This window comes from Streptopelia decaocto, assembly GCF_964273445.1.
Source record: "Streptopelia decaocto genome assembly, chromosome: 6".
In the NCBI taxonomy this organism is placed as follows: Eukaryota; Metazoa; Chordata; class Aves; order Columbiformes; family Columbidae; genus Streptopelia; species Streptopelia decaocto.
The window spans coordinates 24,963,498-25,243,143 of NC_138660.1; the positions used below are offsets into that span (position 1 = coordinate 24,963,498).

At 46.4% G+C, this 279,646-nt stretch overlaps 10 protein-coding genes and 1 long non-coding RNA gene across 33 annotated transcripts in view; 5 read left to right on the top strand and 6 right to left on the bottom strand.

Moving 5' to 3' along the window:
* Positions 1–62,327, top strand: part of VPS8 (VPS8 subunit of CORVET complex) — a 64,968-nt gene extending 2,641 nt beyond the window's left edge. The window contains exons 4-45 of one of the 3 annotated variants that reach the window (XM_082054991.1): positions 778–871; positions 1,379–1,411; positions 2,616–2,670; positions 9,208–9,332; positions 10,445–10,531; positions 11,317–11,384; positions 11,792–11,945; positions 12,054–12,113; positions 12,965–13,072; positions 14,186–14,266; positions 15,227–15,397; positions 16,190–16,264; positions 16,938–16,973; positions 19,096–19,186; positions 20,133–20,179; positions 20,898–20,987; positions 21,239–21,285; positions 21,824–22,046; positions 22,650–22,739; positions 23,792–23,843; positions 24,114–24,156; positions 24,523–24,595; positions 25,242–25,361; positions 25,943–26,014; positions 28,592–28,711; positions 29,905–29,961; positions 30,347–30,429; positions 31,725–31,809; positions 32,821–32,919; positions 35,369–35,458; positions 35,901–35,947; positions 39,845–39,986; positions 40,653–40,742; positions 41,168–41,210; positions 41,973–42,076; positions 42,428–42,506; positions 43,455–43,537; positions 49,316–49,396; positions 50,735–50,904; positions 51,487–51,655; positions 60,827–60,907; positions 61,604–62,327. In XM_082054991.1, the coding sequence (XP_081911117.1) occupies positions 778–871; positions 1,379–1,411; positions 2,616–2,670; positions 9,208–9,332; positions 10,445–10,531; positions 11,317–11,384; positions 11,792–11,945; positions 12,054–12,113; positions 12,965–13,072; positions 14,186–14,266; positions 15,227–15,397; positions 16,190–16,264; positions 16,938–16,973; positions 19,096–19,186; positions 20,133–20,179; positions 20,898–20,987; positions 21,239–21,285; positions 21,824–22,046; positions 22,650–22,739; positions 23,792–23,843; positions 24,114–24,156; positions 24,523–24,595; positions 25,242–25,361; positions 25,943–26,014; positions 28,592–28,711; positions 29,905–29,961; positions 30,347–30,429; positions 31,725–31,809; positions 32,821–32,919; positions 35,369–35,458; positions 35,901–35,947; positions 39,845–39,986; positions 40,653–40,742; positions 41,168–41,210; positions 41,973–42,076; positions 42,428–42,506; positions 43,455–43,537; positions 49,316–49,396; positions 50,735–50,904; positions 51,487–51,655; positions 60,827–60,907; positions 61,604–61,753 (3,868 nt within the window). In that variant the 3' untranslated portion in view covers positions 61,754–62,327. Of the gene's footprint in view, positions 1–777; positions 872–1,378; positions 1,412–2,615; positions 2,671–9,207; positions 9,333–10,444; positions 10,532–11,316; positions 11,385–11,791; positions 11,946–12,053; positions 12,114–12,964; positions 13,073–14,185; positions 14,267–15,226; positions 15,398–16,189; positions 16,265–16,937; positions 16,974–19,095; positions 19,187–20,132; positions 20,180–20,897; positions 20,988–21,238; positions 21,286–21,823; positions 22,047–22,649; positions 22,740–23,791; positions 23,844–24,113; positions 24,157–24,522; positions 24,596–25,241; positions 25,362–25,942; positions 26,015–28,591; positions 28,712–29,904; positions 29,962–30,346; positions 30,430–31,724; positions 31,810–32,820; positions 32,920–35,368; positions 35,459–35,900; positions 35,948–39,844; positions 39,987–40,652; positions 40,743–41,167; positions 41,211–41,972; positions 42,077–42,427; positions 42,507–43,454; positions 43,538–48,949; positions 49,290–49,315; positions 49,397–50,734; positions 50,905–51,486; positions 51,656–60,826; positions 60,908–61,603 lie in introns of those variants that run through there. The other 2 variants (XM_082054990.1, XM_082054992.1) reach the window with 2 other exon arrangements.
* LOC309440832 (UPF0524 protein C3orf70) lies at positions 55,090–83,264 on the bottom strand. Of its 3 annotated transcripts, XR_014184269.1 has the most exons (5): positions 82,920–83,264; positions 65,823–66,606; positions 63,202–63,341; positions 62,284–62,425; positions 55,090–55,239 (listed from the first exon to the last, which is right to left on the bottom strand). XR_014184269.1 is itself a non-coding variant. In XM_082054994.1 (3 exons), the coding sequence occupies exons 1-2, from the start codon at positions 83,092–83,094 to the stop codon at positions 66,050–66,052; spliced, it is 732 nt and encodes a 243-aa protein (XP_081911120.1). In that variant the 5' UTR covers positions 83,095–83,264; the 3' UTR covers positions 63,388–65,949; positions 66,042–66,049. The 3 variants fall into 3 exon arrangements, 2 of the variants coding, with proteins under 2 accessions (XP_081911120.1, XP_081911119.1); XM_082054994.1 differs by lacking the exons at positions 55,090–55,239; positions 62,284–62,425; positions 63,202–63,341 and having other exon boundaries at positions 63,388–65,949; positions 66,042–66,606; XM_082054993.1 differs by lacking the exons at positions 55,090–55,239; positions 62,284–62,425; positions 63,202–63,341 and having other exon boundaries at positions 63,388–66,606.
* Positions 83,265–86,950: 3,686 nt separating this feature from the next.
* EHHADH (enoyl-CoA hydratase and 3-hydroxyacyl CoA dehydrogenase) lies at positions 86,951–111,693 on the bottom strand. The gene is made up of 7 exons (XM_082055861.1): positions 111,495–111,693; positions 104,991–105,094; positions 104,070–104,242; positions 102,571–102,682; positions 102,147–102,251; positions 96,470–96,811; positions 86,951–89,353 (listed from the first exon to the last, which is right to left on the bottom strand). The coding sequence occupies exons 1-7, from the start codon at positions 111,566–111,568 to the stop codon at positions 88,083–88,085; spliced, it is 2,181 nt and encodes a 726-aa protein (XP_081911987.1). The 5' UTR covers positions 111,569–111,693; the 3' UTR covers positions 86,951–88,082.
* Positions 111,694–114,275: 2,582 nt separating this feature from the next.
* On the top strand, positions 114,276–179,885 carry MAP3K13 (mitogen-activated protein kinase kinase kinase 13). Of its 5 annotated transcripts, none has more exons than XM_082056308.1 (18): positions 114,276–114,318; positions 115,304–115,517; positions 122,055–122,171; positions 138,253–138,398; positions 155,849–156,417; positions 162,013–162,196; positions 163,885–164,076; positions 164,970–165,128; positions 167,966–168,124; positions 169,013–169,121; positions 169,534–169,643; positions 170,748–170,864; positions 171,242–171,379; positions 172,363–173,092; positions 174,606–174,676; positions 177,768–178,065; positions 178,703–178,800; positions 178,887–179,885. In XM_082056308.1, the coding sequence occupies exons 5-18, from the start codon at positions 155,922–155,924 to the stop codon at positions 178,921–178,923; spliced, it is 2,898 nt and encodes a 965-aa protein (XP_081912434.1). In that variant the 5' UTR covers positions 114,276–114,318; positions 115,304–115,517; positions 122,055–122,171; positions 138,253–138,398; positions 155,849–155,921; the 3' UTR covers positions 178,924–179,885. The 5 variants fall into 5 exon arrangements, with proteins under 5 accessions (XP_081912434.1, XP_081912437.1, XP_081912436.1 ...); XM_082056311.1 differs by having other exon boundaries at positions 155,849–156,324; XM_082056310.1 differs by having other exon boundaries at positions 178,703–179,885.
* A 3,398-nt stretch (positions 179,886–183,283) lies between these two features.
* On the bottom strand, positions 183,284–185,498 carry TMEM41A (transmembrane protein 41A). 4 transcript variants are annotated; one of them, XM_082056317.1, is made up of 5 exons: positions 185,353–185,498; positions 185,130–185,283; positions 184,845–185,006; positions 183,994–184,132; positions 183,284–183,700 (listed from the first exon to the last, which is right to left on the bottom strand). In XM_082056317.1, the coding sequence occupies exons 1-5, from the start codon at positions 185,448–185,450 to the stop codon at positions 183,480–183,482; spliced, it is 774 nt and encodes a 257-aa protein (XP_081912443.1). In that variant the 5' UTR covers positions 185,451–185,498; the 3' UTR covers positions 183,284–183,479. The 4 variants fall into 4 exon arrangements, with proteins under 4 accessions (XP_081912443.1, XP_081912442.1, XP_081912444.1 ...); XM_082056316.1 differs by having other exon boundaries at positions 185,130–185,493; XM_082056318.1 differs by lacking the exon at positions 183,994–184,132 and having other exon boundaries at positions 185,130–185,498.
* Positions 185,499–185,743: 245 nt separating this feature from the next.
* Positions 185,744–195,523, bottom strand: LIPH (lipase H). The gene is made up of 10 exons (XM_082056057.1): positions 195,396–195,523; positions 191,886–192,253; positions 190,872–190,980; positions 190,694–190,795; positions 190,325–190,414; positions 189,351–189,518; positions 188,459–188,554; positions 187,782–187,893; positions 186,332–186,505; positions 185,744–185,890 (listed from the first exon to the last, which is right to left on the bottom strand). Exons 1-10 carry the CDS (start codon positions 195,445–195,447, stop codon positions 185,806–185,808), a joined length of 1,356 nt encoding a protein of 451 aa, XP_081912183.1. The 5' UTR covers positions 195,448–195,523; the 3' UTR covers positions 185,744–185,805.
* Positions 192,749–199,254, top strand: LOC309441402. 4 transcript variants are annotated; one of them, XR_014184367.1, is made up of 4 exons: positions 192,749–196,013; positions 196,191–196,325; positions 198,318–198,354; positions 198,475–199,254. It is a non-coding gene; the product is annotated as an uncharacterized lncRNA (long non-coding RNA). The 4 variants fall into 4 exon arrangements; XR_014184368.1 differs by lacking the exons at positions 198,318–198,354; positions 198,475–199,254 and having other exon boundaries at positions 192,749–195,474; positions 195,559–196,013; positions 196,191–197,277; XR_014184369.1 differs by lacking the exons at positions 198,318–198,354; positions 198,475–199,254 and having other exon boundaries at positions 192,749–194,245; positions 194,995–196,013; positions 196,191–197,277.
* Positions 197,414–201,579, bottom strand: ANAPC13 (anaphase promoting complex subunit 13). Of its 4 annotated transcripts, none has more exons than XM_082056061.1 (4): positions 201,235–201,579; positions 200,116–200,177; positions 199,646–199,771; positions 197,414–197,870 (listed from the first exon to the last, which is right to left on the bottom strand). In XM_082056061.1, exons 3-4 carry the CDS (start codon positions 199,742–199,744, stop codon positions 197,745–197,747), a joined length of 225 nt encoding a protein of 74 aa, XP_081912187.1. In that variant the 5' UTR covers positions 199,745–199,771; positions 200,116–200,177; positions 201,235–201,579; the 3' UTR covers positions 197,414–197,744. The 4 variants fall into 4 exon arrangements, with proteins under 4 accessions (XP_081912187.1, XP_081912184.1, XP_081912185.1 ...); XM_082056058.1 differs by lacking the exon at positions 201,235–201,579 and adding an exon at positions 200,817–200,912; XM_082056059.1 differs by lacking the exon at positions 201,235–201,579 and adding an exon at positions 200,527–200,670.
* On the top strand, positions 200,940–221,203 carry CEP63 (centrosomal protein 63). Of its 5 annotated transcripts, none has more exons than XM_082056052.1 (15): positions 200,940–201,077; positions 202,344–202,478; positions 204,877–205,057; positions 207,002–207,097; positions 208,572–208,697; positions 209,459–209,572; positions 211,804–212,040; positions 212,816–212,961; positions 213,720–213,854; positions 214,467–214,581; positions 216,055–216,252; positions 216,692–216,778; positions 218,041–218,246; positions 218,811–219,108; positions 220,677–221,203. In XM_082056052.1, exons 2-15 carry the CDS (start codon positions 202,432–202,434, stop codon positions 220,833–220,835), a joined length of 2,145 nt encoding a protein of 714 aa, XP_081912178.1. In that variant the 5' UTR covers positions 200,940–201,077; positions 202,344–202,431; the 3' UTR covers positions 220,836–221,203. The 5 variants fall into 5 exon arrangements, with proteins under 5 accessions (XP_081912178.1, XP_081912179.1, XP_081912180.1 ...); XM_082056053.1 differs by having other exon boundaries at positions 211,807–212,040; XM_082056054.1 differs by having other exon boundaries at positions 204,880–205,057.
* Positions 221,204–224,053: 2,850 nt separating this feature from the next.
* KY (kyphoscoliosis peptidase) lies at positions 224,054–242,356 on the bottom strand. Its single transcript, XM_082056013.1, has 12 exons — positions 242,163–242,356; positions 241,056–241,118; positions 239,482–239,544; positions 237,658–237,732; positions 237,436–237,477; positions 236,286–236,336; positions 234,649–234,731; positions 234,183–234,291; positions 232,392–232,509; positions 227,805–227,993; positions 227,004–227,194; positions 224,054–225,983 (listed from the first exon to the last, which is right to left on the bottom strand). Exons 1-12 carry the CDS (start codon positions 242,293–242,295, stop codon positions 225,082–225,084), a joined length of 2,019 nt encoding a protein of 672 aa, XP_081912139.1. The 5' UTR covers positions 242,296–242,356; the 3' UTR covers positions 224,054–225,081.
* A 28,581-nt stretch (positions 242,357–270,937) lies between these two features.
* EPHB1 (EPH receptor B1) overlaps positions 270,938–279,646 on the top strand; it is a 70,195-nt gene continuing 61,486 nt past the window's right edge. For both annotated transcript variants that reach the window (XM_082054945.1, XM_082054946.1), the window contains exon 1: positions 270,938–271,138. In XM_082054945.1, coding sequence (XP_081911071.1) covers positions 271,081–271,138 — 58 coding nt within the window. In that variant the 5' untranslated portion in view covers positions 270,938–271,080. The remainder of the gene's footprint in view (positions 271,139–279,646) is intronic.

Sequence of the window (279,646 nt, forward strand, 5' to 3'; positions counted from 1 at the left end):
CATGTTGGTGGGTCCTTAGCCATAATATAAGCTATTAGTAACAACTTTCTTCAGGCTACATGTGAGCTACTTAATTCTGTGACTCTGGAGAGAGAAGAACCAAATGTTTCCCTGTTAGTGTTGGAAATTTGGCTTTCTGGTATTGTGTGCTGGCAACAACATTGGAACTTTCCTGGGGATTTTCCCTCTGCCCTGTGTGCTACATTACACTAACGCTCTTTAGAAATAACTGTACGCTAATTACTTTTTAAAGACATTTTCTCTGTAAAAAGGGGCACTGAACCTTTTGTATCAGATCAGCTGTGTTTTAATTGAATGTTACTCTCTAAGCACACATGCAGTTTTCCTAGGGGTCTGTATTCTGCTAATGAGCCTGTTCCAGTTGTGTGTTTCCCTGAGACATTTACCTTTAAAGGCTGAAACTTCCTGTCTCGCTGGAAGATGATTTAAAGAGCAAAAGTGTTGCTTTGAGGTTTTGTTAATAAATTCTAAGGTTGGCAGACAGGTCTTGAAACAGACAGTTTGTTTGAAGAACTATTTTTTCCCTGGGAGGCGTGTTAAAACCAAACTTTATGCAGGCACAGTGGTGTGCAGCAGACTTTGCTAATAATCTCGTATCTGTTTCATTTTGTGCATGTTAGGCACCAAGAATAAGAATGGAAACTGCACGAGTTACGAGTGCATGCGGAATTTACCTGCTGGTTCGGCTGTGGGTTAGGCAAAGTCCCAACCTTTTATTCTGCTCTAATGCATCTGGTTTATTTCTTATTTCCTTAGGAAGAAAAGACTCCCAGATCCTCTGTCACTCCATGGCTCAGTTATACGGCTCTCGCTCCTGAAAGGAATTTCTGCCCAAATTGCCTCTGCAGCAGTAAGTGTCTTTTTCTCCTAATTGCATCTATTAAGAAAACTCTGAACCTGTTCTGGTGAGGGGTGTGTGTCAGGTATCCTCCTTCCCCCTACTATTCATTCTGGATAATACTGATGTGTTTGGTACATCCACTACTAACTAGTAACCCCTTGGCAGCAGTCTGGGTGAGCCGCCTGGATGGCAAACTGATAAGATGTGCTTGAGAGGGATGTAGCTTTGCATTAGGTGTTTGTGCTGTGTACACAGAACATTGTTATTAAGATTAGATTGTTTTGAGAAGAACATAGTGAGTTTTATGTGGAATTACAGGCAATTCTGCTTCCTCTCAATTTCTGGGCACTTCCTCATCCCTTCTGGGTATTTCTAGTTCCCTCAGCACAGTCTGCTCTGGTGTGACTATTAAAATGCGACTTGTATTGACTTTTCTGCATGTTGTAGTTCTGATCATGAGAGACACATATGGAGCTGGGAGTTCTGTGCCTCTCACGACTTGTCCTGTTTTTCTAGGACAAAGTGGATGCTGGCTTGCCCACCGCCATCGTGAGTACTCCGACTATTCTGCAATGCTGTATAGTCAGTTTTCACGCAAGTTTGTTAAAGCAGCAATTTAAAAGAGCTGATAAATGCATTTTCCTTCTTACCCTCGCTAAGAATTTTCAAATATGAGGGGTGGGAGAAGCAGCCTAAAGGAACCAGATTCCTGGGGCAGAGTTCAACCTTTCTGATCAAGCCCCACGTTTTCCAGTTTTTTATGTCATCACCAGGAATTGTTAGTTGAGCACCTAACCCCATCAAGTCAGTGTTTGTCTGTTGGACACACTGGATTTCCCTGTTTCTTCTCTGCCAGTTGTTCCTTTGACTCCTAAAATTTTTGTAAAGAAACAAACTGAAGTGCTCATAAAGTGATGAGTTCCAAATGTCTATGGCTCTGTTGAAACTGAGATATCACCTTAAAATATAAAAGCTCACTAAAAGTCTGTTTGAAAGATACTCCTGCTTAGCAATTTGCATTAAACTGCTTGAAGTTAAGCATGCTGATTAAAATATGTCAGAAGTGAAGCTGCCTATAGTTAAAGGAGAAGAGAAACATATTAAGGAGGTGAAACAGAGCAAATATTTGTTCGGCTTTCTGAAATGAGTTTGAATGTTTTACAAAAAAGCTCAAGATGTGCTTGGTTGCTTTGACTCGACAGAAACATGCCATTAGAAATTATACTTTTTGTTTAAAAAGAAACAGGAAAGAAACCTGTTGGCATATCTGAAGTTGTGCAGCAAAACTGGAAACATGCTGTGACTGATGTGCATGTAGGACAAAAACCTCTACTTACATCCTCCAGACATTAAAGCACCTATTTTTTTTTAACCTGAAGAATTACTAGGAATAAACTTGCTAAGAAAGAAAAAGCAGAAGAACATTAGTATATCTAGAGCACTATGTGATTTCTATTAAGTTTTATTTAATTGAGTGCAGGTTTACAAGTACTATAAAACCTTGGAGCGACCGTGCCGGATGAATGAGGCTGACTGTACAGAGCAGAAATTTCAGCCCTCTGGATTTGAAAAAAGTCTCCGTAATAGTCATTCAGATGTAATACTTAGATAATCTCACTTTCTAAGTGAAAGCTATATAGAACCTTCTAAATCTTCGCCTTTTGGCAAATTTTGTATGAGTGCAGTGAGAATTGAAGCAATGAATTTGTGATTGACATTTCTTCTGCTTTCAATCTTTCCGCATGACTTTCAGGCAGCATCGAATCTGATAGCAGTGGGGACTTCCCATGGCTTAGCACTGATATTTGGTAAGTTGAAAATAAAGCTTGGAGTGCTTTACATTTTAATGATTTTAAAACCAAACACAGAGAAGAAAAAAACAAAACAACCCAGCTAGAATTAGAACTGCAGGGCGGATTTCTTCTAATATATTTTGTTTGTGCTAAATGTGATTTCCTTTCAGTAACAAAATAAAGCACAAGTAACACTTCGGTTGTCCTTGTTCACACATTGTTTCTGCTTTGTTGTGGATTGGGACATCGATATCAAGAAATTTAGCTCTGTCTGAAGAGCCTTTTCTATGTTTAAATATGAATTAGTCTGTTTTCATGTGGAAGAAACCAGAACCAATATACAACGATCATCTCATACAGTAATGGGCTTCTCCCCCATGACATAATTAGCTGTCAGCATTAGGGAAATTGTGTTCTTTGGGAAGTGGAACTTCTGCCCCATGGGCGGTTTGCGTCATAGGTTTGCCCTTCCCTGACCTGTCACCAGTCACCTCCGTGTCCCTTTATTCCATCATTCTTTTCTTCCTTTTATCATCAAACTTTCCTCAAGTTTCTGAGCTGGTGCCTCTATCCAGCTTAACCAGCTGGGTGGGAACAGCCCTTGAATCGATCCTGTACTCACTGAGTTTTTGCGCCTTTTGTCTATGCAGCACCAAATGCTGAACGGTTTTAGAAATTTCCTTATCTTCTTTGCTTTTCTTTCAAAGTTGGCTGAAATTATCCAAGAGACTAAAAGTTACTGGGGTCAGGGTCCAACAGAAGGATGGGAAAGACTGACAGTGTAAGAATTCGCCTTCCTGGGTATTTAGATGTTAAACTATTTGACATTTGCTTAATTCAGTATTGAAATAATTACAGGATGTGCTTGATCTAAATGTAAATAACTTTTAATCTGCTACAGTCAACCCGTGATCATATTGACCTTTTAGTAGTCGATCTTCCTGGATTTTTTTAAATTTGCCTAGTGTGTGGACATCTCCAATATCTCCAATGGAACACATTTTTTACCCTGTTCCTCTCTCTGTCTGCAGACACTCTGAGGTCAGTAAGCTGTTAAACAAGAAGCTGTTCTCTACAGATGTCATGAGCTATTACTTTCAGCATTTCACGCTGCAGAAGGGGCTCTACGACTGTGTCAGCGCGCAAAGGGGAAGGGTCGTTGTTACTTTTGTGATTATTTCTGCATCAAATCCCGCTTAAGAGGCTGGACCACCGAATGTCTGAGATGCTCAGTACCCTGTGGTATTTTAGTTGATTTATTTCATGACGTTGGTTTGTTTTGCTCAAATCAGGCGCGTTTAAGCAAAGTTTTCTTCGGTTTGAACCAGCACATTTACTGTTGTTTGGCCATGGTCTTTGCAAGGCTGTGCTGTCTGTAGTTTTTGTGGCTAAGGAAACATCATGTTGCTTTCTTCTACCTCAGGGAAGGGTGTAAAGGAGACTTAGACCCTTCTCAAAGGTCCATGATGTTAGATAAGAGGCAATGGACCCAAGGTGCAACATGGGCAGCTCTGATGAAATTTTTCACCATGAGGCCACTGAAGTGTTAGAGAAGAGCTGAGAGAGGTTCTGACATCTCCTTCCTTGCGGGTATTCAAAACTCAGCAGAGCTGAGTCGCCATCCCTGGAGGGGTTTAAAAGGCATTTAGATGAGGTTCTTAGGGACATGGGTTAGTGCTGGAGCTGGGTTATGGTTGGACTCAATTCTGAGGGGCTCTTCCAACTAAAATGATTCTGAGCAAACTGATCTCATTGACTTTTCTTGGAGCAGCAGGACTGGGCCAGAGACCTCCATAGCTTCCTTGCCACCGAAGTTGCTCTGTGAGTCTGTTCTATAATTTAAAGGTGTGTCATCCAACTTTGCGTCAGATACGGGCACAGATGCTTCCCAGACACCTCTGTTCGCTGCTCGACTCTTTCAGCTCCATAACTAAAGCTTGGGTGTTCGCCCCAGTGCTCTCAGATCTGTCTGCAAAGAGAAGTCCTCGCGGGATATGGCTGTAGAAGTCCTTGTGTGCAGAGAGAGGATTGGTGCTCTGACCCAGTTTTATTCTGAAATTTAAACCAGCAATTTATGTCTATAGACCGATCAATTTCTCTACTTTTAAAATGAAAACGTTTTTCTACTAGATATGTGCATTAGGGTGAGACTCGCTCCCCGAAGTTTTGTGAACTCTGGGTGTGGTTTATACTGTACAATGGAAAATCACCTTTTTTCCCCTCCAAAAATGTAGGTCCATTTTCTGCTTGCATGTTGCTGATGTTCAAATTTATCTGAATAGTTTTGTGTCACTAGCAATTTTTTTAACCCTTTATTTTTTCTTTAATATATTTGCCTATGTAACTATTTCACTCATGTGAGTCTGCCCATCCTTCTTGACTCGTCTGTCCTTTTTAAGGAAGACTTGGGCGCAGCTTTCATTCTGCTTTTCTGAATGCTGCTGTTGGCTCTTGAATTATCACAGTTCACATCGCATCTCATCTTTGAGAAGCAATATTTTTCTTGTGAATCAGATGCCAGCTCTGACACGCTGTAAGTGTTGCAGAAGGGGTGCCTGGGGACCTGTGGTCACCCCCTGTTTGGTGTCACCAATAACAGGGTTGGGGCAGCCCTGGTGGTGTCTTGCCAAGCCTTGAAAGACTCTTATGGATGGAAGGTGCGGGGACACGCTCCTGCGCCGACCTGCTCTGGGGGATAAAACATCCCTAACGCCCATCTAAACCTCCTCATCTGCCGTTCCTGGTGTTTGTTACGTGATCTGACAATACTGAGAAGAGCTTGGTACTCTCATTTTTTACCATTCTTTCAGGTAGTTTATCTTCTGTTTGCTCTGTTAATACTGACAGTTTTCTGTGCCTTGGGAATATGACCCTTAGGGTGTTTCTAGCACTGTGCTTGCTTAGGGGATTTTTTTTTAATTTTAATGTAAATATGAGCCATCCTTTTGCCAAATTATTTCTGAAACATTATCGGAGTTGTGAGCATTGTGCAAATGAACACTTATGCTGTGTGCCATGACTTCTCTTCAGGACTGGAGTGCAGAAGTGCTCTCCCAGCAAGCCCATAACAATTAACAAAGAAGGTTTTTTCTTTCAGAAGTTTGGATTATTGTTGAACCATTTATTATTTTCTGGGGCTGTAAAACCTATGGTTAGTGCCCAGAGTCTTTGTCGAGCTGTGGGAGTAGCATGATACCATGAGAGAACAGGTAGTGTAAGTACCTGAAGACAGCATTAAAACTTGATTTTTGGGAACTCTTATCTTTGGATGTTTTTTTAAGTTAACGGCGAGCTGCTTGACTGGCTGGTGATAACTGTTGAAAACAGTTTTATCAGTTAAGTCGCTGTGAACAGTTCTATTTCCTCTCAGATTTTTCTTTATTTCTTCAGGATGATGAAGTCCAAATTTCTTATATGAACTCATTTTTCTTCAGTGATACCATACGCTTTGTAAACCACCTGGTTTTAAAACACTCCCTGCCACAGCGTCCTCTCAGTTCAATAAATCCAAAGGGGAAATGTTCACAAAAGGAAACGCTATCAGCAAAACCAGAAGGTTCCCTCTGTCTCTGAAGATTATCACATATATGTTGTCGATTACTTCACTCCTTTTATATTGATTTCTGGCTTTTTCCTTCCTCTTCGGGCCCTTTCTGTGCGGACTGCAAAGGCAAAGGTACAGTAGCGCTGCCCTGTGTGCGTCCCCTGCATGACCAGCTCCTGCCGCCCGGTTTGCATGCTGCCTGTGCCGGGATTTAGGATGCCAGACAAGCAAAAAGCAGTAACGAGCCAGCGGGTAACGCTGCTGCCCGCGCTGGCTGTTGAAAACAACACGCGTAGCTACTAGCAGAAATTTTTCAGATGAAGAATTGCTTTATGTGAATTACACAATTCAAAACATTTTTGGACAATTGATAGGCATCATTGTTTCAAGCATTTAGACAAAGCTTTTTATGCTTAATCCTAAATGTACCTTAATTCAAAGCTGATAATATTAATCTGGAAAATAATCAGGAAGGCTTTTATAACCTTTCACTTTTATGCATTTTTATTACTCTACTAGTTGATTAATAGGAGCTCATTGATTTTCATCTTGCATTGGAAGCAATTCCATCCATCGTATTTGTAGTTAGTTTTCTCTAGTTGCAGTTAGTTTCTCTGGTTTTCTCCTCCTTGTGTGCTCTCTTTTGACTGTCTGGAGATGAACTGCCCTGGGTTTCTCTGGCTTTGGAAGTGATCATTTCTCAACTCTAAAAATGCACCCCTGGCAAATCATAGGCAATTCTGTCTCAGGAAGGAATATCTTGAGTCACGCAAAGCATTTAATTTTGGTCTTGTTTAGTTTGAATTGACATTGTGAGTGAGGGAAGTGGCAAATGGATTTGCAAGTTCGTAAAGATGTAAAGCTGGATTGAAAGCAGCGGTTCTGAAGCTGCTGCCCTTTTCGGAGAAGGCTGTGAGAGATTCTCCTTTTACACGTCTTACAGGAGGCAGGTTATTGATTCACTTACCGACAGGTTTAAACTGAAGTGGAAGAAATAGGATGCAATTTTCCTTCAGTAGCAAGAACTGCAGTATTCGCCTTATTTTAAAACATACTTCTATGGTTAGCAGATGGCCTTTTTGTAAATGAACTGTGTTTCCAGATCTCTGGAACAGGAATTATTTATTGAAGGACACCATTGGGAGAATACCTCTCTGGGGAACTTGTTTTCCAGCTATAGCTCTGTGTTCTCGGAGCTTCCATAGAAATCTTCCATTATTTTTCTTCTTTTCTTCGACACAGTCAATAGTAATTTCTCTCTATGGTGATACCGAAGTAGTTTTGGCTCCACGTTCCTCTTGGCTGTTGAATGACGGCAGCCATTCACAGTATCATCACTTGTATTGTGTACATCCTTTGTTTGGTTAAACATGAGTGTCAAGGCTTCTAAACATTTCAATATCTATTTAAACAGTGGCTTGTGTGACTGCCAGAGCTTTCAGAGCTGCTTCTGTACATGTAGGTTCAGCCAGTTTGAACCCTCATGTTCTCCTTGGCTTCCAGATGGTTTTATCTTAAACAAAGGCACGTTAATTTGGAAAACAAATGAAGAGGCAGGCACAGCAGAGCAGGACAGGCAGCCTTGCCCAGAACCGCCTGGGCTGCTGCTCATCTGAAGAAAAGATGATGATTTTCATTGATTTGGTCAACCAAAGGCACCTTCCTCTTCTCCTCACGCAGATTTCGAGAGCAGAGCTCAACGTTCGCAAGAATCCGGGTGTCTCTGAGCACCCGTAACATACGGTGTCCTCCTGACCACGACTGTCATCCTGTTTTAGATCAAACGCGACGTTCCATACTAGCTGAGCCTTGCCTTGCACATTTGCAAGACAGAGCGTGGCCTTTCAATCTCTCCTAGGCCTTGTCTCGTTCGGTGCGCAGAACAAGTGGTGTTTGTAACACCCTCTCTATCCCTCCCTCTCTGCTACCACTATCCAGATTTTGCAGGAAAACACATTTTTTACTTTCTTTGGGGCTACTGCAGCAGACAAGTTTAGCGAGGTAGATGCCGGAGAACATAGAACAGAGTGGAAAATATTTGAACTTGGCTCTGGCCTCTTTCTCTTCACCCTAAACAGTGCTGTAGAGGGTAATCCATGAGTTCAGGTATACTTCTTGCTAGTATTTATTTCTGTCCTGTGGTGCTGCTGATGTATTTCAGCTCTCCAGGCTTCGTTCCAACAGTCCTCACACAGCATCTTTTCTTTCTCTCGCACTCAAAAGCAGGACAAAACCAGAGAGAGATGGGAAAAGCCAATTCATTTTCCCTGCAGCTCCTGGCCTTTAGCAGCAAAACCAAGGAATAAGTTCCATAAAATTACGCTTACCAGAGGGCCCTGTTGGGGATTTGTAGTTGATATTCAAATCAACGTAAAGAAGCACGAGGTGTTTCCAAAAGATGGACCCAATTTGAAATCCCTGTATCTCTGCAACCATCAACTGCCTTTGAGAGGCGTTTGGGATGATTTCAACCATCATCCCGATGTTGTGGGGGAAACACAGAGCATTTATAAAAAGGTTACGAAATCTTGATAACTCATTAAACCATTTGTAATTTTTGTGTAATTCTAACACATTGCCATAATGAAATACACTGATTTGAAATGGAGTCCTTCTTTTTTGAAACACCCTGTATAATGCTCGTGAAATAGAGTCAATTTTCTGTCATCTTCCTTGCTACAAGTTAAGCAGAACAGTAAAAGGAAAGCTAGATATTGCTTTGTTTTTTCTAGCAGTTTCTTCTTCACTTTGTAATACCTCTGCATTCCCATATTCCCTGTGCCTGTTTTCTACTTGGAAAAACAGTTTTTATCTTTCCCTGCAAGACAGTGTCCCACTATCTCTGCACTAACACCTATCCTCATCTTGTAAACTCTTGTTTTAAGAACTTTAGCCTGTGAATTGTTAATGTACCCCAGGTGAATTGTATATGTGAATGACTGCATGGTGTTAATTTGAGTCATGGCTCTTTCATTCCCTTTAATTTCTTACTGATGGTTGTGCTCTAGATCAAAACCAGGCTCTGCGGCTGTGTCTGGGCAGCACTGCTGTGGGTGCCCAGTACGGGGCCATCTCTGCTCTCAGCATCAACAACGACTGCTCCAGGCTCCTGTGCGGCTTTGCCAAGGGACAGGTAATGCCCTGGGCTGCCATGGGCCAGCGCCAGAATAGAGTGAAGCATTCGGTTAATCGTGGCTGCCTGTGACAAAAGTCCCACTCTTAATAAACTGAAATGTGCAATGGGCACAGCATGACGATCAGCTTCATCTTTCTAGGCCACTTTGTGAGAGCTGTTCTTTGTAATTAAAGCTAGTTTTTACTGACGATAGCTTGAAATTATCCAAGTTCATTTTAACCGATATTTTACTTGTGTTGTACAATGGAAGCAGCATAGTTTCTACAATGTGGAGGAGAAAGGGGTAGAGCCTGCTGTTCTAGTTTCATGCTGTTTTCTGCACAGAGAAAGCAATTCCCGAACAGAGGTTAAAGACTAAAACTAAACCAGAATGGATATAAGTTAACGTGGTAAAATGTAGAGGTCTGTGGAATACTAAGACAGCTGCTTTGTTTTTCTTTTTAGTTTCATTTTCCTTTGCTCCTTTGGCTTTCAGCTTCATTCCAGATAAAATACAGTCCAGTGCCTGTGACAGGGCCAAATGCCAGACTGCTCCAGAGCTTGTGGAAATACAGACTTGATCCATGCAGAGCAGTGGCCTGTTTTAAACAATACTCAGATAAAATATTTTGGAGCAGCAGTTCTGAAACATCTGGTCTACAAAGCTTTGATTGATGACATATGGAACCATATAAAATAGAATTTCCAACAAAAAGTTCAATTCAACGTGTAATGTCGGCTCTTCTGGGCTAAATAGTCCTCAGCTATGCCCTAAATAGTTTAAGACTTCCTGCTTCTTAGCTGGGAAATGGTCTGAATTTGATGTCCAAGCGCAAGCCAAGCTGCAAACTCCTACCTGACCTGTTACGCTGAGCAAGCACAGGACGAGCAGAGTGACAAGGTAGCCGTGGACATGCTTGGGTTTTGCTGATGGGCATTAGCAGAGATTATTCAACTCTCCCCTGATTGTATGAGAGAGAAAGGCATTGAAGTGCTTTTTCAGATCATTTTTCTTTGATATGAAGACCCTACTCACTGAGGATGATATGGGGAATATAGACGTTGGTTGATGTACTAACACATGAGGTGATGGAGAGAAGCCCTTGGCAGTAAGTGTGTTCTGCTTGCAGATCACCATGTGGGATCTGGCCAGCGGGAAGCTGCTGCGATCAATAACAGACGCCCACCCGCCGGGAACAGCCATTTTGCACATCAAGGTAACAAACACTGCATGTACTCCTTGTTTGGTTTGTACTGCTGCATGTTTTTTCTTTAAAACACACTTGTTTTCAGTCAGATGCGTTGTTTTTCCCTGTGTAGTAATTTTAGGTTTACAGTGGAGAGCAGCTACCTAGGAGCTATTTGGCAATAGCATCCAGAGGTGGAAAAAATGAGCAGAAATTCTATTTAAAAAATAAACTGAGTATTTTGAGAGCTGAAATAATATCAGCTGTGAGTTGTGGTATAACAAACAACAGTTGTTTGTTACAACTTCTCTCTCTGCTGCCAAAATGATCAGTTAGTTGCTAGAATACATTTCTCTGAAACTTGTGGTGGTTTGAACTGGATACATGACTTGCCAACTTTAAATGCAAGAGTTCGAAGTGTAGAAAGTAGCTTCTCTCAGCAGTTTTCCAAATAACTTGGGGGTGTTTGCTTTGAAAGAGAAATCATCTATGGCTTCTTGTTCAGCATAGTGTTGTCATCACACAGAAACTTGTATGTCTGTTTTCTGCTGTCCTGGCCCTTGCTGAGACATCCCAGGCCCACCCGGACCTGGTGTGGTGGATCTGGTGGGGCACTGCAGCGCTTGGGTGACCCAGTCTAGCAATAATGCTGGAGGGGCCACGGTGAAACGCTAAACCTTACATTTCTTACGTAAAAAGCCAGTAATTGTCTCAACTCTGTATGTTAAAGGTATGTTTCTGATAGGGACAATACTTGTACTTCATTTTTTGCAGTTTATTTCTTAGTGCCACTTTTAATCTAATTATCTGCTCAGTTTACAGATGACCCGACACTTGCAATTTGCAATGACAGCGGAGGCTCCGTATTTGAACTGTCATTTAAGTAAGACGATAACTCTAAATGTAGAAAGTACAAGAAATTAATGCTGGGTCATAGGTTTTAAAACCTAAGCAAAAAAACCCTTGGAAGCAATAAAGCTACTGTCTGAATGTTGAATTTAGGGCTGCAGTGTAATTTCACAGCTGAAGCAAGATGCTGTTTGGCAGTCTGATCACATCCAGGAATTTCCAACACTTTACTGTTAAATAAGATCTTAGGGAATTCTTGTCTGTGTCTGAGCAGCTGTATGGGGCCGCTTCCAGTGACACACTGAAACTGATCCCTGCAGCTGCATAGAACACTTTTTAAAAACAATATTTATGAAGGATCACTCTTGAGATTTCATGAGGTTTCATGAGGCTTCTCTCTTCTTGATAACTGGCCACCAACCTGATTTCTCTTCTTTGCAGGAGAGTTATGGGAGTGAGGACATGTGAATCCCGCTGTCTCTTCAGTGGCTCGAAGGGGGAGGTTTGCTGTATTGAACCATTACATGCCAAAGTTGAGCTGAGAGACCATCCTATCACCCAGTATTCACTGCTGGCCATGGCCTCCCTAACAAAGGTAAGGTGCTGCTTGCAGGAGGCTTTGTGTGGGAAATCACAAAGGAGAGGTTTTCTGCTATATACTCAGAGGTTTTATTTTGCCTTTTTGGTTTTCTTTTTCTTGAAGATACTTGTTATTGGCCTGAAGCCGTCTCTGAAAGTGTGGATGACCTTTCCCTATGGTCGTGTGAGTAATGAAGCCAAACAGTTGCTTTTTGGATTATGGCTACGAACGATTCCTGGGGTGAAGGGGATGGATTAGGACCAGGTGTTTGATGTCACTGCTTTATCAGCATGTGGTAAACTCTGCATTGTGGAATTGCAGTGATGATGTTGGTCTGTGTGCGGACTGTGGGCAGGGAGGGGGTGCAAAGGCTGCTTTCAGCTGTAACTGTGTGAAGACGCTGAATTTTTCCAATAAGTAGGAAGGGAGGAACACGGGAGCCTCTCAACTTCTTGTCTTCTCTGCTGCAGCCTCCATGTTCCCACAGATGGGACGTTGACCTGCTTATGACTGCAGTCACCTTGGACTGGGGCCATTGCTTTGCAGAACCATACAATAGAACCTTTAATTGTAGGGACAGAAACAAAGCGGGATTAGAGCACTAAACAGTCTTCTAAACTCTTGATTATTCACTTTTGCTAGTCGCTGGTATAATTCCTCTTGGAAAAGCAGCTGGGGGAAGATGTGGGGTATGTTAGGTTGGGAGAACGGAGACACAAGGCTGCTGGCAAGCTGCGGGTTGTCATATTCCACCAATCCATGTGCGACTGGATCTGCAGCAAGCAGCTGGGACACGGGTTTTGTTCTGACCGGCTCACTGCTTTGCCAAGAGACACACGTTGCCCCTAAGCCTCGTGGCTGGACCAAGGAGCACAAGCCACTGCTCAGGTGCCAGCAGCCCAGGACGTTGCTTTGCAGCCTGCGTGTGTACACGGCAGAGTCAGCGAGGAGCAGCTGATGAACAGTGTGTGTCTTGGAAGTGTGACGTTCTGCCTCGCAGACCGTAAATACCGCCTGTGCTTTCTGTCCGACAGATGGACCCTTCCAGTGTCCCCCTTCTGGCCTGGCACTTTGTGGCTGTACAGAACTCGGTGAACCCCATGCTTGCATTTTGTCGAGGAGACGTTGTGCATTTTCTTCTGGTAAGCCTTGAATATTTGATGCTGCTTTTCAGGTAGTCGTGTCTTATTCACATATTGAGCGGACTGAGCCTCTGTCTCAGTGACAATGTGATATCTGTGGGTGCTGGAGGTGCCTGCAGCTTGCAGCCAGCTCAGGAAAGCAAACCTGTTGGTCATTGCTCTTCAGCAAGCAGCGGTGCCCTTCCCTGACAACCTGGAGGCGTGAGCTTTATTCTACAAGTGTTTATTTGCAGCTTATCTCATTCCTGCTGGATTTAGAAGAATGTGGATTGTTTTCAGGGAGATCACATGAATTTGAGATACCGTTTTATTTTGACTTTGGAAAATAATTTTATAAACCACTAAGAGACAACAGCTTTCAGGTCCTGCTGGCATGTGACTTCAGGGCGTGCTGCTCGTCCCGTTTAGACATGCAGATATGTGCTGATATGGTTGTTTGAAGATTATTTCCTACCTGGTTTCGACATATGGGAGTAGTGCCTGGGCTTCAGAAAATCTGGGATTTGGCTTTGGAGCACTATGTTTGTTTCCCAGCTTTGCTGAATTCACGTCCCTCTTGCTGTACTTCGAATTGTCAAAATGTTAAAAAACCCTTATTTTTTCTGCAGATTGTTTTTTGTTTGTTTTTTAATGGTGATGAATTAAGCCAGTTCCACATTAGTGTTCTGCAGTTCTGACTTTTACGAGTGGAAAATACAGTAGTTCCTGCACGGGACGAGAGAGAACCCTTGACTGGGAGTTGTCACGCAGCTTCTCCCTTCAATCCAGTATCGCAGGAGGCTGAGCCCCTCGGGAGTCAGTGACTGAGAGTCAGTCCTTCAGCGCGCTCTGTGCAAATGCTGGAGGTTTGCACTCCTTTTAGAAACCGAATTGCCTTCTATAACACAGGAGCTGGAGCAGGGAGGGACAGTCCCTTGAGCACACGAAGGGCCAGCTTGTTTGTGACATACAACTCATGAGGGCTTTTGAAAGTGAGATGTTACGCTCGTGTGCTCAGCGTTGTCTGAGGGGAGCTCCAGGCTCCTGGGGCTGGGGTGATGCCCTCCAGGAACAGAGATATTGAGCCCATAAAGTCTTTGGGTTTGATTCAGCCTTGTCTGGTTTCTCTTTTAGGTCAAGAGAGATGATACGGGTGCAATACACGTCACTAAGCAGAGGCAGCTTCATCTGCACTATGACCTCATCAACTTTACTGTAAGTCTTAAGATTGTAAAACAGTTCATTTTAATTTTTTTTCACTAATTTTCTTGTCAATGTATCTCAGTAGATCTTAGTTCTATACTATCAGCTTTACTAATGTAGCATAAGAAGTGACTGTGTTTATCTGCAGCTAACTGAAAATGTCCTTCAACTTGGGACTTGGTGGAAAACCAGCACGAGTGAAATAGCAAGTAGTAGCTAAAGGATAAAAAATTAATAGCATGGAGGCAACAATAGTGCCTTTTCTTGGGGAGGAAGAATAGCCTTGTTGAGGAAACATTTTCAAGAGCCAGAGAGAATCTGGCAAGAAAGATTTTTATTCTGTATTCTCACTAAAAATAATGCAAACTCTGTGTAATTGGCTCAGTAAAATTCTAGTGTTTCCATGTGTGAGTGCTTGCTAAGGCACTGTAATTGATGCTTTAACAAAGGTTGTTCAACTCTAAAACACATCTACAGAATACAGTGAGTAAAATAGGAAAGTATAAAAGTAGAAGCCACAGAATATGAATGACAGGCTGTGAGTTAAACTCAGATGTACTGTTCCCCTTTTTAATGCTTCCTGATGCCACACTGACCTGCAAAGGGATTTGAAAATAGGTGTCGTAGTATTCTTGGTTTGAGACCTTTGGATGGTAAGTGTGCTAGAGCACATATAGCGCACCCAGAGCACAAGAGTTCTGGTGCATTGTTCATTTGTCTACGGCTGTTTTCTGAGAAGAAGGTTCCTTATAATTTTTCTCAGTGTTAAAGCTGATACTCCAGAAGGAGCCTCGCTGTCTTTGCCTTTGCAGTTACGCGTGGGTGCTGTTGTGAAGTGACCGTGTATAGTAACAAAGCTACGAGCCATGATAGAACTTCCAGTCTTGATACTTGGGGAAATGGTCAAAGCCTGTTCATTTGGCCTCTAATTGTGTGTGCATTGCTGAAATCTGCTGTTTGTTCCCTTTCTAGTGGATAAACTCCCGGACAGCAGTGCTTCTGGACAGCGTGGAGAAGCTGCATGTTATAGATCGTCAGACACAGGAGGAGCTGGAGACCATCGAGATCTCAGAAGTTCAGCTTGTCTACAACAGCAGCCACTTCAAATCGCTGGCGACAGGAGGCAACGTCAGCGAAGCCCTGGTAGGAACGAGTGCCCTGGTAGGAACGAGTGCCCTGGTAGGAACGAGTGCCCTGCTGCTCTTCACTGCCTCTGCTTCAGATATGCCCCAAGCAGAAACCTGGAAGAAGCCTTTTTGAGGCATCTCAGAAATCATACATGGTGTTGATGTGGCCAGCAGACACTTGATATTTCCTCTTGTGCATTGATGTTTTCAGGAGCTGCGCTTAAGTTACCAAACATTGGAACACCCTGTACAGGAGAAAACCTGCTGTGCTTTATTCTTCAAGAGATTCTTAGAGGGTTTTCTCCTTTGTATGCTTCACATACTCTGTTGTAGCAGTGCCTGTGCTGTACATACATTCCCTGCCCTTGTCTCATAGATTGTCACACAGGGATAGAGAGGATGATGCTTGTAGGTACTACACTTCTTTCTTGCTTGAAGTAAAAATCCAATAACATCCATACTAGTGGAAATTGCAACACTTCAAACATTGTGCTTCCTACTTTTTCCTCTTTTGCAGCTGGCAAGGGAAGAGCACCCATAACTATTTTTGTGTGTGAGGATAGACACCGAGCACTGTTCCTTACGACCGCGTCGTGTTGGCGGGGCAGCCAGAGCTCAGTAGCGCTTTGAGCTGCATTCCCAGCTTTTTGACTTACTACAGCCCAGCAATCTGTGTTCTTATCTCCCAATCCTCGTTTTGATTTCTGAGTTACAAAGCGTCTCTAAAGTTCAAGCGTACATATATTTTTTGGGAAATTTTACAAAAACAAAAAGCGGTTTTGCTTACATGTGATTTTTCTCCCTGTAGGCGTTGGTTGGAGAGAAAGCTTGTTATCAGTCCATCAGCAGCTGTGGTGGTCAGATCTTCTACCTTGGAACTAAGGTAAATGTGGGGAGTTTTTAATGAAAATACAGGCCATCCACTGTTGATGGTAGCGCATCTTCTGGAGAAGGGCAATTTTTTTATTTGATGGAGATGTGAATTAAGGATTGGTTCTTTGTGCACTTATGCCATGGGATTAAAGAAATGTGCAGTAACTTGGTTTTAGCCAAGGCATGGGCTAAGTAAAGCACTGTGATAGTTTCACAGTATCCTCATTTGTGCTGCTTCAGGGTGGACTTAGCATTATTTTACCGACATCTGCTCTGTCCTAACCTTCAATTTCTTTGTCCTAAATGTGCTAGTGAGTAAACAGAAGAAAATAAAGCAGCAGAAAAAACTAGGCTGTTGCATAGGATGATAAAAGGAATATCCTGTTCACATTTCCTGTCCTGCAGTGCAGGCTGGCTGTGGAAAGGCAAAGAGAGCTGGCCTGTGGGCTGGCATGTGGAGGCAGGGATGAAGTGAGGGATGGTATCTTGGAGCAGATGGGTTGTAAGGCCATGTAAGCGATGTTTTCTGTTAAATACAATCGCCCAATTTATTCCTGCCATGCCAAGCTTGAGGGTAGCTTCACTTATCCTCACCTTTACCAGCATGCTCAGGTGGGTCTGTGGGATACCACAGGCTGCATGAGCAACTGTAAGTAAATCACTTTTTTTTCCTTCTTTTCTAGTCTGTTCACGTCATGACATTGAGAAGCTGGAGAGAGGTACGTTGAGAGGAAAACTGTACAGCTTCTTAGGTTCGAATTGCTTAAAAATAAGAGGAGGGAGGGAGCATTTGTGAAGCATGTTCTATGTTCGGGATCCCAGATTTTCCACGCAGCCAGCACCGCAGGCATGCTGCTTTCCACGGCGGGACACTGCGCACTCCTGCTTGCATGAACCTGTGGGCCGAATGGAGACCTTGTTCTGCCACGCGAGACATAACGCCTTGCCACATATCAGCTTCTGTCTGCCAGATAAGTGGACAGTGGAAGGAAATCTGCTTCACTCTATTTCTTTTTCCAGCTACGGCTGGAGCTGCATCATAAAATCTATCACATCCAACCTAGAAAGTTCATTGTTTCTATTAGTGGAAGATCTTTTTTTTTTTTTTTTTTTTTTTTTGAACATTGTTTCTCTGACAGCTGAAACCGTATCAATTTCCACACTAGAGTTCTTAGTGATCTATTTATGTCGGTTTGTTTGGGTGTTCTTTTCACTTGAGTTAAACAGCAGTTTTCCCTTTCTGGATCATTGCTTCACAGTGTGTTTATTCAGTGTATGTGCGTTCTCACTCAGACTTAGTTTTGCAAGGTGAAGCAAAGCTCTTTCGTCATCCTCTTGTCAGATTACCTTCCCATTCCTTTCTTTTTTCATGGCCACTCTTCTCTGCACCTCCTTTGTGCTCAGTTTCTTGAACGTGGGTAAATATTTTGGCACATTTTACTCTGGGTAGTAAGTTATGCCATGCACAATGTCACCTGCTCTTCACTGTCTGCTCTAGATACATCATTCCTTGTGCACCCTTCGGTCTCATTTTGCTGTTCCTTTGGGTACGTGACATCGGTGGCCTGTGGCACTCTGGAGACTGACCAGTGCCCCAGAACCAAACTCCTGCTTGTACCATTGGATTGCATCGTGCTTCTGTTATCCTGTTAGGGGCAATCCTGTCGTGGCTGTCTTTCTGGCCTGCTGTCTCGCATCGTATGGTGACAGTTGGTCATCAGCAAACTTCAGTAGTAAGCTCAGCTTATGCCAAGTTAACTTACCAAATCCTTATGCAGAAGGGGGCTTCAAGGAACTTCAATATAATCTCTTTCCAGTCTCACATATCTCCTTTAAGCAGTGACTTTGACCATTTTTCCTCTTAACTGCTTTATGGCTCATCCATGATTATAAGCTCCTCCATGCGACAGTGTATCAGGACCTTGAATAAAATGTGAATGGTTCAGCTCTATTGAACTTCTATACAGTTGCTGCTTTTACTTACCAGGATCACTTTCCTCTGCTAGTTTTCCCTCCAGCCGTTCACTACTGACTTTGGTTTAGTAAACTGTTAATGAAAAGTCTTGCTTTGACCCAGGATTTCATGTGCTGGTTTTCCAAGAATTCAATCACAACTTACATGCTCTGAGCCATCCTCCTCCTAACTGACCACATGGTTTCTGTTGTGCTGCCAGCACCTCTGTTGTAGGGGACTTACTCAAGTTACAATTGAGTTTGTGGGGAATTAGAGAGTGAAGCTGTGAGTTAGATCTTGTTGTAGTACAGAACATTGATCTGACACTCAGAATCTCTCTTCTCTCAAATAGTACTTCAATATTTTGACCTAACATATCAAGACTAGCGGTGCTCGACCTTGTGTGCTCAGAATTCCTTCAAGGAGAAATTACTTGTGATCTACTTCAGTCCTTGTGGACTGGGAGCTCAGGAGAAAACGCAGGGTAGGATGAGCATGTCTGCACGCTGAAAACACAGTGGAATTTTTTGTTGTGCTCCAAGCGATGAGGCAAGGATGGGGAATGGAAAACTTTAATTCTTTGTGATTGCAGACACTGATGCTGTGGGTCTCTGTCTATCAAGCGTCTTACCTAAAACGTAGCCCCTGGGGACTTCATGTACTGGTGCCTGGCATCTCTTAGTCTTTTTTAAGTGTCCAGCAGAAAATGTACATACAAGAGAATCTTTTTGAGATACTGTCCTTCACTGCGGTATGTCAAGAGCTTCAGAGGTTTCCTGTCTCCTTGTTTTTGGCGATCATGACCCACTACTGGGAAATACTGATCTTAAATGGGAGAGGATCATCTTTTCTGTAACTCTAAGGTTCACTATTACTTGTGATTTTAGAGAGTTGACCACCTTCTGAAACAAGAGCGTCTCACTGATGCGCTGGCACTAGCCTGGTCTTTTTATGAAGGTAAAGCAAAGGCCGTAGTAGGTAAGTTTGGTGGTTTGTTTGTTTGGTTTTTTTTAATTGAAGCCATTAGGGAAGGTTTTAAACCTATGCATGTATAGGAATAACTTTTTCAGGAAAAAAAAATATAAGAGATAAATAAATTGGAGAAAGTAGGATGTGGACCTGGGTGTTGATTATCTAGCTTGCTAAAGTATTCCTGAAGGTCACGCATGACCTGTGGGTAATTTTGAGTGTGATGTTCCATCAGCTCTGCCGAGCAGGTACTTCCATTCAGGTCTCCTCTGACTATACACGTCACTGAAAGAACTGCTGGGTTTTGGCATCATTTTCCTATGAAGGAGGATGCTTTGTGAGCACTTAGCTTGTTATGGTAAACATGTTAATTATGCCAGAAACTGATGCTTGAATGGTCTTATTTGTACTGGACGTATTGACTTTTCAACAAATACCTTCTAGTGCTTTTGATAGATGAGACTCAAGTTCTCAGGGTAAGATCCTCCTGCTGTGAAATTTTTAGTACATGACTCATTTTAATGCATGGATATAATGCAATTAAGCAGATACTTTTCAGTTTTCAAAGTATTACTGTCTTTTTGAGTTGATATTTAAGAATTTTTTTCCCCTTATGGTGCAGTTAATTCAGCCTCTTTCCGTCAAGACATCCTCCAGCAATCAGCCTCATGTCCACAGTCTTTGACAGCTCTGCATTAATTGTTCTCTCAGTGTTAAGCAGCGTTTAGATCTGTTCTTGCCATTCCTGTGCTGGAACAGTCTTTACATTGGGAGAATAAGCTCTTCAGAAGAAGAGTGGGCTAGAAGTAGAACAGCAAAATGTGTATTTAGATACCTTGACCTCTGCAGCTCAAGGGTGGTGGTGTTAGCATCTGAACTGTGGGATGTTTCTATTTCCACTGGCAGCTTAGCTGAGAAAAGCTCCGTTATTTCTTTCTCCCCTCATTGTCTCTAGGCCTGTCTGGGGACTCGAGCAAGCGCAAAGCGGTCATTGCGGACAGAGTGAGTCACTGGTTTCTTCCTCACTGGATTTTCACGTATGCTGATGTGACACTGACTGTGCTCCTGGAAGGAATGGCTTCTGTCCTCCAGAGCTTAATCCAGCCAACTCTAGAGCATGTATATGTGCTGCTCTTGCTAAGACTGTGAGCAGGACTTTAGAAGAGATTTGGAAATACCTTTTGGGTAAAGGTGGCGATAAAATCTGCAGCATTAGCGAATCAAAATATGCCATTATCCAGGTCTTGAAATCTCTGGTCCCCTCACAGTAGAGAGAAACCTTTTGGAGGTAACTCCAAAGTTTCCTGACCTTTGTTTGGCAAGTGTTCATCAGTATGTAACTTGCTGACTCTTAGGATGGTCCAGTTGTTATAAGAACCTTTTTCTGGGGAGGGTACGTTTAACATACCCAATTATTGCAATAATTATTCAGCTGTACTTTGTTCTTCCTGTTTATTTTATTTGCAGGTAAATAAGTTTTGCTGTTTAAATTACTATAACTTATGCTTTGGGTAGAAACATGGCCCAGATGAGCCTTGTGCTTCAGGATGTGTTAATCTGCCTGAAAATTTGCTGGCAGACTGACAGCCCGGTTTCTTGGTCATTAAAGTTAGTGTAGGCTTTCAGTATCCTGCTGGGCCCCTTCTGTCCCATGTCACACATCATCTTGGCACCTCCAGTGTAGGATTGGAATTAATTTTCTTGTTTATTGTAAATTCAGATGGTTGAAATCCTTCTCCACTACGCTGATCGGACTTTGAAGAAGTGTCCCGACCAAGGAAAAATCCAGGTTATGGAGCAACATTTTCAGGTATGGCGCTCCAAAGGACCCTCTTATATAAATCTTTGGACATTTTTAATCAGACTTTAGTTTGCTGCAAAAATGTGTGACTAGAGTTTTTCTCCGTATGAACCAGCATACATGGAAAACCTGTAACTGTGCCAGCTACCAGCTGATTCAAATCACTTATTGATTCTGCTCTGTATTGACCTGGCTTTACTATGTGCTATCTGGTGGGATTTTTGCCAGTCCCTACAGCTTTTTTTATGTTTCTTCTGCAGGACGTGGTGCCTGTCATCGTTGATTACTGTCTCTTACTCCAGCGCACGTAAGTCTGAGTTTTTGAGCCCGTCTCCCGAAGCAGACCACCAACCATGTAGCCCTGAGTGCTGCCTCCTGTAGTATCTCGTGGTTTAGAGGAATCGTATCACATCATCCTCATGTTACATATATCACAGCATCGTCATCTCATATATATCACAGCATGGTTTAGAGGAATCCTTAAAAACTGACACCAAAGTCAGGGTACTCAATACTCAAAGTATGTCTTCAATTTTCATTGATGTGCTGAGGGACAAAAGTTTGCTTCAGACTGTTTTCCCTGCAGCATCCCCTTAAGAAAGAAGCTGCCTTGATATCCTCTGTCATCATTTCCCCTCTAACGGCAGCGTTTTTTTCTGCAACATCCATAGCTGATTTATTCTGTGTAGCTGCCTGTAACTTGCATCAGTATAGGAGCTGAGCAGGGCATTCAGCTCCTGAGTTTGAGAAATACAGAGAAAACGGAGTTTAATTTGAAGCCTTCAGAAAGAAATAATGAGATTTTAAGTAGATTATTTGATAAATAAACACTTCTTTCCTTCTAGGGATCTGTTATTTAACCAGATATATGATAAGATGAGTGAGAATTCTGTAGCTAAAGGCATATTTCTGGAGTGCTTGGAGCCATATATCTTAAGCGATAAGCTGATGGGAATCACACCTCAAGTGATGAAAGACTTGCTGCTTCATTTCCAAGACAAGAACAGGCTGGAAAACTTGGAAGCCTGCATTGTGCATATGGATATCACCAGCTTGGACATACAGCAGGTGAGCTATTGTACTGAGCTCCTCTGAATAAACGACGGCATCCCCTAGTTGCTGATGCAAACTTCTTGTTTAGTGTGCTGTTCGCAGCCAGTCTTTCCTGGTTTGAGTTCCGTGCCTCACAGCACAGGCTGCAGGAGCTGCGTTTGTCAGCTTGGTGCCTGCCAGCCTGTCTGTGCGGGTGTTTGCTCCTGCGTGACACAGTCAGCGGAGCGGGGACGTGTTCCTGCTGGGCTGCCCTGTGTTCCTTGGCCAGTTTCTATTGCCACAGCATGACTTTCCATTCCAAGGAAATGTTTGGGAACTTGACAAAATGACTCACTAACCCAACCAAAAGGCAAACCAGGGCAATCAGGGGTTCTGAAGAAGTATTTTGCCTCGTGCAGGTTATGAGTGTAAACATCTAGACAGTGAGATTCCATGCTTGCTATGTGAGCAATAAGCTGGATCCTGCCTTTGGGGTCCTTCCAGAGACTGGTTCTGCAAGTGGAAATTCTCATTCTGCTTTAAATCATACCACCGGATGATGCAAGGACAGAGATTGTATTTGAGAAAACTGCACTAAGAGCAGCTGTACATCTACATTGTGCTTTGTTTGCCATGCAGGTGGTTCTTCTGTGCTGGGAAAAACACCTCTATGATGCCATGATCTACGTCTACAACAGTGGGATGAATGACTTCATTAGCCCCATGGAGGTGGGAAAGCTGCTCGGTGCAGCGAGTTATTTGTGTGCTCAGCACACAGTCTTTCTGAGAAACAGCGTTTCAAACCCAATGCATTATCTTCTCATTCAGTGTGTGTATATTCTTCTTTTTCATTTCAAGGGAGAAATCATGTACGATATATGCAGTTTGACTAGAGGCAGTAAAGGAGAAAAGTAATTTGTGATTACTGTGCTTTAGAGCACGAAGTTCCCTGCTGAGGTAGCCATGCTCTGCAATGTTAGAGCAGGAAATTTAGTCATGTTAAAAAATAAACATATATAAAACAAAAGGAGCAGAAGAGAATAACACGATGGCTTATGGAGTTTGCGTTGCAAAACTGTCGGCTAACAGCTTTGTTGCTGGTGCTGAGCCTGGCCCGTGTGCCATGACAAGCTGAGAAAGCATCAGCTTTCTGCACAATGGGATTAACGGGTGTAGGTGGGAGGGGTTCTGTGAACACCTCGCGCTTTCTTTCCTTCATACTGTTCCTCCTCTGCTGACATAATGGTATAGTAATGTGTATTAAAGAGTAATGGAAACAAAGGGTGAACTTACCTGATGTGCCCAATATAGCAGTTCTCTCAAAGCCTGTAGCTGTAGCATCAAAATGTTTAATTACAGAAACGTTTCTGGTGTTTTCTCAGTAGTGCGAAAATTTAGACCTGGGTCCGTTGAATGTGAAAGTCTTAAACTGCCCGATTGTTAGTGGTTGTACTCTCATTTGATAGGGGTTGATTGAACAGGGCTTGGGGTTATGCTCTGATTTACTTCTGGGAATAGCAAATGTTGCTTTTTTTTTAGTGTGACCTCTCTGCTTAGGGTTAGATCTGATTGAATGGAGGGTTTTGGTTTTCATATGTCATAACATCAGCTGGAGGAAGCATCCTGTGCCGCATCTGATGTCCTCTGTGCTTTTTAATCGTAAGATCTGGTGAGAAGGCAGAGCTGCTGTGGGGAAGATGGCGACTCTGCTTTAAAACCATGCCGATTCTTTGCTTTGAGCTTTTCCAGCTGCTTGAGCACTGTCTTCTTTCTTGTTACAGAAGCTGTTCAAAGTCATTGCTCCTCCACTGAATGCTGGGAAGTCTCTCACAGGTATAGAATTCTGTCCCTATAAGGGTTTCTAGTTTTGATATTTGATATTTTCAGTCTCTCTAGTCAGTTCCAACAGAGGGATGCAAAAAGGAAATAGAGAACAAAAAAGTGCTCAAGTACTATTTACTGTGTGTAATGCTGTTCAATTTACTGTGTGTAGAACTCTGCGTGCGTGTCAGATGAGATGTTTTGCTAACAGCTGGGAAAAAGAATTGCATCTCTCTATGTTGTCTTGTGAAGAAAATGTGACACATAACTTTTGTTTTGTAGATGAGCAGGTGGTAATGGGCAACAAGCTGCTTGTATATATAAGGTAAGTCCTTTAGAAAGCATCTGAGGTGTTGCCTAGTGGTGGCACCAGATTTTTAACTTGCTATAATGGCATCATCTTATACTCCTGCTTCCTAAAATGTAAGAGTAAGGATTTTTGTGAGAAATACTGAGTCTCCCCATTGGTTTTCTGCTGTGGAATGCCATACCTTGAATGCGAATTTATGCAGTGCGTTGGCTTATTGTGTGCAAACAGCAGTGCTGTCTGTAGTGCTTGCTTTTGTGATTTACAAAATAAATTGGACTTGTTTGAAGAGCATCCTGAAAATGAACTCAACAAACGAACTGTGCTCCTCAATCTGTTCAGTGTCAGGATGTATTAAAAATGCCTTTCCCGTCCTATCTATAGCTGCTGCCTGGCAGGCCGTGCGTATCCGCTGGGCGATATTCCTGAAGATCTCGTACCTTTGGTTAAAAACCAGGTGAGCAACCTTTAGGCAGGAAGCTTTCCCATGTGAGGTTTTTAGAAGAAGCTGCGTATGTCTTATTTTGTGGATTTCTGACAGAAAACTATTATCAATTTGATAACTACATCCTTGTGATATTGAGCACATAGCACCGTAAATACCAAATAATTCTTTAAAGAATGAAATAGAATCATTTTAGGAAAAGACCCTCAAGATCATTGAGTCCAAGTGTTAACCTAACATTGTCACTAAACCGTGTCCCTAAGAACCTCTTCTGCACATCTTTAAAACCCCTCCAGGGTGTGCTGGCTTAAGTAACACCATTCTGTTTGGATGCTTGAATCTACTCCAGCTACAGTTTGGGGTTTTTTGGTTTTGTTTCAAGAGTTCCTTGCTGGCAGGTGTGGGTATCAGGTTCAAGGAGGCCAACGGGGAAGGTTTTGGGTCTGAAGTTAAGCTGCTAACTCATCCTGGCTTCACTGCCACCGTGGTGACAGGAAAATTAATTCGGAAAAGGAGCAAATAAGAGAACGTGGGGAAGTGCTGCCAAGGAGCAGAGCTGTGCCCTGGATATGGAGGAGCTGCTTTCCCTTGTGCTTGTGCGGTCAGTTATCTGGAATCCATAGAAAATCTGCTGTGTTTGTTTGAATTTTCATTGCAGGTCTTTGAGTTTCTCATCCGGCTGCATTCCGCTGAGGGATCTGTGGATGAGGAGGTCTACCCTTATGTTCGTACCTTGCTGCACTTTGACACTCGGGAATTCCTTAATGTTCTTGCTCTGGTAAGAGATCGCTCATCTCCAAGGGGAAAATGCAATGTTAGTTCTTCCATCATCCGTGTCATGGTTGCGTGATCTGTAAGATTCCTACTTAAAAGTCTTTAGCTAAACTCGTACTTACTGGTTTGATGTAGGAGCAGTTTTGATGTGTGCTCCATAAGATATCGCAGGAGATCGTAATAGTCTTTTAGGTCCTTGAATATAAATTGATGAACATAACATTATGGTAACAGGGGCTATCTTTAAAGCACAGGTAAACCAAGAATAATGTATTTGTAAAGAGTGTTTTAGTACCTACATCTTTCTCCTGCATAAAGATTCATCTTTCTTCCTTTCCAAATTTATTGAATTTCCTCCGTCTACTAACTGGACCTGTTACTTTTACCTGAATATGTAAGAACCATTTTGGTAGTTACAAAAGAGGAAATTGTATTTTGAAACCTGCTGCTTATGTGATATAGACAGAAAGGACGTAAAAGCGTTGTCAGCTTTGTGAAGTGGCTGCTTTTTTACATTTGCTTGCATTGCTGGGCTTGGCAGCGGAGAGCATTCTTCTCAAGGTGTTGGTGTTTTGCCTCATGCAGACTTTTGAAGACTTCAAGAATGACAAGCAAGCCGTGGAATATCAGCAGAGAATTGTGGACATACTTCTGAAAGTGAGCGTGCCTAAAAATTCACCTCTGTGTTTACATCTGATTCTATACGATGCTGTGCAGTAAAAGCTGTAATTTGGCTGTGGTGCTTGCAGCCCTGCCCTGGCTGACACCTCTGAGGAGGCAGTGGGCTGCAGCTGGATTCACCTCAGCCAAGGCTGTCAGTTGGATATTCAGAAGCGATGCTTCATGCACATTAAATAAGGTGACAGAGAGGTCTCCTTTCCCGTCTCTGATTTCCCCTGGGTTGTACTTTGTTGTCAGATTTCTCCTCTCTGCACCGTTAAGTTTCTTTTTATCAGCTTCTCATTGATTCCACTCCCTGATTCCTTCTGAGGAGGAAAAAAGGTCCCAGGGATCCTGTGCCTGGTGAGGTGCCAACGCTCTTCTGATAAAACCCTTCTCCCTGTATCTGTAACTGCTGCGTTTGGGCTGTAACGTGCCCAGAATGACAGACCTATCTTTAGTCAATGGCAGAGAAGAGGAACGTCAGAGTTATCAGCCTGGTGCTCTAGAAATCACTCGTTGTCTGCAGATCGTGCTCCTTAACAATGAATGCTCTCATTAAAAGCTGCCACTGCCAAATGCCATTTGCTTTCCCCTGCAAAGCTGTCGGCATTAATAACGAGCAACTCTACTTGGAAGCTGTTTATGTATAAACATATCATAAGTAGCGTTTCCCTGTCACTGTCGTTGTTGATAGATGAGAGCAAGGGCAGCAGCAGGTGAATTGCGTGACGGTGCTGCCACCGTCGACTCCAGAGTGTGAGCCTCCGAGCGGGCATGGCTGGAAGGGTGTCCCTCGCCCTCTGCGGGTGAGAATGTGATTCTTTGTGTCCTTAGCGGCTGCTGGCAGGAGGTGGCACAGTGCAGCTGTGTTCCTGCGGCACGGCGGGGAGCGGATGGAGCTGTTGCCAGCCCTGCGCTGCTGGTGGCTGAGCGAACGTCCAATGCAACAGGGCTCAGCCTGGCTCTCCAGGGGAAAAGAAGGGTGGTCCTGAGAAGTGCTGCAGGACTGAATGCACCTGCAGGCAAACAGTTGGACTGTCAGTCCCTTGCTCTGGAATCCGCTCTCTTCTTGGATAAAATTAAAAAAAGATCTTGGAGCTTTTTATTTAGATTTATCATGGGCAGAAAAAAAACACTTAGGAAATAGCTGTGCTTTTAACAGAGTTTGGTCAACACAGATGTTTGGCTAATGTAAATCTAAACTTTGCGAAATATATTGTCTTTTAGAAAGTCGACGTGGTTGGCCTACAGCTTCTGTAAGGCTGCTGTGTTTCAGAGGTACAATATTTTCACCTTCACATGGACTGATAAGGACCCAGATTGTGAAAAACAAAGCCAAAATTAATAAAGCACTCCTGTTGTTTTAGCGAGCAGTATTTTTAATGCTATTAGCTAACACCGTTCTGAGTAGGCTCCTGTAGGAAACAGCCTTTGTAAACAAAATGAAGGTTAAAAAAGAACAATAGCATTAGCTGATGTTTCAAGCAGAGCTCTACTTGATTCCTTAATGTGTCTTACCTGTCTGCCTCCCCTTGTGTAAGAAAACCATCAGCATCTCCTGGGGAGCTGGGTCGCCAGGTCACTTAAGGAATCGATTGTATCTGCAGCGCTTGGACTGAATGGGGTTAAGAACTGCGAGATGCTCCGTGTGTTGGCTTTGCTGGAGCAATTCTCAGGTGTTAGCTGGCCGAGCTGCTCAGCTGATGGATGTCCTGCCAGCTGAACCCGCTGCTCCTAGAGGGGACTCTCCAAACAGGGGCATTTCACTTCCCTTTAGTGTTTCAGGTTTTTTTTAGAAGCATGAGACACCAAGTCAGGACACATCACGCTCATGTTTTGTTATATGCCAGACAGGTGACAAGCACTTCTCAGGTTTCAAATCCCTTTTTTGTAACGACCCTTTGATATTCCATTTTTCTGTAGTTTCAAGTCAAGTCAGCACAGCCACAAGTTTCTCAAAATATTCATAGACTAACAGCTAATTTAATGTGAGACAAGAAACTTTTCCCCAAATCTACAGTCCTTTCTTAGTCATTTGATCAGTTTTTCTGCATACCACAATTGAAGTGGTGAATGCCTGCGCCTTGAAGTCAAATGTATTTTTTTTCTTCTATAATTATTAATTTTATCTTCAAATGACAACATTTTTCTGCTTAGAAGCTCTGTTACATGTCCAGTGATCAGCACAGATTACAGAGATGGAGATAAATATGGGGTTTGAGCCCCTTCACATCCAAAAATTGGGGAAGTGCAAGAATATTTCCTAGCAGAAATACAGGAAAAATACATCAGAGAGGTTGCGCCTCTTCACCTTCAGGACAGAGGTGGTGTAGCAAGGACACATCCACTGTCTGTGTCATCAGGTGTCACAATTAAGTGCTGTGGAAGGTGACTTATCTTCTGAGCTTTGGGATGGACAAGCACCAGGAGAGTGTGTCATGTCTGAGGTGGGACAAGACCCGATGGCTCCGCAGGGATTTTGTGTTGATGTCCTGACTGCCTTCCCGAAGGCAGCTGCGCAATCAGTCACTTGTGGTTTGATTTTTCCCTTTTCTCTCTGTTGCTTCCCAGGTCATGGTAGAGAATTCTGACTTCACCCCGTCACAGGTGGGCTGTCTCTTCACCTTTCTCGCCCGTCAGCTTGCCAAGCCCAACAACACCTTGTTTGTGAACAGGACGCTTTTTGACCAGGCGAGTGTTCCTTTTTGGGGGTGGGAAAACATCCCAAACACGATGCAGCACTGCAGAAAGTGCGGCTAGTGCTGCAGATTGAAGCAATTCTGGAAGGAACTGTGCATTATAAAACAGGCAGCATCTTGCTGGGACTTTGCTGTGCTTTCAAAGAAGCGGAGTAGGAGAGAACACAGGAGCACAGTGAGCTCCGTATTTCAGCTTGTCTGATGAAACTGCATGAGAAATAGGGTCAGGTCCCAGGAGATGGAACAGCCGCTGCTCCTCCTCATGGATTTCTGTGGTCACTGGTGTGTCAGGAGAGGGAAAGCAAAGGGCAGGAACAAGCTGTTTAAGCCCCAGTGAGCATTTTGGTGGCCCTGTTGTCACTTTGTACATGTGGAGATGCCATGGTAAGCAAATAAGGGGCGGCAATTAAAATGACACTAGCGAGCTTCTAGAGCTCATATATGTAGTGGGGAATTTGTAGTTCCTGTGGCCACCATCCTCCTCTGCTCTTTGAAACAGGCTGATATGCACCAATGCCTGCCTGAAGCTTGTGTGCATTAAGTTTATATCCCAGTTTAAGTCCCAGAAATTCCTGGGACTGAGGAAGAGGCCTCAATGGCCACAGCAGTTGTACTTCAATGGAAGGTGGATATATGAACATATGAAATTATGACAAAGGACGTATATTTTCTAATTTGTTTTTTATTAAAAACCAAATAATAAAATATACGTCCTTTGTCATAATTTAAGACCATAGAACTCTGTGGAAGCTAAATGTATTTGGGTTAAACAGTTTAATTACAGATATATTAAATGTTATGAATTAAATTATTTCCTGTTCTTTCTGGGAGAGATGGCACAGTCCAGGACAGAAGTCGGAAGTGTCAGTGTAGCAGTTCCAGCTGTTTGGTGTGTAGTGCGAGGCAGAGTCCTGGGGTCCCCGAGTTCTTCTGTATTCCCTGGGTTCTAGATCCTGGAGCAGAATCACAGGTTTCCCTCCCTGGAGTCTTTCAGCAGTTCTTGGTTATTCCAGTACTTAGTTACAGGACCAAGTAGAGAGTACCTCACAGATGAGTAGTACATTCAGTTTGCGCTGTTGTGTTCTTATTGCTGTTGTGGTTATTGGTGCTCGCAATCTGCTGGTCAGGTTTATGCTAAGCACGAGGTTAGGCCTAACTCGTGCTAACCTCTGCACCTTCGCGCAGGTCCTCGAGTTTCTGTGCAGCCCGGACGATGACTCCCGCCACTCGGAGAGGCAACAGGTAACGGCGTTCCAGGGAACATTTCTTTAAGCACTGGGGATGACCAGGCTGTGGAGCAGAGTTTGGGCTCTCTGGGAACGTGTGCTGGCTGAAGGTCATATGCTAATATCGTCACCTGGCCTAGGAATGGTCACCTAGCAATGGCAGAATCGGGCAGTGCTTCCAGAGCAGGAGGGAAGGAGGGTCCCAGCCCAGCGTTGCCCACAGGAGAGGTTTGACAGCAGTAGGAAAAGCACATGACCTTCATAGTTAATGGACAATCAATTAAAAAAGTCTGTAAATTAAGCAAATATGAAGTTTAATGGAGCAGGAGCAGTGTGCTTCTAATGGCACTGGCTGTCCAGCTCCTGCTGCAATATAAATAACTGGTCTTCATTATCTGCAGGTCCTTCTAGAATTGCTGCAGGCAGGAGGGATAGTACAGTTTGAAGAGAGCCGTCTTATCCAAATGGCAGAAAAAGCAGAATTGTAAGTTGCTGTGTACAATGTATAAATACTGCTTTAAGTGTCTTCCAAAGCTTTTTTCCTCCACATTTCTTGTTCTTACTTTGCAGCTGTGCTTGGAATTATTTTCCCTGTGTGTTCACACAAGCGTCACTTAATATGTTCATAGTTAGTCCCAGTCTCTCTGTCTTTTTTTCTAATGGGTGTTCTTACCAAAAGCATCGTTGAGAGGGGGTAGAGCTGTGGAAACCCTTCAGCATGAAATGCTGTGGGGCTTGATGAGTTTTGGCACTTCCCATCCCAGAGCCCAGGCTCTGTTCAAAGGTATAGTTGTATATTTGAACGCTCTGCACTGACAGATGGAGATGACTCGTTGGGGTGAGACCCACAGGTGGATTTAAAAGCATGAAGGGGTCTGGAGCCACCCCCATGGTGCTTGTTTTAGAATTGAGTAGGAGAGACAAATACAGTGTCTGGAAAGGATAAAAATTTCTACCATCTCCTTTTGATGCTTTGTGCTTCTGGAAAGAGTCTGTCGTGCCTGAGCAGAGTCAGCCAGGGAGGGGCATCTCTGTCCAAGTCTTGAGTTGGGATGTTATGTGAATTAATCCACTGTACTACAAAGGACAGGAGTGCAGTGGTGGGGTATGCTATTTCTGTTTTCTTATGTGTCCTAGGAGGAGTTACTCAACCAAATTTTTCAGACTCAATAAATGTATTTTTTTCTCCCTGCTTCAGAGCGTTTGATTGCCAGAGCCACTTCCATCAGAGCTCAAACACTTGTGTAATGTTATTTAGCAGACTTTTCATTTATTTAGCCTTAGTTGCGTGTTTTTATTTCAAGTCTCAAAATATTTAAGATGTTTACCAAAATCTGAACGTAGGAAGCTGTGTCATAACACACTGAGTCATGTTCAGTTTATTTCTTCTAACTAGTATTGCGGATTGGCCTAGGTTGGAGCTGAGCGTGTTACGGAAAGAGGGAAGATGATCTGTGAAGAACAGCAGCTATGAAACCTGGGTTCCTTAAGGACTTTTGTCCTCTGTCCTTTGCCTCTCACCTTAGTAACTCTGGTTTTCTCTGTTCTATATGATAACTTTCCCCGAAAGAGGCAGGTTGATGGGCTGATACTAAATGGCGTATGTAAACTGGAGTCACCCAGCCTGTGTGCTGAAAACCTCAATGTAAGATATTCCCAAAAGCTTTTTGTAAAACATGCTGGATTTTCTTTTAAGTGCTGCCAAAGTGCGCTGGGTCTGAGCTACCTACTTGTATCCTGCTGACTTATTCCTAATGTGGAAGGTATCTTTCATTTTAGCTATCAGATTTGCGAGTTCATGTATGAACGGGAGCTTCGCTACGACAAGATAATTGGCTGTTACCTGCGTGATCCTGTGAGAAAGGTGAGTAGATCTGGTGTTCCTGGCCCTTTCCATCGTCACAGCAGCGCAGCCCGTCCTGCCCAGCTTTTTCATTGTAGTTCTCTAGCTTAAAAATTGTTCCCCTTTTCAGTTGAGTTTTCTTAGTTATAGTCAAGACTTTTTGTTTGTGTCCGTGTTGGAGAGGAGCTTATTTTTTTTAACTGCTTCAGAGTTTTCGGTTTCTTTTTAACTTTAAGCAATGCTAATACATAAAACCTGAGTGCAAGGTGGGATTTATGGCAAATGTAGCTAACTGCAATACTTGATTGTTTCTGCCATCAGTCCCCTCTTTTCTTCCCCTGGACAGTTTCTCTGCCCTTACTTATCTCTTTGCATTTACCTCCTGCATGTGAATAAGTTGTGTATCTGCCACGGGTTTTGAGGTATTCTCTTCCCTACCGCCAACAGAAGTTAGGATGAGAGTGGCAAATTTCATCTCACCAGCTCCTTGTGAAACCGCTGTGCTGAAAGTGGTGTGGGTCAAGGAGTCAGAAGAAATAGGCTGTGATAGTGGGACAGTAAAAAAATATGTTACAGGAGAGCACCAGAGCTGAGGACAGTGCAGGAGAACGTGGGGGAGAGGCTGATGTGGAAGAGGAGTTCAGGAATATGCTGGGAGAACTGACCCCCTGAGCGCTCTTTTCTCTGCCTGTGCCCCCAGCTCAAGAGTGGTGTCCTCCCCTTTTTCCCTGAGAGCAAGAGGGGACATTTCTAATAGTGGAAGAACAATTCTCTTTGACCTCAGTGCTTAACACATTTACCATCAATTCCATCCCTCTTGGCTTTTTTTTTTTTCCCTGGCAGTTCCTCAGAAGCTCTTCAGGGATATATAATCTCACCTGCAGATGCCTTATCCTGACTTGCTAAGAGGCGACTGGTCCTGAGGTCGTCCTAAGACTGTTTGAAGTGCAAACAAAATTCCCGTAGCAATATCTAATGCTGTTAGCGGCACTGCAGAACATACTATACTATTTATGGTTTTATGCCTTACAGGAAGAAGTTTTCAACTATATTCACAACATCCTGTCCATGCCTGGCTACAGCGCTGAAGAAAAGCAGTCGGTGTGGCAGAAAGCTTTGGAACATATAGAGGTACAGTGTATCCTAAACCTGTGGATCCTGTTGGATCTGCCCAGTGCTGTTCTGTAAGCAGAAACATCATGATGTTGAGTCACAACTGTTTAGAAAGTTCTGATTTTCAGATTTAATAGTCTCATATGTTAATATAAGTGCATCTCTTAGATTCAGGCTGGCCTCCTTGGTTTCCTGGTTTCGATTATTGCTCCTTGGGTGTGGGGACCTTGTCAGGGATGATGGCTGGTGAGTGCTGTGTAGCAGGAAGGAGACATTAGCAAGTCCTTCATCTCCTGAGAGTGCAGCAGCAGCAGCAAGGTCAGGACATCACTGACCTCACAGTCTGTGGCATCATGTTTTTCATCTTAAAACAGTAATAGCATTCAGCCTTGGCACCCTGGCATTTCTAACCTGTGAGAAGATGGGGTCATGGCTTCTCCTGTAAGACACAGACTGTTGCTAGACTTCTCTAGCTAATATTTTTTCCCATCTCTTCAATTTCTCTTTGCTTCAGGGGATGGAGATGTATCTGAAGTAATTGTCCAGTTAGTAGGCGTGGGAAATCCATAATATCTCTTGTTCCTCAGAGGTGGTGTCAGTCCCCTCCAGGGTGATCTGGAGATAAGCCAGGAAAATAACTGTCTATAAAACAAGCAGTCATGCACATGTCCAGACTGCTTAGCAGAAAACAGCCATAGAAGTGTCTGTCATGTAAAGTGGGCAAGAAAGGACTAGGTACATCTGAAAGATACAGAATACTTTAAAATAGTCTCTACCAACATCTGCAAGTAGTGCGTGATTGATGAGAAAATGGACCAAAATGATTCAAAAGACAGGGCACAAGGAAGTGCTGTGAATGCAGCTGTGCTGTGCAGCTGGCTGAGCTCACGCCCACACTCCAGATGTGCTTTCTGAGCCCCCAGGAATTGGTGGCTGAGCAGGAATGGCTCATTACTGCCTTACCAAGCAACTGTGGTTCCACACTGGGCTTTCCGAGCTGAGCAAACTGCTGTCTGCTGTGCCCGCTTCATTTTCCTCCCGCATCCCTTGTCTCTGCTTGTACTGGTATATACAGCCCAAATGATTTGGCGTTAGGAGTGGGCCAGCCTCCCTCTGTAAACCTTATTTTGTGTCTCTGTTGAATCACAGGTCGGTCTCCTTGCTGGCTCTGTTCAGCCCAAGACCTTTACAATTGTTCCTTGCTTGGGTGTCTCAGGACAAATCAGACGTGTCACGATGTTTTTCACTGTCATACCAGTTTTAGTAAGCCTGTCATAGGCTTAGACTGCCAGCTTTTCATATTGAAGAGTTTCTTTTCTCCGTCTGGAGCCACTTCTTATTTATCATACAGTGCCCAACTGGTCAGAGCTGTGGACTGTTCTGAAGCTGGCAAACAACAAAAAATATTCCTCTGAACTTGTTTGTGGCCATCTTTAAAACCAGGGTTTCTTGCACCGTTCCACCAGCCCTGTAGATAATGGGCAGCTGATTCTCCCTGTGCTTTTTGCAGCTTCCTCCAAAGCTGCTGGGTGGATGATGGGTTGGGTCGGTCAGCTTTCTGGGGTGCTGTCACCGAGATGAACACCCCCTTTCCTTTTGGCATCTTTTGTCTCCCGGGACTGGTATGTACAATGTGGCTTAGCAGCTTACTGGCTACCAAGGGCTTTTCTTCTTTTCCATTGTATTAATCCTGCTCTCAGGCATTCAGAAGAATTAAAATGGTAAATATTAAAATGTGGAGTTGTCAGACTCTTCTCTGGAAGCACTAGGAGCAAAAACCCCATGTTCTGGGTTGTATAAAGTTGTATGATATGAAGCCTCTTAGATCAAGCTTGACAGGAGGCAAACTCATAGGTGTCTACGATTTTTTTTTTTTTCCTTCCTTTTATTACAATAAAGAAACTGTTTAAGGTTTTTTTCACATCTAGGCAGGTATCAGTTACAGCTAACAGTTACAGGAAACCTGCTTTTAAACCTCCGGTTCAGTTCAAGCCAGTTAAACGCTGTTTCCATTTGACTGAGAATTTCCCCAGGGTCCATTGAGGGATTTGCTTGGCAGTTTATCAAATAATTCAACAAGCTAAAGCAGTCTATTCCTTAACGCTGTCTGCTGGCTCCTGGCTGGCACTAGTGATGTCTTGTTGGCAGGGGGTAAAGGCAGCTGTCAGAAAACCTGAGGAATGATTTCCTTGCCTTAGGACGGAGATACCATCTTGTTGGTGTGAATTTTGCATTCTTACAAAGCCTGTTGTGAAGCAAGATCATCAATTTTTAAAAACACCTTTTTACAAACTACCCTTCCTTCCAATTTTTTTTAAAGTGACTTCTCGTGTGATAGTATTCATTATTTTACAGCTTTCATCTAGGCAAAGGTGCAGTTACAATATGAACAGACTCGATTATACTCGATTATATCTTGCCTGTGAAATGAGAAGTACTAATTAGTGTTGTGTTTCCCTTTCCAAAGGAGCTGCTGTTGCTGAGCCCATGTAAAGCAGCCGACTTGGTCGCGATTCACTTCAGCGAGCAGATCGAGAACATCATCACAAACCTACAGGTACAGCCTCAGCCTTCATGGTGCTTCCTTAGGCTGGGGTGGCCGTTCGTGCGAGGAGTGATTGCTGAGAGTCACGGTCAGTTGTCGCTGTGTCATAACTGCCAGAGAAATAGCTTGGCAGCTACTCAGCTGCAGGAACTGCTATGTTTAAATTATTTGGCCTGTTTGTAGAGTTCTGGCCGTAAAAATGTATGATCTCTGAGGTGCTGGTTGCGTTACTAATGCAGTTTTCAGTTTGGAATTCAGCTTGCACTCACAGATCAGACAGAGCTGTTGTCAACAAATGTATCCTGAGTATTTATGCGAGACAAATGCCTCAACCAGCTTCTTCAGCCGGCACCAGCCCTCAACAGTGTTTTCTTCAACGGCTATAGATCAGGAATCACTGGCTTTAAAGCACATTATTTAAAACAGTAATACTGTGTCTCCTCCTGTTGTACAGGACCAATTCTTACTCTTCCAGTTTCTGAGGAGTCTCCTTGATCCCAGGTATGTAAGAAAACTGGACCATTTACAAATGACAGCTTGAAAACATGGGTTAAAATAAATTCCTTTGAAACAGCTTATCAATAGAGAGTCTACAGCCAAGGTCAGGGCTTATAAAAGGTGGCTTGCTCTTCAACCTGCTCCAAGTTGAGGAGGACAGCCCAGAAATCAGAGTTGTGGGGAGCATCCTCAGCAGAGCCCTTGCTGGGTGGTGCTGTCACAGCTGCTTGGAGGAGGCTGGGAAATGGTTGTTACCCTGTGACCAAAACTGTCATTTCTCTTCCCAACCCACCCATCAATGACTTGACCAAGTTGAACATAAATAGAAAAGCGTTTTGGTCTATTGGCGTTTTTCATTTCTATCTTATTTCAGAATTGCTGCCGTATTTCACTGCAAACTTCTCTTTAACTGTTTGTTCCATCTGCTCCTGTGTTTGCAGTATTTCAGCACCGAGTGTTCTTTTCCTGCTGAATAAGTTTCAAATGCTACAAGGCCTTGATTTTATTTATTTACTTTGTAAGACATTTACATACACACAGCTCCAATTGCCTTCAAGCAATTGTTAATGCAATTGAAGGAGAGATCTTGTTTTGCTAATTAACTACAAATTAATTATGCTTTATGAGGAGCAGTAGTAGGAAAAGTTAATATTATCTAAATTCAAGAGCCAATGTTTCAGTTCTTGTTGAGTGGCATCAAAAGCATGCTTTGGAAACTAGAACCTGGACTTAATTTTGTGTTTTGTTAGGATGCAAATTAAAAAAGAGACACATTTTGTTATTTCCTGAGTTTTACAGCCATGTTTGTGTGCAAAGTGTTAACTGCCACCCCCACTGTTCTCTTAGAAGTCAGAATAAATTCAGAACTTTGCCAAGAAAATATCTCGGTTGGGTTTTATAGGAAAGAAGTTAGAATATTTTTTTTTAGTTAATAAATGAATATATTTTTAAAAAATTGAATAGTTAGGCAGAAATTATACCCAGCTGGATGTTAAGTAGGATTTTGTTTATGCTGTGCTATCACTTGCAGCAAGCGAGACCCAATGAAGGTAGTAATTAACCTGGATTTTAATCTTATGCATAGAGTGGCTCCCATAATCTCTGAGTAATAAACGTACCTAATTTAACTCTACCATAATTAGAACTAAACACAACCATTCCTCCTGTAGTTACTTTCTAATCAAAAGCAACACGTGATGTGTTCAAACCAGCAATAGGAAGCAACTTTCTGGATGTGACCTTTGAAAAAAGCTCTGCTTTTCCCTCCGACGCAGATGTTTGGTAGCGCCACGTGTGTCTTAGGGAGGTTTAGGAAGGGCAGTAAGATGCTCAGCACCCCAGTAATGGAGATAAAGCACATCCTGACTGGATTGTAGTTGCCAGAATGTTCAATAAGTGGGACAGTTACACAGAAAACTGAAAAGATATCCACTAAATACTTTGGATTCACATGTGGCAGTGACTGATTGTAAATCAGAAGGTCTGGAAGCCCGAGGTTTAGTGTGTTGTTGAACTATGTTGTCGGCAGCAATTCTTCTGTAGAGATCATAGTGCTGGCAGGGGCTTTATTTTTAATGACACCCAAGGCCTGTGGTCTGTTTCAGTGCTGGGGGGTTGTCGGCTTCTGAGACCCATTGAAATGAGCTGAACTGTGTCCTGAGAGAGGGAGGAAGGGAGGGGGAAATCCTGCCATGCGAGACATAATCTGCAGATATACCTGTACTTTGTAGTGTATCTACACATAAAATAGTCATTAGGTTATTCCGAAAACATCTCTTTTCAGTCAATCTAAATGTGTTTATATGCTTTTTTGAGCAAAAGTCTTATTAAAATAAAGACTCTTAGAGCAGTAAATGAGCTTTTAATGTCTCAAATACGAATGATTGCTTGATCATACGGGGACAAGACTCATCGTGCTACTATAACTATCCTAGTTGGTGGAATTGCATTAGGGATTAATTTGGCCCGTTTAATTTAGCTAGAGATTTATTTTAAAGAAGGTGGAAGGGGGAAGGGAGGAAACAGGGTTAACAGAAATTGCCTGGGGAAATTAAAGCCAAATGTCTGTATGTTTCTATCTTGTAAGCAGTCACAGAAAACAGAGACTGTACTGTGTATTGCTCAGCTCATTAATCACAGCCTTTGCTACATTTCCATTTTAAACGCTTCAAGATTTTTTCCTCTAAAAAACCAACTCAGTGAAGCATCTCTGTTTACACTATGTTTGTGCATTATACCAACAATATTATTTAGCCAGTGTTCTGGGTCTATAAATACATTAACAGATACCTAAACATTCAGTTTCTGTTCCAATGGCTCTTCTCAGTGACCAGCTATCCATGACACCCCTCATTTGCACCAGGTTTTGTGAGAAACCAGTGATTATCTCTTCTTTTTTAGGACAGAGCATGTCGAGAACGGCCAGGGAGATGTTTGGTGTGGGTATATTGAACATAACCGCATTGAGCTGAGCAGGACCCACATGTCTCAGGGCTGTCGCTTAGTTTGTAACATTATCAAAATCCAGCTTTCCCTTCTCTTTTCTCTGCATTTCTTGAGTGAAATGGTTAAGGCAAAGGTCAGCTTGCTCATGAAGTTATGAGGACCAGGTATTTCCACAGGTATTTCCAGACTAGAAGGTTGTTCTCATACTGAAAATGCATGATTTGCCATTTTTCCCATTTTGATAGATCATTTGAGACAGAAAGTGCTGCTTTATTTTGGTCTTGTCCCAAAAAGTGTAGAACACTCTCTCCCTTACAGGCACTGGGAAATTTATAGGAGCCACAATTTAGGGTTCTTGTTGGGTCCTTTGAAAGCCCATTCTTTATTTGATGTTTTGTACAGCTGTGTCCACACTTTGGATGCTGTGATCAGTATCTCTGTGAGGCTTTCATTTCTGGGCAAATATCTTTTATAATCAAGTGATTGACACTGTAATCACAGTAAGCTGCTCTTGCCTTGCTAGGGCCACAACATTGTCCTGGCCTTTCTTGGATGGTAATAATCCCGTTAGCTATTGCAGCTCACAGGAAATATAGGATCATATTGTATATCAGACCTTCTCCATCCCATGGCTGTAGGGTTTGCACATCAACACATCTTCTCCTGATGAGGAATTTCTGTTCAGAAAAGTAACAAAACTAAATACGTACCTTGATGTGTTTTCTTTCTCAGCAGGACCTTCAGAGCAGGTTTCCTAGACAGGATAAACTGCTGTTGTTTCTCTGCATGATGCACCAGCCCTAGAACTGCCACGTGGCATTTAACCGACAGCGGTGGTGACTGCTGCTCGTTTCGAAGGGCTGCAGGTGGATAAGTGTCTCTAGGAAAGTACCGTCCTTTCCATCCTAACTCTTGGAAATCTCTTGCTTCACTCTGCTCTTTTCAAAAATAAGATCAGCATAAACCAGTCAAACATTAAAATGTGGTAAAGGAGGCCAAAAAATTTCAGGAACAATAAGCAAAAAGCAACAAAATATTTCTTCAAATGCATGCAGAGAAGGTGTATAGGACAAAATGAAAATCAGCATGTAAAAAGATGACTCAGAGAGCATAAGGTTTCATTGAAGAAATCAGGTGAGTTCTTTGCGCCTCTTTGCCATGGAATTGCTGAAGATGTGTCCGTGCTGGTGTCGTTATTCACAGTGGTCTCTGATAGTCTAGTTTATATGGAGGCATCAGTAGAATATGCTGTGGAACAAATGAAATGTCTGCTAATAGACCTTCACCAGTAACTAGCAGAAACAGCATAATTTTTCTCTTAAAACAAGATTTTTTTTTTTGCTTCGGTATTGAAGATAAAAAGACGACACGCAATTGAATAGGAAGTTCTTCTTTCCAGCCAAACTCCTGAGCTAGAATTTGACTTGAGTCTCCTGTGGCGTTTTTTTATTCCAGAGAAGGCATTAACCAAGACCTGATACACTTACCACCCTGCATCACCGAGCAGTTCATTGAGCTGCTGTGTCAGTACAGCCCAGACCAGGTTTTGGAGACGCTTAAAGTTCTGGAATGCTGCAGACTGGAAGAAACCATCCAGGTAGGAAAGACACGTGTAAGGACAGGGGAGACATTCAAATCCGCTCCTAGCGCTTTAAAGTGCTGTAAAAGTGCTTTAGCCTCGGTTGTGCATTAGTTTCTGGATACTTTTCCAATCTATTTCTAACACTGTTGGTCCCCTTGGGCTGCTAAACTGCTCTCTTGCGGCGTGGTTAGCTGTGGGTAATATGCTGATTCTGAGTTTAGTCTCAGGGCTAATAAGAAAAAGGCCGTTAGTGCTCTGAAGCTATCAGGTAACTGCAGAATAGAGCCTGGCTGTGTTAATGTTCATTAATATGTTGAAGGTATATGAAATCATGGGCCTGGGGTTTTTGGAAAGCAACGCTGCCCAAATTTGACCAGAGCTGGGAGAGCAACCGTTTCTTCCCTTTATGGAAATTTTAACAATAGTCTGTCCTTGATCTTTATTTATAGATTAAAAAAAATACATTTTAATGCTAGTAGTGGCAGTAATGCAAGTTGAGAATTAAAACGCAGCGTAACCGGTAGGGCGGGGAAGTACGAGTGCCCAGCCTGGGTGACGTGCCTGTGGGCACATGGAGACTCAGTCCTTTCGGACCATCTGCTCGGCATTGTCTGGCGGAGTAAACAAACGCTGGCGCGTTCCTTAAAATAGACACTCACCTTCTCCTTTCTTTTAACTCAGATAACCCAGAAGCATCAGCTCCACGAAGCTTCTTCCTATTTACTGGAGAAGAAGGGAGATATCCACGGTGCCTTTTTGGTTATGCTGGAGGTACGGTACACAGCCATCCTGAGTGTGCATTTTGGCCATGCCAGCATGGCATGACGTGCCACCAGCACGATGGCCTGTGTTCAGGTCTGATATTGTCATTGCTTCTCAATTAGTTGCTCACTAGAATCCATGGAAGCATTTACCTTCTCTCAAGTAACAATAGGTTGAGTTGTCTGCAGACTCGGCACATCAATATATTTTTCTGGCATGTCTTCAAACATCTAGTAGATAATAGATGCTGAAATTCATCTTTCTTAATCAAAAAATCATCTTTCAGCTTCCACTTCCCATATTTGGAAAGATATTTATGCTACTTTAGATATACTGGGGAAGCAAATGAGGGTGAGCCTTTGTAACCATATCACGTAAAACCGCTTCTGTCAAGATTCGGCAGGTTTACTGTTGTGAGTTCTCTCTCGTTTCAGCGATTGCAGAGCAAGCTGCTGATGCTTACGCAAGATGATGAAAGTAAGAGTTATTGAGTTAAATTCCATTTTCTGTTAAAAGAGAGAAACACAAAAAAGTGAAGTGCATATGCCTGACACCTGGCATAATGAGATCCTATTTTGGGTTTCTAGGTATTGCAGGGACTTTTTAATTTCTATTCACATGGCCGTGGTACTTATTCTGATGACACTTCCGTACTGTGATACTGTGATCTTTCTGGAGATGTAGAACAACCTGTGATGGATGGGGTTTGTGTGTGTGTGGTCAGCTGCCCTGTTGGCTTTTTTGCTTGTGACCGGTACTTGTGCTGCCTTCCCAGACACGGTTCCGATGTCTGAATCCATCCAAGCTCCTTCCTGAGCTTTAGCAGGCATTATATATGAACAGCGATGAGAAACATCTGCAGGTAGTTTGTTGTTGAAGCAAACTTCTCAGGCCAGTGTTCTGCATACAGAAAATGAATATATGCGCAGGTGCACTGTTCACTAGCCCAGGGCCTCATGGGCAGCTAATTAAATGCAGTGCCCGTGTTTGTTACATAATTGCATCCTAAACCACAGCTAAGATCTTCCTTATTTGATTATGCTAAATGTTTTATATGCCAGATTTATTGTGCTATTCAGGAAAAGTGCCAAAAATCTGGACTTGTCTTTATAATGTAGTTGCTCACTGTAGTGAACAGATTTTAGATGAACAGTGTGATTTTATTTTGCAGAATGATTGGGAGTTAACATATCTAATAGTTTTTATAATTCACATTTGTTCTTTTCCCCCAAAACTTAGGCTTGGCTGAGCTCCCCTTGCTAGAAGACATTGAAGATATCTTAATGAAAACAATTGCCCTTTGCCAGAGACATTCACACAATTTAGACCAGCAAGAGCGAGAGGTAAGGTAATAAGAAGTGTCTCACTAAAATCAACAAAGGCCTCTGCATCTCCTGAAGCTTTGTCTTTACATGGTGCTTACATGGGTCTTCCTTCTTCCATCTTTGGATACTGATCTCAAGAGGTCTCTTTTTCCCCCCCTGCCTTGTGTTCTTTTTGCAGTGGTTCGGGTTTCAGACTCACAAGAGACAAAGTCTCTTCCATTTCTGTTCCACTGCAGTCATGAGAAATGTAGTTCTGTTCTTCAGAATGTGGAAGGGAGGCTTTGGAAATGGACTCTGACGTTGTCCACAGCTCATTTTTAGTACTGCCATGTTCTTACTGATTTTTTTCCTTGCATTCAATTATTTCAGGCCCTCTGGTTTCCGCTGCTGGAGGCTATGATGTCCCCACAGAAATTATCTGGTTCCTCACAGTGTCGATACTCCGAATGTAAGTATTTTGGCCTCTGTGACCCCAGATATTAATAAAAATCAGTGTGCTGGCTCTCCTCCTCTACTGAATGAACAGAAGAAAAGCAGTTTTGTTACTCAGTTCCTAAATCTGCTGTTCCTGCAGTCGATCTGAGCTGCAGTGGCTGTAGGACCAAGCTTAGGCTGGGCATTCGTTAGGCTGCAGCCATCGGAAGATCAAACCGTATTGCAAGTAAGCATGGTGGTGATCATGCTGTCTGTCCTCCCTCTTGTTTCTGTCTTTCCAGAGACCGTTAGCTACATCTGGACCTTGCAGAGATCAGTAACCCAAAACTATAAATCACCTCTCTTCCCCCAACTCATCTTTTCCTCTAAATTGAGAAAAAAATCAATTTTTAGGAGCTAGCCTGCAGAAAAGTAGAGCGATACCAGACATGGTGAGAGGATAATGCACCTGCATCCTACATAACTCTTTTTTGTTTTCGTTCCTAATGTGCATACTTCCCAAACTGCTCTAACAAGCTGATTATCCCCACAAAGCAACTGAATTGCTGGGTCTATGGATATTTGAAAATTGGCTCTTATTTTGGGGTATTTGGGATCTAGGGACAACTTTGGCGCAAAGGTTAACACTGGGAAGTTATAGTCTGTGGGACTGTAACATGGACACGGTATCCACATCGGGTTTTTGTAGCAGGACGAAAAGCAAATTACAGTGATACCAAGTCAGTCTCCAAATGTGAACGTTTACTGTAGGTAGGGGGTGGGAGGGGAACGGAGGCATCGTGATATCACAAACTTTTAAATATACAAAAAACTGTGTGTGCTTAGTGCAAAATGTGCAGAAGAAAAAATATAAAAGCTGTTTTCACACTAGAAATAAAACTCTCTTCATTTGTAAGATTGATCTCTTTTTACTCCATAAATCCTAATGAGCTGCTGGTGGCTTGTATGTTTGATATTTCAGCTTTGAAGAGTTTGACAATGCAAGTGCTGAACAACATGGCTGCATTTATCGCTCTTCCTTCAATCCTGCAGAGAATTCTACAGGTGAGTTCCAGATGAGGAGCAGCTTTTGCTAAGCTGTGCCACTCACTTATCGAGAAGAGCAATTTGCAGGTCATTAAAGATCGGTTAATTGTCTAGTTCAGAGTTATTCAGTAAAAGTTCAGCTGGTGAGATATAAGTTGGAAAAGCTGACAGAATGACCTGGGAGACTTGATGCTCTGAGGAGATGCGGGAACACATAGACCTGGGGGAACATAAACCAAACACAATATTATCTCAAAAGCTGCAATTACTTTGAACTGAAACTTAGCAGTTTTAGGGGCAAAGCCACTATGAATTTTTCAAAACTTGGTGAAAGCCATTTAACTAAGGCTCTGGGTTGGAGAGTGAAAACGCTACAGCAAAGTTTGTAGGCTTTGGAGAAGGAGATCACAACTGGACCGTTTTCATTGATGGTGCAATGTATTATTTCAGTGAGCAGCAAAGATCTTGTAGAAGAGCTGATTTCAAAACAGGATCTTAGGCTGAGTGATCTCAAGTGGATACGATTTGTTAATTTACAAAATACGAGGTTGGGATTTAATAGCAAACCTTGAGAAATGCAGAAAATGGATTAGAGAAATTGTCTGCATTGTGGAGTGGAATGATTGAAGGGCTGAGAGAGCGCTGAGTTATTCTTCAGGGTTTCTGTTCCAGACGAGAGAAGAAAAAGTAGAAAAGGGCTTACAGGCTCCATGGGGTGAACTCACACTTCCAGAAACCTATTAGTTTGATCTGAATATTATGCACAATCTTGGATTTTGGAAAAAATCATGACAGTGAAATGTGTTGTAAAAAAGCAGATAGAAAGTGTGATCAAATGAAATATGATTTTATCAAAGGTAGAAAGTGTCGAGCAAACTTAATGCCTCTTCAATAACTTATTTCACCTGGTTTTACCTGGAGCATTAGATAGAGTTTCCTATCAGGCTTTGATGTTTAATGTAGGCAGAAAAAGATACAGAAGCTGTGAATGAAGAAGTGGTGAGGCGGGTGGGAATCTGTAGCTGAGCATTAGCAGAATGGGGCGAGAGCCAAAGCAGCCGCCGCTGTGAAGATAACGCAGCCGGGAAGTGTCACGGTTCTCCCTTGGGAAGCAGAGACATTCTTGTTCGCTCTTCAAATATGTCATCCCATTTCTGTTCTTACAGCCTCTTTCAGCAGAAACAGAAAAACCCTTTTCTAGAGGCTGATGTTCATGTCCTGCAGGCAACAGAGGAGTGAGATGTATTTGTCAGTGGTGCCGTGAAATGGTTGGTGTGATTGCAGAGGGGGATGCTTGTGGCGCATCAGGTGAAGTTCTTTTACCGGGTACAGAAATGTGCAAGGCGTTATTTAAAGCAGCGTGAGCAACTCTGCTCGCTGGGTTTGGAGTCGGGGGAAATTGCTCCTGCTCATTCCCTTTCCCTGGTCAGCCTTACAAATTCAGTCTGACAACTAGAGCAAAAAATGGAGAGAGAAGATGACTTCTTAAAATGCATTCAAAGGCAAGGACTGAATTCTAGGTAAAGAACATTAGTATCAGAACTTCATAAAATAAGAGTAATACTTGATACCTTGTCGCTCAGAAACAGGTGTAAGGAAAATAGTGTTATAAAGCTCATTAGAGGATCCTATGGAAGAGAAGGTGGTATGTATTTACATAATATCTCAATAAGTTGACTTTGCCTCTTAACACTCATTATTTTATAGATTTCATTCTCTCACTCGCACTTATGTATTTGCAAATGCCTGAGATATATGGGAATGAGTGATCAGACCGGGATCATCCGTGGGCAGTAGAGAGGGTGTCAGCCCTTCACCGCATCTCTGGGGTTCCTCTCATGGATGAAGACAGCTTAGTTATGTTCTTTAGAAGCTGCAGGCTGTTATAAGGTGGATTTTTGCCTCAGCATCTCACTTAAGCTTCTATAAATCCTAGGCCAGATTGCCGCACATTCTGTTTTCCCTTGTTTGGAGCCCAGGTTTGAAACACACGTCTGCAGTCTGCTTTACTGTTGGGCTAACAGAAAAATGGTGTGTGTTATTCTGCAAACTTGTCATCTTCCTCCTAGTAGGCTCTTCCACTGGCACTCATCTGCCCTGGGCTCCTACCAGTCTGCTGCCTCCAGTGCTCCTCGGATTTACAGCTGGGAACAGTGGCCCTTGTTACCAAGGCATTCATTACGTTCTTTTAACCCTTTATTCCTATGCTTAAAACCTCACATTTCCATTCACACTCACCTCTATTTCTGGATTTCTGGGACTGCGTTGCTCTGGGTACTTTAGCTTGGATGTTCATAGCTGTGTTGTGTTCAGCTGTTGCTTCAGGGCTCGCACCAGGTGCCCACGGGAGGTTTTATTTGGGTTTTAGTTGGGCGCACAGCTTGGCCCTTGGGAGAACGTTGTGTTGAATTCAGCTGGGAAGATGATGTCGGGAATGGTGAGTATGTCTCACTGCGCACCCAGCTCAAACGCTGAGTGTTCTGAACCTTTGCCGTGGTTGGGATCAGGGAATAAGCTCTCCATGTGCTCGACCGCAGGGAGCACTGGATCTTTACCTCCCTTGGATTCTCTGGGAATGATGTTTTAAGTGCCCTGCAGGGAAGAATCACAACACAACGTGTGTACATGGTGTTTTCCCTGAATGCGCTATCTCAACAGCTTTCTGAGCTGGAAAGATCTCTTTTGTTAGTGCCGGGTGGGTATTCCTGTGTCGTAGCTCTTTGAAGCCATGTGAAATTCTGTATCCTGCTGCCAAACTGTTCTGTCTTGGCTCTGGGCAGTATGTAGGGCCTTGTTCAAAACGTCATTGACGTACCGTAAATTCTGAAAGCAGCTCTCCTGGGCCCTGGGGAACAAAGAGCCTTTCCCAAGCCCTCCAAATATTTCTGTAAAACCCAGAACTGCAAATGGTGCTTGTCTGAACGTGCCTTCTAAAGCTGTTCCGACAGAGATAAAGTCTTGGCGTCAGAGCACAGAGGTACTGGAGCTGCAGTAGGTACAACAGCTGCCCAGGAATTAACTGGGATTTTTTTTAGTAAGGTGGATGACATCAATAAACTGAGGTAGATAATCTTGCCTTTTCTGAAAAGGAATTAGAGTATTCCAATTTTAGAGGACTGTTTTTCTTCCTCTTCTGGGCTTAAGTGCTTACAGGTTATACCTTATGCAAATGTTAACGTTGCAACCAAAATGATTTGCTAAAGGGCACCTTGCAAAGGGCTCTGGCCAGACTCTGTGGCTTTCACAGCAAACAGGCTCCCAGCATCCGCCTATTGCAGCAGATCAACTCAACTTCGTATAATTGAAGTTGTACAAAAATAACGATTGATATATTTATGCTCTTGCTCATCCTTAATGGTTTTGTAAAGTTATTTGTTAAATAGGAAGTGTGAAATAACCATGGCAGGAGAGATACTAGAGGAATCCTCTTGAGCACTGAGAATTCTGTGTCATTCAGGATGTGAATGCTGTCTGAAGAGGGCTGGAAGGTTGACTGTTAATTCCCTTACAAAGCTGTAATCCTTCTTAAATGGTTGGTACATAGATGCAGCTGATGCCTCCAACAAAATGGAGACCTGGAAAAGCCAGAAATTTAAAATCTACCTGTGGAAACCCCAAAGTGGGGAAAGGAGTCTCTAAAAACTGCTGCAGAGTGGAAGCAGAAAGACACAGAAAGCCTTTGCTTGAATGTTTTCCACATCTGCTTTAGCGGTCTGCCTGGGTTTGGTTTGTTTGTTTTTTCTTTCCATCCTAAAGGTCAACGCTGGGATTTGTTTTATGTGCAATGGTTGTTCTGGCCTGTGGCAGATGGGACAAGCTGCGACAGAGTTTTCAGAGATTATAGCGTGTTTATTAGCACGGTTCTCTGAGTGCTGGTAGCAAAGAAAGTGCTGTTTCCTGGAGCTGGGAAGAAACTGGAAATGGAGGACACGGAACTGGCCAAAAGGCTGTGTGAGCACATCTGGCTTGCATCTGGATACCTGCCAGCTCTCCTGGGCCTTTGGTTGGCAGCGGCACTGGGCAGTGGGGTTGGGTTTGCTCTACCATGTCCTCAGGGAAACACCAGCCTGGAAACAGGAGCTGTGATCGGCTCCTGGCTCCGTGCAACCGACCGTCAGTGATGTGCCATCCCATGCAGGGCATCTGGAGCGTATGTAAATTCCAAACGGAGACAGATTCTGTAAGATGGAATTAATGAAACATATTCCTCTGGAAAAGTAATTGATCTCACAAGGCTCCTGTGACTGTAAATTTTGGGGGGGCTGAAACCAGCAAATTAGAAGAAAGCAGCATAACTTGCTGGAAAAGTGAAGGTACAGCTCTGGTTTTCACACACAGGCAGGTAGATAGCTGCAACCTCGGCTGGGGTCATTCCCAGTCTTGGAATGATCATACTCACTTCCCTGCTTGCACTTGCTTGCCAGGCTCTGTGTAAGGTGCTCTAGACTTGTGGCTCCTCTTTGGAGAAAAGTCAGTTCTTATCTGGCATTTTCTTTAAGGGTTCAAGTGTGACTTGAGAAAGACTGAGCAAATGAAAGCTGGCCCTCAGACTCACGTTCCTCCTTTGCAAAGCTGTAGGTGGTTCTTGTCTTCTTCATATCTCTTCTTCCTCCTCTAACTCTATGAAGACAAGAAACAAGGTGCTTTGAAAGTCTCTCGTGGCAGCTTGGGAAGGTTGAGTAAATGGTAAATGGTCACATCTGTACAGTTTGCATTTCCTTGGCTGTATACTTGAGTGCTTTAGAAAAGTATCTGGCAGATACAAAAATAACTGAGTCCTGAGTTCCCCGGTCCCCTCCATATTTCATATGGTGACTCAGTGCAGTGTATTTCTATGCCGTTGCTTTTAAATTATGCACGCAGAAAGAAAACTGAGTGCTGTTTGAGGCATACTGTTCACCCAGTGAAAAAGCAGCCTCTGCAGCATGTCAAGATCTTCTGTATATTCCAAACCTACGGCTGGTTTTGACTCAAGCGCTATTACTCAGTGCTGTTTTTATTTAGGCTGGAACATTGGCGTTCCTGCCTGTCACATTTCCTCTGAAGACTGTTGTTCAAAAATTGCCTTGGTTTCTGTAGCTGTTTTGGTGATTTCTCTGGGTGTCTTGCAGCGTAGCTTCCATGATGCTTTATTCACCTTTGTCAACTTACTTTTCCACTCTTCGTTATCATTTTCTCTCTCGCTCAGTCCCAGCATGGAATCAGCCCTGCTCCTACCCCTTTTCTCATTCTTCTCATCCAGAGTGTGTTCATTCAGCTCCTTCTGTTCCAGTTTCCATTGTGCCTCCATCATTTTTCCACTCTCTAGGTTAGTCTCCTTTTTATACCATGCCAGCCTGTCTCTATTCTTTGCTTGTGTGTTGCCCATTCCACCAGTCAGCTCCTCTCAGCTTCCAGCAGTTCCCCCCATATCTCTCCCCTGCCTCCCAGCAGGGCAAAATGCTTTATTTCCAGGTCCAGTTCCATGTCTGTCAGTCCCTGGGATCTGTGTGTTATACAAAGACTATTTCCCCTGGTGCGTTTCTCCAGTCAGCTCTTGCATCTCCTGGATGAAGTTTCCAAGGCCACATCTGAAGTTGTTTGACCCAAGCACATGAATCAGTATTGATTTTGCCAGTTACCAGTTTGCACATCAAAACATTGGATTATCCTTCTGTCCTTGTGCACGAACAGCATCTTTAAGTCTGGAGTCATAACTTCCCTTTGCAATGTCAATCTGGAAGAAAAAGCAACAACAAAACCAACAGAATGTTCATATCCTGTGATTCAGTTGCAGCTTTTCATTTCTTCATACAGGATCCAGTTTATGGAAAAGGGAAACTCGGAGAAATTCAAGGACTTGTCCTGGGAATGCTGGACACTTTTAACTATGAACAAGTAAGTCGCATGCATTTCTGTTCTCTCCGCTGCTGTACACAGGGATTACTTTTGGCTATCCGGCCTCCTGCTTGGTCTCATTTGCCAATTCTCTCTGCAGAGGAAAGTAAATGGACCTGCAAGTGATTATACTTTTGTGACTGGGGGAAGGGGAATGAGTTTGTGTTGCTCACAGAGAGACTGCAAGTGAAGGGACTGACAGGTACATGGTGAACGCCTCTGTAGTTCAGTTCTATGTTAAATGTACTGGAAGGATAAACATCTGCTTTTTCCCCAGCTCATCCTGCAGTTAGGGATTCAGAGGCACAAAACCAATATGTTTTGTCTTTTTATGCGGTTTTACGTAAGAGCTTTTCAAATGAGGCTGTTTTGCCACTTCCCAGTGGTAATGCTGCGCTTCCTATGTCACCTGATGGGATTTCACCTTTGTCTCACTCCTGCCTTTCTCTGTCCGCTCTCAAATCTCCAAACTTCAACAGTTTTCTAAAACTCCTTTTCCCCAAACCAGAAGGCGTAGTCTTCCTCCCACTTCTCCCTCTCTCATTCTGCCTTGGTACCATATGGTGCTGCCAGCCTGGCAGCGTCCAATTGAGAAATAAAATGGGAAATAGCTTGACTGTAGAGGGCTGAACACAAGGAGCCGTTATCTCCGGGCTCTTGGGCAGGGTCTGCTCTGAGCAGCGTGGGTTCCCTGTTGGGTACGGGCTGCACGTCACAGCTGGACTGGGCCAGATGTGAACCACTGCAACCTCTGCAGCATTTTGTGAGTTACTGCTGCGGAGCAGAGCACTCACGCCTGGTACCTGATGTTACTGAAAGAAGCACTGACCACTAAAAACTAAGGGTATTTTGCTTTTGGCTCTTCAGAAAGGGAAACCTCTGTTGGGAAGAACTAGCAGATGAGAATTTCAGTGGTTTTTTTGTCATATTTTAATTGTGATAGCACATTTGAGCTTTGATTTTTATCAGCATGTTTCTACTAAAATGGAGGATGTAAGCAGTAGCTTACCAGGTAGAGGAGAAAAAAAAGGGAGGGTCTGGTAGGGAAGATGACAAAATGAGCCTACCATGTCTCTCTTAATGCTCTTTGACAAAAATCAATAAAGCACTAACCTATTTAAGAGTGAAAAGGTATTGCCTCCATTAACATGTCATAAAAGGATAAGTATTTTGAGAGCAGTGGCTAGAAAACATATAAAGAGAAGCAATTTTGTTGGGTTGGTTTTGCTCTCAGTAATCTGCTAAGCTGCTTGTTGTGAAGAATTGATCAGTATGGAGTTTCCACAGTGTGGAGATGACAAAATGACCTAGTTATTCTGTATATTTTCTTCCACACAGACCCTTTTAGAGACGACTACGAATCTCTTAAACCACGATCTGCACTGGTCCCTGTGTAACCTCAGAGCTTCTGTCACTAGAGGGCTTACCCCAAAGCAGGATTACTGCTGCATTTGTCTACAGCAGTACAAAAGGCGGCAAGAAACTGCTGATGAAATCATTGTTTTCAGGTAAAGTGAAGCGTTACGGCTGTGATCACGTTAATAGTTTTACAAGGAAAGAAAAAGAGCAAGCTGCTGGTCTCTGACTACACAGTAATTGTGTGTGTCTCTGTTCCCCAGTGCTGTAAAACAGCTGGGTAACCAGAGCAGCCCTCCTTGCATGCAGTGTCTCTGTCTCAGCTGGAAATCACATGGCAGTGCTGGGAGAGATGTTCAGCATGCTGTCAGTTTGTCTGTCATCTCTCCCAATTGCACTTTGTGCAATTGCAGCGCCCTGGGTTCACTTGTCTGTGTTTGCACATCTGGGATCTGTTGCAGCCCTGACTACGCACTTTGCGGGCATCTCTGATTTTCCTGTCTGTGACTAGGTGGCTGTAAAACAAGACAAAATCCTTATTACCTTAGTGTTATGATCTGTAACATCTGAAAATGGGCATCTATTGTTATTTTTGGAAGTCTAGAAATACTACAGGAGCATGTGGAGGTGTGAGGGTAGTGCTGTATTTACATACAAGCAGCCTTGTTTTCCATTGAGCGCACAGATTGTTCCTCCAAAGCACAGAGCTGTCAGCAGAATTCTTCTCTTTACAGCTGTGGCCACTTGTACCATTCGCTGTGTCTGCTGAGCAAAGAGTGTGGGACGGTAACCAAAGGCCTGATGAGGTGGATGTGCTATAAATGCAACTCCAGTAACAAGGGAGGAAAACTGAGCGAGAACTTGTCGGCGCTGAAGAAAGGCAGCGGAGCATCCTTGGCACAGGTACGGGTTGTGGGGGGGTTTCTCTTTGAGTAAACTTTGAGCAGTGCGTGCAGACTTCATTGCTTTGTTCTCATGTCTGTCTTTGCTTCCAGACAAGCGCATGATCAGTATCTGCAGCTAACTAGACATGTTGTGTTTGGGGGTGGGTATACAGAGCTGTGCAAGAAATGGGTATTTGATTGGACTCGCTAAGTGCTTGTACAATGCTTAAAGAAGCTTGCATGTGAACAAGACCTGTGCAGCTTGATTGGGGTGAAAGGACAGATAATTAGTTTGTATTTATTGTCAGTATTTGTGTGCAAGAAGTTTCACCAACCACAATTCAAACAGAAGAGCAGTCTCAATATGCACACCGCTGTCCTTTCCCTGGCATGGTGCTGTAAGCAAAAATGGCAGGAGGCTTGTTGGGGTGTCTCTTTGGGATATTGCACCAGGGCAGTTGAGTCCGCTGCCCTGTGTTCCAGTGGAGATGGTCACCGATGAGGGTTTGTTCCTAAATGCCTCAAGGTACTTTGTGCATTTGTCACCACGCAGATGCATGCAAAGCAACGTTTTTCCACTTCAGAAACTAAAGTAATTCAATGGAGTATGTTTTTATAGTAGTACTTTAGTTTTCTTCTAGCAGATTATCTCAATTTCTGCCAAACCAATTCCCATCAAAGATAGCTAACAGCATTAGTCAACTTCCATCAGCCTCTGTATTAACAAAAAAAGAAGCTTTCTGCTTGAAGGGAGACCTGGGGGAAACTAATCTCTGAGGAGCGTATGGAGCGCAATGCAGTCTTTGCAGTCAAATTGTGTTAGTTTCTTATACGGTGACAGAAAGACAAGTTTTCCCAGGAGACTGTAAATCGACTGTGGTCCAAATAGTCTGCTTACAAGTGCTCGTCATTTTGTGTTCCGTCCTGCTGTAGTGAAATAAGGATAGTAGCTGTGAAGTTAAGCACCCCATGTTTTACCCTCTACACTTCTGCTCCAAAGGAATGTCTGCAAATGGGTGCGACAGACAAGGTGTAACTTTAAAGCTAAAGGCAAAATTAAGTACTAAAAGTGACATTAAAGTGACTTATAACTTGGCTGTCACTGGATTTCTCATGGGCTGGTCAGTCAGAGAACCCCTGTGCCTCCCCTGGACTTACCCCACGGTAGGATGAAGTGGAAAATGCTCCAGGTGACATGGCAATGATCAAGGCAGGGAGGAGAAGATGCTTCCCTGGATTTAACTGATCCGTCTGTAGAAGCGAGGGGCTGGCTGGGACTCGGGGCTTAAATGGAGATGTGGAGGGATGGGATGGGGCAGAAAAGGGGTTCCAGCACGGATCATCTAGCAGCAAATATCCATTCCCTGCTCTCCCTCGTGCTCCTGGCAGAGAAGCCGTTGCCTCCTGCTCCGCTTGGCTCCGGCTCCTCAGAGCCCCCACCTCCTCCTGATGCCCCAGATCCTCTTCAAGTTTGATGTTCCTCATATATTTAAATTATAATATTTAACTGTTGCACTAACATGTGATTAAACTGTTGCACAGTCAGATCTTTAAAAAGCTGAATATATTTAGACTTGGCGAAAGACTGCAAAATCTCTAGCTTCACCAGGAAGTTTGTTTGCTTAACAATTGCTGCTCAGTAGTGTTAATTAACCCTGCAAGGTAACGATTTGTGTGGCGAGGCAGCAGTTATGGAGCGCTGGGAGAGCAACGTGTGTGATGGAGCCAAAGGCAGAAGCCAGGAGGGTCACCGGGAGCGCTTGCTGGGACAGGCTGGTGCCTATGGTGGGGTTTGCTCTCCCACAGCCTCAAGTACATCTAGGCAGAGAATTAAACATGAAAACAGCTCCCCACGCTCGGTTTGACGCAACCCTGGTCTGTGCAGAATTGAGGTGTGAAAGGTGCACGTTCTGCAGTGGCCTGGTGGGTGATGTATGATGCTGGAGAGGAGGTGCGGGCAAGGGGGGACTCGCAGGATTCCTCCACAACCGCGTGTTCCCGAGGGTCCTTCTCAGCCTGGGTGCAAGATAGCAATGCTAACAGGTCACTGGTGCCAGCCCAGGCATGGAACACATTCATTTCTCTTTCTCACAAGGTTTATTCAGCCTTTTGGTGCTGCAGTTCTCTGGTGACGGGCTCCTCTGCGTTCCCTCTCAACTCTGCTGTCACTGGGCAGACCCAGAGGTCTGTGTTGGTCAGTCTGCTCTTGCTTCAGCAGCCGGTGTTTGTGTGGACAGTCCCAGCGGGAGGTTACGGTAACACACCTGTGCTTCCAGTCCTGCCTTCCCAGTCCCCTGGGAGCCAGCTCTGACGCTTCGGGGGCATTTTGCACATAGATCTGAGAGGATTGCTTTGCAATCACTTTGAACACCCTGAAAGCTTAGTCTGTCTCTGCAAAACCTAATGTGTGTTGTTTTGGCTTTTTTCCATAGTGAAATCTTCAGTTTAGGTATTTATTTCCTTAGCAAGCCTTGAATTAGGAATAGATTCATACTGGTAAATGCCACTGAGCATCTGGAGTGCATTTCATAGTACCAACTCTGTTCTGCTGCAACAAAGACTGTCAGTTTGAATTTTGCCGTGTTGTTGAGGCTTGGATGTGAAACGACAGCCCAACAGACAGTGTTTGCTCTGTCCCTGCTTTGCATGCATGACTTCTGCAGCAATTGCCTTGAAACTGGGGGAGGTGGAGAAATGCCACAAGCCAGCACTGAACTGTCATTGAATGTGGTGATAGCACTTAGTTAAGCGGAGCTTTGCTGTGTTGAGGGCTTGAGACATCCTGGCCCAGCAAAGGGGAATAGCAAGGGAAGGGCAAAGGGGCTTTTCCTCTGGTTTGTGCTTTCTGTGTTAGCCCCTAAACCTTGCTTGTCTTCCCAAGGGTAATATTCTGAGTCTAAGCTGATCATCTTTGTGTCCTCTTTACCTTGTATCCTACCAGAAATGAGTGTTAAAAGAAATGAAAGTGTGTGTGTTTGTGGTGGCTTTTTAATCCCATTTAAAACTTCCAGTGTTTTTTTGCATTGTGGTGTTTGAAGTTAACGGAGGCACATCAGGTGAAAGCACAGTAGCTGGACTTCTGCCTAAATACATAACTGAAACAGTCGTGATATTTTAGTCATTGATCTCCAAAACTAATTTGCCTTGTTACAGTGAGCTAGTTTGTGTTTCCTGTTTATTCTGCCAGCCTGCATACTAGGGATCAGGGAGAGGAAGAGTCGTGGCTCTTGGGCCATAAGCTCTGCAGAAAACACCATGAAGCCCTAAGCTGACGTGCTCTGGTTATTTCATGTTTGAGAATGCGCCTGAGTTCTAAGGGCACCGCTGTTAGAGCTGTCCAGATGGCAAATATGTTTTATTCAGGAGCTTAATCCTGTCAAGTCACACCAGGACGGACAATGAACGTGATCGTAGTTAATCCGGTTTGTCAGACTCTACCTTTGAGCTCTGTCCTGCAGCCTGTCACCAGTGTCCCTCATTGCGACACGGCCTTCCATCCAACCTGGAGCTTACTGACCAACATCCTCCTGTGCGGTGTCGATACCGTACAGTATCACGGAGCTGTGATGTTACACGTCCCTCTGCAGCATGTCTGTGTGCTTTCTGGTGGGTAAGAATGAAGGTTTAGGGCATTTTTTTCGCCAATACTTATTTTAGTGCTAGACAGATGTTACATGACCTCCATCAATCAGTAGACAGAGCCAATTGTACTGTTGCCAGTGTAATGGTGACCATCAGTTATTAGCTTGACTCCCAGCAATATCAAAATTTCCCAAGGGCTTTATAACTTTGAAAATATCTAGTCGCGATGGTTTTTTTTCCCCAAAATGACACCAAGCAGGTAATTATCATTTTACACACTTACAAGATGGTGTGTTCTCTGCAGAGATTAATGCCACATGGGTATTAACTGAGAAAAAGCCCAGTGCTTTAGTTTCAGAGTTGGTTTTGGTGGTAGATTCCTTAACTTCTTCAACCATGTGTAGGAAACCCATGTGAGGAAGGAGCTGGAGACATTTTGTACCGTTGGCTTCTCATCAGCAGAACATCTGTGTTTTAAGATTTCTTGTAATGTATTGAAAACAAAAGTGATTTTGTAAGAAAACTGAGAGCAGGAGTCTTAACTAGTAGCTACAGAACTGACACCAAAGTTAAAACTGGAAATAAAATACACCTTTAAAGAGGTTAATTTCAAAACCATAATTATCCTGTAGCAGCTTTTAAATAGACTCTTTTCTTGGACTTTTCATACTGGGGGAGTGGTTAGTTTGTTTTGCTGTTTTTTTTTTTTGACAAAATCAGACTGAATTGTAGTTGTTTCCCCTGGCCTTCATGTCTAGCTGTCTGTAGCCTGGCAGAAGTTTTCCTTTCTTGCTGACAATCCAAAGTCTTGCGCTCTGGGCCCCGAGAGAGGCCAACACGAAGCAAGACAGCTGACTGCAGGCTGCCTAATGCAGAGATGGTGAGACGGGCTGCCCTGTGCTCCGGGGATCACCCGGGGAACGCGCTGTCCTGCCTAAGGGAGAAGGTGGCAGAGTGTCTGTGGGTATTCTTTGCTTTACTTTACATCTCAATTTCGAAGAAACTATTCTGACAGTTTAATGAAAACTTCCTCCCGTTTAATAAAACATATCTAGGAGGATCTGTAGAACAGGCTTGTTTAAATACGGTGACAGATGCTGGGCTGCTGCAACCTGTTGATACCCCACACACCGCATCAGTCCCCGCTGCCGATGGTTATGTGTAGCAGTGCTCGGCTGTCGTGTATCTGTTCTCTGAGGAACCGGCACAGCTCGTTACATACATCATGGCTGTGAAGCTGCAAGCTTTCAGTCTGTGTTTGCAGATCTGCCCTGGAGCACAGGCAGGAAAAAGAGTGCGACCTTCCCTTGGTGGGGAAGGGCTGCCCGCGCTTGCTGCTGCTGCTGCTGGAGCGGCGATTGCTGCTCCCTGCCCTGGTTTGTACTCCTGCCAAGCTGAGAAATTACCAAAAGGCCAAAGGGTTAAGAAGGGTGTAGGTGAACAACCTTTCTTTTGATGTTTCTCTGAAGGAGGGGAGAAAATTAAGGAGAAGCCGAGGTTTTGGTTCAGTTTGCAGTTCCTAGATGGGACGGTATGAGGGAGTTGCGGCTGGTTCAGTGGTGTTTGCTGCGGCTGAGAGCGTTACTGGCTGCTCTGGAGGGCGACTGTCGGAAATGCAGCTGGCGGGTGAGCATCTGTCCCTGGGAGACCCCTGAAATGGAAAGCTGTGGTTCCCATGTCCCGCCTCCCTCTCCAGCCCTTTTACCCTCATGTTGCACTATGAAAACAGGAAGTTTTGTTGGTTTATATGCAAATTGAGCATAGATAGGCTTGGGCGGCTGCAGCTGAGCTCCCAGGACCAGAGCTGTTCTTAGGCACGTTATAAAGTTCCCTCTTAGCCAGCAGTAGGACATTGCTGCACAGGTGCCAGGAGCTGTGAAGGGGACAGATAGCAGAGGCGTCTGCTTGGGTTTTCTGTAAGATTTGGGGTCATGTTATCAAAAAGCCACTAGCATAAGGCGTCACTAGTCTTTCTTACAACAAGTAGGAATTCTTCCATCTTCTGTGTGTCTTTACCTTCCCTTTCTTTCCCCAAAGTTCTGCCGCTGAGAGAACACTACACCTCTTGAACCAACCACGGAGCCTCCTTAGCTCATGTCAGAAAATGAATTATTTGCCCTCGTGCTTGACACGAGGGTTCAGGCACTGAACTGAGGTCAGCCTGAGCACAGGCCTGTTGTGCGTCACCTTGATGTAATGTTGAATCCGTGTGCTGCCATGCTTCCCTCGAAGCCCAATATGTTATAAATAAGTATCTCATCTGGTGGGCCATAGTGTCCAGTGAGGGTATGTGGGGTTTTGTGTTTATCTAATGAATCCTGGACAGTGTTACAGCTCCTTTGGCAAAAGGTATGAGTGAATGTCCAAGTGCAAGCGTGAGCTGCTAGCAGAGAAGGGACGTGTGCCCGTGTGTGTTCAGATATTTAATACAAGCAGGGCTCCTTCCTCCTCTCTCTGTCACCGCAGCGTGTCGGTTGCAGCCACAGCGAGTCTATTAGAGCACAGATCAGCCTGTCCTCTCCCTCGCCTTGAGTGGGAGGTTTGCTCCTGAGGTTCAGCTGGAAAGAAGAGACACCTGCCTTCCCCGTCCTGCTCCCGCAGAGCCGGGAGGACAGAACTGGTGTGACAGATGGCTCCCGCCGGAGCGGCGCGCGGGGAAGGCTGCTCTGCGGTGGGCTTTGGTGGCTCAGTGTGTCTGTTTATTCACAGACTATTTGCCTCCTGCCTGCCCTAGTGCTACCGGCTGCCGTGGCATCCCAAGAGTTTGAGCACCTTTTTGTAAGGCTACTCAAGCCATGGTGAAATAAGTGTCCAGCTGCAAGGCAGGGATGGCAGAAGGTGGACTCGGGGTCCATTGCCTGTGGATTCAGCTCCGTAAATGAGGGAGGTGGGTGTTGGTTTTGTTCCTAGGAATCCCCAAACCTTCCCCAGGACTTCTGGCTGCATCTGCCCCATGTTATGGAGCAGCCCCCTGGGGTAAATGGTGCCCCGATGCTCTAATTGATGTGGCAACACGTTTTGTGGAAGGAACGGCAGCACTTAGATCTCTTGGTGTGACTATTAACGGCGCCTCTGCTTACAACTGCTGTATGATCTGCTGCGCTTAGGCACTCGCTGATGATGGATTTTGTAGCTGCTAAATTAAAGATAATTGCAGGCTTAGGAGGGCTGTGTGGTGACTACCAGAGGGGGTGGAATATGTGCAGGCAAAATGTGCAACGGAGATTAGCATTATAGTGGTGAGATCTATGAGAACTGTAAAACAAAAAGGAACCTTTCTTCTTGCTGGCCCAGATCCTCAAGGGAGTAAATTGCGTCTCTTGGGTTTTGAGTCTATTCTGAGGCCTTTCTGAAGGGGCGTAAGGATTTGGCTGGAAATGGCTTGGAGGTACTGAACTGCTTCGTACTGATAATAATAATAATAATAATAATAACAATGATAATAATAATAATAGTAATAATCAGCAGGTTGCTGGCCCTGCAGCAGCACTGGAGGCAGGGGCTGTGCTGCGGGGTGAGCGAGGGAGCTGAGTGGATTCCACTGATACCCCCGTGCTGACGCTGGACTCAGAGCATCCCCGTAGCTCTTGAATGAACATGCCTTTAGTGACACAGTTAAAAAAGGAAAAAGCCTGACAGCAGTTGTTTCCATGACAACAGGAAGAATTGCCTGCAATATTTCATCTCATCAGCCTGGAGAACAGTCTGATTGATAGTTACATACGCGTGGCAGAGAGATAGCAGAAGAGGGAAGGCCAATTATATTGCGTTTTCCTTGTCCTTGAGTGCCTGCGGCCGCAGCGGCTGTGGAGGGCGGGTTTTCCTTGTTGTTGTTGTTCCCCAAGTGCAAATGACCCGCGTGTCCCCTGGGCAGTGCCTGTGTGACCTGCCAGCTGTGGGTACATGACCCCCCCAGTTCAAACCTAAGCCATGCGTGCAGGGAATATGGACATTGGGCCCCTTGACTGGTGGTTAGCAAAGAGTTATTTACAATATAAAGAATATCTTGGAGGGGGACGAAATGAGTTTGAGCACATGCTTCCAGCATAAGTGTTTTGCACTCAGGACATTCCTCTCTTCTCAGACTGTTGAACAAATGTCTCAAAGGTAAGATGCACGTGCTTTCAGGAGAATAACAGGATGATTCAGGCTTCAGGAAAGCCGTGGTGGGGAACTTTCTTTCAAGGCAGCTCGCCGGAGGTGATTTTTGTTGCAGAGGTGCCAGCAGGGTTTCCCTTTTTCCTTGGCTACTGGTTAAAAATTGAGTCAAAGACTAAGACAGTGTGATCTCTGGCAAAATGTCACTCCCCCTCCTCCCAGGCCTTACCCCTCCACTCCAGAGCACACTGAAGCCCCTTGGCCATGGTGGGGCCAGCAGTTTGGCCTTAATTCCAGCTGATTGCGCTCCTTGGAGACAGTGATACTAGTTCTTCATGTTGGGCTTGATCCGTTGCCAAAGAGGGTTTAAAGTGAATGCGACTTAAGCCAGCCCTCACTGGTAGGACTCTAGCACTTGGGATTAATAGCCCTTGGGAAATGTATTTTGGGGAAAATATTTGAGGATGAACATTGACTGTTCCCTTAAAAATAGATCCCCAGGGACAACAGATGCCAGATTGCTGCTCATGAGGGAGGCTGTTCTTCCCGGCTCCTGTTGTAGTTTCTTGATGATGCTTTTGCTTTGGAATATGAGCAGAAACATTCAAAATAGAAACATTGTGATGTGATAAAATGGAACAAACCTACAAGAATCTGTGATGCTCTGTCATCTCTCCCTGGGATATGCAAATGATGCCTTTTAAAGCAGTTGGAGTGTATATGTGGCCCTCCTTGCGTTAATGCTCGTCGCAATTGTTTGCCCTCACCTGCAAGCCTGTAACTGCCCCGGCGCTGCTGGGGTGACATTTACCCTTGTCCCCAGCTGCTCGTACGCTGCGAGCGCTGACACTGCTGGGCAGTGTCTGTTGTGTTCTGTGTCTCAGGGGACGCGGCTGCCTCTGATGTGTGAGTCACCTTGTCTCCCCCCACCGTTTTCACCCCTCATTTCCCAGCTTTTAGTCTGTGACATCCTACTAGGGGAAAAAAAGGACTTTAGGAGAGACACGTTGGCGCAATAATTGTTCCCTGAAATAACTTGGCATGATCCGTGCCCTATCGCAGCGTGCTGCAGCCGGCGCTGTGTCGGGAACCTGGTGGGAGCCTGGGGAGAGCGTCAGGAGACGCTGGGGAAGAGCCCAGGAGAGGCAGCTCCTCCGCAGAGACCCATTACTGCTCTTCCCAGCTGCCTGCAGGGGAACTTTCCCATCCCCTTTTCTTTCTCTCTTTTTCTACCTCCCCTTTTTATTGTTTTTTTTTTCTTTCCCTAAAGGTAACTTAATACTATTTCTCTGCTATCAGCTACACACCCCAACAATAACTCATTGTGGATCTCTATCCTAAGGTGCACACAGTGGCTTCAAGCCAGAGGAAAGATGGCTAAAAAACCCCCTCTGAACAGGCTGTGCACTGGCTGCTCCAGGCCCAGGGGCAGGAGCAGGGATGAATTTCTGTGGATATGAACTTAACATGTTGTGTGTTGTTTCTGTAACCTTCTCCCTCTCTTTATCAGGCAAGTTCAGAGTCTCTGTTGGATCCTCAGCAAATCCAAGCTTTTGACCAGCTCTGCAGACTCAACCGAGGAACCTCCAGAGTACGTACCTGTTTTCCTTTCGGATTTGAATTGGTGAAGGGTGTTTTGCATGTTGTCAACCCAGCCATCAGCACTGGCAGCATGGGCTTTGCCTTTTCTCTTGGGTTTCATTTAGCGCTGGCAATTTACTGCGTGTAGAGCTGGCTGTTCCACATCACAAGGCAGCCCCGCTGCCTCTGACAGGGCTGGGGAATTCACTGTCAGTGAAACCACGGAAATGCCTCTGGCACTGAGGCTGGGCCTGTAAAGTGTCCACGGTGTGAGGCTTCTCAGATTGTTTTTAGATTTGGAAATAACCTCCCCTTCAGACACAGTGAGGATCGCACAGAGGGCTCCCTCCTCCTGCCTCCCGTGTTGTCCCAAGATGAGCACAGCTCCCCATTCCTTGCATCTTCCTTGTGTCTCCTGCCTGTTTTTGGCTTCAGTTGTTGGCACTTTCAGCTCTTTCTGGGTTTATTTTTCAATTATGTAACTTTACAACAACCTAAAGACACCTGGAAAGTTGTTTAGTCCGGGACTGTTGTCCTGCACTGAGCCCTATAGGGTCATTACCTACCAACATACCCTTTTCTCGATATGTGTTAAGGCTTTTCTAACTGCTGCAAGAAGAAGGTGAGCCCCCCATCTTTCTGTACCTCACATGGGTGTTTCCAGGCAGGCTGCTGGGCAGTGACGTGTCTGGGTTTTGCCTTGCAGCTGGCTCTGCTGACAGAACTGTCTCGTGGCCCCAGTGGTGAAAAGCACGGGCTGCTCAGCGTCTCCCATGGTGACCCGGCCACCAGCAGTGTCTTCCAGAATGAGAACTTCCAGCTCCACCTGGCCCCCCCTCCGCTGGCTGAAGACTAACGCGGCAAGGCCACGACTGGTGTCAGGACTCGGTGCTGGGAAGCCTTTCCATCACAACACTGGACTTTTCCCCCTCCAGCGCCCTTCCCAGACCCCTGTGTGCTGTGCTGAGCCTCGCTGTGGGGTTTGTAGCAGCGGGTGATCTCCCAGCTCTGCTGCTGCCTCTCACTAAACCGAGGCAGGCATGGGGCAGCTGGGCTGGAAGCTGTGAACTCTGGGGGCAAAACCAAGCGTGCCGAAGCACCGTGCAGCACCGCGCTGCCTGCACTGACCTGGAGGCTCACGGCAGCGCTGGTAACTTTGGAGGAGTGTGGCCTGTCCTGTGCCCAGTCCCTGCGTTTCACAGTGCTGTGTCTTTGTGGGTGGGTACCACGCTTGAGTTTTAATTGTAGTACTGGCAACAGCATTCATTTTGCGAAGGGCTGGCCCACTGCCTCATGGCAGGAGCCCTGCCATCTGAGGGCACAGAATGGGCAAACCTGGAAAAGGCTGAAGAATGCAGAGAACGATACATGTGTGAGTAAACTAACCTGCGCACGGTGCGTTCCTACAACCTTGATTAAAAAGGCCCTTGGTTGAACTTTGCTGTGTGAGCTGTGCACATGGGGAGCGGGTAACAGGGCTGCTGGTCTGGCAGTGCTGCTGTGTTCTTGGTACAATTGCCACTGAAGTCTGGTAGAGAAAGATAGTTCCTGTCACTGCAGGTGAAGCACAAACCTCCCCTCTCTTTTTGTTGTGCCCAGGTTGGGTGTGGGGGGGAGGGATGGGTGTCAAAAGGTGCCCTTGGGGGCTGCAAAGGGAGAGGATCAGTGTGATGGGCACTGGTGACCAGAGAGGTTTGTCACTGCTCAGCATTGTTTTGCAGTGCCAAGGTGGGCACATCCCTTCCCAGGGCACCTTCACCCCTCTGCTCCCACAGCTGTCGTGTTTCTGTGCTGTCACCTCTGGCTTGTGACGTGCACTCCAGATCCTGCCTGAGCAATGTGTTTTATTGGTCCAGTGGTCGTGATCTCACCTCTTCCCCTTGGTCACTTTGTCACCAGCACTTGGGTGTTTTGGGGCACCTTTCCCTCAGGGTCCCAGCTGTTCCCTGGAGCACCAGGTGTTGCTCTCCACACACACAGAACAAATGCACGAGCTGCACGGCTGGTCCGTGCGGAGCTCCCGCTAGATGCAGGAGCACGGGGCAGTGCTGCTGGCTGGGGAGCAGTGCCAGTGCCTGGCCCGTGTGCTCACCGCCTTCCCACTAACAACTACAAAACGGTGCCCCAGACGGACGTTTCCAGCCTGCAGCCCACCTGCTCAGAGGTACGTCAAGGGGCTACAGCCAGCTGCATTTTCACAGACATCACCTGAGCTGCAGCTCTTTTCCCTGCTGTCCTCCAACAGGGGCAGCTCTTCTTTCACAGAACTGGGCTGTGAGGTTGCCCACCAGCCCCAGTACTTACCAGGTGCCCAAACCCAGGTGAGGCTGGGCCGGGTGCTGGTTACTACATTTCTCTGCCTAGCACTGGGTGCGTGTTTCAGGTGCTGCCATCTGAAGCCATACATGACCCTTCCTTTGCTGGAGATATCAGAATGTTTCACTCTAGTATGGAAAATAAACAGTGAGTTAGGACAAGCAGAAGTGCAGTTGTTTAGTATTTTATTAAAGAGGAAATATACACACCTCTCCCTGGCTGAGGGAAGCAGGGAGCCCAGGGCACGTCTCTTACAGCGTGTCTATGCCAGCATGTTTGTGCAAAGAAAAGAGATCGTGTTTCTGCGAGGAGCGTGTTTCTGAGCTGGGGTGCGTGATGGAGCATAGAGAGGAACCTGCCACTGTGCTGGCTGCTCAAACGCCTTCCAGAACTAGCCCTGTCCCACACCAGCCTGCTCCACTGACTTTTTACAGGTACAACAGCAGGAAGAGGCAGCTTATTGTGCTTAAGACATTTGAACAAATCCTGGGTAGGAGACACTCACAGCTTGTGAATATTGCTAATTACTTACAGTTAAGAAAGAACGTATCCTGACGACAGTGATATGAACCTGCAAGACCAGAGGATCTCATGGTAAGTCTCGGTCATAACTACCACCTGACTCAATGTCGTTGCGTTCACGGCAGGCGGAGGCAGCTCCTGCTCGCAGGTGGGGGGAGCTGGTGCAGAGTCGGAGGGTCCCGATGGTCTTTTCTGTGCGTGGCACCTGCAGGCAGAGCTGCTGAGGGGCACCCTGGCCTCGGGAAAGGTCCCGCTGTCACCAGGCCCTGGGGAAGGGGCACCTACCAGCACCCCCATCCTCCCAGCAAGGAGAAGTCACCTCTGGGGAGAAAGCTCGGGTGGGCCAGGCACGAGAGGGAGCTTTTCCAGCTCTCCGCTTAGATTATAATGGAGCGACTAAATATGAGTAAATGCTGCAGGTTTATACATAATGCTTCCTTCTACCTATGGAATGTGTCTGAATGGTCAAAAGACACTAAAACATTGTTAGAAACCTTAGTTAACCAAGTAAGACAACCCTACCCTTAAAAAATAAATAAATCCTATTTAGCTTTACTACAGCCTTTGTTTAAATACCCTCAGAAAAACAGAGTATATTTTCAGGTGCTTTGTGAGAATGTATCTGTTCATGCAATGGCCCAAGTGCCTCATTTAACAAGCATTGCACTTTTTTATGTAAGTCATCAAAACTATAAAACCTATTATTTTGTCTGAAAGTGTTAGTCTAAAAAGTACAGTATTACTTTATAACCATTTAGGGTAAACTCCTAGCACACGCGCATGTGCACATACACACACAGTTGCCTAAACGTTTTCTAAAGATACTGCTTACAAAGTGTATAAAATTAGTAATACGTTGTCAGGATACAGTGAGAGATGAGCCATCCTATAACATAGACTATAATCTAGTATCAATCACTAAACTGTACACATTTATACAGCCTTATATTCACCAATGACTTCTGAAACGTAAACGGCAAATACACAAAGAAATTCAGTAATGCTGTTGAAAACACAGTTATTACTGACTCCAACTGATTCAAGCTGACTGAAATCTTCTGAGAAATGACATTTTTGTTTTGTCAAGCAGGGCTGAGACCAAACCACCAGCAAGACAGCTCGCTCCTATCAGCTCCTTGAGGAAACCCCTGCTCGAATCCCTCTGGCACTGGGTGCAAAGCAGCGGGAGCTGAAGCTTCCCCTCTCCCCTAGAATTACTCGGGCTGTATTTTAACAAGCACACGCGCTACCAAGCCCGTGGGCCACCCCCGCAGGCACCTCCGCGCTGTCCCCAAGCTCTGCCGACACAGTGGTGTGGCTGATAAACTTTTGTTTTCTTACATTTTGGAATTGTCCAGCCAAATGCAGGCCGTGAGGCCATTTGGTCCTGAGTGCACATGTCCGGCACCAAACAGCACAGGAGGAAGCAGCAGGCAAAGCCAAGGGCGGATTTTTTTGTGTGTTTGGAGGTAGTCACTTCCTTCACTTATTTTACACCCCAGTCTAGCGTGGTATCGGTTAGATGGCCACGCTTCACCTGTGCCTGCTCCCCCTCCTGCTGAGCTGCAAAAGCCAGATCCCCTTTCCTAAGATCCACGTGGAAAAAAGGGCCCAGCTGGATCCCAGCAAATGATCCCCCTCCGGAGCAACAGTTGCCTTCTCAGGAGATTTCAGAGCCTTGCCTAACTCAGCAGATGCCCGATGCATAGCCTGGAGAAAAGTCGGAGGCACTTTGTGCATTCTCTAGCCTGCCATACCAACCCGCGGGAAGAGCGGTGCCAACAGCCTTCGGGAAGGGCCGAGCCGGCACTAGAGAAAAGGATGGACAAACGCGCAAGGACAGACAGATGGAACGAGCGTCTTGTGGCCGCGCCTCGCCTGGCTGTTTGAGGAACAGTAAGGGCAACTCGGTTTTGCTGCTGGCAGGCGTGCCGCACTAGCTCACCCTCTGTGCTTTGAAGGCCAAACATCCTGACAGTTGGAAACATCTTGAATGGCACATCCTTGTAAGAGAAATAGTATATGGTGGAACCCAGACCAAGAAAAGGGCCTATTTCAGCTATAAAAGTCTTAAGATTTATCACTACCTTACATGCAGACGTGGGAGATCTGATCAGGCTGAGAATGTGTTAAAATTGCTCAGGCTGCTGCTAGTTCACCAGTATGCAAGTCCCATGACCGCACTCCCGTGAGGAATCGGAAATATCAAGTGCACTGGAAAAAAGGGATTGTCAGAAAAAAACAGAAAATATAAATACTACAAAAGCAACGTTACTGAGTGGGAACTGGACTGATCTGATACCAACTTCTCGGCTCACACAGTGGTTTCTATAGTCTCAATCACCTCCATTTCGCACTGTGAGGGTGACAAGAGCGGGCACTCATCTGGTTCCCAGCTGCTATCCGGGCTGTAATCTTCTTCTGAGCTTAGCTCGGCCACCCCCTCCGTGTCCTCGTCACACGACTCCACGTAGTGAACCCCCACCGCATTGATCCCGGAGTCCTCGGAGCTGGAAGGGGACGAGCAGTGATCTGGTTTTGGTGTATTGCTCTCTTTTGTGATTAAGGCATTGCGAACAGCGACTTCCTCGGGCTTTATCTTGTGGGGCAGGAGGGGAGGCTGCCTCTGCACGTAGCACATCTTCCCGTTGATGCATTTCACGCGGTAATTGTCAATGAAGAGGTCTGCGATCGTGCAGAACTGCGGGGAGTCGGGGGGCAGAGGGGGCTGGAAGACAGGCGCAAACTTCAAAAAGTGTTCGGTGAGCGAAACGGAGATCTGGATGGTGTTTGTGGACTCCCGGGGGCGAACGGGTATTTCGGTGCTGGGAAGCTGCTCCACGGGTGTCATGGGCTGATAGACATATTTACCTGTGGGGAAAACAGAGAAGTAGCATTTAAAGATGGTTAGCTTTAAGTTAGACCCAAGCCGATGATATGACGCTTGCACTTGGCTATTAATAATAACCGGTGATTCCTTGCAGCCACTGTTTTCAACAGCCTCAAGGTGCTCAGTCCTCTCCTGCTATGGATGCTTAATATCGCAGGTAAGCATAACCTTCCTTACCCCAGTCCTGCTTCAAAGACATCTGTAGGACGTAACTGAATTAACTGCAGGGCCACAGCTCCATAGCTAAGAAGCGGGACAGACAGCAAGTCTGCTCGCACCCATTTCTAGGGGAAAGAACGCTGAAAAGATGTTCAGAGACTACTTTTTCCCATTGAACACAAGCAGTTCTAGCTTACAGCTTTACTACAACGATCTCAATTGTGTTATGTTGTTATTATTCCAAATTACAATGAGTCTCTTGGTATGCGTTTCCATGTTCTCTTTTTTCTGGAGACTAAATCGTGTTTTTCTGTATTATAAACCAGAGGTTCATACATGACTTCAATTAGAATTTTAAGGCAGAAAATAAGGGAATTCCCAAGCCATAGAAATGCTTTTGGCATCTTGATTATCTGGTTAAGTAGTAAGAAAATAGGATTATGTTGGTTATATAGAGCTGAACCAAGTGTGAACTGAAAATCTTTGCTAAAAGAAACAAATAAAAAGGCAGAAAATCAGTACTTTGTTAGGAAAAACTGAGAAACCCAAGGCTATGCCCAAGACTGTAAAATGTTGCATTTTATTTGCATGAAGCCTCTGAAAGATTCATGTCTCCCTAGGGGCTCCTACACTATGAAAGCACAAATTTCCACAAGACTTGCAAGTAACGGGGCTCTCCGACGAGTTTTGATGCACAGGCTGCAAATACTGCTTTGCAAAGGCAGAACAAGTATCAAAGCACAGGAGGACTGTTTTGACGCTTGAAGCTCTCCAGGTGAGGAGCAGAAAGCCACCCAAGTCTCGCTGCATTAAGGAACCCGCTGTGCTGCGATGAGATCGGCCACGTGTCTGTGTTTGCAGCTCAGAGGTAGGTGCAGCCCTTCTTCCAAATTACCTGTTCTTTTGGAAAACTGGAGCAGTGAAGTATTGCTGCTCAGAGAGGCTGAGCGCAGCCTGGGCAACAGCAAGAGAGGAGGGCTTTCCTTACCCTGAGGAGGGGCTCGCGCCCCTCTGAGCCTGCGAATCCTTCCCAGATGTGGGAAAAGCACTGACCACACCAAATCCCAGGTGGTGTGGCAGCTGGTACCCCAGCCCGCTGTCAGAAGTGCTGGCAATGAGATGGGCTGCGAGATGCCGGCTCTGGGCCGCAGCAGCACAATGGGCTGCGAGATGCCAGCTCTAGGCTGCGAGATGCCGGCTCTGGGCTGCAGCAGCCCTGGGATCCAGGCTCCATGCTCCAGCTGGGCTCTGCCAGCCCAGCTCTGGCACATCACTTGGGGAAACCTCCAGCGCTGGGGAGGGCTCTTCCCGCCCCAGCTGCACTGGTGGCTATTGGAAGGGGATTGGTTTGCATTCAAGTTGGCTGTGCTCCTCTACTGGGATGTCAAACCCCATCGTGGAAGGATGTGGAGAACAGAGGAAATGCTACAAAGAGCACAGAGGTGAAAGCAGAGCTCAGGGGAGCGCTGGGTGTGGGAGAGGCACGCTGCGAGGACAGCAAACACAGACGAATGAGCATCGGACACGCTGCAGAGAAAATCCCATCTCTGTCGTGCCACGGGAGAAACAGCCAGACTGAGAGCAATGCGACGTCAGCAGGAGAAAAGAGCATGTTGTGAGTAGATTTGACCAGCTCCCCTTGAATACCTCATCAAGCACTCTTTTCCTACTACCTGTGGAATGATTATTATTAACAGAGCCACTGGAAAAGCTCAGTGAAAATAAAACGAGCTTTTTTTCCCCTCCTGTTTGATTACGGCTGGATGGCAGAAAACACAAAGACATCCTCTCCGCTTGCCATCTTTTTAACATACCGTGGTGTAGTTTCTCAACTGGCTGTGACTCAGAGGAATTAAGTGCTAGCATCAAACAAGGGAACGCTTCAAGCCCAGGCAGAGCAGAGCTCTTACTGCTCAGTGCCCTTTGGCGCAGCAGCACAGACACTTTGGTTTGGGCACTCACTGAGGCGTGGGGTCTCCCAGGCATTTTTTGAATCTTGCTGGCACAAATTCTCTGGGCAGCTCTTACCTTCACAACCTGCTCTAACAGCAGCTGCTTGCAGCTTCCTGCCCTCCGCTCTTCTCCAGGAATCCTGCTTTGGAATTAGTGAACGTTGAATTACAATGTCTTGCAAAGCTGCACAGACGAGCATGCTGCTGGTTGGAACAGTGTCTGCTAAAATTCAGCTCGAGGAAAGCAAAACGCAGCCCACCCTTAGCCAAAAGCACGGTGCTGAATTTATTCATGTATTTGGAGTGATGCTGTGTGGGCTCCTATTCCACGCCATTGACACCCAATGATAAAAACTAGATGCTAGTGAAAAAAATTTCCCAACTCAATTTTGTGCCACCTCTATTTGGAGCATCCAGGGAAGCCCCTGGTGAAGATTTTAACAGGATCAAGGAAAATAAAAAGCTCTGCACAACAGGACTATATTTTTCCACTTAAAATAGCTCCCACGTGCTGGCAGAAGGCTGGGGGACGCTGGGAGAAGAAAGCAGGGGATTTAAGCCAAGGCACCTCCCAGCACAAACATGGAATGATGAATCTTTGACTCATCTGTTTGACTCTTTTTTCCCCAAAAAGTGGCAGTGGGGGAGATGAGGTGTTACCTGGGAGCTCAGCTGGTTGTTTTACCGTTGCAGCAGCATGTGGTGTTTCAAAACTGCCCTGCTGGTGCTAATTTTAGGGTAGAAGAAAAGAGCGGCTGTTCCATTAACAGAGGATTTGAGATCCCCTTTGGGTGACCTTACAGTGGCTGCAGCCATTGCCTCACGTTCCAAGGACAAGCTCTGCCTGGATACTGCGGGAATCGCCCAACGGATGACAGAGAATTTTCTACATGAACTGATTTCTGCATTTCTTTAGAATTCTGGCACAAGTTGGTCAAGTTTCAGCTAGTTCTAGGGCCAAGTTTGTTTATTTTAGATTAAGCTTCTGTTTCAAAACATGGATCAGGTCTGTTTTTAAGAGGTGCTGGTGCTCACAGCTGGGACTGTCAGACTGGATCATGGACAAAGCTGGGCTTACAGCACCTTACCCTACATAATGCCTGTAAATTCAGCAGCCGTGAGGCATCCTATGAAAAATAAATGCAGAAATTTAAAAATAAGCTCGCTCCCCGCCCCCGCAGCTTGCAGGATTGGCAGGGATGACTTTTTCACAGAAAATGATCCCAAAAGCACGAGTCCCCAAGTTCTCTTATAACACATCTTGGTCTGATCGAACTCCCACTGAAATAAACAGCAATATTTTTGCTGACTTCAAACAGCTGGCAAAAGCCTATGATAAAATAGTATTTTGAGCACTTATTCTGATGTGTTGCTTTAATATGCTAGCACGTAATTTATTGCCTATTTACTCCAACTAAGTCAGTTGAAGAACTCCTGCAATTGAGCTGCCCTGATGAATGCTCCTGTAAATTACAGCGTTTTGCACAAATACAGATGCCAGACTAGACACTGCATCGCAACTTGTTTCCTGGGTCCCTTGTCACCGCTGCCCACGCGGAAGACGGTAATTTGGTGAAGGAAAAATACTGAACGTGCCGAATGCATGTCTAAAAATCCAACTCGGCACCCTGTGCAAGCAGTTGGGCTGCCCTTGCAGAAGCTGGGGAAGCTTTTGAGTGCTGTAATCGCTGCAATGGAGAGATGTCACAGTTCTGGCTCTGCAGTTCCAGCAGCACGGCAAAAGGGCTCAAGGGAAACAAGAGCCTGCTCCCCTCCTGGGTGTTGAACAGGAAATGTGTGAAACGAGGCTCTGCCAAAATTATTTTTGTGAAAAGTCTCAATTATCCATGACAGCCATATGCTAACAGATGATATGATGAAATGCGAGACAATGAGAGACTTCGGAAGTAGGTATGTAGGCTACGCTTAACTAGTCACAACCGAAAGCCTGCACCAGTACCTACACTTTCTGCTGCTACGTGCTGGCAAAGCGTTAGCGTCCGTAAAGACCGTGCTTCTTTGATCCCCATCACACAGGGACAGCTGTTTGTGCACAACTAAATAGGACTGATGGGTTTTTTTCCTTTTCTTTGCTATTCAGCTGACCCTTATGAAAGCCTGAAAAACAAACCTCCAAAGAATCAGCACACACCAAAGCCGATACTCAACTACAAAACAACTCTTCCAAACGTGTCCAAGGAAGTATACACACGCCTCCATATAATATATATAAAGTCTGTCTGCGGCATTGATTAACAGAACTATGTGGCTTAGTGACTGGAAGCTGCATTATGGTGTCTCCTCCTTACAAAAACCAAAGACAAGGCTTTAGAAGCAAGCCACGAGGTCACATTTCTCTGTTTTGTTGCTAATTGAGCAGTCTGCATGCATCCTCACCAAACAGACACAGCAGTAATTTCTGTGGCTAATACAAAACAACTTAACCATGAAATAAGCAGAGGTGCTGCTTAAACATTTTATTCTCCGCTTCCCTTTGTCCCAGCATTCTAGTTTACCTCTGACACTCATTAACGTGCTTGGCATATTATAAAAAATAGTAAATCCATCTTTCAGCAGTGAGGTTTCTCATAACAAATTCTCAAGTTTTACCCTCTCAAAATGCTACCTTGAAGGTCTTTTTTTTTCCTAAAAAAAACAATGCCATGAATTGCAATGCACTTCAGACAATAATAAGAAATTGTTGTGGATCTTACGAGTCAGCAATACATACTGTGTATATTTTTTTGTATGCAAGACACTTAGTTACTTTTAAACTGAAACATAAAAGCTTTTTTTCATATGTATTCTTTCCCCTGCAGCTGCTTGGAGGAAGATTTCTATACCCTCCAATCTGCCAGCTCGTCTACTGTCTAAGCAGCAGCAGTGTTAGTGAAGACCTGCAATAACTGTACCCTGTTTAACCAGAACCTGGCTGAATTTAATCTAAATTACTGCACAGTTTTGAAGGAGCGAAGGCAAAGCAAGTATTCATAATGCATGTGTAACAGGAGACAGAACTACCTCAGAGGGGTTCTGTGTTAGTCTAAGGAGAGTTCACAACGCAGAGTCCCTTCCACATCTCTGCATGAGGAAACCCTGGAGAACAGCCTCTCAAGAACCGGCTTTCTTCAGCACAGAGGAGGGAGAACTACCAAGCGTTTCCACTCTCAGCAGCATGGCCGGACGGACAAGTCTGTTTAGGAGGGGTGGACTGGATGCACCCCTCTCTGTCTCAATGAAGCTGTCTCGGGGGTGCTGATGGCTACAAGCTGGAGCAGCACATTGCTGCCTGGATTGGCACAGCAGCCCAGGGACAATGCATCAACTGTCAAGCTCCTGGCTGGTTCTCCAGGATCCCCGGGGCGGCGGGTGGCACAGGTGACAGCTCTGCAATAACAGACTGGCCTGCTGTTGGCCCCAGCCCGTGCATGGGAAGGAACCGGGTAGCGTTTCACCGCTGACAAAGCAGAGTCGGGGCAGGCGGAAGGTTTTCCTCCTTCACAGACTGAAGTAAAGCTCGCTGCCCACAATCTGGAGATGTTCACCGAAGGGCACTCCGCACCCCAAGCCTGTCTGAGGTACCCACCACACCTTTATTTCAGGTTCAGCAGAGTAGGAGGGTCATCTGAAAGCACAATACTGGTCTGAGCCCCTATACTGAGATGCCTTTCAGCCCCGCAGGCTCCAACCGCGGACAAAATTACTGCCTCTGGCTTTCCTCCTTTCTCCTCTCTTCAGTTATATGCACAGCTTGGGACAACAAACCTTTGCAAACAAAGATTGCCCTGACTATAAATATTCACTAAGGGCTGTAATAGCTTCAAATTACACTTTGCTTAGACCACAGTAATAGCTTTTACAGAGGGGCGAGAGCAAATAGCAGGAGAAACACAGAATACGTTTGCAGATGGTGCATGTGGAAAAAAAACCCCTGCTAACCCAGTTTCCAGCTTTTCCTATTGTATGGAATTGCTATCATGCTGTATCTAGCAAAACATCATGGGCTGTGTTGGGAACACTAGATGTGGAATAAGCCACCAGTGGAAAAGTATTTCAGAACACTGAGGCACTGTTAGATTTATAGTGCAAGCTCAAGGGGAGGTGATTATAATGAAGCATAATGAAAATGCTTGTCGACACTGAAGGAGCCTGGTAGATAAAGATATGCAACACCTTAATGCAACGGATACTTTTGCCCTGCGCTTCTTCCAAACAACTTTGAAAAATCACTGAGACTGTTCAAAGCAATTTCTAGTGCAGGGAATGCAAATGGGCACAGTAAGTGATCATAAAAGAGACTCCAAGGACACAAGCCAACTCTGCGAAGGAGTACCAGTTACCCACCACCACCGAAGAAAAAGAAGCCATGCAACAGGACCTTGGCAGTCTGGAAATAACACCAGGAATCGTGAGCGGGCTCTGATCGAACCCAAGTGCATCATTACAAACAGCACCTTCTCATGGAATCCACTGCACCAGAGCAGTAACAAATCCATCGTGTTTCCAAGCACAGAAAAGAACCGGTCTAGCAATGTTTCTCCAGCGGCTCCCCCAGCAGTGATTCTGTACAGTTGCCAGTTCTCGTGTGAAGGAGAGGTGTTCCTCTCATTGCCATACAGCGACAGACAGCTGTGACAGCCCTTGACTTGATGAGCCATAAGCTTTTCACCGGAAACTATGAAAGAGGGGGGAAAAAGAAAATCAGCAAGTTTTGCTTCATCAAATTTGTATTTTAATGCTCTTTTGTCTTGATCTGTTTTGAATACAAAAGTGATTATGATTGTACATGCTGTGAGCTGTCTAAGCCTTTCAGGGTTTTCTGCACGTGTCCGCTTAAGAGCAGGTAACTCTTAAATGCAAAACAGATCCTGGAGCTTCCTTCTACCATACCTGCTCTTTCCTCTCATTTCTTACAGGGATTTACCAGACTTAAAGAAAAAATAATGCTGCAGGCTTAAGAAATGTTTCATGCAGCCATAAATCCTCTTAAAGTGGCCATATTTGCTTACTAACCATCACAAGGGAACAGGATATGGACACCCAAAGAAAGCAATGACCACCACCACATGTGCATTCTGCAAGGAGCTCTTCCAGTGCCCATGAGGAGCACCCACACCGGGTTACAAGAACACAGACATTGCGGCACAGGCACGAAAGGTCTCAGGTACAAGCACAGCTCGCCATGAGCGGAGCGGCTAAGCGCTGCCCATCACAACCCGAGCTCTGAACCCAAGGATATTTGCCTTCCAACATCCCTTTACAAAGCCACCCCCAAAGGAGAGAACAGCTGCTCTTTGCAAACTGCGCTGAAAAATTTTATCCCCAACTTCCACTAGATATCTGTTTAAATTCAGTAGAGAAGATAGCAAAAAACGGCTTAGTGCTAAATATTTATTCTACAGAACCATCCCTGTGCACCATCTGCTCAAGCTTCAGCATCCCATCATTTTTGAGCAGCCAGTTAGTGTGCTGATATGGTAACAAAGAAGGATAAGCACAGATCAGTGGCAGAAGCTATCTAGAAAATAAGGCATTTCCCAGTATCACAGGCACTAGAGAGACAAGCTACAGTCTTCTTCCAGGTGCATAGTACACACTGCAGGAGGGCACCCTGTCTGCAATGGGAATGTTTTCCTGCGAGTTCTCCAATAAGCAGAACAGCTCGTGGGTTCTTGAATGGCAAGTCCTCTCCAAAGGCCAGTACCATGCAAGAAAGACTCGCGCTCTGCCCCCACAGGAGACAGCCCGGAGGGACCGCTGAGGTGGGAGGTTGGGTTTTGTAGCTTGGAATAGATGCATCTTGATGGCTACAGCCTGTTTTCCTGGTGGGCTGACAGGAGAAACAATGGCATATGTGATGTGCGGTACCTGTGGTGCTCCCTTCCTGTTGTCAGACTACAGGCTCTCCTGCTGACAAGTCATCTGTGCGGTGGCCTTTCCGGAGCGTGAGCCTTCTGGGCTTGGCAAACAGCACATTCTTCAGCTTTGTTGCTGAGACCAGTGTCCTTATTACCAGCACAGGCCATTCTGTTAACCCTTGGCCTCTTGCTTCTTCTGGTGCCTCTCTACACATTTCCATTCATACTTTGTTCAAACCAATCTTCGTATTTCTACTACAAGCCTCCACCAAAACCATTTCTGGAGAATTTAAAGGACTGCTCTCCCTGCTGATGCCCTGAATATGTCACCACATGAAGCTGAGGTGTGCAGGTATGGGTGCCAACCCTTCCCTCAGAGGACAACTGATGGCCTTTCACCAGGGACAAGATGCACTTGTGAGTGAGCGCAAACACCTGGAATGTGGCTCGGGATGAGCAAAGCACCAAACTCCAAACAACGCCAGCAGCCACCCAGCATGAAACAGCCGAGAACACCAGCAAAACAAGCAGTTTGCAGAGCATGCGTGTGGGCGCTCAAGCTCTGCGGCCACCGGTGAGAACAAGAATACAAATGCCTGCCTCTCGTTGAAGTTGTTTTACAACATAGGTTATATATAAATTCCAACTGTTACGTTGACTAAATTAAGGTATATTAAAAACAAGGCCCAGTTGCCAAGCAATCAGATTTTACTTTCCCAGTAGGTTTTTGACTTCCATCTATGTGAATACACTGAACTATTGGCTAAAATGTCTCTAAATTGCACCAACTGCACTTCTTGAACTCTGGGATCACTCACTACATAAAAATTGATTAGTGGAAGAATCAAAGCCATTATGGAAACATACTCTGCATCTTGTGGACAGATAAATTAATGAAGGCACTGGAATGAAAACCGCAATATACTAAAACAGGATCACTTTATATGTACAGAGAGAGATATATAGATAAATATATACACACACTACCCGGAATCCAATCTACTGTCAACCAGCTTTTTACATTAGTATAAGCTTGTGCCATCCATCAATAGCTAAGCCCACACTGTCACAACTATCATTTTGGAGCATCTTACAATGTTAGTAAGTAAAGCACTTTGCTTTCTGTCCTTTATAGAAACAAAAATCCCTGGTATAGCCTTGCCAATGTACCGAACTGAGTTACCAAGGCTTGAAGTGAGTCACGACGTATAAGGTAGCATTGGTTAAATGGAAAGGCATTACATAAGAACACCCCAAGATGTCCATTCTCTCCAAGCCCAGCTGTGCCGGTTGCACACACAGGAGCAGCACCTAAACCAATTCTTGATGAGCACACAGGTGCTACAAGGCAATCCGAGGTCCTGTGCCAAGCACCTGAAAGCCAGTGCTTCCAACAAACCCAAGTACACGGTCAGCTCTGCAGACCTGCAGGATGGAAACCATGAAGGTGACAATCTCATGACTTGGGTTGTCTCACGGGGCAACACAAGGATATGACTATGGGCTGCAGTTTAAGACACAAGAAACATCCATCAGCAACCACAGGAGTAGGGATGATGCGTTCAAAGGCACTGCAGTCGTATGCTTTTGCATTTAGGCACTTGGAGAAAGCGTGCTCACAGATTCAAGCTGGCAAACAGATGTTCTCACCTGCAGAGTCCAGAAGGAAGCCACGCTCTTGCCACAGGCTCTGTACTCCAGTACAAATTTTATTTTTGAGTTGTTAATCTGCAGTGAGAAAAGTGCTGGAAGCCTTTTAGCAGAATGAAGACCTCTGAGCAGGAGCAGGGGCTCAGCCTTCACCACAAAGCTGTGCAAACCCTCCTGAATTCACAAGCAACCATGCCAAAAGCTGACGGGATGGAACATTAATGAACTTGTCCTTTGGAAATACTTGCTTCCGGTAGGAAACATCCACAGCCTCATGATTTCAGGCTGGCCCTGAGCAGGTTTCATGGAAACAGCAGCTTAACCCTTCAAGCAGCTACAGAGCTCTCATTTATCTGCAACTCTCCCAGGCTCTTACCAGCAGGTCACTGAGTTTTGGGCAAGCAGACAATTCTTTGTGAATGGACGGATTACAAAACACAGCCTCATAGTCACACATGACACACGGCAGGTTTTGGCCGGCAGAAAGTGTTTTGGTACACAAGGCCCCTTTTCCTCAGAACTTTTGGAGGAAGAAGCGCAGTGATTTCTATTCAAGAAGAGTTAGTACAACGAGACGTACTTACCGCAAGTAAATTGAATTCAAAGCTTTTCCTGGGGTCTATTCCTGTTACGTGATATCAGGGGTTTTGTTAATAATAATAGAACATGCATGTCTCTAAACATAACTTGGCGTTATAGCAAGGATATCAAAATTAACTCCAGCAGGTTCTTTCAAAGGCGCTGAGTTTCCCACAGGGTTTGATGAATCTACGTGTCTGGGTTCTCTTTCTGAGACACAGTGTTAACCATACATTCATACTGTGATTTGCGGATTATAACTAACACCAGAGCAACAAAACACAATTTGGGTCCAGATTGGTGCACCCATAAAAGCAGGCAGATAAGTGTTTTACCTTAGAGTTACACTTCAGAATATATTAAGCTGATGTTCCTTCCTTCATTGCATACAGCCTAGTGAAATGAAGCTGAATATCATAGCTCTTCAAAGTACAGGTGAAGAGAAGATCTTGCACAGCCACAGGCAGCAAATCCTCATTAAAAGTGTTTTCCCGTTACAAGCTGAGAAATTCACCTTTCTGCGCTCTTGCCCAGTGCTCAGCCTAACGCCTTGCTTGTGCACAAACATTCTGCCCAGATACACAGACTTAAACTGGATAGATGTTTAAATCCTTTTCACTAAAGCAAATGAAAAACGCCTATTTCTCCTAAGATTCATGATCATCCACCAAGACAAGCCGTGGTTTTGGAGAACACTGAGCTCCAGAGTTCTTACCCACTGCTCCATTCCTGTTTAGGCAGTTTTCCACAAAGAAAAATGTACAAGCTACTCCAAATATTCAGTCTCAGAATTTAAAACATAAGCATGTTATGACTCCCTTTTTATGTTTATCCAACAACTCAAACATCAGGATGTAGTTTTGCCCTGTGGAACAGCACGGCTGGAAATGCAAGTTGCATCCCTGGTGCCAGGCTGGCTGCGTGCAGTGCGCTCCAGGCTACATCACCTTTTGCAGAGATACACAGAAAGCACTGGTACACTACTGTCCTTCTGCTCTCTCCTGGATGATGGCAAAGGTAGGCACCGACAACCAATGTGAAACAAGCCCACCAGGGAGACTTACAAGGTATGCAATGCTGCAGAGCACCCCAGGGCTTATTTTGGGATCCCCTCCAGGGCTGTAGCTGCTCCTCCAACATGGAGGGATGGCAGGCTGGCAGGCCACACAACTCCTCTTTGCACCCCCCAAGCTTTGTCACGGCACTCTTGAATACCTTCAACAATCATTTTAGCTCACTTACCAGCTGTCTGTTGCAGGAAAGAAAGGCCGCCTCGCCAATTCCCTGCTCACGGTTCCCACATGCAGACTGGGGTCTGAATAATTACACGGGCTTCAAAGATTGCCTGAGCCCCTGCTGATAGCTTCTGTCGCTCGAGAGATGGGAGACGCGCCACAGAAATGCTCCTTATGTGCACAGAGCTGCCTAAATGCTGCACACATCACTATGCAGCGGAGGAAAACACCGGCACCTGGGGCCAGGGTGTGTGCGCTGCCGGAGGACAGGTAGGGGATGCGGTGTGACACAAACCACCACATCTTGCTCTCTGCAAGAGCAATAACCATGGCTGCCCTCCACAGAGAGCTTTCAGCAGGTGTGTGGGACAGAGAACACATGTTTTTACTTAAAAATGTTACAAAATAGAAATAGTATTCACATAAGGACTGAAAGAAGCAAAGGTCTGCTCAGAGCACACGCAGGTGCAGGGAGGATACTGATCTGCCTCACTCCTGGCAGCAGCTGTGGGAGATGGATAATGGACTCTCAGCCCCAGCACAGACTGCCCACAGACCCCAAAGTGTGATGCAGACGTCAGCTGAACAAACACACTGAGAAGCGATGGGGATTGCTCTGATAGCGAAGAGAAACCCTGCTCTCCCTGTTCAGCAGGCAGACGGACTGACAAGGTAAATACACTCTGATTCTGTGTCCCCAGAGTATGTGCTGACACAGCCAAAATCAGAGAAATCCTTCTCCCCACAACCACCCAGAAAACACGTGCCCTTCATGTAAAGCCATTTTCTCCTCTTGGCCAAGGAATGACAATTTCTTGGGTTTCTTGCCAAGCCTGCCTGACCTCATGCAGGAACTGGAGGTCTGGATCTAAACCAAGATGTAACTGTCCCATAATTAGGAGATGCACACCAGGGAGCAGGAACCTATTTCAAAACACACCTGCCAGTGTTATACCCCGCTTAGCAAAACACAAAGGCGGGGGAGCATTTGTATTTTTTAAAACCTCTACTGCCACCACAATCTTTTTCTGTGTCTGAGCCTAGTAACTGTTTTCCTTTCTGGCCACCCTAGGGAGGCCTCGCAGCTTTCACCCATGCGCCCTTTGTCTTCCTGTAAACGGTCCAAACAGCGGAATCATGTAAAAGTGGTAGAACTGAAATTTATTAGCTGCATTTATTTCTCAATATATGCAAGAGGCTTTCAGTAGCTAAAAGCCTGCCTTTTTGATGCTGAACTGGGGGAAAAGAAAAAGAATCGCGGAAAGCCTAATACAAGGTAGCACAATTACTATCCATTGATACAACTGCTGCGAAACCAGTATTGTGGAACCATTATTCATAATGTATTTTTGATAACTGCAACATAACACACTGAGAGTTTTGCAAGCTTTTTAACATAATGCAAGCTATTCAGATTAAAAAAATAACACAGTTCCAATAGAATACTCTATTTTTGCATTGTCCGGGGAGGAAGCCAATCTTGTAATTGTACCAAGTGTGATGCGTTCTCTCAGCCAGTTCTTAGGAAGTAAAACTAGTAAACCGCAGTCAAAGTCCTGCTGTCAGGACAAATGTAACCCTGAGGATCTGATCCCTTCTGACAGAAGCGGGTACCACGGCAGCATCAGTGCAAACCCAAGTGTGAATCCACCATCGGTGCAAACCCAAGTGTGAATCCACCACCGGTGCAAACCCAAGTGTGAATCCACCACCGGTGCAAACCCAAGCCGTGGCAGAAACCCAGAGGTGAGGAAAGGCAGGCAGGCACCTTGCTGCAGACCTGTCTCTGGCACCTGTTTTCTCAGACTTTGGAAAATGAGGTCATTTAAGGCTCTAAACCTGGACCTAACAAACAAAACCCAACAAGGCTGTCAGAGGGGAAGAAGGTAGGGAGGGGGTGGTCACCCTGGCAAGGGAAATGTACACAGGGATAGACGCCAAGGGCACAGAGCAAGCAAGAGAAACGTGTAACAGGACAAACATGGGGCTGAAGTCAAAACAGCTCTTGGGCCAACAACTTCTCCCCAGGAATGCAAAGGTTTGAGGCCTCAACCCACTTATCTCTAAGGGGGAGCTCCAGAGAACCACCTGCCATCTCACCAGGCGCAAAACAGACTGAAAATAACCCAAAATAAACTCCTGAGCTCAGACACAGAAGTCACACGGGCACCCACAACACTTGAGGTTCTCAGAGCTGTTTGGACACACTAAAGAGCCTCTGCGATCTCGCCTGCCAGTTATTGTTGCCATTTTACGGACAGACAAACATCGGAGGCAAAGAGAGCACTTAAAGCACTGCTCACTTTAGAGCGTGCCAACAAAAATGGCTTTGGGGAATTCAGACCAAATTCTTTCTCAATTATTACTTCCATAGCCAAGTGGCTCTGCAACACTACACTGCTCCTGTCACTGAGGAAAGCAGATGTGATCCTGAATACACCAGGAGACAATCTACTCATTGTAGCAGTGGTGAGTTTTTGTAATTTTTCAGTGCAAGTGCACTTTAAGTGAGTTGACATTCTCCAGGACCTTGGACACTGATGGAAAATAATACTTCAAAGACCATTTTAATGGATGTAGAGCTTCCTCTACCCCAATACAGCTCTTAAGAGTCACAGAAAACCACTTTCAAGAACCCTCTGAGGACTCCCAAGTCAGTATTACAGCACTGCGTTTACGGAAGATAACTCCCAACTCTGTTTAATTACATCTCTGACCTCTATACAATTTTCCATTATAGGCCTCATTCTTACTCCTTTTAAGTCCAACTCAACTCATTCTGCAGAAGCCAGACACAAAGAGACACTCAGCTCTGAAATTTGCATTAGGAAATAAGGGGGCAAGAAGAGAGCGCATTTCCTCGTGGCTTTCAGAAGATTAAACAAGAAAATGAGGTACGTGACTGCCGTCATTGAAAATCATAGTTTCATGGGGCAATTGTATCTCAAAGTTTCCTTAGCCACAAAGGAGGAATTAAGAAGGAAGCCTGTACTTCTTGCAAAAGCTGTAATTATTTTTTAATTTGATGATTGCCACAGGGAAGCTAAGCGTTGGATGTGGTCTCAAGTGGTCGCTCCAAGAGGGAGTCAGCTCTGTGTAACTCCTAAGAGACACCAGTCTAAGCCTTCCTTAACAGCCTTTCAGGACCATGGTTCCTCACCTCCTTAACCAGTCTGTTCCCTTGCTTCATTTCTCTTCCTAGGTAAAATGCTTTCTAATATCCAATCCTAAACTCTCCCTGCTACAGGTGACAACTGGCTACCTTCCAAATCTGTGTTGAGAAGGACACAGCACTCTTTGCAAAGCTGCCCTTACACTTTGCAGAGCTCATCTCCCCTCCCTCAATCAATCCTTTACAGCACAAGCAACCCCTTTGCTTTTGCAGCCCCTCGGAAATCATATTTTCTAAGCTGATCGCTGCGATCTCCTGCAGAACCTCCCCAATTCTCTGACAGCTTTTTCAAATGCAATGCTCAGAACTAAGCCCATCAGCCTGGTTTCATCAGCACTGAGCTGAAGAGACTAATTAAATCGCACGCTTGCAATGCTCCTGTTAATTCATCCCCAAGCGAAGGCTCGGGTTCTGGTTTGGGATTTTCCCCCATACAGGCCTCCTGCTGCCGATGCACACTCAGTTTGCGATCCGTCTGAACCCCCAGATCCTCCTCGGCAATGTCACTTCTCCAGGTGTTCCCAGCTCTGCATTTGACTTCCCCCTCCCAGGACCATCCCCATGGATTTCAGGTAACATCTCCAGTTTATCAACCCCACTTTGAGCTTATATCTCGATGGTGACCACAAATAACTAAGACCTGAGGAATTTTGGAAGAGTATACCTAGGTCATAACTTGAGGATCTTTGTGTCATTGACGAAATGCCACTGAGACATCCCTGTTCTGTGCAGCAGGTGACTGTGGCACCTTGTCACACAGCCAGTTGTGCCACCACACAGTGATGACTTCAGGGCACAGACAGAAAAACAATGTTGTTCTGAGCTGCTTTCAAATGAACCCCAAGTCGAGGCAAAATTCCTAGAATGTTCACTTAATTCAAACAGAGGCTCTCATCCAAATAAAAGGTGGCTTTTTAGGCAGGCCCTTTCCCCACTAAGCAAAATCCGCAAAAAATATGCGCACAGGGGAATCCACACAGGAGATTAAATGACAAGGAGAGATGGTGACTTAAAAGGAGAATGTCAGGAGCCAAGGGACACCTTCAGCAGCACCAAGCAAGCCTCATGTAAGGGTCCAACTTCAACCCCGACCATCCAGGTGCTAAGATCTCCAAAATACAACCTAACCTCAGCACGTCGCTCCACCACCGCGTCCCGACCTCGTACCCACGCGCCGCTCGACGAGCCTGCTCTTCCAGGCTACATGTGATTAATTATTCATCAAACTCTGTTTGGACATCCGCCGTTCAACCCCTGCCTCCATGATTACACACATCGATATAGCGAATGGTAAAGTCGCCGGGCGCCTTTTCAAGAGTTGGATCAACGCTGGATTTGAAATGGTAACTATCTGCTATACATATATATATAAAAGCAGTTACTTGCTACTCAAGAGACTGTAACAATTACAGAAAATAATGAGACCCGAGCGCGAAGTGGCCGGTGCACGCTCCCCGGGGAAGGCACAGGCGCCTGCGGCAGCAGCCGTTGCCACAGCCCGCTTACCCTCCGCTCGCCGCCCGGCTCCGGGCGCTGCCTGGAGGCGACTGTCCCCGCCCCGCCGGGGACCCGCACCCAACTTCGGGGTCCCGGCTCGGGCGGGCTCCGCGGCGGGACGGGCCGCTGAGGCGGCGCGCGGGGACCGTTAGAACCGTTGGGACCGTTGGGGCCGCGCGCTCGCTCACTCACAGTGGCACCATCCCAGGTGGCAGCACCAGTGCAGGCGGAAGCAGCGGCCGTGGCTGTGGGTGGCGCAGAGCGAGAGCCCGTCGCAGGGCTGGAAGTCGGGTCTGCCCGCGCAGCTGCGGGCCAGCGCCTGAGCCTCGTCCAGCTTCTCGCTCTTCGCCGCCGCCGCCCCGCTCATGGCGCCGCCGCTCCGCCCGCAGCCCCCGCGCCGCAGCGGCCAGGAGGAGGAGGAGGATGTGGAGGAGGAGGAGGAGAAGGAGGAGGAGAAGGCGCCGAGCCGCAGCGGGGACCGCCCGCCCGCCCAGCGCCGCGGGGGGCAGCGCCGCGGGCAGGGCCCGGCCGCCCGCCCCGCCGGCTCCTCCCCGCCCCTTCGGCACCGCCCGCCCGGGCCGGCGCTCGGGTCACTGCCGGGCTGTGTCACACCTGAACGCCTGCCGCCAATGCTGACCCGGGATGAGCTTTAACTGATTTGCAAAGGCATCATGTAGCGGCAGGGGCAGCAAAGCCGGGCTGGCTCCCCGCAGGGACGGTGCCAGCACCCCGGGCTAGCCAGCTCCCCGAGCATCCCCCTCTCGCCCCGGCCGCGAGTGGCTGTGCACAACTTCGGACCACACCGCGCTTGCGAAACGGGATCCAGGCACCCTGGATCGGCAGCCGCCAAGGACTGTGAGAAGAGGCACGCAGGCTCCATTCCATCATCAGATACAAATGATGTTGGATGCTCCAGGTGTGCGGCTCTTGGCTGTTCTGTAAGACAGGTGGACACTCAGAGTCAATGGAGCAAGAGACCGAGCTGTTTGCACACATGACCTGTGGTACACACAGTTCTTGTTTTGTGGTTTGTTCTTCATCACAGAATCCCAGAATATCAGGGGCTGGAAGGGACCTGGAAAGCTCATCCAGTGCAATCCCCCCATGGAGCAGGAACACCCAGATGAGGTTACACAGGAAGGTGTCCAGGAGGGTTGGAATGTCTGCAGAGAAGGAGACTCCACAACTCCCCTGGGCAGCCTGGGCCAGGCTCTGCCACCCTCACCAGGAACAAGTTTCTTCTCAAATTTAAATGAAACCTCCTGTGTTCCAGTTTATACCCATTGCATACTTCATGCTGCTTAGGTCATCTAATCAGGAAAACCATTTATTTCTAAGCATGCAGTGATTTAAAAAACACTGATAAACTTGGTCTTCCATTATGTAAAATAATCAGTAGATATCACTTTGGTTAATAATGACATGAATGTATATTGTTATTTTCCAACAGTCGCATCTTTAGGCCAAAATTAAAGTTTGGATTTATCTGGCTACATTATTTGTTTTCCTAAGTGTAGCGGTGGGTTTGTTTCCCTGCCATGCTTGAAAGTCAATTTTGTTTTTATTGCCCCTCTGCTCTGTACTAAGAGAATACTAAGAAGTAAGCTTTCTGTTAGAACAGAGATCAAATGGGTCATTTTCATAGTCACTTACCTTTGTACAACACCCCGCAGCTCTTTGTCAGAAGTGCTGTAGGATTTAACCTGCTGGACAGCACGGGGCTTGTTGGGAGAAGCCTCTGGCCCATGTTCTGGTGGAGGCCACACAAAATGGTCCTGCTGGTCCCTTCTGGACTGAAGCCTGAGCCTGGCTGCACCTTGGGGATGGGACCTGTTAAACTCAGCTTAACTGGGCAGGAGATGGGTGCCCAGCTGCCGCGAGCAGGGGCCTTGGAGCCTTCCACAGCACTGGTCATGAGGACTGAGGGAGCTTCACAGGCCTCTAGATTTTAAATGCCTCAATGGAAAGTGAGTTTTCTGAATCACTCCTCAAGGTTTACCTGCCTTTGTTTTGCTGAAATCCCACAGAAATCTACAAACATTCGAGACCTTGCTCAGCTATTTGCAAGCAGAGGAGAAACTGACTGCAAGATCAGGTGTTTGTTTGACACTGTCCTGTTGTCCTCTTATTCCCTGGAGCCCACCAGCAGCACTAGGGGACACAGCTCAGCTCCCACGAGACCACGGCCCAAGAACTGCCTCTTCTACCTGCTGGCACGGAGCCCTTCCTCTCCACCGCTGCTTCACCTCCAGAGCTGCTCTCACACCCAGCCTGGGCTGCAAAGGCACTTTCTGTTATAAAGAAATAAAGTGAGCTATGGCTTACAGAAATTTATGTAGGTGCTTCTGACAAGACTCAAGTGCCCTGTCCAATTCGGACAAGCACTTCTTGGCATCTCATAGGGCAGGGAGCTGTTTGCCTCCCTCTGAAGGCCCAGTGCTGCAGGGGATGCTGATCAAAGCTAAAGCAATGCTCTCCTTTGGTGCACTCCCATTCTTTACTGTTTTGCAAAATGCCTGTGGCTGAGCAGTTAATGGAGGCATCTGCTGCACTGGCAGAGTTCACCGATTTAATTAAAGACATCTAACAATTCTGCAGCTGCATGTGAGCGACCATGGGTACTCAGAGGGCTGAAACTGAATATCCTCAGCACTGAAAGCAAGCATGCCCGCTGTGCAGAAAGTGTAGATCTGCAGCCAGGCACTCACATGAAAGTAGAAGCAGGGCCCAAGGATTAAGGATGGACTAGAGCCAGCTTGCAACGTGTGTCACTGTGCTGGAGGACTGCACAACCTCAGCTCATGCTCACACAGCTTAGAATGGTCAGGCTGGCAACAAGTGAGTAGAGCTGGGGACGCTCCTGACCAGTTGGGATGGTTTTACCCGGAAAACACTTTTAACAGGTGTTTTCTCACTGAGTGAAAGTAGTTAGCTGCTTTAAAAAGACAGGTGGGAAAACTAATCCTGTACTAAGTGGTTATCAAGGTCTCCTCTGCATAGGGACATGTTCTCTCCCTGGTAAATGAAGCAACATTTCACTCAGGAGCATATTTCTGATATCACTGCGTATTTGAGTTGATCAGGGACTTTGCAAGGCTGTTATTTTAACAACTGAGCAAAGTGGCTCACAGAATGGGCTGGTGGTTTCTGATTAGATTGCGCGTCAGCAGACACCGCGGGCTTTGAATCAGGCTGCCGAGCACGGGCTGCCCCGCGGGGCTGAGGACCGGGGAGCCGCAGTTGCCCTTTGATGAGCTCTCTCCTGCCGCGAGCGGAGCAGCCGAGGGGAAGGGACTAAGGGACTCCCACGCACTCGGCCGGCTGTGGGGAGCATCGCGCCTGCCCTCCCGGAGCTGCCAACGCAACATCACAGTGGCAGCAACATCATCAATGGCCGTCTGGGACGTGAAACAGGCAGATCAATGCTGTGCTGCTTTGGTCGACAGGAATTTACAAATGAACTTCTGTCAGGAGAGACATTCCTAGTGTGAACAGCCTCTGTGCTCAGTAATTTCCGTGAGGGAATGGGTGCATCGAATGCGTCGGCACAGAAGTGCTGCAGGTGAGAAGAGGCCTTTTGGCTACAGGGTAGAAGCTGGTGGGTCTCAATATCCTGAGCCCAGCATCTCTCCGGCAGAGGAAGGGCATGTCCTCTCCTCGGCAGCCTGCTCCTGCTGCAACTCATCTCCAGTTGGGTGAACACCACAGCACGAGGCACAGGAGAGGGGATGTTATCCCGGGCAGTGCGTCATGTCCAGAGCTGATGACATGACAGCCGCCAGCACCAGCTGTTGTGTAACACGTCACGTGGAGCCTGCTCGCGTGGAAGCAGCTCTTCACCTTTGAGCAAACCCTGGATGGCTCCCAGCTGTGGCACACAAGGATTCGGGGGAAGCAGCAGCAGTTTGCTGGGCCTACAGTTAGCTCTTTGGGCCTGGAGAAAAATCCTCCCTGGAACCAGGCACTTGGGTTGGCGTGTGACTTCTGAAGGGTTTCTTGCCTTCAGTTTTACACCCTGACCTGCTGAAGGGCAGGGTAGATAAAGAGCAAAACGAGATATATTTAGAAAAAAAGGCGCATGCAGCCTTTTCAAACACAAACCCTTCCACAAACAGGGGAATTATCTAATTCTACCATGTAGCAAAGCAATGGAGGTATGTATAAAAAAAGAACAAGCACGTTTTCCTTCTTCTCTTTTTCCATTGATACCATGTAATCTCTCATTAGATAAACCAAGCAGTTTTATTAAAATAAACAGCAAAAGTTAGACATCCAGTGACAATCATCCTGAGAAGGAAACCCAGACCAACCTGTTCCCCACACTGGACTGGAAGATACATTCACTAGATACGAGAAATGGGAGCCTTTGTCCCAAAGCGTCATGTCTGGAGCAAGTTTGGCTCAGTCTCCCCCTGCTCTGCTCTCTGCCAGAGATCTGCCGCTCCTCTGCCTGCCTGCAGCGACCTTCTCACCTCCGCTGTGCACTTCTCAGTGTGCCCTCTGCCCAGGTGAAAACCCAGAAAGTGCCAGGCCAGGTTTCAGTCTGCTCAATCAGAGCATGCTGAGCCCCAAGACCCGGCAGCTGTTGGCAGGCAAGAAACAGGGCAGTGATGGCAACACAAATCCATGCTTAAGAGATGCCGGAAGATGTTTCTGCCTGGACAAAGCTGGGTGGGGATAACTGGAACAGAGGACAGAGTCTGGCTGCTAAAGGCCAGTTGTGAGCCAATGCCACAGGGCAGGTTAGTCAGGCCAATGTATGTGTGGCTTTTCTGTCATTTATTTGAATCTCCTCTGCAGCAGGGAGTGGGGACGGGACCAGCCCTGCCCCTTGCTCTCTGCCCAAACCTGCTCTCTCCAATTAATTTGACTTTACGTCTGAAAGGTGCCCCTGGTGCCCTCTCTTCCCCAGCAGCGGGATCAGGCTCCAGCTGGGTGTCTCGGGAGAGCAACGGAATCCAGTGGAGGAAGGGTGCACAGCGAAGACCTGAACAAACTGGGAACAGATTTAGGGCAGGATCTGGTAGATCCAGCTGGTCTCGAGTGAATTGTGGCTGTCTCTCTCTTGTCTTCTACACTGATTTGCGTTGTGGACCTTCACACAGCAATATGCAAAGCAGGTGGGTGAGGCTGGCAGTGAGAAGGAAGGGTGGGTGATAGCAGAGGTTACCTGCAGCAAGAGGTGAACTGAGATCAATCAGCAGCCAAAGTTATTGTCTGCAAAGGCCCAGGAAGGTCAGTGACATTGTTTACAAGCCTGTAGAACTCTGGTTTTGATTAGAAAAGACAGTGCAATTATGGCACCTGTTTCAGGAGATCAGCCTCCACTGAATGTATATCGCAGGCATAATGAAATCACAGTTTGTTGCTTGGACGGCTGAGGTAGGACATCCACTCGTTGAGGGGTGGGTTCCCCACAGCCACCAGCTTTTTCAGAAAGGTGCTGGGTCGTAGCGCGGGAACATCAGGGTGAGCCTCAGAGTATTTCTGCAGTTTAGCCAGAACGCGAGGGAGCCCAACGGTGGAAGCGTAGAACATGGGGCCACCCCTGTGCTGTGGCCACCCGTAGCCATGGATATAAATCACATCCAGGTGTTCTGGGTCTGATGCTATTCCCTCCGCTAGGATGTCAAACCCTTCATTGATGAGGGAAAACAAACACCGCTCCAGGATTTCCTCCTGGTCTATAAAGCGGGTCTTGATATGATGGGTGTCTCTGTACTGGGTCAGAAGATTGTGCAGCCAAGGATCTGGCTTGGCTGTCCTGCCCCCAGCCTTCTCGTACTGGTACCAGCCTTTTCCAGTTTTCTGGCCAAACCTGCCGTTCTCACACAGCAGATCAGGCAGAGGGCTGTAGCGATGGCCATGCCGCTGGCGGGCAGGTGTTCCTGGAGGTACAGAGTCCCCAGTGAGGCCCCGGCCCTTCCGAGACCTCCAGCCCACATCCAGCCCAGCAAGATCGGACATTCGGAAAGGTCCTAGCTTAAACCCAAAATCTTCGAGAACCTGATCTACTGCTTCTGGTCTGCTGCCTTCCTCTAACAGGAAAACTGCCTGTTCGACATACGGCAACATCATTCGATTCCCAGCAAACCCAAAACAATTCCCGACCACTACTCCAACTTTTTTCAGCACTTTGGCTATCTGCACAGCAGTGGCAATGGTGGTGGGGGATGTGTGATGGCCATAGATTATTTCTAATAACCTCATAATGTGAGCAGGGGAGAAGAAGTGCAGGCCAATGACCTGCTGTGGGCGGCTTGTGGCAGAAGCTATTTCATCGATGTTCAAGGCTGATGTGTTTGTACACAGAAAAGCTGCTGGTTTGCAGATTCTTGAAAGCTTCTGGAATATTTCCTTCTTTAGCGGCATGTTCTCAAACACAGCCTCAATCACTAGATCTACATCCCGCAACGCATCAAAGTCCACAGTGAACTGGAGATGTGCAGGGTTATGGAAATCCAGGGTTTGGGTACCCTGCTCCATTTTCATAGCCTCGCGTTCCAAAAGGAGCATCACAGCTTTTCTTCCCGTGTTCAGATACTCCAAATTCTGCTCCAGGGCTACCACAGGTATGTTGGCCTTAATCAGAGAAGTCACAATGCCGCGGCCCATTGTTCCCAGCCCTAGGAGTAAAAGAGAGACAGAATCAGAGACTATGAATAGAAAAACGTTACAGTTAATCGCCTGACAGTAGCATTTCCTTTGTATCTCCAGGATAAAAAGTGGAAGCCTATGCAAAATGAGTGGTGCACAGACAGAAAAAAATAATTGAAGACTGGGGAAAAGAAAGGTGAATTCTCTCTTTCAGTGAGCCTAAATGAGCATAAAGGCAAGTTAACATCCTCTCAGGCTTACAAAATAGCAGTGGGAATGACTGCAGTGTGTGCAGACCACGTGATTAATGTCTTCTCCCTGCAAAGTTTTATACCTGTGGAAACCAGCATCAAAGAGTCAGAACCTGGGATCAAAGACAGGAGATTGGAGTTTCATCTCCAGCCCTGTTCCCAGCTTCTAGCAGGCAGTTTCACAAACAAGCTTCACCCTGAGGATGCCAGTGCCTCGCAGTGCCTGTAAGATGGTCCTTTATGGGCAGGCACAGAAGAATATTAGTGTAAGCAAACAAACTGCAACCAGAGATTTTAAAACCAGCAAAGCTCAGACAATTGGTTCCTCCCTCCTTCCAAACTTCCTCTATGTCCCCTTCCTCTTCTCCCTCGCAATTTCACTGCATAATCTTTGACAGAATCAAAATGCAAACAAAACCATCCCTAACTTTGTCTCTAATAGCTTGTATGTCTCATCTCCAGGTCAAACAGGATGGAACCAACACAGCATTCTTAATCCAGATTTAAACGTCTTCTATCTCCTTTTTAATCACTCTGGAACATCAGTAGCCTTTTGCTTGATGTTTGCATCCCTGCCCACTGGGAACTCTCTCAAGCCCTCCAAAAAAGGCCATTCCTAACTTCCCAAGATTCTGTAATACACAGACGTCCTCATCCAACCACACAGTTAAAGCGCTTTCCTAGAATTCCTGTAACTGAGCATCCATTCCAGCTGCATTTTTGTTTTCTCCGAGGTCTGTATGTGCTACTACCAGTTCATACTCCCAGGAATGCCAGTGTAGAAATTACAGCTTGATGCCTTCTCTTCTTCTGAGCCCTTCCACCAGCCCTGCCCTCTCTTACGTTAAAGGAAGCTGCACGCTTACATTTCCCTGTGATACACGGCCCACACTACTTATCCTGCTCGCCCATGATGGAGGCTTTTCAGACTAATTTAATAGAAACTAGTAAGAGAAGGCTAGCACAATTTAACCAGCTTTAAAAGTGCGAAGCATCTGAATGGGAGGATTATTAATATCCTAAATAAAGCAACAGCCAGACAAAGTACATGTTTGTTATAATTCTGTAAAAATGATTTTTTTAATCCCAGGTTTACAAATGAAAGTCAGCTAAGCAAATGAAGAGAAACATGGGGATTAAAAAATTTGTCCAAAGCAGCTTTGTGAAGAAGAGCTGAAATTATGTCATCAGTTAAACAACTTAAACAATCAAGGTCAAACAAGGCAGCACGTTTTCCTGCAAGCTCCACACCCATGGTTCAGGTCTGTCCACCCTCAGCGTGTGTACACACAAGACACTTAAAACATTCCCTGCTTAGCCCCAAGAAGACAGACTTTACAGACATCGCTATCTGGCAGCCAGCTTATAAACCATTACACTCCCAAGCAAAGGCTGCAGTTCCTTTCTAGGAAATTAGATTTGCTACTTCATAATCAAGTACTGCTAAAAACTAATTTGAAAAGAAAACTAGAATGACATGAATCACTTCTTAGTATTTCAGTGTCCACGGTTTGCCGACTGAAAAAACCCCAAACGCAAACACTGTGCTTAGTACTCCTGGGTTTGGATGTGGCAGCAGAGACCTTTTTTTCCCTGTTTTTGGTGAGCTACATGGATTGTTTGGTCCTTGGGCAGTGCGGGAGGGTAACTCAGCACCTCGTGTGTATCCATCCAGCCCGGCCCCATCTTTAAGGCAATCCTTAGATATCAAGGGCTTGCAGTTCCACTTCTGAGTTCTTCATGGCTCCCTCTTGAAGCCTTTTCTTCCTTTCCAGGATGGAGACCTGGGATTTCTCCCTAGAATTTCTAAACTCTGCTAAAGAAATAAGGCACAAATCCTGGGCCTCGTTAACTCCTGTTCAGTCTCACAACTGAAACCTTAGCAGTTCTCTTGCAATATTAACACGCTGCTTCTTCCTAAATCAAAATCTCTTCCATGAGCAGAGGTTCTCCAGCCTTCTTTTCCAGGGAAGTTCTGCAGTGGTGCCAGCTGATTCTTCAGTTTGCTTTTGTCCACATGTAGTATGAGTACTCCCATCCATGTTTCAGCCATCCCATGATAGACAGGCATATGTGCTTGTACTACTCCACTTTCTAGGCCACGGGAATAAGCTTATAGATAAGAGATGAGCTTCCCAAGCTTGTTTCTGACCTAGAAAAGCTGTCTCTCAACTTCCTATAGAACTCTTCAGTGGCCTGTATGAAATGATGCTTAATGAAGCTGGCAGAGAGAGTAATGAAAGCCCCAAGGGTTTTGTTACATTAGAGCTTGCACAGCATGACTCCCCTGGAAATATATTCTAAAACTGGGCTACAAAACTAAGGAGAGCTTTGGCTATCTAGCAGGGAGAGAAGCATTTCTGAGGACTCCCCTTCTCAACTGTATAAAGCCGAGTGATCTTGGCAAAGAATATATTAAGGCAGAAGAAAATGGTAGGGAATCATTGGGCCTTATGTATAAAGCTGTAGAAGAGAGAGCAAGGGAAATGTTTCATGCCCAGCTCAGATCACAGGGACCAAAACACACCCAGGAACTACTCCAGAATTTCTACATATGGTTGTTTCTTCTTCAATAGTGCTCTCACTTCCACCAAACCATGAAAAAAAAACCCCTATATTCTTATCTCCCACGCAGGGGACAGTTTTCAGAGCTGTGTCACCATCTTTCATGCCCAAGGCACATCTTTCAAAAGCTGAAATCTGCTTTAGGAAAAAGAACAGTTTCTAGCCATTTTGCTTCTGCTCTTCTGTTGTGAAATGTAGCTTTGACATATAAATAAAACTACACTTGAACCCATGTAATTTCAGGCCAAATATGGATATGACAAATCCATTTGCTGGGCAAGCTGAGTGAATAATGACTGTTAATTATTGATCTGTCACATGAGGTACTTAGAATATGAAAAATCATGCAAAATTAATTGAAGGACTTTAAAAACAAATTTCAAAACAAATGAACTCGAAATACGTACAAAGCAACTCATGTACAGTCACATACACTAGAGAAATACAGATCAGTGGAAAATATTATGGACTATAATGAATATTTAGACTTTAAAATGCTGGGCAAAGGAAAGAATACTTTACAGATTGGTAAAAATATGCAAAGACGGTTCCAGTTTTCCTTTTAAAAACAACAATGAGCAATTGGTGGTGGCGGACTGCTGCAGACTGGAGCTGCTGCTTTCTCTGTTTCAGGGTATTAATTTGAAGCAGAAATAATGTGATAATCAAGGCAAGCTATGGGAAGACTGCAGAAGGAACAGAGAAGAAACAATTCTGGGTGATATGGAGCCAGAGAAAGTGGAAAGAGATGGGAGCTGAGAGTTCAGAACCTGCTCCTCAGTCTTCCAGCGAGCAAACTGTAGACAAAGGTGGCTGAGGGGGAGGCAGCGCTGCACAGGAACAGTGGCCAGGTCATCGGAAATCTATCAAACACGCCCACAAAAACGATAGATCATCCTTGATGCTGAATCTACATTAAGACATGGTCAGCAAGCGATGTGCCATCTCCCTCCAACAAGCTCCTGCTAATACTGGGCAGACGGGGGAGCCACAAAGCAAGGCTCCCCAGCATTCGTGGCACTGCTCCCATACCCTAAAGGTCCTCTGAGCCTATGGAAAAAGTGTTGCAGCATAATGCAATGTGGTTTTAGTGTGTGTTGGAAAATGGAGTCGGCACGATTTCTGACCACCAAGAATGGATGCAACCTCTTGCTCTGACTGCCCTCCTCTCTGCAGTGAAAACAGAGAGACCCTGGATCACCCAGGTAGACTCAACACTTACACGGATGAGCAGCGCTGTTTTAAAAGGTGTCAGTCCCTCAAAAACCATCCCTAAGATTTCGATTTCTGGCACTGCAAGAATGTACTTAAAATCAAGAATGTGAAATTATGAGACACTGTACAGCATGGTACTGGCTGGAGAATGACTTTTTTGTTACAGCAGCCTGAAAGGAAAAATACAACTGTGTTGGCACGTTCTATGCCTGTCTCTAAGGGATTTGCAATTTCACTGATATCAAAAGGCAAAATAGAAGAAAAACCTTCCAGAGGAAGGAGAAAAAGCACAGTGGGGTGGCAGAAAGAAGTGACTGAAAGCAGTGACACTTAATGTGGTGTGGGATTCAGAGTTAAAAGGAGGTGATTAATAACCTCCAAAATAGGAGATGTCACTTATCAAATGAAATATAACCTGAACAACTAGCACAAACAAAGCAGGCTGTATTTGTGGGCTGTGGAGGCTGTATGGAGAGAAACAGCAATTCAGAAAAGGCATTAGGAATCTTGGCAAGTGTCAAGGCCCTGATTAGCTTTAACGACCCTGACCAGCTCCACCTGGGCCCTCTACCCACACACTCTGCCCACAGGCCTCAGAGCCCTATTTAAGCTCAGGCCTGGGCTTTCAGCCTTTTCTTAAGCTCTGCTGGAGGAGTTTTGGTGTCTCACTGTGGCTATGCCAAGCTATGGACCCCCTGATCCAGATCTCAGCCTGCAGACTGGCTTCCCAACTTTATCTGGGACCTTCCATCATCATGTGGACTTGGCTTGATCATCTGCACTTGAAGCAGATCCTGGCCATGATCTCTGAGTCCGTCCTGCTCACCTTGCTCAGCTACTGTGAATAATTCATACAGCAATGGGTTGTGCTGCCATCCAGAGAGAGAAATGGGTTGGTGGAACTTCCCGAAGTTCAGCAAGGGTAAGTGCAAAGGGGTCACTAAGATGATGAAGGGACTGGAGTGTGTCTCATATGAGGAAAGGCTGAGAGAGCTGTGACTCTAGCCTAGAGAAGGTTTGAGGGATCTCATCAATGTACATAAATACCTGAGGGGATGCTATAAAGAAGATGGAGCCCAACTCGTCTCACTGGCTCCTGGTGACAGGACCAGAGGCAACGGGTACAAACTGAAATATGGGAGGCGCCATTTGAACATAAAGCAACACGTTTTTTTATTGTGGAGGTAACTGAGCACTGCACAGGTTGTTCAGAGAGGTTGCAGTGTCTTCATCCTTGGAGATACTCAAGAGCTGTCTGGACATAGTCTTGGAGACCTGCCTATATTGGCATGTTTGAGCAGGGGGCTTGGAGAAGGTGACATTTAGAGGTCCTTTGCAGCCTCAAAAATTTGGTGGTTCTGTCCCCACTGGAGGTGTTATTTCCACTGGCTCCCCATCCATGAGGTGCAGTTGTTTCCTGCTAGTAGATAATTTACAAGATGTGTTGAACATGGCTAATATGAAAGTTGGTCATTACCTGGAACACACTAAGTAGCAGCAAGGACCTGGTTTTAGCGTAATTTCTCCTACAATACTGTTCCCACTTTGGCTATGTATGCTTTATGAAGTGCTGAAAAATCAGGGGAAGTTTAGAATCATGACAGCAGTGTGACAGATCATGTTTTGCAGCAAAACTATCCAAGCACTGAGTTCATTTATTCTGCAAAAAGTATGGGTTAACTTCAGCATTGTCTGTAACCAGCTACGATAACCACTGAAACTTCAGGGTAGAGGTTGGGACAATCTGAGACCAGAATTTGGAAACCTGTCTGGAGATGGGATACAAATACTTAACCCAGTGGATGGGCTATGTAGCCCAGCCTGTTCAGTTTGGAAATAAGATACAGATTATGTTTCTACTAGAATCTTTCAAATAGAGATTGCATTTGTGCTTAGAATTCCCTCTAGCTCAGTTACAGCATCAGAACAAGCAGCTCAGATTGAAACAGCCCTTCTGGCTAAACTGTCATTGCAACTGGGACCTTGCAAATGTATCATTCCAGCTTGATTTATCAGTATGGAGCAAAGAATGTCCATTCTAGTCACCTGATCATTCCTACAAAATGTCAACACAAATCCATCCTGCCAAAGCACACGTTGCAGGACTGATCCATCTGGGATCGCAGGTGTCCAAAGTACTGTGCTCTTCCATCACAGGTTAACCTTGGCAATAATTCATGCCTCTTTACTTGAACACTGTAACAGCCACGGATCCTCCCCATGAGGTCTGTGGACCAATGTTTAGAAAGTGTTTTCATTAAAAGTATGGCATGGCATCTAATGAAGAGAAGGGAACTTCCACAAAAAGTGTTTCCATGGCCTGAAATGAGGCCTGAGAAGTACCCAGGCAAGAGCAGTGTTGATTTGGTGAGCTTTCTCTGAAACAGAATGGATGTTTTCCAAGTGCTCCATTAATTGCCTAACCATTTTTCAGAGCTACTATCAACAGGCAGAGCTGAGAGATAGTTGTGGGGGTTTTTTTTTTAAATCTCAGCAGTGCATCAAAGGTTTTATTTAAATTGCTCTTATAAAAAATTAATGAAGGCATTATCTTGCTGGGCTACAAAATGGCAGGAGTGGATCCCAGTGAGATAAAATCTTCTTAAAATACAGCTGTCAAAACATTTTTGTATTAATATATCCCTGAGTGACTCTGTGCACATGCACTTGCAGTACAGAACTAAACCAGGAGGAGGAGAATTTCATGCAAAACTGTGTATAACATTGAACGAAGTCAGGACTCAGCAGTATTTAAAAGGCAACAGACTGATATGGTCCACAGATGAAGCTGTTACTGAAGTGAAAGCTATTCTTTTCAAGAAAGAGGTGGCATCAGGTAACAATCTAGTCGGACGTGGGTTGCCATCTGACTTGGTTTGAGCTTAGTGATGCAATGACAACTTCTTGCCTGTCACCTGTGGGTGTGATGTGTTTGTGCCTGTGATGGGTACCGGTGACTGTGGCAAATGACTGCCAGGGAATGCCACTTCAGCCTTCTGCCATGAACAAAGCCTGATGACGCTCACCTCACACCCCTGCAGCAGTGTCTCAGCATAGACACAGTGAGATCACCGTGCAGTCAGCAAACAGAACAGGTTTTTTTCATTCCCTTACCTATCACTGCCGCTTTGTGGATGGGCTGAGGGGAAGCGTTTTGCCATGAAGCTCCGTGGGGTGTTGTCCACTTCTGCACGGCTCTCTCTGCGAAGAAAGCATACTGCAGCGCTTGGGCCTGGCCTGATGTCAGCAGGATGTTAAACAGCTCTCGCTCCTTCCGAACTCCGTCTGCAAAGGGCAGCTGTGTGGCAGCTCTGACTGCTTGGAAGCACAGCTCTGGAGCCAGGTACCCGCGGGCCTTTTTCTTCAGCTTTACAAGAGCCTCACTGAGAAATGCTTCCATGTTGGGCAGTTTTGGAACTGGCCTCAGGCTGAGCCTGCGGGGTTCCAGTGGCTGGCCTGGGGGTAGAAAAATAGAGTTACAGAACAAAGCATCCACATCTGCGAGAGTACAGATTTTCACCCCTTTCTCCATAGACTGGGAATGCAGTCTGCCTCTTTTCCTCCTAAGCTCACTGCATGAAGGCTTGCACAGCACAGCGATCTGGGTCTAGAACCGTCTGATGTTACTCTTCAGCTCTCTGCTTCTTCTGACAATTACGATTTTTCAAGACCCTTCTCAGACTTCAAAAAAGCAAGATTGCTGTTCCAGAGAGGTAATTCTCTCCTTCCTTTTCTCAGCTACACAGACTGCCTTGACTTCTCCAGCTCTCTTACACCACAGACCCAGCTGCCACATTCATATGGCTCTTTCTATAAGCTCCAGTACTAACGTCTTCCTCCAGTATTGTTTAGTACTCAGTGCCCAACTGACTTTGCCAGCTAGATACATCCCAGCCAGGGTCCTGACCCAGGCATTGATAAGAGAGACTGGGAAATAAACCCTGACTTCAGTTCTTCCCTGACAGCAGGAGTCCTTCTATTCACTTTGGGACTAACCAAGAGGACAGCTCACACAGCAGGAGTTGGGGAGCAAACGAATAACAAGGGAGAGTTCATGCTTCTGTGTCAGGAAGGGGTGAATCAAGCAGCCACACAAATACATGAGGCTCATTACAGGCAGAGGTTGCCATGGTGATACCTAGAAAGGATTTTAATTGAGAGAAGTTAGTTACATTTCAGATGCCAAAATCCTCTCCATCCTCTTCAGAAGTACAGACCTGGGTGCCTGCTGGGAGACCTCTGATCTGCCCATACTCAGGCTGTTTCTGTGCTCTTAATGGCAGCTTTGCCTCAGGAAAGACCATGGAGGAACAAGACTAGAAATTTGGGATGTATTCCCTTAATATTCCAACATGGTCTTCAGAGCTCAGGCTTTTTAATTAAGGCTTTTTAGAGAGCACAAAAAGATGAACACTCACTGTGTAAGTAGCTTCCCTTGTAACCAGAGTTCATAACAACGTTTTCACACTGACAGTGAATATAGTTTGTATCTGTATTGCGGGATTTAGTCAGAAAAAAATGTTCCTATATTTTGGAATATTTTGTTTTTCCCCTAAATGTATGTGTTTAACCAAGAAATGTTCTTTATCTACAGTCTTTTATTTAGGACTTAAACAGTGGGTTTCATTTCATCACTAGAAAAGAAACCTCAGGCTTGTCCCAGAAAACAGATCTGATGGCTGGAAGGCCAGTTAAGATCAGGCAGATCAAGGGGCTTCATATGACGTCTCTGTGGAAAGGACTGGAAAAAAGGAACGATAATGTGAGCCTTTAAGTGTGGTCTTCAGATAGGAAATAGTACTCGTAAATGCAAATACTGATGGGGGTGTGAGACAGTTCCTCAGAGACAAAAAGAAAAGTAACTCTCCTCAGGGTCCTGTAATAAAACTCTCATTTAGTTGTAAGCTAAATTATATTTTGCTATGTATTTCTACAGCATCTTCATGCAGTATCTTTGCTTCTGCAATGCTAATAAGAACCGGGGGCATATTTATGAACAGGAAAAAATTTGAATCCAAACCTGGGAAGAGAGCAGTGTGGGACACCTGCAGCTTGATTTCTGAAATCAAAGCTGCAGGAACATGACAAGCAGCATCACATGTCAGTGCTGCAGGGAAAAGTGTTGTCCATGCACAGGAGTGAGCACAGATATCCACTTCGTTTTACTACAGTTTGTAGTCCAGGTGGCACAAAGGACAGATCAAGCCTATAAAACTTGTATCAGCAAAAGCAACATGCAAGCATGCAATATCAAATATTGTGCTATTTAAAGAAAAATAATCACCCCAGAGTTGTAAATGCTTAGGATATTAGAAGACTCCACATGCAAGAAGCAGGGCTAGCCCCATGGTCTTCCTGGTGCACTGAACTGCTGCTGAATTTCTGAGAAACAAGGCTGAAACCAGACCCCTGCTCCTCAGGCTTGTGGTGGTCTCAGGCCTGTGAGAGACAAAATCCAGCTTATGTCAGAGCTTTCACAAACCCAGGGGCTCTGTGCTGGACCTTCTGCCTAAATAAGATGCTGGCCAGAATCATGAGCCTTGGAAAGAGATTAAAATGTCTTTGTACCGTACATCTTCCCAGCTGTTTTCTCCTTCAGCTGAGGAAGAGTATGGCAGGCCAGCAAGAGGAGGGCAAATAAACACTGCAGGCTACAGCCTGCCACAAGCAGTTACACCCGTTTTTCAATTTTGTGATGCCATCAGGTGGACAAATGATGTAATGCAGCTTCGAATTAGTGCAATGATTACCAGCATCCTTGATCAAAGAACATCCTCCTTGTCTCCAAGGATTCAGCCCCTTATTTCTTCCAAAAAATGCCTTCAAAAGTGAAATTTTCTTTTGCCAGTTTGTCTGAAGAAGGCCAAACCATACGCTCGCTTGTGATCTGCAATATATAACCACTGTCTTTCAATGAAAAACTTAACTTGGAATCAGTAATTGTCTGTGTATTCCTACAACCACTTATTCAGGATTGTTTAGTAACTCCACGTGAAGTTGATCTTTGTCAGGAATATTCCATAAAAATGTATGGATGAAGATGCTTTCCCAATATACCCACCATAAAGGTAGCCCTGGCAACTGCATATTCAAACAATAATCAAGGACCGTTGCTTAAGTAAGGCAAGTCATTTGAGACTGATCTCTTGCCATGAGATACTGCAGCTTCAGTGCTGAGAAAGCTCTAGAAGATAAGAATTTCTGGATTGATTTTTTGAGACTTATCTTGCAATACAGCCTTCCCAGGAACAGAAATGCCAGTGGTGACCAAACTAGTTATTTAGCCAAACTCCTCTGTAAGAAGCCAGCAATTGTTAGCCTCATGTTTGTTTTTTTAAATCTTATCAGAAACTAGGTGTTCCTGCTCCGGCAGGGGGATTGGACTAGATGATCTTTTGAGGTCCCTTCCAATCCCTAACATTCTGTGATTCTGTGATGCCATACAAAGATAGTGGACTTCTGTGACAGCATTTTTTTTGTGCAATTCTGCCTCCAGTTTTGTTAAGATAATCTGAAAAAAGTTGGCTGAAAACAGAACTCAATGGGAACAAAACCCAGACCTGCTATGCAGGACTGTCATCTCTTCTGCAGCTCTGAGTTAGTGCTTGATGTACAGAAATAAAAGTGCTGGTTTGCCTTTGTATGGCAGGAGGATTACAATAACTTTAGGCAGAGGCCAAAGCCAGGAATGACTCAAAAGGAACACATGGTCTCTGGGTAAACCATTATTTAAAATTACCAGGTAGCCTGAGGCTAAATGGTGCATCAAAACTTTTCATGGTCTTCTGCAGAGTCTAATGAGAAATTTTCCAGGCAGGAGAGAAATAAAGATTTGCCAGTATTTTCACTGTCAAAGCACAACTTGTAAATGCCAGTAAAGCTGTTGGAATGAGCCTGAAAGCATTTTTGAAGTTCTGTTGGAGTTGGCATATAGTGCAATGTGAAACACCTTCAATGACATTACTCACGTTTACTGGGGTAACTCAAACCATCAATAAACAGACAGAATATCTACCACTAATAATGAATAAGTCTGGGACAGGTTACCTGCTGAATATCCATCAAGGATCCCTGTATGCTTATACAGTTCTCAAGATACTTTTTTCTTGGTAGTGACAATTTCCAAAGAAAATGAAGCTATGGAAGAGGAATTTGCCAGTAGTGGCAGCAGATATAAGTTGCAGAAAGCAAGTTCCACTGAGGAATAGTGTACTCAATGATTCATTTATGAGGTTCTCCTCCAAGGTCAAGCTGACTTTCAGAACTGTCAATCACTGTAAAATGTCTGCCACAGAAGAAACCAGCATATAAATATCTAAATTTCACACAACTTCACATAACATTTGTTGAAATCCAGAATGCTTGCTGGCTTGCCAGTTCTAGCAATGTAGCTATTAATCATTTTATGATACATTGCTGCTGCCATTGATATTGGTATAGATCTTCTGCAGGGCATCATTCAGAGGCCCAGAGGGTACATCACTGCTGTTTGTGTTAATTTGCTCAGGAGAGTTATAATATTTCACTGCTCTCTCAACAGATGGAGAAACAGAATCCTCATACAAAACAGACAAAATCAGTGAACCAAAGTATCTTTGGGTTTTTTTTTCAGAAGGAATAGTGGAGTAAATCACCCATCTTTCTAATGAATTATATTTAAATAGTCTGATTACATATAGGAGAAAAGAGGACTGTTTATGTCATCAATTCTGCATTAACAAATGAAGCCCCAAAATACTGTAGGATGAATTCAGTGAGAAGGAAAAGCATCTCTTACAGAAAACCTTGCCAAAAATACCCTTTTGCACCTATCTAGTGAATTTCAAGCTATAGGGAAGTATGCAAGACACTGATGTTTTAAGAATAGCCCTTTCATTGAACTATCTTCAAAACATTGTGCACGGTCATCTAGGACAAAGCTTAGGATGCTTCAACTTCTTGCACAAAAGAAATGCTCCTACAGAGGAGAAGGTGCCTTGTTTGTAGTGAAGAGAACTGCAGGAGTAAAAGCAGCACCCCAGCTTGGAAAAGCACTGCCTAGGAAGGCCACGGGATCAAAGCAGAAAGGGATTTTTCCTTCCTTGCATGCATGTCATCATCACAGAGCTCCTGATGGAAGTTAGTGGTCTGTTTCCAAAGGTACAAGGAGGTTCACAGTGGGAAAATATCCTGTTTTCTCTCAAGGTGATGCTTGTCGTGCTGCGGAAGGAACATTCCTCTTCCTAACTCCAGTGAATTTGATTTTATTATTTCTAAGGTCAGGAAAAAACCTCTCCCCATCCCCACAGGCCATTTTCTTACATAGCAGCTGAAGGATGAGGGACAGAGTCACTCACAGGCTCATGGATCATTAAGCTGGGCTGAGGATGTGCCAGCCCCTTCATTAGAGAGAAAAAGTTATTTTCGAAGAGCCATTTTTGATGGTTCAACCAGAACACATGCAATACCAGCTGTGATCCAAAACTATATATGGAAGGAGCACATACTCCCCCGAATCAGTGGAATACAGCAGCCCAGAGGGCCGTGTGAGTTTGGATATATAATTAAGAAGCAGAAGGACTTGATACGTATCTGTTCTCCAAATCCTCGCTTGAATTTCTGCAGCTCTCCAGCATCTGAGTTTTTCAGACAACAGAAAACAAATTCTGCAATTAATTCTATCTTATATGGATGCCAAAGCCTAATGAATGGAGCATATAAATGGGAACAAACTGGTGGGCTTTGTTCTGACTCTCTCCAGCCCTGAAACATCACCAATTATTTCTTGGCATTGCTATAATTCTTTCCTCACCAATCACTTTGTTTGCCAAGCGAATTGCTGCCTCAATCGTGTCTTCTTTCACAACTTCATCAACCAAACCCAGCTTCAGTGCTTCAGTGGCTGGAATGTGTCTTCCTGTGATTAAAAGAAAAATAAGGTGACTACAGTGAGGCATGGTGGGCAATTTCATTCTTTTCTACCTGATCAGATACTTGTGTGCAGCTGGCTTCAAATCTGAGACACGCTCATCATCAGGTAAATCAAACGTGTTACTAACTACCTGCCTCAGAAGAATGCATATCCCTTTCTTAGCCCATTATTAGTGGAAGCAAGCTGAATTTCAACCCAAGCAGCTACATAGGTAAAATAAATTAATATTTCTTAGGCCAAGCTGGTGGTGTGACTCCATGTCATATTTTTGTACATAGAGCAAGGCCAAGGCACAGTGCTTTACCTGTAGTGATTGTATCCAGAGCAGCTGGTACCCCGATCAGTCTGGGCAGGCGCTGAGTGCCTTCACCACCTGGAAGTAGCCCAATAGTGACCTCTGGTAAACCCATCCGTGCCTAAAATGAAGTAAAACATCTCTGATTAGAAAGAGTGATAATTACAAGCTGAGCAGAAGAGAGGAAAGACAAGCAGACCTGATTCACACATTGCTCCTCTAGTAAGCCTCAAAATTTCTACATAGAAACTTCATCCTTGTTTTTTTGCTGCATAAGGGATTTAAGACAAAAGCTCACTCAACGATTTTAAGAATGTGTGTACAAACAAAAAGGAACAACATCACCTTTCGGTGGATGTATGTGTGCTAGCACACATCCCCTGGACATGTGTAACTGATGCCTTCAAGCAGTTGTTACCAAATGCTGGAGGGTGTGCTCTGACCTGTTACCTCCCTACTCCAATTCTTGGAAATTTAGCAAAGGAAAACTAGTACCACTCGCATACTAGTTCTTCCATAATCTTCCTTCAAATGGCTCTTGGTACATTTGACATTTAGTAGGGTTATGCCAGAGAAGCCAGGCACAGCAGGAAGGGGGTGGGATGTGTCCCATCTTAATCTATCCAGATTTTGTTGCCTTATTTAAAAAAAAATACAGTTTATGCATTTTCCATTGAGCTCTGAAGAGATCTGGAGTCCCTTTAAGATCACTACTTAAGGCACCCCCCTGAGGTGGCACATAGGGTGATGTAGATTATGCTGTAGATTTATGCTGTTACAGAAACCCACACTGGATCATGGAAAAACAGTGATTTACACAGCGAGGGGATGGCCCTGTCAGTCATGAGTCTCTATAAGAAGACCAGGTACTGCTAAAAGACAGTTCAGCATTTCCAAATCTTGAAGGAGAGGCTTCAGGTAAAAACCAGATCACTCCTTCAAAGACCTGTAAAGCTGTCTTTTGGTCAGAGTGCTCCCTGAGGAACCAGGGCTCTTGGAGAATCAAACTGTAAATGCTTGATGCTAGCTGAGCTTCAACTGTCTATTGAAACTAGGCCACCAGCAGAAAGAAATGCAAAATTCATAGGGCTGAGGGAAAAAAAAATAAGAAAAAGTCACGCCGCATGAGCCAGTAAGATACAGCCACCTACATCGGAATATAGGTATTGACTACTGAGACCTAGGGCAAATTAACACTTGGTTACTGAAGTTTCTATGCAGCCATCTGATTCTACTAGTCACAAATCAATTTTATATTTAGAAATGATGGAAATTAGTTATTTAGTAAGACTTAGGAAAGCATGTCAGGGGTTATGTAGTAGATGAATAATGTCTGAGCACACAGATTTGTATCGTGTAGCTATAAAGCTCTGCTCCTCTGGGCAGATGATCCCAGGAAAGGTGTGCAGTCCTGCTGCTCTCCAGGAACACCTCCCACCCCGTCCATGGCCATATGTACGTGGCTCCTGATGCCTTCAGCAGCCTCTCCAGCTCACAGCATGCCTTACCTTCACATGTGCAACCCTATAGTGACAGCCAAGTGCCAGCTCCAGGCCTCCTCCCAAGGCGATGCCTTCAATGGCAGCCACCACCGGCTTCTCACACCTTTCTATGAGAGAGACGAAGGGGCCCAAGGAAATTCCACGTGTCTTCGGAGACGAAAATCCTCGAATGTCAGCTCCTGAGTCAGCACAAAGGGGTTAAGAGGAATTAGTGGGCAAGGCAGTGACTGGAAAGATCCTTCCCTCTGTGCCATTAAACGTAGCTGCTCACAGATGATGGAGTCCTTGCAGAGCGTGCTGCTGGCAGGAGAGTGGTTAACAGGAATCAGCCCCTTTTGGGACCACCTTCAAGAAACCCTGGCTCCTTGAGCCTTTTCAGAGAGCTCACAGGAAGGCTAAGTACAAAAATACATAGTAGCTGTAATGACTCTGCATTTACTACAGAAATTTGCAGACATCTGTGTTTTAATTAAAAAAAAGTTGAGTCTGGAATAGTTAAGTGCAAGTTACTACTAACAAGCAATGCAGAGCTCCAAAGACATTCCCAGCTTCCCAGGTTTCTACAATGGGAGAAGATCTGTTATTCACCACTGCTCCATCCCAGGTACCTTCCATACACTGGACCAGTTGACAGTCCAGAGATTTTATACAAACAAAGCTATGGAGAGTAAGGAGACACCAGTATGTTAGGGAGATGAGCAGCTGCTCCTCATATCAGCATGAATATACCACATTATTTCTGGCCTGGACAATCTAAGTTGTTACGTGTCCCATGTCAATTGTGGCACAGCAAAATAGAAAAAGCTTGTGGGCATTTCCAGCCAAATCAGGACACTTATCACCAGTGTTATGAGGCAGAGAATCTTCAGCCATGGTGGGTGGAGAGTTTCCCCTTTTTCTTGGGCTGTTTGATGAAATATGTCTTACCTGCACTGAATTTCCCATTTTCACCACAAATCATAATGGCTTTCACTGATGGATCAGCATCTGCTCTCTTCAGTCCATTTTCTAATGCCTGGAGAACTGGCAAACTGAAATAAATTAGAGACTGAGTGAGTAACAACTGACTATGTCACCCTTTGTGAGGTCTGTGTTATAAACATCAAGCATCCAGTGAAAATGAGCAATAAATCCAAGCAGGTCTCTCCTCCATGTGCCTTCTGCCACAGCCTCTCTGGTTTAATCCTTTCCTTAGTCTCCCTCTCACTTCAAGGGCAAGCGCCAAATTCCAACAAGGTTATAGCTACTGACCTGTCACTCCCTTGCTGGCGAGTTTTCTTGTGGCTATGACATTGCTGTTTCCAAAGCAAGCAGCACAGAGAAATGTTCTTTTGAAAATGTCTTTATGAATTAAACATTCAGATTTTCAGGAAAACAGTTTAGCATAATTTAAAAGTAATTAATGCTAAACCGCTGACAAGCTAAGAACTTTTTAAAAGGGAAAAAGAGCTCCAGGGATAAAAAAAACTATCTTTCAAACACCTGACACAGGGTTGGCGTTGTGCTGACAACTAGAAATGCTTTCACCTGTATATAGGTCCAGACTTAAATATGTGTGGGACAAGCAGTAAATGTAGTCAGCAATGAAGTAATGAAGAATTTAAAAATGCAACAGTTAAAATATAAATGGTATTTTTACACATCAGATATTTCAAAAATATGACCTGACTGCATGCCTGCTTCACATTTGAAGCTTAGAAGCTGATTTATATACACATGTGTGTGTATTGATGGACATGGAGCGTATAGTCTGTTCTAGAAGATGGTGATAATAAGGAAGATGGTAGGTATAAATAGAAGTGTTAACACTTTATTAATAGAAATATTAACACAAACTGTGTGTATAAATAGTTTAGATACTAAAATACATTCATATACACACACTTGCAAGTATATAAGTGTGTAATGCTTCTAGGTGTGTCCAGGGTGGGTGATGACATTTCTATAAGGCAGCAGCTGGCAGTGTTGAAGTGGAAATGCACAGGCTGGAAAGGAAAACCTGGGGAGCCCAAAAAATTTGCTGTAAGCCAGCGGTGTGAAGCCCTGCCAGCCAACCTCTGCATATTCCTTCTTCAAAAGCAAAAATTAAGAGGAGCTATTAGCAAAGTCTATTAATTAGGGCTATTCTGGGGCCTCCAGGATCAGGTGCTGCCTGGATAAGGTGATGTTAGACAGAAGAATCAGTATGAGCCCAGAGACCTGACAACCAGGGACTGAGAAGCGTTATTTTTTTGAGAAATAGCAGCCGGTTATGTACCAGTTGCCTCATCCAGACATCAAAGACAACTCTCAATCTGACATTAGTAATGGTTCTGAAAGCTGAAACTTAAAAAGAGAATAATTTGGCCATGACAAAGAAAAACTATTAGGTGACTCAGTAAAGGTCCTTCCAGTGCATCTAGTCCCATGTAGGGTAATATGAAAGCCTTTCCAATTTTAGTAAGTGGTTTCATATTATGTAGGAAAAAATGCATATTAAAAATTTGGTTTTTATCTCCCTCCCTTTGGAATATCAAGTGCTGTGGCTGCTGCTATTTGAGTAGGACCTACAGCTGCACCCCATGTTTGCTGCTCTCCAGGGGCTGTTTTTGCATCAGTGGAGAGCCAGGCCATAGAAATACTGAACTTACCTAGTGGCTGAAAGCTTAAAGGGAAAACCATTATGAAATGTCATTACACTTTACAAACCAAGGTGCAAAGAGAGGGGAAAAATATATACCAGGATTCCAAACAAATGTTGAGTTACTTATTTGAAAATATTGTGTAGAAAAATGGCACAGTTTTCTTGGGAACAGACAAGAAGCAATCAAAGCATTTCTGTGTTGCTGGCACATGATCAGCAGATGCAAAACACTTGCATAAAATGTTTGTCTGCATCAAATGGAAAGGTTCAGGATTTTATGTAGGAAATTAGTTAGAAGCCCTTAGCACTTACAACAACATATTCCTACTGGAAGAAAAATTAGTCATCGATGCTGCCATGAAATAACAGTTCAATACCTACCTGACCTGTACTAACTCAACAGAACTGTTTTTGCCAGAGAATAACTTGACCTTGTACTGGCATAAGTATTTCTTCTTCCTCCATACGTTTTTTTTTTCCCAGTGGGAATTTTTTTGGTGGAGGGGGGGGAACAGAAGAAACATCAGACTTTTTGCAGGTTCTTTTTCTCCTAAGACAGAGTAGTATGTTTGCCTCAGGATATGTTACAGTCCAACACAGAGGCTGCCTTGCTTTGTAACTCACATATTATAACTGGTACTAAGAGATGTAATTTTCAATGAGGGGATCATAATAAAATGTGTGACAGTAAAACTATACAAATACTCAAGAGTATCACAACTTCAAACAGCTAGAGCATTAAAGAAACAAAGAGTCACCATAATCTGCATAAGTATTTGATTATTGTGACAGTATCATTCATTTAACAGTAACAATGCAAGAATTCACTCTATGCACTCCAATCAACATTTAATCCCAGGCTATTTAGTCAGCTCCACCACGAGTACTATTTTGACTGCAAGAAGATGATGATTCAGTGTTACAGGTTTGAAACACAGAGCAGGTGCTGTTAAAGAACATGCGCACACCGGGGCAAGAGAGTATTCTTGTGGGTGACCACACCGGGTTACTTCTGGTTTGCATAAAACTCATTGCAGTGATGATGTGCTGGATTTGTAACAAGGTTTTATTATTTACCTTAATAATCTCAGATTTTAGTTAGGGTTTTTGAATATGAATTTCCTTCATTAAAAAAAGAAAATTAAGGGAATTCTGAAAATTAACTTGGTCACCTTTAAAGAAGTGAGACTTGAATCCAGCAGTGGAAAATGCTGTTTAAGGAAAACACGCAGGTCTGGCTGGCCCTTTCCCCTTGCACTTCCCCCCGCATCCACAATCACCGCATTGGGGATGTTGCTATGTACATCTACACACGTTCTTTTTAGCATCACTTACACATCTGCTGCCTATTAATCCCTTTCTGATTCCGCTGATTCATCTGACTCCACAGGCTCCTGTAGCAGCAAGCTCTATTATCTGTTTTAAAACAATCTCTGACTAGTTTAATCAAATGCCCCCAGTTCAGCTGTTGCAGGATTTGGTAAAGGGTTATGCCTTCAATTTATTTACTTTCTTTATGATTTTGTAAACCTTGATCTTGTTCTCCCACAGCCTCTTCCTCTCCAAAGTGATAACACTCAGCTTTTTCGTTCTGCTTTCTTGAGGCAGTGTGCCGTCCCTTTGGTTATTTTGGTTGCCCCCTTCTGGATCGTCCCTATATCTTCCACAAATGCAAACTCCAGAAACACACACAACAATTAAGATGTTTTACATTGCAGAAAAAAGATGCCCTCTGCTCCTTATTCAACATACATCTTGATGGTACCCAATGTTTTCTGGGCTGCCCCAGCATACCAAGCTGATGATTTCAGGGAACAATCAAAGGTAAGGATCCCTTCCCTCAGCTGTAAATGCCAGTTTTGAGCTCAGCATTTTGTAAGCTTGTCCTGGGTTATATTTTTTTATGTAAAGAGTTTTTGCATGCCTTGATGTACTTGGTCTTAATCTCCAGTTTACATCTCTCCTGAAATGTCTGTCTTCTTCTCCTCATTTCAGTAAGATTTCCAGTTCTTAAGAAAATCGAACTCAGTCATCTTAGCTTTCTCATCAAGCCATGCAGGGCTTTTACTGGATCACTTGCTGGCTGAACAGCTCACCTGGGTTTATAACAAACTTAAAAAACCCCAAACAACACAAATCCAGCCTCCACGCTGCTTGCCTTCTAGACAGCTTCTTGCAGCGCTTCTGTTTGAACTAACTGCTGGGTATTTACCTGACTCCTTTGTTGCAACTGCGTACTAGTGTGCTCGATTTCCATGGTCTGCTCTCTCTTGCCTCAGTGTCAGACCCAGCTCTGCAGTAATTGCTGTCCCATCACTACCTATCCAAAATTGCAGCTTCTCTAATCTCCTTTAACATTTTCTGATCATTACACTGACTGGGAGTCAGAGGGCCAATCCTAGCAGCCAGGGAGAGCCTTTTCTAACCATGACTGTTACGCTGTTATACTTTATATAATCCCATACCTACACTCCCCTACCCTGGCATCCCTGGAGCTTTTCAGTGCTTGTCAGCTCAAATGCTGAAATACTCTTCCACATTCTTTTTAATTTTCAGTGCCAGCACCCTGCCACTCTGCTAATAAGGTATGGCTGGTTCTTTCTATAGTAAGTCTTGTCTGTCTGTTTCTCAAAACTTCCCATTTTTTTGCATATCTCAATCCCTTCTCTCTATGCTATGGCCTCACCAATGTAGATCTCTGAATACTAAACTTCTGCAAACCAGGAAAAAAAAAATCAAATTGGGCACAGGCCACCTCTGCTGGTAGAGAGAAAGATGAGCTTGAAGGGGAGTCTGTGTGTGGGAGCCAAATTTGCTGCCAGGCTCACAAGTTGGCGTGTATTCCTCAGGAAACCGCTGCCTGGGAGGCACTTGCACAGCAGTGCCTGGTGTCAGGCAGAAAAAAGCGAATTGCTACCCACCAGTAGCTTCTAAAGCGCTAATGGCCAGGGCGATGGCCTGGGAGCTGCCACATAGAATGGGGAGAGGCTGGAGCAGAGCAGGAAAAAACCCACCAGCCTTTTAAAAAGCATCTGTGCCTGCTGTGAAATGAAATTTTCAGGATCGCAGGAGATGGCTCCTGCCTGTAACTCTGACTGCCTGCTATCACCAACATAGTCAAACATTTCCAACAGCAATCACAAACCTGCTCCCCTATGGTCTGATACATAAAACATGCAGAAGGAACACACAGGGATCAGAGTGCGTTCTACCTTTCCTACCTATAGCCAGATGTGAGCTAAAAACTACCCCATGGCAAGTATGAGATGATCGCTCATCCCTACTAAAACAGGTATTACCCTGACATGCGATCAAAGGTCACAGGCATGTCTCAAGCTGAAGTTTCATGGCAGCTTAACTGATTTAAACCTGTGCTGTGCAGGCCCCCATCCTTCCTCACATGCTCATACCCCGTCCCTTGTGCCAACAGTGCTCCTGGTGCAATTGCACAGTGCCAGGCTGGCTGGAACACCAACCCAAACCAGATGGCTGTTCAAAGGGAACGTCGGGTTTTCTCAAGGACTTCTCAAGAGAGACACAGTTAAGGTTCCTTAAGCACTTATCTTTAGCTCTGTATTTTGTACTTTCATGGTAAGGATGAAAAGTTTACTATGGGCACAGCCTGGAAGTTTTTGTAGGCTGGTCTTGGGCACAGGAGGTCCAAGGGGTGTCTTGCACCCTGCAGTTCTGGGAGTCCTACATGTCTACTTCATCTAAACTCATCCAGTCACTCCAAGTTTATCATTATAATTATCTGGGCATGTCAAAACGATCTTGTTCCACTTTTAAACGTGTTGCAACAAAAGTGAGCATTGCCAGCTCCTGCAGAGCAACGTGCCTTGCCACAGAACAGCAGCAGGTTCTATTTCCTGTTCATGCTCGCTCTTGTCCCTTTCAGCTTCTTTTTAACAAACTTTCTGCTCTAGAAGGTGAACATAATTGCAGTGGATTTTTTTGGCTTGTGAATATATACTGAATAGACACTATGGTCACTCTTACAGGTCTTTAACTCCAGCTGCTTAAAAAGGGCCTACGTGGTACTCAGAACTAAAAGAACTAAAATACACACCTTATAACAAATAAGGCAAAGCCAAAAAGCACATACGTCCTTTTCAAAACACACGTAAACCTAAAAATTCAGGGGCTCCTACAGATTGGCATTTGACTTTGTTTTTCACTAGCTTGTGTCTGAGATCGCCTGGCGTCTTTCTTGACCAAGATCAGCATTTAGAGGTGGATTTCTTACAATTTTTAAAAGGCAAATGAACTGCCTTTGCTCCAAATGGCCGAGTGCCAACTCCTCTTGCTGAACCACGGCTGGTCGCCAAAGCCCTTTGCCCTCATTCGGATACCGCAGGGCCTGGCCGTGCACAAACTGGGGAGTGGGCAGCTGCACCAGCACCAAATCTGGGCAGAAAAGCTCATTTTTCTGCTCCGATGGAACTGCAAGGTGAAACCGCTGAACTGCTAAGCACTCTCCTGCTGGAAGGTGATGAGAAATATGCCAAGTTTTTAAACAGCTTCGAGGAGAGATGACAGATTGATGAGCCTAACACCCCTCCTGTGAAAAACACCCACTAGAAGCAGAAGTTATGGGAAAAATCGGCCAGTTTTTTTTGCAAAGGCCGGTGTTGGGAGAAGTCCCTGGGCAGACGCCCGTAGCGAGCGGCAGGCCCGGGACAGGGAGGGGCCTCACACGGGCGACGAGGGCGGGGAAATGAGGTAAAAAGGAAAGAAACCGGAGAAGCCGCCACCGCGCTCCCCAAGGGAGGGCGAGCGCGGGGAGAACCGCCCCCGCCCGCCGTTACCTCAGCGCGTTGACCGGCGGGTTGCGGAGCCGGATAACGGCCAGGGCCGTGGAGGCACTCGTGTGCTGCGCCATGCCGAGCTCCCCTCGCTGCCTTTGCTGTCCCCGTTGTCCCCGCTGTCCCCGGGCCGGCCCCCGCCGGGGCGGGACGCGCAGGGGGCGGGTGCTGTGCCCGGCCCCGCGGCCTGAGCGGCCCCGGCCTATAGGGGGCTCTGCCCGGGAGTCAACGGGCGCCTCCCGCCAAGTTGTGCGTTGTTTTACGCGCAGCCTCTCAGTTCAGTGCAGGGAACGGTGGCCCCCGTGTGGAAAAGATGGTGAACACCGCCATGGCTTGGCAGTGCACAAGGTGCTCGTGGTGTTCAAAGGCAAGCCGCCTGCTTAAAAGTCCGCAAGAGGCTAAAGGCCCTTACGATTTTTTAGTCCATAGGTGGAAGCTAATGAACTCAGAATGCAGGAAGCTTTGCCACGTTGTAAAATCCATATCGGAAACATTTCGGTTTGTAAAAAAAAAAAAAAAAAAAAGTAATTTCTAATGCTACAAAATGTATCGTTTGTACTAAAATATAATTTAAGGGAGAGAAAAGGTTGTTCAGAAGGGAAATGCCTGGATGTTGATGGCTTTACGCTGTTGGCGCCGGGGTGTCCTGTCCCGTGAGCATCCCTGGTGCAGCTGTGCAAGATCAACGCAGAAAGCACGAGGAGGACACTTGCGGAGCATCTGCTCACAGCGCTGGTGACAGACACGTCAGAGCCGGCCCCCAGACGAGGGTGAATCCCACAGTAACTGGAAAAAAACACCAGCAACCTCACATGCTTCGCCCAGGTTTGAGTGTGTTTCCTTGTGGCGTGTTAGTTTAATCTGTGGGATGCAGTAATGTAATTTATCCCAATTAGCTTGCTGTGGTAAGTTAACTGTGATTTCGCATCTCTATGGTCTCTCTTTTATATCTCTTGGCCTTTAAAAGTCAGCCACAGGGCAGAATGGCTGCAGTGCTTTCCCCTGGTCTAGAACAGGTACAGATAATTTTAGAACTTCATGTGTATGGAAAGATCTGTATGAATACATAGTCTTCACTCATAGCAACTGCTGCCTTGATTATTATTGCTGTTGTGGTGGATCGCTACAGTTCTTCTGTCATTTTTTAAGTAATGTAAAAAAAGACAAAACGAACCCAGGGCTAATACTCTGCAGTTTGCTTGTAAAACACTGTGGTTTGGGAGTTTATAAAAATGCTGTAAACGATGCCTTGGAGGGCTAACTGGTCAGCTGTATTTTTATTAATCAGAATTAAACCAAAGATCACTCTGAGTTGAACTTTCTGTTTATAATTTACAGGTCTATTTTACCTGTCCTTTAATAAGGTAATGGCTATAGTTGTGACAAAACAGGACCCTTCTGAGCATGAATAAACACAGAAGAAAACAGTTCTCAGGCAAAAAAAAAAGCTCAGTGACTCTACAGGGCCATGGAAAGGAGAAAAACCTGTGAAGCCAGCAAACAGAGGATGCTTGCTATCATCCCCATAAATGGTAATACAGACATTAATCTTCCTATTTTCCTTTGTATTTTACTCTGTTCTGTATTCCAGTGTAAAACTGCCTGGCAGAAAATAGAGGTGTGAATGGAAATTCATAAGTTTCCAAAAGCTTTATAGTGTTTGAAGTATCTTACTCCCTTAGTGCTGAAGGAATGTAGTTGTCCTTATGAGCAAATAAAAATACTACAGAAGACATGGAAGCATCACAGAAAAACGCTAAAGAACAAGGTTACAGGCCCCTTATTTGCAGAATTGACACGTGGTTAAAGGTGCTATTGTGCTGTTTTAATGCCACCACAAGAGTCCAAACCGCTGGAATAGCTGGAGGAATCAGACATGAAGAACACCAGGCAATTTATACGGAGATTGAGATATGGTGTGAATATTCATATAATGAATAAAAGCAACACAAGCCACTGTAGAGAGCATCTCCCTTATGAGAAAAGGCTGAGGGAGCTCGGGCTCTGGAGCTGGAGGAGACTGAGGGGGGACTCATTCATGGGGATCAATATGGAAAGGGGGAGTGTCAGGAGGATGGAGCCAGGCTCTTCTGGGTGACAACCAGTGACAGGACAAGGGGCAATGGGTGCAAACTGGAACACAGGAGGTTCCACTGAAATATGAGAAGAAACTTGTTGGGGGTGAGGGTGGCAGAGCCTGGCCCAGGCTGCCCAGGGAGGTTGTGGAGTCTCCTTCTCTGCAGACATTCCAACCCGCCTGGACACCTTCCTGTGTAACCTCATCTGGGTGTTCCTGCTCCATGGGGGGATTGCACTGGATGAGCTTTCCAGGGCCCTTCCAAACCCTGACATCCTGGGATTTTTTGACGGAGACAGTAAAATTGTCAACAATGATAAAAAACATATATATGTAACCAGTCCATGTTTCTCCTCTCCATTCCAGATTGCTGGCCAATTCGTTGGTGTAGCGCTCATGGAACTCCTCTCTGTCCAGAACCATGTTAAAATCCATCTGTCAAAGTTTGGCATGTCAATCTCCACTTTGGCCACGCAGGCCGCATCCTAATCTCCTGAGAGGACTGGCTGAAAAATGACGCGACTATGTGGGCCGATACGACCGAGTCTTCGAGAACAGGAGACACCGCAGACGACAAGAAAAGCGTCTTGTGGCCCGCCCGCCTCGCAACCGCCCACCTCCCGCCTTTCCCCTCAGCGCTGCCCAGCGCGTCTGCGCACGGCGGGCGGAGCGCGGCCCGGACGTGACGGGGCAGAGGCGCGGCCGGAGCCGAGCGGGGCGGTGCTGCCGGTGGGCGGACGCGGTGCCCAGGTAACGCGGGGTCGGGGCTCCCTCTTGTATGTCAGCGGGAGGGTCGGCGGGGTGAGCGGCTGTCGGGCGCCCGTCCCCCGGGGCGGCCGCCGGTGCTTTGAGCGCCCGGGGCTCCGAGCCGCCGCGTCGCCGAGCGCGTCCCGCCGCTCCCCGGGGTCTCTTCTCCTTTGCCAGGGTTTGCTTGCTCCTGTTTTGAGGCGCGGAGCTTTCCTTCTTTAAAAAAGGAGCTTTGCACACTTATTAAAAAAACAAGTTCGGGTTCTATCTGGCTGTTTCTCAGCGCTGTGACGGAGCCAGGTGTTGGTAATGCCTATTTTGAGGCAGATGAACAGTCTCAGGGTATTTATCCCCTCTTGCCGGGAGGCGTTTAAGTAAATCTCCAGACAGAATCCGCAGATAATGACTGTGGTGTCTGTCGTGGTCCTGTCCGAGCAAAACCTGCCGGGGTGTGTTAACAGACCGAAAAAATCAGTGCAGGCGTCTGTGGTTTTGTGCCCTACTCAGTAAAATAAAGGAGAGTGTATTAATTTCGATGGAGATGGGTATAACACCCACAAGCGTAGTATGACGAAAATAAAACCCATCAAGAAAATAGATAGGAACCTGTCAGCCCCTTTTCTCGTTTGAGCTTTGTGGGAGTTTTGCTTTTGGAAACTACTGAGACCTTGCTGTGGCTTCCTTTGCAGTTTTTCTTTTATGCTCTAGTTTTACCAGTTCAGAGATAGGTGGGTCTTAACTTATTCTCAAAGCAGAGTGAAAAAATAAGGAGAAATACTTTCTGCATTCACTCTGAGATGGGTTTGATTCCTGGTGAGATTGCTCCAGGCAGGCACTTGGGGTGTGAAAGCTTATGTTTTCATGGTAACTATAGGTATAAGTAAGCGTGGAATTTTAGGAGAGCGGGTTTAAGATGATGTTACTGCTGAAAAGGGTGGCCCCACGTGCCTCTTTCCGAGCCCTCTGATTGTCTGTTTTCATTGTGCAGGTGTAAGTGTTGTGTACTCAGCCGGATTCATCCACCCAAGCGACGAGCAGTTAGCACCAAACAGAAGGTGACGGGATGGAGCTGACGGTGTGACTGTACCGATGCTGGTGTATTTAACGGGGAGAGGCAGGTCCGCCCGTGAGGCAGCGCCATGGATCAGAATCAGCGAAGCTGCTTGTGAAAGTGTTCCCCGAGGCTGCGCTTCCCTGGACAGGTGAGCTGGCCTAGTGGTTGTGCTTGTTCTTGTTTTGTTTCGGCATTTTCTTCGATGAAAGCTGTGCAAAACTGTCTGTCTCCTTATTTCATTATGTGGCTGATATTCTCAACACCCCCCTCCACTCTTTCACAGTAGAAATATGTTTATTTTGCTTCCTGGAAAAGTTTACTTTTGGGTGGTGACCAAACTGGTACATGTGAAGGGTTAGAAATGTAGAACTGGGGGAGTTATAGAAATTTACCTCTGGCGATTATCACCAATAACTCCATTGCTAAAACAGATGTTATGTTTTAGAGAACAAAAGCAGTTTTTGCTAAATGTAAATATGAGATTAACAATAAATAAAGAAATTTCATTTAGCCATGAAAACAAGTGGATAAAGAATTGAAACAGATGTAGCAAACAAGAAATTACTCTCAGTTGTTCAGTTTTGGTCTGTGTTTTAACAGCTGTTTCTGATATTTGAAAGTTCTCTGTCCAAAAAGATGGTAAAAGATGAGACTAGCAGAAAAACTTTACATTAGAGGCATGCAAAGAATTTTTTGGGGGATATAAACGGTTTAGTTGTTATAGCTTCACTAAGACTAAGAACAATCAGCCTGAAGAAAAATAATCAGTCTTTTGTTTATTGTATTATTTTAAAGTCTATGTTAGTACAGCAGCTCATGGATTTTATTCAGATATTTAGTGGAGTATGAATGCTTCTCCTTGTAATGTCCAAGAGTTTTAGATAAGCCTTTGTGACATATTTTAATGGCTTAATTGCATTGTTAAAATACTGTTTCTTGAAAAAGCGCTGAATTTCCAGAACTTGGTGGGGTTTACTTTTAAATGTTTTTTTTGAGGCTGTGGCTCCTGCCCCAGTTTTGAACCTGCTCTGTGTTGTACACATCATATTGTTTAGATCCTTTTATGGAAATATGTTCTTTCAGACCCTTATCAAAATTACTAAAGCTGATTCTAACTGCTGTTCTTGTAGAATTTATCTTTACAACTTCTCATAAAGTAGACAAATTGCCCTTTATTACTCTTTGTTGGAAAAGATAATGTAAGATTTAATAAGTGACTATATCAAATACTCTATAGGCGGGTCTCAACAGTACAGTGCTTAAGTTAAATATTGACTTGCTGTATAGGACTTTGGTCTTGTGTAACTCTTGCTGAAGCTGCAACTAGGAGAAAGGTATCGTGGCAAAGATAATGACAACTTAAAATGACACCCTACTAAGTCAAAGCCGGTTGAGCTGTGCACAGAATCAGCTGATGTTCATGGGAGAGGCTCAACTTGGTGGTTCTTGTAACCAGTTAAACGTAGAGTTAATTCCTCTATCTCTTTCTTGTCTCTGTAGAAGAGGAAAAAATAACTAAAATGCAATTTAAAGAAAAGAGTGAAATAAGGATGTAAGAAAAAAAAAAGTGTTTTTTGCAGTGTAGTCTGTAGTCAAATAAGCATAAATCTTCCCTTAATACACTTGTGCCAGTGTTGGTGGTCTCTGCAGCGTGATGTGAGCCAGTAATTTATGTTTGTACCTGGGGGTGGTGACAGTCCTCTGTCTCTGTAGATTGTGAAACAACTAGAATTTGGGCTCTCATCATTAGTGTCAAGCCTGGTGGTCCTTTCCGCTCTCGTTCTTATTTAAACATACCTTTAGCTGGGAGAACTTCTGTGTGCTAGCAGGCCAGCTGTCAGGAGATCTTGTCTCTGGGACCATTCCTCCCAGAACAGAAGACTCTTTGTGTTTTATATACGCATGATCCCTTGAAAAAATAAACATTTCTCCTTCTTGCAAAGATTCACTTTCAAGTATGAACCAAGCATGGCTGTTTCAGTATTTTCAGCCTGCTCCTGTGGCCTTTCGTGCAAAGGTCTAAAGTCTGGTTGCTGAACTGCAGTGAAAATAGAAGAATTCCTCTGGAACTGACAAGATGGATTTTGTTCCTCAGTGATGTGATGTGTGTCATTTTTTGAATGCTTTGCCATGGGGAGCTCAGTGCGCAACACAGAGCCGTATATTGAAGAAAACTAATTTTCTTCTAGCTAAGAGGCTTTGTAGGTGGGAGGCATCTTAGACTTTCTTATCTGCCAGTGGGGAAAAAGAGTTTCAAGCTAATCAGGAGGTTGTTAGCAAGAAAAGGGGCCAGTTATACATGGTGCTTAAGGTGAAGGGATTTCTGTGTCCTTTAGTAGTTAGATACTTTGACCTGTTTATACGTGGGTGAATAAGTTGTTTTATTTCTTTGCTAAGTCTGGTGTACTGTTGGAATCTAGCTCCGGGATGGTTTTTCTCCTGTGTTACTGGAAGAAGGCTGGATATGTCATGTGTCAACTTCATTTACTATAGACTGAGGTTTTGATGAAGGAAATGTTTTCTTTTAAATGTAGGACTGGATTGATAAATCCTGGCTTTTTACTTATTCATTTTGAAACCATTCCCCTAAATGCCATGGACATGAATTGTTCCTTGCTTGCTCTCTGGACATTCTGGAATGTGGATTTATAGAGCTGCCCTGTAAAAGGTGGTTCAGATTTTTAGCATTCCTGTGAACTTTTTCCCCTTTGTGAATTTAATGTTGTGATGTGATTAATCCTCAGGTGTGTTTCAAAGATGCACCGGTGTTTGGTGTGACTGAGGTCAAGAATTAGGCTGGGCTCCAGATGGTGGTCAGAGGATTAATTCGAGAGCTAATTACGAGTGTTCTTTATATAAGTCTGAATAGTTACATCACAAAGACTTTAATGATTCATCAGGCAATTCAGTGGGGAAAAAAACCCAACTTTTTAACTTCTCAATGAAGTGTGTTTTTTCCCTTAGCCCAGCTGGCTCTTGTTGAGCTGCACCCCAGCAGTTGCAGGTTATTTTAATGGGTATTCATTTCCTGACTTTGAAAATGGGATCTATCATATCTTTGAAGTCTGGATATCTCTTTTTCTCTGTATGTGTGCCCTACATTTCTCCTTGCATCCATCTGCCGAGTATTGCTGTGGACAGAGACCTCTGCCTGTGGTTAATTCAGGCGTAGGCTCTGTTGGGTTAGTGTCCGCTATTTTTGGAGTTCCCTCGGGGAGAAGGTGGTCAGCCCTTTGAACCCTGGAGCTGAGCACAGGGCAGCGTAGCAATGTCAGCTTTGTTGTCACTGCTCTAGCAGTGTCAGCTTTGGTGTCGCTGTGCTAGATCAGCTTTTGGTGGTGGTTCTGCCAGAGAGGATCCTGGCTTCTGCAGAGGGGTGTTAGCAGGGTCATCCAGCAGCAAGCTGGTGAGAAAACATTCATTTTACTCCTTTGGTTTGTTATCGATACCAGGAAACACCTTGTCCACATTTGACAGACTTGTGAGTTGTGGCAGCTCCTGTTTCCGCTCAACAGATTTGCCTTAAAACTCATAGAGAAAGCTCAATGCTGCTGCTGGCTTCGGATCACCCAAGCACCCGAATGATGGTGGGGATGAAGAAAACATAATGCTGGGGTCTCGTCCTGGTGATGCCATGGACTTCATCAGGTAGCAGATTTCTGAGTTTTCCTTAACATCGTTTTCTGCCCGTTTTCCTTATACCAACCTGAATGGTAAAGTTTGTGGTGTTGCTCAGTGGCATTAGGACACCCCTTTGGGAATGAGAATATTTAAAAGTTGCTTTAGTTGGAGGGTTGCTGGGAGGACTTCTTTCTCCTCTTATCTTCCTAAGTGAAGGTTAGTCTGCAATGCAGCTGACACAGGACTTTGACCTTCCTGGTTCACTTACAAACAGAATGGTATTTTAATGGCTTGTTTGCATTCCTCAAGGTACAACGTCCTGTAGTTTCGATGTACTCTCCTGTCTGTAAAGGGAGGAAATAGTGGGGCTGATTTCATGCGTTCTCGTGATTAGAGACTCCTCCTGCAGCCTGATGGGCAGAGGATTGTACAAAGGTACTGCCTGCAAGCTACAAGTATTATTTTTGTGTTCAATCATCCATTGCCCATTTCTGGGGGAAAGAGCTCTCAGAGGAGAGATAATTCAAACTGCTGATGGGTGCTGTTTAGTGCCATCGAGTTGAGGAGCTCCGTAAGCTGACTGGGTGGGCAGTCCACTGGGAGAGGTCTATGTAGGAGCCTCCTGGTGCTCAGACCTATAGGGAGTGCTTGCAGAGTCATTTTCCCCCCGTATCTAGGGCCAGAATGTACAAGCTGCAACAGAAAGAGTCATCATGATGTCCCTAAGAGATGGAGGGATTTGTATGGGTTTTCCTGTGCTTTGTCAGGGAACGGTTGATGTTGGGACCAGCTCCTCCTTGCTGGTGAGCTGGCTGCTCTTCTGGGGTTCTGAACAAGCAGCAAAGATCATTCCCCAGACTCTGAGTGTCAGATTTGGTCAGTGCCCCCTTCAGAAACTAGATTTGCCTTGAAGTCATTCTCTTTGCCTGCATTTCCAACAGGAACCATCATTTATTTTTTGAAAAATCTAAATCTAAGCCCAGGTTATTGTATGTCTGACCCCAGACTGGCTGCTACTCAAGGTTTTGCAACACGTGATGCCTCGTGTTGCATCAGACGATGGACGGGTGATTTTGTTGATTCCTTCCTGGCCAAGGCACCCTTGATCTTCTGCCTTTTGCGGGAGGCCTGTATCATTGCAGGACTGAAAGAAAACCCTAATTTCAGGTTTGCCTTGCATCACATGGGCTGGATAATTCTTGACGCTTAAAACAGCCAGCTCTTCTGCAGTACACGACTGTCACTTGGAGGTGCATCAGAGACTCTTAGGAGCTTGTTTATGCTTTGTGTGATGAGAGATATTCCTTGTCCCCCTTCCCCCCTCCAGGCTGGCTCGGATTATGCTGATAGTATTAGTGAAGAACAGTGCCAAGTCTGATGTCACTCTGCTGCAAAAACCTGGAGGTTTGTTGAGAGACTCACCAAGCACTGGGGCTTTGCAGAGTCATCCAGGAGTGAAACTGCATTTTGTGGAGCAAAATGTACCAAGATTACTGTTTGTGTGGAGGGCTCTCACACTTTTTTTTAGATAGCTGTGAAAGAATAGCTCCAAGCAAAGCTTTACACACGATACCTGCAGCTACGGGAGTGTCACTTTCAAGTGACTGGTGTTCTTTAATCTGTAGTGTCTGTGGAACTCTCTACTCCTTCTCTTTTTGTAGTTCTTTCAAACTCCAGCAGCATGTTGACAAAAACTGTGAGTTTGGGACATATGCAAAACCTCTGTAGCTGTGAGCGTGCAAAGGGCTGTGGGACTTGCCCTGCAGATATGGCCAAAGGGTAAAAAAGAAAAAATCTCGGGGAGACTCTCCATCTCGAGTAATCGAGTGTGGAAGTGAAAATGGATAGTATAGACTGAGTTGTAATTATTTCCTAGATTTCCTGGCTAGTGGGAGCCTTGAGAGTGTGACCTGAGCAATCTGCAGGAGATGGTTTCCCCACCCTGAGTAGCGTTGTGACTCTTTCACGGACACTTCCAAGAGGACAGAATATTAATAATGGGAACTGCAGGACATGCTGTGTTGAAATTTTATCTGCCTAAGTAGCTGCTAGTCCGATTCCATTAATGCTTGCATATTTAATAAACTTTTAATGTTGGATTTTAACGAGTTGGCAGTTATCTCTGAGCATCCAGCAGCAGCTGCAGAGTCTAGGCGGCTCTCAAACGCGGATTTCTCTCACTTCGAAGGCACGTGGCCTTTTCTTGGGCAGTCAGCACTTGACAGGCTACAGAGTGCTTTGATTTGCTTTGTACTGATGTATATGAACAATGAATTCCTTAATTGGGATGGAGCCCTAGGGTTAAATTTTCAGGGGAGGAATCTTTCTAAAAAGCCGGGTACAAGAGAACATGACCTTGGTTGATCTCGTAACACACCATTTATCTACTTGTGATGATTCCTGCTAGTGATCTAATTGTTTTGGCTGCAAAATGGCCCTCCTAGGGAATTTGTTTCTAAAGTGCCATTTGCTCACGTACAACCCCAATGCTTTTGCTTTGTCTTTTCAGCCTTATTTTCCAAACATACGTCAAACTCCCCAGAAGCCCAGGCGGGCTCAAAAGTGCCCTGGTCGTGCTGCACAGTTGGAACCAAGTGTCTCTGATGGTGCTAAGGAAGCTGATTTATTATCACAGAAACCTTGGCAAAATTCAGTGCTCATGCTTTTGAGATAAACCTGAGGGTAGTGAATATATGTCAGTATGTAAAATGTAGCAGACAAGGTGAAAAGGGACTTTTGATAACACAGTGTAATTCTCAGTTCTGGCACCAGTATGACTTCAAATAAGCCACTTCCCGACTCCCAATCTTTAGGATAAATTCTCAATATGCTACTGTAATGTAGATAGTGGATGTGTAAGCTGTGAGGGTCACAGGGATAAAGAAAGAAGCCCTTACTGCCTTTTTGAGATAAGACAACATAGAAACTCAGTGTCGGGACCCATCAGATTGGTTTTCAGGTGACCTTTCAGTGTGCCTGGCAAAAAGCAGAAAAAATGTTTATGTAACATAGTGTCTTTATCTGAACACCCTGTATTTTAAATTGAAGTTCTTTTTTATCTCAGAGTACCCATTTCCTAGAGGAAGATCAAAGAGACCTAACGACAAAAACTGATGGACCATTACATCTTCCAAAATGAGCCTATTCACACTTTTCTACTGGAGACTAACATGTCCTGAAGGTGAGTGTTTTTGTACGTGATAAAAGAGCTGCTCAGTGCCTTGACCATCAGTCTTCCCCAAGATAGATCTGTCCTCATTCCAGCCGGGTGTGCAGCTGCCTTTCTGGGCTGGCACAGCCCCTACAATCGTGCTTATAAACATATTTTATCACTTGGAGAAGTATGTAGGAAGCAGGTAATATTTTTCCACCATACCAATTAATTATCATTAATTTGAAAGGTGTTGAAAAAGCTGGAGTGCTTAGTGGAAGAGGTGGACCAATGTGCACGTGGATATTTTTGGTGAGCTGTTTTCTTTGCAGGATGAGAAAGTGAAGGTTGTAAGACAAACTTTGGTTTAGTTTGGTGAATGTATAAAATCAGGTGAGGCATTTTCAAGTTCTGTTCCATTTGTTCCTCAGATAATATCATCAGCATTCAGAGTAGCTGAAGGAGAGTGTGTGCTCTCAAAGATGGTAAATTAATTTCCCTCAAATAAAGAATATAACGCTTGAATTAAATTAAGTCAAAATTCTATTTTGTAGAGTTTGTCATATCTTTTATGTTATTTTTGTACTCAGCCCCTTAGGCCTGTGACCATACAGTGTTGTTTTAAAATCCTTTGATGGGAAATGTCATGTAAGTCCTGCACTCAACATTGAAATAAAACCAGGATTTCTGAGACAAACAGTTAAGGTTTAAAATATCTTGGTTCAGACTTTATTAACACTTTAATAAGTAACATATACAAGGAAGCCATGAGCCTATGTAAACCTAGGTTTGCCTGCTTAGCAGCATTAATTCTGATGTTTAATTAGGCTAATACATCTTCTTTTCTGTCAGTTACTTTATTGATAATTAATTTTTCTATTTCTTTTGGTATGAACAACCTAGCACCTATAAACTCAAAGCAAACAGTGGAGTGTAAGTGATGAAAAATGGGTCTGGGTGGTTGTTAATTCTCATTCTGTCCGTGCAGAAACTGTTCTAAAATCTCCAGCACTGGACTCAAAGGCCTCTTATGTGCAAATGCTTTTTGGTGTGAGGATAAAGGCCGGGTAGAAGTTCAACCTGCACCGAACTCTGTTTTCACGTGCTTTTGCAGATTTGAAGCTGTGTCTCATTATCCATGTGAGTTTCCTAAATACTTGTAGAGGGGGATGTACTGTCAGAGTACATTACTACTTGAAGACTTGTAGCTGGAGAGAGAAATACTGTTCATACTCATTTGTGCTCTTTGGTTTCTGGCATAATACGCTCAATTCTGCATAAAAGGTTGGAAACTTGAAACCCCAGACTAAAAGGTGTTACCAAGTTCTAAAAGGTTCTCTGGTATTTGTTTGTTCCCTGTGTTTTGCAAGTGTCCTCTTCAGATTCACTGGAATGAGCTGTGGAATGTTTTGGAAACAGATGTAATTTAATTTAATTTATATACATTGCAGCCATGGGGCTTTGTATGGAAAATTAGTCCTGGAGGAAAGTGATTTGCAGTACTGACTCCGTGTTCCTGAATCGGCAGCTCTCTTTCTGATTAATTTTCACTAATTGCAAGTGTGCTGCCCTGGGTGTTCCTTACAGCTACGAGTGGCTGGATTTTGAGTTTCTGTTGTTATATGCACTTAAACACTGACAACTCCTGGAAGACTTTAAGTAAGAACTTGCTATTGATGTTTCACACTTGCTACCTAATAATTGGGAAACTAATCTAATTCTCCAGAAAAACAGGATGTGTTCCAAGAACCTTAAGTAAGTTGAGTGTTTTCCATGTATATGGGAAAAAAAGAATTTTTTACTATATTGTTTGCAATCTAAACATTCAAAACATGGTTGTAGTTCTTGCAGTGCCTTTTCTTTTACATCTTGTGTTCCTTAAATGCAAAGAGGCTGTGAATGGTTATGTAATTTTATAATGATCTTCCGTTGTTTTTTGAGGAAAGGATATTTTAAGCGCAGCCTATGAATTCTGCACGAACAACTATCTGAATATTAATTTTTAATAAATAGAAAGTTTTTGTGGTTGGTTGAGTGATTGCAGAAGTCCGTAGTTAAACCACATGCTGCTCATGTGTGCTTGAAGGATGTTTTGAAAGGTAAAGATGCTATCTGCCAAACCTTTTGCCAAAGGAAAAATCTGGAAAATTAGGGAATCTCACTTGGGAATATTTATTCTGGTGTAGTCTGTACTTTTCTGTTGATGTGGATGAACAGAAATACCTCTTCTTCCTTTTGCTCTCTCTTCTTTCTTCTCTTTTCACATCTTGTGAAAAGTGCAGCTTTGATCTGTGGAGAAAGATTGTGCAACAGGGTGAAGAAAGAGGGTATTTTGTTGCTATAAAGCTGCTTTGTTCTCTGAGGTCAGGAAGAGCTGAGCTCGCAGTGATTTCATAAGCTCTTCTGTTACCTGTTCACGTACCGGTCCCTAAGCCTAAATGGATGGATCCTCTGAATGAGTCACTCAGTAAATACCGGGCAGTGCTGGTATTCCCGATACTGCCCGCTCTGAGAACTTTCTCCTATTTCTCGCTTACTGTTGACTCGCTAATTGCTCCACCGCTCTCGCAACCCCAGCAGATTTTGCCAGCAGAGAGTTTTCTCACGGTGTGTGGTTGCAGAGAGACACCTCCATAGGAGCCAGGAGCTGCACGTTCAACGGTAGCTGGAAAACATTTGGAGATGTTTCCAGTAAAACGGTGGCCACGGTTCTTGGCTCGGAGCCTCCCGTTGCTCAGAGGTGGCATTGTGGTTTGCCAGCTGGCACTTAGAGGATCTTAAAGGTCTTTTCCAACCAAAATGATTCTGTGATGCTTTGTTATCCCTGGCCCAGCCAGGTACTGTAAGGCTGGCTTCCAGCGTGCGCACATGGGATAACCACTGTTTTTTGCAAAGGTTTTGTCTGTGTTTAGACTCTTGCAGACTCGTATCTTAAGTGTAAGAGCTTGGAGAGGTGTAGGGGTCCCTGTCAGCTTCTCTCCCGTGCTTGTCTGTGTCTGATGTGTCATCACTCGTGACCTTTCCGGATTTGAAAATTCCTCTGTTTCTGGCATAAATTCTCGTCTCATTGGGAGAAAAATTTGCCAGCAATTTAAGTTGAATCTTGACTAAATATGAACAGATTGAACGTTGGGTAAAGCCTCACAAGCTGGATGATGCTGCCCAGCCAGAATCAGTTGCCATCCGTACTTTCCCTGGGAGAGAGCACGTTTTCAGCGCTGGATGGCCGAGACGTTTTGGGAGAGCTGTCCTGGCTACTGGAGCTGTGGAGCAGACCTGCATAAACTGTAATAGATCCTCCTTTGCAGTTAAGGCAATAAACTGCAAAAACCTTTAATCACATTGGAGGGGAGAAGGAGAAACCACTGCAGGTCCCTGTGGCATTTTTTCCAGCTTCCTGAGTAAAACAATTCTGTTTTTATGGTATATTTTCCTATGTTTAAATATTGCCTGGATGTATTTAAAAAAAAAAAAATGATTATGTTGTGATCATGTGCAATGATTAGATGCTGATTAGTATGGAAGAGGTGCAGCACACAATTAATTTTAAATCTGTCAGGTAGTGTTACTTGTCTGCATGTTGCCTTATCAAATAAGAAGATACGTTTTCTTACCCACATTGCACTTGCCATCTTGAAATAGAATTACATTTCTATTAGAATAATGTTTGCTCAGTGCTCCCAGGTAACGGAGAAGTTTAGTGTTAGTGATAAGGTCCATGGTAACCTTTTACTTAGTTCATTTAGCACTTGGCTTGGTCTCCATTCTCTGGTACGTGAGCGTTACGTTATGTGTTATTTTGAAATAACTGTGTTTGGAAAAGTGCTCAACTATTATGTTCAAATGTCTGTTACCACAATTTATTTTTCCTTGAAATCTAAACACTGTCTTTGAGTTGACGCATCTTTTTTAATCTCAAGCAAAGTGGAGCTCTAGTTTTATCTTTTTAATTTACACAACCTTGATACAAGCAGCCAGGTTATGCTGGAGTCAACTTGATGATAATAAATTCCTTCTGTTCTTCCTTAAGCCACAGTGAAAATGAAGTAAGTTAAATTTACTGGCTCTTCTTCCTGCCTTTTTGTCCAGCGCAGAAGAAAATTAAGCTATTTTGACCTTTGTCTGACATGTGTAGTCAGTGAAGATGAGAGCAGAAAAAGGCTTTGTAAAAATAAATGAAGTCAATCTTGGTCTTTCTAAGGTTGTTATTAATACACTGCGGTGTGCTCCAGTTGAAGTGACACACTGTGAAGGCCGGTGCAGGTGATCGCTGCTGCTGTTTCACCTACCAACACGGTACTTGGTTTTGAGCTTTTGTCCCTGTCTTTGAAGCGCTCTGTTTGAGATAAAGCTGAGCTTTGTCCTGCGCTTCACCTGGAAAACGCTCACACCGCCACAAAACGGGCTGTGCTGGATCCAAACAGGACCGACTGAAATCAGGAGCATGCCAGCGATACACATACGTGGATCAAAAGAAAGGCTTGCAATAATCTGGAGGATCTCAAGCTTTAACGCTGTGTATATACCTTCGTAAATACAGTGATGCACCTTTTTGTGAGAGGATCATCATTCTTTGGGAAAGTTGGGAGAGGTGATGTCTCCTGCACCCGAGTTCGTGGCAGGGGTTCAAATGCAAACCAGAGCCTGCTGCTGGCAGGGACCTAAAATAAAAGTGCTGTTCTGTTCCCGTGCCGATGGTGGGGGAGCGAGAGGCGCACAGGTGGCATCCAATGGGTTGTACATTTGCTTTGTCCCTTGTAGATGAAGTAAAAGCTGAGCATCCATAGTCTACCCTTCAAAAACTGATAGTGTGTATGCTGCCACTCTGTATTTTTCTGTTGTATTTGGAGAACTGAGCTGTGTGCTTTTAAAATGGTTGTGTCTTCTCCTTGAGAGCTTAATATTTTTTTGACAAAATGTTGTGGCGGTCACAGAGGATATTTTATTCTCAGTCTGTGGAATTTCAGGTCTAACAGAACTCCTGCTTAGGCTTTAGTACATCCCTGCTTCTCCACTGTATATCTTCTAGACAGCTGTGCTTGCCCTGGCTGACCCATCTAAAAAGTGATTATACTGGTATATTTATTTGCTCTGTACTGGTCTCAGCTTCAGCCAGCGCTTTTTTCCAGTGCCAGGATGGGCAGTAGAGACAGAAAAATGAGCTGGTGCTTAATTCCTTGCTTGTGGAAGGCAGAGTATCATGCACTGAAAACCTGAACAGCGTAACTTAGTGGTGGACTCGTATCACGGCTGGTTGTTTCAGGTACAGACACCACAAAATTGAAACCAGCCCTGATTTTGCCTGATTAGAAGAGTTTTAAAACTTAGATGATGTGACTCCAAGTGAAAGCTTTTCCAGATGCACTTTTCTTCTAGCAAGTAATAATACATTTCTCTAGCATGCTGTCTCTTGCAGATAAAATGATTGGCAGTTTAAGGGGAGTGCCATCTGAAAAAATGCAAGGGATTTGCTTTCTCACAAAGTATAAAACTTGGTTGTTTCTGCACCAGAAATGGCAAAGCCCTGTACTGGAGTTAGGATGTGTGCCACTGCAGGTTTGCGTTTTGATTTACTCTGAAACGAGCTGATATCTGCAAAGGTACCCATGTTTTGGTTTGATAACTGCTACTACCGCAGATGAATCAAACCAAATTTTTAATTGCATTGCTCTGAAAAATAGGGTTGTACCCTTTGCATCCCTAAAAGAAAAATAATGTTGATGCCGTAATATTGATATTGGATGTTGGATGATGCAAAGTTAAGCTCAGAGTTTGAGAAGAGCATATCCTATCCTGCCTACTTAAAAATCCCCCCCCCGTTGTTTTTGGGTGGCTGGATGTGCCAACCTAGATTAAACCAGACCGAGGGAGCAGCAGTGTCACCAGCTTTTGAAAGTCAGGCCTTCCAGCTGCATGCCCAAAATACAGGGTACAATTCTATGCTTTATTAGTCTGTAACGTTTACTAAGACTTCTGTTCTTAAGTATTAGAAATGCTTCTCATCCTTGAAAGGATGAGAACACAACATCTTACCTAAGAAATAGTTTAGTTTTAAGGTTGGATAGAAATTTAGCTTATTGGGATGTCTTGGAATTAATACTGTTGAATGAACTTTGCAATGTGTAGCAGTGAAGAGAACTTTCTGAATTTTATTAACACTGAAGGATTTTTATGCAAAAAGTACATATGTATATATATGGCTATAGACACGTCCAGTAAAAATGGGTGATTTTATTAAACCACGAATTGAAGGGAGTGCAGAATGGTTGCCTGGGGCTTCAGCAGAATTTTTCAGTGCTCTGGATGGTTAATGCAGAATAGCCTAACTGCTAGGACAGAGCAGCCCAGAATAATTTTCCTTGTCCCAGTTAAGTCAAGAACTATTAGAGCAGTGGAAATAAGATTTCAAGAAGAGGGGGGAAAAAAGGGTGAGGGAAGTGTCAGCTCTCACTCTTGGTGGTGAGAGGGGAGAGTACACAAATATACCAGAAGTTAGAACAGAAGAAGGGTGAGTAGCAGTTACTGGTGAAAATAGGCTGATGTTGCCAAAGCGTGCAAGTGGATTAGGAATGATTTTGACTCTCCCTCGTAATTTTTTAAAGGTGGCAAACTGTATGGGTGTTTGCAGTAAGACATAGAGGTCAAAGGAATATGTGATTTTCTTTGACCCGCATGTTTGTCAGGAAAGGCTATTTCTCTGCTGTCAAACCTGGTGCTTGAACCATTATGAGTCATTTCTCCCCAGTCTAGTACCACCAGATTGTGCCACCCAGGAGAGCTGCCATCATCCCGTGGCTTTGCTTCCCTCCTGCTGCAAGAAACCCTAGTAAACTCCTTTCACTGCCTAACAGGTACTTAAATATTTGCAGAAGTAACACCAAGTACTTTTTTAACATACCTTTCTCACCTCCTTTTCATGAGGTATTATATTCTTCTGTCACGTCAGTAGTCATGACCAGTAACTGTTGTGCTTCTTGGCTGTTAACCTTCTAGTCCGAGTTGGCAATCAATAAAGTACCTATAAGAAGAAGTGAGGCTCTTCGTTAAAGGAAAAGATATTCTGCTCTACCCTTCTTTGCAATGAATGCAGCATTGTGCTTGAGGATTAATGTTCAGGAATAATTTCTGGTAGTGCTGTATCTTTATTCTCCAGTCAGCAGTCTGGCTGATATTTAAAGCTATAGATTTGAAAAAATGGGGAATAATGAGTAATCATTAGCCATACCTTCATGGCTAACTCTCGTCTCTTACCTGTGTGGACTGTCAGGAACCACTCAAAAAGGGTTGAGGAACCCTGGTGCCATCTTCAGAAACCACCATACCTCATCCCATTGTTTGATGTTGGATATTAGGAAAAAATTCTTCCCCAAAGGGCTGTGGGGCATTGGAACAGGCTGCCCAGGGCAGTGCTGGAGTCACCATCCCTGGAGGGCTGGACAGACGGAGATGAGGTTCTCAGGGACATGGTTTAGTGCTAGAGTGAGGTTATGGTTGGACTTGATCTTGAGGGTCTCTTCCAACCAAAATGATTCTCTGATTCCCTTTGACAAGAGAGTTTTGAATGCGATTGTCCTGAGCTCCTCATTTGCTTGTGCTGTCCTGCCCTTATCCCACCTTTGGGATTACCTGTCATGCTCTCAGAAAAACAAGAAGGTGCACCAGCACATTTGAGCTCGCAGGAGCTATTGCAGGGCTCAGGGAACAGATTTCCACTGCTTGTGTTTCCTCGTTTTGAACTGACGATCGATCCGGAGCATGAGAAATGGTTCTCACACTTGGGTAAGGATACAGGCCCCTCTCTCTACATTTTTCAACATCAGGGTTAGTCTCTGTGCTTCTAAGATTAAAATGCGTATGTTCCTGTCTAGTTGGGATTCATCATCCGTACAACATGTTTGCTTTTGAACTGTTCAGAGCAATGGGGCTGCATCTGTAGTGCCTCCCCGTGAAGAATGTGGGAAGGAAGGAGTTTAATCAAGCTGTTTCTTACACAGAGGAAGATACAAGGCAAACCCAAAGGGGAGGCAGGGTAAGCATTAAGGTTTCTTTTCTTCTCAACAAGCTTTTCTAATGTGCTAAAGAAAATTGTCCCTCATGTCATCTCAGGTGATAATATTCACAAAATCCAACCTAGAAAAATCCAACCTGTATCAGGCACTAACAGTCTACTGTCAAAGTCTTATTTTGTGCCTTTATGTTGATTACTTTTGTTACCGTGGGCACTTGGCAGGAGAAAAAAGCCGCATCATTCCAATTGCTTCGTGTTTCCAAGATGTTTTTTGAGAGAAAAATGTTTCCTGTACCTTGTTCAACCTCTGAAGTAGAATTTGGTCTTTCTGGGCATCATGTGAGATCAAGTGATTGCCTGGAGCAGGAGAATATGCACTGAAGCTGTAATAGCAAAGACCTTGATATCAAAGGCCACCTGCTATTGCTTTCCATCTCTTCAGCCCTGAAGTTTACCACGTTATAAATTCAGCTTATCGTCTTCCTTTATAATGGCTTGCAGTTCTTCAGCAGGTGAGCAGGACAGTTTCCCAAGGATTATTTAGTATTTATAGCCCAGCCAGCAATCTCCTGCAGAAACCTCGATGTGGTCCTCACAAGGCGTACTGAGGTGTCTTTCAGCCTTCCTTCTACATGCTCCTTTTACTATTTTCTTGGTCTCCCTGGGGGACTCAACAAATCCATGTCAGCACGGAGCTTTGACCTTGAGGTTTGCAACCCAGCTTACACAGGGACATGGTAGGAGTAGAAAAATAAGGTCCCACAATAGAATTTTAATAGGTTATTTTTTCCCCAAAACCAGGTTTATATCAATGAGCTTGTGTGAAGAATTACTAATGAAAAACTCCTAAACGCTTTCTGTTTGAAGAGAATGGGGAAAAATGTCTGGCAGTCTGTATTGATGTGGTTGAAGTTCACAGACACACAGAGTGTTGTTTAACCTGTATTTTCTGCTCATGGTGTGTGTTTTATTAACTGCACTCCATTAGAAGTACTTTTTCTAGCAAGCTGGGATTGTGTTTATTGAGGGAACTTTATTGGTGTTGTAAAACTGATAGAAAAATCTTGCCAAGCATCACTGTCCATGTGCAGGTCTGCAGGCCTGCGATTCACCTCCCATGTTCTGGTTACGTACCCTTCTAGGGTATTTCCTCACCCTTGACTCTGTGACTTAAAGGACAGAGCACTTTTCACAGTCATTTTACTTTTAAGTAGCTTTGGTGGTTGAATATAGCTGTTCAAAAATATTTGTTGACTTTCAGCCTGTTTTGTTCGGGCTAAACCAAACACAGTGGCCCCTTCAAAGCAATATTGCAGTATATATGCAAGATGTCATCATTTTTTTGTTTGTTTTGTTTTCTGTTTAGCACATGAGACACTCCCCTGGCCCCCAATTCCTGCCAACAATTAAAACAGTCACCAGTCCTCAGCGGGAATAAATGGGAGTTCATCCTTCTGCAAGCTCTATATAAAGTGAGGACATCAACCAGGGTTTGATAAGATACAGGACAACTTTTGCTTACTCAGCACCGTCTTGTCTCTTATTCAGAGTAAGAGAGAGTTTCTCATAAGAAAAAATAGCATGGTTGTGTCTCAGGAGACTGCAGTTACAGTAGAGTCGTATCGTAATGTGTCAATGTAAATATTTAATGTTTGCTGTCATTTGAGTAGCGTGACACACCAGCATTTTGGTTGTCATCCGTATCTTTTTAGTATGGGATTTGCTTTCTCCAGAGGCCTGCAAAGGTCGCCGTTCTGCAAGGAGAAATGCCGTGGGACATCAGCTTTCGGGAAGCTGGAAATTCGGAGCGGCCCGCAGTGAAAATTGAGGTCCTGCTTTATCAGTGGTGATACCTTCCCACTTCAGATGCGTGTGGACAGCCCAAGGTGCTTTGCAAGTTTGTTCCTAGCAGCTAATTGCAGTGGAAAAGAGGCTTCTGATGTGCATGTAATTGCAACATTTGTGTCCTGGTCGGTTGTTTGAGGCTCTGGGTTTCTGTTTCTTCATTTTTGTCACTACCCCAGAAGAAAACTACTTGTTGGAGCTGCTTCTGGAATCCATGGCCGCTTTCTAAAATGTACTCCCCACATTGAGGAGAGCGCACAATATGAGAATGCTGGTGTATATGTTTTTAAGGCTCTTCATACTTTCAAAAAAGGAAACCTGTATCCAGTGATGACCTATACTTGTTGTGTGGAGGTTTTCAGAGGCTGGACAGATTTGAGTAGGCTCCGTAGCATTTATCATTTGCTATTTCTCAGCTTGCCAGTGTGTTCAGCTATGTGAGGCTCTCTTGTACTGGGGTTTTCCTGCTCTTATTCCATGCTTGTCCACTCAGTACTTGAGGGTAACTGGCTTGAGATAAGTGTCATAATTCCAATAAAATACAGTTATGCTGCTGAGGTGAAATCTGGGTCTAATTGGAGCTTTCTGTTTGATTTTAGCAAAACCACATTTCTCTTTAGGATTGCAGACAGACAAGAAGATGAGATGTACTGGTGGAGGTTGCAGAGGAGAGAGAGGTAGTTGTATGAATTTCAGCAAGGGGACGAGGAAGCAGGAAAAATAATTGAGTTGAGAAAGATGTAAATAGGGGAAGGAAATAGACACCTCTCTGAAGGTGGAGGGGAAAGAAGGGGATAATGGTGATCAGTTGACAGGCTGGGGGAGGTAAAGAGCAGGAAAAGGAAGAAAAATTGAGGTGGAGATTGCATAGGAGTCATGGAATGCATTAATTTCTTTTCTTAGGATCTTCTTGCATTTTAGGCAGGAAGAAACACTAATCAGCAACTTTTCTCCCCTCAAAATTTTATTTAACCAGCCTCAGTTTACTGTTTATAGTGTGATGGGAGCAACTCAATGAAATTATGGGGAAGGAGTGATCCTTACTGATGGGTTTTATTTGCAAGGGAAACATCACATGGAGAAAATCAGCCCATCTTTTAGGGGAAGTGTTGTGAGGGGAACAGTTCCAGGTGGGTCTCTCTTCTGCTTCTGGGGCTCTGGAGGTTCATTTTCTTCCATGTTTCCACATGCATCTTCATCCTCTGGTTCTACAGTTTTTCTTAGCAGGTAACTTGCTGCCTTTCATCAGAGATTGGCAGCACTTGCTGTTTTCTGAGGAGCGGTGCGATAGCTCTTGTTCTCAGGTGATGTTACCCCAGCAGCGTGCTGAACTGTGAGAGCTGTGAAATTGAGGTGCCTATTTCAGAGCTCTCTCTATATGTCTAACCCTCGTGCCGTAGTGAAAGGAGAGAGCTGAGTAGGTTGCTGGCTTATGCACGCTGCATCTGTAGTGCCAGGTGTAAAAATCTCCCTGTTCTTTTTCTCCTGTTTTATTTTTATCCTTATGTTTTCGCTTTGTGTCATTTAGGAATCAAAGCGGGAGTGTGCATTTCAGCAGCAGATCTATGCTTACTATGAATCTGCTGCTTTGCTCAAATTAAACATTGATGGGGCCAGAGACTCCTCGCTGCTCCATCTCAAGTCTTTCAGCTTCCTACAGTGTGATGATTTTCTTTGCACTTTGACACAGCTCCTGCAAGAAATACAGGAAGATTATTTTGCACTGGCCTCTCTCTCTTCCAGCCCATCTTTCCTTTGTGTGTCCAGTTTGTTTTTTCCTTAACCGTAGCTTATGGGGAGCAGCCGTTGGTATAAGTAATGCTAAATATTCCCTTTGAGCTGGAAGATTTCACCCCAGGCTGATGGCCTCAGTTATTTGTACCTATTTCTGTTTTCAGCCATCTGTACCGAGGTGGTGTAATTGGGTAGGAGCTTCTTATTCCTCAAACCAGGTAACACAATGCTGCAGCATCTTACCTGCTGATGCTGTGAGCTCTGTGGACTGACTGGGTTTCTATGGAGAGCAGTCAGATACTTTCAAAGCCCTGGACCTGATCTGCAGGCTCCTCTGTGGCCTGAAACCTGGGCAGTGGTTCTGTTTCTTGGGAGTGAAGACAGCTTTTACAGAAAAGAGGGTTGCTTCTGAGCCCAGCCACAGACTTGTACAGGACCTAAGGGATGTTGCAAATGCTCCGTCTTCCCTGCAAGAGCATGCTCTCCTTCTTGGATTTAACTTTTTTAGCTTAAAACAGCGCTGGATGGGTGCTAAAAGCCCACGCTCCTAAAATAGATCGAGTAGAACAAGCACTTCACTGATGACTCCTCTTCAGGAGAGGAGAGAAGGTAACAAAGAACAGATGGCAGGTATTAGTCACATCACCTAATATATCTGAAGACCTCAGACAGTCTCAGCACAAAGGTGGTGGAGCAACCTGGAGGGAATGAATCTTCCTAACAGACCGGACTGGATATTAGAGTTGCACAGGATACAGATAGAGGGTACCTGAGAAAATAAGGAGTCTTGAGCCAAATGAGCGAAACCAAGAAGATTATGCTTGTAAAGGCTCAGAAAGTCCTGGCCAGATCCCGAGACTACTTTTTGCTACCCAGTGTGCAAAGCCATTCCCTTGTATGTTTGACAAGTCCCTCAGAGCATCGCTCCTTGGATACTTACAACACAGTTGCCTCTGCAGAAGAGCTAGTACAAAGGTCCGATACCTCAGTAATAACTGAATTCTTCCCATTTCAATATCAGCTTCAATGGCATTATTCTAGCTTTTACTATAATAAATGCACTACAGAAGCTGCTTGATGTTTTCATGTAGTCTCGAAATAGCTGGTGTGCACCTTGCAGTGTAATTCGGCTGGCTCAGCATCCCCTCTGTTCTCCAGGTCGCTGGTGTCCACAGCTTGGCCCTGGCCCAGCTGGCAGTAAGCTCACAGCTGAGCCTCCAAGGTGCTGCTGCCGATTTGCTGGGAACACATAGTGTAAATGAAATATAAAATACGTACAGTCCTTTGGACATAAGTGGCTTCCAGCTAACTTGACACCACAGGGCAAGCAGGTCACCCAAGGCAAAGTGCAAATACAAGCTTGATCGTCTCCCCTGTGCAGAGATGGGGTTGTTAGGGATCACAGCATCGGTCTCATCACCCTGCAGAGTGGCTGTATCTTGATTTTATTTATTTATTTTTTTTAAATTCAGTTTGGTTTGTTTGTTTTTTAAATCTTCAGCAACAGAGGCTGAATGTGCAGTCTCCTCCTTTTTCTCCTCTTTTGTTTCATCTTTTTGTCTTCATTTATGAAGAGAGCTGCTTCTGCGGAAGCCAAGCACCCTGTGTGCCTCTGAATTACAAGTACCATTTTAGTGGCACCTTCCATCTTTGGGCTTCAGCTATTGCCAAGCACCTAATGGATGTATGAAGTGAGCAAAGCACTTCTACCAGAAACTCTCCTGATAAATAAGGGGTTAAACGAAGCTCTGCTTATTAATGTTGATACTTTAAATTTTGCCAGAACACTTCAAAAACGTGACAGCGGACAGGGCAGCAGGCAGTAAACACTGTTAAATGACAATACTGTTCAATATTTGCTGTTAATTGAGAGAGGCAGCAGGTGCTGGTATGCAGCTTCGGCCAGGATGAATTAGTAATGAGTCTATAACTCTGGTTTTTTTTTCTGTTTTAAAGTTGCATCAGCTCTTTATAGTTCAGTAGTGAGTTTGGGATAGAAATAAAATACCATAGCAGGCTTGAAATGGAAGATTTTTCTTTTGTTTTTGTTTTCCACTGGGTTGTCACAGAGCTGTGGTGTCAGTGATCAATTTGGCAACAGTAAGAAAATCGCCTCGTATTTAAGGACCAGGCTCAAAGATTCGGGGTTAGCTTTTCCATCCCGGGTGGCAGACAGTGCGAATGTAGCAGGCAAACAAGCTCCTCCTTTGAAAGAAAGCGCTTTTATTGCCTTCTCACTGGCTTTCAAAGATGCTTTTAGTTGTGGTTTCTCTGGACACGGGTTTTGGTGCAACTTTCTTTGCTGGCCTGGTCACGGTGGGCAAGAGAGTTGCGGCCTTACTGGAGGGACCTGCTGCAACAGGAGAGACAGCACTAATTCAACATTTCCCTTGTGCTTTCTTTGCACGTTTCCCATGCAAACCTGTTGGGTTTAACCTTTGACAAGTCCCTGATAAGCTGTTATCAGCCAACAGTTAAATAACAAACCCTCCCACCTTGCTGAGTGGGAAAGGAACATCCCAAGGCCTCAAGGCCTGGGTCTGGTGCAGGAACAGCCGGCCTGGGGACAAAGTTCACTATGCAGCCTTCCCTGTAAGTATTTATTTTGCACAAAACATTTTATTTCGAACTATCGATGAGATTGCGAGGGTTCAAAAATGTGTTATAGTGGTTAGCAGCATCTTTACTGCGTCTTAAGTTGGGCGTAGGAAATGAAATTCTAGCTCTGTTGAAAACAATGCTCACAGTCCTATTGTGGTACAGCTCGGCTTTCACCGCAAGTAGAAGAATTTCAAAGCAAATGATGTTTTGTTTGTTCAGTTCTTTACATGAAATCCATCTGCAGGAGTTAGTGTTTGAGGCCAAATACTGAGAATTCTGCTGGTGTTTTGTTAGGATGAGAAATACTGGATTGAAAGGTTGAGTCTGGAAAGCAAGTGTTAAAAGCCAGGTCAATACGATAAAGGTGGCGGTAAATGGAAATGCAGGAAGAGCGAAACTCCTCCGGTGGTAAAAGTCCTGACAATTCCCACCTTTGCGAGCAGTTATCAAATGATGTTTGAAAATCTATCCCTACAAGGCTGTATTTTTTTATTCGTGTGAAATTCAATAATTTATCATTATGGCATTCTGCCAACTTCGGGTATCTAGTGTCTCGTGTTTTTTATGAATATCCAATTTTAGGTGCTGTTTTCTATATACGTGAATTGTGTTTAAAACTAGAATGTAATCAGATACAATCTTTCTGGATTTGTGTGTTTCATCCTCTCAAGTCCGTACTATTATTTAATCTGTAATATCTACTTTCAATGTTTGTTTTTTTTAAGCAAGAAAACAACCTTGCTGTGTTTACACACACCATTCCTGTCTTAAAACAGTGGTAAAGATGGTAATTAATGGCTTTTTTCATTGATTTAATAGAACTACCATGTAATTTTCTTGTAAACAAAGCCAAATATTAACATTTTTAATCTATAAAAAAACTATAAGCTCTAAAGTTTGTCTAATAAAAGTTTTAGAATGGAAGCGCATGTGCTGAGGATTTTATCGTAAAGTATCAGTATCCTTCCTTAGTTTTTAGGGCATATGCAGTAGAAATTATTCAGCTTCTATAACTGTGAACTGTTTTTCTCAAACACACGATTTTCATGTTTGTTTGCCATAACGCAGTGTAACTGTTATTAAGTTGTGTACATCCGTGTACCGTCTAGTTCACAACTGGCTTTCGAGATTGTTTTTCTGATGTTGCTGTTGGAAGTGGCTGTTTCAGAATATTTGACTGCCGGTAACTAAATGGGTGAGAATATTAATGTCCAGCTGGCAGAAAAGATTCTGAATAGTGGGGTTGATTGATTTGTGAGGGGGACCCCTAGAAAACAAAGAGCTCCCACCAATAGTCATCACTATCTCCTCTACAAGAGCGCTGGTGGCACCTTCTTTCTCACTAAGGCTTCTTGTGACAGATCTCATTATTGTATTTCCTACATAATGTTTTAGATAATCCTGAAAGCTAATCTCGGGATAGCAAGAGAAAGATGTTATGAGTTGTATATATGTAGGAGGACTGTAGTAACTTATGCTTCTCCTAAAATTTGTGTAAAATTAGGAAAACAAATAACTTCGAGCTTAGGTATAAAATTAAGTGTAAAAAGTCATTAACAGATTATCTTGAAGGATGTTATTTAAAATCTAATCCAATCCTGAATGATGTGATTTTTCAATATGGAAAGCTGTGAGCTCTTTTACTGGAGCTGCTTGCTTAATTATAGATTAAAATGGTACTGTAAAAGGATTATAGAGTGTATGCGTGTGCTAAGAAAGGATCTACTAAATGTGTTGAGGTCTTTTTCTAGTCCCAGCTTCTTTTTGAAAGTACATGCTTAATTTTGGATGTTTTCTGCTGCATTTAAATGTGCCATGTGACATTGGGATGCATAGTGGGATGTTTTGAATGGATCACTGGATCATTTATTTAAATACATCTTTGCTCAGTAGGATTCTGAGTTGTCTTGTTCTTCTTTCTAGAGCGAAGAATTCAGTGCTGGACTGTCCTAAACGTTACTCGTGGCGCAGCTTCAGAGCGCAGCTTCATTTCTCTGATGTGAAGAGGAGGCGCGTGTGCAGTGAACCAAGAGGACATGGGCTTTCAGTGCACCTGGGAAAATGAGCAGGTATCAGCAGGTCTCGATGTTTAAACTCTAGTAACTCATCAGGAAGTTGAGAAGACGTGAAACAATAACACACTCGCTCCTGAACAGGGAGAGCACAAGCGCCAAAGGGTGTTTGCATAGACTGAGTTGCAGTTAATTTTACACTGTTTAGGTTTTTCAACTAGAATTCTGAAAGCATTGGAATCTCTTAATTCAGATGTATTGATTTTTCTGAGGCGATAACTTTGATATATTATTTTTTCTATTGTTATAAGTACTTCTTCATTGTACTTGTTCTGGATTGGCTGGACGACATAGACGTCCTCACAGGAATCCAGGCTGTAGCTGGAGTAGAGACACCAGCAAAGTTCCTGAAAATGTAGAGTGTTGTGGTTTATTTTGAAATCTGAGCAGGTTATAGGCTCAATAACATCAGAACTATATGTTTTTAACTATTTTTTTTGTTTTCAAGCAGCTGTTCATTTCTGGAATGTTGAATGTTTGTAATGTCAAATGGTTTTTCTTTACATTTGTATGATCTTTGTCATACGGAGATACTTCATGCAGAGAAAGCTACAGATGTGTAAGTTTTAGGAGGTGCCTGAGCCACCTCTGAATGGGATTGTAGGAAGATGTGAGATGGAGCTACATTTTGGGATTCACTTCTTAATATAAATTCAGTTCTTAATATAAAAGTTTTTAGCTGTTCTATGAGGAGTGGTGCGTTCTGTAGAGGCAGAGCATCCATATATTTAGACTCTAGCTGTCTCTCATTACAAGTTATAATTAAGGTGAAGTATTTTATTGAAGAATTAAATTCACCCTTGGTTTGAACCTGTTTTCGTCTCAATGAAAGCAATTAGTAGCATGAACTACCCTGTCCTTGCTCATCAGTGACAGTTTATTAGTTGCTTCATCAACACTGCTGCTTCTTATTTATCCTATTTTTTGCAGTTCATAGACAAGGCGCTCTATATGGGAGTGCTGTGTGCATAGTGGTGGTGGAATAGAGGTGGCTTAAGGACAGAAAATACGGCTTGTGAGGGACACTCTGACATTTAGTAGATGGCAGGTAGTGGGAGAGCAAGTGAACCAAGCAAACTTCTGATCATGTAGTCTGTAGCTGATGGTTTGATTGAGTTGGAGTATTAGGACATGGGCTTTTATCAGCCCTTTTGGTGAAGGCTATTTAATTTTTGCTTGTCCTTTAAGAACAGCTTGATGACTTCATTCACAAGTATTTGCACTTATTCAGCAAGTATTTGTTTTGCCATACGACATCTCCTGAGAGCGTCCTGCTTTGGGGGTGCCTTCTGTTATACATCATGCTATGTTGTCCAACAAGGCTCAAAATCACCACTGCTGAGAAGTTTAATGCTCTCAATCCAAATATTCTGGACCAAAAATCTGTTAATCGTGATTGCAACTATTTAAACATTTGTCATGACTTCATGAAGTGAGTAATTCCATGTCATGATACCTCAGAGATCAAAGGGGCTCTTCTAGGGGCTGCATTTAGCAGTGGGGGAACAGAAGTCTCTTGGGAGACAGAAGAAAAATGGGTAAACTCTGAAGGAGAAGCTGCCGATCGCTTCGTGACTGACGGGAGTCTGGGAGGTAGATGCTGAGCAGGTTTTATTTGTCTTGAGAATATTTACATAGGGTTGAACCGCTGTTCTTGAAGGAACTTGATCACAGGCAAGACTTAATATTAAACAGAGTGCCTTATTCTGGTAGTCTCTAACCTATAAATGCTTGAATTCTTCTGTCTTAATGGGCTTTCTGCAGGTTTTTTTGGTGGAAATCTGAATAATATTCCTCAGAGAGATTGTATAACAGAAGCAAGGTTGGAAAGATGTAATTCGGCAAGACCTTGTGCTGCAGAAGATCAGATGAATTTTTTCCCTTCTGGTCTTGCAGCAAAGCTTTCAGTACTGCGGTATCTTCATAGGAGAAGAGGCCTGAAAGGTTCCAAAAGATCATCTTGACCCTTTGCATCAAAGCATCATCACTATTGCTGGACAATTCTTGCGAGATGAATTTTTTCCCCTTTAGCTCCTAATATAGGAGGCAACGTGACTTCTTAGGCTGGTGCTTCTGTCACTGGGTGGACATTTGTGGCCCTGTCAGTGGGTAGAAGTTGCCTTGTTTGTGACAACACGATATTTGTAATTTGCGCTCGGTCTGTCTTTCTCTCTCCCCCAAATCCTTATCTACAGCACAGCTGCTCAGCACTTGTTTCTATATTTGTGCAGGTGGTTTTCTTCCTCTGAACAAAACTTGACCTTGGGGAATAGTACAGCATTTTTTAATCACTTCTCCAGTTTCATTAATTCCTCCCCCAAAAGCTTCCCTGTGCACGCTTTTTTTTTTTTTGTGAGAATATGCCTTTTTTGTGGGAGTAACAGAAATTATAGGACTTTTCTTTCCATATGGTGCTAATACTGAGACTTCGTTGTCAGGTCTCTCATTTTTTTGCAGGCTCCTAAGCTGGAAGGGGAAAAGTGACTGTAGCTCAGTTGGCTTTAAAAATGTCACTTATAACTGCTAATTATGCATACTTTTACTTTTTTGCAGTATTTCTCATTGCTGGCAATTCTATTAGAGTTAATTATCGTTATGGAAGACTTCATTTTGGCATGTTTTCTGGGAGAAACGTTATTTTGTGACTGTTTCCCTGAACAAACAGTTCTGTTTTTCTCACGGGGCCTCTGCTAAGGGTTTCTCCAAATGAGGAAAAAAAACAGCAAATAAGCAGATTTTCATCTCTTTAGCTGTATTACCCTACTCCTGGCTATCTGTATTTAGGCTGCCTTGCTGTTTGTTCCTCCTCCCCTTGATATTTTTACACCCCGTTGTCTGATTTCAACCACACGTTAGAGGTGGAGCTTTGAAGATAACAAAATTCCTCCAGGTTTCATACAAACAGGTGGGCAGTGTGGAAGGAGATAAGTGCAAGTGACCTGACCAGAGGAAAGGATCTGGCCATGACAACTGTAAATTTGGGAAGACGATTGTTCCCTTTCTGTGTTAACACCTGGAAAGTCCTTAATTAAAATCCATACCAGCCTCAGGCTTAAACAAGGGAAGGCATAATGCGTTTGTCTTGTTGTTGTCTTGTAGTGCATTCAGTGAGTTTTATTTTGAGTTCTTGGAGTGTTGCTAAAGGCAATACAAGGTTAAGCAAGTCATCATTTAGGCTTTTGTACTCCTACCCATCATATCTAGCAGAGCAGACTCAGAAAACCAACAAGCAACTGTATGGAAGGTGATTTTGCTGTAGGAAGGTTCACTTTGGCAATAGGAGTTGGTAGCACTTTCATCTGAAGACCATACAGTGGTGGCACAAGTGTCTGTGAATTTGTTTGTATAGCTTTTGGGTAGACACTTGATGTTACGGGTGGCTTTCTCTCTGGGTGTTGTGAATCTATGGGTTCATAGCCATCTCCAGCTCTCTGGCTGCATTTTAAGCAGACCTAAACCACCCCCAAACATCTCACCATGGCTCCCCGGCGATGCTGGTTTGTGGGCAGAGGCAGCTCTGATGTTTCTGCTCCAAGAAGGTCTCACATCTGGGAGATTCTGGTTAAAAGCCTGAAGATCTGATGAGTTAAGTGTATATATATATATATATTTTCTACCTTCATTCCTGTCACCTACCCCACCGCTGAAGATCAGGACATTCAGAAAAGGAATATATGCCTACGGGGTTGGATAGTGGATCAAAGATCTCATGGATTTTAGGCCTCGACAATAAAATCTGCCTCTAGCCATCTTATCCACGCAAATATTTACCCAGGCTTTCTCCTGTTAGAGAATCGTTTGCTCTTTCACTTCACCTGTTTATTCATCCAGGTAGAAAGTTTTCACAGCGGAGCCCCTCTTGTACCTCCGAGTGTGTGCCGAGTAGATTTATAAACAGCCTTATTGGTGTATAATTATGAAATCAGCCTTTGAGTCACTTTTGTCTCTTTTTTTGATTTCCTGCTTTTGCTAGGGGAATATGCCACAAGAAGCGTTTGGCATTTGCTTTGATTTTCTGGCCACCGTCAGAGATAGGACACTGGGACGGCTCCTTTCCAATCACTGGGATTTTTGCCCAAGTTCAACCTCAAGTTACCAAGGCCTCTAAATAGCAAACGTATGCTATTTTTGAATATTGGCATAATATTGTTATTCTCAGTCTTCTGTGATTTTACTAGTTTTCCAATTTATTAAAATCAAAGGTCATAGGATTGGAGAACTTGTTAAATTAGTATTTCAGGACTGGACTCAAATTAATACAACGTGCCAACTTGAAACGTTATGCCTAGCAGATGCTGTATAACATTCCTATTAGTTACTAATTGGCTTGAAAGTACTTAATTATCTTGTCTTCTTCGAATATGGTGAACAGATATTTTTTAAACACTTGTAGCTTTTCTTTTGCACCCATTGCACCCATTTCACGTGCTCTGTCTCCTAAGGGCTTAGTTACTCAGTTACTTGTACACCCTTTCAGAAATCCTGCTACCTGTGAACTTTACACTGTGGTCCCTTTTGAACTTTGGATTTTTAATATCTCATTGTACTTTGTACATTTTTCCCCTATTTTCGCATTAATACCAAACTAAACTTGAGCATCTGATACTTCACAGAGTTCCCTGCTTGGACCAGTGTTTTTGTCTAAATGAGAAGCAGGAAAATCATTTCTCTTTCTCAACTTATTTACCACCGACACATGAAAATAGCTGTGTCCTGGCTAGTGTTAAAATGTGGAACCGGTTGTAACCTGTTTTCTCATGCTGTTATTTGGCTACCAACATAATCTTGTAACGGCCGTCCGTTTTAGGCCAGCGATTGTTTTTTCTTTTTCAGAATGCGATAAGGTGGTTATGTTACATTAAATTTAGGACCTTTGTGTTTGAAAGTGTTAACCCGAGCTGTTGAAACAGATAAAATGGTGTGTTCTTGTGCCAAAGCAAGTCACGAGAGAAGAAAATCCTCAATTGTACGTGCAAGCTCTTTTCCTATGCTGGAGTCTTCCTGGGATTTTATTCCCACCTATTTTCCCTGCTTGCTTGTTTGTTTTAGTCACTGCGATTAACCCTTGGAAACCTCTTAAAATTACTTCCCTTTCTGTTTTGATTTTGACTTTTCTCACTCTATAGCCATTTTCCTTCTATTTCTTCCACTTCTTACACGCGGTGCTGTGCTCCCCCTTCTAGTTCCTGAATTTAGCCCTTTTTGTTTTAGAGAGTAAATTACCAGTTCTTGTTTCTGTTTTGAAATGGCCAGGGACATCTGGAAGCCGTTGTTTTCATCCCAGGGTGGGGACGAGAACTGGGGTTTGAATAATAATACTTAATACTTCTCTTCCCTCCACACAAGGTGGTATCAGTGGTGCTGGCTCACGTGGTAGCACGACATCTTTGCTTTCTAAACCCCGATCTGCATCACTGTTACATGCAGTCCCAGTTTATTTTGGGATGTTCCCCAGTTTCCATAAGGAAAAGTGGGATTCTCTCAAGATGTGCTCCACCAGAGTAAGTTTTGGGACGTGCTCTTTTGGCGTAATTGCTTCCTATTTGCTAGGAAGGTGGGTGGTGAAAATATGAAAATCCTGGCTCTTAATAATTGGGAGGCTACAAGTTTTTCAGAAGGACTTTTAGAAACCAAATTGATGAATTCTGTTAAACCAAGAAGGTGTAATTGCATAGTTACAGCCTAGATTTTCCTCCATACCTTGGCCTTAATTCCCTTTGCTCCTTTCCTCCTATTTTAAAGATGCAAAACTTGTGTTCTTCTCCCGTCCAGGTCCAATTTAATCATAAATGCCATTGCGTGCGTTCCCTGGGATATCGCCATCTCTTTAGGTGTCCAAAATGCTGCCCCGTGCCCTTGCATCTGGTACCGCAGAATTAAGCGTATTCACTGGCATGGGATTAAAAATGGAATGAAAATGGCTGGTAGGCTGCGATACACGGACGTCCTGCCCGCTGTTCCTTACAGACCTGCAAGTGCGAAACTGTGCGTGCTCCGGTTTTTGTTTCTGAACATCTCTGACGCTGTGAGCTTGCGTGCCCGCTGCTGGCAATATTTGATGCGAGTTGAATGCGTGATTTTGTTAGTCCTCCTATTTTCATTTTTTTGGTGCTTTTGCCTCACTAATCAAATACAAGCCTCCTATTGTTCTCCCCGCAGCTTCCTCCCAGTACGTGCTTATATTGAGTTATTTTTCATAGTAGCTCCCAGGGTTTGTCATCCCAAGAGAAGCCAGAGGGACGACAAACTCCTTTTCTGATTCACGTAACAGATGGCTGTCATTCGATACGCCGTTGTTACTCAAGCCGCGCGGAGGGGCAGAAACCCGCCGGAGCCACGACCCGAAGGCGTTGGAGGATGTCTTCCCCGCCGAACCGCAGCGCCGGCGATGCCATTTTATCCCGCAGCTTCGCTTTGCTTCGCTCCCCAACAAATTCCTTCCAGCCTCCCGTCTCTGCCCGCATGGCACGCTGGGCGCTGCGGTGCCCAGATCCGGATTGGCCGCCCCCCTGCTCCCCTGTGCCGGTGCGCAGCCCCGGCCGGCGCCGCCGAATCGCCAAACAGCCCCTTTTCCATCCATTCATGAATCCGTGACGTCAGCACGCTCCTGGGCTTCTTTGCAGCAGGCTGCGGGATCGGGGGGGTGGAATTTCCTTTTATTTTGCAACACTTCCTTTTATTTTTTTTTGCCTTCCATCTTTTTAAAACAAGAAAATGGAGCATCACATAGAGAACCTTAATCCTCGTGAGTATTTACATGAGAATGCCTTTTCTTTTTCGAAGCGCGTGTGCTTTTTGTGTGTGCTTAATGCTCAGCGTTGCCCTTTCGCCGTTTATTTCAGAAGGGCAGATGGATGTTGCGTTTGTGATGGGAAGGGGCTGACAAAATGATGCTGAGAGAAGGGAAGAGGGAACGTGAAGCCTTAATTTATCTGTCGGTGCTTGTAAATCCGATAGCTGGCCTGTCCTTTTGCTTGTCGGTGTGCTAGACATTTTTCAGCTGCAATTCTGCACGTTATCTCCCTGTGCCCCCCTTTTAAAGGGGAAGGGAACGGCAATGGAGAATGGGTATATATGGAATATAGAAGGAATTACAGAAGAATTACTAGAGATGGTATAAAGGAGCAGAATAGTATTTTTTTGCCCTCTAGGCAATTGTATTTTTTTTTTCCTTGTGGGCTAATCAAACAATTCTTCTATTGTGTTAGAGTAATAAATAATTTAATTTATTATTGAGATGAAGAAGAGATGTGTTTTTCTCTATCAACTGGGTAGGAATTTGTTCCTTTATTGTTGAAAATAGCAGTTTGAGCTGGCTCTGTGTGCTAAACACATGCTTTTTACCCCTCATTTTCCTACTAGATGTGGAAGCTGGGGTATTATTGCAGTTAAGGATACTGTTCACTGGGGCAAGATTTGTCATATTGATGCTTACCTGAATGGGCCATGATGTCATGTTTTCTCCCAATGAAATGAGTGGAGCGGCTCTTTTATTTTTGGTTTTTGGGGGCGGTTTAGGTACAGCAATAGCTCGGTCGCATCGAGCCACATGTCTCTCCTAAGGAAATGAAAAATTGGGTATTTTAGAAAGATGACATCAGGCCCCTGTGTTTGGATATACTGATTTTATCAATAGGCAGTCTGTTCAACAGAAGGAACTAAAGGAACCTATTCTGATGGATCATTTTGAGGGAGAAAATATTTGCAATAAAAACCAAGCGGATGAATGAAATGAGAGATTCAGCTGCTCTGACTGGCAAACGTGGGCACTTTCCACAGTAACCTCAGTGCGTGCAGCCACAGCCATCCTGGGACATCCCAGAGTGCGGAGGTTAAAGTTGTCATCGCTTTAAAAGTTTTTGTTACTACCCTTTTTGTTGCGTTCCCGAACATACGTGGGTTTTTGTTTCTAGAGACGACCCTTTGAACTGCTGTTTCTGTAGCAGACTTTGGCTGCGAAAAACAAATAAATCATTTTTGCTGTAGTGGCTTTTTTTGTTTGTTTGTTTTTGCTCTAACACCAGTTTTATTTCCTGTATTTTGGACCTCCGGTCTGATTCTTTGATCTGGAATGGTCCTGTCATTCCTATTTGTCTTTGTCCCTTGCTGCCTGATAGTCTGATTTATAGCTGGCATTCATTTTGACCCCTGTGCCTGGAGTTAGCAAGTAACGTTCAGCACAGAATACATGGTAGGGACTCTTAGTGCTTCTCAGCTAGAGGTGAACTTGCATTTAAAAATGCTTGGCTTGTTTTCTTCTGGTTGCATTTTTAACCTTCCTCTTTTGTCTCCTGTTGTAAAGATTTGCTAAGTGGCTTATCTCCAGTGGATCAGAAAATTGAGTAATGATTTATTTGCACATCTCTTCATAGGTAAGCCGTTTCATGATTAGTAGTTATTAAAATGTGGTTCTGCTCTAAGCAGTGGCAGGATAAGAAATGTTTTACAGTATTTCCTGTTTTCTTAGGACTTTTTTAACAGCAGATGTGAGACGGGGACTGATTAGGCTGGAGTTGTTCATGCCTGATACTCCTTCCAGGCTTTCTGCAGCTGAGGTGTGTGCAGTGGATTTCAAATAGTAGGACTTCTCAAAATGGCAGAGTTCTTTAAATAAAGCTTTCATACATAAATTAAAAATAAAAGGCTGGCATTGGTCAGATAAAGAGATTTAAAATTGGTGCAGGTTCCTCCTCCTTCACCCAAGCCTGGCTGTGCACTCAGCATTTAAACCAAGCTCCCACCTGCGACCCCGGGTTTGCAAGAAGGCGGCAGCAGTCTCAGTGATTTTACATCTTCCAGTGAGTTTCTCAGTCGTATTTGGATCAAAATGAGTGAGTTGAGGTCAATGTTCCCTCTGCAGAAGAGGCCGAAGCTCTCAGGGGTTGGTTTGGCACTTCAGCAAACCCTGGCCAGCTTATAGGACTTCTTATTTTTACCCCTTCTTGGCAAATGTGTCCCGCGCACGGGCTTTAGTCTTTTGTAGGCTGCTGGTTTTGTGACTTTACAGCGAATCACTCCCAAGTCTTGGGGAGCGAGGAGTAAACACTTCACCTAAAGCACACGCTGCTTTGGATTGAATAGCAAGTTGGCAGCTGCGGCAGAAATGCCGAGGTGGGCCGGGAGCAGCAACACTGGGTGTACTTACTCCCACCCCTATAAATACTCATCGTGCATGTTGACCTCTGTCCTCTTTCTCTGTTTACAACCTCAACCGAAAGTCGGTCGCTGGAGCGGGCTCAAAGGCATTAACAACAGTTGGGTGTAGGCCAGGGCGAAGAATAGATGTCTCTGGGTAAAGTACAGGGGTTTTATAGCCCTTGGGTGAAGCTGGAATTGTTTGTGCTGGTTCTTGTGGAGCAGTCGCTAGCTCAGCGCCAGGGGAGGAAGGAGAAAGGAAGGGCCGTGGGTGGGAGGCTGGGCTTTTTCCAGCCTAGTGGGCTTGAGGAACGGAGGTCTCTCTGTGTGGACATTTTCTTCATTCCTAGGATGCTTGTTCTTTCCTGTCCCCAGCCCATCGCTCCGTTACCTTCTGGAGGACACCAAGATCAGGAACGCAGCCTCTGGAGGGTCCTCTGCGGTTCTTCAGGCCGTGCCTGTGTGTAGCGTGTGCTGTCTTGGTCGCATTCCCATCGCGTCAAGCGCTAGCGGCCCAAGAGCAGGATCACACCTCTGGGATGTTGCTCTCACTCTGTCGGTAATACAGGCTTAGTAGAGGCTCCTGAGCAAGTCATCATGCTTGCTTCTGTTGAGGAGTAATCCTCTTTGCTCGTACATGCGTATGGTGCTTAGTAAATACAACTTAGTACTACTGTCGCTTCTCATCGGAGAGATTTCCAGCTGGATTTCAGGTGTTCCCTTCCCATCGGGTCCACGCACTCTGGTAATGTTGATAGAGGCCAAAGTGTCGCATGTACCCAGTAGTTTGTGGACTTTCAGTTGTTTAGTAACTTTAATACCGAGTATGAAGCATGTAAGCTGCTAGCGCTGAGAAGTTTCTGTGTATAACTCTTACATGTCAAGTGTGCTTTGCAAATACTGAATAATTCATATGTACTACAAAAATAAGAACAAGCATGGGAGTGAATTTACCTGAGACCGGTTTGATGCCTCACATGAATTAAAGTGAGGGTTTGATTCATTCACTGGATTCCTGAAAAGACAACTTTGATATTAATCTTCATCCTCAAAGACCTTTCAGCTATTAGTTAATCTTAACACTACTCCTTGGAGGAAAATACGATGTTTCAATTCTGCGAGTGGGGGAACTTAGAAGATACTGTTTGTTGGTAACGCTGGAACATTTTAATGGCTTCAGTGTGGCAATGTCAAAGAGTCTGTGAACTTGAATTTGAGTTTTTCCTGGGTTTTGTAGTTGTAGGATATTTGAATTTAAATCCTGTAATCTGTTATTGCTATTTAGTACTACAACATGAGGTAAGAAAGAAGCGTGGAATTCTGAAGGATGAGGAGGGAAAAGGAGCAGAGCCTGAAGTCTGTGACTGGGTTTTAAAGTTGATTCATACTATGAAGACAGCTGGAAAGATGAAAGAGAAGAGTGTAACTTAAGGTCATTTCTAAATTTCCATCTAAGACTAATTCCAATAGTAATTCAGTAATACAAAAGGCTAATCAGCATTTAGTCTGTCTTTTGTACCAGCTAAATGTTTTACAGCAGTATTGATGAGCCTGTGCTGGAGGGTATCAGTTGTCAATGAGATGTCAGAACGTTGTATATGAAATTTCTGGTGTTTAATGTATGCACGTAGCTCAAGACATGCAAACAACATGAGTGAGGGGAAAACAGAAGTAGCAATTAGGCATAAAAAGTTAAACCACTTTTTTGGGAAATGAAATGCTTGCAACATTATGGTCTGTGGTTTGCTACCCCCACCCCCCCGATAGATTATCCTTTCCTCCAAACCCGGGGGCCTGAGTTTAGGAGCACAGAGAGGGGCTGCTCCGCAGCGCAAATGTGTAGTACCATGATCCTGCAGCGGATATACGAGTCCTTATGCAACATCACCGATGTCCTATGGCATCAGATTATGCAATTTCTGAGCAGAAGAACGCAAAGCCCTGAGAGAACGCAGTAGCATTTTAGCAGATCCAAAAATACCTTCTACAGGATAGAGGAAGCGTTTATGTGTGTAGTGCTGGAAATACGCGGTTATGTAAGCTGCTTATTTCACAAGCTGCGCTTTGCAAAGCCGGCTAGCAGGTGAAACAGGAATCAATCTCGCCTTCGTTGGAGTCAATGGAGAGGTCTCCCTGAGTACAAGGGAGGGTGGATTTGCTTTTTGCCTTGTTCACAAAGGTGATTTTTTTTTTCTTTATTTGTTCTTCATGCCAAAAAAAAAAAAAAGAAAAAATAAGTGGATGCTTGATTTCTTTTTCCAAATCACTTCTTCCCCCACAAATCTGTGACCTTATGTTGAAGGAGTTCCTAGTTAAATATTTGTGCAGTGTTTGTGGAGGTAGAAGTTCATTCCTACGCTGGGAGCCGGTGCAGATGGACAAATTTCATGTTCTTTAGAGGTGAAGTAAGGCCTTGGGAATCATATTCGGTTTCTTTAGAGGGGTGAAGAGGATGTCAGACAAGGAGATGTGGTTGATCCATTGGAATTTTGGCAAGAATTCTTACCAGACTCTTAGAGAAACTAAACAGCTATAAAATAACAGGGACACCCTTCTCGCAGGCAAATGATTGGTGGAAGGATAAGAACTAAGAGTAGGGATAAATAGACAATAATGTTGAAACATTTTTTCTCTAAAAGGAGTTGTCATGCAGCTCTGCTTTGGGGATTGCGCTACTCGTACACTTTCTACCTTTTCTTGCCTTATCCAGATCATTTAGGAATATTCTGAAGCAAGAGGGGCCAGGGAAATAAGGTGTTCAGGGTAATAACCATGTAGTCCAGCTGCAGAGAGTACTGGAAGGCTCTGGTGAACTCGGATGATAAAACTGTCAGTCAAATTTAGGGTTGATTAAGGTGATATAGGAGAAATGGAAAAGATGGAGGGAGGTGATCAAAGACACAGAGCAGGTTTCATATGGTGAGTGAGAAGGTAGAGTGGGAATTGTTAGACTTGAAAAAGGACGTTGGAGCGGAGGATGGGAATAGTTCATAAAATCGCACATGAATAGGGTTCAGGTGTCGCTGAAACCATGAACAACCGGTTATTCAAAGAAAGGAATTAAATGAGAGAGGCAAAGCGAAGAATAGTTGGTGTTACCTTAGACAACAAACAGTTAAGCTGCAAAACTCCTTGCCACAGCATAGTGGCTGCCAAAGTGTTCTGGTTAAAAAAACCTCTTTGACGCATTTGCACAGGAAAAATACTTTGTGGGCTGTAGAATAGAAAAATACCACTGGAGGAGAGTCAGTGAGCTGCAGGTCGGGGAGCTGGGTGGGTTTGCTGCCCGCAGATCCTGCTCTTGGGCTTTGGAGGCGCTGGTGGACCTGACGTTCTGCTGGAGTCCAGGGGACACTTATTGCTGCTCTGACGGGCTGAGCTGAAGATCTAAGGTGCAGAGCGGCCCCCCAGCTGCTCTGTGCACAGAGCTCCAATTCAGGCAGCATGAATATTTCTTGGCTGGTATATCAAACTATTTTTGTCATTGTCAGAAAGGGTTCAGACCGGAAAGCTAGACAGAGTTCTCTTTCTCACTGAAACGGCGACAGAAAAAAAAGTATATTACAACCGTGAAATGACTTCTGCCAAAAACTGATGAGTCCCTGTTTCAGGACAGAGTGAATATATTGAATAAAGGCTAACTTAAATTAGCAGACACACCAATTCAAGCTTCTGGTTTGATAATACGAACGTAGCTGTATATATATATTTACACCCTTACCGTGCACATCTATGTTAAAATATTCAGTTAACATTTTAGAATGATCGTGATAGATTTGAACCCTAAGCAATTGCTCCTACATAGCTCGGGTGATGATCATGATGTTTGCAAAAGGTAGTTGGCCTGTGTTGTAGCATCCAATGATGAGAAATGAACTGTGAGTATATATTGTGGTTAGGAGGTATAGAAGTAGTGTAATAGTTATCTGACAGTGTAAAGCACAAAAAAGCCAGTGTTACAACACTCCGGCTTTACCGGATAAATCTGCTGTTTTCTTGTAGAGTAAGTTCAGGCACACGCAGAAATGTGTTTGGAGCTGTTGCAGTGACAGCCTCAAAATCTCAAGTGGGTCAGATGAAAAAATTTCCATCTGTTTTATCAGAAACGAACGGTGTTTTGGCAATGATGTAACTGTAGGGCGGGATCGTGGCCGAGCGTTCGTGCGGGCGCGAGATGGGACGCACTTTGTGGTGGGGAAGAAACATGGTGCCTTGAGGAGCCGTGTGTCTGGACAAAGGGCGATTGCTTAGAAAAAGCCAAGCTTTTACCTTGGGCTGCTCCATAGTTAAAGATTAGCCTATAACGTAGGCTGGACTGCACTGAGTTAATATGGGTTAGCTTAATAGTGTAGTTTCTTTTTTTGAAAACCTAACCAGATAGAGGTGTTTGTGGTTGGTTTTTCTGTTGGGTTGGTTTGTTTTCAGCCGCAGAGCAATACTGTGTGGATCTTCGCGATATGTTCATTTGCAATTCCTTCCTCTGAATAATGTGTCTTCAAAACCCCTGAAAACAAAGAGATCGTGTTTTGATGGTGTGTAACTCATTCTCTGTCAATAAATCTGCTATTACAGTTTGTGTTCAAAACAACTATGCAGAACACAAACATATATTCCCAGTCATGTCAAACCATAAAAGTGCAGTGTAAGAGGAGTATCTGATCCACTCAGACAGCTTTTCCCTCACCAGGAGACCAGGAAGAGAATAAGTTTGTTGGAATCGTGTGTAATAAAATTGTGCGATTCCAAAGCCCGAAGGTCAGAAGTGATAGTGCCAGCTCAGCAGCTCCCGGCGCTTCTTTCCTCTGCTGAAGTTGTACAGTGTGGAATGGCAAAGGATGGGAGAGGACTGTGTATCAACCTCTTGTCCAAATTCCATGTAGAAATTGAGAGATAATCACAAGGGATGTGAGAGCTCAGCTGCAAGATACGCATAGTAAGATAACTATACTTTATAAGCATGCTTTTTTCTTCTTTTTGTTAGATTCTGGGATGTTTTAAAGAACTGTTCCAAGCCAGGAGTATTGTGCTAGTCCAGAGACGATACACATAAATTGCAGCACTATTCTCAGTGTAGTTACCTTGCTGTACCTAATGCAGCCAGAAGGAAATCACTGAGAACCAGGAAAAAAACAAGGGAACTCCAGGGTTTGAATGTAAGGAGTGATATGGACAGGAATCTCTTCTGGCCTTGATATTTGCCGTGTATCCACTGGCTGGTTTCTGCCAGCTGCTCGTTTCTCCGCCTTTAAACATGGGTCAGACTGCTGCTTTTATTTCCTTTGTATATTGGAAGTGCAAGCATAGAATATGCCTGACTGGGTAATATAGAAAATAATGCTTCAAGGAAGCTAATTTAATATTACTGGATATTTGTGCTGTTTGGAAACCGAGCAGCGACCGCTCTGTACTGTTGTAGCCTTTACAGTATAGTAATGTTTTATTTGTGTGCTGTGATTTGCTTCTCTAGAAGAGGAGACTCCTCCACTACGGTCCATGCAAGACACTTGTTTAGCTCCACCACGTCTTCAGACCTGAGCCTCACATTTCCTTATAGACGTAAAATAAATCTGTGAACTGCAGGGTGCATGAACTCATCAAAATAGTTCAAATCGGAGGGTCTGCCTTGGAGTCTGCTTTTGTGGAAGCACTTTGTGAAATGGGAGTATCTTAAATGTGCACACAATCCCCCTGCACACAGGGCTTCCCGCTTTTGAGGTGAACATTGCTCCAGCAGAAGCATCGCTCAGGTGAAAACAGAATGGCCCTTGACTGTGCTCTTCACTATAGGAGTTAAGGAGGCACATATAGATCATAAACACCCCAAACGGCAAACAGGTTAAATATAATGAAACTTTAAGCTTTCAAGAAAATGTTTGCATTGAATGAAACTAAGATTTCTTTTATTGGGAAGAGTTCAACATGAAAAATCGCAGCCCAATCTTGGTGCTCTGACCAAAAGAAGAGGGGAGGCATGATGATAAAGCTTGAAACATGCTCTTCAGGCCTTGTTTGAGGAGATCGAGGTCGAAGGCAACCTAATTTGTCTGTGTTCAATCAAATTTTGCTGAGGGAAGAGGGTGCACGTTGCAGAATTTACGGTAATATAAGAGAATTCTAGAAATTAATTTCCCCAACAAGTCAGCATCGATGCATTGTGGTATTAAGCGACTTCTATTCCCCACCAATGTATCTGGACCACTTCAAGTTGTTTGAAAATAATCATGCTCTCAAAACCATGAATTCACTACACCTCCGAAAAATCAGGCTGCTTATGTAAGTACCTAAATAAGGCTGTATGATGCCAGTTTGAAAATAGTTTTGTAACTTTTGCGTGCCTCCTCTCCCCATGAAGCAGATACAGCGGCATACGAGACGGCAGGGAGAAGGCGATTTGATTTGATAGAACAGACCAAACGTCCCCAAATCGGGGGGTTTCCAAGCTGTGTAGTGAATCCCGGCGGCAGGTAGGAGGGAGCTTGGTCCTGATGCATTCCAGCCAATGTGCCTGTGCTTCTGCCATCAGCCTGCTATACAGCGCAGAAAACGCACACAGCTTGCCCGAACTCCATCAGAAAAAGAGATTCTTTGTGTAGAAACTAGGAAAATGTACAGGAAAAGCTGTTCTTTCTCTGTTAAATCTTACATGATCATGTACGAGGTTCTTAGGGACATGGTTTAGTGCTGGAGTTGAGTTATGGTTGGGCTCGATGATCTTGTGAAATGGTTCTGTGATTGTGAAGTCAGAAAACTATGTAGAAAAAAACACAAGCCTTTATTAGATCGTGTATTTTGAGAGTTGTGTACCAGCAAAATAACTTTGTTCTCCAAGTCCAATTTAATCCTTAATGCACTTCCCATTGTTTAAATTTGAGATGCTGTTGGGATGCTGTTACCCCAAATCATATTTTGGTTCTTACTCTAGGCTTCCTTGCAGGGGAAACTGGCTGACGTTGTATTTGCATCTCTTACTACACTGTGTAATGACAAGCAGACTCCTCTGTAGGAATGCTGCTCACGGTTCGCTCTGTCTCTCTTGTCCCTTTGGAAATGAGCAGGGGCAACGCACAGGAGGGATGAATTGTAGTTGGTTTGCTATTTTTCTGAAATTCTGTTCAGGTCTGAAACTTGTTCCTTTTTTCCTTTATATTGACAACAAAATCTGTGTTCATATGACTGCTACTAGTAGTAGGAACCATACTCCTGCGGTCGCTGGGGGATCAGTCGCTGTAACGCTGGTCACAGGCGGGTCAGGAGTAACCAGCTTGAGCTTCCCGGACAAGTCTGATTCAGCTCCTTTAGTAGCATGGACTGTACTGCAATTTTTGCCTCACTTATTTTGCTTTTTCTTTTTAAAGAATGAAGTTTGCAGCCTATACGTCGTTCCCCATGTGATCAGGCAGAAATACAGGAAGGTAAACCAGGCTTCTGGCTGTTCCCATGTGGAGAGGGACCCAAGCCCAGGAGGCTGAAGGTCTGATCTCCAATGACCTCGTCTTGAGAAGCCGAGCTGTTCCCCGTTGATTGGCTCTGTGCAGCCTGACCACCTCTTTCTTCCTCCCTGGGGCTGTTTGCGGAGCCCGGGACTTTGCACCCAATGTGACTGATCTTTTTAACACAGTAGTTTCTGTTAATGCCATTTATCTTTTTCCCCCCTCTTCAGCCTTCCCTTCCTGCAGAGGGGAAACAGAGCAGCGGGACAAGGTGCTTGTGGAAGGAGGGAGATTATACAGTTCCTGTGGAGCTCCATAAGTCTTAGTTGTTTATTAGGGTGACATCTACATGGTTAGAGAATGTAACGTGTCTTGCTAGGTTGAACTTGGCAGCATTAAACTGGGGCTCTGATTGTCCCTTGGTGGGCTTGGTGTTCCTGTGTCACTGTGCTTCAGTTCTTTACATCTTGTCTCAAGGGTTTGCAGAGGAATCCAGAGTTTGTGGGCAGTTCCAGATGCAGAGACTGGGCTCAGACCTTACCTGAGTGGGGAAACACCTGGAGCTCAGCTTCAGCCTGATAAATGCTATAGGAACCATGAAGAAACTGCTTTTTGCTGCCGAGAGTCTTTCAGGGTTTTGGCCTTCAGGCTTTTGTTTAAAATTTGTGGTGTTTGTTTCCCTGGCAATTCCTGTAGTAGGTTACTGAGAGTGGAGTTTCTGTTGGAATAATTTATTTGCTTCTTTTAGGGCAGTAATTGTTTACTAAGTATCAGCAGTTGTCTGGAATGTCTGGTTAATTATCAGCTCGCCTCTGTGAAAGTGCACGTAGTGAAAACACTTAAATAAAAATTTGAAAGTTGTTCACTTTCCTCTCGTTTCAGGTACTGGGTCCCCGTGTCACATCTGAATCATGTTGTACTAATTCTCTAAGTACCGACTCAGACCATCTCCTTGATGCACACTCACGGCATCATGGCCAGCACTCAGGAGCGCCTGAGCTTGTCTTCCTCTCCAAACTCGATGGGTAAAGCTTTCTGTGAAGATAAAGACTTCAGCAGGTTACACGATGAACCTACTGGGAACCACCTGTCCCCCGAGCTCATAGAGGACGTGCGCGAGAAGGGCTTGCTGCAGACGGACCTCATGGAGAATGCGAGCAGCCCGGTGACGGCCGCCGTGCTGACCAGCATCAGCGAGGACTCCAGGGACCAGTTTGAGAACAGCGTGCTGCAGCTGCGGGAGCAGGACGAGTCGGAAACAGCCATTCCTCAGGGCAACAGGAGCGCTATGGACGGGGAGAGCAACGGCGGGGCGGACGACGTTAAAGTCCAGTTCAACCGGTCGGGCAGCGGGAGCGGTGGGTTTCTTGAGGGACTTTTCGGTTGTCTGAGGCCTGTGTGGAACATCATAGGCAAGGCTTACTCCACAGACTACAAACTGCAGCAGCAAGGTGAGTAGGGAAGCAGACTTTTAATGCTTTTTCCCAGCTTTCCATGTGACCGTTCTTGTCTTGTGCAGCCCTTTTGTGAGTTTGCAGAGAGAAATGTTGGAGCACAGGTCTTACGAGGAGTGGCTGAGGGACCTGGGGGGTTCAGCTGGAGAACAGGAGCTGAGGGGAGACCTTCTGATCTCTGAACTGCCTGAAAGGAGCTTGGAGCATGGAGGGTGTTGGCCTCTTCTCCCAAGTAGCAAGTGACAGGACAAGAGGAAATGGTCTCAAGTTGCACCAGGGAAGGTTTAGATTGAATATTAGGAAAAAATTCTTCATGGAAAGGGTTGTCAGGTGTTGAAACAGGCTGCCCAGGGCAGTGATGGAGTCACCATCCCTGGGGGTGTTTAAAAGGCATTTAGACGAGGTTCTTAGGGACATGGGTTAGTGGTAGGGTTGGGTTATGGTTGGACTCGATGATCCTGAGGGGCTCTTCCAACCACTATGATTCTGTGATAATATGATAAATCCTGCACTGTACAGCCAACTGCTGTCATTTGTGGTGCAGTCAAGAGTCGGAAAGAATTGTGTTGAACACATGGATTGTACCAGCTACTTCACCTCTGCATTTTCATCATGCCAGATGAAAAACACTGACAAGCATTTCTGCTCCTGCATGTGGGTGTGAAGGTTGTCTCCAGTTGGCCACCAAAGAGCAGTACTATTGCTTCTCTATGCGCAGACTACATGTACTTTTATGTCGTCTTGTTTAGGAGTAATTTTATGTTTCCAGAAACATGTCCTTTAGCGTTTATAGCTTTTTCATTTAGATATATAGCTGCGTAAACGTCTAAGAGTGTGTGTGCATATAAATAGTTGTGGGTGTGTGTATAACTATAAATATATATATAAAATATGTTGTTTGGGAATAAGTAATGTCCCAGTCAGTCACATACACGTGTATTTAGGAGTTACTGGAAGCTGAAGAGCAGAACATGCTCTGCCTTTGGTGTCCAGTTTCTCCCCTAGCACAGGGGAGGTGGCAGATGGGAACAGACCAAACTGTCACTAGAATGAATGAGCTGAAATGGTTGAGGATTATTGAAAATGGGAACAGCCCGGCCAGCCTACCATACCGTGGGGTACAGGTCTCCTGTACTGCTGTGATCACGACTCCGTATCAATCAAAATGTAAATTATAAGATATGCGGACAGAAATCCCATCTGAGAGGTTCATATTTAAACCTCAAGGTTGGGTTGGGGAACAGTTCCTAATCCAAGGGAATAGAGCTGTTCGGTAACATGTTGGGTGAATCAAATAATCTCAGTCCTCCTTCCTCAGATCAGGTGTTTCCAGGTCAGGGCTCTGAGCAGGGAAAGGCTCCTGCATTTTGGAATGGCAGGTGTCTTCCTGAGCCTCTTATCCATCAGACCTGTGTGCTCAGCAAGGGCTTACTTAGATTTGAAATCCTTTGGTTCTAAGTTTTGTCAGCATCGTAAACTCGGTATGTCACACGTGATCAAGTCTATAATAAGAAAAGGTGACTGAAAATTCCTTGGAGAATTAACACCATTGGGGTGATTGCACCATGGTGTCAGTATGTCTGTGTTACGCTGCTTTGGTTTGGGTGCTCAGTGTTTTTAAGCAAAGCCGGAACTTCCCGAGGAAAGGACACGGCTGCGCTTACATCGGCAGCTCCCGGCAATGCTGTGACTGTCCCACACAAACGCCGCTTTACCAGGTGAGACTTGTCAGCGCCCAGAGCTGCGGAGCCAGCACGTGCTGCCAGGAAAACTACCTGTGAGGCCAAGAGATCATATTTTGCATATAACTGGGACGGCAGATGCGTTGGAGACCGAGGTTTAATATGTGCTTTGATGGCCCACGGGGGATGCTTTCTTTTGTGTGAAAGTCGCTAATGAAAATGAGCAGCTGAGCGCGTTGCTGTGTTTGTGGGGCGCACATAGAGCTCCTCGCCGTATGCACAGAAGTGTCACGCTGTTCTCATTGTCACGAGCACGTTCGGAGCTGTAGATTCACGGACGCTTTGCAGTTTGCTGTTGGCATGAGGCCCTTCCTGAAAGGGCAACTTTGAAATGGCTACAGATGTGGTTAAGACTGAAGATTAATCGTGATCTGTCTCTGCTGGCCTGTCTGGTTTAGCTGCATCGTCAATGTCTTCACAGTCAAAAAGGAGAGTGAAAAGAAAACAAATATTTTCTTTCCTCTGGAGCTGATCACCTGGTCAGATCTCTGATGGTAGTAGCATGCTTCTGTTACTCAAGGATAAACCCTTTTAAACTGCTTCTGTGCTAAAACTTGAGGATTTTGTCAGAATATTCACATTCTGTTTTCCAGATGATCTCATTCTTGCTTCTTGCTACAAGAAAATCTTCTTTGTGTGCATTTCATCAGCTACATAGGAGCCAGCAGTTTAGTAATGCTGTAGGTGATTGCTTTTCTTTTTACTCTCTTTTAGCAAGAGCGCAGAGGGTGCAAGGTTTGTGTTTGCAATGCGTTTGGAGAAGACAGTCTGAGGAAATGTCCCTGGCTCCTCCAGCAGTAAAGAGAAGCTTGTGGTGGCCTTTTAATCCTGGGAGCTTATTTACAGCTTTGAGCTTGTGCCACAGATCTGTGCAGATGATTTCCCCCCGCCCCCCTCTTTATGAAACACCTACTTGACGCCTGATCCAGGAGCAATCAACAACAGGAATAGGAGTCCGGTTGGGACCTGTAGCCCCAGGGGACTTCACGTTGCCTGTGGATGCTGCTCATATGCTGCTTGACTCCTAAAATCACTCCTGACTATGTTTTTCCAGTTGTTTGCACTGATTTCTAAAAGCTGTTGAGTGCTTATAGGGAGATTCTTAGTTCTTTAATTTACATCTGCCAGTTGCTTCATTTGGGTCATTGTGGCTATAGCACTTTATAGTAAGACTTGTTTGTGTTTTCTGTGGACTCATTTGCCTCCTGAGCCATTTCCTTTGGATTAAGAATCTGTCTTCAGGCGCTGCTTTCACCTTCCCTTTCACAAGTTACGTGTTTAACGTCAACACACGCATTTTTGTGTAAACCTTGAGAGTAAGGTGCTCTGCAAAGTGTGCTTGTGTGTTTGGGTTTTTTGCAAACCAGAGACGCTTCTTGTCACAATGCCAATGCTGGCGAGCGGCCAGCGCTGGCAAACAGCAAAAATTTGCCTCAAATAGATTGACTCAGTGGCTCAGGCTGCTCCTGTGTTTCTTCCCCACGGGAAACAGATTCCCATCATTCTGCTCAAATGGTTCTTAATCACCTTAGAAACGCAAGCTCTTGCGTAATTCCTGCTGCTATTACGCTTTAATTTGTTTAGGGGAAGCGGCCCACAGGTTCCTCTAGGCCCTAAAGAGTCTGGAATCCAAAATTCTCCATCCCGATAGGAGATAACCTCATCTCTCTGCTGCTGCAAGCCCTGGAGCCCGGGCAACCTCAAGGGATGCTTGGCCGAGCAATGTTCACAAGCTTATTGAACAAGGTACCGTTGAGTCTTGATCAGTGTGTCCAGCTGTATCTTCTAGTCACCATGTTAGTTTTCTGGATGGGCACTTTGACTTATTCATCATAGCCACATACCCAAGTTTGTGCAGCTGGTTTATTTAATTGTTTTTTCTGTTTCAAGCTGTCGGTTGAGATGACAGAGATCTCAGCATCGCGTCTCGCGTGGTGCATTTCTCATTGTACCCGCTGTGTGGATGTGCCGTGGCCGGGACAGCCGGAATTCACCGTTCTTTGCTTCAGGGTGTTGTGGGCTGTTCGGATGGGTCCGGGAGGGCTTTACAACGTGCTCCAGGTGATGGCCATGGTCTCAGCTTCTAGCTGTGTTCAGCTGGCGGTGCGTTGAGTCTTCCCTTTTCCAGCCTTGCTTGTTGCCCCTCTAATTGTGTGATACTGACCCTTCCCAGCTTGGTGGCCTCAGGCTGGTCCCAGGGAGCCATAGGCAGCACATACACTGGGTAATTTAGATGTATTGTTTAATCAGCGGCTTTGGGTTGTAGTAGAAAATGCAGGTTCGCACCACTACTGCTGACAAACCCTGGTTTTCACTGTAGTCCAGCGCTTTTCTCCACCGGCAGCATTGGGAAGCTTTTCAGTCCTTGCTATGTCTTGGGAGCCAAACGAATTGCTGATGGCCTCTTGACATATAGCATTTTTGTCTGACTGTTGCATTCTACATTATATATGGTTTGGCTCTTTGTTCTTGAAACTCCCAGATGCTTCAGTGATTGTTGCTACACTGAAATATGTTCCCTGCACCGTGCCCTTAGTGACCAGGGTGCGAGTGGGATGTGGGGAAGGATCTTTCTTACCAAATAAACACGAGGTGACTTGCATCAAATACCAGTCATAAGTATTGTGACAAAAAATTGCTCAAGTTGTTTAGTGAAGAATAACACTTATCATTTTAAAATACTTGAGTGTCCTGTGGTTGAGATAGTGGTCACAGCATTTCTTACTTTGGTTTCTATTAGTTTCTTACATGGACAGGCATTTCTGGCTTTAATATTAAAGGACACGTTTGCTGGTAGGCAGTATGAGCTTCGTGGTGCCATAGCGTTCTTGGAAATTGAGGGTAGGGATCATCCATGGAAAACCCATGGTTGCTGGGTTTCCTTGGTTATAATGCATTTCAGTTGTGCTGTCTTAATATTTTTGTACAATGTAAGGTTGTACGCGGATATATCAGTATGAAAAACAGACTCGTGCAAAGAAACGTGCTTAGGGTTGAACTTTGCCCTGCGGAGTTGAGGGAAATTCTTGTGATGTTGTTGGTTTTGTTTGGTTGGTGAGCAGAAAGATTTGAGTCAGAATCTGTCCAGACGCAGTTTGGGCACATAAGTTTCCTTTTGGTGAATCTAAAATGGGCACTTTTGCATAATCCCCGTTGATGAAATGAGGAGACACATTTTGTAGTGATCGGAAATAGGGACCTGCACAGGCATGACTTCCTTTTATTTCAGAAATCAATTCAGAAATCACCCCTCGGGCAGCATCCCTACACTGTGCATGCGGGTACCTAAGAGGAGGAATCCCCTAAGATTTTTTTTTTTTTTGCCTGTTTGACACTGATACACACAATATTGTTGTGGGAAAGACCTGTTTCTGTGACCGGTGCTGGTGGTTAGTGTGCTTTGTGTTGGGTAACTTAGTGGTTGCTGGTCTGTTTTACAAGCTGCCACCTCTGACATTGCTTTGTATTTTCTATTTTAAAAGGGAAAAACCCCTCTATATATATTTTTTGTCAATGTTTTTTCAATGTAGTCATGTAGTTTATAAGAGATACCATCATGATTTGATATTGGAGTTGAGGCCCTGCTCCCTAAATTGCCCGTCCCGTGTCCCTGGGATGTCCAGTTGTCACCTACCAAGTGTCAGTGGCTCCTATGGGGGGTGGGCCAGGCTGCTGAGCTCTGCCGAAAAGCAGCTGCGAGGATGGAAAGAACAGTCTGGAGGTGACAGTGCTGTGGGGAGATGCCATCTGCACCCCCAGAAAAGTCCACATTGGGATGCAAGCGAGATGGCAGGTGCTGTCGTCTTGCGGCACAATATTTTTGTGGTCTGAATCTTTTCTTTCATCACAGATACGTGGGAGGTGCCGTTCGAGGAAATCTCGGAGCTGCAGTGGCTGGGCAGCGGCGCGCAGGGAGCCGTGTTCCTGGGCAAGTTCCGCGCCGAGGAGGTGGCCATCAAGAAAGTGAGGGATCAGAACGAAACCGACATCAAGCACCTGCGGAAGCTCAAGCACCCAAACATCATCGCCTTCAAGTAGGTTGCGAAACTCGTTAAAAACATACCTTGATCCAGGAAAGAGCCTGTCACAGAGGCACCCCGAAGTTTTAGGTGGACAAGTTCCAAAACAGACTTTATTCTGGCTGGAAAAGTGCAGTCAATAAACCAACTAGAAACAGGGTTTATACAATTAGTTAGTACTCTGACAACATAAAATACAGGTTCCGATATGTCAAGGGTTTTGATTGCGGGGTGACAATAAAACCGTGGCAGATGTATTGTTAACACCCTCTTCCCCCACTTCCCCCTTCAGCCCCTTCCTCTCCCCCTTTCCCACTAAGGACGGGCAATTGGGAGGAAAAGGAGGACAGAGAGAGGAGAGTTGGAAAAATTAAAAATGTTTTACTAATGCTACTGATAAAATAGAGAAAAATAATGCAAACTATACAAACCCAATCTTGAAAGTCTGAGCAACTGCAGAGCCGACACTCAAAGTCCTGGACTGGACTCTGCAGCCAACCGGAGCTGGATTCAGTCTGTCACTGGCCTCAGTTCGCAGGGACGACTCTCAAGGTCCTCTCCTAATGTCGGCCATAAGGAAAAGGGAAAAAGGGACGAGATCCTCATGATCTCCCACTTTTATATGGAAGTATTCATGTAAATGGGATGTTATACTCAGCTGGACAGTTTCTTGGTCACCTGTTTCTCGTTGCCCCTCTGGCGAGATGTGAATCTGTCCTTATCAATAACTTTGCATTCCATTGCTATGTTTACCAAAACATGTGTCTGGTTCTCCAGGAAAATGCAGCTGATATGAAGCTTTAGCTAACAGGCAAATTCACTAAAAGAGAAACTTGTTTTTAACAAAACCTGGACAGGATATCAGTTGAGGAGATTATTGGGGTACAGCAAAATAAGAATAATGAGGATCCACAGTGTGCATGCACACACTCATAAAAAACAAAACCAGAGCCCTCTGACTCCAGGGTACCCACAAGAAATAATCACTCGCCTGGGTTAGGCGAGGGCTCATTCAAGGATATATCCAGTAAATAACCACTCAACAAACGAGGAGATGAGGTGTTCTCAATCCTGGAAAGTCTCCTTAGACAGCATCCCAGTCTAAGGGGAGGGCTCCAGTTCACAGACCTGCTGCTCCGAGAAGACCACTCCAAGGGGGCCTTTGGTGGGAACCCCGTTTTGTAGCCTGGTCAGATGTGACTGTGGGCATTACAACGTGGTCCGGAAGCTTTGCAGCTACTCTGGGCACCTCCTGTGCTAATGACCCCGTCAATTGACTCATGGTCCCGTTACCCACCATCTGGTGGAGGTGAAATCACCCTGACCCAGGGTAGGGGAGGATGTGACTATCAGCACCTTGGTACCACCCTGGTGCGTACGTGGGGACAGGCACAGTGGGGCACAAAAGGTGCTAAAAGAGCTGTCAAGGGGCAGATCTCAAGGGGATGTGCAGCTGCCACAGAGCCGTTCATTTATGTCCCCTAGCCAAGGTTTTAACATGCTGTCTGTATGACAAAATGGGCGGGCATCCTTCCTTTTAAAATGAGGCTCCTCCTGCCCAAAGCATGCAGGACACATGCCCTGTTTGGGAGAGAGAGCCTTGCGCTGGCACAGTAAATATTAATAGGTTACTCTCCCTGTTGAGAATCACTCTGGGACTTTGGGTCTCCTGATCCTCACCAGCCACGTGTTTCCTCTGCCAGGGGAGTTTGCACGCAAGCCCCGTGCTACTGCATCATCATGGAGTACTGTGCGCACGGGCAGCTCTACGAAGTGCTGCGAGCGGGGCGGAAAGTCACCCCGCGGCTGCTGGTGGACTGGTCCACCGGGATTGCCAGTGGCATGAATTACCTGCACCTTCACAAAATCATCCATCGCGACCTCAAGTCACCAAAGTGAGTCTCTAGCTACTTAAACATTGTGGTGGTCTGTCGTTTTTCCTTGAGGAATAGTTTAAAGTTGGGTCAAAAGCAGCATTGTAGCCTCATCTAGGTGTTGCAGCCTCATCTGGGTGTAGCTGTTCCAGCAGGGGAATTGGACTAGATCTTTTGAGGTCCCTTCCAATCCCTGACATTCTGGTGATTCTGTGATTATCTTTTTTTCAAGGTGAAGCTCTCAACATTCACTCTCAAAAGTAATGGGAGTGAAACTAATGACACTTATTGGCACTCCCCTCCAGTGCTGCAATTCAACAAGACTGGAAATTTTACCAGTACCTTACATGAGAAATTGCAGCCAGGAGATATTTCTAATGATGTGATGGTGTCTGGTCCTTTTCGAAAGTTAAATATTCTGTTGCTTTCTCCTTTTTTATTTTTCCTTCTTGCTTATTCTTTTGTTATCTCCCTGGTTTTCTGGAATATGTCTTTCTCATTTCTCTGTTGCTTTCTGACTAAAACTATGTGACTGTTTATATTCTTATTCCCTAGATGTTTATCATTATTAGCCTGTGACATGACATGAGTGCTAGAGTTGGGTTATGGTTGGACTTGATGATCCTGAGGGTCTCCTCCAGCCAAAATGATCCTACGATTCTATGATTCCATGACTGTGACTGCCTTAAGATAATAGTTTTAGAAATGCATTTGAGGCAAAAAACCACAGCCACCCCAAAGAAAGAGTGTGCTTTCATTGGCAAAAATACATAATCTTTCTTCTTGTGCTGCAGTTGTGAATAGTGTGGCCTCCACTGTTTGTGTTGATTAAGAAGGGATTTACTCCCAGTGGTTGTTGTGGTACAAGAAACGTTGCAAAATGCTAATTTCTTTATTTTTTTTTCTCCTTCCAGTGTTTTAGTTACACACACAGATGCAGTAAAAATTTCAGATTTTGGTACATCTAAAGAGCTCAGCGATAAAAGTACCAAAATGTCTTTTGCGGGAACTGTGGCTTGGATGGCCCCGGAGGTGATACGCAATGAGCCTGTCTCTGAAAAGGTGGATATCTGGTGAGTAGTATTAACGTTTAAGTATCTTCACCTTCTGTTTAACCGCTTGTTTTCCCAGCGCTTCCATATTCGTCTCTCTCTTCTCATCCCAGGCACGGGGATAGTTTGCTATAGTTGACCACCTTTTCCTTTCTGCACACTGGCCTTGGCTGTTGTTCATACAGCCACAGGATTAGTCCAGTGACTCTAACTCTGGATCCAAGAGAGAGGAAACCAGGATACATTGTAAGAGTTTTGAGTGCCTATTTCCATCCCGTGTGTACTCTGTGTCCAAAAGAACACAAAGCAAGGTTCAGATCTCCATGATATTAAAAATCGTTGAGAGCGGACTCAGCCTGGGTGCTCCTTTGAGATGCCTCTCCACAGGTTTCAGGGTCCTCAAGGGAACCGCATCTCTGTTTCTTGCCTTGTTATTTGATGTCAGTAGCCAGGACGGGCAACCTTCTCGCTGCTTTACAGTCAGGATGAATATTCCTCCTTGAGTTTTTTTCCAGCTTCAAGTGCTGTCACCTCCTTTACTGCTGCAGGTCCAAGCCACGGGTGGTTCAGAGTCAGACGTGGTGCTTTCCACCCTGAGCTTTCTGTTCCCTTAGGTTCAGGAATATTGTGTGGAGCATCCTATCCCTCTGCTGAGGGCTGTGCGCGCTTCTGTACTCCTTTCCTCAGGGACTCAGGGCTGTTGCTCTGTGGTACAAACCTAGAGGTGCCTTTGGTGCAAGTTCCTCTCAAGTCTGCTGCACTGCTGGGTGCTCCAGCTGCTCCTTGACATCCATTCCTCCCCAAAAATGAGTAAAAGCGACATTCATGAATGCTGACAAAAATGAGAACAGTTCCTAAGCTGCTTATATGTCTGCTCTCTCTCATCTTTAACAGCATGCTAAAAAAAAATAAATCTATAATCGTATCAGAAGTCTTGAAAATCCTTTGTCAGTTCTTAATCATAACAAAGCTGAAACCAGATGGGGTTTCCTGGTAGCTTGTTCAGCCACCTGGATCCCTGCTTTCCTGCAGCCCACAGGAAAACATATATATGTTCAAATTCTGCTTGTTTGGTGTTTTTTTTTCCCCGACATGATTTGAAAGTGCAGCGTTTTTCACAAAGCATGCAAGCACACAAAGTTTCCCAGCTGATGGTTGTTCAGACCCAGGCAGTTTGTTCCTTAGATGTGCTTCTATACTTAATAAAAGCAACTTGATACCAGTACAAGCCAGAAACACACTTGTCGCTTTTCACCTGGCCTCACCTCGCCTTGCAGCCTGGTCCTTAACGTGCAGTAAGATGTTGGTCATGTGCTGGTTCTCGGCAGCATTTTGTTTTTACCTGTTTGGTGTTTCATTGGGTGAAGATGGTAAATAAAACAAAGAACTGTTTGCTGTTATAAATTAAGGTTTTGGTCCTTACTGGTCATTTCACTAAGGAAGAGAGGCAAAGTGGGTTTTCTTACCTGTGTCTTTCACTTCTTGTAATAGAGTTATCTTAATTTTTTCTTTCTTTAGCCTTCCTCAGCACAAAGGAAATATCAGATGAGACTGCATGCGGTTTTCATACTGGCACATATGACTATTGTTGCATTTGTTTCTTCATTTCCTTATTTCAGTAATTGTAGCAATGAGGGAACCCCAGGTTCCAGTATAAGTTGGGGAATGACCTATTAGAGAGCAGTGTAGGGGAAAGGGACCTGGGGGTCCTGGGGACAGCAGGGTGACCATGAGCCAGCACTGGGCCCTTGTGGCCAGGAAGCCAATGGTACCTGGGGTGGGTTAGAAGGGGGTGGTCAGTAGGTCAGAGAGGTTCTCCTGCCCCTCTGCTCTGCCCTGGGGAGACCACACCTGGAATCTTGTGTCCAGTTGTGGCCCCTCAGTTCCAGCAGGACAGGGAACTGCTGGAGAGAGTCCAGCGCAGCCACCAAGATGCTGAAGGGAGTGGAGCATCTCCCGTGGGAGGAAAGGCTGAGGGAGCTGGGGCTCTGGAGCTGGACAAGAGGAGACTGAGGGGGGACTCATTCATGGGGATCAATATGGAAAGGGGGAGTGTCAGGAGGATGGAGCCAGGCTCTTCTCAGTGACAACCAGTGATAGGACAAGGGGTAATGGGTGCAAACTGGAACACAGGAGGTTCCACTGAAATATGAGAAGAAACTTGTTCCTGGTGAGGGTGGCAGAGCCTGGCCCAGGCTGCCCAGGGGGGTTGTGGAGTCTCCTTCTCTGCAGACATTCCAACCCGCCTGGACACCTTCTGTGTAACCTCATCTGGGTGTTCCTGCTCCATGGGGGGATTGCACTGGATGAGCTTTCCAGGTCCCTTCCAACCCCTGACATTCTGGGATTCTGTGAGTCTCAAACCCATGAAACTTGTACCTAGGAGTACATGAAACAGCAGAGGGAGCTTTAGACTTCTGCAAAACAAAAGCCCACAAAACACCACCTTTGGTGTGTTGTCTCGAAGACGGTAACCAGTTCTCTCTGCACTGTAGTAGATCTGTTCTTATCAATAAAACCAGTCAAAAGTCTGGCAGAAATAAGATTTAATCTATATATATATATAAAGGTACTTTCAGGATTTTTTTTAAATCTCAAAAAGAAATAGGAAAGGGTTGGTGAAGTCCAGTGTGGTTTGGTGTTCAGCCCAGCGCTGGGGCAAAGCACAAAGAGTTACTTGATGTGTGAAATAGCTGCTCTTGGTTAAAAGAACACTGTTGCACCTACTCATAATTTCAGATCAGACCTACCTAGTTCTCTGTTTCACCAATCAAATAGTGATTTTTCCAAGCTCCAGATGTTTCTGTTGGATTGAATTCATGCGGATTTTTTTTTCTCCTGGTTTGTTTCTTCATCAGGTCATTTGGGGTCGTTTTGTGGGAGCTGCTCACTGGAGAGATTCCCTACAAAGACGTGGACTCTTCGGCCATCATTTGGGGAGTGGGCAGCAACAGCCTCCACCTTCCCGTCCCTTCCACCTGCCCCGATGGCTTCAAAATCCTCATGAAGCAGACCTGGTAAGAGCCAGGAGTGTATGTAATCTTCCAGCATTTCCCCACTCCATGAGTTTTACTGATGGCACGAAGGGGGAAAACAGGCCAGAGCCTCTCCGGACCTTTTCAGGTGGCTGTTTTACCCTGGCCCTGAGCTGCTGCAGTGTTGGTGCTGAGACTGCTCTGCCTGGCTGCAAACAGCAGGAGCGGTTGGTGCAGCTCTGAATAGCAGGTCCCTACACTTGTATCCCCACCTAGTGGAAGCAGGGGAATTTGGAAATTAACAGGATAATGAGCTGGAAACTGTTTCTTCTTGACAAACAAATTAGGAACAGTTTCAGTTTGTATCCTGTCTTTCACTTTGTCTTCACGTTACCCTATTTTAAATGGTTTTAATCTCTTTTTTTTATTCTTCAGAATACATCATCAAAATTGGGTGTTGGTCTCTTCTCCCAAATAGCAAGTGATAGGACAAGAGGAAACGGCCTCAAGTTGTGCCAGGGAGGTTTAGATTGGATGTTAGGAAGAAGTTATTCCCGGAAAGGGCTGTTGGGCATTGGAACAGGCTGCCCAGGGCAGTGCTGGAGTCACCATCCCTGGAGGGGTTGAAAAGGCATTTAGACGAGGTTCTTAGAGACATGGGGTAGTGCCAGAGTCAGGTTATGGTTGGACTCGATGATTCTGAGAGTCTCTCCCAGCTGAAATGATTCTATGATCACAAACCAAAAACTGAATACAAACCAACTCTAGCACAATAAACTCGTATTCAGCAAAAGGGAAAACAAGAAAAGCTCCTTTAATCTGTCAGCTACACGATGCAGAGTGTATGTTCTGTCAGAACCGCTTTCCGAAGGGCAGGAGAAGCCAGCAACGTTAACCTTATCTCACACTTGCATGTCTGTTTTACTGCAGGCAGAGCAAGCCCCGGAACCGTCCCTCTTTCCGGCAGACACTGATGCACCTGGATATCGCATCTGCTGACGTGCTGGCCACTCCTCAGGAAACCTATTTCAAATCCCAGGTGAGCGGAGGATGGTCAGGCAGCCTTGGGGTGGGCCTGGGGATGTGGGTGTGTTTATTAAAGCTGAGAGAAGCAAGGATTCAAGGGGCAAATCAAGTTAGTATCACCCTAGTGACAGTCATCGTTGTCACGAATATACGTTTCCAAATCATAAGCCTTCCTGTTTACTTTAAACGGCAAAAGGAAAGAAAATGTTGTCTAATTGGAGCGCAAAATTAGAAATACCACGTGAAAATGCTGAAACTAAATGTGCTGCTGTTGTTAGCCAAAATAATTCATCTAACAGAAACACATTTTCAACCCAAACCTGTAATTTGCTGCAGATACAAAGAATGTTGCCCAAGAGTTTTTCTTTGGTGCAACCAGGGATCACAATCCTTTGTAAATACCTGCAAATAAATTGCTTCCCTAGGCTGAATGGAGAGAAGAAGTGAAGAAGCACTTTGAGAAAATTAAAAGTGAAGGAACTTGTATCCACCGGCTAGATGAAGAATTGATTCGCCGTCGACGAGAAGAGCTGAGGTCTGTTGACAGTCTTTTATGTTTGCTGCACACTTTTTCCATCCAGCCTTCTCTTCTCTCGCTAAACGAGACCAGGTCCCTCCTCTTTTCTTCTTCTGCTCCTGTTGTACTGAGGACCCCTAAACAGGACTCGGTATTCCTGGTGCCATAAATTCGGGCAGCCTAAATTCCTTGTGAGTCCAGAAACAAGCTGAGGAAAAACTATAGAGAGAGACGCAGTGGGAACTGTCCCAGCACTTGAGTGATGTGAACAGTTTGCTCCAGGCAAGAGGAGCAAAGGCTTGTGTGTTTACCAGGGAATATTTCTGTCCTAGTTTTGGTGTTTGTGTAAACAGCACTGAAGCAGGTACATCCATCTCAGTGGAAAATGCATCTTGCAGTTTGCCGTGAGCTTTCTCTGCCCTGATGCCTTCTTTGGATTCTTTATCTCCAGAGAAGTTAACACACTATCAGCCCACTGACATTTGTTTTGAACATTAAACCAACTTAAAAGTGAAAGCAGAATGTTTATTTAGGAAAGTGTTATCTTCTGGGGTATGTATTTGCAAATACAGTTACAACAGGGCAACATCAACCAGCAAGTAGCAGTTGTGTGTCAAACCTTTGAAACTGAAGGAAACCTTGTTCAGCCAGTTGGATGTATTAATAGTTGCTGATCAGTGTTTCCCAGCCCTAGGGAGTTTTGGATGGTCACATCTTTCAGCTGGGATTCAATACTGCTGTAGCGCAATATTTCTCTTTATGAAATACAAACAGATGACGACCTCCTCTGTTTCTTTAGAAGGTGACTTAGTTTCTTCTCTGTGCAAACAGGATGATCAGACCTTGGCCAAAGGGCTTGTGGATGTGTATGAGGCGTTTGCAGCTTCTCTAGTGAGAAGGTTGCCACTCTTTCAAGACTGTTAAATGCTTTCAGAATCATTCATTGCTGTATCAAGCTCTTAATTGTCATTTACTGTTAGCTCTGTCTGGGATTAAGTACAATACAATTAGCAAATTGGACTGTTAGAAGGCCTTTTCCTAAAGCACCTGTACTTCTCCTTTATTCTTTTCTCTTGGTCCATGGACATCAGATTGTGGAATAACGGCTTTTCCGATTTTCAGACATGCACTGGATATCCGCGAACACTATGAGAGGAAGCTGGAGCGAGCCAACAACTTGTACATGGAGCTCAGCGCGATCATGCTGCAGCTGGAGGTCCGGGAGAAGGAGCTCATCAAGTACGTGTCTCTGGTCGTAATGGCATACGTGTACAGGAGGAAAAAAACAGTGCTTCATTTCTAAACCGCATAGTGATTGTAGATTTAGTGTCCTCTGACAAGCTTCTAGGGTAAACAAAGAGAAAAGCAGTGCTGCTTCTGGACTGTGATCCAGGGCCCTGTTCCAACTGCCTGATCTCTGCAGAGAGAATTCAGAAAATGCTGGTGTCCTTTCCCAGAACAGCATGTTGTGTTGCACCAGCCGTGGCTGAGAAGCAGGCTCACAGTGGAGCTGTCTTTCTGTCCAGCAGGAGCTGCAGTTGGATAGAGAGAGAACTCGTCTGTCTGTTGGGTTGTGTGTTTGGTTCTTATTTGATTTTTCTTCCCCAATATTTCAGGAGGGAACAAGCAGTGGAAAAGAAATACCCTGGGACTTACAAACGCCACCCGGTCAGACCAATAATCCACCCCAACACAGTGGAGAAGCTGATGAAGAGGAAAGGGGTCTCCCATAAACCAGGCAGCCAGACTAAACGGTAAGAATTAACAAGCTGTGCCAGGAGCCAGCGGTCCATCCCCACTCAGATGAGCAGGCAGGTTATGTCCCTTTGATTCTGACAACAACACAAGACAAAGGGGGGTTCACTCTTGGGCCTGGTCTGATCCTCAGAGCCACTATTGTTTAATTATCTGAAGGTAAAGGGGATGGATGCTGCTGTGTCTTCTGCCTGGGCAGCTCTCTGGAACCATTTGGTCCACAAGATTTTTTCACGGATGATGGTGCTTTGACAGGAGTTGTCTAACGTGTGTCTCGAATTCCTGCCTGTCCAAGCACAGAGCAGTTAGATCATCCTTGACTTGAGTGGTAATTAGCAGGGTGAGGGATTGTGAAAACCAGCCAGTCCTCAGGGAGGATGGGTTCATTGCTGAGGAATTAAATTGGGATTTGAGGTTTGGGAATTCATGCTGTCCTTTCAGCTATTTCTCTTCTGCGTGACTTTCAGAAAGTAAGATTTCTTTTCTTAATGATGAGCTGTCTGGTTTATTCTTCCCTTTTCTGGGATTTCTGGGAGTTAGAGAGTCCTGATTACCAGTGAATAATCACTTCTGAATTAATATCCACATGTGCTTCTGAAGTGAGCAGGCTGATAACCATCAGCAGATTGGGACCCTATTGTGCTGAGCATTGTATATGCACACAGAGACGTGCCCTACACCAAGGTCTTACGAGGGAGCTATTTTGGGAGCAGAACAGCAAAATGAGAGTAGAAAAAGGAGAGTATGTGGCAGATACTGGAAAAAGCCGCAAGAAAGGAGTGTAGAGCGTGATGGGCTGAACAGAAAGGACATTGAGTGGAGAGGATCAAAGGAAACCAAATGCAGAAGTTAAACAGCTGAGGGGAGCCTGTAGATTTTTAGGAAGAAAACGTGCTTGAGGCTACAGCTGCCTCTTCAGCCCGGCTCCCAGCCCGTGCCATTTTTGTGGTTAAATGTGTGCGTTCTGCTCACTGTCTCTCAGGCCAGATCTGCTCAAGTCAGAGGGCATACCCAGCACAGAAGCAGCATCCAACGGCTCCCCAGTCTCAGGAAGTCCCAAAATGTCGACGCCGAGCGGCAAAACCCGCTACCGCAGCAAGCCCCGCCACCGCCGAGGGAACAGCAAAGGCAGCTACAATGATTTCGCAGGGATCTTGAAAAACCAGCCAGCGCAGGATGATGCATCCCCGCCTCCACCTCCTAATCATTCTCATCACCCCGGTGTACCGCAGCAGCATCCCCACGGCCATCACTCGCGGCTCCATGCCCATGGACAAGATATCGCCAACTGCGCAAACAACTTACGGTACTTTGGCCCCGCAGCCGCGCTGCGGAGCCCCCTCAGTAACCACGCGCAGAGGCGGATGTCGGGGTCCAGCCCCGATCTCATCTCCACCGCCATGGAAGCGGATTGCCGGCGCAGCCTGGAGAGCGAAGAGAGCAAAGCCAATCGTTGGGAGTGTTGTGAAACAGATCCGTACAATTCCTGCCTGCAGTGCAGGGAAGAGGACAGTGGTCAGGTACAGATGTCGTCTGTTGAGACGGGGATGAGCCATTCTCAGTCGCCAGCGCCCGCTTCCCTGTACGAAAACGCGCAGTTCATCGAGAAGCTGGAGGAGGAGGAGGCGTTCGGCACGGCAGCGGCTGCGCTCGGCTCTCCCCAGCACGGGGCTTCCTCAGTGCTGCCTTGCAAAGCAAGACCCCTTCAAAAGGTAAGGCCAAAGCACAGTGTTTTGGAAAAAAAAAACAGAGCTTTCTCCTCTTTTCTCTCCCCATCAAAAGCAGCTGTGAATGCCCCATCCCTGGGAGTGTTCAAGGCCAGGTTGGACGGGGCTTTGAGCATCCTGGTCCAGTGGAAGCCCCCATGGCAGGGGATTTGGAACTAGGTGTTGTCTAAGGTCCCTTCCAACCCCAGCAAGGTGACAGCATAGGCCAGTGTCTGGGTGCAGGACGGTAGCAAAGCCATGTTTCCCGCGCACAGAGCAGCAGAGTTACATGGACAGCTTTATCTTAAAGAGATCATGCTTACCTGAACTTTGCTTTGTGATCTAGACATACTTCTCAAGTCAGTTTTATTGAGCAGTACTGTAGGCGTTTTGGAGCATACTGCTAACGATGAGGGTTGTCAGATGTGGTTTTGATAGGGCCTGGTTCTGCTACTTGCAATTTAGCCTGTTTTTTGTTTGAGCTGAAACTTGGTCTCCTGAATTGTTATTGAAACAGTCTCAAAACGTTTTCAAGCCTTTCTGAAAACAAAGGAAGGGACAAACGCATTCTTCTGTTCTTTTAAATATCATGTACCGGTTTTATTGAGAATCTGCACCACTGCTGTTCCTCGGAACAGAAATCCAACATTTGCTGTGGTCTTGGAGACGTGCCTTTTGCTGCACCTGCCAGAAACTGTCCCCCTTGATTAAACATCATAGTTCTCATATATTTTGTGAAGATGTTCCAAGAGTCAAAATGATGTTATGGCACAGCTGTACAGAAACAGCTTTTCTGCATTCCTCCTGCTTCTATCCAGGTGGTGAGAGAATTAGGAACCGGTCTGAGTGAAGTCAAAGGTCAGGAAAACGGGGCCTGGGTGGAAAAGTGAAGGTAAAGAGGATGAGCACCAGGCCAAGAGTGTGATTTGAGCCCAGAATAAAGGGAGGAGGAGGAGGAGGAGGAGATTATTACAGGGGGATGGGATGAGATAGAAGCTGAGTCTGAACCAGGGGTTGGCAGGCGGGATAGGATAGAAGGTGGCTGCAAAAGAACAGGCGTGGAGGAGTGGGTTTGGATGGGAAAAGGAGAATAAAAGGCTCTGTGCTCACTGGTTTGAGCATCCCCCATCCTGCTCTGGAGAAAAGGGTCGAAGTCGTGAAGCCGAGAGTGCCACATCAGCTCAGTAATTTATGTGGATGTCAGCATGATGCTAATTGCTTGATTTCCTTCTGTAAAAAATCCGGAACGCTATGTACTCAGTGCCTTCTAAAGTACTCCAGTGTATTTCAGTCAATCACTCCAAATTCCGAAATGGCAGCGTTAAGACTGACTGAAATAATGTCCTGGTAAGAAGGTGTCTGACTCAGTTTTCCCTGATATGCAGGTTATTTTCTGGTCTAGATTGCTACAGCCCGTTGACACAGCAACTTTGTCCTGCAGGACCAAGGGGCAGCCACGTAGTTGCATGTTTTGCTCTTTCACAAACGTGACCCCGTTCTTGTCCTTGTTTTCTGCCAGAGTGGTGACGACTCTTCGGAGGAGGAAGAGGGCGAAGTAGACAGTGAAGTGGAGTTTCCTCGTAGGCAAAGGTAAAAGGTGAATTCACTCTGATCTCTCTTTGGTGGGGCAAAATGCAGGAGGAGAACTGTCAGAGCAGCTGCACACCAGCTTTGAAACAGGAAGGTGCTGGCAGAAGAACAGGATCACGTTCAGTCTGCCCTCAGTGATCCTGCATGTTCCCCCGCGGTTTTCAGCCTGTTCCGAGATGTTTTCTCCAGCACAGCTTTTCTGCTGCAGGCTGTTTGCAGCACAACTTGATCACATTTGATAACATTATTCAACCTATAAAAATAAGCTGCTGTGTCTGTTTCACCAGAACCAGACTTACTGGATGTGGGACCCTTTGTGAAGTCTTTCAGATGTTGTTTATTATCTGTTGCTGCACTGGGGCTGACCCCAGTATCCTCGTGGTGGAATTCAAGTAGAATTAAATAGCAAGATTAAAGAGAATTAACAATTCAAGAGAATTAAAGAGTAGAATTAGGTGACAACACAGCAGATCAAATTTGGTGGTGTTGCCTGTAAAATCAGAGACTTGAAGGAGTGTTCCTCCCTAAACATATGTCATAGCGAGCGTTACAGTCCTGTGCTCGGCACAGAGATCATGGAATTGGTACCATAGCTTGATGAAAGCAGCTGCTTGAAGTGCAGAAGTGATCCAGCGGGCAAAGAGCTGAAGGGTTGTTAGGAGAGGAGCAGAAAAGAAAATAAAAGCTGCTGTGCCGTTGGATACATCCACAGCACACCTGCGGCTTGAATCCTCAATGGCACCTTCATTGCCCTGGCTCAAAGACCATGGCAGAATTTGAAAAGGCACTGAGAAGTGTGACAAGAATGGTTAGACGTGATTTCTTTAGGAGAAGAGATTAAATCCATGAGAAATCTTTTCTGGCAGGAGGAGAAGCAATACTGGAGGTGCGTGAAATTGTGAGTTATGTGGAGAAAACAGACGAGGAATGATTCCTCACATTCGTGTCAGGGACACCTAGTGAAGCAAACAGGGGCGGTAAAATGAACAAAAGGAAGTGCCGTTGCCATCCAGAATGCTTTGAGATGTGGAGCTCATTGTCAAGCGATGCTGTGGAAATCAAAACATAAACAAGCTGCAAGTGTTAAATTTCTAGATCCATCAGTGGCTGTTGAGCACCATTGCCTGGTTTGATCTGCAGCTCAGGAGCGTGATCTGAACGCTGTAAACCAGAAGATCTGCAGGAGGAGACAGGTGCTGTCTGCACGCCCTGTTCTCCTGCTTTTCCCAGATGATTTCTTCCTGCTTCGGGCTGGAGGCAGAACGCTGGGCTAGATGAGTTTTCTGACTTACATGGTTCTTGGGTTATTATTGCTGCTGCTGTGATTTACTAACTTGGAAGACAAATTGCCTTTTCTGAATTCAATGTGATGACCTGTTGTGGGTCTCCTGGCATGTTCAGTATTTTGTACCATTACTGTTGAATCCTGGCATGAGGCGATTTCCACATTCAGGTAACTGTGAGCTTATGTTTTGAGCGCACTGGGATCACTGCCAGGTGGTGCAGATATTCCCAGCTGGATTAGTTTGAACCCAACCTTTCTTTGGGAAAAGGACTGTTGAAGAAAAATACGCTCCATGAACATGGAGAAGACAAGACCAAATAGGAACAGATAAAACAGTGGTGTTCCCCGGCGGTCGGTGTTGGGTCCAGTCCTATTTAACATCTTTATTGACGATTTAGATGAAGGGATTGAGACCATCATCAGCAAATTTGCTGATGACACCAAGTTGGGAGGGAGTGTCGACCTGCTGGAAGGCAGGAGGGCTCTGCAGAGGGATCTGGACAGACTGGAAAAATGGGCTGATTCCAATGGGATGAAGTTCAATAAGGCCAAGTGCCGGGTGCTGCACTTTGGTCACAACAACCCCCTGCAGCGCTACAGGCTGGGCACAGAGTGGCTGGAGAGCAGCCAGGCAGAAAGGGACCTGGGGGTACTAATTGACAGGAAGCTCAACATGAGCCATCAGTGTGCCCGGGTGGCCAAGAAGGCCAATGGTATCCTGTCCTGTATCAAAAATAGCGTGGTCAGCAGGACAAGGGAAGTGATCCTTCCCCTGTACTCTGCATTGGTGAGGCCACACCTGGAGTATTGTGTTCAGTTCTGGGCCCCTCAGTTCAGGAAAGACATTGAAGTGCTGGAGCGAGTCCAGAGAAGAGCAACAAGACTGGTGAAGGGACTTGAGCATAAGCCCTATGGGGAGAGGCTGAGGGAGCTGGGGTTGTTTAGTCTAGAGAAGAGGAGGCTTAGAGGTGACCTCATCACTCTCTATAACTACCTGAAGGGAAGTTATAGCCAGGTGGGGATTGGTCTCTTCTCCCAGGCAGTTAGCAATAGGACAAGGGGGCATGGGCTTAAACTCTGCCAGGGGAAATTTAGGCTGGATATTAGAAAGAAATTCTTTACAGAGGGAGCGGTCAGGCATTGGAATGGCCTGCCCAGGGAGGTGGTGGACTCGCCGTCCCTGGAGGTTTTTAAACTGAGATTGGACATGGCACTTAGTGCCATGATCTAATAAACGGACTAGAGTTGGACCAAGGGTTGGACTCGATGATCTCTGAGGTCTTTTCCAACCCAGTCGATTCTGTGATTCTGTGAATCTAAAGATGCATATCTTGAACTAAATAATTGGAAAGGTGGTAGATTTCTGCAGCTCCGAGATGTGAAAGGCAGCCCCACACTTGGCAGAGCTCTCTCTGCCAGCCTTGCAGAGCTGTTCTGACTCAGCTGGAGACGTGTTCTTAGGGTGGGAAGAGGCTCTTGGAGGGTTGATGTTAAAAAGGGATGGGACCTGTTTTGCTCAGAGGCATCTTTGAAGGATGGAGCCCTTATTCCAGCGTGGAGAAGCGGCCAGGCAGGATTGCGTGCGCTGTGCCTGAGCACATGCCAGCTAAAAGTATGGTGCAAAAAGGAAGAGGTTTGCTGGAGGAACCTGTGTGAGGACTCCGCATTCACTACGCTACTGATGTTGTGAGGGTTTTGATTATGACCGGTTGTAGCAGAGTGGCCGAACACAGCACCGCAGAAATTGCTTTTCCTCTGCAGACATAGGCACTGTGGTACAAACTGACCTTCTCTCCTGGTTTGCAGACCTCACCGCTGCATCAGTAGCTGCCAGTCCTACTCAACCTTCAGCTCGGAGAACTTCTCCGTGTCCGACGGAGAGGAGGGGAACACGAGCGACCATTCGAACAGCCCAGATGAGCTGGCGGCCAAGCTGGAAGATGAGCTGGCTGAGAAGCTGGAGGACATGCTGTCCCAGACTCCAGAGATCCCCATTGAAATCTCCACCCAGTCTGACGGGCTTTCAGACAAAGAGTGCGCTGTGCGGAGAGTCAAGACTCAGATGTCTCTGGGCAAGCTTTGTGCGGATGAACACAGCTGCGAGGTGAGTCACAAGTTTGGTGATCCCCTCTTATGTTATGGAAAGGAATCCAAGGGCCAGAAAGTTGGATGAGTGCCTGGGGAACGCTGTGGTAGATGTACTACGGCAAAGCAGCTGCTTAAACACCCGTCTTTCTCATACCTGGCCAGATGAGTAGATGGGGGAAAGCAGCACAAAACAAGCTGACCATAATTTGCTGGTCAAGATGAGTGTGATATTGAGAGGTCATCAGATTTGCAGTCCATTAAATGGGGTAAAAAAAAAGCACATAAAGTAGATAATGAAACAGGATGGATATGAAAAATCTGTCGGCAGCCTTGCTGGCGAAGCTAGAGTGATTTTATGCCTTTTGCTGTCTTTCAATTGCTTGGGAGGGGTAGGGCAAAGTGTGCTGCACCATCTTCTCGTGACTCCATCAGTGTTTGCTAGTGCCCTGACCAGGCGTTTTTCTGCTGTCTACTTGCTGAAGGGACACAAGTGACCTTTGGCAGGGCGATTGCATGCTGTTGCTGTCTCCTGCGTGCTGCCAACTTTTTGCTGGTGGTGACCTTTGCCTGCCCGCGGTTCCAGATTAGGGTGGCGCAGTCGATCTGCCGCACAGAACGTTGCTCACATCTCCCCTTTTCCTTTTGCTTTGCAGAACCCAGCACAGTTTGGAGAATCAGACTGTGACTCTTCTGAAGGGGAGTGTTCTGATGCCACGGTCAGGACCAATAAGCCCTGCAGCTCTGCTACTTGGTAATACAGATCTCCCCCACAGCTCCCTGATACTGGCATTTTGATTTCCCTGAGGTTCCACTTCATTCCCCTTCATCACACTACAGGAAGAGAAGATGCTTCTCCTCCCCACCCCAGGAGTGATTTGCAATAACCCGAATCTCTGGAAAATGTCCAAATGAAATTAATTCTCTTTGAGCATTTCAATCAAGAATGGCAGGGATGTATTTTATTGAATAATCTAGTTACTGTAACATGGATATTTATTTTTTTGACATTTTAACACTTTTTACTGTAAAGAGTGGATTGTATTTATAGACACACAGACTTGTTGCAAAAAAAAAAAAAAAACAAAACAAAAAAAAAGTTCAGAAAGCAAGCACATAACAGAGAAACATCCTGGGAGTCCTGCCTGGACAGCTTTGCGTACGAATGCGGGGGATTCTCTTGCTGCTTTCGCAGGGGACCAGGCCTCATGGCCCTGAAGATTGGAGAACAGATCAAGAACACTAAACCACTCAGTCTTAGCAAACGAGGAAGCATAAAAAGACCTTACTACAGGGTAACCTGTGAACAAAGCTTATTCAGTAGAGCCAGCTGGGTCATTTTTAATCAGAAGGTGGACATGTTCCTGGAGAGAACTGGTACCGAGGTGCTAACATCCAGGGTCTTCTGAGTCGATACATCCCCAGGAATGTAATAGTGGGTTTTATTTTAAGGATTTTTAGTTTCTTTTTTTTTTGAATCAGCATTTTGTTGTGAGATCCTGCAAATTTATTCTAACCTCGTCCTCTCAAGAATTGGTATAAGAGCACTTGTTAACATCATCCTTGCTTCACTCGATCTCCAGTTGAGCAGGGAAACCTCTTCCAGACACAGTGTGCCATTTCCCAGGTTACTTCCTCCTCTTACCTCCTGCTTCAGTCAGTCAAAGAAATCAATCAAGTCAGCATTGGAAAAGCAAGAACTTGCACGTTCTGCAGAGCCCGAGCGCTCTTCTGGGGAGGAACCTGGAGATGCCCGTACTGGATGTGGAGCAGCAGTCTCTCACCTACCACAGCACCGAAAACCAGCAGAGAGCTGTGTGGTGAGGGGGAAGACTGGGAATCACTGGCCTGGATAAGAGAATCAGCCCCACTCCGTCTCCTTATTCCCTGTGCGTTCTCGAAGGCGTTAGCAGCTGCCTGCCCTTCGCGTCAGGCTTTGTGCAAAGCAGGTGGGTGGCTGTGGCACAGCCGTGTCTCGGGTGGACCCCAAACCCGCTGCTCCTCCTTCGAGCCGAAACTCTGCAGGTGAAAGCGAGGACAGGACTGGTACGTGACAGGCCGAGGCATTGGCAGATGAGAAAAAGTTGTTTTCTGATAGAACTCATAGTGCCTTCCCTTCAAACACTACTCTTCTAAATCAATATTTAAAGAGAACAAAACGATAGAGCACGTTTCCCCCAGCCCCACCCCTTAGTTGCGTCCCCCTGCGAGAGCTTTCCCTGTCCCTTCCCGGTGTGGAAGATGAACGGCAGGAATGGACCATGGACAGGTACTTCTGTTGCTTCTTTTGTTTACATTTTATGTTAAAATATTGCTTTGAATTTAACTGTGGTAATTTATAGCCTCATGGCAAAATGAAGGAAGATGTCTTATACAGAGAGCAGTATTGTAATGAGTTAAATTATCCCATATTTTTAAATTTTTGTAGCTGGACTACACACAGATCTTAAGTTATGATGTTGTTTTATTATTTATTATCATTTCTGTAGATCAGAAGGTTGGCTTCACCGCTAGCACAGCTGTAATCTGTTTGTGTGACATTCCCATCTCCCTGCTCGCTGCGGGGTGGGAGCAGAGCTGGGCCTAGCCACTGTCGGGAGTTGCTGCCTCTCGTGATTTCCAAGTTGCACCGGGGCAGAGAACCTGTCAGGGCTGGTCCCAGAGGGGTGGATGCTCTCAGCCCCTGGGATGTTCCTCGTGGTCCATGTTGCTATGTTGCTGGTAGACCTGGCAGCCCCCAAGCTGGTGGGGAATGGTGATCAGGGAGTCAGTGGCTTTGGAATTGGTCACAAAGTGAATAAGCATTACAAGATCCCCAGGCAAGAGCATCCAAAAGGACAAGTGGAGAGGAGAGTGGGTGTTCCAGGCAGCGGGTATGAGATCGGGGTGGCCAGCAGTGGATCTGGGTGGTGGGTCACCCATGCAGGACCAAACAGGCTCCTGGGGAGGGAGCAGCAATGCTCAGCTTTGGGCCAAGGTAGATGGGAGTGGAGCTCTTTCCTGGCTTGTTTCTTGTTCCCTCGCTCTTCCCCTCTCTCATTTCTCCTTCCAGATATTCTCTGTCTCTTGGCCAGGTGACAGGGTCGGAGGTGGCTTTGCTGTTGTGGTGCGATGGGGTTTTGGGGTGGAAGAGGTGGTGCAGATGGTTCCTCAAGAGGCTGGAGGCATTTAGCAGTGAGCTGTGTGCACCTAGCACACACAAAGAGGAAAACCAAACTATTGCATAAATAGAGGCTGAGAACTACCGTCAAACGTCCCCCACAGCAGAGGATGCTCAGGCCTGTCAGTCTTCATGCAGGGATTTCAATCTGCCATGATTCAGTCCCTAACAAAAAGATCCCAGAGGGGTTTTGGTAGCTGTGGTTTCTGCTTAGAGCTCCTCCACCATGTGGTGAAGCTCCTCTGGGCTTGTAGAGAAGCTTAGAAGCTTTGATGTGAGGGATTTTGGGACCCATGAGCTGATTCCTCCCCGTCCTTGCCCAGGGACATGCTGGCCCATTCTGGAAAAGCAGACCCGAACTCTCCCAGTTCCCTGCTGTCTAGTTTCTTTACATGCCCAGGTCACTGCACTGTGTTGCTCCTCCGAACCGCTGCCTGCTCTGCAGCATCCCTCTGGGGCTGCCCCCCTTGTCTAAACGCATCCCCCGTACCCGTGGAGATGTAATCCAGCCTCTCCCTGCACACGTCTCCTTCCTGGGATGGTTGCGGCCAGTTCCGTGGGGGGTTAGATGGGCATTTTCCTTAGTGAAACCTCCCCAGAACTGCAGACGTGATCTCCACGTTGCTGCCCCGGCACCTCTGCCGTGGTTCGCGGGGCTGAGAGGTGTAAATTCCTCCCCGCAGTAACACCACGTTCGCAGGACAGCAGTAAACCGCGGTTCCCTTTGCAGCGTCCCGAGTACCCCGGTGCAGTTCTTGCGGCTGCTGACAGCTCCTGAACACTAGATTTTCTCCCAGAGCTGAATGTTGCCTTCCCCACCGTCGTGTTAAGTAACCATTTCATCTTGGGCCCTGTCCAGTAGTGTTCATCTCTCTCCTCCCTGCTCTGTGGACTCCTGATACAAACTTGATTTTTTTTGTATTGAACAGTGTACAGTGATGGAAACAAGAATGACTATCAAAGCAAACAATGCATGGAATAAAAAGCCAGTGTACTTCAACGCTTCTCAGGCTGGTCTGGTGATCTGGGAATGGTTCCTCTTGTACTTTGGGATAATGTCACAAAGCCTTTTAATAACAAACACGATGTTAGCGAGCAGCTTGTTGTTACCTGTCGCTGAACTGGAGCTCCTGGGAGCTCCAAGGAGCAGGGCAGAGGCTCCGAGCACCCAGGTGTCCCTGAGCCCTTGGCCTTTGCTCCTGTCAAATGAGTGGTTTTTGCAATGTGAGCTGGGGGATGGAATCAGCAACCACGGCTTCTCATCCTGGGAACTTTGCTGTCCCACTCTGCTCCAAGGAAGGTGCTAAAATGGATGAAGCGTTCGCTCTGTTGGCTTCTCAAGCACTCTGGGGTCTCCCATCTACTCCCTTCCACACCACAGGTTTATTTTATCCTCTGAGTGGAGGCCAAACTCACGGAGAGCAGAACAAGGAGGTGCAAACACCAAAACCCCAGGAAGATAGTGTCATTCCTGGGGGCTACTGTTCTCCAGCAACTGGGACAGAGCCTACCTGCTTATTGGAAACCTTCTAGTTAGACATGAGCAAATGCGTAGGTTTAAAGGTGCTCCTCAAGGACAAATCACTGCCAGCCAGGCACATCCATTCCTTTTTTTTCCCCCCTTTAGTCTTTGTGGGGAGTAGCCCAAAAACACTAAAATGGGCAGGGGAAGGAGGGAATAGGGCCTGCCTAGAGCTGCGAAATGCTGCTACATGAGCGGTGGTGAGAAACACCCAAGGTGTTTGCTGTTGCAGCTCAGCAATGTGCTGTGGAGTCCATGTGCCAAGGGTTGAGGCTGGGCAGAAAACCGGCCGCGAGACGCAAAGCTGCGCTTATAAAGCTGGGCTTGGTGGGAAGCGTGGCAGCCTAAGGGAAGCCTGGGACTTGGGCTGGCAGGGAGCGCGGTGCTTGGCCTGTGTTCAAGAGCTGGGAGGGACTAAGGGGTCCACATTTACCTTCTTCACAGAATGCTAATAATCCTGATTTTTGTTCCATTGCCAATACATTTGCAGGGGGCTGGCGATGCCCTCAGGTGCAGGGGAGACACAGGCTGATTGAAAGGACGCAGGCAAATGAATCGAAGTGTGCACAAAGCCCCTGTATAGCGCTTTCCGTGCAGATACAGGCACAGTTAAACATTCATTAAAAATACAAATCTTACACCTCCTCTTAGACGAGAAGAACAATTAAAAACTGCAATTGTCCTTGGTCCACAGTGGCACAGAGCATGCAGAATAAACCCACAGGAACACAGACCTGGGGCACCTGAGCCATCACAAGCTCTTTTTGCCATTGAGAAACTGAGTCTGCTCTTCTCCATCCAGCTTCAGGTGCTTCTTGCTGTATTTCTTGATGAGGGCCCCTGGTATCAAAGCTGCCACAGCCATCGCAAGCAGTTTGAGCAGCGTGTTCCAGGAGAAAATGGCATCCAAAGAGGTGATCTGTGAGAGAATGGCTCCTGTCTGCACGCAGATGAAATTATATGGTGTAAGACCTGAAAGAAGCAGAGCAGATATAAGCCTGTTAGCATCCCCGCCCTGTGAAATTAACTCAGCTCTGTCCTCGCTTAAGGCCAGACACAGGGGTTTGTGTTCTTAACAGAAAGAATAGGGTTTCATTCAAAACTTTACTGTATTGGCAACGCACACATATCTGCAAAATGCTCTAAGAGCAGCATGAAGGCAAACAGTGAAATGGGGCAGTCACAGCTCTGCCTTCCCCACCCCAGATCGGTGAGGAGCAGAGACAATGTCACACTGCCCCTCAAACAGTCTCCCCAGGCCTTACCAATGAGCACGGAAAAGAAGAACTGGGACACGGGGATGTTTAAAATGGGAGCTGAGAGATTCAGAAACCAGTTTGGTGTCATGGGGAACAGTCTCAGGAACAACAAGAAGAAAAACAAACAGCTCCTGTTCTCCTCTACCTGCCAAGAGAAACATTCCAAGTTATTTCTGCTTTTCAGACAGTGGTAACATTCGAATGTCCATGACACTAAAGTGAATTTGTCTTCTAATGTGCCGCAACATAACATCCCGAGTAGCAAGTGACAGGACCAGAGGAAACAGTCTCAAGTTGTGCCAGGGAAGGTTGAGGTTGGATGTGAGGAACAATTTCTTCCCCAAAGGGCTGTGGGGCATTGGAACAGGCTGCCCAGGGCAGTGCTGGAGTCACCATCCCTGGAGGGCTGGACAGACGGACATGAGGTTCTCAGGACATGGGGCAGTGCCAGGGCTGGGGGAACGGTTGGACTCAATCTGCAGGGGCTTTTCCAACCAAAGCGATTCTGTGATCAGTCCACAACCGATAAAAAGTGGCCACTTTATATACGGGAGCCTAATGCTGAGCCAGCCCCATCCATGCAAGCGGGACAAATGCGTTCTAACTTGAAAGATCAGGAAGTCAACAGCAGAACCACCTCCAGCTGTACAACGCAGCACAGGTATGTAATGGCAATTCCGGAGCATGGGGACTTCCCAATAAACCCATTATTTTACTTGGGATTTTCATTGGAGTCTGGGATTTTTCACACCCCCCGTTTGCAAACAGGCTGTGTCAGAGAAGGTCCATATCTGACCTGACGCATCCCCTGCGCCTATTCATTTTTTGTACTAATTCACCCCACGAAGCAGCCTCACCTTGCCCTGCAGCAGAGCCACTTTCTCCGGAAAATAGTGGACGAGGAGCCGTTTCCCGAAGGCGCCGGACAGCAGGTAGCAGCTGGTGGCTCCGAGCGAAGCGAGCACCGAGCACAGCGCCAGCCCGGTCCAGGGCCCGAACAGCGCTCCGGCCAGCACGTTCTGCGGGCACACGCGGCTCACAGCCCGGGGGACACGCGGGGTGTCCCCGGCCCGGCTGGCTCCGCGGGACAGGGCTCCCCGGAGGGGTCCGCACCGCTCCCCGCCCCCGCAGCGCGGCCGTACCAGGAGGCTGGAGCCGGGGATGGCGAAGCTCTGCTTGTAGAGATAAGCGGCGCAGAACAGAGCCAGCGCCGAGCCGCGGTGCTGCCGCTCGTAGTCCCGCAGCGCCTCGGCCAGCTCCCGCAGCTCCTCCAGGTCCGACGGGAACCGCAGCGGCCTGAGGGGAGGGGGGGATGAAAACACGCGGAGACACCCGGGGCGCCCACCCGGCTCGCCCCGCACCCACCTGCGCGCCTGCCCCGCGCTCAGCCGCGCCGACAGCAGCCACAGGGCGGCCGTGGCGGCCGCGAACACCAGCAACAGCCCGGCCGCCCGCCGCCACATCCCGCGATGGCCCCGCAGCGATCGCCCCGCAGCGGCTGCCCCGCCGGCCCCGCCCCCGGCCCCGGCCCCGCCCCCGGGCGGCGCGCAGGCGCGCACGGGGCCGCGCCGGGAGGGCGGGAACAGCCGCTCCCTCAGCACAAACCCGCCCCACAGACACACACCGCCATTGCTATTTTGTCACTTCCACAGCCCGCAGTTCTTATTTTGGCCCTTCCACAGCCCCGTTTATAAATCTCAGCCTCCACAAGAGGGTCCCGCCGCTCGGTCTCCGCGAAGGAACTTTGAGGTGAGTCCCCACGGGCTGTGGAAACATCTTCCAAGGTCTGACATAACGTTCAGAAATAACACTCTGGGCTCAGCTCCTGCGCCAGCACGGGATGGGCTTGAAGGTCTTTTTGGTGTTCTCCATCAGGACGAAGTCGTACCTGCACAGCTGTGGTCTGTGTAAAAACAGTCGACACGAGCCAAAAGTGAAAAACTGGCCTATTTGTTTTGTATTATCCCCTAGCGTGCTGGGGGCTTATGTATTAATGCAATAAACCACCTTCTCAAGATAACTGGCTTGAAGCGCACCTCCCTTTAGGTGCAGATACAGGCACGGCTAAACGTTTGTTAAAAATAAAAATCTTACACCTCTTAAATGAGAAGAATGGTTAAAAACTGCAGTTGTCCATGGTCCACGGTGGCATGGAGCGCGCAGAATAAACCCACAGGAGCACAGACCTGCGGCCTTCGCAAGGCAGCACGGTTTATTCCCAAGGTAGGTGTGCAGGAATAATTAAACGTGATAATAAATGTAATTCTTCTGGACGAACACAGCCAGGCATCTGGAAGGTTAATTTACTTTGCAACAACAGAAAAGTTTGTAAACCTCTGCTTACCTTTCTGGGTTTGTAAGTGACCGGAACCTCATTTGGAGAATCCGGAGTTTGAATTTGGGGCCAATGACAGATCCCGTGGAAAATGTCAAGGAAATTCTTTCTACGTTTTCAAAGTCCTGGTCGAATCCAATTAGCAAAGTGATTTGGTTGTACTGCTGAAAGGCTGCGGCTTCTCTAAAGATAAAGCAGACAAGGTGTCAGAGAGTCACCGAGGGAATTGCACTGGGTTTAATATATCCAGTATAATATTAGAAACGCTGCTGGGGCAGGAGAAGGCCTGAGCTTACAATCAGTTTGTGATTTACAGGAGATGTGTGTGGATTCAGGTCTCCAGGTGTGAACCTGCTCAGCCGCTTTTGCTCTCAGTTATGTGGGGTGGGAGTGGGGACGCAGGTGTGATGCTGTTTGCTGCGGTCCCAAAACAGAACCCTAACTGTGTCTGTAAAAATCTGTTTGTAACAACGCTGTACGGCTGAGGTAGCTCTGTACCCCGGGGGTAATAGTGCCCCTCACTAAATTTCTGTCAAACGCAGCAGAAGTGTCTGTGAAACAGCGCAGCGTTGGGCGGAATTAATGGAGAGTAATCCAGCTTCTCAGGATAGGAAAAGAGCACCAGCTGGAAGACATGAAGCCTCGCAGGGTTGTTGTTTGACCTTGTCTCTTTTTGACAGAATGGCCGGTTCTGCTTGGAGATACACACAAAAACCGCCCTGGTCTTGGTGCAAAAAGCAGCAGAGCTGCTCACAAGAATGTGGTGGCCACATGAGACACTATCTAGCTGGTTGTACAGCTGTAGTTTCAGGTTTCCCTGAGGAGGGTGAAGTGTGGAGATGAGACTGGAAGTGTCTCCCTGTTGCAACATTCCAGAAGCTTGGCCTGGTGTAGAAGTTTTGGGAGGCCTGACAAACAGGGCAAGTTTTAACCTGTCTGAGGTGTTGAGGAGGTGTGTGTGTAACCATGCAGATATGGCTGGGACAATGTGCAGTTAGAGACACTTGGAGAAAACTAGTTGAGCAGGACTTGTTTGCCTGGAGTGTGTTGAGATCCACTGGGAATTTGCATGTGCGCATAAACACCAGTCACTAATTTGCTTCTCCAAGTGGAATGAATTGGTTTGACCCGGGTTCATCCCAGTTGTTTTGGGCACCTGGAGCTGGAACACTCCTCTACAAAAGGGAACAGGAGATGTGTTTTTCCTCCTGCTGCAGCAGAAGCCTGGGACAGCTGTGCTGGCTGAGACTGTCACTTCAGTCCTTACTGTGACTGGGAAGGGCTTGGGCTGTCACCTGGTGTGTGCTGGGGAGTCTGTGACAATCAGGTAGGGCCGGGAAAGCCCGAAGGCGTGTATGCTATCAATCATCAGCAGGGAAATTCGAGGAGGATATCTCGCCTCCTCCCAGTTGCAGTTGTACCAAGCGATCTGACAGACTGTCAGATGGGTAAGACTTACGGGTTAACTTTCGATTCTGCCTTATTCCCAGATTCATCAGCTAGTACCACACTGAGGGTGCCTCTCCTGGTGTCTTTGTTCCATGTAATAATATCCACAATGTAGTGATAAACTGCGGTGAGAGAGAGAGCACGGTTAGACTCTCCCATTTGCTTCTCCGAAACAACCCGGTCCATTTAACTCTAAATTTCTTTCTCCTTCCCGCTTGCAGAGGAAGAATCTTTGCAGAGATTTCTAAGCTCAGGCCGTAATCCCTGCCCATGGCTTGGCATGTTGGTGATAGTGAGGGTGAAAGCTTTTGTACCTGCTCACCTCGGAGCACTTCTCTGCCTCTCATCGTTCCCACACACCTCTTAATTGCACAAAAGAGAGGCGTGTTGTTTTGAAACACATTTAGGAACTACCCTTTTATGTTTCATTTGCATGTTCTCAACAAATTTCCTCGCACTGTGAGCAAGATGAGCCTGTTCTTGCACATCTGGAGCGAGCAATTGGCTTTCACAGGCAGGTTTGCAGGTAAGGAGGGTAATGGCAAGACTGCAGATGGACACAATTCTATCGGGCTTTTTTCTAAAACACTGGCAATGATGCCAACAGCAACTAACCGCCTCTGCTTGGCTGTTGCTGAAGAAGGCAATACACAAAGAAAAATCGTCCCAGAAACCTTAGCCACTTACTGCAAAACGGCTCTTTGTCGGCTGTATCAAAAAACATACTTGTCACTGGATGGCTCTGTTGCGTTAAATAGCTTTTCCACTTATGGGCGTAATAACCTATAGATGACAGTTTGAAAATGAAACAGAGTTACTGCACAGGTGTATAAGGAACTAAATTGCTGAAAATAACAAAGCAAGTATTTAAGAAATAATATATTGCTTTCCAGCTGCAAGGTGTTACTGGGACACATGCTCTCGTACTCTGTAGACTTATACAAGGGCTTAATTGTGTAACTAAAGCTAACCGAGTGTCTAAATATGCCTGGTTACTGTTCAGCACTTATTTTAAGCTTGCTCTTTTTCCTTATCTGGTATCCATGGCCAAGCAGGATTTCATTTTGCAGTGCAGCTTTACAAGTTCGCTTCTGCAAGTGCCAGGTGTTTTAGCATCAGCATTTCAGAAATGGCAGCCTCAAGCTGGGACACCTCTGTGGGTCAGTTACCAAAAAACCCAGAATGCTCCTTGCTAGCTCCTCTCTGCCATTCCTTTTGCACTCAGGAGGGGTTTGCGGTGCTCAAGATTTCTTAGAAAAGATTCTGTTTTAGCAAAAACATGCCCCCATCCCTCAAGATCTGCAGCTAATGGACTTGAATTTGTTGTTTCTGTGACTTCAGTGTAAAGATCGCAAGTTGTGTTTTGGCTTTTCTAGTTCTGGATCCTCTCCATACGTAATTCTGTTCCAGGTCATAACGTGATGTGACCATACAGAGAGCAGGGAAATTTGTTGCGCATCTTTTTCCCGCAGCAGAGGCTCGTGCCTCTGCAGAAGCCAAGGAGAGACCATCCCAAAAACCTCAGTGGAAATAACTTCTCTGTGTATTCAGGATGTTTTTACACTCCGTGGATCCTCACCTAGGATGGGGCACGGCATCGGCCAGAAAGTTGCGCAGCTGGTACATTTGCCATTCCTGTAATTTCGGTAGGAGTCGCACGGGTACGCGGTGATATTGCAGCTCTGTTTCAGGGATGACATGAACAGCAAAACAGACCTCTGGTGGTCACATTTAAAATACTGCAACCCTTAATCATACACAGGGAAGAAATATTTCATTAGCAATCCTCACGCTGCAGGAAAACAGTGTTAGTGCCCTAGCAAAAAAGGGACACACCAGTGGACAGTCACTGACCAGTCTGAACACAGCAGGCTGCACTGGGCTGTGACAGAACATGGCCTTCTGTTTTGGTTTAAAAGACTCTTACTAATAAAATGAGTTGTTGCATGAGCAACAATATGAGTGAAGCCTCTTTTGCTATGGATTTTTATTTCAGGCTGGTTCCCTGTGTAGATTTTCTGGGGTCTGGCAAGGGTTGAGCTCACATTACTGCCTTCTCTGAGGTATCTTCTTCACCCAGCTTTCATAAAACCAGTTCTGCTGCTGGGCTGGAAAGGAAAAATCTGTCAGACTGCACTGTCTGTGCCAAGAAAGGCGCGTTGGATTCGGTACAACCTGTTTTCTGAACAGGTTCTTGCCATTGCTAGTCCTTGGGGGCTTGTGTGTGTTCTAAGTAATTAAAAAAAAATATATATATATCCCACAGGTTTTCTAAATATAGGCACAAAATGAAGGCACAAATCTACCTGATGACTTTTTGCATGGAAAATTAATCCTAATTGCGTTTGTGACTCAAATGCGGGGCTGGTGCACATCAGCCAAACTTCTTTACGTCGGGTGCTGTGGCAGCGCTGGGAGGGGATTGCTGCCACGGCTTCCCCACAATATGGTTTTTCTGTGTTTTCTGAGCAGCGACAAAGTTTCTCTGGCCTTCTCTTTTCTGATTGGAAGTGTTTTGTGGGTGTTTGTGCAATTCAAGGCAGAATTAATTACCAGAGAATATCGTCAGTGGGCAGCCAGGCTGGTCGGTCCCGCCGTTGGGGTAGAAGTCAATGTGGCCTAGAGCTTCTGTGTAACCCAGTCCTGGTGAAAGGAAGTATCAGTGGTGAGGGAATATTAAATTGGAAAGCGCAGAAGAAGGAAACCTAAGAAACTAACTGGAAAAAATAATAGTTATTTAGCTCCAGGATGCCTGTGCAGGAATATTAATGTCATTCATCTATTTAGGTGGCAGGCCAAACAGTTGTGGCCCAGCTGAGTCATTTTAAGAATGGTATCAAATTCTTAAAAATAAGCCTGTGTGTGTGAGGGGAGAGAATGTTGGTTTTTCTGTCACTGCCTGCGGGGAGGAACGTCACGTACCATCGGTGTCCGAGTGGATAACGTCAACAAACTGCGCATCTGTGGGGTCCAGCCTCTCGCTGGGCGGCTTTCCCCGGTACAAGGGGCCTGCGGGGTCGAGGCCTGCAAGGCAAAACCAGGCGCGTGGCGTCCTGCTCATGATGAAGAGGAGGAGGGATGGACGGGGGGGAGGGCTCACCCGTGATCCTGCCCAACGTGCCGCCGAACAGCTGCCCCACGAAGCCCGAGATGTGCGCGCCCAGGCTCACCCCGATCATGTGGAAGGAGGCGAGCGACGCTCCAGCAATCTGAGATTGAACAAGGGCTTGTTGTTTGCAGATTTTCGGCACGGGAAAGGCATAAAAAAAATATGAGGAAGAATGTAAATGCATCTCCCTGCTTTCTCTGTGTTTTCTACTCTCTAAAGATTCTCCTTTTGATAGTTCCCCAGTACAACCAGCACCCAAGTTTGAGGCCACATCTCAGAGTGCTGTGATGAGAACAGTTCCAGCAATGGTTGTATTTTTGTGGGGTGGTGACTACAGGTGTGGACAGGATCAAGTGTTCATGTGGCCCATGAGCACAACTCCAGTTGTCCCCTTTGGAACAGGCTGCCCAGGGCAGTGGTGGAGTCACCATCCCTGGAGGGTGATGAGGTTCTCAGGGACATGGGGCAGTGCCAGGGGTGGATTATGGTTGGACTCGATCTTAAAGGTCTTTTCCAACCAAAACACTTCTATGATTCTCTTCTATATGGTTCCTGCAAGGTGTTAGCAGACATGACGATCCCAAAGATCCAGTGTCATCATTGCCTGTGCAACAGCACAGAGGAGCTGCCAACTGTAGCTGATGCCCATAAGCTGACTTTTGGACACCCGGAAAGTGGAAACAGAGTTTCTACGTATGGGAAAATATGTCTGTAGGGTTCTCTATCCAGAAATGTAGGGACTTGGAGTGTAAAGTGAATATTGCAACAAAATACCATTGTACCAAGTCAGAGAGTAGAATGTGGTTGGACTCGGTGATTCTTGTGGGACCCTTCCAACTCAGGACATTCTGTGATTCTATGGTACTGCAGTCTAGCTGCACTTCCAAAAATTAATGTATTCCTTTCTAGGAATTTCTTTTCCCAGATGTCCTGCTGTGTTTAAACACTTCCTTTGGGCCCCTTCCTGTCTGTGCGTTAATATCATAGTGTGAACATTCAACTTACCAACATTTCATCCATATGTTTCTTGAGAATCTCGGCAACTCTTTTGCAGTTTCTGGAAGCATTGCTGTAGATGAGAGTTGTTGCCCCGTGGTTCCAGTCCACAACAATGACGTTCGTGTCTTCTGCAGAGAGCAGGAGCTGCACCAGGTCGGGGATCCAGACTGGGCGAGAGCCTGTGAGCCGGTATCCATGGATGATGAAGGTGGTTTTCTTGCTCACATCGAGGTACTTGGAGGCTGTTGAACTGAGCTCTTCAGCGCAGTGTGGGTTCTGTCTGGTGTAGAGCAGCAGCTTCACTTTCAGGTCTGTCCCTATCAAAGCGTTGCCGATGCTGAGAGCTGTGAATATGGGACATGTCTCCCCGGGATCTGAAAGAACACAGCGCAGCAATCCTGAGGTTAGCACCACGTGTCTGCTTTGACCTTCTCTACCTGCCAGCCCTGCACAGGTACATACGTTGTGAGCTGAGCTGGGGCTTCTCCTTTCCTCTCCATTGTGTTTATGACTGGAGTTACCCTGAAACGGAGGTTTTTTTGCTGTGTTGGAGCACAGACAGCAAGTAGCACCTTCTCAGAGCAGCATCCCCTGGAACAGCACGGTCCTGCTGTCACAAGCAGCTGGGGGATGGATGGACTTTCCAAAAACGCCACTGCTGCGAGGAGGGTGTTAGAGCCCAACAACTAGGATGGTTGCAGTATTGGTTTGGGAGCACACCCAGATGCGCTGGACAGGTCCCAGGGTAAAGAAAGATCCCCTTGGATCTTCTCTCTGAGAAGGTGCAGAGGATCTTGCTGTTGCATGGGGCAGCTCAGCGCTTCATTTGTATTTGCAGATGCAGCCTGCTATTTCAGACTGCAAAATGGGACACCCTTTGCATGAGGTATGTCACTGATACTGCTTTATACACAGCTGGAGAGTAACTGGATTTTATATAAGCACTGTTTTATGGGAAGGTCTCTGCCATTGGAAAGCCTGGCCTAGTTCCTTGCTTTGCCAGCAGAACACAGGCTGAGCCTTCTGAGTCTCCAACGGGGAACGGAATAACTGTCTGCAGACGCACACTGCTCATGACGGCCTTCCCAGCTTTTGCAGCCTCTTCCTGGCTCACAAGCCTCTGCCTAGAATCCCTTTAATCTTATTGAAGAGCCTGTGGCTGAGAGTGTCTCTCTCACACCCACACCCGGCCTGCAATAATTGCTCAGGCTGCAGTTGCTGGAGAAATCTGCCCGATCTGTGTTGCGTAAAGGCCTGTGCAGTAGGTGGAAGGGTTTAGAAAACCTGCAGCTGTAAGCTAATTGTGCTCTAGCAAACCTCCAGTACTCTGCATTTTAATTTCTAAATGATGAAACTCTCACAGTTTTTATGAGCAACTTTCATTTTTTTCCTCCTGCGGAAACCAGGAGCATGAGAGTGATATAAATGCCATGTGCCCGGCACATAAAATAATCTGCTCAGTTGCCACAGTTCTGCTAATTACTTTGTAGAAGCCCCAGGAGCTCCAGAAATAAAAGTTAATAGGCTAAAAGGATGCTGCAGTTAAGTCCAACTGGATATTTTAAATTGCTGCCATAAATTCAGAAATAAATTTGAACATTTGAAATCCGTGGAGTCCTGCTTGTATAAGGCCCATGGTAAAATACGAATAGCGGAACAGGAGCAGTGAACATGAACCCTCAGCCAGGCCAGTGACCATCGGTTCTTGCTGTCACTTTGTTCTTACAGATGCTCCAGAGAAGCAGCAGCAGCAGTTCTCCCGTGATGCTGCTCACGTGGAGATCTGAGAGTCACTAGCAGAGAAAAGGGATCATTTTTTGCTGATACACACCAGCATACACAGTGATACTTAACGACTGTCCTCCAGGTGCTACCGCAACAGAAAAATATACAATTATGTTTATTTTTTACTAATAACTAGAAATGGTTTTAGTTATTGTATGCTCATTTAAAGTAGTATTGTTAATTGTCTTTACCACCACTGAAGCTGTAGTAATACAGGCAGAAATGCCAGGTAATATTCTCTATCGTGCCAAGATTGCACTGATTGCTTAATTTGTTTCTCTGTCTCCGGCATTGTGCTGAGACTTGCCCAGAGGAGACTGTGTTTGTCACAACAGCCCAGACCTTGTGGTAAAGAGCTTTTCAAGAGCTGGTATCCTGGCTTTGCTCTTCTTTCTGCTGAGCACACTGGATCCCAATCCCACCCTCATGGCTGGAAGTGTCTTTGAAATGCCAATGTGATTTCTCTGATGGGGCAAGAGGCTTAATGAGATTAATTCTGCAAGCAGATAAGTGAGGTGGAAACTAAACACCCTGACGCTGTACTTAACCTGTCTCCAACAGACCACTTCCCTCCCTGAAAGGTGAATAAGTGAAAAATATATATATTCTGAAGTTATATACTCCCCGGTGGGAGTGTTGTGGTCACGGGAATGGTCCCAGGCAGACTCTGGGGTATTTGCTGCAGTCCTGCCTTCCCCTGGTCTCCCTCATTCCACTCTTGGAGATGGTGTCTGGAGGCTTTGTCTTCCTTCTGTCCTGGATGTCTGTCCTATGGACTGGCAGGGTTTGCAATAGTGACGTTTGGGGGCTGTGATTTTGAGGCTATCTGCGTGAATGAAGTAGAAACTGAATTTTTAAACTCTGCTGGTCTGTCCTCTTGCAAAATGAAGCTGCTTGCCTGGGCTTTTTTCATTGCGTTTCAAAAGGCTGGTCTTGTGCGTCCATAACGAGTCTCCAGCTTTGAGCACACTTCAGTACCGCACAGTGAATCTCGGTAGCGCTGGTGAAGATTCCCATCGCTTTCCCACAGAGCGTGCCCTCCGCCTCTTAAACTGCTCCTCGCTCTCTCCCTGGGTTCCCTTGCTGCCTTCTCACACAATTCTCTTTTTCCACTTCTTATGAACACATGTCCTAAGCATATTGAACAAACTAAGCAAAACCTGACCCCAAGATTACTCTAGAGAACCTGATGAAATACAAGTCAGTATTTGTAAGAGTACTGTTTTGTTTTTTTAATCGTTTGTTTTCCCTACAAAGCAGAGAGCTATGACTTGACTTGCTCCCGTGTGTGTGCTAACACAAGGCAATACATTTGTTTATTGTTACACAGGTTGATTCTTGATGGGGCTGTGAGGATATTGAATGAAGCTTATTGTTCATAAACAGTAATTCATCCTTCGCGTCTGTCCTACAAGACATCGCTGAAAAGAAATCATTCTTCTCTGAAGATTTCAAATTACATTTTTGGTGTCGATGGATAGTACTTTATATAAGAGAAATGTTTGCAAAGTGAGGAAAAGATAATAAAATTGACTTCTGGTTTTACATTTGAAACTCATAGAGCTGACTCCATGTAACCAGTATAATTTGCTTTGCCAAAATAAATAATGCCAGTGAAAAACCCTGCGCAGTATCTATAATGCAGAGGGTAGATATATTAATGTTTCTGCAAAGCACAGAAAGCCTGTTATACTTGACAAAAATGCTCAAAACAAATGGTTGATTTCTTACCTGTTTTCACCCCATAAAAAAGGCAGATGAACAGGACACACAGCCTCAGCATACGGACTTCCACATGGAATTTCTACAGGTAAAATATTTCAAGGATCCCACAATTTCTTTGGCGTGTGCCCACTCTGACAAGAGTTTGCTGTCTCCCTTCTGCTGGTAACAGTAGGTGTGGTGAGAGGAGGAAGTTACCAGCCGAGAAATGAAGACCAGTCTCTAGTTATACAACCCAAGCTTTTTCTTAAAAAGGTGGGGCACCTCCTATTCTACCACGTTTCCGTATTTTAAATATATTTTGCCCCGGGGAATGACTAATCAAAGACACGAACGGTTTGGTATCACGCTGTGAGCAGCACTTTACACGTGTTGAAACTAAGGAAACGATTGCCCATTTGTCTTTTGCAGAGATGTCAGAAGGCAGCAAAGAACGTGGGTGTCCCTGCAAGTCCGATACGCATCAGGGCAGGGCCAGCCCTTGTTTTCGCAGTGCCCTTATTTGGTAGTGTTCATGTTCCCCACATCCCTTCAGCAATCCTGAGCGCGGCGGCCCTGCATCCTTCTAACCTATGAGACCTCAGGCAGCAGGAGGACGCGCAAACGCTACGTCGTGACAAAAAGAAGGTACCAGTTCGAGTTAGTTGAGCTGGAAGATGTAGTGGCAAAACTGGAAAGATGAGGGTGGTGGGGAGTTTGTAAAAGGGTGAGAAAAGGGAGGAAAAGAGGGAACAGGATGGCTGCTGGATAGAAGCTGTGTGGTAGCTTTGCCTCATGTTTTCTTAGCAAATTCTTCTAACATAGGCCAGGGAAGAGGAACACGAGGAGGATCAGAAGCACTTCATTAAGCATAGGCTGTTTTTTCCCCATGGTGATGGTCCAATGAGGAGCTGAACTATTACAGTTCCCAGCTGCACCGCTGTTTCTTCACTCCATGCTGTACGTATGAAGCTTTTTGACTTCTGCTAATTCTTGGGTTAATCCTTAACTCTGTGCAGGTCCTTCTTGTTCAGACAAGTGCGTGCTGCCAGTCTGGTGCAGACAGGAGCGCACCCAACAACGCACGTGATACTTTTTTCACAACCACCTTGAGCTCTCCATCCTCACGCAGCTCAGCAGCCACAGTCTCACAGGACATGTGCCGTGCTGCCATTCCATTTGGTAACCACGCAGGCAAAAGTTGGTTTGTGCTGTTCTGAAGAGGATAAACATTGAGAAAAGACACCAAAAAAACATCTGTGAAGTCTGGAAGCTGTAGGCTCCAGGAAAGTGCTTTTTCTGATGCGCTGGCAAAAGAAAAATCACTTGAAACATTGTTTTCCTTCCAGTTCCTTTCTCACCTCTACCAGTAATCTCAAACTCTGTCAAAATATTTTCTCCTTAGCGAGTTCTGCCAATGGTGCGAAGGAATCGGTCCAAGAGTGAAACAGGCGAGATGAGCAGAAGGCTTTTACCTATTGCAAAAGACATTCGAGAATCGGATAAAATGAGATAAAGAAATCAAGAGGGCCTTTCCTTTCTTCTCGGCATAAAAAGTGGTAACAATTTACTGCCTGAAGCTAAGCCCTGCTTGTTTCTTTTCCTCAAATTTCCGTTTCCCATCTGAACCAGCTCATCCAAGCGGCATTTGGTTCAACAGGCACTCTTAATCATCCCTCAAAAGACAATGATCCTGAGGGACCACCATTTGAGCATAAAATAGACTGTCTGTTTAGAGTACACGTGTTGGCAAACGTAGCCAGGATGTCAGCACTGGAACTGCTGCCCATCGCCAGCATCAGACCCTGAGGTGAGCAGTTCAAATAACCATCGGTGTGTAGATTCCTTCCAGCTCTTGGAGCTTGCTGGCCAATGTTTCACACCCCAGCCACACACGCTAGGTAAAGACGGTAACAACCAACTTGAGGTTATTTGTTTTTTGTACGTTGAACTCTAAACACAGAACGCACAGGAATACTTGTTGGGACACAAGCCTTCAGAGTCACAAATGATCCCATCGCAAGCTTTGAAATCAGTGAAAAACTCGAGACGGTAAAAACTACTTTTATCACATGTCAGAAACATTTAAGATCAGAACTGGCACCAACTTCAGAACAATTTAACAGAAGATATGAAATAATTTTACATAAAAGAAACATTCTGATATTAGCTCTGAGCTGTCAGATAGTCATTGTTATTTCACACTCATTACAGAAGCATTTTAAATTGTGTTTGGTCTCTGTGAGTGGAACCATGGTTTGAATCCAAGCCTTTTTCAGAAATGTTTCCTCCTTAGAGAAGCTTATGACAGCAATAGCTGAAAAATATTTGTTTTTATATTGCATTCGTGCATCCACTGCATGAAATCTCACTGATTCACTAGTTTCCTGTGGGTGGAACATTTTCATGGAGATACTGGAGAGCCAAATCTGTCCACTTCATTTCTTGCTCTTTCACAGACTCGGTTGTGCCACCGTTGTCTTGCTCTGGTTCAGGAAGCTCATTCTGAGAACAAAACAGAGGTACAATGCATTCCACAACTCATATGCTTCCAGGAAGGAGCAGGTTACTACGACTTCATATGGATAAATAGAAAAATCCACAAATGAGACCAGAGGGTGCATCTGAACAATACATATCATACATACCTATCCACTGAAAAATATTTCTAAGCCCAGTTCTGAAGAATGTTCTTTTCACATGAATGTGGTGCTTAATCTGAAAGGTAGTTTGGTTTCCCAGGACCCTGGGGCCTCGCTGTACACTCAGACTGTGCACACAGGGAAGAAGACTAATAGCAAACGCGAAATAAGTAAATAATAGCACAATGCAATTATTCCAGTGCTTGGTTGTGATGTGTTTCTTTTGCTGTTGCTGAGAATACAGCTCCTGCTTTTATTATAGCTGTTATTAAGACAACTGGTTCTGTAACATGTTACTTTCCTATGGCAGGTGAGAAATCCCTCCCCGGTCTGCGTGCTGAACTAAGGTATGGCTGTGTTGTATCAGCAGCTCAAGTCAGAAACCCCTGCCAGGTGCAACACAGAGCTGCTCCTGACACAGTAAGGACCAGCTTTAGTTTAACTGAGATTTCGTCTTCCCTCCCTAGGTTATTTGTTCTTGGTGTCACAGCCACACAGAGTATGTGTTATTCTGCCAGATACTACTTGGGCAAGAATTTGGAGTTCAGGATCTCTGGAAAACCCAGCATGAGCTAAATAAAACTTTTGAGTTTTGAAAACAGCATGTGAGTTGAGCCTGTTTGAGTTCATGGGAATCTCTGGTGTGAGCCCTGGCTCAGATGCCCAGGACAGGCTCATGTGCCACTTTACAGCCATTCTGTTTGCTCCTTTACAATGCTGCTGTACTCGGCCTCCTGTGAATCTGTGCTGGTTTTGATACGTGCTCAGAACCAATCCCATCCATGGGGATGTTTATTTCCACAGCCAGGCCTTTCTTGCTATTGGGAGTTGCTAAGGCCTCCCGCTCTGCGGCTGCCATCTGTATGTGACGGTAAGTAGCTCAAGAGATGGCTGTAAGGAAAGAAACAGTTGTGTTTCTTGACTTGGACAAAGGCAAATATCAACAAGGAATTAGTTTATAATATTTGACGTGCCTAGTAGAGGTTATCCCAAGCAAAGAGGGGTTTGGGCTCTCGTGTCTGAGAATTGCACTTCTGCAGGATCGTTCCCTCCAGCCCAGATTTTGGCAGTAAAACTTTGTGTGTTGTATGGATGGATTTTGGAGGTGTGTAGCTGCTCCTTGTCCTCTCTGAAAACACAGCAGTGTGTGGGCTAAAGCTTGAACCATGTCACTGGCAATTTGGAAGTGTCTCTGTGCTAAAGAAACCAGCAGCCTATCAGTCCCCAGAAGGTGGAAATAAAGCGTAACCAAGACTGTAACTGTCAGTGTGAGGCTGATCTGTTCTACAAACCAACTGGGAAACCACTTCAAACACTAGTAAAGCGAAGGGGAAGCACTGAGAAAGGATGATTCTGCTTCCCCCTGATGCCAAACCCAGAATTGTGTGATGGGAAGGGCACTCCAGTTCTAAGGAGATTTTGCAACTGGTCAGGGCGGGGGGGGAGAGAAACATCCATGTCCTTGTATGTGCATAGGAATGAGTGTCATATAGGAGAGAAAACAAGTGAGTCACATCCATCCCGGGAACCTTTTGTACAAATTAGCTCCACCACAAACAATCCTGTGTTGTTTCTTGGAAGGGGTTGTGATAAACACACCAGCCCTAACTCGGATTGATAAGCAGCAATTCACCTTACCAGAGGGATCGCCACATCCTCGTACGGCAATTTATCTTCCCTCCAGGCGTCATCGATCAAATCCAGGATTCTGCCGTCCCTTTGCACTTCGCTGTCCATCCTTGCAGCAGGCGAGTACAGCTAAATCTGTGACACAAAGCAGACAGGGTTTCTAACACCCATGTCCCCAGCCACGTAGCTGGAGTTTGGACTATGGGCTTGTTCCAGTTTTGATCTGATTTCTATTAAGCTTAAACTTTCAGGGAAAACCTTGCTTTTCCTAATCCACTCAAAAAGGGGTTATAACCACAGGATAACTACTTTGTCTGAAAAGAACACTGAATTGAAGGTCGATGAATATATAAAACTGGCCCGTTATTACTAATTATAGAGATTTACAAGCTCCTGATCTTTAGAGGTCTCTTTTGAGGGAGCTTGAGGATGTAGAGCTCTCCCCGTCCCTTCTAACTGTGCGCAGAACCGTTGCTTACCGTTTGCTGCCGACTCCCCTGCAGTCCCCGCTCAGCAACGTAATTCACACACCTTTGCCAGCCTGGGAAAGACACAGAACAAAGCGTTTAATGGCACAAGAAATGCTGCTGAAGCCAGAGTCACAGAATGATTTTGGTTGGAAAAGACCCTCAAGACCAACTGTTACCCCATCCCTGGCAATACCCCATGTCCTGAGAACCTCATCTCTGTCCAGCCCTCCAGGGATGGTGACTCCAGCACTGCCCTGGGCAGCCTGTTCCAATGCCCCACAGCCCTTTGGGGAAGAAATTGTTCCCCACATCCAAGTTCAATAAGAACATTATTCTAAAAGTCTCATATGAATTATTCTATAAGCCTAATATTAAGTCCAGGAAACTGGTGAAACAAGAGGGAAGTAAGACCTCTCTTACACACTCAGCTACTAGAATCATTCGGGGATTTCTTGTCTCCTTTGCTCGGGATTCTGCCCTCCTGGCAACGCCACCTCAGGAGCTCGCCCCTGTGTGACCCGGTGCTGTCACCCGCCGCCTCGATCGCGCCAGCGCTACACACAACCGATATTGATGTAAAACGTGGCGCTCGGGGGAGGGCGCAGGAGCCACCCGGCCATGCCTCGTCCTCGCCTCCGGGGCGGGGACAGGCCCAAGCCCCCTCAGCCCCGCGGTGCCCCCGTCCCCTCGCGGTGCCCCGGCCGCCATACCCTGCCCGTGTCCGCCGGCAGCGCGCAGGCGCGGGGGCCGCGCAGCCGCAGTGCCCGCCCGGGCCCGGGGCGGCTCCGCCGTTGGGTTGTGAGGGGGGACAGTTCGACCGACCGGTGGCAGGGGGGGGGAGCCGCTGCTGGGTTCCCGCCCTCCCTAACGGTCGCCAACGGTCGCGGCCGGCCCGGGCTCCGCGCGTGTGTAAACGGCCGAGGAGCGCCCGCGCGCCCGCTGGGCAGGAGTTAAAACACGGGAGGACGAGGGTGCGTGTTCGTGGGGCTCGCTGGGGGGCGGGGACGCGCACCGGGTCACCCGGGGAGGTTTTGCTGCGCCGCGGGTCGAGCTTTCCTGTTCGTTGTAGCCGCGCTGCCGGCAACGCGTTAGAATTGCATCTTCTGTTTTATTTTTATATATACATACCTAATGCAAAACAATCCCAACCTTTCCTCCGGGGCAGTATTCTTAAATCCTGCGTATTGTCAGATTGTCTCCACTTGACTCTACTGCTACGATTCCTTCTAAACCTTGTTGACTTTTAAATGTTTTATCTCCTTTTTTTTGAAAAAAAATGCTTCCATTTTCTTCATTTTCAGAAGGTTCAGGCCGGCTCGCGTTGCTTCAGCTGTGGTTAATGGCAGATTGTTTCCTCTTGTGGCAAAACATCCCCCTGGGTCTTCACTGAGTTCCTTGCAAGCTTGAGTGGTCAAAACATATGAAATTAACAAATATGTTCAGTGTGCTGATTGAATTTCATTAGCGCTGTATCACAATAGGGATAGGATTTTATTTTCTTTAACTTTTCCTCAGTGCAATATATATTTTCTGTACGTGTGAGGTTTAAAATACAGCTGGGGACGGGCTTTAATCTCTGGGTGCTGGTTAAAATGCTGTAGGAGCTCTGATAGAAGTGAAGAGTTTTGCCTTTCTGTGCGCTGCTCCCCCTTTTGTCAACAGCTTAATAACGCCCTATTAACCTTTGAGGAAAGATGTCGTGAGGGTCCCTCTCTAAATACTTGAGAAAGCGCATTAATATTTTAGAAATAGAATATTGTGTGGATACCTCCATGGAGTAAAGCCGAAGTGTAGTTTTGTATCGTCAGGATGAGTTTAACCCTTTTTCTGTTACAGAGCCATGGAAATGAACTCTAGTTTCTGGGTGTGTTTTTTTAAATTCACTATATTTGCTCTTAACTTTCTTGCTTCACAAATAGGTGAAACTGTGTGTGTCCATCCATACATGACTTAAAGAAGGTCATTTTTAACTACAAGAACCCACTGCCACTGTAAACCTGTACTACCTATTTTCCTAGCTGGAGGCACTAGAGGGATTTTTAAAGAATTAGTGCTAGTTTACAAGAAAATTCTCAAAACGGTAGAAACTAGCAATGTGTTCTGAATGCAACTGTACACTGCGTGGTGTCTTTAACATAGTCTGCAACAGACACCGCTGCTTTCATCACCTGTAATTGTGTGCTAATTGCGAATTTTTTTAAGCTTCTTTCCTCCGTGGGCTTGTGCTTGTTGTGCAGGTGGATGGAGAAGCGCCTTGTTGGCGTGTTGCCATAGGTGAGCGCAGCTTTTGCGTGCTGTCCTAGCTGCTGAAGCCACTGGCGTTCCATGATGGAGGCTTTGCTGGAAGGGATGCAAAGAAATGGGCAGGGGAGGTATGTATGCAACAGTATAAACCAGTTAAGTTTTAACCTTGCCTGGTATCAAGACAAAGCTTCTGTTGCTTAAATCAGGGTTTTGGAGTCACAGCATCCCAGAATGTCAGGGGTCAGAAAGGACCTGGAAAGCTCACCCAGTGCAATCCCCCCATGGAGCAGGAACACCCAGATGAGGTTACACAGGAAGGTGTCCAGGCGGGTTGGAATGTCTGCAGAGAAGGAGACTCCACAACCTCCCTGGGCAGCCTGGGCCAGGCTCTGCCACCCTCACCATGAACAAGTTGCTTCTCATATTTCAGTGGAACCTCCTGTGTTCCAGTTTGCACCCATTGCCCCTTGTCCTGTCACTGGTTGTCACCCAGAAGAGCCTGGCTCCATCCTCCTGACACTCCCCCTTTCCATATTGATCCCCAGGAATGAGTCCCCCCTCAGTCTCCTCTTGTCCAGCTCCAGAGCCCCAGCTCCCTCAGCCTTTCCTCACACGGGAGATGCTCCACTCCCTTCAGCATCTTGGTGGCTGCGCTGGACTCTCTCCAGCAGTTCCCTGTCCTGCTGGAACTGAGGGGCCACAACTGGACACAAGATTCCAGGTGTGGTCTCCCCAGGGCAGAGTAGAGGGGCAGGAGAACCTCTCTGACCTACTGACCACCCCCTTCTAACCCACCCCAGGTACCATTGGCCTTCCTGGCTCATGGTCACCCTGCTGTCCCCAGGAGCCCCAGGTCCTTTTCCTCTACACTGCTCTCCAACAGCTCGTTCCCCAACTTACACTGGAACCTGGGGCTGTTCCTGCCCAGATTCAAGACTCTGCACTTGCCCTTGTTCTATTTCATTAAATTTCTCCCCGCCCAGCTCTCCAGCCTGTCCAGGTCTCTGGATGGCAGCACAGCCTCCTGCCCTATGGAGTGTGCCGTGGCCTTTGGCTGGTGCAGATGCATTCACTGGATGAGCTGGCTCTGCAATAATCTGTAGTCTCCATTGCTAGAAATTTAGTTTTACATCTTCCTCTTTTTGTTGCTGTAAACCCTTACCATCTAACATCAGGAGCATTAGTAATTAAAGGCATGAGTAAAAAAAAATTCCAACCACCTTGCAAGGTTAATGAGACATGACTCTGTAATCTGTTTTTATTGAAAACGTGATTATTTCCTGCTCATGTGGAAACTGCAGAGTCCCGTTCATCTCTGAAGAATCCGTAATGTCTCAGGTGAAAGCATTTAGACTTTTGGATTCCCAAGAGCAGTGCCAAGGATGGAAAAGAATATTTTGTATTAAGTGTGAAGCAAAAGTCACTGATACCATTTTCATAGTCAGCTTTGAGAATGTGACTCCAGGTTACCGATAACATGTCTTCAACAGAGAACTGGTTGCAGAAATCAAGTTTAGTCTTCGCTTTATATTAGCAGATGCTGTGAATGAAATGTTCTTGCTCTGCATAATAGCTGCTAATTTTTGGTTAAATCACAGGACAGGCTGAACTTCCAATTTAACTGATTTTGGCTCCTTTAAGAAGTATTTCTTTCCCTATAGAAAAACTGCCAAGTTGTGAAGTGTGCATATGCTCTGGGGGAACAGAGACATTTCAATCCCTTCACCTATTGATTTCCATTTCTTCGCAGCGCTTGATATTTGACAGGCAAATTAAAGGGGTAAAGATCATCATAGAGTTCACCACCCTCTAGGGCTGAGTCTTGCAAGCCTTAATATTGTCCCTGGCTTAGCAGCTTGCAAAGTTTTAGAAGAGTTAGTCGAACCAGCTTCAATAATTACTGCACCAAATTAGAAACCTTAGCGTCGCTAGGGAGCACGCTCTCCCCAATGGATTGCGAGTGGTTTATTCTTCATTATCATGTTGTCATCCAGCCCCCTCTGCTTGGGGGTTTGTCTGCATTTGCGATAAACTTCTGCTTTCAGGAGCTGTAAGATTTCTCTGGTGGCTGAAACTTGGTATAAAATGCCTCTGCCTGGAGAGCAATTAAGGCAAATACAAAATATGAATAAAACATGCTCTGGTTTCTTTTGATAATGCATAGTGGTGAGGCAAGGGGAGAAGAGCTTATAGGTGCTTGTGACGGTTCTCTGCATAGAAGATAAACCCCCTGCATTTAAAGCATTTAGGTCGTTTGTTCTCAATGGGATTTTTGGAGTATTCTTCACCGGTCATTGCCAAATTTAGTTCTCTGCCCAGTGATATCAACCCATCACTTGTGAGATACTCCCTTCACACAAACATTAACATACTTCTCCACAAGCTAATTTGCGTAGAGTTCAACACGCTGCATGTACGGAGTTAATCCCTTGGTGCAAATAACTATTTTCTGCTGCCTTTGTTGGTCTGGGACGCTGGACCTGCGCTGGTGGTGCCTTTTAGTGAGCTCTCCCTCTTTCCCTGCAGCAGCGGGTTCCTGAACTCCTGCGAGGCCGAGCTGCAGGAGCTGATGAAGCAGATCGACATTATGGTGGCTCAAAAGAAAGCCGAATGGGAAGAGCAGACTCGGGCTTTGGAAGCCTGTCTGAGTGCTCGGGAGAAAGAACTTTCCTCTGCCAAGGCCGCTCTGCAGGAAAAATATAAGGAGGTACCGCCTGGAGTTCACAGTTTTGGGATTGTTGTCAACATGTGTGTTTTATATGTTACAAATACAATGTAAAGACAGAACCTTAATTTCAGAGTTTTGCATAGTTTGGGATATTGTTTCATAATTTTGATTTCTTTTTTTTTAATTAATATTTAAATGCCAGGGCAAAATGAGGAGTTAACTTTAGCAAATAGCTGTGCTCAGCAAAACAGGATCCTGTCTCATAGCTGGAAATCAGGAATAGGATTTCCCAAGGAGCCTGTTGGAACAAGGTGTCTGGTTGATCATTCAGAGCCAAGCGATCAGCTGCCTAAGGGTTACTGGAACTCCACAGCCTGAACGGTCCCGGTTTCTAGAGAGGACCCGGAGCTGTGGCATCTGGATACAACAGTCATTGACAGCCCAGCAACCTGCAGTCATTGGTAGAGAAAAACCACTTAGTGGTGTCAACTACACCAAGATATTGCTGGCAGGTTCTCCAAGGGCTATTTTATGCAGCTCGGGTTTTGTAGCCATCAGTGGAAGGCACAACAAATTTCTGTATTGGTGGAGTAGTACCAGTAGGTGAAGTTTTTGCGTAGGGTGTTGACCATTAACTTTTTCTTGTGCAAATCAATAGATGTATCATTTGTAGAATCAGAGAAAGCCAGCAGGCATTGGAGTGGCTGTGTATTAAGATTTAGCCACACTAACTTTTTCTGGAAGTGTTTGAAATTTGTCCTTATATTTCTAGCTGCTGTGTCCCATCTTTTGGTGGACTGTTTGCTACAAATTGCATCTTGGCAACCCTCTGCAGAAGTTGCTTTGACTTCTTGGGTTGAAAGCCAGCGGATAACTGCATAAGCACTTGGGTTTTTTGGGTGCCTGTACAACTATACTGCAGCTCTTCTTCCATGCTCAAAATTACCCAAGTACTGCTGTAGCTTTTGGTAATTTGGTGCAGAATCTGGTAAAATAAAGAGAAATGTGACAGGCTGTAGCAACAGTGGGTTAAGGACTTGGTAGTTTCTCGTTAATACCATCAGGTGCTGCTTCTGGTCTGCAGGCAAGGTTTGGAATTCGTGTCTTTGTTACAGAGTTGTTAAATCTGGAGTCATGCCACGGGATTTTCATGTGCAAGAGCAGGGACTTTTATCTTATAGGTTGTCATCGTTATTCTCAATTGTGTTTTCTCAAGACACTTTTGAAATATTTCGTACCCCTAAAAGCAAACATCGGTTTCAAAACTGAACTGTATAAACCATGGTTAAAGTCACTACTGGAGTATATTCATGCTTTTGTTCTACTCACACACATTTTCTGCGGCGGTTTCTTCTAAATTTTAAGTTGTTGGCTTGCTGTCCTTTGAACCTGCAGTTAGAAAGGTGGCCACTTTGGCTTGTGGATGGGAAAAAGATGGGGGGAAAAAAGACAAGAATGAGTCACAGGAGTTTTTGAATCAATGTCAGGGAGTCTTCACATGAATTTCAAAGCCCCATTTCTTTTTTTGCCCCCCTCACCTCCATGTGTTGTTCAGAATCAATTCATTTGAGCATAGCAAGATAAAGATGTGCCATCCTTCTCTTGGTGGATAGCTTGAAATCATAATGCACGTTTATGAAGAATTCAGTGAAAATGCCAGATAAAAATAGCCTTTTGACACAAGCCAAAACCACCAGTTTCATCCCCAAAAACAAAAGCCAGCAAGTGGCTCAAAACAAGAAGCAGGGACAGAAACAGTTGACCCCAGCCTAGTAAAGGTTTAGGCCTAGACTTAATCTGATTCATGATGAGTGGCCCCATGGAAACATGCAGTTGTTAACAGAATTAGGGTCGTTTAATAGTCATCTACCTCCTACTATGACAGCATATTATATTGTATTTATGAAATGAAACCTAATCTCAGTACCTTCTGACAATAAAGTCCATTTCTATTGTTTTATGTATTTGCTTTTTAACTCTCAGGTTGGCCTGTTGCGTCACCAGGTAGAAGACATGGAAAAAGCCCAGCAGGACATGGTTAGAGAATATGAACAACAGCTGAAGAAATTTCAAGAGGAGGTGAGCTGCAAAAAGAGAAGATTGGGTTTCAGGTCCTAGTTGATGGGTGAAATACTTTGCATCACTGCTTTTGTTTAAATGCCGTGGTTTTAAAACTTGTCAGTCTTGTAATGTTCTTACAAAACAGAGCGTAGAGTGTACACAGAGTAACATTTTTGGGCTTCATTAGGATTGGTTTCTGACCTTTGGAGGAACTTGGTGACAAACAGAAAACTGTTGTTAGTTCCTGCTCACTGTAAGCCATAAGTTAAATTAATTTGGTGGTCTCTGCTTTGACAGCAGAAGGCATCTGTCTGCATTTAAAACGCGTTACTAGCCAGTATGACTAGCAGCCTTTGTTCACTAGATGTTCCAGTGCAATTGTGGATAAAACCGCAAAGCGAAGCTGAGATGCATTGGCAGATCTGCCTAAACTGTGAAGGCTAAAATACAGTGTGTGTGTGTTGCGGCCAAAATTGCAATGTGTCGATATTTTCCCCACACAAAATTAATGTAGATGACATTAAGCTCCGATATTCTTCAGTCTTTTGTTCTTAGTCTTGTTTTGGGGAGAAATTCTTTTGAGTTTACCACCATTACCAGGAAAACTACAGGTACAGTGTCTGCCTCCCTGAGATTCTTGAAAGAATAAACCTGTAATCTCCTTTTGTATTTTAACTCTGTACATCTGTCCATTCCCTTTGAATGTGCTGAGGTACTTTGCTGACTCGGGGCTCTGGAGAACGTTTTGTGACCAGCGTTTTGCTTCTCATGGTCCTCCCGTTCATCCCTGGGCTCAGATTTCTCTGTCAGTAAAAAGGGAATGCTGATTTCTCTATTCCTGTGGCTGCTTGGAAACTTTCTATTTAATAGTTGAGTTGGAGGCGCTCATCAGATGGAGAATTCTGCGCAAGTCCAAAGTGATTATTTGCGCAGAGGGTCATTGAGATGTCAAGAGTTTTTTCCTCATTCCTGCTTCTGATACAACTGTAGCGTTCTAGCAGTAGGCGTAGGAGTGATATTTTCTGTTGGCATTCTCCACGCGTTGTGAAACAGCACAAAACGAGAGGTGAAGCAGTGTTGATATTGTGTGTAATGGCAATTCGCAAATCTCTAAGCAGAAGAGTTCCAGTTCCCACCTGAGCTTCACAGGTGTATTTTGGTCACGTCCAAAACTGCACCTCTGCGTGGAGCTGGGGGAGAGGGACACCACGCTCTTGCTGCCTTAACATCGACCTGCAAACCTCCACTTTCTCAGTATTTTAGTCATAGTGGTAAGACAGAGGTCTAATTAGAGCTGCTGATGTCACAACTTCAGTGGCATGTCGCTGCTCTTGTATAATGTGGCGTATTTTGCCTTCGCCTGCGGGCTGTGTGGCCTTGGTTGGGGGAATTGTTTGTGTGAAGCTGTTTTGTGTGCTGCCTTTCAAAGCGCCGTTTAATTCCTGCCCTGGGGCCTTGCGCAGTGTTGTCCCTCTCCCTGTGTTCCTCGCAGTTGTCCAGGCTGAGGAGGAGCTATGAGAAGCTGCAGAAGAAACAACTAAGAGAAGCCAGAGGAGAAGCCAACAAGGGACAAGGAGAGGACCAGTTTGAAATAAGCCGCCTGACCAGGAAGCTGGAGGTATGGAGTGAAAAAACATGCTAGTCCGAGTTTGTATGTATTAACTGACTTTTGGGATGACTTCCTACATTGAGGCTGCTGAGTTCACAGGATAAACTACACTGCTGTTCTTAGACTGAATAAAAGGAAGAAGGTGGTGCGAGGGTTATTTAATTATGTGAGTGGAATGAATTGCAGTGTGGTGAGGCTGTCATCTCACTTCTTTGAGGAAGAGAGAGCCTACATGTCAAATAACTTCTCAACCCTGTCTCATCTTTTAATCTTTCTGCTGTGCTGAGCTCAACCACACTCAATTTTCTTCTGCTGTACCCCGAAGATGTGGCTAACAAACACATCTGACTGATGCAGTGTCCAATTTCTGAAGCAGACATTAGCATTAAAATTCTGTAGTTCATACTTGCCATCTTAGCACTTCCAATAGCAACCTGATTTGGAAGCTAAAGCCAGTCTGAATTGTCAAGCCTCTGACAGCAAATCCATGCAACTAGCCATGAATCTGTTAGCACTTAACATTTCTAAACAGCAATAATTGACACTGACGTTTTAACTCGGGAGGGGAAGAAATACAGCGAGCACAGTATGTGAGGGGTTTTGTACCGCTGGGCTGGTGCATCAAACGGCTGGCTAATGGTTTCCCTGCTGCGGGGAAAGGTGTGTGAGGATGCGGTGCATAGAGAAAGAAAACGTGGAGGGCAACTAGAAGGGGGCTCTTGTCAGCTGTGTGGACATAGTGCTCCGAGCCACCCCTGCTGTCCTTGCAGGAGTTTCGTCAAAAATCACTTGACTGGGAGAAGCAGCGGTTGCTGTACCAGCAGCAGGTGGCATCGCTGGAAGCGCAGAGGAAGGCCCTGGCTGAGCAGTCTGAGCTCATTCAGGTACAATTAACATGCGCTGCAAGGGTTTTTTTGTTGTTTTGTTTGTGGCAGCAGGTGGGAGGGGAGGCAGAGACTGATGAAATCATTCAGGCTCGCATCCAGTTGAGGTTGCCATTGAAATGACTTTTAATGTCCTGGTGGAATAAGGTTTACTGGTATGGAAAAAAAGATCTGGAGTCTGTCAGCAGAGGTTAGATAAACCTTGTGCAGCTCTCCCTGCCACCCCTCCAATTAGTAGGGAAGACAGTAGGATGAAGCTTTCCCTCAGAGGCACACACCACAGCATATTACACTTTAAAATACCTGTTACATCACGTCCAGCTCACAGCTGCCAGGAGCTACATATGTACCTGGTGGGTCCAGCTCAGAGGATGATGCTGGGAAATAGTCTTCCCCTAGGACAGAACTTCAACAAAGTACTGAAGTAACAGCAGTTTTCAGCCTCCTCTTCTTTTATTTTTTAAAGTCTCTTCAAGGTAAGAAGTGGTGGGGCTGCTGTTCCTGAAAAACCAATTGTTAGTGGTGCTGCGGCAGAGCGAGATGGATTGACCTCGAGCGCAGCTGTGAAGTCACACTGACACAATCACCGCAGACACTGATGAGAAGCTCTTGCTGGGGGCTTTGCGCTTAATGGGCTCCTGAGTTGCTCTTGAGTGGAAGCTCCTGCGAGGAGGCAGGTTGTGATGACAGGATTGAAGCTGGTTCTGACAGGGGCTTTGTGAGAGGCTGACATTGGCAGAGCTGCAAATGCAGGGAGAGTGGCTGAGCAGAAGGTCTTGCTGCTCCGCTGTCTTTGTACCGTTGATAGCTCAATTGTCTGGGAGCAGCTGTGTCCTTGGAGTGCTGGCTGCAACACTGGGGCGCAGAGGAACTCTTCTGACTGGGCAGCAGAAACACAGAAATCTGGGCAGATTTTTCCTAAGCGATGTAGATGACTTAGGTGCTGTGAATGCACTGCCCGAATCCTCAATGTCTTTGAAAAGCCTGACACGAAAGTGCTATTTCTTTTGCCCTTGTTTCTGTGCGTTTTGGATGCTTGGTGTTTTTCTGGCACAAGGTCAGGCTGAGATCTATGACCACAGGGTACTTCCCCATCTCTTCTTTGAGGTGCCTTCCCCTCCTGTGCTTCAGAACAGCTCAGGGCGGCCCAGCATTCTTACCCAGGGACGAGCACCTTCCCTTAAAACCTGCAGCCTTTAAAGTCCTCAGGTGAAACTTGGACTTCTGGACTGTCCTGCGTGTTCTGTGGCTGGAAACGAGAGATAGCTTAAATGTTTTCTTAATGCAGCAATAAATATTCTGTAGTCTGGTACTCCGGTCTCTTGGGTGCAGAGAGGCTGGACCTTAAACTCGTGCCTCTCCTGATTACGTTTTCTGTTGTGACTATTCAAATAATGAAACGGCTGTAATCAAAATTATACCGTAGTCTTCCAAATGCATGGTTCCCATAGTTTTCTCAGTTATGAGTTATTATGTGTCAGGCAGTAAATCAAGGCATGTGGTGATTCTGAAGCTGGCAGGAATTGCTACTCTTAGAAACTGGACGTAAAGGACTACTCAGATAGTTTGTTTCAGCTCTTAAAAGTTAGGAGGTACTACACAAAAAGGGACTATAAGTAGTAAATATTCTTGGAAGCTTATATGAGAGCTGGCTTGTTAAATTTCACCAGCTAGCTGTGTGGAAAGAAATGCTGTGAAATAAAGTATTGTGCCTATAAATAATAGAGCAGGTATTGTTTGCTAGTCATATGTTCCTTATAGCTTTTTTGTCTGCCATTAGAAAAATGAAATATTCAAAGTGAGCATTCTTGCAGGTTGATAAAACCAAATATTTACTGCCTAAAGCAAAACATAATTGAGAGTTACACCTAGTTTGGGTTTTGATCTTTTTGGTGCTTGTCTTTTTTCCATTGTGCAGCAAGAGCTGTTTTCTGTCCTGGTGTGGAATTAGTGAGTGGGTAATCTCTAGCTTGTGCATGGTATCTGCAAACCTCCTTACATGCATTTCTCCTGATCTAGCCTTAGCTCAATGAGCAAAAATCAGTAGGCAGCTTTGTTCTTAGACAGTTCATGCTCAGACAACCTGAGGGATTTGAGATCCTCTTTTCCAAGATTCACTTTGAACACCTTTTGGAACTTGTTACACAAAGAAATCAGTTGTGGTTTTGAATGTAGTTTTGATCTCCCGTGTTTTTTCTAATTTAGCTTTAACGCAAACCAATTGGTCTCAGCAGACTCAGCTTGCCAATCGGAAGCAGATCCTGGAGTCGGTGGAGCTGGCGAGCCGCTCGGAAATCCAGCACTTAACCAGCAAACTGGAGAGGGCCAATGATGCTATCTGTGCCAATGAGCTGGAGCTGGAGAGGCTCAACATGAGAGTGGACGACCTGACGGAGCACAATCAGATGATTCTGGAAGATCAGCAAAGAGCTCAAGAAGAGTTAAGGGAATCCAAGAAAATGCTAGAGGTCAGCGGAGGAACTGGTAGCAAACTGAATATAAAGCGGTGCGTGGGAGAAGGAGCAGGAGGGCTCTTCATCCCAGAGCTTCTATCTCTTTTTAGAGCCTTTGTGAAGTTCCTCAAAGCTGGTTTGGTACCTAGGTGCTGCTCTGCAGTGTTTCCAAGGGTTCTTTAATAATCCAGTCCTTGCATTAGAGGTTCTCCTGCCCCTCTACTCTGCCCTGGGGAGACCACACCTGGAATATTGTGTCCAGTTGTGGCCCCTCAGTTCCAGCAGGACAGGGAACTGCTGGAGAGAGTCCAGCGCAGCCACCAAGATGCTGAAGGGAGTGGAGCATCTCCCGTGTGAGGAAAGGCTGAGGGAGCTGGGACTCTGGAGCTGGACAAGAGGAGACTGAGGGGGGACTCATTCCTGGGGATCAATATGGAAAGGGGGAGTGTCAGGAGGATGGAGCCAGGCTCTTCTGGGTGACAACCAGTGACAGGACAAGGGGCAATGGGTGCAAACTGGAGCACAGGAGGTTCCGCTTAAATTTGAGAAGAAACTTGTTCCTGGTGAGGGTGGCAGAGTCTGGCCCAGGCAGGTTGTGGAGTCTCCTTCTCTGCAGACATTCCAACCCGCCTGGATACCTTCCTGTGTAACCTCATCTGGGTGTTCCTGCTCCATGGGGGGATTGCACTGGATGAGCTTTCCAGGTCCCTTCCAGCCCCTGACATTCTGGGATTCCAACAAACTGGTTTGGTCCATCTTGCAGCAGTCATTCCTTCTCCCTCCCGTGCAGGTGCTACAGGATGAGAAGATGGAACTTCGAGCCACCTTGCAGTCTCAGGAAGATTTCATTGACAGCTCCAGGCTGCACCAGGAACAGCTCCAGAAAGAGCTGGCGCGGGTGACGGAAACTCTTCGCACAAAAGAACTGCTCGTCAGGTAGCACCTGTGCCTCGCTGCTCCTCCTGCCCTTCAATCCAGATCTGTGTTCCAGGTTTGCACACTGAGGATGGTAAAAGCATTTCCATACAGCTGGATCTGTGCCGGTTGGTATATAGAGTTGTGGTTGCTCACAGGTGCTGTGCAGCATTTGCCAAATTGCATTCCTTCTGAATTGAACTGATTCTCTCGGTCAAGAGTGAGGCAGGAATTAGCTTTCTCCTTAGCTAGGGTTCTGGAAGCAGCACAGGGCTTTTGAGCTTTTTTTCCTCAGGCATTTTCAGGATGTGATAATGTGCTTATTCATGTAGGTGGAAGTTCTCACTGATTTAATGGTGTCACATTAGGGTCTTGTTGAGGTAACTGCGTATGTGACAAAATCACCTTGGCCCTCCCCTTCTGTATTGGCGACACGCAAAAGCTCTAAGTTCTGATGGCCGTATCAAAAGGTTTTGCTGTATGTTACCCAACAATTGCACTGTTTCCGCGAGCTGGATGTCTAATGGCAGAGAGGCTGTCTGGACCAGGGAGGCCAACATCAGCATAAAATGAAGTCTTTTTCAACCAGCCTGAACTCAGACAAAGGGCCATCATCCAGCTGACATGTTTGCATATTCACAGTGCACACCGGTGTCACCTGATGTTGCTTTTCATGTATTTTTCAGAGAAATCCAAGAAAATGGGGGTTATGTTCCCTGTATTAGTGAACTTGGGCATGACATTTTTGTGCAGAAATTAAGGATCATGTTTCTGCTTAGGGCTCTGGAGGAACGCTTGCAGGAGAAGCAACTATCTTCTCCAGGGCTGGAGCTGGAGCATCTGCTACTGCAGCTGGATGTTGCCCAGGAGAAAGAACAGCACTTACAGGCAGAGGTGACTCAGCTCGAGAACAGGTACCCAACTGCTTGCTGCCTCTGCATGTGCGATGAAACTCAAATAGTAATATAATACCTAATATATTGTATTCATCGTTAACCAGTCCCGCTGATTTTTGTTGGCTTATTTTAAATATCAAAGGGCTGCAGAAATCAAACGCTATTCATTTTGGAGTTTAATAGTGAGACTGCGTTGCTAATTGGCTGCTCTTCACTGCACGCTGTGGGTGTATTCGATGTTTTAGCTTGTTTAGGCCTTGCACCTTCCGTGGTAATAGGTTAAGGAGTCTTTGTTACTCAGCTGGTAAGAACCAGCTCTAGATCTCACTGTGAAATAAGAATTATAAACAAGTCTTCCTCTCTGAGTTTGTGGTTTTCAGGCTAATGTTTGCATGGGAAGTTTGTCTTCTTACTATGGTAAAGAAACAAACAAGAAACAGGTATTATCTGTTAGATCAGCTTCCTGATCTCTTTTGAAATTATTTCGGTAAACAAAACGGAAGGTTTGGTAAGGAACTTCTGTGTGAAGAGCCCGGTTTCTGTTATGACGGACATAGGAGATCAAAGTTTCTCTCCCCATGTCCTCCTCCGTGGGGTATTCTAATCTCTAGTTTTACATTTGGCACCCAGCCTGGTGTCTTCAAATGCGAGGTGTGTGCAGCTGAGCGAGGAGCTGGATGAGAGTATCAAAGAGCTGCAGTCCATGGAGGAGCACCATACTGAGTCAAAGGCAGAGATTAAAAAGGTAACGTCGCTTTGTTCCGGGAGGGTGGGAGAGGCACTTTTGGAGCCGCCGTTCCCACGCGGATCGTGTGCCCGACGCACGGTTAGCAAAGCTGCGAACGGCATCAAAGGCGGGAGCGGCGTGGGGGCAGCGGATCTGACAAAGGAGGCGGCGAGAGGATGGGTTTGCAGGTGTCGGTTTGCTTTGTGCGCCTCTCTTAGGCCTGGGTTGTGCTGTAATACGCCCTATCACACTTGAGACGGGGCTTCAAATGCGTTCCAGTCCGTATGTGAATAAGGGAGTTTGTTTCAGTTTCGATAGGCAGAGGTGAACTGGGGTCTGGAAGAAATGGGGCAGCTCATCTGCCATGAGAACCTCAGCCCAGTGCTCCGTGCACCCGAAGCCTCCAAAAGGCTTGACTTTTAATAATGGTCTGGATCAGTGGGTGTGAGAGCTTGCACTGCTGCATGGTTAGACCAGAAACCTTATTGGACTTGAGTGTAAAACCTCACTTTGTGAAAATCATTCATCCCTTATTCTGAATGTACAGAGGTGCGGATCTTTCTGGAGCTGCGTGCTCAGTTACGCATTTAAACAGCCACGGAATAAATGAATCTCCTACAGGCTGCTGGGGAGGAAAGAGAGATTTATTATGGTTGTTTCTATTTTATATACTTGGGAGGCATTGAGGTGACATGGAGATAAATCACTGTATGTATAGTATTTACATGGCTAGGCAGAGATCATCCAGTTCAATTTTCTAAAATGCTTGTAATTCTCAGAAAAATCCTGGAGGTTTGGGTGGCTAATATTTCTGGCTAATGGAGTGGAATACTAGGGCAGAAATTATGCTATGTTGTTGTTCTATTATGTCGCTGAGTAAATATAATACGGCATGCCTACTAGAATATTGTATGCAATTCAGGTCTATCATCTCAAAAAGGGTTGAATAAAACAAGATAAGGTATGGGAAAAAGATGACCAAAAGGATGGAGTGGTTTTTTAATACAAGGAACAGCTGAATGGAATAGGACTTACCAAACTGGGAAAGAGATAAATGAGATTGCATGTACTAAAAATAAAATCATGCCTGTCATGTGGAAAGTAAATAGAGAATGATTATTCTCTCATAATGCAGGGACTAGTGGTCGTCAAATGGAGTAAGGAAAACAAAGAGGTATATTTTTACCCTGTGCATAGCTAGCTTGTGGAAGTCTGCCATGGGTAGCTTTGGTTGCTTCAAGCTAATATTGATTCAGAAGACTTAGGACAAATTAGTGGAAGAAAAGTCTGGCTGGAGCTATTTAAAGATACCATCTCTGCCTCGGGAACGCAGAGTGGGACATGGCAAGGTTATATTATGGAAGTGTTCCTGTGCCTGCCCAGCGATGGTAAACCCTTCGGTGTCTGTCTTCTGTTGGCCACAGAAGTAGGATACTGAGTTAAAGCGACTGGGATTTGACCGATTATGGGTCTTCTTGTGTCTTCCCGCAGCTGAAAGAGCAGCTCTCTCAAGCTGAACGGACGCACAGCAGTGAGCTAGAAGGGATGAAGAGGGAAATCTCCAGGCTGACACAAGAGTTACACCAGCGGGACATCACCATTGCGTCTGCCAGTGGCTCCACGTCAGACCTAGAACAACGGCTGAGGACAGAGATCGAAAGAGCAGAGAGGAAAGCTGTGGAGCACAGGGTAAAAAAGGCAGAAGACTCTTATGCTCTCTCTTTAAGGGATCCGAGGGCTTCAATTACCACCCTAGTTTTTAGCTACGTTAATAGATTCCTTCTCTCTTCAACCTTTGAACAAAGACTTGAGACCCTTCTGATGAAATCTCCTAATTTATGGTGTTCACTGAATCTGTCTTGCTGCTGCTTTTCCAACCTATAACGGGCAGTCCCACAGAATTCTTTGAGATCTCTCATGCTGACGAGGCCTGGATGGTGACATCTTTGAAAACTGAAGTAAATGACTGTGCATGGTTATTTATATGGTCTTTTGTATAAGTTCCATGCAGAATTAACAGCCCTAACCTTGCTTTGTACTCGAATTGAGGGTGGGAAATGCCCGTAGGGTTTTCTGAGCATGTGTTGCATTGTGTTCTTTTTTCTGAGCTTCTTGTTTGTCTCCTCAGGTGATTCTAGTCCAGCTGGAAACCTTGAGGATGGAAAACCGCCATCTCTCCGAGATGCTGCAGAAGACGGAGTGCGGTGTGCTGGAGGTGTGTGGGAGGGAACAGAGACGGGGAGGGGCGGACGCTGCGTGTCCCCTCCCTGGGAACAGCAGGAGTCTTTGCACAGGCCTCTCAAAATGCTTGGCAGAGCTTGGTGAACTTAAAACCCAAGTAAAAGGGGCAAGTTGTGAGGAAATAAAGCCCAGAAATACTGAGTTCACTCATGGAGAACTGTAGAAACAGAGCCCTCATCTCAGTTTCTTCTCCATGGGGTCTTGCCCATGGTTTTTAGTACATTTTGTTACGTCTTCATTTTATGCTGGTTTACCTTAAACCGCTGATTCTAAATCTCTGTCCTTTTGACCTGTCTCAGAGCTGCAACTACTTCAGTCCTTGCGATTCCTGGGGTGAGAGCAGGAATCATGGAAGCATGGAAAAGGTGCAGGCTTAGCAGGAATACAACCCCAAATGTGGTTCATTTTAGTGCCATTTCAGGAAGATACGGCTAGTTTGCAGGTTCTGTCTCACACAGACCACAGCGGAGACTTCACAGGGGCAAGGTCTGAATTCGGGCAGTGGAAAACCTAAAGGGAATATATCCTCAGAGCTTTTATCATATCTGATCTGTGGGAAGGAAATAGTCCGCTCCTAATATTAGTTTGGGGTGATTGTCAAATGCGCCAATCTCTTGGGAAACTGTTGAGCAGGAGTTTGTGGCTGGTGAGGTGGAGAAAACACAAAGCTTTTTGGGGGGCTGATTTGAGACTGAAATGACCTAAGGCTCTTTCTGCTTGAAGTGCTTGCTGGGCTTTTGCCTGCCTGACTTAATAGCACTTGATAACAAAGTGGAAAGAAAGAAAGAAAGAAAGGAACCTGTTTGTGATGCTGTTTGGTTTTGTTTCATTTTTAAATCCCCCAACAGCCCTGTGGCACAGGAGCTACTGATCTTGGCCAGGTTCTTCTAATCCACATTTGGAAAGCCGTTAGATACAGCAGTGATGAGAATGAATTAGGCATCTAAATGTAATAGAGTTGGCAAAAAGAAAGCGGGAATGTCACAGGAGTAGAAACAATGGAAGCTGAGCTAGTCTGGGTCTATATTTTCTTGTTTTCAAAAGGATCCAGTGGTGAGAGAGACAAGCACAGCTTGTCTGGATGCAGACACAATAAGGCATATATAATTCATTTATGAAAGCCTTGAAAATTTTACGAGTCAAAATTGCAATTAGAGGATGTGCTTTAAGGAGTAGCCTTGACTATGGCCTCTTGCAAATTGGAAGTTTTAACTTCAGCTCTTCTCTGTCTCTTAGGGAAAAGGTGTCACCCTCAGGGCGCTGAGCGAAGACTACGCTGCTGAACTAAGTAAATTAACATGTGAGAACCAGCAGTTGCGGAAGGATCTGGCAGAGGCCAGGGCAAAGCTGGAGCTCGCTCGGCAGGCGTGCCAGGATGAACCCGAGGGCAGCGCTCAGCAGACGCGAGACCAAGAGCCCGAGGCCAGGGACGCGCAGGCCAGGTGGGTGTGCGTGACCCCGAGGATGCTGCTACTGTAATACATATGAGAACAGGCGGCGTGAGGATGTGCGGGTTTTTAATGCCGTGCCTTATGTACAGTATCATCTCCAGCACGTAATACATATGGGAGAACACAGGGACTGTTTTGGAATCTGACTTTGAGTAGCGCAATAGCTTTTAGTCCCAGCTGGCCTGTGTTCTGCAAAACCAGCTAGTATTTGACTGTCTTTTTGACTGCCTTTGCCTTTTCCTTAGGTTGAGAAGCAGTACGTGCTCCTTTTGGTGAAGGGATTAGATTTGGCCCAGGTGGCTGTGCGTGTTTCTTCTGCAGTCCTGTGGTGTGCAGACTGTAGTTTTTGGTATCTGCAATGGCAGAAGAGCGAGAGAGCGTTCCCTGGAGATACTGGATGTGCATCTAGAAGTGCTATGGAACACGAGCCGGTTGGGATTGCCAGGGCTATTAGCAATCTGTGCGTGAATTGTTATCCCTGCGCAGGTTTTTGCTAAAGTTCAGCTGCTAAGAGGCAAACTGTCAAACGGTGATGTGTTCAAACCTGCCTTCCAGAACAACTCGGGAAGCACAGCACAAACACGATGAACAAGCAGAGAAGGTACACCACGAGCCTGACGAGACCGCTCAGCGTCATGAAGGGGAGTCCCAGAGGCGAGGGGCGGCTGAAACGGGAGCTGTGACCCCCAAGACGGGTGAACTGCCCACCCAGGCCAGCGGCAGGAACTGCCTGGAGCCATTTGCTTTGAGCGCCTTGGTGGAAACAGATTCTTTGCTCCATGGGCTGGATGGAAATGACGATTTTGCAGATGAAGCATCTGGATCAAATCATCAGAGAGAATCTGTGCCTTTGGTAAGCAGTTGTATAGAAACCGGTGGCTGTTCAACAGCTGAGGATGTAGCTGGGTTATCACCTGGCACCAGGAGCCAGATTTTGGAATGTATGATGTGGCTGCATGGTGTATGTGACTCTGTAAGCACACATCAAATGTTAAATAGGGAGGAAAAACCACTGCTGGGTGGTTGGTACATGCACAGGGGGAGCCGTGTGGTTATTCTTCAGAGCTCCCTGGGGAAGGGATTTGTATTTGGTACATTTGCTACGCTCACGCTTCTCTCCATACTGATGCTGTACATCAGGGTGTGCCATGACTCCTCACATCGCTTCAGAATTCTCCTTCAGCTTTTGGCTTTTTATTTTGTGGGCAACCCAGAGAAGTCTCTAAGGCTGATGCACAGATAACTGGAGGCTTGTCAGGTCTGTAGATCTTGACGAGGTTTACTACCAGGAATAGGGCTTGATTGTTTCCAGACTAAAGTAGCTTGTGCACATGTCCAGAAAAAGAAATATTGGGAGCTTAGGGAACTGCAATATTCTAAATGGAAACTCTTCAGGTTGCAGGATTGGAACTGAAGTGCGAACAGTTCCACTCTGGGGTCCGAGAAGGTCTAGGGCTTGGTGTTTAGCAGAAGAGAATGTGCTGCTTTTTGTTCCGAGAGGTAGAAATAAGGTTTATAAGGAAATGCAAATATTCTTCTGGTGTTGGCTAGGACTGCCTGCTTGTGGTCAGGCTCCAGTGTCTTTAAATCAGCTCCTTTAATATTAATAGAGGAGAATTCTCAGTAAGCAATAGTGGGGTGGGAGTGACTTGCTTGTTATCTGCAGCCTTTTTGCTGCTTCCCTGTGTTCCTGGCTGTTGGTAAAAGGCCAGAAAACTGTGAGCCTCCAGGGTCTGGAAATAACCAGTTACGTTCTCTTGCCAAGACACCGAGGCAAGTTTTCTGTAATGGAAAGCAGCCCCTTAGTAACTTTACAGGTCACTCACTAGCCTCTGTGCAGGAAGCTTCTCTTCATCAACTCATAAATGAAGCTTAGTTTACAATGTTAGTTTTCCAAGTTAAGAATAGTTCTTGACTGTAAAGGAAAGAATTCGGGATGGTTTCCTGACCGTTACCAGGTGAACTGGTGTTCAGTGGGCTGCCACGGGAGTTGGGTCTGTACGGGAACCTGTTATTTGCACATGCCTTATCACCCCTAAGTAAACTGTCGGTTCCTTTTGATACCTCTGGGGTCGGTGTTCCACCTGTGACATGCAGCAGTTCTATGGCAGGTGGAGAGCTTGTTTCTGTTCAGCTCTATCCCCCAGCACTTTAGAGAGGAGAACTGCTGGAATGGAGAAGTTGTGTGTGTTGAGGTACTGATTTTCCTCCCTGCAGTTTTGGCCAAGGTTTGGGACGCTTAGACAGTTGGGAAGGACATTTATTTACCTGTGATACAAGCATGAGACCTGAGTGGTTAGTCTGCCCAATAACATAGACATGACACAAGAGCGTATTTATTTGGGTAGTTTGTGGATCAGCAGTATTTCTGGCTGAAACTTAGAATGAAAGAACACTTGCTATCCCTTTGTTTCCCCGTAGTGTCCCCTGCCTACAGCTTCAGTTGGATCGATAGCTGCAAGATACCTGGAGGAGGAAGAACTGAGGTCCCAGCACATCCTGGAGAGCCTGAACGCTCACATTGAGGAGCTGAAAAAAGAGAGCGAAAAGATTGTGAGGCAATTTGGACACCAGGAGTAATATTTCGTAGGGAATTTGAATGCTGGTTTACGTACATGGTTCCAAACTGTGACTGCGGAGGTGCCTATGAACCAGTTGCCGTGGGAGCTTGAGAGGCCCCGTCTCACACTTTGTGCTGAATCCACAGGATGGATATTGAGGAAAAGAAACTCCTCTCTACATGTTTGATCTGACAGAGGGTATCACGCTACGAGTACTGTAGTCAGCATGCTGTAGGTCAGAAAGCTGCGTCAGAGGTATGTGTGCACTCACTCACGGAGAGAGGGTGGTGTTTTTTAGAAACAAACCATTTGCTAATTTTAATGTAAAGGATTTTAAGTATATTTTATACGTGTATAAGCATTGAAATAAAACAGAATGGAGAACTGCTTCTTTTCTTGTTCTTACAAATATGCAGAGTAAATCTCTTGTGACTTATCTTGCCTTCTTATCAGGAACTTTGATCAACACCTTTTCCCTCCTTTCCCTCCCAGAGTCGCTATGTTCTTCAAGGAACAAGGAAAAGAATTCCTCTTTCCTTTAGGCTACCTGTAGTTTCACCAGTTCATTTCCCCTTAGTGGAATTTCTTAATATTTCCTGGTTCATGCAACTTCTGCCCTTTACTGTTTGTGTAGCACCTGATGTCTTTATCTTGCCTTGCACCTTGTTTGAAGTACTGCAGAATAGCTGAGGAATGAATGGCTGAATTCCGATTGTGGTCCCCACTCTCCTAAAAGAAAGGAGAGCAGTTATGAATGGCAGGAGAACCCACAAACAGATGAGATTTGTCTGTACAGCAGAAAAAATTGCAACTGCTGTGTAAACCTCTTTGTCACACCATAAAATGGGACTGCACTTGGTCAAGCAATTCTGCATTCCAAAGTTCAAAAGCGTTTGAATCAGCAAGTCCTTTTATTTGGGCTTTCTTTTGGAGTCCTTTGAACACGGATGAAGCCTTCACGTCCATTCTGGATTCCCATTGCACAGTCTTCGTACCGAGGTGTTTCTCTGCCCACAGCTGGGGATGAGCTGTGGTCGTGCACAGGGTCAACACTGGCCTTGGTTCCTGTGCAGAGCTGCCCACGCACAAGCATGTTTGGAACATCCACCTTAACCAGCCGGATCTCAAGTAAGGGCTTGTTGGTCACGGGGCATTTGGACAAAATCTGAATGGCAAAATAGAATAAACTGTTGTTTCCTCTTTCCAGTTGAACCTATGGATCTGCCAGAACTCTTACGGGTTCCTCGTGTTCTCAGTGGTGACGGCGATACCATTTTTAAATACCTTAAAACCATGTTACATTTCCTAAACATTTGTTAAGTTACTGAGTGTTGCATCATGCGCCAAGTGTTTTCAGAAGTTTAGAAGACATTTTGGCTCATTAGTGATGTTTGCTTCCATATCCCTTTCCTTTAGAGATACTTGGCAGTTCATCTTCATGTTGGCAGAGTGAAGAGTGAAACTGAAGATGATCCATTTGTTTAATTAGCAGCTATAATCCTACAGTATTTATCAATCGCTAATACACTTAATAAGCAACTTTGTGCAGTGAGCAGGCTGTAAGAATCTGATCTAAGTGAACTAAAGAGTGGAAGTTGCAACAGGGGAACTGCTGAATTGCTTCTCTCTGCTGGTGCCTGTGCTCTGTGTTTCCCCACCACCTCTTTGCAGATACGCGGTGCCGTTGACTCTCGTATGGCTGCTGGTTCTGGAGTTGCTGTGCATGGACAACAGAAGGACAGAGGTTGAACAAAGTTGATGAGTTGAACATCATCACTGCATCATTTTTAAGCGTGTGCCTTTCTCTCGACAGGTATCTGATTGCGTACTAACTGTCTTTGTCCTTGTGAGTAGATGGAAGCGCAGAGCTACACTTGCCAGAGATAAAAGTGTGTTCTACACATATTTAATTTACCTTCGCTGAGAAACAAGGAGTTTTCAAAACTGAGTGATCGGAATTCATAGTGCTAAGTCACCTCTTGGTGGTGTAGGGATTACAGAAACTCTTCAGTCCTGAGGCTTGCCAGGAGAGAGCTGAATGAGAGAGCTGCTAGTCCTGAGATAACCGAGAAGTCTGCCCCAGAGATGTTCTCCTGGTGTTAGAGTCTTGGCTGTGCCCAAGAATGTGCATTTTTGATGAGAGGGAGGAGAAAAAGACTTGTTTATCCTGGAGGGAGATGTCACAGCAAGTACAGACTTCTGAGGTGCTTTTATCTGGGGCTGCAGGGTTTCTCAGGCATCCTGCTCTGCCTTTGCAGTGTCAAACTTCCCTTGGAATAATCACCCGGCCCTGGCAGCTTCATAATTAATGAAGCTGGAGAGGGTTTTTTTTGTGTGTCTTTGAACTCATGCCTTCGATAGCACCAAAGAATTTCTTACACATTTGCAGGGCTGAGGCAGATGTTGGTTTTCTGTTTGCAACAGAAACGCGAAAATTTATTTGCAGTACTTCTGTTTGTACCAGCATCACATCTCGAGAGCGGGAGCCATCTGGAGACAGAAATAGAGCACAGGGACCATGTTCATGCTGGTGTCAGCCGTGGGAGAGGCTTTACCACACGTTGTGCCTCTTTGTGTTCGTGTAAGTGGACATCAAGTGTTTGGTTGCATGAAGGGTGTGTATAGTTTGGTATCCTTGACCGTTTTCTTTAGTCCCGAAGCTCTGTGGGATGCCTCCTTATCCTCCCGTTTTAAGAAGTGACGTATCTGCTTGACCTGTGAAATGAAAGTGACTGAAATGTGTCCTCCTTGATCTGAAAAATGGGATCAAAGTAAAAACCATACTTCTGCTAGGCACAAAATAAAGGCTTGCGTTAGCCCTCAAGGTCCTAGGCAATCAAAAATCCCTGAGTCTCTCTTGCCTCTGCATCTGTGCAGTTCAATATGGGAGCGGATGCCTGCTGGGCTACAAGGCTTGTTAGTGCTCCTGCGGGGAGGAGCTGCTGCCGCCGGAGCTTGAGGGCAAAGACGCTTAGCTGTTTGGGGGGAGGACTTGAAACTTACTTTTATCTTGCGTATGGAGCCTTGTCTCCAAGTACAAGAAGCCCCCAAAGCATCGCTGTGCTCCTGGCATCCTAGAGCAAGCTTTTCTAGCTTACACGTTGTGTTTGTACCCGCAACTCGTGTCCACCCACATCCTCGCTGAGAGTTGTGCTGCGGGAACACAGCTCCAGGTACCCTGCACGCCACTCAACTCGCTTAGAACAGGGAATAACTCATATTGTTTGGTCAATGAAACAGGATGCAAAAACATAACAGGTTTATTTTCAATTCAAGCTCAAACATAATATCTTGGGTCACGCTAACACTTATGGACATCTGGATCATTTATGAAAATGTTGCTTGATCTCATGAAGATACTTGTGGCGAGGTTCACTAGAAGACCACCTCTGCCTTGAGCATATAGGGGTTTTCCTAGAGTACAGCACCGAATTGTTTTTACATGATAATAATGTCACTCTGCCATTCCACATAACCCCTTAAGTTCTTTAGTTGCAGTATTGCATAGATAAGTTGGAGTAAGGAGTAGTTTTTTCGAGAATTTTATTCTCCATTTAACTGTAGTTTTGTTTATGGAAACACCTACATGCTTGAGGTGTCTTAATATTGCAGAAAAAAAGTGTTTACAATTCAAATACTCTAATATAAAAAGGTAAAAATTATTTTGGTTGTTATATTTAAGAGTCAGTGTAAAAAGTCACTTCGCAGTATCACTGAGATTTGTAAGACAATGAAGTGCACAAGAAAACTTCACGTTGTATCATCTTCCTAACACTTCTCTCTCCTGGGGTGTAGTTTGCAACTCGACTAAAGATACACAGAAGCTCGGTTTAAATATCCTGAAGTTCCTCGTGTCCAGTATTGCTGCTCAAAACCAGGGTGTGGGTGAATTCTTCTTGGAGTAGCCATTGTAAGACTTTTCTTATGGTCCAAAGCTTGGAAACCAGCAATTGCCGCTGGCACAGAATGACCTGTGGCCAGACATTCAGTTGTTTTCTTCTCGATGTTTGTCTGGACAGTATTACTGACACATGGTGAGGGTTTTATTTGATTTCTTCCACTGCTGCTCCCTTCTGAACAGGATTTTCTGCTGCTTTGAACTTCTCTGAGCCCGTGGTCTTGCAAAAGCCTGCAAGTGTTGTTCTGCATTCCTTGAAAGAACAGGTTTGATCAAGAGAATGAGCGATCTCCTAAAGCTGCGTTGGTTTTGGGCACGTCGGAAAGGTTTGTTCATGCAGGTGAGTCAAAGAACAAGGAGGGGGCTGTTACTGAGCCTCCACTGTGTATTTCAGGACCTGTGAGTAAAAGCTGTGGTTGGCGTTCTCGTGCACCATCACATACACCTCCCTGCACCCCGACGTGTTGCAGGTTCCCTCCCAGTAGCCCCGGCTCTGGGTGAGCGGGTAAGTGTTCTCAGCCTGAACTAGCACCTTTGCGATCCCGTGCATTTTGAGTTTAAAGTGCACGTTGCGGTTCGCCGGCAGCAAGCCCGAGAGCGGCTCCAGGATCTCATAGTCTGCCGCCCACTTGCTGTAGCTCTGTGGGAAAGCCGGCCACTTCGCTTCAGTGTTCAGGCAAGTGATGAGGTAGTTGAAGATGTAGTCGTAATTGCCAGGATCTGACTTCTTCTTGGCGTAGATTTTCAGGACAAAGTTCCCGGCGTGGGGGAGATGGATCTTCAACTCGATCTGGTTCCCGCGGTGGATTTGCATGATGTGCCGCCTGCCCCTGTCCTCCGTCAGGCTGCCATTGTCACAGTGCAGCGAGGCCAGGACGCTGATGTCCTTGCCCAGGGTGAAGGTGACGGAGCAGCGCCCGTCGTTGGTGTGGATGATGGGGTCGGGGTGCGACGGCCTCAGGAACCCTTGGCGCTCTGTGAACCAGCTGGGTCCAACCGGCTGGTGCAGGTCCTTCGGGAAGCGCATGGCCTTGTCCATGGACTTGCACTCTACGACATACTCCAACACACATTCGTAGATGGCTTCGGAGCCTTTGGAGGGCTTGGCAAAGATCTGCAGCTTGTGGCTCCCTGTCTTCTGGGGGTAGATGTCCAGCTTCATCCCGTGTTTTTTCAAAGTCATTAAGCCGTGCTCATCTGTTCCCTTCAGCTTGAACATAAATAGCGTGGCAGCGCGGCAATCCACCGATACAGAGGCTTTTCCGTTTACTGTGAAATACAAAAGAAAAGAAACTGCGTAAGAGTTTCAGTACATTTTTTGCGTGTACACCCTGTTCTAGGAAGACTAATCCGTGCAAATAAATTGCCGCTTCTCTAATAGTAAAATAAAGAGCTGCAATTGATAGGTCACAGCTTGCCAGTGCTCTGCTGAGACCAGTGTCCCTCAGCAAGAATGCAGTGACGAGTGGCCTTTGTTTCGGAGATGCACATTTCTCCTGCTTTGATACACGCTGAAATGGAGCTGTGGTGCTATAGGATCTGAGAGCCTGTGCGGAATGTAACTGAAATTATCATCAGCCCTTGTGCTCGGGAAGGGCCAAATTAGATGTGATTAGACCTGATTGCTGGTCCAGTAGCCGTTTCAAGAAGCTTCAGAGAAAGAGCAGGAACCCTCCAGTCCATAGATGGGAGATGATCTGCCTCCCTATGAGCCTTTTCCCAAACAGCTTGAAGATAACATTAAATCCTTAATTGTTGTTGCCGTTAAGTTTTAACTGTGTTCTTAGCGTTCAGAAATTAGCCAACTAGTTAAATTCCTGCAGCTCTTTTAAAATTTGATCTTAAATGTGGGCCCTGTACTTCAGTGCTGTTATTTTAATATTTTTGTTAAAAGAGCTGCTGGTCTTGCTCAGGGTGCTGGGTGTTGCATGAAGAAGCGCCTGTTTATGCGTTGTTCAGTAACTCAGATTTTTGGAACATCGTAAAAGGTTTTAATGCCATTTTCAAGCCAGAGTTGCTAATATATTGTAGCAATACTCCTAATTTTGCACCACCGATGCTGGTGGAGAGAGTATCTCATCCTCAGTCATCCTCTGCTTTAGACCCAGGGGCTACTACAATTTTCCACAGCTTGAACAAAAAATAGGAAAGAAAAAAGCCCCTCCTCTGGCCTGAGAGCTCTAAGTGCACTCTGCTTGCCAGAACTAAGCTGGAAGTGTAATTCTCTACACGCATGACAGTGGTGGTGCGAAGGAAGGCTGCTCCGCCGGTCCCGCGGCGGGGTGTTACCTGTTGGGATGACAGCTGTCTCCGGCTGTGCGCTCAGCAGCCCCAACATGTAAAAATTACTCTTGTGCAGCATGTTGTTCTCAAAATCTTTCAGCGTCAGGGTTGGTTTAAGGAGCTGCCAGTTGCTGTTATCTGGGAAGTGATTGTTAATGAACAGAGCCGGGTGAGTCAGAAAATAAAACTCGTTGTACCTGCAAGAAGAACGAAGAGATTAGAGGAAAACGAGTAATTACACACTGATCATTCTTCCGCTGCAGAGGGGTGGTGGTTTCAGCGGGACGAACACAGGGTGTTTTGGGCTGCTGGGAAACTGAGGTCATTTGGTTGAAATTCTCTGGGCAGAGAAGGAACCTGAGCTCTGGTCTTCCATTTCCAGGGCACGTGCTGAGTTTTTGGATAAAACCAGGGTATTTGCACTACCTTGGGCTCCTGACAGAGAAGGAGGCACCACTTGTTGTTTGGAAGCCTGGAGGCACCTTCTCTCAGACAGCTGAGAGCTATGAATCAAGTACCACCAAGTATTGCGTAAACTGAAGGTGTGATAAGCAAAACAAGTTCACTTTTAGCAATTATGAGGCTCAGGGCTGCTGCCTTTCTGCAGGTACATTGGGCTAGATGACCTTTGAAGTACCTTCCAACCCAAACTATTATATGATCCCTTGTATAGGCAGCCCAGATACCTTACTCGGGGCTTTGGATCTTGCTAAAATTTCTCACTGTTTGGTGTTTCTTATCGCACCCATCAGCTTTCTTCTGCCTTTGGGGTAGGTTTCTGTATTAACATAGAGGATGGTTCTTTACCTGAAGGTGAACTTGGTGAGAGAATCATCAACAGAACCGCTTCCCCAGGTGCTATCGAGCAAATGCCACCTTCCCTCAAGGTAGACAGCGTTCCAGGCATGGTCGGAGTCCCCCGTGAAGGTCTGCCCTATCTTGTACCCAAACCCCTTCGAGTAGCCCGAGAGCTTCATGCACTGAATTCCTGCAATGCTAAAAGGAAACCATGAGATGCAGCAGGAGGTTGCTGTTGTCAGCCTTGCAGCGCACTTTTGGGGAAGGATATGAGGAACAACAGCCAGCACGTCTGCAGAACTTCAGTCCCATGGGTCAAGTGGACCTACTCCATCACCCTGCAGGTGAGTCCCAGGGGGGTTAAATGCCCAAGTTTACCTCTCTCTGAAAACTAACTCTGAGCATGGCAACAGGCTACAGTGCTAATGTCAGGGCTATTGCATCTAGAGACAGGCACGTTCTCCCCCTGGACCACTGGCATCATGTAGAGACTCTTTCTGGGCCATGTGGGGTGGATATGGGAGGGTGACCCAAGGTGATGATGCCCAGGCTGTTGGGGGCTGTTTTTTCTTGTAGTCTTTGCATAGGCACTTGGAGGGAGGATCCCACTGGATGACGGGGCTTTTCTCGCCCAGTTTTTGCATCTTGCCTCTCATTTTGTCTGCACCATCAATTCAACGCTGTTAGAGGAGGATGACAAAGATGAAGTGCGCTTAATTGCTCTCTGTCTTGTTACTCCGTGGAATCCCTGTGATGCTGTCCACAATTAGCCCGTGTAATTATAAATTAAAAGTGTGTCTGTTCATGCTTGTGTTCCCTCTGTGACCGCAGGCCTGGCGTTTGACACCAAGATATCTTAGACCTCATGGGATTGTGAATGCTGATTTAGTTTCCTTAAAGAGTGAGTTTGTGCTTGCCCAGGGTACAAAAGATTAAATAGTGTCTCTCAAAAAAAAATAACGAATTCCTGCCTTGATGTGTAAATAGGATTTAAATAAGCACTGTGTTAATAAGCTCTCTGCTGTTGATAGCAATGGATTCTAACACTGGCATCTTATTTCAGCATTAATCTAGAAGAGTTTCACTTATTGTCTTCTGTGTAGGATGTATTGATGTTTTTCATCATTATTGAAAAGTACGTTAAACTGAACAGCTACCTTAAGTAATAAACTGTGCGTGCTTCAAGAGCAAGGTTGTGTGCGTAATGTGAGCTTAACTCAGAAGAACAGTGATATTTACGGGGAGGATAATTAGAAGTGGAGGTCTGGTTAGAGATGCTGGTCGTTGGCAGTGCAGAAGTGTCCTGGGGAGGACGGCTTTGTGTGCAGAGACGATGCTGGTTTAGAGGGCAGGTTGTCGCTTCAGCTTCTCATACAGACTTGCTAAACTCAGGCTTTGTGTTGCTTTGTTATTTTATACCTTAGGAGTATCAAATTCTTTAAGAAAGTGTATGGAAAATAGCCCGGGCTGCCGTGCAGCGATAGCGAGGTGCTGCCCGTCACTCGAGCCGTTCAAAACGGCCGCGGCAGGGCTGGAAGGAATGCCATTGAGAAACCTGGTGTCGCAGGTGGTCTGCACGGGAGCCAAATTCTAACGGGGCGCTGGGCGGTAAATCTGGAGCGACTCCACGGACACGGCTAGCGAGAGCTTGGATTTACACGGTGTAACTGAGACCGGGAGCTGGCCCGGCAACTTTAAGGAAGATTTGATCCAAAGGGGCCTAGCGGGAGCTAAGTACCAAATTCCCGCAAATTTCATGGGGATTGGTGTGTAATCCTTCTAGGCTTCTCTAGACATTCTTAGCTGGGAGATTCAGAGAGAACATTAAGGGACAAGTTCTGCCCATCATTCTCTCCATGCTCTCACTTACAGCGAATGTTCGCCAAGCAGCAAGAAGAGTTTGTGCTTGGATGTGTTCAAAGTTCCCAAAAGAAAGGTCAGAGCATTTAAACCTTGGTCTTTCTAATAACGGACAGACAAAAAGCCAAGCTAAAACATCCTGTAAAAGAGCAAACCTGTGTTGGTGAAGAGAGTGATCATGTCTCTGTTCTTGTGTAAATGTCTTAATACAGATAAATTAACCAGGCAGAGAGAAGATTCAGAAGATCTCCAGAAATGCAATGTGATGGTAGAAGATGACCTAAATACAGGGTGGACTGGAAGAACTGTTAAGAAACAGTTAGACAACATCTGCTTGGGTGCAGCAAGGAGGTTAAAAGTTAAGTTACTTTTCTGCTTCAAAAGCAGTAGGAAGTAATCTGGATCCTGCTACAGGTGTCATTGGAATTCAATGGTGCCGCCTTGCCTTTGATTTCAGGTTGACTTTGATGTTTTCATCTGAAAAAGAAGCAAATCTGGCTTCTCCGGAGGAAGACAGAATGGTTTGGAGTTGCGGTAGGTAGGTGTACGCCCAGAAGGAAGGAACAGCTACTGACTGCAGACAACAGGAAAAGTGAGAGGATGTGAAACCGGGATTATTTACAGACTAATTTAGAACAGGGAGCAGCAAAGTGGTCAGACCCGCTGTCGGGAGTGCGGTCAGCTTCGCTCCCAAAGGTGCTGCTGGACCCTCTCAAGTGCAAATCATTGTTTTGCTTTCATCATTAATCCTGGCAAGCGAGTTTCTCCCGAAGTCCGGACTGCCAGGTTTTGCCTTAAATTGCGTTCATGGATTTACAGTCCCTGATTCGCTCGGCCATGCCATCTCTTTGAGTTGGTTGTCAGCTGAGAAGCCCTTGACTTCAGTGGGACCTTTGGGGGGAACTCCTGGTGACTGGCAAATTGGGTTGGTTGTTCAAGCTGCCTCAACAGGAGCTAGGAAAAAAAGGCCTGTTAAAAGACCTTTTTTCCCCAAAAACTTGTCTCTGACAAACCTTTATATAAGATGACTGCTCTTTGCCTCTTGCCTTTATGCTTAGACCCAGCATAAGACTTGAACAGTGCCCAAGAGGAAGGGATGGGGAGATCCCCTTGCAAAATCAGGGTGTTGTCTTTGGTTATATAGTTTTTCAGGAAAGGAGCTAAACATTTAGCTAGTATTTGACAAAAGTAGGAGGCTGGATGAGTGGGAGGTTTCCCGAATCACAAAATGAATAATCAACCTGGAACTGAGGAATTAAGAGTAAATCAACAGAGCCTGTAAATAGTAAAAGATATCCTTGGAAAGATTAATGCTCTTAATGAACTAAATATATGCTTTTTAATGAATAGATGCAAATTTCCCCCACTGCTAACTGCTAACAACTGTTATATAAGATGCAGTTATAAATTCATACTTCATCATCCTGTTTCTTTATTTTACTCTTTAGAAAGCAAGATCCGATATCATGGGCTATGTTGTTGGTTGGAAGCATTCACCACTTTAGCATCTGGCAGTGTTTTTTGGTTTTTAAATCTGTCCTTTTCCCCCGTGGATTTTGTTTGTTTCATGGTGAAAACCTCCTCAAATCTTTTTGGATGGTGTGGAAAGCCAATTGTTACTTACACATGCCAATTAACAACTGATCTTATTTTTTTCCCAAAGCTAGCTTGTAAATGGACGCTGTTCTGCTGGGAGAGCCACCTCGCAAGCCCACGCTCTTTGGAAAGTACACTGTTGCTTTCTGGCATTAGGAAGCCCCTTCCAATCTTGTGTCCCTGAGTCATCAGGTCCAATTTTCTCCTCTTGGACAACCTAAGACTGGTTCTAAACTTGCCAGGAACCTTCTTTGTGTTTACTCTAAGCTAAACTATGGGATATGGCTGTGAGAGGTGAGGTGCTGCTCCATGCTGGGGTGCTTGAGGCTTGCCTGGCACCATGGCATCTCCTTTCTGTGCTGGGTTGGAGAAACAGCCATCTCCTTGCTTTACGGGGTTGGAAAAATGTGAGGGAGGTGGGATTTGTGCTGCGTTCGTATGCAAAGCACCTGTGCTCGCTGCCAGGGAAGGGGCTGCCTCTTGAGGAAATGGTTTTGTGGTTGTAAATTCCTGCTTTGTGGGGGGAAAACCCACTCGTTTATGCAACTAATCCCCAGTGGAGTCAACGTGGTTTTGTAGGCATCTTAGTTATTAAATGCCGACATAGCTGGAAGATGGGAACTGCAGTATTAGCCTTGGCGGTGATGCACCTTGAAACTGGCTGCAGGACGGCATGCGGAGCGTGGGGCAGTGTCCGGGGGGGGTCTGTAGTAAAAAGGGGACAGGGCATCTCCAGAAGGCTTTGGGAAAGCTCCTGGGCCTGTGCTCACTTCCTGCATGGGAGCGTGTTGAAGTCTTGCCATGCTTTTAACCTTCACGTACAGATACTCCAAGGAAAAAACGAGCTGCTTCTAACCGAATTAGCTCCGTGTTTTCATCTGCCATTATGTTAATGCAACGCGAAGCTCAGCAGATGGCACAAAGTAAATTATGCTGGGGAGGGGGGGGTGGAGGGGGTGGAGGAGGAAGCAAAATTGACCTTTTGAGGACTTGCTGTTTCTCCACAGCACGGTTTGAAAGCTCAAGTTCCACGTCCTGCTTAAAGTCGCATCAGTCAATGCAAAGGCAGACATGAAAGGCACCGAGATGACGACGAATGTTAACTCTCCCTGGCATCGAATGTTTCTGAACTTAGTTTACCTGCACATGTGTTCAAAGAGCTCCGCGTATCCCTCACAAACGCTCTTCCTGGTCTGGAGCACGTCGATGGGTTTGCTCGACAGCTGGCTTTTGTCGCGGTAGCCCACCACGTCGTATTCTGCGGGAAGGAACGCGGACAAAAGTTCATCCCAAAGCCCGAGGCAACGGGATCGATGGGCAGCGGGAGCAACCCTTGCATTGCTTTTCATCTCCGTGAGCGTAAGCAAAGAGAAACGAGTCGTAGTGTGTGCTACACAGAGATGTTGTGATGGGCGGAGAGGGACCAGGTCTACCTCTCATCACCATTTGCTCTAAGCCTGGGCTGGGATTCTGCAGTCGAACTCAAATGGGAGGAAAAAATATCTGCCCTCATGTCGGGGGAGCTGCAGTCCTGTTAAGGAATGGGTTGCACTCATGCTACTGTCCAATTGAGCTTTTTGCGCTCTTGACAAGCAATTTGTATTTAAAAATACCTGGAAAGTAGCTTGTTGGGAAATACCTGAAATGAGTTGTTGCGATGGAGTTATATTAATACCTGGAAGCATAGGAAATCTTAATTTGTTGGAATGAATGCAGAAAAGCAGAACAGCAGGGTTCCTTCAGGCAGAGCTTGAGGAACTGGTCTGGGAAAGTTAATTCAATACTGCCCAACCTTGGTCATGTCCATCACCTCTTTCTTAAAATATGAGCATATTTTTCTGACAAAGCTCTAAGGAATGCTGCATCAGCTGATTCGTCTTCCCTTTTATGCTGTGGAAGAGGGGGAAAAAAGCTGGCGACACGCTGTATTTGTGCTTTGAAATGCTGCAACCCCTTGGCTTTTATCTATGGGACTTTGCCGGTGGCTGCCTTGGGGTTGGCTTCTCCTCCTGGGCTGTCCACCTGGCCACCAGCAAAGCTGCTTGGAGAGCTTGCTGTCTGCTTGTGGCTCCGTAGTGATGCTAGAAATATAGCTAAAATAATTGGTTTTAGTGCTCCTGCATAGAAGTAGCGGTCCATCGCAGGCTGGGGGTTGAGTTGGGTGGGAAGAGATACCCAGGGAGCAGCGCTTTCCCTTGAAATCCAAACAGGGAAGGGGTCCATATCATCAGGCGATTTAAATTCCTAGCACTATGTTTATCTCCTGTACATGTAAATAAGGGTCAGGCTCAGGAAGGAAGGACAACCAGGGGCAAGACAGTGTGAAAAGATATTGCGAGGAGATCACAGCGTACTACCTGGATCAGAGACAACTTGTGAACGTGTGTCAGGTGAATGGACTGACTCAAACCAAACTGGCTCTCCAAGGTGGGATCTTGCCCAGGCAGCGGCCAGAAATGGGTTAATAGTGTAAAGACTTGACTGATCAGTGCTGGGGTGGGGCGAATGCTCGGTTTTCAGAAATGCACTGAAATCAGCATGTTTGAGGGCAAGATTAAAGCTGCTTGGGATTGAGCTAACTGTGCTAAGCCTGCAGTTGCTGGCACAGCTCTGCTGGTCTCCGTGGGTGTGAGATTAGGGCAGTGCTAGTGCGGTTACACCTTGGAGTAAGGTGAGTGGGAGGTACAGACTCATCATATGGAAAGGAGTCATTTACACACAAACCTTGTAGGGAGGGCAGTGCTGGGAGAGAGACTATGGAAATGGAGATGACGAGAGAACCCCTGAATGTATTTCTGGATAAATACACCCAGAAAACCTTCCTTCCACCCTGTACTTGAAACTAAACCATAAGACATAGCAAACTGCAACGGCAGCGTCATGGGGGTGACAGCCACAGCCTTATCTTCTCAGTCAAAGATCTCGACCTACCTATGTGATGGCATATCCACATCCATATGGCTCGGACTTTCTCCAGATCAGTCCGGGCTTGTTTAAGCAGGGCTTTAACGAGCTCCTCCACGCTGTTTGTGACATTTACCTGTTTGTGAGGAGGAAATATTGCAAGGTTGCAGTGAAGAAATGCTCCATGCTCCCTTATCCTTCTAAAGCTGATGAGACCTCACCTGCCAGGAGACTGCTCTAAATCCAGCTTCATTAGAAATACAAATTCAACAGTGGAGTTTCACATTTTGAGCAAATACTTTTGGTTATAGTTTCCCTGCTGGAGTGGGATCTCTGTTGCTGATGTTTGCAGGGAAACGGGGTTTTTTTGGTTGTTTGGGACACTTTGAGGCACATGCCCCGATAGCTCAGACTAAGCCGTTGTTCGTGCTGGTTTCAGGGAACGTCCCCGCAGGGGAGCTGGGAGGAGGACAGAGGGAAAAGCAGGACTTACTTTTAATGCGTAGGCATCCAGCTTCTCAAATTGCCGCAGATCGACTGGCATGGATTTCAAAGAGGATTTGTCCCATGGATAGGCTGGGAAGAAACGAGTTGTCATTGTCTGGGGAAGGGAGGGGGACATTTTTTCCTGGCCGTGCTCTCGGACAAGGGGACGGGGCTCCTGCTCGGGGAGCAGAGGACAGCAGGGCGCTTACAGAGGCCCCTGCCAGCTGCACGGAAAGCAGGAGCCATCCTGTCTAGTCTGTATAATTTGGGCCGTGCTGGAGCGGGAGCGGCCCCTCTGTCTTTGGCGCTGCGGAACAGCATCGGAAATCCCAGGATATTGCGGAGGTGCATGAAATACAGAGCAGGAGTACCAGGGAAAATCTGTGCTGTGGAAACCCTGGTGGAAACATGACCAAAAAAAAGTTATATATAACAGCAGCAAAGAGCTGCCTTTCTCCAGTAGTTTTGCTGAAAGCACTGACCGCTTTGCATGGTAAAGGGCCACGATTCTGTGCAAGTTTGAGCACATGAGAGATGTTACATGGGGAGCAGTTGGACTGAGACTGCGTCTTCGCAGGCTTTAGCCTCCCAGTTCTACTCGCTGTGAACGAAGGGTTAATAACTTGCACTAATTAATCAGATAACTTATTTTTTAACAGTCTCCGGATAAGCCGACACTGTGATGCAGCGATATCTCAGTGCACAGATGTCTCGGGTGGACGTCTCCCCTGGATCACCGTCTGCTCAGCGCTGCCTTTGCTTCTGAGCTGGGGAGAGAACTGAGCTCTACAGCAACCATTGCCATGTGCTGTCAAAGCCCCTCGGGACTAAAAGGATTCTTCTACCTATCTCTGCAGGATGGTTGTTTCTCCGGGAAAAAAAGGGGGATTTAAAAAGGTTTGCGAAGTGAAAATGCTGTTGTGTGACTCCTGAGTGCTGGGAGAGGTGAATGGATGGTGCTGTAGAGGTGGCCAGAAGGTCTGTTCCTGACTTGTGAAGGTGTCTTGTTAATTTAAGCCCTGCTCTTCTTGCAAACCTGTACCTAAGGGAGGAGTTTTGGGGTGTCCCGCGTCCCGGTGACGGTGTGACCTGCCAGCCGGTTTGCAGGCACCCATTGCCCATCCCTGTGCTGCGAAAATCTGTGTGTAGGCACACGGCATCTGTTTCTTTAGCAGCCTTCTTTGTTTATCTCGTTTTTTTCCCTCAAAAGGACTATTACGCTGACCTAAAGAGAGATAAAGCAGATTTACGCATTTAAAGGTTCCCATTCTCTACAGCTCTGAAAATTACTTTTTGCCTGTTGGGAATGGGATGTTTTGGTGTGTTTTTAAATTGGTTGTCTGTTTTTCGTCTTTGTCAGGCTATCGCTGCAGAGGCTCCTTGCAGTAACTCGCATAACCCTGCACATCGTGCCCGTTTGCAGAGCACCTGCCTCGGCTGGGAGCCTCGGGAAGCCCTTGGGCACAGGTGACATTCCCAAAGATGAACGTTACTCATGGTAGTGGAAATGAAACCCCTTGTCTATGAGCTTTGGTCAAGGCTTGCAGCAGGGTTTCTAGGACCAATGGGTTTCCTATCTGGGGCTGCCCTGCCTTGTGTCCCATCGTGCCACCGGCATGGGGCGAGGGGACAGCTGATAGTTACCATGCAGGTCTTTTCCTCCTGGTGACCGAGGGGCTTCAGTACTCTGGAAACCTGGAAAATTAGAGAAGGGAGCGTAGAGTGAGCAGTTGTTGGCAGGAGCAAAACAGCCAGTTCTGGGCCCCTCGGTTCCAGCAGGACAGGGAACTGCTGGAGAGAGTCCAGCGCAGCCACCAAGATGCTGAAGGGAGTGGAGCATCTCCCGTGTGACGAAAGGCTGAGGGAGCTGGGGCTCTGGAGCTGGACAAGAGGAGACCGAGGGGGGACTCATTCCTGGGGATCAATATGGAAAGGGGGAGTGTCAGGAGGATGGAGCCAGGCTCTTCTGGGTGACAACCAGTGACAGGACAAGGGGCAATGGGTGCAAACTGGAACACAGGAGGTTCCACTTAAAGATGAGAAGAAACTTGTTCCCGGTGAGGGTGGCAGAGCCTGGCCCAGGCTGCCCAGGGAGGTTGTGGAGTCTCCTTCTCTGCAGACATTCCAACCCGCCTGGACACCTTCCTGTGTAACCTCATCTGGGTGTTCCTGCTCCATGGGGGGATTGCACTGGATGAGCTTTCCAGGTCCCTTCCAGCCCCTGACATTCTGGGATTCCGTGACCAACAGAAATAAATGACTGCAGGGAGTGGGACTGGGTGGGGGAAAAGCTGAAACTGAGGCATTTCTTTGCCTGTTCTTGGGCATCAACACCCTGCAGAGGGGCAAAAGGAGCTGCCTGGACCTCAGTGTGCCCTGTGTCCCCTCCCTGACATTCCCCAGCAGTCAGGCAGCTCCTGTTCTGGCCGGAGGGCTGGGGACATGTAACCCTGCCCAGCACCCAGCCAAACCCCCAGGCCTGGAAGAAGGGAGAGCTGAGCTCCAGCACTCTTAGCTGATAACCGTACAGAGCTCTGCAGCAGCTGGAGGATTTCTGAGGGTCCCCGTGTCCTCCAGACTGTCACCACCCAGGCCTAGAGGAGGAGAAGACCAAGGATTTTGCTCCTCAAGCCCTAAGTGCTGGCAGGGTCCAGCAGCATCTGCCTGGCAGGGAGAGCAGACACAGGGCTTGGTATCCTCCCAGGGTCCCTGTGGGGACCTGTCCCCCCTTGGGAACATGCTCTGGGGCGAGGGCCAGCGGGGAGGGACACACCGTGGCCGAGCAAAGCCTCACCTTTGTTGTCCTGACCTCTCAGGCTGGGCAGCCTCTGGGGACCTGCAACAACCGCGGCATGGTTAGTGCATCCACCACAACCCCTGGCTTCGGGGTGCAGCATCTCCCGGGGGCTTCTTGCCCTCCCTGCTGCTGCAAAAAGCGGCTCCTTCTCCCTCCCACCCTTGGCCACTCCACCAGGGCTCCAAGGTGCAAGAGGTAGAGCTGCAAGAAGGTCTGTACCTTTTCCCAAGGAGAGTTTCTTGATGAGTTGCCCGGTGGTGTTCTTGGGGTGAATCTCCACTGTCACTTGGGTTTCTGCAAGAAACCACGTCAAACTTCCTAAGAAAAGGAAAATCTAACTGGGATGCAGAGAAGAAGGGTGGGAATGCTTGTTGAGGTGTCACTGAAGCCAACTCTTAACTTTAGCAAAAGAAACGGCAGTTCTGGCGATTGCAAATGTACCGAAGCCCTTGGCTTTCCCAGCAAAACAAAGCGCCCTTAAGATAAACCGTATGGCCAGAGAGACTCTGGTCACCTCCAGTGTGATTTGTAAGCCTCAGAAAATAAAAGACAGCCCATTATAGCCTAACAGGTGATAAAACAGATCATAAATAAAGCAGAGGTCCTCAGTGAGGATTGTGTGGCAGCTTAAAAAAAGAAGGTTTATCACCATATTAAACAGCTCTTGATGGAGATACGGTGAGCAGGGAATCAATTTCTTTCATTGATTTTTCTTGGAATTGAATAGAAAAAGGCTCAGAGCTCTGAAAATGGTTTGACTTGTGACATTAAAATCTTTGGCAGAGGCCGTTGCCTGTAAGAGGCAGCGACCAGGTGTCCCGTGGAACTTGTGCTCCATGTGCCGTGATGCTCCAGAACAACCTGGGGGTCTCGTGTTTGAGGCTTCATATAGAGAAGCACAAGGGAAAAAAATCAGCAAGAATTACCTGAATTTTTTTGAAAGAGACTGCATTTTTTATTTTGCAAGTATTTCAGAAGGTTTTGCAGCCTGGGGAACCTCAGCATCCTCATGGGCTCCCCGTTTTGGATCGGACAGAGGTTGCGTTGGAGGTGGAAGGTCAAGATGTCAAAGCACCTCGGGGCTGCCATCCCATCGCATGTGCTACCTCCTGCTGTTTTATCCAGACCCTCCTGCCATTTGGGGTTTTCCTTGAAAGCTGGCTCTTAGAACCAGCTAATTAAGCAAGAATCTGCACTTTCATCAAATAATAACTTTTTCTGCAGACTTTAACTTTAGAAATAATCTCATGTGATTATGCAGAAAAGTTTAATGTCCTCTAAAGCCCCAAAAGCGGAAGGCAAGAAAACCTGTAAAAACTCTAAAAAACCACTTTTAAATCCCAGAGTTTTACTCTAATTCTGGGATGCTTGTGTATATCAAGGAGTCAAGATTAGAGCGGGTTGGTATATCCTGTCAGTGAATTCAAAGGTAAAATAAAGTTGTTTCTCAAAGACATGACTTTGTGCAAACAGGATCATTTCCTTATGATTTTTATATTCTCAGGGGTCCTTTTTTCATTTCTCAAGATTATTATCATCTTTGGGTTTTTGTGAGTTTTCTTGCCAACTTCCACATTCTCCGTTTTCCCCCATAAATTAAAATTCTTTGTTCTCAAGAAACCCATCTAGTGACGAGGATTGCCTTCTTCCAGTATGTTTAAAATGCATTTAACAAATTAAAATACGTAATTCCACAGAAGTGTTTCCAAGTGCTACCAACTAATGGTATGGAATGGCTGCCGATGTTTCTATGATGTTTTTTGCTATTCCTAATCAAGCCATCCCTCATAAAGAAACACTTGCTCTTCTCCTAGTTGTTATCATGCTTTCTGGTTATGCCTGTGCCATGTCCTGGTGGGAACCCAGGTGCTCCAGGACCCAAGGTTTCTCTAGGAATTTTTAATTCTTCATGCTTAAGATCACAGAATCACCAGTGTGGGGCTTTTTTGCTCTTTTGGGCTGTTCTGAGGGTTGTTTGATTAGAAAATAAGCTTGAGCGGGAGTTCGCTCTGAAAAAGCATCATCCCTTGGGTCACCGCTTACCTTCGTTTGAGTAAGGAGTCACGGTTTGTGTCTTCTCGCAGGGCTCCCTGGAGACTCGCCGGCCTGGATGGACAAAGGAAAACATCTGAGAGCCTTGCAGAGAGAGCGGGGGCTGGATTAAATAAACCTGTGCCTTTGCACTGAGGTGAGGAACCACACAAAACGCTTGACCCCATTCTGCAGTCTCAGAGCCCAGTTGCTTGTGGTCCAGGGGATGCTCCAGCCTGTTTGCCTCGGTGGCCTTGGCACCGGGCTCGTGTCATACAGTTTGTAAATATTGTAGTGGCACCGGCTGCTCGGTGGTGTCAGAGGCTTCACCAAGATGGTTACAGGGGAATTTATTAATACCTGTGGTGCTAGAGGAGCCAGAGCTCTGCTCGTGCCTCTGGCATCCGAATTCCTTGGTAACGCCCATGGGGATTTAACTGTGCCCAAAGTAGAGCTGCAAGGAAAGGTTTCCCATGTGCCTACCAAATACTCCTGCCGTTAGGTTGGGGTGGTAGATGATTGATACTGTTCTCTGGCTCGTACTTGTGCTCTGCAGCTCTGGTTGCAGACCCTCTTGAACATGACGGAACAGTGAGAGAGTGTTGAGTATTTATCACTTCCCAGAGTGGCTTTTGTTATCTGCTGTCTGAGACCTTCAGATCTTTTATAAAGGAGCCTCAAAGCTGTATCTTGCCGTGCAAAACTGCTTGCTCACGGTATGTGAGCAGCATCCAGCCACCACTGATTTCAGAGGGACTTGGCTCAGGGCTCCTGTCAAGCACCGTAATGGCTTTTACAAACTGCTGTTTGCCTGTGGAAGCAAAGCTCCTGTTTGGAATAACTAGAATCCACTGTTTGGTACCAAGAGAGCTAAGTGCTGTCTTGCTTTCCTTTGCCTTTCTCTGCTAGGCACCACATTAGGCTTAGACTACCAGGAAAGCAAGTCAGGTGCTCTGATTCCCTTCCCCGAAAGCTGCTCCATCCTGTAGCATCGTGGTCCTGCAGCCAGGGGTAAGTAACTCCTTCAGATGTTCCTTCTGAACTCTTTTGGGGCAGAGGGGTGAGGAACTGGCAGGGGAACGTTCAAGACTAGTAGCTATTTAATTCCTGGAGAGCAGTTACACCTGCCTTGTACTCAGCTATCTCTGAGTGGGGCAGATGCAGAAAGGGGTGGGGGACAGACGGTTGAAACCCCAAAGGTTTGTTGTATGCCCCAGACCCTGGTTAAGCTGTGTGAGTGCTGGGGAAGGCTCTGGAAGCTCGATCTGCAACCTGAGTGATTTGGGGCACTGAATTTCCCCCCTGTCATCAGCTGGCTGTGAAACATAAGAGCTCCGCGCACCTGAAATCTGAGCGAGCTCAGCGTGCAGGAGGGTCCCTGGGCACGGGCTCTGCAGTGCCACCCATGGGCATGGGGTGCAGGAGAGTGTGGAGGGGACACTTCCCATGGCCTCCAAAGCACTGGGAAAAGGGAAGGGTTGTTTCAAGCCCGTTTATGCTGGAGAGGCACAGCTGGGTGCTAAAAGCTTGCAAGTGGGTTTTGCGTAGTGTGGGTAGTCGATGAGCAAAGTGAGAAGGTGACGTACCGTTAAGGTCTCTCTGCTGGGGTGGCTGTGCTCTGCTGTTGCCATTTCCGTCATCCTGCAAACCTATAAAATACAAACATGAGATTGGCAGGCTGCCTTCCTGGCGTGAGGTTCTGGCATTGCCAGGAGGCCAAGCACCCCAAAAACCTTCCTGTAACCCACCATACCAGCTGGACCTGCGTGTCATCACGATCCACTTTCCCTATCTCATCTGCAGCATCTGCTGCACTCCCTGTTGCTAAGAGCATAAAATACCAGGAGGAAGAAAGCGCAATTGTCCATGCCTGTGTTGCTTTGATAGGACTTGCTTGTATTTGGGCAGGTGCTGGATGCTGCGTTAGATGAAGCATGAACGCAACTTCTGCGTTAGTTCTGCTTATCCTTGTGAGCCTGGAACTGCTTGTCTGAAAATCTAGCTTTTCCCCAAGATTTTAGAGCACAAATACTCCTTTTTCTCCCTTTGCTCCTGCAGGGAGGGTCCCCTGTACAGTTGCAGAGAGCAGCCTCAGCTTTTTGGAAGATCCCCTGAAAGACAGGAGCTGGGCCAGGCAGACTGTCCCAAACTGGAGCTATAAATGGCTCAGGGGAGTCATCCTTGGAGACAAAGCCTAGACACGCTTCAAACAAAACACTTTCGCCCCTGTACTCTGTTGTAGTAGGTGTGGGTCTGGGGCGAAACAGCTGAGCGCTCGCCCTGCTCCCTTTGCACAGCCGAGACAGCCCGTGGAGGCATCTCGGGGCCACCGCGGGACAGAGCAAGGTGCAAACATGGTCCTTGGATTAGTATCCATGCCTGTCACCTCTTCTTGCACCCTGGGGTGCATGCAGCAGAGCCAGGCACTCAGCACCATGCAGCATGCAGCGCTGCAGCAGCACGGGCTCTCCTGCACTGGGAGGACCAGCCAAGCCACGCTGGGCTTCCGCAAAAAAACGTTTGCAATTTTGGGGTTTTGCAGCAAGTCTGCAAAGGAAAAGAGGAGAGAGGAGGAGGGGGACAAAGCTCCAACCCTGCTCCAAAGCTGCTGCTTTGCGTCACCGTCTGCCGGGCAGCTGATGCTGGACGTGCAGCCCTCCCGTCCCTCGCACCCGCCGCCGGCGGGACGTTACCTGCGCCGCGGCCGCCTTCCGTCTGCCTCTCCCTCTGCCCTTTCTGCTTGCTGGCCGTCTCCTCGGGGTGGACAATAAGCAGCAAATTGATGGTTACCGCGCTGGGATCTGCCTTAAAGTCCATGGTCCCCATCAGAGCACGGCCAGGGCACCGGTGTCCCCGCGGAGCTGCGGCCGCTGCGAGCGGCCCGTGTTTATTTTCCACCCTCGGAAAGGTGAGCGTGCTCCCCCCGCGAGCCGCAGCGCCGGCGGGCTGGCCCGGCCAGCTGCACCATGAGTTTTCTGCCAAAGCCGACCCTAATGAAGAGGTTACAAGTCACCTTTGAAAGGAAATGGCAGGAGGGATCCATTTCCCTAAAGCAGAGGAAGGAGCTGCGTTTCAGCCCGGGGACGGGGGGTCTGGTTTCAGAGCGTGCCCCCGGCTCCCTCTCCCCTCTCTCTGCCCTTTTCGGCTTTAAGCACTTGTCTACGCTCAAATCCCCCAGCAGCGCAGTTTGCTGGGGGGGATTCGCTCCCCGGTGCTGGCAGAAATCCTTAAAAGGCTTTCTCTTTTGATCCGCTCCCCTGGCAGAAACTTAAAGGATGCTTAGGAGTATAAATAATAACAATAACTGCTGCAGGAGGAGGGCAGAAGCTGCGGTGGGGAGAAAAAGGGCTAGAAACGGGGCACGAGCAGCCGTTTGCGGTGGGGAGGATCAGTCTTTGCAGGACTGCTCAGTGTGCAAAGCGACAGCAGCGAAGGGAATTACAGGGTGCGAGTGGTGCTGTCCCAAAGGAGCCAAAAAATCAACCTTCCTCTTACCCCTGTGAGCCCGCTAATCGAAAAGGACAAGCCGTGCAAATCCCCGGCTTTCTAGAAACTCTCCCAGCCCTACAAAATGGGGGACAAGCCGGGTGACAGTGTGGGTTCGCAACTGGGCTCAGCTGGTGCCTGCAGCTCGCACGAGGGGCTGGCAGGGAGGCGCTTTCTAATTTTACCGCTGGCCCCCGTCCCGGCCGGCTTGGCTGGTGGTCCCGGGGGAGCGATAGCACCTGTGGGCTGAAGGACTCTCCGGCAGCATTGGGAAGGGCTGGCAGAGGGGGCCTGGGGGGCTCGGCACAGCTAAGGTGCCTTTTTGCGGGTGTCCTGAGCGCTTTTTGGGCAGGAGTGTGAGAGCGCTGGGTTTCACAGGCTGGGGAGGTGGTTGTCCTGTATCCACAGGCAGGAGCTGGTACTGCTGCCCGGTGTTAGGTTACTCGTGTTTGGAGACACAGGTTTTCCCCATGGATCTCTATATAAATCCTGTTCCCTCCCCATCTCCTGCCCCTTTGCTGTTTTTGAGCCCCTTCCAAAGCACGGACAGCCGATACGCCCCTGCACTTGCTTGCAAATCCAGCCCTAAGCAGCTCCTCAGCAGATCCAGAAATAGCGTATGTGGCTGCGGGGAACCTTCCTCCATCCAAACTTTGCTGGTGCACCTTCACATGGTCCTGCAGCCTCTGCAACCCTTGGACAGTGCCCACAGCATCCCTGCTGAGAGGGGAGTGTCAGGGTCGGGACATTGCGTGTAACCCCCAGTAACACAGCCAACGTCTTGTGCTGGGGTTGGATAATGTTGTTGTTGGGGTCCAGGTAGCGGTTCCGCTCTTTGGTTTGTGCATTGGAACAGTTCTGAGTTCGGGGGTCCTGGCTGAGCCCTGGCTGTCAGGAGGTGGCTGGACCTGAGGAGGAGGAGGGACAGATGCGGCTGCGAAGCGCTGGGCTCTGCCAGGCAGCCTTTCCAAGCCAGCTGGGGCTGGCCCGTCTCCGGTTCAGGTCCTCGAGATTTATGGCTGCAGTGACTTTCTAATCACAGTTTCACCATCTGCCCGGTGGCCTTTAGCACCCCCCTGTCACCTGTCACCAAGCCCTGCCTGCACCCTCAGCCAGGAGCACCCTTTCCTCCCCATTGCACCTGCCACTCGTCTGAGGTGCAGCCCACGTTCCTGTGGGTCCCTTCTCCCTTATCATCCCAGGTAGGACAGTCCGATCTCCTGAACTGCTCCTGGACAGGGCTGCAGCCTAATTCTGCTGTCACCCGGGTCCTGCACCAAACTCTGCTCTGGCCAATGCATCTTCCCACTGACCCGCTTCACTCTGCTGCTGCCTCCTATCAAGAGTGATCGGATGCTGGTCTCTGCTCCCAAGTAACAAGCAACAGGATGAGGGGAAACGGCCTCAAGTTGCACCAGTGGAGGTTGAGGTTGGATCTGGGGAACAATTTCTTCCCCAAAGGGCTGTGGGGCATTGGAACAGGCTGCCCAGGGCAGTGCTGGAGTCACCATCCCTGGAGGGTTGGACAGACGGACATGAGGTTCTCAGGACATGGGGCAGTGCCAGGGGTGGGTTATGGTTGGACTGGATGATCTTGAGGGTCTTTTCCAACCAAAATGATTCTGTGATTTCCCTGCACATTGCCTTGCTCTTCCAGCAAAACAGCTCGTTCCTCCTCCAGGTCTGCTCTCTAAACTCCTTCCTCTCCAGCTCCAGAGAGGTGACAGCAAGAAGGAAAAGAATATTCCTGGGGACTTTGGTAAAAGAAGGTTTTGTGGTTGCATCCCAAGTCACGTTGAGACCATGAGCTGAGCAACACCCAAAGTAGTGTTGTGGTGGCAGCAGCTGACGTTGAGCCGACGCACTTCTCCCCTGGCACCTCGGGGCTGGAGCTGCCACAGCCGAGCACATGGTGGCCGCTGCTTTGATTGCTGCTGGCGCTTTCCTTCCTGTCAGGCTGCAGAAATCAGTGAGGGTCTTATTCTAATTCAATGAAAGGTGCGGTGGCTGCAGCTGGCCCAGGTGCCTGCGGGCAGCAGTGCTGCAGCTCAGCACAACACAGCTCCGCTCTCTGTCCTCGGCTGCTTCAGCCAAAAGCTGTTTCTGATCCTGTCGTGGTGACAGTGCCATGAGCACGAAGGCAAACGCTTTCCTTGATGCGGGTGCTGCCGCCTCCCCTGCACCAGCAAGCCCTCCATGTCCGATTGGTTTCCATAGCCAAGCCTGTCACTGGGATAAGGTCACCACCAGCAACATCTGTGTGCCAGGCTATTTTTGAAGCCAAAAAAAATAATAAATTTACATTTTGAGCAGGAAAAGGAGAAAGCCTTTTATTGCTGTGTTGATTTTAAAATAAAGGCAGCTCTTTGAATTTACTGTAGGATTTAAAATGCTCACCTAAGTTCCAGGGAGATGAATTAATGGCCAGAGAACAAGAGAAGCTATCAGAGTGGCGTGATTACATGTATTTACCACATGGCTGTCATTTCTCCAGGGGTGATCCGGGGGAGAGAGAGACCGTACAAATGTAGAGCAAGAATTAGGTTATTTGAATCCCATTGGGGAGAGAGGAAAATTGCAGGCTGCATTCCCCAAGAAAGCATTTTAACTCTTTTGTGGGTGTTTTGCCCTTGCAGCAGAAGCAGGGTGGGAAGATGCACCACCTCTGCTATGCCGAGGGACCTGGGTCCTGCTTGGGACCTGGACGAGGTGCCCAAATGCCTTTCTAAGGCTATTGTAGATGCCTACACCTGGAAAAAGTAGGGCTGCCCCTCTCCATGTTGCAGAGACGCGGGACATGTTCTCCTGACCTGCTCTAGCTGCCCACCTTGTGGAGGTGGCTCACACCCGGTGGGACGGGGTCTTCTCCTTGCTGGTTCTTGCATTACGACAGATAACATCCTTGTTTCTCCACCCATGCAGCCCATCAGCAGCTGTCACCTCCAAGCCATGGAGCCTTTGTGCAGTTGTTCCTGTTGCTGCTCCTCCTCTGCGCCCCCGTAAGCTGGACCGTGCCCCTATGGGGACAAGGGACCAGGGCCAGACGTGCTGCTCCACATGCAGGTGCACTGATGATTTCTGTCTTGTTCTCCGTGCCGTTCCTGTTAAAGTCCTGTCCCAGCACCACCTTTGCTTTGTTCGCCCACCACTGAGCGGGTTTTTTCACAGAACTATCCACAAGATCTGTCTCCTGACTCAGAATAGCTCATTTGGAGCCCATTATTTTGTGTGTGTGTGTGTGTATATATTTGGAGTTTATTTATTTTTTTTTTGCCAGGCATTACTTTGCATTTGTAGATATTGAAACTCAGCTTCCATTTTCTGCCTCAATTACAAGTTAGCTTCGGAGCGCTGGGATGCATTCATGTTGTGTAACGCGTTACAATTGCACTCTGATGAGTTTTAATCTCCTCTTTTGGCCTGTCCTTTCTTCCTCCCTCTGACAGAGCTACAAGGCTCTGTGCTTATTCTCCTCCCAGCAGCTTCCAAACCACGGGTTGCTCAGATGCTCCGCTGGTTTTGCAGCTTTTGCTGCATCAGCAGCTGCGCTTTATGATTTAAGACGGCAGCAGAACTTTCCACTGAACTATAAACCCGTGTATTCAGTTTCCTGGTATCCGCACACCCGGGAAGCAAAGTGACGGCTTGGATAGTCCTGCGAGGTGAGGTCAGGATATATTTAGATTGCAGGCAGACAATTGCAGGGCTGGTGCAGAACCAAATTGAATGCCACGGCCCCCAGGAAGAAACCTGGTGGGGGTGATGCTTTGAAGCAGGAGTCTCCCTGCCTTGGGTGGGCATCGGGGCTGGGATTGCTGGTCCGTACAAGCCAACCTGCTGGTCCCTGGGATGGCACAGCGCTCGTGCCAACAGGGAGCGTGGGGACACCACTGTCCTGGCTACTGCACAGGGATGCTGGGAGCAGCCATATGATGTGTATAGAGCTGGGTGAGGAGTGGAGCGGGGCTTGGGGATAAGCAGTTACAAGGAATTACTGGAGAGAGTCGAGCGCAGGGACACAAAGATGCTGAGGGGTCTGGAGCATCTTTGTGCTGAGGAGACACTGAGAGAGCTGGGGCTGTTGAGCTGGAGAAGAGAAGCTGAGAGGGGTCTGATCAATGGATCAATATCTCAGGGTGGGTGTCAGAGGATGGACCAGACTCTGTTCAGTGGTGCCCAACGCCAGGGTGAGGGGCAACGGGCACAGACTGAAACACAGGAGGCTCCATCTGAACATAAGCAGAAACTTGTTTGCTGGGAGGTGCCAGAGCCTGGCCCAGGCTGCCCAGAGCGGGTGTGGAGTCTCCTTCTCTGAGACATTCAAACCCGCTGGACCCACCTGTGTGATCTGCTCTGTGACCCTGCGTGAGCAGGGGTTGGGCTGGGGGGTCTACAGAGGTCCCTTCAACCCAACCAGCCTGGGATTGGGGAATGCAAGTGTCACCTCTCTCTGCTCAGAGAGAGGGCTGCAAATATTTCTGCAGGTTTCTGCAGCTTTCCCTTTTAGTTGTGAAAAACGACCTTATCGTGAACATCGCTGCTCTTTGTCCCTTGAAGAACGAGCTTTCGGCAACTGAAGATTCAGCAGATGTTTTGCTAAGGTTTCTTAAAAATGCAGATGGTGATGCCCAGTGGCAGAGACCTGCAGGGGTGTCCTTGTCCCCTGGGGTGGGTCCCTGGCGCGGTGGCAGCAAGGCAGCGCTGCAGAGGGGATGGCCGGATGGGGCTGCTGGCAGGACATTCTCCACCCAAGGTTGCCAAGGCAGGAGAGCTGTGCTGGCCTGTCTGTCAGAGCACGGATCTGTTGACCTTCAGCCTGCCGCTTGGCTTAGGTTTTGCTGCTGGCCCTTCTAGACAGAGAGAGCAGCTCTGGCCGGGCTGCGTGTGGTCATTAAGGCATTAATCCTTTTATAATCTGCAAATAACGCGTTCTTTGAAGGTGGCAGGGGCCAGTACGACAGACCACTTACCCTGACCTCGCTATGAGGCTGCTGAGCTCTCCCGGCTGCTGCTGGTCCCTGGAAGAGGTTTCGTCCTCTCCCAGCCACCCCCAGACCAGCTTTTCCTGCATTAGCCGTGGATACCCTGCAGAGGCTTTTGGGATAATTTGTTAAGGTGTCCTGGTAACCTGAATTATGCATCAGCCCTGCCCTTGGGCGACGTGCTTTATTGTTAACCACTTACCATAAAATTACCCTCAGACAAGCCAGGTTAATGCACGACAGGAAATGCATTTGAGATGGGTGGGATGGTTACAAGTGTTTTAGGAGATGTAGGTGAAGAAATGAAAGGGGAGAAATCCATGCTGTTGTATAATATATCTACTTACACCAGTATTAAATATGAAGGGAGTCTCACAACATACCCCTTCTCCAAAACTCTGGCTCTTATACTGAGCGAGTCTGGTGGAGACGGTATAACTTTTGTTTCTGAGAGTCCTCCAGAATAAATGGGCAGGTTTATTTTTTCCCCTGGAAGGCTATTTCTGGTTTAATTCAGGAGGGAGCCTTGCCCCTTCTAATTAAATAAGCAGCATGTCACTTCCTGGGAGATGCAGAAGGTGCTTTGCTATACTGAGCATTATCTTTGCGGTTTATCAACATCCCTCTGCTGCAGTGATGGGCAAAGCTCTTCTTGATGTTGACCCAGTAGACAAATGAGTTGTCTCCTCTGCCCAATCAACCCAATATTTTCTAACACAATGATAAAGGTAAATGGAAAGCAAGTTTGAAAAAAATACGTGCAACTCAGCGGTGTTCGAGGGGAAACAGCTATGGGAGTAATCAATGACAATGACCCTGGGGCACTACACCCCCAAACCTTCCTTCCTGAGAGACTCTAAGCGTGGGTTTGTTGCTCCTGGGGAATTTGTCTGCAGGTGTGCACGCTCCCTGGTTGCATTTCCCTGGAGCTACAGCTCAAGGACCTGTCAGTTGGAGGTGAGGTCATGAAACTGTTCTCACCGGGGGTATTTCTTCTGAACCCAAGGTACCAGGAGGCTGTGGAAGGAGCTGGATGCTCTACGTGGTGGTTGTGGACACCTGAGCTATTGCATGACACAACCGTGGTGACAAAAGCAAGTATGCTGATGGCTTAGAGAAGCTATTGAAGAAACTGTCTCGTCTTTGAGATGAATTTGCTGTGAGATCTGTGTTTTGAGGAGTAACCCAGGTGGTTCAGTGGGTACCTCTCTGAACTGCATCTACCAATGTGTGATCCTAGGTGCCCTTGGATGAAGAATGTGGTACTTGTCAGGACCGAATGAGCTGTTAGGATGCCAATAGGAGATGGATACACTTAATTTAGGGTGAGCTGGGCCTGGCTTTGCTATACAGGGGTCCTTGAACTGGGAGTGCTGGTGTGTTCCCAGCACTAGGAGGGACATGAAGGAGCTCTCCTGTGTCCCTCACAACACGTGAAGCTGGCTGGCAGGAAAAATGTGTCCAAAGGGAGGCAGGGTTGCTTCTTCCACACATAAACTCCTTTTTTTTGGTCAAGGACCAAAGGTAAGTGCTTGCTTGGAGCCGCACTTCCTCGCATTGAGCTGTGGGCAGGGATGCTATTCAAGGGCCAGGAGGCAAACACGATTGCTCTTTCCTTCACCACCTCTGCTGCCCTCCGTGAGGGTCACACCTTCTCTCAGGGTGACCACATTACAGCCATTCCCACCCGAAACGGGGTGCTTGCCGCAAACATGGGCTGTTCGCTGTGCCAGGTATGAGCTGCCTGCGCTCACTGCTGCTCACCCCAGTCGTGAGACACATCCAAAACACCAAAGCATTTTTGCACTGGCCAAACCTTCACGCTTTGCCAGGTGTTTTGCTGCCAGCTCGGGAGAGCCGGTTGGCCGGTTCCCCCAGCAGCCTGGCAGTGCCTTGGGACAGACCAGACGCCCTCTCACTTCCCATTGCCCTTCCAAAAAGCGGTGGAAGGTGAACCCGACAGCCTGCAGCTCTGACACGGGCACCGCGTCCGGCTGCAACGAGCATCCCGCAGTTGCCATGGAGATGCCTGATGGGCATCTCTAACTTTGCAGAGAGCTGGCAGGATGCCGGGGCATCCTCAGCAGCATTAGCAGTGCTGAAATAAATCCCTCCTGCCCCAGGAGACCACGAAATAGTCAGGAAGGACTTCTCCACTCGGGAGGGAATGAGCTCACCTGTGGAGCTGGGCTGGCTGTCTTGTCCAGTCACTGCTCCTGCCTCCACGTCAGCTGTTGGAAATAAGAGAAAATGTCATTAGACCCTCTCCTCGAGCGGCTGACCAAAAATCACATTATGCTTTTTGTTCCGCTTCCACAGTTTCAGGAAGCTGAGTGCCGAAGGGCACAATGCTGCGGGTCTGGTGGGATGCAGGGCGCTTTGTTTGGAGAAGGAGAAACTTGTTTTGATGAAGAAATGGGGGAAAAAAAGGGTGAGGAAAGCACAGTCAGTGGCACAGCACACGGGCCTGAGTGTGGGAGCCAGACCCAAAGGTTAAAGCAACCCAGAAAACCTAAGGGAACCCCTCAGGCCGGCTCTCGAGCAGGCTCAAGTAATGAATTTTCACTTCTGCGCTTGCATTATCTTTTTCTTAGCTGGAGATTTACCATTTGTCCCCTGTAGCTCTGCGGCACATTATTCCTGTCATTGAGGCAGTTGCAAGGACAGTGCTGAGAGCTTTCCCATTGGAAACGTGATGGGCTCTGCTCCTTCCTCAGCTCCTACTGAGCCTCAGCTTTGGAGAGAAGTGAGCAAGGACCGTGACCCCAGGAATGATGCTCGGCTTTGCCTTCCCCCTCCGATTGCTCAGAGAAGTCCCAGGGTTACCACAGCGCTGGAACAGCTGCTCTGCTCAGCAAAGCCCATCATTTGGTTCTTTCGAAGATGAGCTGGTGACCAGCAGCCAGTCTCCCTTCCCTATGAGCCCAGACGAGCACACAGATCAGCATTAAAGGCAAGAGCAGACGTGCTTAAGTTCAGTGCAGCCCAACTCAATGGGAAGGAGAATCAGTCACTTTGTTGCAAACAAGAATAGTATTCTTTTTTCCTTTACAGAAATATTTTATCAAATATTTATATACTTCTAGAGAGGTAAAAGAAGAGCAAATTCAGAAGTGCAGTACAAAACTGTACTGAAACACAAGCGACAAAGCTGTGCGGTACTGCGGCATTGCTCCCAAATCAAAGACCTTGTTTAATCATTCATGCTATTTATTAGTTCCCAGAAAATTAGGGAACCGCGAAGGTGACGCTGGTAATTTGTGTACCACTCCCTGATACACCTTCCCTTGGAGATGACCCCTCCTGCTTGGTAAGGTCAGCAAAAGCTATTTTATTTTCCCCAAGACACCTGGAAAGTGGAAAAGCGGGAGAACTAAGGCAGTGTCCTCCCCAAAACAACCCCTCCCAGCCTGCCATACTTCGGATTGCTTTTTTAACCACCAGTGCCACCAAATCTAGTGCTGGTCCCACAACTGACTTACTGAGGTCATCGGCTTTGCCTCCGTCTTCACTTCCACAGCACCGGCACAGCCTGCAAGGACAACACAACCCTCAGCTCTCCAGCGAGTAGTTCTCTCTCAAATCTGTGTTTTGCTTCTTTGACATGGTTTCTCTCAAGGGTGAACCATTGGTGAGATGCACAGGGCAGCATCTTCACCTTCTCCTTGCCCCGCGGCTTGGGAATGTGTCAGGACCTTTGGGCTGGGGGCATGTCCTGCTCTCCTCCTGCTCCCCTGTCTGATTTAGGGCTATTCAAGCAAAAGAAGACCCAACCCCTCTGACCACCCCCTCAGAGCTGAGGGAGTGAGGACCAGTCCCTGTTCAACGAAGGAAAACACTTCATCAAAGAGCCAAAACATCTTCTTCACTCTAAAGGTATATTTTAAATAAGCAGCCACAAAAAAGGTAAGATAAGGGCTCCTGGGTGGGGCTGTGCACGGTGCACTCGGTGTTTGCACTTCATCTGCTCATGGATGGTTTGCACCAGTAAATTCTGGTGCTGCAGCTCTGATTTGTTCCTGGGGAACCTCCGCTGGCCTTTCCCTGCGCCGTAGCCAAATGTCAGTGGATCCGAGCCACTGGCGGTGAGCGCAGGCAGCCAGCGCCTTGCTCTTTCCATCGGCGCTGGGTCAGATGGCAGACCCCCCCAGGGCCCAAGTGTTATTATCATTATTTATTTGTATCGTGGCAGCGCCTAGGAACTGTTGTAAGCTAACACAGCGCAGGTTGTGACGTGCATCGCAGAGTAAATACTGAGTGCTATTGCAATAACGCTGGCTCCTTCAGGCCCTGCTTCCATGGCAGCATCCACCCACCACCGTTAATACTTCCCTGGTTCTGGTTAACTGGGTGAGTTGAAATGTTGGGACTGTGGTGCAGAGCAGCCCCGGAGCGATGCGCAGCTTTGGCGGGCACCACAACCCTTCTAATCCCAACCGGCGGGATAATGCAAGCTGCGGAGCATCTCCAGAAAGCAGGATGAGGCTGGTTTGGTTAAAGCAACAGGTCTCCAATTAAGCGTAACAAGAAAGAGCTATTTCCCTGGGTTTTGCTCCGCGAGACTGGCTGTCTCAATTAACTGGCTCCCCTTACAGTGTTTTTCAACTGTACAGAGATGAGCCAAGGACACATGAACGTAAGGGGATCCAGGATGATTCCCCGAGTGCCAGGAAGTTGGACGCTGCTGTCTCTCCTCTCCACGGACGTGCGCAGCCCCTGTTCGCTGAGCGAGCGCTGTTTGGAGTTTGGAGGAGAGCGGCTCAGGCTCTCACCTGCTCACGGCTCCATTAATGCTGCAATAATTCCTTAACCAACTAATTGCTCAGGGGCTCAGCCCTTCCTGCACCCGTCCCACTGGGGCTCTCATGTAATTGGCTGGAGCAGCTATTGCTCTTGGCAAAAAAATCCCTAGTTTGCTGGTGATGACGCAAAACCTGTAGTTTGTGGGGGAAACACCTGAGTACCACACATAGGGTAATTTCTTCCCCCCAGGAACAAGCGCCAGGAGCAGAGGAAACGGCCTCAAGTTGCGCCAGGGGAGGCTGAGGTTGGATCTGGGGAACAATTTCTTCCCCAAAGGGCTGTGGGGCATTGGAACAGGCTGCCCAGGGCAGTGCTGGAGTCACCATCCCTGGAGGGGTGGACAGACGGAGATGAGGTTCTCGGGGACATGGAGCAGTGCCAGGGGTGGGTTATGGTTGGACTGGATGATCTTGAGGGGCTTTTCCAACCAAAATGATTCTGTGATTTCCCTGTACATCGTGGCCTTGCTCTTCCAGCAAAACAGCTCATTCCTCCTCCAGGTCTGCTCTCTAACCTCCTTCCTCTCCAGCTCCAGAGAGGTGACAGCAAGAAGGAACAAAATCTGCTTGGGGATATTGGTAAAAGAAGGTTTTGTGGGTGCAACCCAAGTCACGTTGAGAACTTGAGCTGGGCAACATCCAAAGAAATGCTGTGGAGTCACCATCCCTGGAGGGGTTGAACAGACACAGAGATGAGATTCCCAGGGACATGGCGTAGTGCCAGAGCTGGGTTATGGTTGGACTCCATGATTTTAAAGGTCTTTTCCATGACTTTCCAGGTCTTTTCTATGACTCTGGCTTTGTCCCCGGTTGTGCGGTGTCCCAGGTGGCATGGTTGGCATCATGTGAGACGAGGAGCCGTGGGCTGACAGCGGCCCCGGGCCAAGCTGCTCTGACCATCTGCTCCGTGCTGTGCCAGCCTGCCGGCTGCTATAAAGAGCGTGTGTGCCGCGGGGGATCTGCTGGTAACAGGAGCTGCAGGGCTTCAGAGAGGAGCTGACTCTGTCTTTTCAGCTCTGCCTTGTGTATATTTATCCGTACGTACAAATAGAGCTGGCCGAGGCGCTTGGGTGTCACGCTGAGCTGGCTGCAGCGTCCCCCAGCCTCCGGCTCCATCCAGCCTCGGTGCAATGCGGAGCAGCCAAGGGGCTTGCAACGCAGCAGCCAGCGAGGTTGCTGAATGTGGGGAGCAGGGTTGGATGGTTTTCTGCACCTGTTTGTAACCCTGAGGATTTCAGGGGTGTGGGGTGACCTGGGGATGCGCTGGTGCGGGTGGCAGCAGGTAGAGCCGACGGCTGGGAGCCACGAGGCACCTCGTGATGCTGAGAAAGAGGGAGGAGAGCAGGAGCAGAGCCTGTCCCCTCGCTTACAGGGGCTGCAGCCGGTGCCTTGGACAGAAACGGGGCTTTTATCTCCAGCCCACACCTTGGCGATGCAGCGGGAAAGGGCTTTCGCTCAGCCATCGAATGCCTGGCTCTGCGGTTTGATTCCAGCCAACAAAATTAGTGCAAGGCTTTCTCTGAGCTCCGTTTGGATTTTTTTGGAAAATGTGTTATCAAAGGCAGAAACGTGGCAAAAAGATTGAATAAGGACTGTCGGGTATTGTGCACAAGGGGACATGGTGCAGGGCTGTGCTTTGGGACCTCAGTATTAGGGAATTCTTTAATGTTCTGTCTTTGAATCTTAGTCCTCTCCTTTCCTTCTAACTTGTGAAAGGCATAATGCTGTTCCTAGCTCGGTGGAAAGAGATTTTCTTTCTGAGATGACTTGGACGGACTTCAGGACCCACTTAACGTTGGTTCTGGTCAGACTGAGCTTCAAAAGGAGATTAATTTCAACCGAGCTTTTAAGTCTTTCACAAATTGGCTTAAACCCAAGGATTATCGAAATGCATCAGCACTGAAATGAACTATTTAAAAATAAATTGGCACTTAAGATAACTGAATTTAGTGGACCAGAAATGCAAATTTAAGAAGAAATGGGTGATGGTGACTCCCTGCAATGCTCCCTAAACCTACCAAGGTCTTTTATTTCCAACCCAAAAGCAAAACGAGAGAGAGTCAAAGATAAAGAAACCTGAATCGAGTTGGCTTAAAGGTCATGAGACTTAGCGTCGTGATATTTGAGGGTCTCGTGATTTTTTTTTAAATGTTAATACCACAGCCCTGCGTTGGGAAATTCGCTGCCACTAGTTACCAGCCATGACTTCAAGTTGTTTCTGATCCGCTTCAGTGGAGGTTTGATAACAGAGTTACCAATTTACCTGCAGGAAAGTTCTTTTATCCAAGGCTCACGAGAAAGTAGGAAACGGGAGAATTTTTGTCCTAATTCCTGTAACATTTCTGCTATTTGCTGAGCAGCCCAAATGTCATCTTGAAGCTGTTGGTTGAAGTATTTTGTATTTGGTTTATGTGCAACGCTCAACAAGCGCACAGGGCAGCGCTTAGAAGGGCGAGTTTATATAAATATATAATGCCCAGGTATAAAATAGATCGTTTTAAGATAAATTCTGCACCGCTCTAAAACATGGGAAGGTTTTCTGAGGGTAACCCTGTTTAGTGCGAGGTCAGAGGACCCCTGGACACGCTATGTTTTGATTTATAATCTTCTTTAGCCTGTAAGGAGTCAAAAAGGAGCTGAAGTTGTTGGTGCTCAAGCAGTGCCTTGGGCTATGGGATCCCAGCAAAGGCTCCTGAGCTTCCAGAAAAACTCCTGCCCTGGCTATATCACATATTATGCTGCTTAAAATGATAAAAGACGGTGACAGGGTTGTCGGGAAATGTTGTAACTCATCGCATTGGTGATATCAGAGCCATTGTCTGTTTTAATTCTGACCCCATAATGAAGTATTGACTGTGCTTTACAATAAAGGTCCAAGATACAGTAACTCCGTGCTTTTTGGCTCATGGAAATGTTAATTTTTGTTTTTCCAGTAAATGGCACAAATGTACTTCCAAATGAGACTAACAAACACTGAGCCAGGGGTATAACCCCCCAGCAGCTCTTCCCCGGGGCTGTTTGCTTTTAAAATGGGTGTTAGGGAGTGGCTTAAAGATAAAGGACATGAATCCATGGAGCAGTTGCACGATCAGAGTTTGTTCTAATAAGAGTTTGTGTTCTGATAAGTTAATGGTTTGACATGTTATAGGAGCTTAGCATAACCAGGCCTCAATGCCTCAGTAGGCCTCAGCAGAGACTGCTTATCATGAGGAAACAGCAAGGACACTGTGACCTTGACAGGTCTTGTAAACAACTCCAGGGAGGGGGGAGTTGAAAAGGCCCGAAACTCAGGCCGCAGGTAGGAGGGTCAAGGCAAATGTAACCTTAGGTCTTAAGCCAATCAGCAGGTGACAAGTGTGCATAATTACTGTAAGCTCTATAAATATGTGTCGTTAATAGCAATGAAGTTGAACAATGCGTTGTCACTCTCAGAGTTGGCCTACCTTGTTCCCCCACCGCTCGCAAACGGGTGTTTCCTACCCGGAGTTGCTCAGCAAATAAAAGTAAAGGAGGAAAAATACAATTACGGTGTTGGCAGAAGGGCTGTGATTCCTGAGACTGATGACATCGCAGGGGTTTATGACATCACGGGGCTGGATGCTGCCCGATTTCCCATCAGAAACTACTGAGCTGGGAAAAGGCATCCTCAGTGACTTAGAAACCAACCCCAGCGGTCAAATGTTGCCATTGATTACTTAAACGAGGTGAATTCTTGTTCTGTGCTTAGAGAGGGGCAGATGCTCAGCTGGTGTAAACTCTTACATCTGCCTTGGTGTAAATAAGTCCCTGTAAGTCAGGGGAGCTGTGGTATTTACACCAGTGGTTTATTACCCTGTAACGCACACGTGCAGCCTCGCCGGTGGTTACCCGCATTATGCTCGCTGCCCGCCAGTCCCTTGCTGCTGCAAACATCTAATTAATTCCCATGCTTTTAAGGAAATGAAGCCGTACAGAAATATGCTACCAGTAACAAATTACACAGTACTGATGCCACCAATTAATGCTGCGAGGAATAATACCATATTTCAGCTGCTGAATGCCTTTTTTTTTCCCCCTAAATTAATTTGTCACTGTACAATAAAATAAGGCTACTGTCCTGCCTGGAAGTTGTTAAATTAATATTCAGACATTATCTGAAGTGCGAGAAAGGGGAAAAATATAAGGGATATAGGTCTTTATTTTTCCCCCCTCTTGTTCTCGTTATGTCTGAAGGTAAACAGCCAAATAAAAGTGTAAATCCGCAATCCCCCCTTGGGGTTGTGGTGACTGTCCCAGTGCTCCCAGTCTCCACCAGCATCATCCCACCCCAGTGCTGCCATCTCCTCTCTGTGGGGACCTGATGTATACTGCAATATTTTCTAAAAACCAGCAAGGAGCCGGCTGGGTTTGTTGTTACCTCCTTGCCCAGGCGATGCAGAAGCTTCTGATGTTCCCCATGCAGGTGAGGATGCGAGGTGGGACTCGATGGAACAGCTGGCAGCTTCACTTTCCTTGGAGTAAACCAGACGAGTTGTGGCAAAGGGAGGAAACGCGATGGATTATGTGCTCCCGCCGGGCTGAGCTTTGCACTTGAGTCACTCGTGGGTTTTTTGACTGAAAGCAGGAAACACGGGTGCTGCTGTAGAGCCCATAGAGGCACCAGGGAAACGAGCTGGGCGTGGGGCTGGAAAGCAAAAGGGAACGTTTGGTGCGTGGTGACACCCACAATTGTGCCGGGAAGTGTTTACCCGCGGAGGCTGTGGCTGCCCTTGGAGCACCCTGGGGTTATTACCAGGGTGCTTCACTGCAAACACCCCATAACTCCTGCTCCAGGAACATGGATAAGATTAAAAAACAAATTAATCTCATTTCAGTCATGCAATAGAGATGGGACACAACACTGAGTTAGCGGGGCTGGCGTGCAGAGCACTGCCCATCTCTCTTTGCAAGGATGAGCTCAAAAATAGCCATTGTCGATATTTCTATCAATTTATATATTACTTAGAACCTTTCTAATAGTATAATTACAAAAAAAAGCAGCATGTTGAGATGTTTCCCACTCCCCTGGGTTGCAGCTCTCCCCAGTCTTGGTGCTCTGTCCTGCCAAGACATTAAGTTAGTTGAAAAGAGATTTTCTTTAAATACCACAAACTGTCATCTGGAGAGAGGAACACACAGCGGGGCATATTTTAGTGGGTGTGGAAGGAACGTTACGCAGCAACATTGAGGTGATCTACCCGGCTACCGAAACTCCACCTGCCCTAGTGGGTCGTGAGAAATGACTTTGATAATGTGGAAAATCCGGGCGTTATTGAGAAATTAGATTGGTCTCCAACTGGGTTAATCCGCTGCTGGTCGTAGGAAAAATTAATAAAGTGCAGATCTGTATCAATCTGGGTGATTTTTGGTGAAGTGTGAACATTATCCATCCAAAACTGTTGGCACAGCAGCCGAAGCTGGGACCCACAGGAGGCTTTGTCTGCGGGATGCCGGCTGTCGTGCTGCATCCCCGGAGTGTTGGGTACCAAAAGCACCAACATCCCAAATACCGGCTTCAGGATGCGGGATGAGTTGAACTCTGACTTCATGACTGCGATGAGCACAGTGGACATGTATTAAATGCACTTTTGGGGAATAATTTCCCAGCTTGGTCTGGACTGATGGCAGAAGAGGTTTGAATTTGGGCTAGATGTGTAAAAAAATGCACAAACGAAGCTGGTTTTTAGCGCCTGGCAAGAGGAAAGCATCTAAAAGTTAAACTGGCCTTGACTTGTGTTAAGAGGAGTTATCTGTGCTGGCCATAAATCGAACCGGGATGGCTTAATTGCTCATTCGCAGTAAATAAAGCTATAACTGAGATGTCTACTTTATAATATAGAGGGGATCTCCCGGGCTGTGGAGGATGATAGCTAGCCAGAGAAATCCATTCGAAGGCTCTTTGGGATCGATAAGCAGTTAAGAGAGCCGCGGGAAGATGACATTGCCTGTCTTTGTGCACAGGCACCCAGAGAAGTGCCGGTTGTTAAACGCACCAAGGGCAAAACTTGATTTCCAGCTGCGTTCCCACTCTGTGCCCAAACACACAGAGGTAGGAGCAGCAGAATAAATGGCTGGGGACACATCAGCTTTGATAACAGTGCTCCTGCCCTCACCGCGGGGTGATGTCTGAAGCTGGAGTGATGGGCTTAACCACCAGGTTTATTAATATTTGGCTGTGTGGCTCGTGTTGCAGCTCACGCTGGTGCTAGCCCTGGGATTGCCTGATTTAGGCTGGACCAAATGGTGGAGGGAGCGGCTGAGGGGCTTAGAGCTGGTTTTTTGATGAAGGCTTCTGAAGAACTCCATGGATGCAACTCTGTCTATCTGTCTGAGAAGGGTCTCCTCCCAAATACACTGCTCTTGTAAATATATTTTGTGCTCTCGGTGTTTTACTGGGCCGTTTCTCCTGTCTCTGGGGGAGCTGGAGCCTCCCATCAACCATGGGAAACATAAATGGCAACAACTGGCTCATCCCTAATCGTTTGCTTCAAAATGCTGTTTGGTAGAAGATCAATTGCCACTTAGCTCCCAGCTCCTGCCCTGCCGCTCTCTTAAAAGGGAAATATTACAGCTGCTTTCCAGCCCTACTACTCCTCACCTGGCCCATGCTTAATTAGTAATTATTGTTAAGTCCCCCATGCCAGTGGGACTGCAACAGGAGCTGGGCCAAGCTGTGGCCCCTCCAGCCCCAAATCCAAAGGAAACGCAGAATAGAGCAGGAAAAAGCAAACTATGAAGCAATTGCTGGTGGGATTCTGCTCAGTGACACGTGGGGGTGTCGCCTGGTGTCTCTCCCCGTGGGTACCTGCACCTTCCTCGCCCCGGTGAGGTGGGATGCTGGAATCTGCAGCTGATACCAGAGTCCTACCAGCCTCGCAAGCAGTTAGAAAACCTCTCCCTCCACTGAACTAGGAAGCTTTGGGGTCAGCTGGTGGTGTGGAAAATGATATATTCTGTTTTCCCTAGTGAGGAAACGGACCAGCTCACAGTCACTTCACAAGGACGTAAAGATGTGAGACTCACTAGAGCCATTATTTCCAAGGACTAATTTGCTCGGCCTTATTTAATTAGCTGTCCTTGAGCCAATCTGCTTAAGTGGTGGTGAGTTCACCCTGATGCAAAGCACAGGCTCGTAAAACAAGGGCTGGATGAGGCATCAGGTGTGCCAAGGCGCCACCTGCTTTTGCCTTATTATTTCCAGCAGATAGCTGTCTGATCCGGTCCCAGAAATGCTGATAATAATAATAATTTTTGGGGAAGATAGATGCTTGTAGATCCTGGCTGTTCAAGCTGGAGAAGCTTAATGGTGGAGTTTGACATACAAATCATCTCAGAGAGGCAGGCTGCAAAACCTGTCCTGTGGAAAGAAAAGTCCACGCTTCACCCTCTGCCATGGGGGATGTCTTCCCCGCTGTGGTGTCCATTAAAATGAAACTTTAACTGTTTAAACTGATCCTGCCCGTACCTCTGTGGCCTTATTTAGCGTGTCCCGGGCGGGTGCCAGCCCTGTCACAGCGGCGTCTCCCGTCGCGATGTTGCACATGTACAGGTGGCGTTTCCAAAAGCATCCGTGGGGACGGACACGTGGGGCCAGGCTGTTAGTGAGGACGGGGCTGGCTGGTCCCACGGAGCATCGGGCTGCCGTCCCCTGGAATATAACCCCTTCACACCACCACCCTCCTGCCAAAATCCATTCTTTGCCTTCATTCCTCCTCTGCTCTGCCCTCAGGATTATGATGCTTTTTTGGTTTTGTTTTCAGAAATAGCAAATGTTGAATGAGATATCCCCGAGCTTGGAGGCATTGCATAGACACGTGCGAGCTCTCTCCCTGCCCTTGGCCGCACCATAAAACCTGCTGCAGGCACTACAAAGCCAAGGCAGGGATATTGCCGGGAATCGCTTTCCAAATTCAAGATGTTCTCTGTATTTATTTTCCCCCCGGGCTCCGTTTGCTGACAGCGAACAACCCGTGGCTTTGGGCAGCCAGCGCCTGCGCTACAGGTTTTTGTTCATCCTTCGGCCCTCGCTGCCAAATGCTGAAGTCAGACAACTGGCGGTGGCCGGTGCCAGCTCGGGTTGCTCGCACTGGGATTAGCACGTGAACGGGTTCGGTTTTGCGGAGGCCGAGCGTGGCCTTTGCTTTTACCCTGCCGGCTGCAGTTGCTTCTCTAAAAGATGTCTGGTGTGACTTTGCTTTTGACTTTCTGCAAGAGGCCGTTCTGTTAAAGGGGTTTTTCCTGTTTTTTTGTAGATGTCTTTTTACCTGGCGTGCACGTCTACTGTGTCAGGCTGTCCCCGTGCTCAGTCCCTGGGCCGGACTCCTCTTTAGAAGGGATTAAGGGGATGCGTTGGACCTGGGGATCTCCAGGAAACCGAGGATCAACCTCCAAAATGCTGGGAGATATAAAACAAGCAAACCCTTCCCGAGACGGCGAATGCAACCGAGCTTCTCAGTTGCAAGTGAAGCTGGTTTTGTCCGCTCTTTTGCTTGCAGCGTTCACCCTCACCCCAGGACTCTGCAAACAAAACTGAAATGAGCAGATAAATAAAAGAATCAGAGTATATTTTTTAAATTGTTAACTCAATATTCAGCCTTTTGTTTGGCTTAGAGTGCTTGCAGATGGCTTAGCTGAAAGAATGGGCTTGCATTTTGCTTTCTAACCTGTGTGCAGAGCCCAGGCAGCTGCCGTGTCCTCCTGCTGCAGCCGGGCACCAGCGCTGCTCAACCTCTGCAGCATCGGCTCTGTCCTTATCGCTTCCAAATCCTCCCCGTTATCCCGTGTGTCTGCACAGAACTGGCTCCCGAGAGCCCAGGGATGCTCAGGGTGCTGTTCCATGGCTTGCAGAGGGCAAACCAGCACATCTGCTCTCTTTTCTCCTCTCTCCCAGCTGTATTTACACTTTATTTTAGCCTGAATATGTGCATCCTGCTTGAATTTCTTTACAAACTTCAACGAGAGGCCCTGGAGTGGGAACTAGGCAGGTGATGGCACAAGACTGTAAAACCAATGGAGATCCTGGGCCACCTCATCAAAGAGGAGAAGCCGGTGTAGGGGAATCGATTTCAGCAGAGCTGTGCTGGTTTACACAAGTTGGGGCTTTCACCTAAGTAGTTCACCGTAATAAATATATCCAAGTTCTGCCTCACTGCAGCTCGCTGAGGGATCCCAGCGCCCGAGAGATGCTCGTGATGCTGGTCCTGCCCAGGGTGACCGTGGATGCCGTGACCTTCATCCCCACCATCCTGGGACACCCAGGAGATGCTCTCGTGGGACAGATGCAGGGCACAGGACCTGGGCGCAGCCTGTAAGTCCTGGGACTGCTCTCTGAAGCCTTGTCGGGTTTGGCTGCCAACAAAATAAAGCCAGGTCTAAGGCTTTACATTTCCCATGGGTCCCCGCGAATGCTGAGCAGGGTCTCGGAGGCCACCTGAGTGGGTATGGCTGGTTTCCATAGAATAATACACCTATTTTGAACCCCCTTCTTGCTACTTTTTATGCCAAGCCCCCTCCTCTTGGAGCAAAGTATCTGCTTAGATCTAATTTCTTTCAATGGGACTTCAGCATGTGCTCAAGTACTTTGCTGATTTGGGGCCTGAGTCGGTAGCTTTACAGTTGATTACTCAAGTGGATTTTTAGGTGGGGGAACGGGAATACTAACATCCAGCGAGAAGAGTTGAACCAGCGCTCAGGCTTAAATTGAAACTAGCCTTAAAGCATTGGCACGGGGCTGTGGTGACCATGGGTCAGCCCCTGGGTTTGGAGTTAATTCTCACCCCTTCAGTCTCCCCATGATGCCCGGGTGTTCCCGTGGCCGGAGGGACCGTGGGCTGCGGTCCCTGCAGCCGCCTTCCTCTGCTCCGTTTAACACTTTAAAACATTTGTCAGCTTTAAAATTACAGTCGCGGCGGCTTCACCCACAACAGAGCGGGGAGCGCTGCGGAGCTGATTGCGGAGCTGATTACCTTCGCAGTGGCTCAGGTCATCAGAAATGCAAACAAGCAAGTAAATGTATATACATTTTTAAGGCAACCAGAGCAGCAGTGCATACAGGCTCTCAGGCCCTCACCAATTACCCAAATTGGTGTGTTCCACTCGTTGCATTGGCATATTTGGGTATAATATATCATATAAAAATCAGCGGCTCACAGCTGAGGTTGTCTGTTGTGCCGTGGTTCTCAGCTTGTTGATTTTGTTTTTTAAAGAAATAAGTAGGTTATTTTATACACGCACTTATGAAGTTTGTAAAATCTTAGGTACAGGTGAGGCTGGCGTGTGTCAGCTCTGAGGCAGCAGCAAAAGGGATTAAAAAAATTAGTGATAGATGGATGATTTACAACCAGCTGTGGGGGACTAGATGATCTTTGAGGTCCCTTCCAATCCCTAACATTCTGTGACTCTGTGACTTGGATTCTCCCAAGTTATTTAGAGAGAGATGAAGGGAGCGAACTAGATGTGACACTGAACAGCTTCAAAAAGGGGTCAGTGTTTTGCTTCGAACGCACCCACACAAACATGCACAGATGTTCTGACCTTTTAAAAAAAATCAGGCACAAAAATCAGCTCATCTGAAATGAAGGAACCATTTTGCTGTTGCCAAAGAGGCTGAAAAGCGTTGCTTCTCTCAAGCTGTTCTCCCTCTCCTGGGTCTTGTGCTCATGTTGTACCATCTCTGCACCCAGACAGAACGAGCATCGCACCTGCAATCTGGAGATAACCCTCATGCTGCGTCTGCCTGTCCAGACGCAATGGCTGCAATTTCCCTGTCTCTTCCTTCACCACTGAGACGCTGCATTTTGAGCCTGTGTTGTGTCTTATTATACGTATGTGCTTGCCTGATAGATGTGGACCTGCGCCTCGTCCCACGTAACTCTGGTGTAAAACTCTGGTTGCAGGCTTTGCGGGGAGCCTGGGGGGGCTTTGAGCTGCGCCCATGTTGGGGTTGGCTCCCCGTATGGGGCACAAAGCACACCCCAGCACAGCGGTGTGGCGCGGCAGGTGGCCGAGATGGGAACAGCGACCCCCCCGAAGCAAGGAGTGGGAGGAAAAGAAACTTTGATGAGAGAAATGAAATGGCAGGGGGAGGAAGGGGGTGCTGCGTGGTGGCACCAGGGGATGCTGGAAGATTCCGGAGAGAAAGCAGGAGCAATCACAGAATCGTTTTGGTTGGAAAAGCCCCTAAAGATCATTGAGTCTAACCATAACACTGCCCCGTGTCCCTGAGAACCTCATCTCCCCTCTGTTCAACCCCTCCAGGGATGGTGAGTGCCTGGGGGCTGCAGCCCAGCTGAGCCCAGTCAGGGAGGAATGAGATGTGATCATGGGATAAATAGGGACCCAGCTGCAGCACAAAGGTTTTGGCTGCCTGGATCTCATGTCCCATTGCTTGTGCCGACTGTTGCTGAGTGTTTGGGGTGTCATAGTCCTCCCTTGATGTGGACAGCGTGGAGCAGGTGGCTGTTCTTTGCCAGGTATCTTCTATTTCTTGTCTTTGATTTCCCCACCCTCAGCCTTGTTACCTTTTATCTGCTTCCACGCGTTTTTGGGAGCGATCTCCTATCAGTGCATGATGGACCCGTCCTCCTGTTTGTACTTCTGCCATCAGCCCGGAGCTTTGTGAACACACCTAGAAATGTCATCTAAAAATAATGAGATTAATGATCCTCACCCCAAGGTAAAGCTTTTGCTTTCCTGGAGAGCTGGAACTCTTTCCCCATGGGTAGGAAAACTTGTTTCCAGCCAGCAGAGAGTGTGTCATAGCCCAGCCTGGAGCCCTTGCACCCTGCCACAGCCCCATCTTGGGGGAGAACCCTTCTTTTTGGTGAATATTTATCTACTGTTGATAGCAGATCTGCGGCTCTGAGGGATGCTGGCCGGTGGCTTTAAGGACACGTGTCCCTGGGAGATGTCAGGGAGGTTTTCTCCCAATTTCCTCCTGCAGTTTTTACCTTTCTGGAGCAGGCGAGGGAGATATTTCCCTTGGTTGCTCCACGCAGTGCGTTCTGCTGGGGTTTCTAGTCGGTGTGGATGTGGTTCCTGCCCTGCACCCCTTCCAGACCTGGTAACCCCCCCTGCGCTCCTTTTGATGTCTTTCTTTTACTGGAAATTTTTGTATTTACCAAGAACACTGAGATTTATGCAGGACAATGTCAGCTTCTGTGTAATAAATTTACCAAGAGTTTGTTTTTTTTTTTTTTTTACATTACCAACTCCCGCTAACCTCTGTAAATTCAGTAGTGATTCAGCTGTAAAGGCTTTGCTGTAGCGTCCTTCAGATACAGAGTGAAAAAATGACGTTGGAGGTTGGCAGAGCGAAACGCGGGTCCATCCCTGTTCCCAGAAACAGGACGTGCCTGTGGACAAACTGGCCTGAGACCCGTCGCTTTTAAACGGGCAAAGCTTGGAAATGAATCATCTCCTATTAACGAGGAAGGTCCTGCGGGGACGGAGCACAGGGCAGGGGGGATGTGCGCCTGGTCCCTGCCAATATTTGGGGCCATGGTGTGGAGGAAACATCTTGTGCTCAGACCACTGGGTCCTTCCTCGCGTTGAGTGTCTTTCCTGGCTTGTTTGATGTATTTTTCCCACTGGAGCCCCAGTGCTGTTGGTTACTGACCTCCAGAGGCTGGTGGGAGAAACCTCGGTCACCTGCGTGGCCAGAGGGGACTCTGCTGGTCCCAACCTAATTAAAAATACCGCCTTATTGCTCTGTCACCCCTTCCTGGTGAAGAACATCACCTTCTCTTGCTGGCTGCGGTCACCTCGGGCCATGGGATGCTGCTCGGCTTGAGATTATCCTTTTGCCCACAAATAATCTGGTCACAAGTGATGCGCTTGCACAAGCTGCTGTAGCACGTGCTCGTTAATTTTCAGAATCACCCCTGAATGAGTTTCAAGTGTTGGCTGAAAGATCAGAGCAGGCTGAGCTTGCTTTTTAGCCAAAAGCAGATTTTTCTGTAATCAAACCTTGGTGTTTCCAAATGGAAAGAATTTGGTTTCCTCGCTGGCTTTTTAAAATGGGGGTATAGGTAGCAGTTAAAAGCTTTCTTTGCAAGGACTTTTGATCAAAGTCTGCAAGTTTTGATCAAAAAGCTGTGATTTTGGTCAGAAAAGCTGTTGTGTGCGTTTCCCCTTCCCCCGCCTGCGTCTCCCTCTCTGCTCTCCTCCCCACTTCCACTCAGATGGGAAAACATTTCCACAGGCTCAATCAGCATCCGAGAGTCACTTATTTAAAGGGAGGAAGAATATTGTGACGTTTGCCTGTTTTGGATTCTGTGAAGGAATTTCATCCCCTCTCGGTTGCCGCGTCTCTGGCATCTCTCCCAGATCCCAACTCTCCGGAGGACGGAGGCAGAATTATCTCGGAGCTTTGCAGCTGCCAGATGTTAGCCGACAAAACGGCGAAAAACCAGCCTCGCTGCCCCACTCTTTGCTCCACGTAGACCTCTGCCTGCCCTGTTTGAAACGCAAAGCTTCCTCCAATTCCCCCTTGCAGGGTTCTTGGTGTCTCTTGCCAACTGAGCCCCACGAAGATTCGCTTCATTCCAGCCCCTCGCCTGCAGAATTGCGCTTGGATGCTGCTGTGCAAAGCCGCATGGGAGCTGAGAACAGTGCAATTATCACAACTCTTGAAGATAAACACCATCTCCTGTCATGAGATAACATCTCCTTGCTGTGCAGGTCATGAGCAGGGTTGGGATTCCCTGTCTTGTTCCCTTTACCTGGGGAAAAACCTGTGTTATTTTGCCCCGGTGAAGCCGGCAACACCATGTGCCTGTGCAAGGGTGCAGGACATGTGCTCTTGCCCTTGAGTGCAATCATCCGTGTAATTACCCTGCGAGCGAGAGGAAAGCGGGAAGAAAAAATTCATATTGCCCTTATGATAGTGTTCATGGGACCATTGATCAAGGTGACAATCGGAAATTCATCACAGCAGAGTAGGAAAAATGGGAACTCTCCTGTGCGTGAGGTGGGAACCCCATCCAAACCAGCACCACTTTTTGCACTCCGATGGGTGATTTATGCAGGAAAATACCAGAATGGGGCCTTAAAGCAGCAGATGTGGGGTGGGTTGGATCGTTCTCCTTCCATGGACAGACTCGTACCTTCAAAACTTCACGTCTCTTGTTTGCTTCCAGAGGTAGGAACACAGCCCAGGCTGCAACAAGCCAAATGCTATGATAAAGTGAAACTCTCGTGACGGGTTCCCCTCCCTGCTCGCTTCTTTTTTTTAAAGCTTCCAAAGACAAATTACGTTTTGCTTCAAGATAATGAAATTTCCTTGGAGGAGAGACATATTTTTCTGTAGCTTTTGCATTGGGAACATGAGAAGAGTTTTTATTTAAATCTCCATTTTGAAAGTGTTTGTCTGTCTATATTTTGCTTTCTTCACCGTGAATGTTCTGACTTCACAGAGCCAGCAGAGGCCCCGAGACGGAGTGTTCCTGTCACCTGTTATGGCTTGCCTTGGCATAAAATTTAATCTTCAGATTTTTTTCATCCTAAAGAAATGGAAGTTGAAGCCGGATTAGAAACAGATAAAAGAAGCCATCCATCCTCAGACAAAGGAGTTTTTTGTTTTTCTCTTTTGCATTCGCCTTTGTTAAACCTCTCCCTTCAAAGGGAGCAAAGAGATCCACCTGAGTACCTTGCTGATCTTTACCTTGTCCTGCACAGAAAGGTTGTCCTGCCTTCCCTGGCTCCGTAACCGGTGGCGAAAATCTCGCGGTGGATGCTGCACCGGAGCCCGTCTTAATGCTGCTCTCATCTTTTGTTCAATCATGTGTAGTGATTAATATGTTCTCAGGCGCTGAGAGGCTCGAGGCACTTGGCACTTGACTGTCTCCTATTTCTGTACTTAATAAACAGAATATTCCACAAGAAGAACTTGCAATTTATCTTTCGCTAGCGTGCGGGGAGTTACTCCGAGTCCTGGCTCTGACTGAGTCTCTCTTTTGCCCAGGGAATTAATAGACTCTTCCATACCCTCGCTCCCTCTGTTCTCACTCCGGTTGCCAAATTAACCTTCATCTCACCTACTTTTTCTTCACGTTTCGCTTCAATTTAGTCCTCAAATTGTTCACATGACAAAGGAGTCGTCCTTCCTACAGCTTCTACTTCTACTCTGATAAGATATCTGAATTATCTGTGAATAACTCCTCTCCCTCCCTTTACTTTCCCCAGGGTATTTGAAGTCCAGAAGTCTCCCTGAGGTTGTTTCCCCTGGGAGCACAGTGAGCGGTTTGGACCGCACTGCGCCAAGTGACTGAGTTGTGCCCTGAATACACTGAGCGTTTACTGGTGCTAATTAATGTTATTACATCATATTACATTTATTTGGACTCGCAGGAGGGGGTTTGACTGCAGGGGCTGGATGCAGCGCTGCCCGTCCTTACCTGTCTCACCCTTCTTGTGCGCTGCAGCACACTAAACAAGTCTGAAAGGCCGGGAAATTGGAGGAATCTGCTTTTCTTATCAAGGAGTGGATTTATCAGCTCCTCAGGCTTTGACTTCTCGGAGGTTGCTGTAGGTGCGGGCTTTTTCTCTGCGATTAACAGAGCTGGGAGCAGCCTGTGCCGCCTTGGCAGGGTCAGTGATGCAAGAGCTCTGCCTAGGACGGGCTTTGTGCCATGCAGAAATCTTCCTGGCCTCGGCTTAGAAAATAAACCAGGAGCAGCTTTAGTGCTTGTGCTGGCTGGGGGAGGCTCCCATGGCCTCTGCCAGCCTCTCTGCTCCACGGGGATGCTGCAAGGGAAGCTTCTTCTGACCTTTGTGCTGCTCCTACGTTAGCGAGTGGCTTGTTGTGACCTCTTGCCGCCAAGGGCACCTTCCCCATGAGCCCCTGGACTGAGATGGGTTTAGCTCTGGTGAGGGGCAGGAGCCTTGGTCACCCTTTGGGTGACGTGGCTCATGTCACACGAGGTGTCAGGCTCCCAGGGATGGAGCTTGTTGCTTCACAGCTCCAAGGATTTGGGGTGACCCCCTCGAGGACCCCCTTGCAGTGTGGTACCCACCGCTGCACAGACAGCGATGCCTGCTCGGGATTCATCTCGGTGCTTTGGCTGGTGCAGTGTGCTGGGGGAGGATGGGGACAGTCACACGCTGTGACATCTTTGGTCCTGAAAGCACTTTCAAGGGATGTTTTATTTTTGAGATCTGTGCCACGGCGCATGATAACTCTTGATATTGCCTTTCACTGGGATCCCAGATCTTCATCCTCCAGAAAGGCTTTGGCATCGCCTGAAGCATCATCAGAGAACAAAGGCGAAGGCTGTTAATTAAGACAGAGCTAATTCTGGCAGCCGACTGCCGCCATCCCCATGTGCTGCCAGCTGCAGGAACAGAGAAACCGTGCACAGGGCTGCCAAAAACCTTCCTGGGGGTTGTCCCTGCTCTGGGCAGGGCTTTGCCCCATGTCCTTCCTGCACAGGTGCCCTGTGGGCAGGACCGGAGGTTATTTGTGGCCCAAGGGGGTGGTTTTGCCTTCTGCAGGTTGCTGCTGCTGCTGCCCAGGGACTAGGGACTTGTGATCTGCTGGGGATGGTGGCAGCTTGGGGACACGGGGGGTTGGGAAGAAGAAATGGAGATGGGGCATCCCTGGTGGCTCTGTGGTCCTGGGGTGGGGAGCGAGTGATGCTGTGGGAGAGGATTCCCACCAGCAGCTGGCTTGGAGGGGGAAAACGGAACAAAACGCATCCAAAAAAGGGCCGGATTCAGTGTCCTTGGAGCTTGCTCCAAAAGGACGACGGTGGGGACAGCTCCGGGGCGGCCGCAGTCCCATGGGAAGAACCTGCCCTCTGGATGGCGATGTGCAGAGAGGCTTCTTCTGAGCAGCTTCTCCAGGAGGAGCGAAGCTGAGGGAATAGAAAGCTGTCGGAACAAACACAGCTGGCTTTCGCCCAGCGCAGCCAACTCTTCGGCCAGATGAAAAGAAATCAGAAGAATATTGATGTATTATTATTTTTTTCCACCCCATACAAAAATTGTCAGGCTTTTTTTTTTTTTTTTTTTTTTTGTGAAACATTAGTTTCTGAATGCAACTTTTTCAGTTGATGACAATTATTTGCAGGAAAAAAACCCAGCAAACCGAGGCCTGGATAACTCAGCTCTTTGCCTCTTGTATTCTCAAACGATTAACATTTTTTTGCTTTGCACATCATGAATATTCTATACTTGAGCTGTTACCGAGTTGTGCTGGATCAGATAAATAACATGGTGTTGCTTTTGTGGCAGACTGGATAAAGATGCAAATAATACTGACATTTACTTCACAGTTTTCTTTCTGTGATCCTCTGAGTGAGTAAACTGGTTTGCTGAGATATTCATGGGAAGGAAATGAAGAAGGGTTGTCAAGATGAAAGCAAATTCCCTTAAAACTTAGCCAGAATGTTCTTGGCAATTTTTTCTGTTATTTGCTCAGCTGAATAAGGAGCTGCTTGAAATGTATTTTTTGCACAACTGTGAAAGAAAACTCCTGTTCCCGTGGCGCTGCTGAATTTGTGTGTGTGTGCGTGCTCTCTTTTTGCTGATGATTTTCCAGTGATCTGTGGTTGCTGGTCCGGCTGTGGTGGCGGATGGGTGGCCTTGGTGGGCTGGCGGTTGTGGGGGGACACTGGTGTCACCCGAGGAAGGGAGGGCAGCCTGCTGCCTGGCCTCAGAGCGATGCCCTGCGAAGGGTGATGGTGCTGGGGGAACAGCGTGGGGAGAGGAGTCCCCAGCACTGATTTGTGTGGCCCCGAGGTGGGAGTGGCCGTGTTTTGGGCAGTCGAGGGGGTCACGCTTCGGTGTGGGGCTGCCTGTTTGCTCCTCTTTTGTGGGCAAAAGAGGCCGTTTGGACTGCGGTGGCCCGGGCCAGCCGGTGCCCGCCCCGTCGGGGTCGGGGACACGGGGGGTGGCGGCGGCAGCGTCGAACCGCCAGGGGGCGCCGTCCCCCTTCGGACGGGCAGGCTGTGCGCGGCGGGGGCGGGGCGGGGGCGGCCCCGCGGCGCGGGGATTGGCGGGGCGGTGCTGGAGGCGGGGCGGGGGTGGTGCCGCAGCGCGGGGATTGGCGGGGCGGTGAAGGGGGCGGGGAGGGGGCGGCCCCGCGGCCCGGGGATTGGCGGGGCGGTGCTGGGGGCGGGGCCGGTCGGCGCGGGGGCCGGCGGCGGCGTGGCCGCGCTCCCCACTCGCGGCGGCGATGTGACCCGGGCGGCGCGGGGAGCGGCGCGGTCCCGTCCGGCCCGGCCCCGTCCCGGCCCGCGGACGCACCCCCATGCCCGCTCACGGCCGCCCGCCGGCAGCGGCTGACGCCTGCGGAGCAGCGAGGCGCGGGGCCCGGGGAGGCGATGGCTGCGGATCTGGTGGTGCTGCTCTGCCTGGCCGCCGCCGCGGCCGCCGTGGAAGGTGAGGCGGCGCCGGGACGAGATGCTGAGCGCACCGCGAACCGGTTCCGCCACCGCGCAGTGTACCGGGGGCCGTGCACTGGCACCCGGAGACCCCCGCCGGAACCGGCCCGCGGGCTCGTCCACGGGCCGTGGGTGGGCTCGGGAAGGCACAGGGGACGGCGCTGGGAGCCTGTCCGGGTGTGCGTGGGACGGGCGGCCCCTGTCCAGCTCCTCCCGGCAGAGCCCTCCCCGGGGGACACCTCCAGGGGCCGTGGGGGGACGGCTCCGGCCATCCTGTGCCTCCCGCTGCCCGTGGGAGCTCCGCGGAGCTTTGTGGAGAAGGAGAATGGATGCACCGGGGGGTTCCATCCCTGGGGCCGGGCCGGGCCAGGGATGCTTGGCCCGTCGATGGAGCCGCGGGGCAGATGCGTGGCCATCGCTTCAGCAAGGCTGGTGCCATCGGGCTTTTCCCATCACCTGCCTCGTCTCTGGACTCGGGGTGCACCAGGATGGTCCCAATGGGCCTGCAGGACCATCAGCTCACCCCAGGCTCGCGTTGCTCTCTGCTCTCTTGTCGGCTTTTGGAAGTATTGCTTATATTATTATTTTTCCTTTTTTTTTGCGCTGCTGCCTCCTATTTTTCTGGTACAACGCAAGCCAGAAGGCTTGCAGCAGAGCTTGCCCAGCGCTCGAGCGCTGGCTGCGAGCAGGGGCCGCGGAGCAGCCCCTCGGCTTTTGGCAGCAAGAAACGCGTGGTTGCAGAGAGATGATGCGCGGGGGCTCGTGGGCGAACTGAGCTGCCGGCCGACGTGGGGCTTGGCTCCTCCTTGGGGGGGATTTAGCTGATGCGAGCATGGTTGTGGCTGAGCTGGAAGCTGCCAGAGCCGGCTGGAGAGCAGCAGGTCGGCTCCCGGTGTTGTGGAGCTGGTTCAGGAGCTGAAACGCGGCTGTGATGTTCCCCGGTGAGGTGGGAGCGGTGTTGTGTGGTTGCCCTCCGTTGGCAAGCGTGCAGGCAGGCCCACTCGCCACGGCGTCTGCATTCCGCCGGCTTTTGGCTGACCTGGGTGTTCGCTTTTCTTATTTCTCGGGCTTCGTCCCTCATTGCATCCCCATGGAGATAACTTGGAGGTGGAAACACGGGTGCCTTGCCTGAGCGTGATGCAAATGGGTGCATGTTTGCCGGGTTGCGAAGCCGCGTGTGGAGAAGCAAGACCTGTTAGCAGCGCTTTGCTGGCCGGCTTTTGCAGCGTCAGCTGCTTGAGGCGCTGCCGAAATCAGGGCTGGCTGGGAAACCTCGGCTGCGTCCCTGTCTGAGAGCGCTTGTGGGTGATGTGGCTGTGTCCCCATGTCTCGCCCCAAGCCACACGCTGGGCTGGCAGAGCCTCCATTCCCGCCTGGGACCGAACCTGTTGAAAATTGCTGCTATTTCTACTCTACTGAGGAAATTACTGGCATAGCAAAGTTGTATCCTGGGGAAGATCTCAGATTTAAGGGAAAATCGTGCACAGGGAATTTCTGAGGCAGAGCAATTGAGTCCGATTTGGAGTTAAGGCAACAGTCTTCTGGTGTGGTCGTACAAAGAAAACACCTTTTTGCGGAGCTTATTGAAATCTTACGGATCCTCCCGGTGCAGGGGTTGGATTTGCTAGGTTTAGACGTGGGTTTCTCTACCCGAGCTGAAGCATCTCCTGTTTCCTGACCTACCCCAGGGTCTGGCTTTCCCCTGGGGCAGCCACGAGACCAGTTTTGCCAGCAACTCTCCAGCGGCTCGGCAAAGCCGCGACTGCAGCCCGGCTCTGCAGGAGCAGCTGGGACAGGGAGGGATGACTCCTGCTTCCCAAAGCAGCCGCCCAGACAAAACGTCTGTTTTTCTGGGATAGCTGGGGGGAGATGTTTGGGTCTGAACCCGGTTGAAAGGGGAGGAGGATGCCGCCAGGGTCAGCACCGGGGCTGCCTGTAAAAACCTCTTTATCCTCCATAAAACCTTGCTAACTCACTGCCTGCGGAACGCGAACCTGGAGACAGCAGAGTTGCTTATCCGAGTTTTCTTACGCTTACCTGATTTATTTTACCAGATCCTGTGGCTTAGCTGACCATTTTCTGCCCGACACCTGGATGTTTATTGTCATTTTTTAAATAGTTTTATTTTTTTGTGGCTTGTGCAGAGGAAGAGGGACACGAGAAGATGACAGGAACAAATATTAATACTCCGTCTCTCCCACACCCTGCAATCACTCAGAAGCTGCTCGTGTGCTCTCTCTCGTGTTAGCTGAACCAAATATAATCACATTTAGCATATAGAGAGGGTGGTAATGTGCCGACAGTCTACATTTTAACTCGGAAGCTGCCGGAGTTTGAGGTGTCGGTAGGTCAGGAGGGGCTGATGTCCATTTTGGTGCAGATTCTCCATGTAATCTGCTCACCTATCCATCATCCCTCCGCCTCGCGCCTGCTCTTTTAAGCCCAGATTTTTAAAAACCAGCTTTTTCTCTCCGTCTCCTCGCCGCATCGTGATAAGCAAAACCACAGGGGAGGGAGGCGAAAAGCCCAGCTCGGGGCTGGCGGATCCAGCTTAGTTTTGCTTCCCGTGCTTATCCAACTCGCTTCCTTTGGAAACAAAACCCCGGGAGAAGAGCGGGGCTGGGGGGGCGTCCCTTGCGTGCCCTCTGTGCTCCCGTTTTGGCTGGGGATGCTCACATCTGTTTGCCGGCATCCTCCGGGCTTCCTCCGCTGCCGCCCGGCGCCGCAGCGGTGCCTGCCCAGGGCTCCCGCCTTTGGCCCGGCCACTTCATCCCCAGCAGGGCCGTTTGCGAGGAATAAGTGTTTTGAGAGAGAATTTTCAAGTGCTGTTATCCAGCCGTGCTTTTACATCTATTGCACAAACTATCTGCTGGTATCACTGACTCGTTATGCCTCAGTTTTCCTCCTCCTTTCGCAATTCCCTTTTGGGCTCGGAGATGCAGGTGAAGTAAAGGCGACATCTCCATAGGTCCTGCCGGGCCAAAGCTGCTGGTGACCTCGGTGGCTTCGGCCACGCAGTGTGACAAAGTGCTGGAAAACCCCAAAAGGAGGATTTTTGTCCCCGGGATGTGCAAATGTGGCTCAGGTCCTGGTGGAGATGGCCGTGGTGTGGCTGTCCCTGAATCGGCAGTGGTCCCACTCGAACCTGTCTCGTGGATGCTTCACCTTGATTTCATGTTGGTCTCTTTGATTTACTTTTTGTGTTAATTAAAGCTTTGAATTTTGCTTTCTCTGAACGTAACGCAGCTGAAAGTTGGGTAACTTACAGTGCTCTGGCGGCAGGGCCAGGGAAGCCCGTTAGAGATGAAAACGAGTGCCGGCAATGACGGAGGGGTAGAAAAACAGCGCTGAAAATGCAAAGCCTGCTTGTTGGGCTGTTGTTATTGGTATTTATTTGATGCTGAAGATGGTCTTGGAGCAGTTAATGCAAATAAGGCCCCTGAAGGAGCTATGGCGAAGGCAGGAGCGGGGAAGGTGGAGTCTGCGGTGTAGATATATATATATATAAAAAATATTTTCTTGCTCTTTCTGCTTACCATCTCCACGTGGAAACTGGATTGCTGCCCTGTGCTCCTGTGTGCTTAGTGGCCTGTCTGCTGTCACGGGAGGGTTTGCAAGGTGGCCTCTCGCCCATCCCATGGCAGAGCAAAAACCTTAGAAATCAGAAGAAAATATTGATGTTTGGTGATGAAGTAGCCTGACTATCCTCGCCTGGCTCTGGGTCCAGGCCACGGTGCTGAATAATAGATGTTTCTAGCAGAGATGGGTTCTGCAACCTAAAGAAAGACTCAGATTTAGTGAGGAATGGGGAAAATAGGACCTTGGGCAACGGGAAACTCAATTCTAATCAGGTCAGCAGAGTTTTGGAGGCTCCGTTCCCTCTAAACAGGCACGGTCGGTGTAGGGAGTCGTTTAACAGCACAGCGAGGGTGAGTAAATAGTTGGGGTTGGGGGAGGCAACGTTTTCCCCAAATATTCATTAGAATTGGGAAATGTGTTACTGTTTGACTTTGTTTTGCTGCAAACATTTGAACTAGCGGGCAATACTGGCACCTTGCAAATGCGAAGCTGGGATATTTGCTGGGGAGCGGTTTGGGTTGGGGCGTTTGGAACCCAGGTGCATGTCGCTCACGGGTGCAATGGAAGCGGTGAGGTGGGAATTTGGGTTGGCTGGTGACCGGGAGCCCCTTGCAAAGTGATGCCGGGTGCTGGGGGAATGAACGTGAATGCAGAAGGTTGGTGTGGGAGCAGAAATGCACAGAAAAGGATGGGCCAATGTCAGGGGGGAGCTGGGACCCTGGGTGGCCACAGAACACTGAGCTGGTTGATGCACAGGCCAGTTTTAGGGGCTAAAAACGCAGCTTTTCCAAAAGCAAGCAGCTGCTTGGGAGTGGGCATGGGGCTGGTGCAGACACCACCCAGTAGAGGCAACACAGCCCTTTTTTTGGGGACAACAAGAGCAAAATCTCACCCAAATCAGCTCTTCAGCTTTCCAGATGAGTGGTCGGGCTCCCTCCTGCACTGTAGATATGGTCGCTCCCACCCACTATTTTCCCCACATTCACATCACGAGCAACACACAGGACGTGTGTTTGTAGGAGCGAAAGGGCCTGCGCTTTACTTATTTATTTCTCATAACTTTTGAATTATTAAAGCGCGTTCAGCGGAGATTAACTTTCCCTGCTCAATATTTATTATTGTTTCATTTCCCTGGAAGTTGGAGCTACGAGAGCTTTGATAAATGGACTGAAAGGTTCTGTAGTTTCTCTGTAGCTAATCTAAATATCCCCGTATCCTTCGCTGGAAAGCTAATTTGTAATTTCCTATGGTAATGCCACTTAGTGAATTATAATGATACACCGGGGTCTGCTTTTCCTCCCGGTTCTCTGCCCGGGGAATAATGCTACCACCAGAAAATGGTGTGAAACCTGGAAAACGGCCATCGGCCCCCCAAATTTTTTTGGTCTAATAACAAAAATCTGGAAAAACGTATAGACCATATGGCCTGTTTGTTTGGGCTGGGCCATATCCATCCCTGCCCATGAATGGGAGCGACGCTGCCTGGGTTTGCATCTGCAGCCGGAGCCCGACAATGTGCAGAATCCCTTGCTCTCCCACCACCCCAATTATAAACAAGTGTTATCGGTCTTTTGAATAATTGAAGAGGCTTTCTGTTGAATATTTAATTACAATAATATTTGGTTAGCGGGGGTTGTTGCTCTCCTTTTGTGCAATCGAGAATTGCTGCAAGAAAACAACCTGTTAAAAGAAAACGTTGTCTGTGATCATTGATTTTTCTTTTTTTTTTTCTTTTAAGCTAATCAGTTATTCAGTTGAAATTTGTTAATTAGCTCAGCTCCATTAAGACTCTTTGGCATTTAAACTTGATGTTTCTAAATAATTATAGTTTTGCCTGCTAAGCCCACAACCCAGGGTGACCTAATTACTATTAAAGCGTACGTGCTTGGGTCTGGCTTTAATAAGTTCCCGCTGGGAGCCCCGCGGGGAAAAATCACAGAGACAGCAGTTCAAAGGGGAAGGGACTTTGCTTCGGCCTCGCTGTTCCCAAACTAAACCTGGAGGTGGGATTGCTCCCCTGTTTGGGGGGGATGTTCCCAAATTTGGGGGGGATTGCTCCCAGGTTTGGGGGGGATGCTCCCAGATTTTTGGGGGCTGCTCCCAAGTTTGGGTGGGGCTGCTCCCAAGTTTGGGTGGGGCTGCTCCCACATTTGGGTGGGCTGCTCCGAAATTGGGTGGGATGCTTCCAGATTTGGGGGGGGAATGCTTGCAGATTTTGGGGGGGGATGCTCCCAGGTTTGGGGGGAATGCTCCCAGATTTTTGGGTGGGATGCTCCCAGATTTGGGTGGGGATGCTTCCAGATTTGGGCGGGATGCTCCCAGGTTTGGGTGGGTGACTCCCAAATTTTGGGGGATGCTTCCAGATTTAGGGGGGGCTGCTTCCAGGTTTGGGTGGGGATGCTCCCAGATTTTTGGGGGATGCTTCTAGATGTGGGTGGGGATGCTCCCAGGTTTGGGTGGGAATTGCTCCCAGATTTGGGGGGGGGCTGCTCACAGTTTGGATGGGATGCTCTCAAGTTTGAGTAGGATTGCTCCCAGGTTTAGGGGGGGGATGCTCCCAGGTTTGGGTGGGGATGCTCCCAGGGGGAGCAGAGGAGCCCGAGAACAGCCGGTCCCTGCAGCCCTCAGAGCATCCCCAGGGTCACTATCTCTGTGCCATCCACTTTTGGGGGCAGGTGGAAGGTGATATTTTGCTTGTTTTTCTTTTCTAAGTTGTACCCCTTAATAAGCAAGTGGAGTCCCTTCAAGGTCTTTGCAGATGGTGGGGGGCTGGTGAAAAAAATACAGTATTACATTTATTTTTGTTTTTTTTAGTTTGTGTTTTTTTAATATGGAAATGGCCATGCCAAGTAATTAGGGCATAGTGAAGCCTCAGGTATGTGTTTGTGTGCTTGTTAGTGTAGCGAGAAGAACATTTAATATTTGGGGAGGCATCCAATCAATTTTGCTGGTATTTGAAGCTGATTAAGCTTTACTTTGTTATGCAGCAAATAAAAGCGGTGTCTGGGAATATGCTGTGGAAATCCTCGATTTTAGGCTGTTTGCTTCTATCTGAGATGGAGGCTTCGTCATGACTTTAAAAGATCATTTCAGGGTATTTTCTGCCAAAAAGTCCTCGCAGTCCTCTCCGATGCACCAGGCCCCGTGCGCCGCATCCCAGCACCACGAGGGCACAAATTTTGCATTATTCAAACCAAATTAACATCTTGCCTTTTTTTGACTGGCCCTATGTGGCCGTCTTGGGGCAGGACAGGTTGCCAGGCTTAACTTTGGATGTGAGGGTGCTTCTTGAACCCCAAAAGCTGAGAAAACAAGACTGTGGTGTCTGCTTTTCAGCAGAAATTCAACCCTCCCTGCCATGGGGTGCTGGGGGCAAGCAGCACCCAAAATGCACCCAAAGCAGGAGCGACCTGGGGCTGATGTTGTTCCCCTTCCTCCAGGTGCTAAAACCCATGGTGTGGGTGGATGGATGGAGCAGAGAGCAGCGACGATTGAAGTTTTATGGAGTTTTTTTTCCACTTTTTTCCTTTTTTTAATGCAATCATAGGCCGGGGATGGGCCTTTGATTACTGGAGGCCTCCACTCGCTTCCTTAGCCGCGGGGTCGGAGCAGGCTCATTATCATCCTTGCTGGGGTCCTGTTGATATGCGGATAATTGCTTTCTGCTCAAAAGACATTAAATCACTGCGGAAGAGGCGGAGGGGTGTGAATTACATCTTCCCCAGGAAAACCGGGAACCCAGCAGAAGAGTTGAAAAGGAACCGGAGTCCTGGGGAGGCCGGAGGACAATGGGGCCGACTGCGGCGTCTGGTGTGACTGGGGGAACTGGGCGCTGGCTTGGTAGGCCTTGAGCCTTAATTTTATTCTATTTTCTTCCCTTGACACCCGTATCTTCCCATTTCCAAACACCCGAGGAAGAAGATGGGCAGCAGCGTGGTTTTGAGTCGCTCGGGACCTTTTCCTCTCATAGGGTGCCAGCATGGAGATGCCCTCAATGCCCGGCCGCTCCATCCCTGCACTCCTGCCGTGGTTATTTTTAAAGCAGCGATTTTAAGTGCTGGAAATGATGTGCATGGCATGACCCTGAGAAGCACAGAGCTGCTGCCCAGCCCCTGGGGTTTGGTTGAAGCCATCCAGAAGCTTCACGTGAGTGGGTGAACCCCCCGGAGATGTGTGGCCTTTGCTGTTGTCCGTGCTATTCCTCTTGAAATGGAATCGCTGCTGGGGCTCGAAGTCGTTCGAACTTGTCAGGCTCTTGGCAGAGGCACCACAAGGTCACGTATAATGGTGTCACTGGGATCAGATACGGTGCTGTAACGTGGTAATTTCTGGTATAATAAAGTAGAGAAAGATCAGCTTCATGCCACGTTTCCTGGGGAGGCACGTGTGGCTCCGTGGGCCACGTGCATCACACCAGGTAACCTTACTCTTGCTCAGCAAAATGGAGAAAAGCATCAATTCTGCAGGAATTAAAGGCACTGATTCCATTATTGTTTTGGTGCCAGCTTGGGCAGGGCCCCCCGAGCTCTGGCCATCAGCTGCCGATGTCCCCAAGACCCACGGATGCCGAAGCCGAATTGCCGAGGAGATGGATAAAGGCTGGTGGGAGCTGAGAGGTCGTGAGCTGCTTATGTTCGATATCTTTCTAAAAATCGCCTTTTATTATCCCTCCTTGTGCCGTGCGTGGGTTATTACCGAAATGGCCGGCACTGCCGGGAGGCTGCCGTGTTGAAAGGCTGGCTGAAAACCCACCCAAGGACATAAAAAGATGCTCGTTAACTTCAATGGGCTTTGGCTGGAGCCAGAGAAATGTGCTGCTTTGAGAAGGATGCTGCTTAGGGCACCCTCCTGCTCTGGCTTTGTGTGCCGGGGCCGGGCTTCGCTCACCGGGGATGGGAAAATCCCTATTTTTGCACGGTTTGAACCT

Excerpts from the sequence above, each read along its gene's own strand:
- LOC309440832 (XM_082054994.1), bottom strand. The coding sequence starts at position 83,094 with ATGAGCGGGGCGGCGGCGGCGAAGAGCGAGAAGCTGGACGAGGCTCAG. Across the intron at positions 66,607-82,919 it reads CCACCTGGGATGGTGCCACT|GTAAATATGTCTATCAGCCC; the intron begins GTGAGTGAGCGA and ends TTTTCCCCACAG.
- ANAPC13 (XM_082056061.1), bottom strand. The coding sequence starts at position 199,744 with ATGGACAGCGAAGTGCAAAGGGACGGCAGAATCCTGGATTTGATCGAT. Across the intron at positions 197,871-199,645 it reads AGGATGTGGCGATCCCTCTG|AATGAGCTTCCTGAACCAGA; the intron begins GTAAGGTGAATT and ends TTTTGTTCTCAG.
- EHHADH (XM_082055861.1), bottom strand. The coding sequence starts at position 111,568 with ATGGCGCAGCACACGAGTGCCTCCACGGCCCTGGCCGTTATCCGGCTC. Across the intron at positions 102,683-104,069 it reads ATAGGGTTGCACATGTGAAG|GCACGGATGGGTTTACCAGA; the intron begins GTAAGGCATGCT and ends ACTTCATTTTAG. Across the intron at positions 96,812-102,146 it reads CTTGGCAAACAAAGTGATTG|GCCAGCCACTGGAACCCCGC; the intron begins GTGAGGAAAGAA and ends TTCTACCCCCAG.
- TMEM41A (XM_082056315.1), bottom strand. The coding sequence starts at position 185,450 with ATGTGGCGGCGGGCGGCCGGGCTGTTGCTGGTGTTCGCGGCCGCCACG. Across the intron at positions 184,133-184,844 it reads TGGCTCTGCTGCAGGGCAAG|GTAGAGGAGAACAGGAGCTG; the intron begins GTGAGGCTGCTT and ends TTCTCTTGGCAG. Across the intron at positions 183,701-183,993 it reads CTTCTTTTCCGTGCTCATTG|GTCTTACACCATATAATTTC; the intron begins GTAAGGCCTGGG and ends TGCTTCTTTCAG.
- KY (XM_082056013.1), bottom strand. The coding sequence starts at position 242,295 with ATGGGGACCATGGACTTTAAGGCAGATCCCAGCGCGGTAACCATCAAT. Across the intron at positions 237,478-237,657 it reads GAAACTCTCCTTGGGAAAAG|GTCCCCAGAGGCTGCCCAGC; the intron begins GTACAGACCTTC and ends CGGTTGTTGCAG. Across the intron at positions 234,732-236,285 it reads AGGAGGAAAAGACCTGCATG|CCTATCCATGGGACAAATCC; the intron begins GTAACTATCAGC and ends GTTTCTTCCCAG.
- LIPH (XM_082056057.1), bottom strand. The coding sequence starts at position 195,447 with ATGCTGAGGCTGTGTGTCCTGTTCATCTGCCTTTTTTATGGGGTGAAA. Across the intron at positions 192,254-195,395 it reads TTTTTATGGGGTGAAAACAG|ATCCCGGGGAGACATGTCCC; the intron begins GTAAGAAATCAA and ends GTGTTCTTTCAG. Across the intron at positions 190,796-190,871 it reads CACGTTGGGCAGGATCACGG|GCCTCGACCCCGCAGGCCCC; the intron begins GTGAGCCCTCCC and ends TTTGCCTTGCAG.
- MAP3K13 (XM_082056308.1), top strand. The coding sequence starts at position 155,922 with ATGCACACTCACGGCATCATGGCCAGCACTCAGGAGCGCCTGAGCTTG. Across the intron at positions 168,125-169,012 it reads ATCCTCATGAAGCAGACCTG|GCAGAGCAAGCCCCGGAACC; the intron begins GTAAGAGCCAGG and ends GTTTTACTGCAG. Across the intron at positions 178,801-178,886 it reads CCCTGCAGCTCTGCTACTTG|GAAGAGAAGATGCTTCTCCT; the intron begins GTAATACAGATC and ends ATCACACTACAG.
- CEP63 (XM_082056052.1), top strand. The coding sequence starts at position 202,432 with ATGATGGAGGCTTTGCTGGAAGGGATGCAAAGAAATGGGCAGGGGAG. Across the intron at positions 205,058-207,001 it reads TGCAGGAAAAATATAAGGAG|GTTGGCCTGTTGCGTCACCA; the intron begins GTACCGCCTGGA and ends TTTAACTCTCAG. Across the intron at positions 216,779-218,040 it reads CGGAGTGCGGTGTGCTGGAG|GGAAAAGGTGTCACCCTCAG; the intron begins GTGTGTGGGAGG and ends TCTGTCTCTTAG.